Source organism: Carassius gibelio, chromosome B12 (genome assembly GCF_023724105.1).
Source record: "Carassius gibelio isolate Cgi1373 ecotype wild population from Czech Republic chromosome B12, carGib1.2-hapl.c, whole genome shotgun sequence".
In the NCBI taxonomy this organism is placed as follows: domain Eukaryota; kingdom Metazoa; phylum Chordata; class Actinopteri; order Cypriniformes; family Cyprinidae; genus Carassius; species Carassius gibelio.
The window spans coordinates 14,368,597-14,656,954 of record NC_068407.1 but is presented as its reverse complement, the minus strand read 5'-3'; the positions used below and the strand labels follow the sequence as shown (position 1 = coordinate 14,656,954).

Sequence of the window (288,358 nt, the reverse complement as noted above, 5' to 3'; positions counted from 1 at the left end):
CTGCTTTGGAGATCTTGAACATTTCTGTTTTGTTAAACTTCTGTTTTTATTGATCTTTGAGAAAATATTCACATTTTTTGCGATACTTACTTTTTACATTTCTTAAGCTATAAGTCTTTAGTATATATATATATATATATATATGTATATGTATATGTATATGTGTGTGTGTGTGTAACAAAAGTTTGGTATCAGCTTTTTTTTTTTTTTTTTTTTTTCTTTAACTTCTGATCAAAGCTGTTGAAAAAATATTTTGTGTTCATTTAAAATATAAATTTCGTGTTACAATATATACTTATAGTCAGGGATTCTTACCTTTTTTTTTAAGCAGGGATGTTAAATCGATAAATTAGAGACTTATACTGGTAGAAAAAAAATTATATTTTGAATAAATGCTCTTCTTTACTTTTTATTCATTAAAGAAAAAAGTATCACAGGTTCCAAAAAAATATGATGCAGCACAACAGTTTAAACACCGATAATAAATCAGCATATTATGAATTCTGAAGGATCATATGACACAGAAGCCTGGAGTAATGGCTGATAAAAATTCAGTGCTGTGTCACAGAAATAAATAATATTTGAAAGTATAATGTTTTCTGTATTTTGGATTAAATAAATACAGCCTTGATGAGCATTTGAGACTCCAGTTAAAAACATAAATCTAACTGATCCCAAACTTTTGAATGACAATGTATACATACAAAGTTACATTAACTTGATGGACATACACAACATACCACTTAGAGCACAGAAACATACATGCTGACTTTTATTAATAAAATAGCATTCTGGATCACTTATATTACCCAGCAATGAGGAGGTAAAATTGCTGTTATGAAGTACCTAAACTCACAGCTTTGTAGAGCAAGAGAGACAAACCAATGCAGGCAATTCACAAACACAACTTTCAGCCATCTCTCTCTCTCTAATTGGCCATATTTCTAGCATAAACTGTTGACCCATACTAAATGATTTGCAACTTTCATTTCTTACCTCACTCTCTATTTTCAATGTTAAACTGATGCTTTTCACTCTGTTTCTGTGAACGGTAAACCCTGCCTACTTTGATTTGATAGGCCATCTCAGTTATTTTGACATTGACAAGAGCAGAGACCAGGCTGAAAACATTATTTTTTATTTTTTTAAATAATTTATCCTAACGAGCGCAGTGTAATGCAGTGCAGCAGATCACTGCAGTAATTTCAAATATTGGTGGGGACAGTTTGGCCACTTTTAATTATTGGGAGGGACTTAGTGGTTACGGCCCTGCTACAAACCAAATCTTGATTTCTCAATGATACGTAATCATTCCTTTGTTGCTTTCTGTCTGACTTTCTTTGGAATTCTTTCTATCCCTGTTTTTCCTTTTTGTCTCCTTTTACTTGTTGTGCAACATTGCCAAATGTGCTCCTCCACACTCAAGCAGGAGCAGAGGTGCTCTACGATCGACACGTCACTCACATTCACCGGAAAAGCACTACCTGGGAAGTGTGTTGCAAAGGGGGAATGCCAGAGCGGTTTGACATTGTGGTTTTAACCATGCCTGTACCGCAGATACTTCAGCTGCAAGGAGATGTGGAATCATGTGAGTACATTACCACACTGCCACAAACACATATTCTGTACATGCACATGTTGGCCTTAAAATTTAAATGCTGTATGATTTTCAGTTTTGCAGTCTGCCACTGTTTCTGTTAAAAGTATCCCCATGAAGTCACATTTTATTATTTTATATAATAAAATATAATAGAGCCGAACTGATGTTCCTAATAAATAAATGATCCTGTTAATGCAAATTCATATTAAATCTATTTTTGAGTTAAAGGGCTAGGTTTACTAAACAGGGCAAATTAGTGTAGAGTGCAATTCCATAAAAACGTGGATGGGAGGGGAAAATTCTGTGGGTTATTTACTGACAATTTGCACATAGGGGAACACCGGCGCATCATCTCATTTCCATAATGACCAGCGCAATCTATTAAGAGCAGCACAAATTACCGCCTGCTTTAAGACATGCATTTTTTGCACGTTAAATAATGCTGTGTATACCATTGAATTGACAAGCACAAATCTAAGTAAATCACATTGCGTGATTCACTTAAAGGGGTGATTCAGTGCGGTTACACTTAACGTTAGTTTAGGGCTGGATGATTAATCGAAATGTAATCGAAACCGAAATTCAGAACCTCTAACCGACTTAATTTTCCCATGTCGGTTATTTCGTTTTTTTAATCTTAATACTTTCCCCTTAAAAGCATACTACCGCATGTGTAGTCACATGACTCCGCTCTCCAATCAGTGGCATAAAAGCAAAACACAGAGCTGAATGCCGGTTCAACACATAGTGATGGCGCGTGAGTGGTGAGCACAATTAATCATTGATTAACACAATTAATCATTGATTGGTAATTGGCCAACAAAGTTTTGACTGTTGTCTGAAGTTTTGTTTGATTGTAGTCCATTACATATCTTTCTATCGAAGATATTATCAAGATGAATTAGTTCTGACAGTTTAACTCTTTTGAGTTCTTGTCATATTTTATTACCATTTTCTAAACTCTAGCAAATAAACTGATAATGTGAGAAATGTTGTAGGTGTCTGAATAAATTTTGGTTTGACTGTATGTTTAATTTTTACAGTGCTATTTTACATTTAATTATTCGGTTTCTGTACCTGGACACTTACAAACTTGAAAAAATGTATACACTGTGTAAACAGCACAAACAAATAAACAGAACGAACATACAAATTAAACACTTTCAAATAGGGCCCACTGGTACAACCTGAACCGGGGCCCCAAAACCCCAACGATGGCCCTGTTTACAGTACAAACCTTGTCAGTGAACTATGAGGGCAAAAAAACAGAAACAAAATAATCGTTCATTAATCGTAATCGAGGTAAAATGTTCAATTAATCGAGGTTTTGATTTTAGGCCATAATCGTCCAGCCCTACGTTAGTTAGTATGTAGGGCTGGGATAAACGATTATTTTTTTTTTAAACGATTAATCTAACGATTAATTTTTTCAGACCGATTCAATTTCGATTATCTCCCCATTAATTGACTACTAACAATTTATACATGTTGATTTAGATATCTGAATGAAAAAAAAACATGAATTCCTTAAGATTGCAATATATGTTTATTGCTCTTAAAATTACAAAATAAAAGACTGACTAAGAATGCATTACTTTGCACTTGTATAGAGATAGCATTCAACAAAACCTTGAAGCCTTGAAAACATGGCTTACTGAAACAAGCTTACTGAACACATAGGGCCTAGCTTACTGAAAAAAGTTCTTCTTTCAGATGAAAATAACAACAACTTGATGTCTAGCATTCAATAAGAAAGGTCACCCAAAATACTTGTTTAGAGCAATTGAAAGAATACAGTAACCGATGTAAACTTGAGGGCTTTAAGCTAATACAGAGAGTGTTTTTACAAAAAAACCTCTCCGAATGCTCCACGTGAAACTTTGGAGTTCCGCCCTTTTTCTATCTCTAATGATTTTGGTTAATATGCTCAAGGGAGAGAGAGAGAGAGAGAGAGCGAGAGAGAGAGCAAGACAGCGGCTTGAGATCAATGCAGAAAAACCCCTGGATTGGTTATATAACGTTGGACAGAATGTTGATCTGGCCATCGCGTATATTCAGCGCACATAAGGTAAACGTTTTGCAAACATTTTTTAGAGAAATAAAAACAGGTCGACGAATCGATGTGCATATTTTGCGTCAACGTATTTTTCATCAATGACCTCGCCGCGTTGTCCCAGCCCTATTAGTATGTAATGTTTCTGTTTGAGCATAAACGAGATCTGCAAAGTTATGAAGCTGAAAGTTCAATGCAAACTGAGTTATAGTCTTTTAAAATTCTGTCAGTTTAATGCCTACAAAAACAGCTGGTAGGGACTACAAAAAGTTACTTTCCGGGTTCATGACATCACAAACCCAGATAAACCCCACCCTTGGGAAAAGGCATCAAAGGGGGCAAAGCCACGCTGCTTTAGAGAAGAGGAAGAGAAAACTAGAGGTGTACATTAGGGATATAAATTTTCAATCATTTCCATGATTAATAGATTAATCCTTAACCTTAATGCTGCATAATTAATTCTATTGCAGCGGTGCAGTCACCGGTAAGACAGGATGTACAAATTTCACCCAAAACAAACAACAACAAAAAAAACATTCTCACCCAAATTAAAGGGTTTAGTTTAAAAGTAAAAGCACGTTCTGGGCGCACGGAGAGGTGGCGGTACACTCAAGAGCTATATTTGGAAGTGGTGGTACTGAGTACTGGTGCGTACCGGCCCACTTAAAGCTGCAGTAGGTAACTTTTGTAAAAATATATTTTTTACATATTTGTTAAACCTGTCATTATGTCCTGACAGTAGAATATGAGACAGATAATCTATGAAAAAAATCAAGCTCCTCTGGCTCCTCCCAGTGGTCCTATTGCCATTTGCAGAAATCCATCGCTCCCATTAAGAAACAACCAATCAGAGCTGTGGTCCATAACTTTGTTTGTGTTCAAAATGTAGAAAAATGTATATAATAAGCGAGTACACCATGAATCCATTTTCCAAACCGTTTTTAGCTTGTCCTGAATCACTAGGGTGCACCTATAATAAGTGTTTATATTCTGATTATTTTAGATTGCTTCGGGGGTACCGCAGCGGAGTAACCCAGTACCTTTGTGATTCTTCATAGACATAAACAGAGAGAAGTAGTTCCGGCTACGATGTTCTTCCGCAAGACGCAAGCAGTTCTGTTTATTAACCGCTAGAGCGTCAAAAGTTACCTACCGCAGCTTTAAAGCACTGTGTATATATATTATTATTATTTATTTTATTTTATTTTATTTTTTAGGGGTGTAACGGTATGTGTATTCGTACCGGACCGTTTCGGTACAGGGCTTTCGGTACGGTGCACGTGTGTACCGAATGACGGAATGCAATATTTTGTGCCCAGAACATAAGTACATTTTCGTGTTTCCAAACGAAGATAATAAGTGGCGGAAGTCTCTGCGTTCAGCGCAACTCCCGCCTGCAGCTGACTCTAAGGCCGGTGACACTCTGGATGCGTGGCGCAAGCGTCTCTTGGGCGTGTCCGTTTTGAATTCGGCTCCCATGTTAACAGGTTAAAGCTTGCAGACTGCCTGCGTGCATGCTAGAAATATAACCGACGCCCATTTTTCACACGACACGCAAGGGTATTGGAAGCGTTTCCAGGCAAAATAGAATAGAAAAATGTTTATATGTCATTTTGTACACAAATACATATTAATTCATGACACTTTGATGTTTGAAAGTCTATAGGTTGACATAAATTCAGATATAAATGTAATTTAAAAAATAAATAAATAATTATCAGTAGGCTTTATATTTATGCTCAACATGAAGTATAGATATTGTAGTCATGAAGACAAAAGCCTGGTCTGTCAGCGGTCTCCCTGTCACCTACAGCAGCAGCAGGCACGGCACGGTTCTGGTGAAGCAGGCATTCAAGCTGGGTTTATTTATTCATATTTTTCATTATATATTATTTAGGGCCGGGACTTTAACGCGTTAATTGAGATTAATTAATTACACAAAAAATAACGCGTTAACTAAGATTAATTAATTACAGAAAAAAAATTCCCTCAAGTATCACCTCAACGCAAAACCTATAGCAGCTAGCGTGGACTTTACATTTTATGTTGAACTATGTATTATTTTGTTGGTGCAACAGTTTATGTTGAACTCTTTATTGTTTTGGCCAAGGTTATTGAGAGTTGGACTAAGTATGTTATGGCCTCTGAAGCAACAGAGAGATGTTTTCTAATAGTCAGTGTTTCCAATGTTTTATATATATATATATATATATATATATATATATATATATATATATATATATATATATATATATACCGATAGGCTTCCTGAATTTCTGAAATGTACTATTTCTAAATTGTTTCTAAATATGCTATTGCTACACTTCATGGCAAAAATTGCACTGGTCTGCGCTAGACTTGGTTGAACAAAAATAAACAATATTTTTTTGCTTAAGCTTATGTATTCAGTCATTATTCAATGGTATACTATAAATCCATGTGAAAAAAATTACTTCTCACTGTTCTCAGGTCAAATATTTATATGCGATTAAAATGCGATTCATTTCGATTAATTAATTACAAAGCCTCTAATTAATTAGATTAATTTTTTTAATCGAGTCCCGGCCCTAATATTATTATATGATATTGGTTTGAGACTGAGAGCATTTTATTTAGTGGATAACTTTGCAGCAGTATTTTATTTCTTATTATTTTATACATATTTTATTAAAAAGTATTTTTTTTAAGTGTATAGTAAACAACCTGCAGTTTAATGCTTCCATTTCTTTCCCTTACTGTACCGAAAATGAACCGAACCTTGACTTTAAAATCGAGGTACGTACCGAACCGTGATTTTTGCGTACCCTTACAACCCTAATATATATATATACAGTACAGACCAAAAGTTTGGACACGCCTTCTCATTCAAAGAGTTTTCTTTATTTTCATGAGTATGAAAATTCACTACTCGCTGTGTTCTGGTGTTCAGGGCTCACGCAGAGAAAGGCGTCTCAAAACACTTGAACATTGAATTTGCTTATTTTTGCTCTTGTGCAGACAAATACATACAAAATATGTCAAAATATCCACCTTGGAAATTATGCTCGAAAAAACTGTCAGTTATTTCTTATATTATATATCTTAAATTATATTGTATGCGTTCATCGTCTCTTAAAGTGACCGCGCCTAATTTAGCTACTGGCTGCTGTAATGTTAATCCAAGAAAATGAAAATCACTCACTGCTCTTGATTTTTTATATATATATATATATATATATATATATATGTGTATGTATGTATGTATGTATGTATGTATGTATGTATGTATGTATGTATGTATGTATGTATGTATGTATGTATGTATGTATGTATGTATGTATGTATGTATGTATGTATGTATGTATGTATGTATGTATGTATGTATGTATGTATGTATGTATGTATGTATGTATGTATGTATGTATGTATGTATGTATGTATGTATGTATGTATGTATGTATGTATGTATGTATGTATGTATGTATGTATGTATGTATGTATGTATGTATGTATGTATGTATGTATGTATGTATGTATGTATGTATGTATGTATGTATGTATGTATGTATGTATGTATGTATGTATGTATGTATGTATGTATGTATGTATGTATGTATGTATGTATGTATGTATGTATGTATGTATGTATGTATGTATGTATGTATGTATGTATGTATGTATGTATGTATGTATGTATGTATGTATGTATGTATGTATGTATGTATGTATGTATGTATGTATGTATGTATGTATGTATGTATGTATGTATGTATGTATGTATGTATGTATGTATGTATGTATGTATGTATGTATGTATGTATGTATGTATGTATGTATGTATGTATGTATGTATGTATGTATGTATGTATGTATGTATGTATGTATGTATGTATGTATGTATGTATGTATGTATGTATGTATGTATGTATGTATGTATGTATGTATGTATGTATGTATGTATGTATGTATGTATGTATGTATGTATGTATGTATGTATGTATGTATGTATGTATGTATGTATGTATGTATGTATGTATGTATGTATGTATGTATGTATGTATGTATGTATGTATGTATGTATGTATGTATGTATGTATGTATGTATGTATGTATGTATGTATGTATGTATGTATGTATGTATGTATGTATGTATGTATGTATGTATGTATGTATGTATGTATGTATGTATGTATGTATGTATGTATGTATGTATGTATGTATGTATGTATGTATGTATGTATGTATGTATGTATGTATGTATGTATGTATGTATGTATGTATGTATGTATGTATGTATGTATGTATGTATGTATGTATGTATGTATGTATGTATGTATGTATGTATGTATGTATGTATGTATGTATGTATGTATGTATGTATGTATGTATGTATGTATGTATGTATGTATGTATGTATGTATGTATGTATGTATGTATGTATGTATGTATGTATGTATGTATGTATGTATGTATGTATGTATGTATGTATGTATGTATGTATGTATGTATGTATGTATGTATGTATGTATGTATGTATGTATGTAATGTATGTAATGTATGTAATGTATGTATTAGTTTTCACGTGATGTGTAAACATTTTAGACTTTTTCCAAACTATAGTTCCTGACTAAATGTAAAATCAAGTGAATTATTATGAAGTTTCAGTAACAATATACACTACTATACCATTCAAAAGCTTGATGTAAATAATATAAATGTAACAAATAAATGTAACTGTAACAAATGTAGCAAACAATGCTGTTCTTTCAATGTTCTGTTCTTTCCCCCCCCACAAAAAAAACCCTGAAGACACACAGTAATTAAACCAAACTTTCCTAGCAATAACGATCACGTATTAGTCTAACATAACAGGTGGGTTGAACAATAGCCAGATTGCGTGTTCAGTAATCTCAAATCTGCTTTCCAATTTACACTTCCACCTCTCCTTTACATCCATTCAGACTTTCCTTTGGCCGGTGGGCTTCAGAGACCCCATATTGTCATCTTAAACTCTTTTTAGCTGCCTCACGGCTGCAGGTTAGCATCAGGGTCCAAATTGGTATTCTCAGTAAGACGTGTTTGAAATGGTAAAACATAAGTCCGTAAGTAGAAATATGGAAATGGAAGACTCAGATCTGGGCCTTCTGGGTGTTTGAGCTTCTGAGAAACTGTGAATAATGCAGGGTGTGAGGAGAAAGTCACAGGCTCAGAAAAAGAGCTGCATCGCAAATTAAGGGATGAATGAAAAATGGAATGAGACAGCTGAAAATGGTGGAGGAGTCGCTAGCGAAAAAACGGCACTCTAAATGGTTGTGGTGTCACGCACAGAGTAGCAGAAGTAGGGCAGAGGCGGATGGGTCTCTCCGGCGTTGATACGCTATGAAACGGCTGTGTTGGAGCAGCTGAAAAATTAATCTGAAATGGTCTGGATGGAGATGGAGGCCATGTGATCAATGTCACAGTGCAGTTGCACAGGACTCCACATAACTGAATACAAGAAGGTCGAAACTGTAAGAGTACCATAAGATGTGAAAAAAAAAAAATCATGCACAAATTGTTGGCCAGTTTTCTTCAGAGTTGGAGGTGAGAATTTTTTTTTTTTTTTCTTTGGCAGGCTAAAGTTGATGTAGACTCTGATTTAACTGCTTCTCTGTCAAATCATAGTTATTTTAAAGCCGCTTCAACAAGAAATGGCTTTTTGGACTCTTAAATCTTATTCTGTTTTGTGTCACGACTGGTTTTACTGTGAGAGAACCCATGTGTTCAGAAAAACACTGCTCCTGGGAGACATATTACAGACATTTCTTGAAATTCCTTAAACCCTTCTGATCTTTCATTTTTAGTAGGCTGTGTTTTTAATTTGTGAATTATTTTTCTCTTCTGCGTACGTCTTTGTTTTTCTAGAACATATTATCATATTGGGTTGGAGATTTTGTAAACTTTTGTGACCTAGCTGAATCTATATTCTTTGTTTTTGTATTCATAATTTAAGATTTAGATATAGTGCCTTTGAGACTTTATGACAGAGCTGATTGTCCAGGGCAAATTGTTTAATTTTGTGCAATTTTTAAACTACAACAAAGGCCAGATCAAATATACCATCATTCCAAATTTTGGGGCAAGTAAGATTAAGATTAAATTATTTATTTTAAGAAGTTAGTAGTTTATTTTTATTTTATCATGTTTTTTAATTATCATGGTTTCCATAAAAATCTTAAGTAGTGTTTTCAACATTGTTAGTCAAGACTGGAGTAATGGCTGCTGAAAATATCACTTTGCCATCACAGGAATATATTACCATTTAAAATGTATTAAACCAATAAATAGTTTTTATTTTATTTTTTATTATTGTAATATTACTGTTTTATTGTATTTTTGACCAAATAAATGCAGCTTTAGTGAGCATAACAAACATCTTTCAAAAACATTTAAAACATCTTACCAACCCCAAACTTTTAAGCCATAGTAATATGTCTAGAAAGATTGAGGAAAAAAGCTTTATATTTTCAGAAATGATGGTACCAACCAACACATGGATAAAACGTGTTCATTTTGTCTTCATTGTCCTGTTTGCCATGATGTCACCATGTTAGTGGTCGTATTTGTATTGGCGGCTGCTGGACAGTTGGGGGCAGCAGGCAGGTATGAACCACTGGCACATGCAGAGATGCAATCTGGAAATCATTTTCACAGATTGGAGCTGCATGCTCAAAAAAAATGGATGCCTCACACTTTGTGCTTTATCATATTAATTACACAGAAGTGTCTATCGACCTCAATTTTAAGGTCTCTAGGTCTAATGCGTGTGAAAATAATTCAGAATGCAAAAGCAAAGTGGTATTGTTTTAATGCTGTTCTTAGAGGTGAGAAGAATGCTATAAGAAACTCTAACACTAAATTAAGAGTATGTTTTGCTTTAAATTTTTAAACTTTCATTGTTCACTCCAACATTCAAATATCTTTGCCCCCTTTGTCAGATAAGAAAAGAACAGCCTCAGAAAAAGTATCCGCAGATAATAATAAAATGCCAACAATGACTATATTTTATATCATAGACTTGCAAAGGTATTTATTGCAGATTATTACTGTAAGTTGTATTTTTGATGTAATCGATCATTTTTCAATGTAGCGAGCAGCGTAGTGAATCACGTGATAATGATTCATAATCCACATTAATTTTCTATAGTCTTGGCTTTTAGCAAGGTTTGTTTGCTAAAATGCAGCTATGACACTATTTATTTTACATAAATTTTGACAGGATTTTCAGGGGTTGATCTTGAACAGTTCTTTATATGGCTGTTCCATCCGCTTATAGTTGATATGTGGTTATACAGTATTAGCAGAATAGCCATAGAAACTGATGAAATCCAGAACAGCCATATTTCTTTTAATGCATTGACAATCACATCCTTACAGCCCTGTGCTCCCATTCAATGGATTTTGGGTTTTCCCAGTGGCTTTCCATGTGCAGGGGAATGAGAAGGAAATATGAGCGTGTATCATTTGCAAAAGATGAATGAACTCTATGCGTGCTGCTGGTCTGTGGCGAGCCTGATGTGGATCAGAGCCCTCCCTGGACTCTGATTTGTTTCCTCTAATATATTGCTGAACATTTTGGGTTAGCGGTTTGACTGGGGTTATGGAACATACGTTTGGGCCAGAGGAGCTTTGCCAACTCTGATGTGTTCAGTTGCAGCCGACTTCCTGACAGATTCTGCTCACTTCTTGGCCAGAAATACCCCTCCTGTATGTTTGGCTGTTTTTCATCATATTCTACAACACTTTCTTCTTTAATTCTTTAATTCTAGCTGTCTGCTGTCACTGACATCCTCCACCAGCTGCCAGAAATTAACATGAGAAAGTGGAATGCAGCTTTTGTGAGCACTGGCACAGTCCCTTTGAATTGGAGTGACATAACATGTTTGAGTGCTCTCAGACCTCTGATTTCCTCCATAGTAACTACACAGTCAGCTCAGGGACATTTTCGAGCTTAAGAAACATGCCAGACGCATAACCCTGCACATGTACTTAACACAAACTAAAGAGTGTGCATTTGTGAACATAAAACAGTGGGTCTGGCTCATCCTGCACATCAGAGGATGTAATCTATGACAGGTGGTTGGGCCTGTTCTCCAGCGACGCTGTAAGAGGCTGAATAAGTACATTTCAAAATTAGAATCTGATCAGCATTCACTTCCACTTTGGCAGGCTTGCTTAAGTCTATGCAGGACCATTTCTGCTTTTGTGGTTAAAGACAGAGAAGACCCTAAAGAGGAAGTTGACCCAATGCCTACAAAAACGGTTTAGATTTTCTGCTCTTTCTCCAGTGTTAAACGCTAAGTAATTGCTTCCCAAACCATATTATTGTTCATTATATACACTACTATTCAAAAGTTTGGGGTCAGTAGGATTTGTTTTTTAAAGAAATAATACCTTTATTCAGAGTGAGTTGGGAGACATTTAAGGTTACGAAATTTTTTTATTTCAATTAAATTGAATGAAAACTTTCTATTCATTAAAGTGTCCTGAAGAAACAAATGTGTCAGTGTTTCCACAAAAATATTAAGCAGCACTTTTTTTCAGAATTGAAAATATTTTTTGAGCACCAAATCAGCGTATTATAATGGCTTCTGATCATGTGATACCGAAAACTGGAGTAATGGCTGCTGAAAATTTACCATCAACCTAAAGAAATTACATTTTAAAACATTAAAATAGAAATGGTCATTTGTAAATTGTAATAATAGGCTATTATTAGAATTTAAATATTTAAATTGTAATACATTTTAAGCATTTTTCATCAAATAGATTAAGAGACTTTATTTCAAAAACATTATCAAATCCTTACAAACACTTAACTTTTGAACATATTTCTTTTTAGACCTTTTTATTTCAGCGATTGATTGTTCTATATTGTCTTCACAACTCCAAGCAGCTCATTAGTTTTACATTTACACTCCTTCCAAAGTTTATGTTTCCCTTCCAAGTGCTGAATGACCACATTTAACCTCTTTAGATGAGATTAAAGCTGTGAATCATAACTGAATCATAATTTATGGGCCCCTTCTAAATGCATTTATGCTAATTGCATCTTGATATTTCAGGATGACAAAAGCAATATTGATGTCTGGATATAGGAGTCAATTGCCCGTTATGTTACTCTCAATGAGTGATGGTGTGCCCACACCCTTTCCTATTGTGTGCTTTTACTTCCTGTCTGGCCCATGTGCAGGTCTGTCAGGCTGCACCAAACTTAGCAAGCCTTTGTGCCTATAAGTGATTACATCATTGTGCTGAAATATGGCATTTTTGCAGCTAACCTCCGTGTGGTCGGCAGTTACACTCGTGCAGATCTTTTCCACAACCCAGATCCCCTGACGGCCTTGAAACTCTGCTGATGTTGAGAAACATGATTCTTCTTTTCTAATGAAATTAAAGCTCTATTTTTGTCTCTCTCTCTCTCGCTCTCTCTCTCTCTATCTCTCTCTCTCTCGCTCTCTCATGTGGTAATCAGTCTCCCTGGCTGCGTTATTTGATTTGGGGTCTGGTTATGTGAGATAGGTAGCGTGCTGATTATTTCCCTTTTTTCCAGTTACCTTTTAAAGAGCAGTTGTTAATCAGCAGATATGATAAAAAAGCATGACAGGATGCGTCGTTAAACTTAAAACGGCACTTCTTTTGTTCCCCACCACCAAACATAAATATCCAAGCATTTCATTTGGCTAACAATTACCCCGAGCTTCTCCCGTGCTCAGAATACAATAAATGTGTCAAGTTACATCATCCTCCTTTTGGTTAGAGATTCTCTTTTTGTCTCTCATTGAGTGGCTGTCTGGGTCTGCTGCTTTCAAGTCTGGAGTGATGTAATCCCTTGTTCTGACTCCTGACAGAAAGGCACGCTTATTTCCCCTGCACTGTCTGGGTGTTGTGCGCTAAATGGATACTTAGTCCTCCTCTCTCCACAGCTCTCTCAAAGGCTCTCAGGAGACCAAACAATGGAGGGATAGTTTTTTTTCATCACTCTGTCTGTCTTTATAATTGGGTGTCTTAACCCCATCAAATTAGTGCAACGTTTGTTGTTGAGAGTTGGTGCAGTACCTTTGTTCTGAGAATCACCTTTTGACACATCAGACTGATTTGACAGATCATGTCCATTCGGAATGAAAAAAATGGTGGGTAGTGGTAGTGCTAAGACAAAATGTATTTACCATTGGTGAATAAGCAGTTAATTTAAATTAATGATATTATTATTAATTATTAATACAGGTGCATCTCAATAAATTAGAATGTCATGGAAAAGTTAATTGATTTCAGTAATTCAACTCAATTGTGTAAATAAATTCAGTGCACACAGACTGAAGTAGTTTAAGTATTTGGTTCTTTCAATTGTGATGATTTTGGCTCACATTTAACAAAAACCCAGCACTTTAATGATCTCAACAAGTTAGAATATGGTGATATGCCAACCTGCAAGGTTTCCTGAGCCTTCAAAATGGTCTCTCAGTTTGGTTCACTAGGCTACACAATCGTGGGGAAGACTGCTGATCTGACAATTGTCCAGAAGATGATAATTGACAGCCTTCACAAGGAGGGTAAGCCACAAACATTAAGTGCCCAAAAAAGCACTGTTCACAGAGTGCTGCATCCAAGCATGTTAACAGAAAGTTGAGTGGAAGGAAAAAGTGTGGAAGAAAAAGATGCACAACCAACCAAGAGAGTCGCAGCCTTATGAGGATTGTCAAGCAAAATCAGTTCTAGAATTTGAGTGAACTTCACAAGGAATGGACTGAGGCTGGGGTCAAGGCATCAAGAGCCACCACACCCAGACGTGTCAAGGAATTTGCTGAACTATGGACAGTGTCAGAGGCATCTTACATGGGCTAAGGAGAATAACTGGACTGTTGCCCAGTGGTGCAAAGTCCTCTTTTCAGATGAGAGCAAGTTTTGTATTTAATTTGAAAACCAAGGTCCTAGAGTCTGGAAGAAGGATGGGGAAGCTCATAGCCTAAGTTGCTTGAAGTCCAGTGTAAAGTTTGCACAGTAAGATGATTTGGGGTGCAATGTCATATGCTGATGTTGGTCCATTGTGAAAACCAAAGTCACTGCACGCGTTACCATGAAATTTTGGAGCACTTCATGTTTCCTTCTACTGACCAGCTTTTTGAAGATGCTGATTTCATTTTCCGCCAGGATTTGGCAACTGCCCACAAAGCCAAAAGCACCAAAAGTTGGTTAAATGTCAATAGTGTTGTTGTACTTGACTGGCCAGTAAACTCACCAGACCTGAACCCCATAGAGAATCTTTGGGGTATTGTCAAAAGGCGAAACTAGAGACCAAAAAATATAAATGAGCTGAAGGCCACTGTCAAAGAAACCTGGGGTTCCATACCACCTCAGCAGTGCCACAAACTGATCACCTCCATGCCATGCCGAATTGAGGCAGTAATTAAAGCAAAATGAGCCCCTACCAAGTATTGAGCACATGTACAGTAAATGAACACACTTTCCAGAAGGCCAACAATTCATTGTATTTTATTTTTTTTAAAATTGGTCTTATGAAGTATTCTGAACTGTTGAGATTTGGTGAGGTTTTGTTAAATGTGAGCCAAAATCATCACAATTAAAAGAACCAAAGACTTAAACTACTTAAATCAATTCAGTGCACACAGAATTAATACATGAGTTTCACAATTTGAGTTGAATTACTGAAATAACCTTTTCCACAACTTTCTAATTTATTGTGATGCACCTGTAATACACCGAAATCAATTTCTAAGGAAGACAATTTTTAAGTAAACAACATTAGTTGACATTTATTTCATTCATATTTAAAAGTAATTGTTAAATAGCTACTGGTGTGCAATAAATGCAAGAAATACTGCATCTGTGAATGTAAAATCAATCTAACATTTTTAAAACTTGTTAAATGAATGTAATTGTAAAATTAGATAAAGGGATGAAGTAAAGCAACAATAACATTATGATATAACATTGTAACATTTAAAAAAAAACATAAAAAATTTACAGTGAGTTAATTTCAAAATGTAGGATAGTCTTAGGCTACTGTTTACTCATCAAAAATTTTAAGAACACCTTTACACAAAGGATCATATGCATGCTATTGTTATCAAACAGTAAATAAATATAAGGCCTGTGTGTGTGTTTCTTGGTTTTAAAAAATCTTCAAGTTCCATATGCAGAGCGAAATGAGGACGCTCCAGCATTTAGCAATAATTATTATTAACTCTGTTATTATTCTTGATTTTTCAAGCTACCAATACTTTGCATTTTTGAATTATGCCTTATGTGTGACCAAAAATTAAGTATTATTTGTTTCAGCTGTTAGATCGGGCTGGTGCCTCGCGCACATATTCACCAGAAACAGCAGTCGTTCACCAGCCATTCAGCATGAGCACTTTGACATATTGTTAATTATGATTTTTTTTTTTCATCGATACTGAAACATGTGTGAACTACATAGCCTATTTTACCTCATAAATAATAGTTAAGCTTCAAATGGGAAACATCATGAATATGGAAACGTTTGGATTTCTCCCGAATGAGAAAGTCCAACCTTACCTTAAGCTAAGCTTTAAATTATTATTTTTTTATAGCTAAGCCTATATTATTATATACTGCAATTATATTTATCCATCTGAATTATATATTTTTAATTCTTGTTTTGTTCTTATAAATTTGTTAAATTTAAAAGATTTGTTGTAAAGTGAAGGGGAACTAAAAATATCCTGTTGGCAGTGATGGAGTACTCGAGTCCTGGACTCGAGTCCGACTCGAGTCACTATTCTTTGGACTCGAGTCCGAATCGAGAATCCATTCTCTGGACTCGTGACTCGACTTGGACTCGTGGACTGATGACTCGTACTTGGACTCAGACTCGAGGATTTGAGCATTTTTGACAAAAATTTGTATAAAAAATGTTTCGTGCCCAAGACCGGCCGGGATCATCTTTTCCCTCACAGACACTGCTACCACTCGCTCTCTTTGCTTGACAACACATTCACTGACGTCACTCATTTTACTTTCACTTTACTTTTTTTCAAAAGCGCTCGGGCACATGCGGGAAAGGATGAAGCTGATTGGTTAGTTCTTGTCACATGACCCGCGGTGCACTTGCAGCATTCTGAAAAGTTGATGTTTTTAACTCGATGCGGTGAGGACACGCCTGGATGCTTCCATTATGAGCGCATAACATGCACACATACAAGCGCACTCACGCTAAATCACTCGGTCACTCACACACAAACGCTCTCTCTCTCTCACACACACACACATACACTCACACTCTCTCTCTCTCTCTCTCTCTCTCTCTCTCTCTCTCTCTCTCTCTGGCATATCGTATTGATTTTTATGTTTTAAGTAAAGTGTCCTGTAAAATGCACGTTTCTTTTTTTCGCCGTGTGTATTTCTGTAATACAGCGTTAAAGGATTAGTTCACACAAAAATTTAAATTTCCTAATCATTAACTCCTCCCAATGCCATCCAGCATACCCATGGTGTTTTTTCTTAAATTATGTTTTTTAAGGAAAACATTTGAGGATGTTTTCTTCATATAATGGACTTCAATGCTTACCAACTCAGTTGGTTGGTATTGTTTCATCAAAAAACTTTTCCAATACGGGACTTGAGACTCGACTCAGACTCGAACTCTGGTAATGGTGACTCGACTTGGACTCGACTCAGACTCTTCTTTGGTAACCCGGACTAGAGACTCGGACTCGACAGTTGGTGACTCGACTACAACACTGCCTGTTGGTACATTATAACATTATTAGGCCAGCCGTTATTATTTCTAGATGTAATAAAATGCAACTTATACATGACTTATATATTTTTTTCCTCTGATAAACATAATTTATTTTTTAGCGAGTTTAAAAAAAAATAAACATGAACCAATTGAAAATAGGCGATTAATATTTTAAAATGTGTTACTCTGGGTTAACAGTAATTATAATTATTATATACTTCAGAACAGAGCCTGGGCCTAATCTAGGCAAATGACTTTGTGCATCACATTCACTTCGCGTGCTCTGGAGCAGATCTGCCTCTCGCGTTGCACAGCTGTGGAAAAAAATGTTTGATATAAAAGTTGCTGTTCCATTTTATACAGGAATTGTTCATTTAAAAAAAATCTAATTATATTGTTAGTTCATTTATGCTATTTAACATGCACTGTGACATTTTACCCTTTTTAATTTATAAACTCCTTGAGATTTTAAAGTTAATTTAATAGTATTTAAATTCAAGTTTAAAAAAAGGTTTTATTTGCTTAAATTATTTCTATGAATTAATAATGTTATCATGTTTATTCTTGTAGAAAAAAATAAGCGACAATCCAAATATTTGTTTTGCTTCACCTATTTATGTAGGCTACAATTATTAAAAATAAATACAAAAATAAAAATAAATAATAATAAAATAATGTCATTAAAAAATACCATCGGCCTGAGTAATTTTGACCATTATAGAATTGTGACTTTAAAGGTTAGTGATTTAGGAGGTGAAAATACTGTGAAATTACAAATGGCATGGATTTTAGAGCATAACAACTGAAGGTCTATGAAACGTTAGCCAATAAAGCATTTTTTTTAAACAATGGAATTTAAAGTTTTGAACTAAAATTTCAACCATACAGCTTGTGAATAAATAAAATATATACTTTTCAAAACATTTCATTATTCATAAAATGCATAACGTTTCTGGTGTTTGGATTTGTACTTCAATATAATGAGCTCCAAGTTTAAGAATAGTCCTATTTCTTTCTCTCACTCTCTCTCTCTCTCTCTCTCTCTGTCTCTATTTAACATAATTTGATTTAGTAAAATCAAATCACAGACAGTGAAGCTGCGTCAGTTAGCGGAATCATGCGCGCTGTGAGGCGGGAGCAGCTGACAAGGATTCTGCTTGGTCTTAAAGCCTTTCCGCAAACGTTATGTTCACAAAATAACAATGATTTTCGTAAAACAATGATTCATTATCAATTGATAATTTGTTATTATCATTTTGGTCTTGTGAAAATAATAATATGGGCTGCGAGAAAGTAATGAATACAAAGAGTAGTGCTGCCGAGTACAGGCATGTTTCAGCCCAGTAACATGACAACACATCGTTCCTCACAGCCAAAAAAACAGACAAGAGTTCAGTTCAGCTGGAGGGGGTTGGGTTTTTTGGGGGTAGTTATGCATGTCTTGTGGGGGTCTCTTTCATATGAACAGTGTCTTATGAGGCTTTCAAACTTGCTCAACAGGTTTATTTAGGACTGTTGTTTTGGTTATAGACTAAAAAATGGTCTGCCCCCACGTAAGATTTTTCTAGTTCTAGTCGTTAATTTGTTATATTCAACTGATCAGAGGTTTATATTAAATTTACATAATCAAGTCTTAATCTATTCCGCGCTCAAGCACATGCATTAAGTTTGCCACAAAGCACCTGCAGAAGTAGCTTAATAATTGTGAAAAATTAGACATTTTAATTATTTAATAATAAACAAATGTTTTCTTGTCGGCTGCAAGATGAAATTCACAGTGCTGGCTATCTCCGACGAGAGAAATGCAACATTCACAGATTACACAATGCTTTCGTTTTCGTTTAAAAAAAATGTCAAGATTTCTCTAGATATATTTTTAATGTATGTGAGACGCCACGATATTATGTTAATTAAAGAATTATAAATTCATTATCAGGAAAAAATTAAAATGATGAGACGGTGCCTCCCTGTCATTAATGCGCATTCATAATTTTTGTACAAACACTTGAATATGAATATTAATTCTTATTTTGCATGTGCATTACAACGTAAATTATTTTTACATGCAATTATCCCAAATAAAACCAAACAAGATTTGTAATGAAGATAAAACAAATAAGAATAAACCTTGCACATCTACCATCAAACGTGCAGTGCAAATCTTGCACATATTTTACACACCTGCATTTAAATGCAGCTGTAATTTTTTTTTTTATTAAATTATATAAAAGCAAATGGGGCTGGGTGATAAATCGATTTTATGGATTAACTTGAATGTGTAATTTATATCAGTTTGTTTGAAGGAAAATCGGTTTTCTTTTTAACATCCACCGACGCTCCACTCAGGGCTCAGCCCTCCCCGCGAGTCTGACAAAGAGACATGCTGCAGAGTATGAGCGGAGCAGAGTGATTCTGACTGGAGCGAAGAGAGGATATTAAGAGTCTGACCGTCGTGGTTTTCAGCTACTGGCTGCTGTAATGTTAATCCAAGAAAATGAAAATGAAAATCACTCACTGCTCTTGACTGAATTACTTTGTAGTTTCAACAGTCAAACCAAAAATTATTCAGACACCAGATATCATTTTTGATATATACGTATAGCAAAACTGTAATAATGTGAGAAATGTTGAAGGTGTCTGAATAAATGTAGGTTTGATTGTATATTTCATTTTTACATTGAAAACTATACAGTGCTATTTTACTTTTAATTATTTGGTTTATGTACCTTGACACCTACAAACTTGAAAAAAAACTTAAACATTGTGTAAATAGCACAAATAAATAAAAATAAAGGAACATTCAAATTAAACAATTTCAAACAGGGCCCACTGGTACAACCTTCTTTGGGGCCCCGCTAACCCCAGATACGGCCATGCTCACGCCTGTTTCACACATACTCCGTCTGCAGTGCGTATGCAAGTACGTTTTCTAATCAATCAATCAATCACCTTTATTTATATAGTGCTTTAAACAAAATACATTGCGTCAAAGCACTGAACTACATTCATTTGGAAAACAGTGTCTCAATAATGCAAAATGATAGTTAAAGGCAGTTCATCATTGAATTCAGCTATGTCATCTCTGTTCAGTTTAAATAGTGTCTGTGCATTTATTTGCAATCAAGTAAACGATATCGCTGTAGATGAAGTGACCCCAACTAAACAAGCCAGAGGCGACAGCGGCAAGGAACCGAAACTCCATCGGTGACCGAATGGAGAAAAAAACCTTGGGAGAAACCAGGCTCAGTTGGGGGGCCAGTTCTCCTCTGACCAGACGAAACCAGTAGTTCAATTCCAGGCTGCAGCAAAGTCAGATTGTGCAGAAGAATCATCTGTTTCCTGTGGTCTTGTCCCGGTGGTCGTCTGAGACAAGGTCTTTACAGGGGATCTGTATCTGGCTCTAGTTGTCCTGGTCTCCGCTGTCTTTCAGGGAAGTAGTGATGAAAGTAATGCACCACCTAGCTTGATAAACCCCTTCTCAAAGACTTACTGTTTGTCAATTTTATTTGGGTAACACATATATTCTGAATGCCTTCGGCAGAATTCGAATGAGCCATTTTAATCTAGATTAATTTCAAGATCACAGTGAGATTAATCTAGATTTAAAAAATTATCTATGCCCACCACTAATATATATGTGTGTGTGTGTGTGTGTGTGTGTGTGTGTGTGTGTGTGTGTGTGTGTTTCACTTTTATTAATTAACATTGTAAACATGCATTCATATGAATGTTTCTACATGTCTATATATTTATATCTATATATTATATCTATATATGCACAACAAAAGACGATATTTTGTGTGTGTGTGTGTGTGTGTGTGTTTGGACATAAAGTGAAAGTCAGTGGTAACCAGATCTATTTGGTTACCAACATTCTTTAAAATACATTCTTTAATTTTTGTCAGAATAAAGTAGGTCATACAGGTTTGAAATGGCATTTGCATTCTGAGTTAGCATTTTTGAGTAAACTTTCCCTTTAATTCAATAAATCATTTATTTAACGATAAGGGTTTAAGATGACATGAAACAAAAGTTCTTGCTGTCTTTTCTTAACTTATTTTGATGTATATTCGAGTGAAACTGCTTCTCAAACATGAAAAATTCTAGGGCAGGATTTAATTTTGTTTATCGGAAATTGGTTTGGTCTTCGCATCATTGCCATTTGCTATTGCTGTTTGCTGTCTTAAGTGAGTGACAGGTTTACACCATCAGAGAAGAGATGTCATTGCAAATGGGAGAGGAAGTTATTTTGATTAAAGATTACAAGCGAACATGATAAAACGTTAATAATGTGCACAGATCAATCATGCATAATAAACACTGCAGTAATCCATAAGAAAGTGAGATTAGTTCATTTTGATTTCATGGTGACTTTAAATATATAACATTTTTGTCAAAGATGATTTTTTGTTTAATTAATAAACTGATATTTTTCAAGTGAAACTCCAGCTGTAGAGAACAGAACTTGTTTAAGGATGTCAACAATAACATAATTCATACACATTTCTAGCAGAAACATGCTTTTTTGCATGCCCTTTCAGTGTGTCTTTAAACAAACCTCATTCAGGAAACTCTGCATAAAAAGAGGAAGATGTAAGGTGCACAAAGCTAAATTTAGAGTCACACCCAGAAAAGAAGATACCATAGTCAAGCATGTGAGAAACTGAGCCCAAACCTCAGAGTTGCAAGTGTAAAATCCTCTGCTGCCTGAAGAAGCTCACTGTGACTTCAGAGGCTTGAGATAATCTCACCCCTGTTGTGCCAAGAGCGAATGCCATTTTTGGGTAGTGCCATGATCTGTATTTGGATTAGAACAGAAGATGAATGAGCAGTGAATTGCTCTATAAATTAAGAGGAATTTGTGATGCAGAGAAAGAGCTTCTTTTGACAAGGCCGGGTAAGGCTCTGGCTAAGTCGTGCTCCTAATAGCAGTTCCCTTGCCAAGCCATCTTAAAACTGAAATGATCTTTTATGAGTAATGGCAGCTCTTGCACATTTGCATGTCAGTTCTCTGCTTCGTCTGTTTCATCATGGACTCCCGATTTAACTTCAGCTATACTGCACAAAAAAGTAGTGTCTGCCCTTATAAAATAGAGCCTGTCCTGTGAGATACTAAAGTGTTATTTTTTTTCCGTTTAAATACAGGAAGAGTGTTTGTTTTACACTGATTAGTCATACATTTGAGGAAGCTCATTGTACCACATTCTTTTAATGTTTTTTGTAAAAACTGTTTGTACACTCTTCTCTAAGACCCAACTTAAATTTGTTACTTGCTGACCAATCCTGCCTTAACAACTGTTGTCAACTGCCATTTTGTCAAACAGCCTTATGTTATTTTTAAAGACGGCTCGGATCTGTTATAGATGTTACCTTGATTCCAGCAACCCAGGCTAATTGGAAAAACATGCCAATCACTGTAGTTTATGCACAATTCCCAAAATCTATACATTTAATTCATGGTAGTAAAACAGAAACAGCTTTTATTCCTTTTTTTTTTACACAAATTATGATTACAGGGCAGCTTATTGATTTAATAAGACCTCAACACACTACCATAGAGCATTATTTGTAAATTAATACATTGAGATTTTTGCATCACATAACCAGCTCCAAATGTAATTGGGCTTTTGATATCGTAAACTTGCTTGGTGGCTCACCTTGTACATTATTGCACTTGCAATTTGGAGGGCTCTGGTATGAGTCTTGTGAAATGGGAGTCATGATAAAATAAATAAATAAAAGCACTGTTTGTTAGGTTAAGGTGGTTATGTTATTTTCAAACCCGATTATAGAGCACTTTTCACGTTTTCGAACTGACGATATACATACACCAAGCAAATTTTCATAAAAGTTGCCATATTTGCATCCATTTGTTTTGATAAAACGGAACACACATTTAGTGCCTCTGCAACATACAAGAAGCAACGTAATATAATTTTGCAGTCATGTCACCACAGGCACGTTTTTCCAATGAGCCTGTTAAGGATTTTAGATGGTTTTAAAAATGTTGTATTACATCCAGAAAGCTGAGTTGTAGCACTCCTGAAGTAATTTACTAATAATTTAGCAAACCAAATTGATTGCGTTGCCACACTAAAGCAGCTTTTATTTGCTCTCTGAATGAGTCTGGAGTTAGAAATGGGACGTATTGATTTCCTATACCACATCACTGAATGTCTACTGCAGCGCCAGACACACTACACACATTTATGATGAAGGCTTTTAGCATCGTCCATTAGTTAAAAACAGACTTTTATGCTGTACCATGGATTTTAGCTTTCCATGTTGGGGCAAAATATTCTGTAAAAGAAACAGGCCACCTTTGACCTACTGCTTAAAATAATCTTTAGTTTGACGTCAACACTGAAGCCTGCAGGTAGCTGCCATAAATGTCTCTGTTTTGTCCCAAATTACACTTGAGCTATCTATGAAACAAACCACTTGGGCATGCTGGCAATCGCATTGTTTATCTAGCAGATATTTCAGCTGACATCAGAGCAGTTTCGTCCTCGTTTACCTGGCTACACAAAAGTGTCCATTATTGCCCTGTTTGCAGGGAAACCGAAAAAACTCCCTCCAGCAAAAAAACATTCATAAACATCCCTGAAAACCTGTGCTGCTTTAAAGTGGCCTGCAGCTGTGGAGGCACATCCGTCTCTCTAGCGGCCAGGGCTCAAAGTCCGGATATAAAGAGCTGAGAAGTTTTCATTTATAGCATCGGCCAAAGCCTGCGGTTTATGGATGATCTGTAGTTGGCCAACAGAATCCTCAGTGTTCTGGGCCAGTGCTGTAGGAGAAAACCTGGATATGTGCTATAGTGGAGGCCATTATCTCTAATGTGTGTATAAGCTGCTTTAATACATGGAGAACATTCTCAGGAACATCTTGTTGCAGATAAATTACAGCACACATTTTGCTTTTTTACACATTTAATCACATTTGGCAGACATCTGAAAAGGCTGAGCATGTGTTAAAGACTTTGGCGTGTTCAAAACCAAAAGTGCCATCATTTGAAGTCTGTTTTCTTTTTAGGCTAAGACTTGAAGGGCAAAACCTCATCCACATGATCAGCATTTAAGTAAATCCAGCCTACATGGAGGCTTTTTTATGAGTCACCTTTAATGAAATCACATGGCAAATAAGAGTGGTGATTTATCAGTGTTTGGATACTAAATGTTTTTAGACAACTTGGAGGCAACTGAAATTCTGCTTGCACTCACTTCTTTAATTGCATACATGAGATAAAGTGCTCTCGCATCCAGGTGGTTTGGCAGCTCTAGCTTCACCTTGCCTTGGCACATAGTGTACACATCTCATGGGCTTTATTTTTTCAAGTGACTCGGATATAACCTGGCTCTCGTGAGCAGTTGGAAAAGCAATTCAGGCCTCTTCCCACCCAATGTGCTGTATATCATCCCAGTCACGTGTCATTGGAACAAATGTGTGTTGAAACGTGGTACATGAGGAGCTATGGTTAATGATGGACCTTTCGCTCCTGTGCAAAGCCCCTTTGAATCTGAATGGTGTCAGTCCCCCTTCACTTCACCCAGACTAATAAATACTTCTTATTGTTGGACACAGTTCACCAACAAGTGCATTAAAGGTTAGCTAAACAACATTTGACTCCCTCTTTTTGTTTGGTTTTATTTTTTTTCTCTCTTCCTTTTTATTTTCGGGAGGCTTTCCAGAACCTCTCAGGCAAATATTAAATCAACCTTTAAAAGGCTGAGAGATCATAAATTGGGAAATGGTTCAGCTCTCTTGTACACTCTGTGAAGCCTTCCAATATGCTGTGCTGCTGTGTGGCGTCCCAGAGGGTAGCAGCAAAGGCCAGCCCTTCCAGGGAACAATGATGAATGCTTGGGAGTTGGTGTGCTTGCAACAATGTTGCCTCAAACAATCAAACAATGCCAATGTGAAAAAAAATGACCACCCAAATTCAAAAATAAACTTGTTTTGAATTTCTGTGCATGCTGGATGTGGCATTTCATTCAGTATTTAAGCTTGAATCAACCCGTTATGACATTAATCATATGGCCAAAATGTGTATACAATCCATGTTGCTGCTTATTCTCAAAGAAAAAACGAAAATTGCCATTTTGTAAATGCTTTTTCTACTGAATCATACTAAATTAAGGTAATATAATGACATTATATTGAACAACGTGATGGTAAGTTAAAAGGATATTTCACTCAAAAAAAACTGATCTTCACATGAACACAAATTAAGATTTTTAGAAAACCTATCTTGGTCTACGAGTCCATATGTCAGTGTATGAGACCTCCAAAGTTGATGCTTCAAAAACCACACAAAGTGAACATGACTGTAATCCAAACAACCCCAGTGGATTGCCTCTTATGTCAACTAAATGAATGTCAATTTATTCATGTTCTCTTAAGCCTGAAATACACTACACAATTTTTGCCCTGATTATCCACAGATTTACGGTCTGGAGAAGCTGACATTAGATGCCAAAAGTCAGAGCCCGTCCACTGATTTAAGTTGACTGATTTAATAGAAAACCAGATATAATTTTTTAGCTTCAGACTATGATTCTATGATAGACTTTCATTGTGGAAGAGCTTAAAGGGAGCATGCTGAGCTTAATTGGAGCAGCAACAATTTTTAACTAATAAATAAAAAACTATTTTGAAGACTTTTGCTAAAACTGCTAAAACTGTTTCTGATCTAACGGTAATTACTTCCCACATCAAGTTCCAGTTTATAATATGCAAAAGTCTAAACCTTAATCTCTTAATTTTGCATTAAAAAGTGAAACTTAAAAATGCACATTTAAAACTTTTACTTAAAAAATAGCCACCAGACAGTATGAACACATGGATATTCATGTCTCAATGGGCAATGATCTGATTGACTTGAAATTACCCAAGGTATATTGTAATGGCTGACACCTCTTCAGAGTAGACCCTCACATTTCACAATAGTTCCATTTGTAATTGCTTCTCCAGCGCTGAACACCAAAGAGTCCTAATTTTACTTGACCATGGTACAGTCATACCTCCTAAAAGGGTTTAAATCACATCCCCTGACACCCCAACACTGATTTCTCCAATTAGGCCAATCATTGACATGAAAAAAACTTGATCTCCATGACCCATTTCTTAAGGGAATATTCACACGTATTCCACAACCCCTGCTGGAACAGTCCCGGCTGACTTTGTGCTTAGAAATGACACATTAGTAGCCAAAATATTGCACTTTGTTTTGTGAGAAAATGCCCTTGTATCGTAATTCATCACCTTCTCCCTTTTACCCCTCATTGATTGCCTGTGAACCAGAGAGGTTGTTGCAAAATAACTCTGGATTTATATTTTCAAGCCAAGCAGCATTTATGATGTGTAACCAGCCCAGCAAATGACATGCAGCCCTGCAAGAAATCACAATCCAGACTGTTTACATGCAAATAGCACTTTTCATCAGCCTCATTGTTATGTTAACTATTGCTAATTATATCCACACAAACTCATTTGAAATGGCACATTTACTTGTTCCAAAATAGAGGCTTCCTGATAGAAGTAGGAATTAAAAAATTATCTGTCTACCTTCTACATAGGCAGCCATATAGGGGAGCATTTTGAAATGGAATTTCATGAGTGACTGATTTGAAACTTTGTAGTAATGTAGAATTTATATTAAATTAATTTGAATGTTAATTGAGCATTAATGATAAACACATTTAATTTTATATTTAGATTTTGGGGTTATGATCATCTTTCACTGTCCTCCATCTTGGATTGATTTTTCTTTACTGAGCATTTTGTGATTACCTTGGGCGCTACTTTAGTATTCTGCAAAAACAATGTATCTTAGAATGCAGGATTATCATGCTGCCTACATTTTGGTGCAGTCCTTGAATTGGTAGCATGCCTTAAACGCTTTATAATGCTTCCTTCATAGAAAGCTCACTAGGTTTTGGAACAGAGCCTTTATATGTGCCAATAGAAATGCATTTGAGTATATATTTATAACACGTTTCTGAATATTCTCATCACCGTAAACATTCTGCATTCATTCTGAAAGACGAGGATTGTCATGGCACCGAACATAAGCATTTGGAAGTGGATAAGGTTGAACATCTATTCAAGTTCAGATACTCGTCTCTGGAAACCGCCGCATTACTGTGCATAAGTAATTTGAGATCCGTTTTGTATGTGTGTTTGTGTTTGTGTATGCTTGTGTGTAGATGTAATGCAGATGTGCATAACCTGGGCTTGAGCCAGATTCACTCCCACAGGTTCCCTTGGGTCCTTACTTTTCTAATCACCCCGTAGCTCAGTAATTCTCAACCCCCTTATGTGAACACACACATGCACGTGCTTATGAGAGGAAGCTTTATAAGGAAGCCCCATATCTCATGCTTTTAGCAGACTTTTGGTACTGTGCACACAACTTTCATTTTATTTGCAAGCATTTTGTGAATTACCACCTTTTTGCTATCTTCTTATTCATATGTAATTAACTGATATGTTAGATGTCTTAACATGTTCCTGACATATGTTGCTATTTTTGAGTCTAATTTGGTCAGTGACTTAGACAAAAATGTCAATTCAGTCACTTTGCAGACACACATTGTAAGACTCACTGTATTGATTAAGAATCGCTCTGTCAACAAGCGAGTTTCGTGAATGTTTCATCCACTCCCACATCAAAGAACCAGGGGCCACAAGAGCAGGGTTCAACACATGCTCCCGAGCGGCCAACTGGAAAATGTTAACCTTCTCGTCCGAGAGCTGCACGCACACACGCTCACAGATACTAATGTAGTCGCTCTCACAGCCAAACACGTGTCAATGACTAGCCTCAGGTTCCTGCCGTAGAGCAGCAGACTGTTTGCTTTTTCAGGTTAGATGAGCAAAACGCTCACATACAGGTGAAAGCTCATTTGCAGGCAACTTATGATGCTTTGGTATTTACTGGGAGTAACTGGAAATCCAGGCTTTTGTATCTTTAGTGTGCTTTCAAATGTGCTGAACATATGTGAGAGAAAAAAAATCGCATTCTGGGGGGCAAAATACACATTCTTTGGTGGGTTTCCCCTGGTAAAAGTCACATTGCAGGGGCTAAATATCACGTTAGTGAGGACGCTTTAACCCACGGACATAAAAAACATCCCGCGTCAACAGTGTAGAAGTAGACGGACTTGGCAACACTGCCTCAGAAGGGAGTTCAGCAGCAACCCTTAGCTGCCTGTCGGTGCGCCTGCCTATAAATTGGCCTAATTTGCAGCACAATCAGATTAATGCAGATTCATTAAAAAATGTAAAAAATTGGCTGATCAATGGGCCGGCCAATCAATCGGTCAACCTCTACTGTAAATGCAGCTTAAATTAGTTTTTTTTTTTCCATATCGGTAGGATTTGACTTGCTCCTGATAGCTGTAGTATGAAAAGGGCAGTTTCAGAATCACATCTGTCAGTAAATAGGCTTCAGTTGCCAAACACTGACTTCGTGAACGTAGCTTGTTTGAGGTTGATCCTGCACATACAGCATAGTTGTCAGAATCCCCTATGTTTTGCCCTGCTTGCACAGATTGCAGATTTATAACCTCCAGACAGATGTAAAGCAGACTCTAAAGTGGTGACAAGTGTCTAAAGCGGAAGAGGACATCAGGTGCCTGTTTGTATATGGCCCTGCAAGTGAATGTTCTTTCGTGTAAGGTATGTCTCGCGTTGAGGCTATGCAGGCCTCACTTACAGAGCACTGTAAAGAGTTTTTTTTTCTCTTCAGGATATTGAAAGCTTGACTGTTTGGGTATATTCATGCTCATGTGGATTTGTTAGTCTTTCGACCGGAGGATGTGTCAGTGAAGGAGGCTAAAGATCACAGATGCATGTAATGACATTAAATCCCTCTGGTCTAAACTAAGAGGAAATTTTTACTAAAGTACTCACTAGTGCTCTCATTGCACATTAGTGCCATTACTTATCATTAAGCAAGCAAACCATCGGAGTGAGCGGACAAAGGATATTCATCTTGTATAAAGAAGTAGAAAATGTAAAACTGCACAGTTCAGTCAATAATTTATTACTTAAGTAAAAAACCATACCTTGTCTCTCCATAAGCTGGGGACAACTGGGAGGGGAAAAGGGGGTAAATATTCCACCAGGTGAACATCATTTGTACAGGTAGATGTTTAATTCAGCATGTAATTTAAATTTTAGCTAAAACAAACTCTTGCCTTCTTTGAACAATTTCAAAGAATGTAGCTTGATTAAAGGAAAGCCACACACTAATAGAAATCTAGGAATTATTTTGTGCTATTGCGTAAATCACCTTGCTTGAATTGCACTGCTCAGAAGCATTTCAAATGTAGTTCTTTCCCCCTATTCTTTCTCATAATGAGTGTAAAAATCAGTCATTGTCCTGAATGTCTTTTAAATATATTTAAAACAAATAAACTAAAACTAAAACTGAAACTCTAAACAAAAGTTGTTTTAAATGCTACAAGTGAATCTTGCATTACAGCATTATAATGTACAGTATGAAAAATATTCCTGTTTTCAGTTTTTCAAGAGTAACTAAAGAGAGTTAGAGGACAGCAAAGGTAATCTAAGTTGAAAAATAGCAGTAAGCATTAACAATTTTTTAATTGACATTGCCCGTATGAGTGACCTTCAGTCATTAAACGAGAAAGGGATCATACAAGACATAAAGAAATACTGAGATGTATACCATAGTGGAAAAATATACTAAAATGCATTTGAAATGCATATATTTTGTGCTAAGTATACTACATATACATTTACACATTTATGTGCTTAATAAGAACACCCTGCAATTATACTTTTGGTATATTGAACTGGTGTTCTTGAAGTCTTCTAATTATTTTGTGCTTAATATACTTTAATTGTGTGGAGGTAGATCTCCAACTAAGGATACACTTAAAATCCACATGAAATAAAAAGTGAATTTATGGGCCTTTTTTACATTTACGGGTTTCTCAGTGGAGGAAGTCATCATAGTTGGGTTAACATGAAGAGCACACCCTGCTTTAGAAACACCCTCACATTAGCGTTAACCTATTTTTGTAATTTGATTCAAAGGTAATTTAACACAAAGAATATTGTTATACATGTACAGAAATAAAAAAATACAAATATGAAAAACTTTTGAGGATTTATGATGTTGATGACCGTTAAACGCATCATCACAGTCTTGTGAAATGGGTCCATTTACTTTACTAGCCCACACTTCTCGCCTTGATGTGAACAATTAATCCGTGCAAGTTAGTCCGCTGAAAAAAAAAAAAAAAAAAAAAAAATATATATATATATATATATATATAAATATGAACATTTGCTTCCAATCTGGAATGCCATTCCTTCTCCAATGATGTCAGTCATATTTATTAATATTTAGATCACCTCTCAAAAGAATAAAACAAAGGTATGTGAACAAAATGCTTTCGGAAAAAAAGTTTTTGCCATTTGCAATCCATATTAAACACCAGCGGTAATATTTCAATCATTAAACAGTGCAACAAAATGTTGTAAAACAGTGCCTTAATATATTTAAAACTAATATGAAAAGATAAAATTCAGTAATCACTATATTATTCATGCATAGTAGATGCTTGCCTGTACAAAATATACATCAATAAGGTGTTTTATGAATTTCACCTTTTAATTAATATCTGCATTTTACTACATTACTACTAAATGCAAACTGAGTAAAAATAACTGGCGGTCAGTGGAGCAAAGCATCCTTTTGCCCTCCAGGTGGGTGTTCCTATGCGTGTTTGACATCACATGAAAACTATCAATAGTGCAAAAATAAAACCTGTGACCTTTGAGTTACAAGTTAGGCCACAGCTGCCCACAATAGTATCAAATTAATGTATTTTAAATGCATTATGGCATAGTTTTTTTTAAACTTTTAATTGTTATAGGTATGTTGATATAATTTGTAATCAAAAAAATTAAATACTGTCTATAAAATACTATGATTTTCTCCTGAGAAGAAAGCAGTTTGTTGATTCTTTGATCTTTCTCTCAGTTCAGCTGGTTTGTAAGATCTAAACATGTTATTGAGCTGAAATCTAGAAGACCCACAGTACAAACCTGTCAGAGGTAATTATGCTGCCAACCTTAGCAGGCAGGAAGAGGGTGGGGGTAATGTAGGGCAGTATCCACTTTACACCATGACTCAGAGCTTTACCTACCATGCAGCAGCCAGAAAATACATAGCCTGTACTTTTATTTTTTAAAAGCACAGTTCTGAAAACATCTCAATAGTTGTGGCTAAGCTGAAGTCATTGAGACCCCTAAATAGGTGGTCTCGTTTTACTTGAAGTCATAGCTTTTTTAAAAAGGATGATTCATTAATGTGCATCTGCACTCATTGTCCAGCCCTAGTGAAAGTGATTTCTGACAACTTAAATGGGTTAATGCGGTAAAAAGTGTTCTCGTATTTGTATTAGATAACCCTTCCCGCGTCAAGATCTTTTATGCCGATTAACAATGGTATGTTCTGTAACCAGATTCCATTACCATGAGGGAAAAAAAAGAAAGCCTCTTTATGGATTCAGCTGACAGGGTTTGCATTATCCCTGGGCTTTTCACGCTCAGATGCCGCAGCAGATTGTCTCTGTACCAAGGGGCACATTTACAAGCTCCTTATCTCCCCCAGATGTTCTGCAATGACTTAGTGATAAAAGGGACATGTCCAGGGACAGTCATGTGACCATTTCACCTCTATTGTCGTATTCTAACAGCATCAGTTGGTTGCTTCCTTATTGAACAAAGAGTTGGGAGAGGGTTTTTTGGGACAACAAAATTACAGCCGTGGTTGACGATGTTATGGGCATTTGTATGGCATCACTGTCATTCACAGAGCCACACAACCATAAAGCAAGCCATTCATACAGTTGTTTTTTTTTTTTTTTTTTTTTGTAAATACGTGCTAGACAATGTTGTTGGACCATTGCACTTGTGCCTCACGTTATTTACATCTCCCACATGACGTGCTAAAGCTTCAAAAAAAGAAAATTAGTTCAAATGAGTTCAACTTTTACGTATTTTCCCCCCATATAAATCAGTATATTAAAAAAATATATACCGCACTGTTTGCTTATATTAATTTTGAATAACTTTTAATGAAATTAGTTTCTAGAATTTTTTTATTTTTGCTGTTACTACATTAATGCCAAAAGCTAGACCATTAAGTCATTTTAAAAAAGCAGAAAAGTAATTCGTTTTTTTTTTTTATTATTATTATTTATAAAAAAAAAATCTTTTTTTTCTTTAAAGCACTAAATTGCTTATGGAACCGCTAGGGTATTGTAATTGAAGGGTTATTTTTTTTTATTTTTATTTTTTTTACAAGCCATTCAATATGTCCCACCTAAACTTCCCATTTCATTAGGTATTGCATTAAAACCGGAAAGAAAACTGCCCTTGCCAAATGATTTCATAGGGTCTTTAAACCGTATACAGATTTACTGGGGCCACGGAGGGGGGCCGAGCTTATTGACACTGACACTGCCCTTTGGAACTGAATCACACATGTGTGAAGGGAAAATGATGAGTTAGCATTCTGTTCCTCACTTTTCACCAAACATCTGCTTGTTGCTTCAGGGGGGGAAGATACTGCTCAGATAGACTAATGTTGATCAGGTCTCTCTGTCGGTTGTCCGTGAAAATGCTTTCTTCCTTACTGGAAACAGAGGTGTCTTTGAGTAGAAATATGCATTTGATTCCACTAGGGCTGACCTTTGACCTGCACTACACTCAGTACCTGTGGGCCCTAAATAGCTAAAGCAGGCCTTAGTGTGACTGCTCGTTTCCAATAAATAACAGATGTTCCAGACAGGAAACAAGTACAGCACTTTTCTAAAAAAAAAAGAAAGAAAAAAAAAAAAAGAGCCCCACGTGCTGAAGCGAGTACCTCCACCGCATTCTCATTAAGTGTCACTCACTGTCCATTTTAACCTCTGCACGACTAGTCTCATCTTCAGAAGGGACTTGCTGGTTGTGTTTTATAGCCCTACGCATTAACCACACATCTATCTCCGTACTCTTGTCACACTAGCGCAGGTGTATTATCAGACTTGGTGCTATAGGAGCTCTGTTAGTTGACGGCACAGTGTTTCTCTCATTTGATCTGTGTGCTGTGAATGATATGGGCCTGCTCTTCACAGGCAGCAGTGCTGGCGGCTGTCTGAAGTGAATAGAGAGATGAACTAACCAAGGCCCAGAGGCTTCATCTTGTGCTTCTGTGTCTCCATGCAGTGATAGGGGAGAATCAGAGGAGGATGCTGGAGGCTGTCAGCTACTCTTCTCGCTACGCACTTGGACTCTTCTACAAAGCCGACACACGAATCGACGTCCCCTGGGCAGCCAAGTACGTCTCCAATAATCCCTGCGTTCGCTTCATCGCCATAGATGATAAAAAGCGCAATTTAGGTCAGTGCCTTCATATTTTCCTCCTCTCATCTCCAACTCCCGCTCTGACATATTTTGTTCTGTTTCTCTGCGTTTTCTGTTTCTTTCCCTGTGTTTCATGTATCAGGATCTTTTTTTTTTCAAACTGCACACAAATCGGATTTGGTTTTAATTGCAATGTTTTTCAAATCCAAACTGGTTTCGATAGATTTACACATGGTCATGGTCATAATCAGTTTCAGACACTGACAGAAATGACAGTTTCTTTTTTTTCTTTTTTTGGTTGACGGCCCTGAAGACATTTCTAATACCCTTCCCTTCCTTTCCACCATGTTCCTGTCAAGTCCTTTTCTGTCTTTTCTTTGAATTACATGACTGTCTAATTGAGTTTGTATGCCTTGAGGTGTCAAGAAAAGGCTTGTGTCTTAAAATTATGCTAAATACTCAAGTGTATTTACATTCATGTCTGCACACATGATAATGTGTGGACATGGATGTTATGTAAGAAATAATATATGACATTAAATAAAAACCATAGTTGCATGTATCTTATGCTATCAAGTATTTCAAGGGTTCTTTCTGAAACACTTTTGTGTGAATTTTCCACTCCGATTACTCGTTAGCCTTATGATATCAACCTAACTTATTGAAAAGTGTCCATTATTCTGTTCCAAAGGCTGTTCCTAACATTAGTTGACTCAAATATGCCTTGTACCTTGTTCTTTCTAAAGCAGTATCACATTTATAGTTACAAGAGATGATCCCAGACTTGACTGTGATGTTTTTTTTTTTCTTTTTCTTGGATGATAGATGGTGTCCAAGGAATTGCTGGTTGTATTTATTTAGCACTGGAAAGTATCAACAATAGTTATTGTCAGTACTTTCCAGTGCAAAAATTTAACTATTGAATGAAACATGAACATAGCTATTGAAAATAGTTCAGTCTAAATATTTGAGGGTGCTACAGGTACAGGAAAAAGTATGTAATTTACCTGAATTTCTGCATAAAATAAACTAGTTAGTTCATCCAAGGGTTCACATATTTCTTCAACCTAAACCATGAATGTTTACACAGTGTGTCGAGAAATGACTTATAAGCATATCACTGTTTGTGCCTTATTTATTGAGGTTTAATTTGTTTTGTTTTCGAATACATTGTTTTCTATAAGTGTACAGACACTCACACACACTGCCAGCACCACTCGGAGACTGTCCATGGCGCCCAGCTATGACTAAGAAAGCTTTTCAAAATCCTGCCACACCACAGAACACCATGTACATCGTTTTCCATTAAATTACATTATATTTGTCCCAAAACACTGCTAATGTGCATGATGACTTCACCCTAGCCTGTAAGATTTTGTGCATTTTTCGCCAAAGGATTCTTTTGCTCTTTCTCTTTATGTTTGCTTTGTTTTTTCAAACACCAAACTTTCAGAGTGATTAGATTCACCATTTTGGACTACCACCTTGGACCATGTCTGGTGTGCAATACCTATGAGTTGACCTAGCCGCAACGTGACGTGGCACTGCCTTTCTCGTCCTGTGTGCGCAAACCTTTTTAGAAGGTAGTCTGTGTGAACAGCAGACTGTGAGACAATTCACTAGATTCTGGAAACATAACTCATATGTATTCTAGATGTGTCTGTCTTATGTGCATATGTGATTGTGTTTGTGAGTTTTTCCCTCACCAAGCCTGTGTCAGTTCATGACCGTGTATCTGCAGGAGCTGGTGGAAATAGTCTTGTGAAAACAGCCTCTGCACCTGTCACCTTTCATCCACTCCAGTGTTTCCGAGGGCAACATCATAATTAGGGGAGCTATTAAATTTTGCATTCTGCTGCGCTGTTCTTTTAGGCCGACACACTCCTTCCAGCCTCCTCAGCCTTCACACGGCCATGCTTTAATCTTCATTTTCATTTCTGTAATGTGTTTTGCTTGTAGTTCCAGTAAAGTAGGTCTGAGTCTGATCTCACAGAGCACCCCAAGCTCTCTTTGAAAACTTTTTGGCAGGCCGTTAATGATAAGCTATTACTGTGTTCCTGAACGTCTGTCGAGAAACCCATTTGTGCTGTTCTGGAAATGTGGAATGAGCTAGATCTGGGCTGGATGATGGTTTCCCAAAAACAGAACTGGCTCATAATTGATATGAATTTGATTGCATATGAAGTCTGAAAGAGTCTTACCAAAATGGCAAAGAAGGACTATTCAGAGTGGATTCATATTTGAAAGGATGTTTAAGTTATAATTATGAACATAGAACGTCTGTCATTTCATGTAGTCATTCCATGTACTGGGCCATATTGGGATCGCTATAGATAATACTAATGTGTCTGGATGTGGGCGTCACAGACGTTCATGTTCTCTGGACATGATTAATTGTCTAATTAAAACATTATGTAATTAAAGGAGGAAATTGGAGGAATAGTTCATTCAGTAATAAAAATCCTGTTATTTTTACTCACCCTCATGAAGCTCCTAAAAGGTTTGACTTTCTTTCGCCTGTGGAACACAAAAAGAGAATTGTGCCGGTTTCTCTTTTCATTGCAGTAAGTCTTTCAAGCTTCAAAAAGGATACAAAATGCCATAAAGATCAATTTAAAGTAGTCCATATAGTTTGCATGGTATAACCACACATTTTATATATCTCATGAAAGCATATGATAGCTATTTGGGAAGAACAGACTGACTATACTCACTGATAACCTTTAGTGAGTTCCTGCAAATCATTGAATTGAACTCCAAATCCGTCAAATTTGTAAAATAATTATTCAAGTTGAATTTGTGAGCTATATTCAGTGAAAAGATTGGACTTCTCAAGGACAACTAAATTATACCTTTAGATCATTTAGGATTTTTATCATTATAGGGTGGTTGTGTACACGTAGTGGCAACAAATATTTCAGTTCAAACAACTTGTAAAAGTTGATCTGTTTTCCCTTTTAAGTATAATTTGAAGCATATTCAATATGATTGAAGGGAAACCGCTTTTATCCCACAACATGTATTCATTTATAAAATTTCATACAGGTTTGAAATTACAGTATACAAGTGTGAGTGAATTGTATAGTTGTTTTGAAGAAACATTTAACATAAATTACACTTCAGTAATTCATAGATGTGATTTGTTTAGTCAGAAATGATAAATTTATTCCACAAGTGAAGAGATTACCAAGTTATTAGTCTAATGATTGTGGAGTGTTCATCTCATGAACTGTTTTAATGAACCTATTTATCAAAAGAACCATTAATTTCTGTATGGAGATAAGGTTTCAATGAGGAAAAAAATTACTCCACTTTTAATTCATGTGTAATGCATTTTTTTTCTGTCAGGCAAAAAAAAAAAACAGTTTTCCATTTACCCTGTGAACTTTGTGACAAGCTCTTCCCCCACCAAGAAATAAGTGACTCAACCAGCGGGCAGAATGCCAGCCCTCTACCCACGCTCCATGACCCTTCTCTCTCTTGTGGCACATGCACACTTACAAATAAACACTCAAACTCGTTTTTGTAAAGGAAGGTCTCTCTCTCACCCTCTGCTTCTCCCTTTCCCCTCCTCTCTGCCTGGCGGTGTGCCAAACACGTATATAGTCCGACTGCTCTGCAAACGGAAAATGACCGTGTCTCTGTGTTTCAGCCCAGTACTGATATTCATACTGGTCAGCCAAAGTCAACCTTGACTGGTTAGAACAATAATTTAAGCTCTTATCACTTCAGTTACTAAGCTCTTTTTACAGAAACAACACTCCATGATTGTGAAGTTAAGGCTTCCATTGATAAATTTGGCTGATTTAAAGTGAAAAGTGAAAGTTATGTGGAGCTCTCTTTTAGGTTTATCTGAAATGCTTGTAAACTCTTACATAAGCAAGTGAACACACTGGGGGAAAAAATGACTTCCTTTTTCCTTCGCTTAGACCATTCCAGCTTTGCAGCTAATATCTGAAACCTTTTCCTGCATCCTCAAACAGCGTTTTCTTATTGTTCATAATTTCATATTTGTATTTAATATAACAAAATTGTCTGTTAAGCTATTTCGATGTTATCAAAAACCTAATTAATAAACAAAAAAGTCAAACAAAATAAATGAGTATTTTTATTGAACAAGGATGCACTAAATTGATGGACTTTTACATGAGCAAAATGTTTATTTCAAAAACTTTTCCACAAAAATATTACTTAGTACAACTGTTTAAACCTTGATCATAAAATCAAGAAAAAAGGTTTTTCTCTGAAGAACAAATCGACATATTAAATATTTCTGAAGGATCATGAGACACAAAAACAGGAATAATTTCTTGGTGAGCATAACTTTCTTTCAAAGACATTTAACTCCTATTATGCTTTTTCACTTTTTTAAATTTTAGTTGGTCTGTAATTTTGCTTTTGGAGCATTAAAAAAGCATTAAAAAACTATCACGGACTACAACACATTTTCCGTGATTTCTGATATCGCAAATATTGCCAAATGGGACGGGACCTGGTTGAGCTGCACTAGTGAAGGCAACGAGTGTTATCACTATGGTGGAGACACGCTAGCTTTCCCAAGGCAGATGAACTTAGAGTGGTTACAGTCATCCGGGTTTAAATAGCACTCAAATTGATTTGAATTTGACGCAGTATTTACACTGAAGCTGGCAGATGGCTATGGTAAGGGGCATGACATTTCCCGACCAGGCGCCGAGTGCTGCCTATCACAGCACACACTGACCCAGCTAACCAATCACAGCATATTCTGTATTTCAGGAGGTGGCCTTCATTTGATACAGGAACTATTTGAGCCATTCATGCCAGAATGGGGATCGAGGTGTTGTAATAATGTAAAATAATGTGTTTTTCAAACAACCTAGTATGAAAGACTGTTTTAGTACACCCCAAAACAAAATCTAGACTTTGTAAAAGAGCATAACGGGGAAGTCATGGCCTAGTGGTTAGAGAGTTTGACTCCTAACCCTAGGGTTGTGAGTTTGAAAATGTGAACTCAGGGCCATTCTTAACTTTAGTTCAAATTATCTTGTAATGTACACTATCCTCACTTGATAGTCAGGTTTTGAAATTTCACACTGTACATTTGTAAACTGGGTTATTTACTGCATATTTAGAAGGTTATTCGTTTAGCAAATACAGCATGCAACCATGTTGTTTTAGTAACTGGTTTTCCATCTGGAAATGTTGCAATGTAGTTTTGCTCAGGTTATCTGGTCTTCTGAAACAAAAACAAAAACTTAAATATACTGTTGAGTGTCTAGTGTCATGCTGTGTTAGTCATAAAATAATCTTATTGTATTATTCCTTGAGGCATTTTATCCACAACAATACTTTCAGGAATACTCAATTTCTGTATTAGTCCAATGTTATTTAAAGACCAGGCATGAGAATAACATGTGAATGTGATTTGCCCTGACTTTTTCCACATTTATTCCAACATTTTTGCCATTTATGCCAGTGGTCATGATTTAAATGGCTTATGTTGTTCTCTGTTGGTCCATAATACTTTCCTAAACAAAATAGATCTTACTGAAGTATAAGGCCCCTCCCACAGGTGATCCATAAAGTATGTGTTACCCTGTGAAACTGCCAGAGGCTTTAATATTAAGTTTTAGCCAGTCTCTGTGGTCTTATTCAGACGTAGCCCTCGTTCCTCAAGTGTTGATCAATGATGGCTTTCAGCATCTTCATGCTACTTGGAGTCATTGGGCCAAATCACTCCAGCTGCTCAAACACAACCCTTATGTTTATGGTGCCTAATAAAGCATGATTTCCTCCAATCATATTAAATATGTGTTTTAAAACAGTGTCATTAGAGAAATGACTACACTATTTGCCAGGCTAATATATCAGGCCTAGTCTCAGTCATGGGTCATGTCTCTGGCAATGGGCTTGGCCCATAAAGCATTAGATCATGGGGTTTGGTGTGCCCATAGATGATATCACTGAGAAACCATCATCTGGGAGCTGGATACTAATACTTAACACTACTCACGCTAACCTGTTACGACTAACAAATAAATCTGGTCATGTTACATTCGCAGTGAATATGAAAGAGCTAGCTTGATTAGTTAAAGGGATAATTCAGACAAAAATTACATTCTGTCATTGTTTACTTAATCCAAACCTGTATGGAAACAAAAGAAGATATTTTGAGAAATCTCTGTGTTTTTCATCCATGGGATCTGATGTTGTTTAGCCCCCATTGGCAAAATGATTTGAAATATTCTTCCAAATATCTACTTTTTATGTAGCACAGAAAAAAGAAAGGTTTGGAATGACATGTTAAGTAAATGTTGACAGAATTTTCAGTTTCGGTCTTTTAAAAACATCACATTAGATCATAGATTTTTTTTTTTTTTTTTTTTTTTTTACAAGTTATAAAAAGTATTTATGGCATTTTCTGCTGTCTTTGTTGTTATCTGAACCTTATTTCTTCCTTCATTTGAAATTTTCTCAATCTTTCTCTCACTGTAGCATACAATGTGGGATCTTTGTATGTTTTTTATGAATTACTTCATAAGCAGCCACATGTGAGTTTGATAAAAACGATGTGTATTTTTGGCAGCTTCGAAGACCTGCGGACCTTCTGTGGTGGTGCACACTAGTGTGCCCTTTGGCATCCAGCACCTGGAGGAGGAGAAGGATGCGGTACAGCCCATCATCCTGGAAGAACTGGAAAAGGTGATGCCAGATCTACCTCAGCCTGACAGCATCAAGTGTCAGAAGTGGAGATACTCCCAGGTGAGACAACATGAGTATGTGTGTGAGAATTTGACTAAGAAACTCCAATGTATGCCACTATTCAAAAGTTTGGAGTCAGTCAGAATAGACAATCTATGCTCTTTTTCAAACTTTATAATTACTTGGCCTGAAACAGAGTTCACTTTGAACTTTGACATAAGATATCTTCATAGAGAGGTTAATAGATTCTTAAACTGGGACACTGAAAGCAGTACCATAATAAAAAAAACATTACTCAGTATTATCATCCTCCATTTCATCCCATCCTGGGTAAATCATTTATAATTTATATATAGTTCATTATTTTTAGATTTGGTTTGTATTTTTAGTTATTTTATGATCTGCTGCATTTTGAATTATCCTTGTAAGGCTCCACTGTAATCTGTGTGAATGTATATAAAAAGTGAAACAGAGATGTTTTGGCTTATTCAGGCAAGTGCTACTAATAGAAGCCCCCCTTCTATGCAGCAGAAGACATTCATTTTTAATTAAGCCTAATTTTTAAGGCTGATAGTGCCTTCAAATCTCTCTAAATGAAGAGAATCTTCTATTCTGCAAAAAAAAAAAAATCTTCTTTATAAATATTTTTGTCCTTTTTTCCAATAAAAAACATCTAAACTAAATAAGATTTACTCAAGAAGCAAAGCTGCATAACATACTAAGACTTGTTTTCAAATATTAAGACAGGTTTAATTCTTTGACAAATGTTTTAGTTCAGTTTAAGCCTCATTTAAATTTTGTTAGAATTCTGCTTAAATCAAGTAATAAACTTAAAGACAGATTACCTGTTTATTATCTTGTCTAGTTTTGCTTCTCTAATAAATAAGGAATAAACAATATATTTTATCAAAACAGACAAAATACAGATTAAGAAAAAACGTAGTTTAACTTTTTCAAAAGAGCCTTGGTAGATTCACACACAGAAATCCGTACACTCCCCCCACTCACTTGGCTCACACACACACACGCGATCTTACAGTAGTACTTTATGCATTCACACACTGTGTGGGACTGCACCCTTTCTCGCACAGTTGCATTCTCTCTCAAACACACACAGACATACTCTTTCGAAGCCCCCACACTCTCAGCTCCTCTGTGATGCACAGCACTGGGCCTCAGTTTGAGGTCAGAGGACATAGAACATCTGTGTGGGAGCGCTGAGCTCGCTGAGTGCCAAAGAGTGGGCCAAGGCCCGTTTAGACTGCGAAGGCGGGAACACAGCACTTACTCACACATGTGTGTACACACACACAAACACACACACCTGTGCATGTGCCAGATCCTGGTCAAACACACAGAGGGCATGGAGCAGGAGTCGGTCTTACAGTCATTTGCCACATCACAGTTTGCTGAGCATAAACCAGCAACACACACGCGCACTCTCCACATGTCAAAGTCATTGACTTCTCTGGACTCTAATGGCTGGAAAGACTCTTCATGAGTCATGACTTTCAATCTACTGTAAATGTAGACTTCTTTTTTCAACAGACACTACATTGTTAGTGCACAGAACATGTGCATTCCTTTTTTATCACTCATGCTTAATAATACATAACTTCAATTCATAATTAATAGGCATGGTGGATAATGCACACACAACCTCAGTCTTTAAGTTTCCGTGTGGTCTAGATGTTACATTAATGTCATTTTAAAAATGTGTAGGATTTAGGGCTGTCTATTAAATGTTGATTTAGCATGATTTAATTAGGGCTGCAACTAACGATTATTTTGATAATCGATTAATCTGTCGATTATTTTTACGATTAATCGATTAATCGGTTTATGTACTTATATTTTAGTTTTTTCCATTTTTTCCCCAAGTAAATTATTAATAAAGGGTCTTTATCATTCAGCATAGATTTTTAAGAGATTTTAACCATTTTGCATTGTCATATCCTCATCAAAAATATACCTGGAGTTGTTTTATGTTAGTAATCCTTTGTCGAACTCTTCTGCAATCAAAACACTGACCCATACTCTAGCAAAATTCACAAGGAGATTTCAAATATTGTTTTCACCATGGCAGTCCTTAGAGCTCCTAAAGTAGTTTAACATCCCAAACAAAGCTTAAGGAATCTTTGAGAACATATGTTCACGAAGTATAAGGATAAAACAGAATAAAATTGCAGTGCATTGTATTTTATTATTTACTGGGAAAAAGCTTTATAGCTTATGCTGTGAAATTGTAAACAATCCTTCGAAAAAAAGTGCCAATGGCATGAAACCTGAATGGAACTCACAATTTAAAGTAAAATCCATCAGAAGGTTGTCCAGAAAAAAAAAAAATGGGACACACACAAAAAACCTGCTGTGTGAAAAAGAGCAGTGAATACTTAGAAAAGAAGTGCATTTTACCTCTCTCATTCAGTCATAATTAGGCTGCAAGTCTGAATTATGAACTGGTAAACGACAAACTGATCACATAACATTTTGTAAAGCTTTAAATGTTAACTGTTAAAAAGCAATGTTATCAGCTTTTACGACTAAACATTTGCAAACAACCTTGTACTGGAGAATCTGCACAAATAAAATTCTTATGGGCCGTTCACATATCGCACCTAAAAACGCGTGGAAAACGCTAGTCGCGCCGCTTTCTCCTTCTTTCCAAAGCGCTCGGCCAGAAGCGCCCCTGAGGCGTCTGCCTTTGCTAAGCAACCATGACGTGCTCTCTCCATGACGTGCCCTCTCCATGAAGACCCGGAAATTTCAGCAAAGGATAAATGGATGCGGTGTGGACGCGCCTGGAAAAACGGGCGCATCGCACCGCGTGCGTGTCGCGAACGCGTCGCTTCCATTATGAGAGTGCATACTGCGCGCCTACATAGGAAATAACGAACTTGAGCACGCAAAAGACACGATATGTGAACGGCCCCTTAAACAGTTCAGTAGTGCAGAGTTTACAGGTTACTCTTCATTTTAAAGGCTCAAAGTAAAGTATTCCCACTTCCCGCTGAATGCTGCAGAGACGCTGTTCGGGAAGCACGTGACATAAAACGAGGCCAGCTATTGGCTATTCGCTACTTCACCTGCTGTACTGGCTGAGTAAAACCTCCGGTGGCTCATTACTGCCACACTTTGGTCACCGCAGATTTGAAATATGCACGAAATGAGCCGCTTATGGCAAATAAAATTTATTTAGCGACGAATCGATTACTAAATTAGTTGACAACTATTTTAATAATCGATTTTAATCGATTAAATCGATTCGTTGTTTCAGCTCTAGATTTAATAAAACATAATAATGTACTATTAAAAAAATATCAAAAGAGATTGTTTAGAAACAATAGTGTTCAAAATAAGTAGGGTTTAAAAAAGAATAAAAATTAATGACAAACAGTCATATGAATTCACCATGACAAAAGTTTCAGCAAAAGGAATAAACCTACATCTTAATAGGTTGCAACCCTACATATGGCAATCTGGCAATGAGGGCGAAGGCCTACGATTCTACAAAGTTATGGGGAATTTGTGCCAGAATTTAGAGTTTATTAGTAATCTTTAACCCCATCATCACAAAATATCAAAATATCCTGCCTTTTAAAATTGTTTAGATTATTTATATTCCCATTGTAAATGGATGACTATACATTTACCATATGTTTGCATTTAGCATTTTGAACAGATGTGCAACCAATTTTTGGGTCACTGCTGTAAAAAAAAATTGCCATGACTATTTCATAACTTAATGGCTGTATTTGAAAAAAAAAAAATCATAATAATAATTGGTGTTGGTTCTGCAACTCCTTACCTTGGGGAAAGCCATTTAATTCTCTTACAGGAGTAGTTAATACTTGTTTGCTTAAACAGACGAACAAGAGATTGTTTGTTGAATAAAGAATTTATACCTTATTTGTTTTCCAAGCCTTTTATTTAGGAGTAAACCATCCTGCAGCCAGGCCCTGCAGCTTGATGCACCAAAGTTCTGACACAATGTACACCAGAGGAACGTGGGGTAAAGCAGATTTAAGGAGGTTAAGGAGTTCAGGCTTTCTTACTTAAGCGTACCTCTGAAATAAACCAAACAATTTGTTCTTGGCCATGTTTCAGGCCCAACATTTATCAATTGATTTACACACAGATTACCATTTAAAGATACAAGAGGGGAGGGGGATTTTGGACAGAATGATGATAGAGGGCGGTCTGTAAGATGCCTAGTGAAAGCCCAGGAAATGGACACTATTTCCTTGGCTCTAGTACGTTGCACCTTGATGTTTATCTGCCGGAGGGCTGGGGCCAGTGAAGCCCTTGTAATGGGCCGTACAGGGAATGCGTTTACTCTCAGTAGTCATTTACATGCTGCATTTCTACATTTAAACATTGTACAGAGACACTGTTCTAGCTGTGGCTCTTTTCTAGTTATCTGCAAACGGGGGTCAGATTTACAGTGAGGACCTGTATCACTGACTGCTGACTGTAGAATACATACATCATTTTAATGAGCTACAGAGGCAGTTTGTAAAGAAGATCGACCCAGATATATAGTTTACAGTGCAACATGTCTGTCGTCTGTAAATATTAATATATAAAAGCTACAGAGTTACTGCACATTCAACATATACGGAGCAGCCATAAAAACTAACTTTCTAGTGCTTAACTTTCAAAACTTCCTTTCAAAAATGCCTGACTTTCAAAAACTAACTTTGAAATGCCTAACTTTCGAAAACGAACTTCCGAATACTTAACTTTCAAAAAGTATTCTTCATATAATGAACTTTCTCAAAACTTTTTTACATTTTGTATTTATTTATTTCACTTTTAACCAGGGCTTTGACAAACTTTGCTTTTCTAGTTATAAGCTGGGTTACGCACCGGTCAGACATACCATGCGCTCTTTAAAACCCACAACCCACAGACAGTGAATATCATCCAATTTACCATGAAGTCTATTCTTGACACTGGTTGACCCATTGAAGGCGCCTCTTGTGCTATATTAAAAGCTCTATATTTAACCAAATATATTAACAGCCCTTTCCCTCCCCCATCTCTTGTGAGAATCTCCATTATGAGGAAACGATGCTACCAAACAAGTAGGGGCGTAATGCACCTAGAACTGTAAATCCTGATAGTCTAGTGCTGTCATTTTGTAGTATACATAGATATACATCTTAAGAAACAAGCAAAATTACAACTGAACTCGACTGCAAGAGATCTGCATTTTAATTCAGGTAAAACAGTTTCAACACAAATAAAAATAACTATTATTATTTATAAAGACCTGCATCACTTTAGTCTTCAATGTATTCTGTAGCTTATTAAACTGAATGAGTTGAAACTATCAGCATGAGACACTGCAAGTTAGGATGATTGGCAAAATAATGTTCCCAAAAACCTGACTCTGAAATGGATATATAATCTCATTAAATTCTTAAAGTATTTGATGAGTTGTGCTGACAGATTACATATGGATGGACAGACTTTCAGCCGTCCTCTCCTTTTGTGCCTTATAGATGAGTGAAACTTGGCTTGCACTTTAGGCAAAATAGTATTGCCACAATATTTTCCACTGTTGTTGAAAGAGTCCTAAACCACAGTTTTGTTTTCCTGATATTGAATAAACCACCAATAAAGGAAGACTTTGTCCATCTATAGACTTTTTGCTATAATCAGTTGAACATTTTCCATGGGCCACATTCAGTTGTCAAACAGGTCTGTTAGGCAGCATTCAAAAGCGTGCTTCTTGCCATCTTGCAATCCAACCGTTGCTATCTATGATCTCTTTGGATTTTTCAAAACATCACAACTGACTACACCCTCACAGTCACCACCTAGATATCATTGGTAGATAATCATTTGTTTCAATACTTTCATTTACAATTGTTTAGTTAGATGCTCAATTCATTGCTTTAAAAATAAATGTGTGTGTTTGTGTGTGTGTGTGTATGTGTGTGTAAGAATATACAGATGTTATTAAGTGACCAGTCCGATAGTTTTATGCTATGCATTACCCTCAGAAATGTTCCACATAGAAAGTATTGTGTTCATATCACCTTGGGCATTCATTTGCATACCCACACTTATCCCTGCTTAAAGAGAGAACAGGCTGTTTTCAGGTTTATTTTTATTTTTTAAGGAAATCAAGGGTTAACAGCTCTGTTCAATATCAGAATAAAAATGAGGTCACATCAGTTATTGGACACCCAATCACTCAATTTTGTTGTTCTCTAATTAGGTGACAAGATCGGTGGCTGATTGCCCAGGGCAGATGATACTGCACTCCCAACCTCTGCTGGTGTGTGGAGGGGACGGCTTCACACACTCCAATTTCGACGGCTGCATCGAGTCTGCCCTGAAGGTCTTTGAGGTTCTGAAGTCTTCTCTCTGAAAGGGGGTTGGGAAAGTATGCCTTTATTTTGGGTTTTTGTTATGGAGGATGGCACATTGATTTAGATTTAAGCCCCTCCCTGCAGGAAGATGGATGTACTGCACAAAGCACAGTAGAACTGTCTCGCCTGTGTCTGCAGACATACATTTTGCTACAAAAACCAATTATACCGTCTGTGCTGGATGCTGAGGATTAGAGGACAACAGAGCACTGTGCAAGTTTAGTTGTGACTGAGGCAGATGCCTCATACTGGCTTTGATACAATGTCTTGAACTACGGTTTTCTGATGTGTAGAAAATAATATGAATGTGTTCCGGTACTGTCAGCCTTCTCCTGTCATAGTCTCAAATTAATAAAGTAATTAAAACATGCTTAAATGCGTCTCTCATGTGGGTAGTTGACATTCTGCGACATGACATGCTATACTCCAAACTATTATGGTATTGTGCTTTTATCCTTAAAATTCTAAATGATAATCTAGTAATTGATTTCATTAATTATTATTATTTTTATTCATTCATTATTTTATTTTAATTATTTATAATAATCACAATAAAAAATAACAATTATTTTATACTGACATTAATACATAGACTATATAAGATTAATATTGTAGTTTAATTAAAAGTTTGTCAATTTGCAAGATCATGTAAAATTAACCAGCAAAGACCATTGTTAATTATTAAAATTAGAAAGCAATAATAAACAATTTCTCACCAACAGAGTTAAAGATTTAAATAATTGTGAGAACTAAAGTAATGATTCTGAGGAAATAGCTAAATATGACCCTAGTGTTAGCACCAATATCCTCGTGGTTAGTGTGTTGACACATTGAACTGAGTTCAGTTCCCGTCTCGAGGTCCTTTGCTGATCATGTGCAGAGGTAGTGTTAAATTTCTACTGAAGTATATTTGATTGTGTTAAAGTGGAACTATTACGAGTATACTTCAGGTACACTTTAAATATCTTGAATTTGTAGACTCAAATATTAGTTCAAAGATAATACAATCCTAATAAATAATGACTTGAGAACACATTTAGACTTAATATTAAGGATTGTGCATTGTGTACAAGTAGTGCTCCAAATATTATTTCAGTAAGTCTTGAGCAATATGTCAGAAAATGTTCATTTATTTGAACTATGCTTAGTATGAAGTAATTGTTGCTTCTTCTTTTTTTACTAGCGGAGCAATAAAAGACAAAGTTATATATAAAATTCTAATTTTGAAATAGAAAGTTGAAATTTATAGATAAATTTGCTGTTATGTAATATTATTTTTATTTTATTTTTACCAAGGCAGAAATGGGTTTACATGCTTTCATGAAAATTTTAACCTACAATTTTAATGTTTATTAAAATATGTCATGCATCAACCACCCTTGTGTAAGTGTGTGTTTGCTCTGTTTTTTTGGGGGGGGGGTTTTGATTGCATGACCTGGGAAGAGCTCATAGATAATTTGTGCAAACCAGACCCATCTTGCATTTGGTTTTTGAGCACAGGAGTGGGGGGAAGTTGGCCTAGCTCGGCTGCCACCCCCTACTGCTCTGTGTGCAGTAATTCTGCTTAGATGAGCGAGAGCAGCCATTGACCGACTTGTGCAGCTTAGTGCTGCTGCATCTGGGCCATAATCTGGGACAAAATGTTTGGCAGGCAGTCTGGAGAGAGAGTCGCTCGTAATCCAGCCGTAATTACAGCCGGGTGGGCCCTGGGCCCACTGCACAGCTGGGCCTCAATCATTCTCTTTTCTTGACCTCTCCCTTTCTCTCTTTCTTTATCAGTTACTCCCCCCTCTTCAAACTGCTCTTCTCACTAATAATATTAGCCTCTGTGACCTAACCAGGATTATATTACTCCCCTCCTGACATACAGCGCACTATATCATCCATACAGTGTCAACAAACCATTTTAAGATGAATGGGTTAGACTCATCTACACTTTTATCCAGTTGCTTAGCATGCTTTCTCTATTTTCTAAAGGTACGGTCAAATTCACTGCACTGACAGATATGCAGCTGATTCTGTGTGTCACTATACTCTTGAAATAAGAAAATAGGCTCCATTTTCACTTTGACTTCTCACATGATCTCATACCTTCAGACCTACTGTATATATTAGTATATTTTCTGAATGTCTTTTATTTGTGTCATGCTTTAAAGAGATTGACCGTGTACTGCTGCGATTTTTCAGTAAAAAGCTACCATCCATGTCATCCACATTATAAAAAACAAAGCCAGGCTTCAGCCAGTATTTCATGCGGTAGTGCAACAATACTTTCAGGAACAGAGTAATCAAGAGCAACATGTTGGAAAGGCAAGTCTCCAGCTTTGATTTAAAGGAATTAAAAAGCAAAGGTTACACCGATAAAGCTCATCCTTTCCGCTTTATTATATATGAATAAAAGCCTTGTGTATGTCTTCCTCTTTCTCTAGCTGTGCTGGTCTGATCTGCTAGAAAGAAATAGAGAGCGGCAGAGAAAGAGAGGGAGGCTTTACTCTAATGGATACATTATTCATACAAGTCATCCTGCAAGGAATAGAGCTCAGCTGCCTGGGTTGCAAAAGCCTTGCCACAATGTTGCATCAGCCAGCTCGCTTTCATTAATACGCACATTACCGTCTAGGGGTCTTTGATCTTTTTTTAGCAGTTGATAAAAAAGAATGGGCTACGGTTGAACACTCCATTGCAGGGTTGAAATTGTTAGTGATTTGATTTGAGGATGTCTGTCCTAAAAGGCTGATGGACAGGCGTCGGGGTAATTATGAGCTGGCGAATGTCGTGCCACTCTCGTGCAACACAGTCATACAAAGCCTTTGTTTTGCTGCCAAGACTCGTTTCAAATGTTCCCCTGGCTCCTTTAGCGTCTTACTTTCATCCCTGTCTGAAATCTTCTTGCTCCCTTTTTCTTTTATCCTCTTTGTTCATCCCTGGTGACATTTTGCATGCTCACGAAGGTTCCTCCAGACTCTTTCAACTCCCCAACCCCCCCCCCCCCCAACCCCAGACTGTTCATCAGTAACCCCCCCCCCCTCCCACTTCTAATTGCACACGCCGTAAAGCCGCAGAGCGCATTGTCGCAGACACGAGGATCATAGCTCCACTGACCTATTTTTATAGGCTATTCCGACGGTGTGTGGCTGCTGTGCATTCTGGGTATCTGATTTGCATTTTTGCTAAGTCACTGGCAGATGGCACCAGAGCTTGACGAGATAGCGGTAGGCTAATCCCTACCCAGTTGACACAGACACACACACACAATCTTCCTCGGTATCATACACAATCCCATCCCCCACTCTGAGGTAAATGAATGGCGGTCATGTGTGTGTCTTTAGGTAGACCCCCCTAGAGCCGGATGAAAAGTGCTGGCATTATATCAGAAGTGCTTAGGCCCTCACTCACATTGAGTATGGAAAGACATTTGTAGCTGGATTCAAGGGCATCACTAATAAGATTTTCCCCCTTCATATTTGGTTAAAGGGAGAGATGTTTTCTGGAGGAAATGAAAGGAGATAGTGCCTTGGTTTAGGGATGAGAGGATCCTGTTTGTGCGTGTGTGCGTGTGTTTGTGTGTGTGTGTGTAAGAGGCAGACAGGAGATTGGGATGTTTAGACTCCTCTCCCTCTCTCACATCTCTAGGGAGCTCAGGCTTGTTTAATTAGAGGGGTGGTGCTACGGGTAATGGTCACTGACGTCATCGGCCCCTATTCTCGCTCTCCCGTTTCTCCTCACAGGCCCAACAGCATGACTTTCTCAGCAGTCAATATACCCAAAAGCGCTCTATTGATCTGGGAGGGACAGCTTTGCTCACATGGCAGCTAACTACCCTTAGCAAAAGGCTAGAGTCAGTATGTATTAAAGAGTCAGTCTGCAGAACTGACAGATTTTGAGAGAAATCGCATAGTGTATGATGGGCACAGACTTGAAAATCAATCGTTAAGTGTTTGACGTCCAGTTTTCCGCTGTAACCATTTATAAAGTCGGCAAGTGTATGATGTTTAGTGTATTTGAATCTACTCAGAATAGTCACGTTATGTATTCCAGCCTTGAAGCAACCAACCCAGGCTCATTGGAAATACGTGCCTATGGCGACATTTGTGCAAAGTTATATTTCTTTGCTTATTGTACTTTTTGCAACACTTTCATAGTGCATGTTCATTTTTCCAAAACATGAATCTGGTAACATTTTATGATGTCAGTTGTTGTAAAGCACCACCCACATGGACTAAACCCTACCCTAAACCTAACCGATATCATTAACAAAAGCAAACATGAGATAAAAACACAGTTGCTGAAGCAATCATGCCATTTTTTGCTTCCTTGTACAAGTCTTTGAACTATTTGACCATGTTTCACAGATCTTGTACCAAAGCTGTACCATGTAAGCTACCGAATTTTTTTTTATACATCAGTAAAGCAATACATTTGGACCTAGTAATTTGATTCAATCATCAAAATGTGTTTGCTTATTTCAAGCGCTGTTTTGTAAAATTATGTTGTACAAGGAACCATGCGGAGAAAAAAAAAAGTATTTATTAAACGACAATCAGATCTGTAACCATGATTTGTGAGAATTTCAACTGGAAATTGCAGTGAACTAAAATGTACAGTATAAGGTTATTTTTATTTATTTATTTTTGGAAATTTGCAGATGTAGATATAGGCACGTATTGTTGCAATCAACCTTAGCTATAAGGCTTAACTCAGGCTCACAAACATGGAAGGAGATCGTTAAAATAATCCATGTGACATCAGAGGTTCAGCAGTAATTTTACAAAGCTACGAGAATACATTTTGTGCACAAAGAAAACAAAAATAAAGACTTTATTCAACAGTTTATCTCCTTCACATCACCCTGTAGCACCATTTTGGAGAGTACCACATATGTAAACAACATATACAACATATGTATGCAGATACATTGTTTGATTTGTTTACTACAAATCAAAGAGTAAACAGCCTATCCGAGTACGTTGCTGCTGACACAGAAATCAGTAATTTAGTTTTAGAATATTAATTTTTTTTATGAATTATCCTTTTAATATCCCATGAGGCCATGGGAGAGGAGTAATAAATGCCAGTGAAGTGACGCAGCATGACAAATGTAGTATGTCAGGATTTCATTCATACTTCACACTTTTGTGCCATATGGAACATACTTGTGTACTTTTAACAGTCACAAAGTTCTTATTCAAGTGAAGTATGTGATAGTATGTGATATCGTATGTGATAAATATAAAAATGTAGTGATGAACAGCGCATCTAAATAAATATTAGCATATAATATTTTGCTAAATTGTTATAATAGCATTTTGATCCTGTTCGTCAAAAAAAAAAAAAAGGTAGCTCTTTTAGAGGCTGTGCTGCTGTCATTCTGCTAAAAAATGCGGTTAAGTTAGTAGCTTTGCAACTTCTCAGTACTGATAGCGGTATGCAAGCTGTCAATCTGGTATCAGCAGCTGCACATTAAACTGTCATTTCTGTCCACTGTCCTGCCCAAAGACTGGCTCAGAAAGCTAGACATCAAGGTGACTAGAGCACAACCCGTCCAACTAGTGCAAGCCTCTTGCCTTGGCTCTTCTCTGGAAATGTTTTGAGAGTGCAGAGAGTCATTAAAAACCCTTATGCTTTGCGCAACACTAGCAGGATCTACGCCATCTGTAGCTTGTGAAATGGTGCCACACCACAAAGTAGGCCTTGTCAGGGAAATGTGCGTCCCCATTGGATGGAAAAATCACAAATGAGATCTCTTTAATATCTCAATTGATTTAACAGGAAGGGTGATGGAATTGCTCCATAGTCATAAAGCAATTATTTTATTTGTATTTTATTTAGATTTTTTTCGTAAATTGATTTTTGTTGCGCTTTTGTCCCTTATATTTAACATTTGGTGTCTTAACGTAAGGAACATTTCATATTTATTGTAACATGGAGGAAAAAAAATTATTTATATGATATATATTATGTTATTATGTAAAATTCTGTCAACCTGCATTTAATTAATGCCAAAGCCAGTTTTTACTGTAATTTAGCACATGATGACTTCATTTTGTACCCTAGAAATGTTAAGAGAACCATCTGAGAGAAAGTCTGTAATTTAATATCTTAAAAGAATACAATTTTTCTCTGGGTTCTTGTTTTTCTCTTGTGATTGCTTCTTTGGATCACTTGCAAATCCTGTCTGTTTTTAGCATCAAGTCCACAAATGTATATTTGAGTACATTTAAATGGAGAACATTTTACTGTAGCATCAAAGGTTTGGTTGTGTTGTCGTCATAAAAACATTCTCAGATCAGAGAGCACGGACAACAGATGGGATCGGAGCTCCAGCATGTCGGGGATGGACAGGCACTGACCACTGCCCCACAGGAAGTGATGGCTCAGAGCCCTCTGTTTAGTGCTGACGTACACCTCAAGCTGTACAGGAACCTTTGTAAAGATCTCCTCTAAGTGTGCATATCAGAAGCATACAGTGCAACTTTTGGGCAGATGCTGAATCAGTGGATTGTATCAAGAAACCTAGAAAAGGGTTTTGCAGTTAAAATAGGTTGTGCTGGAGGCTGTGTTGGAGGGTACATGCATGGCATGCGCTTAATGAGTACTCGTGCATATGAATTTGACTCAGACGTTATGCAAGACCATATGTGTCTGATATGAACTCCGTGACAGGTTAAGTGTATGTTAAGTTGCCTAACCTCTGGTGAGAGGAGAAGAATACTGAGAGGACTGGTTGTACATGTACTGCGGCAGTGGCACACCCTAACCCTTAACTTCTAGGGGAAGTGTGCTCACTCACACTCTCAGGGGAGTGGAGTCAAGTCACACACACACACACACACACACATATTATTATCTGTGAGCCTGAAACGCACATGCCTCGCTTACAGACAGTTTTACTGATTTAAGTTGTTCTGATTTGCTTTTTTTGGGTGGGTGGGAGGGTAATCTAAGATTAAAGGTTAATTTTCCATTTAACTAAAGTTTGTTAAAGTTTTTGTTATTAACTAGTATTTTTTGAATACACCTCTAAAATAAAGTAAAACTGGCAGAGTGAATAACTACTGATATTATAAGTGATAAATGCCATAAATATGATTATAAAATCTCATGTGATACAGCTCTCCAAGGTTATTATTATTTATTTACTATTTATTTGCTATTTTCAGTTGTTTCAGTTTTAAATATATAGAGATTATACAGAATTACATTTTACATTTACTGGACATTCAGAAATGTATATTAAATGTTAAATGATCGATTAAAAACTGAGTAGTTCACCACTGGTGCATTTTTGTCCTTTTTATCACCCACATGAATTTCTGACCCTGTTCAGGACCTACTTTAACTTCCTGAAAGTAAAAAGAAGTTGGTCTACCAATGCGGTCTGAATGCTATCTGCTTCAGTGCTAGACATTTTACAGTCTTTATCTCATTAATCAGCTTTATAAAGGACCTGTGTGTAGAAAAAAAAGAGTGTGCTATTTGTCCAGAGCCATGAGCGGGACAATCTAATGTTTGGCTAAAGCCTTTTCAGCTTATATTAGACCAGCGCTCTGTATTATACACAATTGCCCTCCCCTAGTTGTAAATCTGTTACAGCTTTAGACTTTAGACTGCAGAAAAGAGGGCAGAAATCTGGGAGAGCTGGCGTGAACACTTCTGCTCATTTTGGGGCTGAGTGGGGGAAGGGAGCATGAGCGAGAGCCTGGGAGGCACAGCCAATCAGATGTGAGGACACGTCTATTGCTTTGTTTTGACTGGTCACATACATTTCCCATCATTTTCCTCTCCTCAATGCCACAGAAACATTCAATATTCTCAGCCTGGTCTCATATACAGTGTATTATTCACTCTGTATGTTCAAAGGTATATTGCTTTCAATAGAATGGAGCATGTATATTGCATTTCAGACAGCCTTGAGTATATTAAACAGTCAGACGGAGTCTACAGAGAAGAATTCATTCACTGTTGTTCAGTCTTTTTCAAGTTTTCTGACAGTGTCTGAACTTATCTGAACCCCAGTAGAATCCTGATGTACTTGTTTTGGTTGATACTTTGATGAGAATTTTAAAGTCTTAGTCTGAAAAGAGGCTGTAGAGATTTATTGTTTTGTTTTGTTTTGGTAAATCTGTGGGCACTGTAAGACTAAGACTAGACTTTACTAGTCTTTACTCAAAACTTGGAGAATGATATGGCACAAGTAGTGGCAAATGCAAAGGATTATTCATGTCTGACATAACAAACCCAGAACTTTCTCTGTTTATCCATCTCGCTTTTCCATGATGATTATGCAATAATAGGAGATATTAAGTTGGTCAATTACATGACATGATTCATCATGACAAATTAAAATTCTCTCATCATTTCCTTATCCTTAAGTTGTTCCAAATATGTTGATAACCAAACAGTTTCTAGTAGCTGGTGACATCCATAAAATATATATATTTTTTTTATATATAACTTATTTTGTGTTCATCAGAAGAAATACATACATACATATTTGGAACAATGGGAGGGTAAGTAAATGATGACAAAATTGTAATTTTAGGGTGAACTATTTATTTAATACGATGATGGAATGAAATTAAAAGGGTGATACATGATTACAATCTTGATACCATAAAGAAGAAAAAACTACAAATGTAATAATTCATGAAATTTTACCACACCACACAATATTTTTTAAAGTGTGTAAACTCAAACTTCTTTAAATAGTATAAACTGTCTATAAACTAAAAATCACATAAAACCAATATAAATGCAAAGATTTCTTGGCTCATGTGTTTTAAACTAGATTTCTTTAAGTAAATCGAATCAGGCACATTTAGGCCACTGTTGGATAAACAGCCTTTTGCTCAAACTCTGTTTGTTTTCTTTCCTTTTTTTAACAGTAATGTTGTCATAGATATGGATGTTTTGGATTAGTCACCTAATGGACAACTCATCATGGATTTTTGGTCATGGGCTATCTCTCGATTCTTCAAATTTTTGGACATTGAACCAAGGGGCTTCACAGTACACCTCTACTGTAGCTACTGCCTTTTGTCTTTTAGGTCAGCCAAGAGGGTTTTTTTTCACAAATTATAGAGGGGAAAATCTACAGAATGGACATATAACCTGGTTACATTTGTTAAAAAGAGCTGAAAACTTTCAAATTAGGTAAACCGGATGGCAATATTAGGACCAAGATCGCAATTGCCATAATAATTTGTCATTCTATTACAGAACTCACGTTTTTACTTACACATTCAGCAAAGCAGCAGAGTTTAGATACTCCTCAAGTATTCAGGTTAGGGATTTGTTCTGAACCCCATGCTGTTAAGAAAGACACATTATCGTCATGGAAGTAAAGTAATTAGGACATATAAGGAGAGTGGGGGTTAGAAAAGGAAAGAATGCAACAGCATGGGAGGGAGAGAGACAGAGCAAGGGACTGTATCATGGTTTACCCGCTGCAGTGGCAGGCCGTGGCCTGCAGACTCTGGGGCTTTTATGGCTGTGGGAAAGGCCAGGAGGTCACCCAAATTTCGTCAGACATAATTTTTTTTAGAGAAGGCGATTTCAGCATATTTTTTCCCTCCACATGTCGTGTTTACTTTCATCCACTTCCCACTGCGTGGCTCCACTGCAGTCTGGGGAATATGTGCTCCACGTTTGTGCACCCCTTCCCTGCCTTTGCCTTTGGTTGAGTCGGACAGAATCCATGAACATGGTACTTCAGGGGCTACAATCACACAGTCCACAAATAATCTAGTGTAAAAGATATATATTTAAAATACTTTCATACTAAGTATAGTTCAGATCAGTTAATATATTTACTGACATATCGCTGATATAGACATGTAGACTGATATAAAACTTATAATAACATTTTATTTAGAGTAGTACTTGTGCACAATGCATATTTCTTAATATTAAGTCTAAAATGTGTTATAATGTCACTATTGATGAGGACTTTATGATCTTTGAATAATATCTGTAAGAAATGTAAAGTGTATCAGTTGGACACCAGTACTACTTCCACACGAACAAATATGATTTGGTTATTTTTATTGAATCAAACAATTCAATGTGATGGATATATTTGTATAAATTGGCTTTACCTGCAGTACAAGCTGTACATGCAGTAGATTGTAGGTAAATATCCACCTCATCCAGCACTTTTTATTTTTTTATTTCTATGAATGAATGTATTTCTTTCAGTGAGAAACCCCTGCTAAATATTCATGTGAGTGAAGTGTCCAAATGAATCAAACTGAATCACAGTTTCTGACATGTTGCAAGCCCATTTCAAGCCGAGTCACCTTTATTTATAAAGCCCTTTATAAAATACAGACTGTGTCAAAGCATTAAACAGGAAAATAGTGTGTCGATAATGCAAGAGGACAGTAGTTTTCCATTTAAAGTCAGTTCACCTTTTGATTCACCATTAGATCAAAGGATTGATTGATTCGCAAATCTGGTATCTTAAAAATGTATCAGTCATATTTTACTTTGGCCCAGCTGTATTTCACTGGGGCTACTTTACCGCAGAATCTGAACTGCCCCCATAGCTGAATTTCCATAATTACTTCTGCTATTTCCTGTTTATCTCTGTGAAGATGCTTTGACACAATCTATATTGTATAAAGCACTTTAGAGATAAAGGTGACTTGACTAGCATCATTAGCAGAAGCGTCCCACTCTTGTAGATGGTCTTGGTAGAATCCTTCCTCTCTGGTGTAATGATGGGCCTGGGAGATAGACTACTGGCGTCCTTGCTGCTTTTTTTTTTTTTTTTTTGGAAAAGGGAATGAGAAGTGTTCTTAAGTTTCATGAGATGGGACATGGCTTCAACTTGACTGGAAATCTCATTAGCAAACAACTCAGGAATAACAATGTGGTCGCTGGACTGTAAAATGCAGGAGAGAATCAAAGAAACTCTTCTCACTCCACAACCCCAGCTACGTTTCTGATTCCACATCCCCCACGGACATTAATATTAAAACAATCTCCCTCTCCGAGAAGCGGCATTAATGACCGGCAAAGTAATTATCCTTTCGGCAAACTGCAATCTCGACTTTCTCAGCTCATGTGAAAAGGGGTGGTTCGGAGGACCTTGTGACCCAGGCATTGGTCGTACTTAGAAGAACCGTGTAATGCTTTGATCAGTCCCGACTTCCTGCGATGATGAATCTCTCATTTTCTCTTGTCCCGCGTCAAGGCCTGGATGGAAGTCTTTGGGGGCGTTAGACAAACAGTGGTTCAAGCGGCGGTGGGGGTGGAGGAGTTGCTGAGTTTGGAGCGCGAGAGCGAGAAGCTCAGCGGCTGTTTTGATGGCTTACACAGATGTTTGTCATCCCTAAAGAGTGGAGGCTTTCCCACCTCTGCCCCTGCTCCTCTCACAGTCTCTCGCACCTGAGAGCGAGCGTGTTGATGTGTGAGAATAAAAGACAGAGGATAGGACTGGCAATTGAGCTGTGACTGATGGCAACATAGGGGAGAACAGCCACAGGACGTCTGGAAAAGTGGGTTAACCCATATCTGGCCCCACTGCCTCTGCTGGGATAAACCGCACAGACCATCATAATCAGATACACACAAAAACTCATAAACATATGCTTACATGTGCTGTTTTGTTACTTATAACTGGGCTATTCTAAAAGGTGACTGAAGAGGTATCTTTATTTGCATCCTAAGCAATGTTTGATATTGGAATTGGCATGTCCTGATTCATGGTGTATTGAAAGGAGAATGATAGTTGAAAGCATTAATTAAGAAAGTGCTTGAGAACATTAATTAAAAAGGGAATACAAAATATTTTTTTAATCAGATTTTATTGTCATGATATGGTGCACTAATGGCAGTAAATGTATGTACTATTATTGAATTATCATTGAATTAAATATTTATATATATTTACCTATTTTATAATGTATAGATTTGCTAAAGATATTTAACAATGTTATTAAATTATTAGTATTTTTAAAGATATTATATGTATTCATTTACAAAATAAAATAAATCTAATATTGGTTGATAACGGACATGGTGATGATATATTTGGCATAATGGCTAACGTTCAGCTTAACTTGATTCATTAACTGAACGATCGGTTGCTCCAGGAACCTAAATACTACTCTTAAAGATTGAATTCAAGTTTATTTATATAGCGCTTTTCATAATACAATTTGTTGCAAAGCATCTTTACAGAAAATGTTTAGTTTCTATATTATATTTAGAAGTAGGTTATTAGTGATGACTATGGCAGAAATGTACAGTAAAAATCATGCAGTTTACCGATTTTATACTGTGTGTATAAAATAGCACAGTATAAAATTACACAGTATAATGCTAAAGTAAATGCATATCCCAAGAACTTTCTTTCAAAGAATATAATCTCTAAACAGACCTGCCAGCCTGGTGGATTAAATGTATAAAGTTCTCATTTTGCCATTTATTGTGTCACTCAAAAGTGGTAGAGGTCAGATGGGGACCATTGTATTGATCTGACAGATGTGACGCTGCCAAACCAGAAATCAATAAAGACCTCTAAGCACCATGTGTTGTCATTTTAAATGCATAACACGATATTTTTACTTGAAATGATAATGTGAATCAAATTTGAACTACATCAAAATGATTTATTTGCTGCTTTCATTGTTATATTTCATTCGAAACACATTGTAAACGCACATTTAATAAAGTTGCAGATTGTAAAAATTTCTAAAGATGTTTGGCTTGCATTATCTGCACATTATTAAATTCATCATTATTCAAAAGAATTAGCAGAGCTTGCTCCATGAAAGCCCGCGACTGATAGATCTTCAGTGTACTTTCTAATGCCAAAAACATAACCTATTTTTTAGTGCATAGTGTAAGGTGAAAGCACTATTAAATAAATAGGTTTAACTCTAAATTCTGATTGGATAACCCATGTTCAAAGCCATTGCAAAATGCAGATGGTTATGTTTATGTGCCAAGCTGCTATGTTGCTTGGCAATTGTAAGCAGACTACATGTACAGCATCAAGTATCGTGTCTGTCCACAATAAAAATGAAGAAAATTCAGAACATATTTGATGTTTAATATGCATGTGGGATTTTATAGTACCACTTGACATTGTCATGACTAGAAAGGATTAAAATATTTACATATGTCACTTTATGCATCTGATTCAAAATATTAAGCTAATAAGATAAATTACTTTGTGGAAAGATTAAGTTGATGCTACAATTTTTTTTTCATACTGCTATTGCCATCTGTTTTGTGGTTCCATTATTGGTAATGCTTTTACGTTTAAAAAAAAAGACATTATAAATAAATCGCTTTTGTGAAACAGATTGACTCTTTCTTTCTTTTAATCTGTTTCTTTCCTCCCCCTCCAGCCACCTCTCGCTCCCACACTAAACAACACGCTCTCTGCAGCCAGAGGGTCTGGTCAGCGGCCCAACAGATGGTAGTTAATAGGCTGGTTGTAAAGATACTTATTATTTTGTTTCGGGGCTAAAAGGTTCTATCTCATTGGTTGTTGATGTGGGTTATCTGAACTAAATCAGTGGTATTGTTCTACCGGCCATTTAATCTGGGTTTGCTCTCCCTGACTAAAACCTCTTTAACCGTTTCACATGCTCATGTATGTCCATAAGACCCACTCTGACATCCTCATTAACCCCTGCCACCACCCTCCACCCCCTGCACACTTGACCTTCAGAGCCACTCATGTTTCTTACAAAAAAAGAGAAAGAAAGCAGCAGTCTTTGGGAATAAAAGTCTGTAATGCTATCGCCCATGTCGTTTCAAACCCATATGCTATTATTGTTTTGGTTAACTTTATTCTAAACATGTGGACACCAAAGATGCAAAGTGAGGCAGTGGGACATGTAAATGTACTAGCATGTTAGCATCCTTTAAAATATGAAAAACGTTTGTATGAAAAACGTCTTTTAAAAAAAAATCCAGTTTGACTTGTTTTCATTTGGTTGATGCTCTTTCCAAACACGCACATGAGACCTACACGCTGTTTCTTTCTATTTTTGGTGCACTTGCAGTGAACTTTGAAACACACATGGATCGGGGAGGTTGTATGAATTGTCAGGGGAGTGCTGGAGTTCAGCCGGGACCCGAGTTCTTTCGGTTCGTCCTGGTTTGAAAGCACGGAGTCATGCATAAACCCTGCTCTGTTAATCTGAAACTACTTCAATGCTGGGTGGATGTACTGCTCATCTAGACAAAAGACAGTTTACTCTAATGCTAAAGAGTGGAAAGAACATGTTTAAAAGTTGATTGTCTAAAATTCAAGTTACAGAGTTTAGAGAACTTTTTTTTTTTTTTGGACAGTTATCCACCCATGTGTTTTTGTGATTTTTATTTTTATTTTTTATCAGTGTTAACTCGATTAATAAATTGTATAAATTAATGCTAATATGATTAGTCTATTATCTATTACAGATAGATTCAGATTATGTTGTAAATGTAAAATATGTATATAACCTTTTTCACTGTAATTTATCTAGTTTTATTTATTTACAAAATATCAAACCAAGTGGGATTTATGGACAGAATGCACAAACACGCTTTTCACAAAAGTTTGCTGAGAAGATTATGACAACCTGTTCAGAATAAACAAAAAAAGTTTTTACACATCAGATATTAGCTAGTTAAATCTCTATGAATATTTGTTAAAACAGTTTGTTACCAAATGGCTCAAATTATTTTTTGAAGAATGTGTTTGAAAACTCATCGGCCCCTCTAAAATCTGTAGTAGGAAAATGTTATTTACAATCTGACATATTTAGGAGTTTGAAGATAAACAGCACAAGTTCTGGCCCATTACCATCTGTAACAGTTGAACCCTCCAGTTTCTGATGGTGCTTTATGATCTGAAACAGACTACTACACAAACACACACATCTTTCCGTTGTGACTTGTTTGTGGTATTTATCCACCTGCAGAGGCTGTAAAGGTCTGCCGCATTGCTTCTACGTATTGCCTTCATGTGTGACTCATCCCATGACCTCTGGTAACACAGAGACAGACGGAACAAGAGAAGCAGTGTTGGCCAACATCTCACTGGCCTGAGCGGAAAGCACACAAGTATGCAGGCCTCGTTCGGCCTTTTGGGGGGAATAATGATCCCATTCCTTCAGTGATAGCTGGGCTAATGCAAATGAGCAGAATAAGTGTAACTCATTAAGTGTACATTATTAGTTCAAACTAGTGGATGTAGAATTATCCAAATATTTCATGTTTCCGATGATGCCTCCTTTGAATTTAATGAAACCAGCCAATCCAACAGCTGAGCTCAGCAAAAAATCCACGTTTAGATGTAAACATCGTTCAGTTTTGATTTATGAAGTCTTTTAACATTAAGGTTTCATTTTTGCAGTAATTTCCAGACGTCTGTGCGTCAGACATGACCTCTTTCATTACTTCTGGAGGCAGGATGAAAGCGAAGAGATTCTGTCTGTATTATTGGAATCTACATACAAGCACGGCTTTACTTCAGTGGTACAAAATGTTTTCGAATTTGTATGTCAAGCAGCAACATGGGAAAATGGGAAAGCAGGCAGTCTTTTTTGTTCGATCACATAAAATACAATATGTCAATGCATAATTAAAAAATTACTTATATACTTATACATATATATATATATATATATATATATATATATATTTATGTTACTTGTAAACAGAATATTTGTGCTGTGCATTTCTCAAATTAAGATGTATTTGTCAAAAAAAGTGATGATAATTTTTGTCTTTAGGATGCATAAAATCCTAGCTATCAAATTAGTGAGTTCAAACTTCAGATGTGGTGTATTGAAAGAATAAAGCCATCACTTCTGGGTTTTTTTTTTTCCCCCGTTATAATTTTCATAGATAAAAACTTTGATGTCCCACCCACTCCATGGGTTGTTGGATCCAGGTTTCTCCATCCTTAATAACTTACATGATCAGTGTTGTTTCACCCCCCCCCCCCCCCCCCCATGCCCTTGTTTAATTTCCACTTCCTGCTTTATTCTTGGCTGAATCCAAACGAAAGACAGCTGTGCAGTGAAGCGAGGGGGCGGGTTATATGAGAGAAAGTGACCTCTTAGACTGTTTTAACTGATTGTGGGAACCAGAATGTGCGGTGGTGTGTAGCACTATCGATGCAAGGCAGCATGGCAGCTATGTTTCCAGCCTTCTGTGTGTGATTTCTGCTCTCCGGCGCAGGCTAAAGCAATATATCCTATATACAAAATCTGCTAAATGTGACTGTAAGACATTAAGATATTCAGGTATTATAAACATTAACATCATGATTTTCTGTAAAGCTACTTTGAGTGCTATACAAAATAAATTGTACCTTTTAACTACTGATAAGTACTGCTAAGTTCACCATGAGCAGTATGTGAAATACTGCATGTACAGTATAGGAGAAACGTATTTTTTTATGCTGTTAAGGATAATGTTTATATAATTAATAAGTTATTCACTAAACTGCCACTATATGGCAGAAGTGTTGCTATTTTTTTACCGCTCTTTTAAAATCGAAGGAAATGACTAAACCGTTTATAAGGAAACAGGACCTGAAAAAATAAAAAGAAGCTTGAGTATACAGTATGTAGATTAAACACCAAAGCAGTTTGAAAAAGTGAATTTCTGAAGACTTTGGGGCGAGGAAGAGAAAGCAACCGACTCATTGAGGGTTTAGTAAACTTTGTATTTAAATATAGATCCTTTGTCTCTTTTCCATCTTCCCTTTCTTTGTTTTTTCCCATCCACATACAGAGTTTTTTTTAATTTATCAAATGCCTCTGCAAGGTCATTCCTTCATAAAAAGAGAAAGAGGAAAGATTTTTATACATCCTCAGTTCATGTTGTCCATAGTGCAGTCTTGTGGAGAACTTGAAAGGCTTCGGTAGGGCTCCCTAGGGGAAGCCTCGACTCTGTGTCTGCTCTCTTCTGGCCTTGTTCTGGGTTCTTATAACGGGGAAAAGTGACTGTAGCGTGTCCCATCACCTCCACAGGGTCATTAAGTTCAGGGCACAGGGTGAGCCCTAAACAGGCTGGCCCAGACAGGACATCTATCTCTCCCAGCAAGGCTCTGGAGACCGCAGGGACCTTCTCACAGATGGGCTTCAGAAGAACCCACTCCCATAGCAGATGTTACAATATTGTAGCCTGGTCTTTATGTCCAGCGAGTGGCTGGTCAAAGCACACCATCTCAACAACTGTTTTTGAGAATATTTACTGTATAGCACGCCTTTAAGCATAGCCTTTAAAAATTAATGATGTACACTTTACTCGCCAGGCTGTAACAACATCCTGGATTCCAATATTTAAACAAGTTAGAAAGATGAATTTAGATGTAACAGTTTAGCAAGGCCATGAGAGAGGATTTGTGAATGGCAGTTTAGCAGCGCAGCTGATCCCAATAGGTCACATTAATACACCGGTTGATACCATAGAGAACTTAATTCAATTCAAAACAAGCACCTATTTAAAAAGTATGCAATTTTTGGACACACGCCTTGGTATAAATAATTTTTTGGGGAATATGTCTGATCCAGTTCTCAAGTTTAACTACTTAAAAGAAAATGTTGTTAATGAATTATGACAACTCTCAGCCTGTTTCTATTATGGCTAGTAAATGACTTCAGATTAACTGAAAAAGTCATATGGAACACTTATGTGATTATGTCCTTTCTGAAAACTTTCATTGTATTTAAAACGAGCAACCAACACATTACTAAAAATAATTTTTATTATAGGGACCAATTCTTACTAGTCAAGTCAAGTCACCTTTATATAGCACTTTAAACAAAATACATTGCGTCAAAGTAACTGAACAACCTTTATTAGAAAAACAGTTTGTCAATAATGCAAAATGACAGTTAAAGGCAATTCATCATTGAATTCAATGATCTCTGTTCAATTTAAATAGTGTCTGTGCATTAATTTGCAATCAAGTCAACAATATCACTGTAAATGACATGACCCCAACTAAGCAAGCCAGAGGCGATAGTGGCAAGGAACCAAAACTCCATCGGTGACAGAATGGAGAACAAAAACCTTGGGAGAAACCAGGCTCAGTTGGGGGGACAGTACTCCTCTGACCAGACGAAACCAGCAGTTCAATTCCAGGCTGCAGCAAAGTCCGATTGTGCAGAAGAATTATCTGTTTCTTGTGGTCTTGTCCCGGTGGTCGTCTGAGACAAGGTCTTTACAGGGGATCTGTATCTGGGGCTCTAGTTGTCCTGGTCTCCGCTGTCTTTCAGGGCTATAGAGGTCCTTTCTAGGTGCTGATCCACCATCTGGTCTGGATCCGGGTGACTGCAGTGACCCTCTGATCTGGACAGACTGTATTTGGTGGCTACGGTGACCTTAGAATAAGAGAGAAACAAACTAATATTAGCGTAGATGCCATTCTTCTAATGATGTAGCAAGTACATCGGGTGTTATGGGAAATGTTCCCGGTTCCGGTTTACCTAATTAATGCAGCCTAAAAATCCTTTAACGGATTTGGATATTAGTAGCATATTAGTGTGTTATGTGTAAGCCAGGTTAAAAAGATTGGTCTTTAATCTAGATTTAAACTGCAAGAGTGTGTCTGCCTCCCAAACAATGTTAGGTAGGATATTCCAGAGTTTAGGTGCCAAATAGGAAAAGGATCTGCTGAGTTTTGAGAATGCAGCGGACATGAAGGATTATAATGTAACAAGAGCTCATTCAAATACTGAGGTGCTAAACCATTCAGGGCTTTATAAGTTATAAGCAATATTTTAAAATATATATGATGTTTGAGCCAGTGCAGTGTTGACAAGACAGGGCTAATATGGTCATACTTCCTGGTCGTAGTAAGAACTCTTGCTGCTGCATTTTGGACTAGCTGTAGTTTGTTTATTGTGCAGAACAACCACCCAATAAAGCATTACAATAATCTAACCTTGAGGTCATAAATGCATGGATAAACATTTCTGCATTTGACTTTGATAGCAGTAATTAAGATATATTTTTGAGATGGAAAAATGCAGTTTTACAAATGCTAGAAACATGGCTTTCATGTTTCCTGATGATATCTCCCAAGGATAACATGTGTAAGGGAAACAGGTCAATTTAGCTCAAAGGGAGTCATTTAAGATTTTAAAGGGAATTTGAACAGAATCACTGTTTCATGGCTGATCACTGAGACGGTCGCAATTCAGTGAATGGGACGTTTAAGATCAAATCTGCACTGGATATTAATACCCAAAGTAAAGTGAAAACACCATCAATTAGCACAGTAAAAAGATCAGAAGTTTAAGACATTAACTTGTAAGCACAAATCACAAGATACTTCTCTTTTCAATATGAATAAGGCTTTATTAGATAAATCTAAGACATATACACTAATCTAACACATAAGAAAGTTAGGGAAGAATGAGTTTCAAGAGAACGAAAATGTGGAATCCCAAGTTTACAGCAATACGTGAAATTGCATAGACCTGAACAGCCATCAATCACTTAATTAACCCTAGCATTGAGTTCCTCAATGAGGTTAAAATTATATTAGATACACCAGTACAAATGTGAGTCTGGAGTAGTTACTTGCATCTCCTGTGTAACGGGGGAACCGTTAAACCGTTTGTTGTTGTTGACAGGGGGTTTCCTGAGGTTGCTGATTGGCTGGAAGTTCTGTAGTCGCTGAAGTAACGTTTTGGGAAGCCCGTGGTTGGGCGATGACTGAAAATGCGGAGTTGTGGACTGGCTGAAGTTGAACGGGCACTCGAGGTCAGACTCGGAGACATGGCTTTAAAAAACTTAACTCAGAACACGAAACTCTCAATGGAAAAGAAAAGAAACTAAAGTTAAAGAACAGAAGTAAAGTTTGACGAGACTAGGTGGTGTTTCTTCTCATCGTGGCTAAGTAGCAGCAGGCATACAGGCCGAAGCATGCTGGAACCACGCTCAAGAACGCTAACAGTGATGAATAAAAGCATGACTAAAAGCAAAGTGCAAAGCTAAAAGCAGGCATGACTAATAGCAAAAGCTAAGAAGCAAAGCTAAAAGCAAACTAAAAGCATGATTTTATTGTGTCCTGAGTATTTAAACTGGCTTTTTGGCCACACCTCAAATGTTGTCTTGACCAATTAGATATTGTCTTTGCTCGGGGTATCATAAATCATATTTTATCTTATCAATCATGTGGTACTAATTTTCCCGCTCTTGCAGGGTATAATTTTGGACACGATTCCTATAACAAGAATAAGATAAATTTGACAAATAACTGATGGTCAGAAAAAATTCAAGCAAACAGATTCAAACACATACATACTAAACATGAATATGTCTCCTTAAGCTATCCAATTGTTATTAAAAGACATACACAATAAGTGAATATAAACATGATAGTCAAATGTTGGGTTACATATAAATGAATATGGAGTTAAGTATAAAGGTTAAGAGGGCCCCTTAGCAATTTCAGTCTGGTTCTGCTAGGTGGGGGGAAGTCAATCCAAGGATCTTGTTTATTACTCTCATGGGTTTACATGTGCTGGCCGGCATTGCATCTTGATTACTTGCCCCAAATTTGACAATCTCTTCTCCAAATTGAAATTGTCAATAATTGTTCTAGTGGTGTTATTGTTGAAAGCTGTTCTGTGAAAGAGTTGGTTGGTTGGTTATCTTGCTTCGGACTTGTGGCATAGGAATGATTTACAACCTCCTGTTGCCTGCCTTTCTGAGGAATTCGGCTTGTGTTTCAACCACAGTCCTGATCGACTCTTTAATCTGTCTGTTTTGGGTCTGATACGCTACACATGTAAAGCATGAAGAGTAGCGGCCCTAGTACTGAGCCTTGAGGTACTCCATACTGCACTTACTACCTTTTCTAGTATATTGGACATAAAAGGGAGATTCGAGATTGGTCTATAATTAACTAGTTCTTTTGGTCAAGTTGTGTTTTTTTGATGAGAGGCTTAATAACAGCCAGTTTGAAGGTTTTGGGGACATATCCTAATGACAATGATGAATTAATAATAGTCAGAATAGGATCATCGACTTCTGGAAGCACCTCTTTTAGGAGCTTAGATGGAATAAGGTGTAACATACATCTTTAGGGTGCGAGTATGCTCATTATAACATGGTGTCTGACTGTTTTCCTTAACCTTCCTTAAGCGTAAAGGAACAACTTTATTTAAAATGCTAGAAAAGAGAGAGTCCATAGTTTTTGTTATATCATCAAGTTGTTCTGAGGTTTTGGATATGCTAAGGAATTCAGATACATCAGGAAGATAACTTACAAAGCAGTCTTTTGTGGTAGAAGTGATGGTTCTCCCATACTTGTAACAAGGAGTAGAATTAAAAATTTTGGCTTCACAAAGTTTGCACAAAACTAAATAATGATCTCAGATATCATCACTTGGCTGCATAATTTCAACACCATCAACATCAATTTCATGTGACAGTATTAAATCTAGTGTATGATTTCGACAATGAGTAGGCCCTGAGACATGTTGTCTAACCCCAATAGAGTTCAGAATGTCTATAAATGCTGATCCCAATGCATCTTTTTCATTATCAATATGGATATTAAAATCACCAACTATTTAAACTTTATCTGCAGCCAGAACTAACTCGGATGTAACAACAGCAAACTCTTTAATAGTCTGTATGGTGCCCTGGGGGCCTGTATACGGTAGCCAGTACAAACAGCACAGGGGATTTATCATTAACATTGGTTTCTCTGGATAATGTTCTGGATCAGGTTTTAGCCAGGTTTCTGTCAAACAGAGCACATCTAGATTATAATCAATTATCATATTATTTACAAAAAGTGCTTTGGTAGAAAGGGATCTGATATTCAATAAGCCAAGCTTTATCATTTGTTTATCCGTGTTGCATCTGTTTTTTATTGGTTGAACTTCAATTAAATTGTTACTCTTAAATTGGTTTGGACGTTTTTTGTATTTTCTAGTTCTGGGAACAGACACAGTCTCTATAGTGTGATATCTAGGTGAAATAGTCTCTATGCTGACGATTAACTGACCTCAGTGACGTGAGGCAGCTAGCAGACGGTCGGTTTAGCCAGTCTATCTGCTTCCTGACCTGGGCCCCAGTTAGTCAAGTATAAACTCTAAGACTATGTGCCATATTTCTAGAGAGAAGAGCGGAGCCACCCCAGGAGGGATGAAGACCATCTCTTTTCAACAGGTCAGGTCTGCCCCAGAACCTTATCTAATTGTCTATGAAACTTATGTTATTCTGCGGGCACCACTTAGAGATCTTCCCATTGAGTGATGACAATCTGCTATGCATCTCGTCACCACGGTATGCAGAGAGGGGACCAGAGCATATTACAGTGTCTGACATCATGCTTGCAAGTTCACACACCTTTTTAATGTTATTTTTGACTGGCGAAGTCAAACATCATTAGCGCCGGCATGAATAACAATCTTACTGTATTTACGTTTAGCATTAGCCAGCAAATTTGCCAAGATGTCAGGCGCTCTGGCTCCCTGTAAACATTTGACTATGGTGGCTGGTGTCTCTATATTCACATTCCTATAATAGAATCTCCAATAACTAGAGCACTTTCATCAGGTTTCTCAGTGGGTGCATCACTGAGTGGGGAGAACCTTTTAATTTTTTGATCAGAACAGAAGAGCGGTGTTTTGACCCATGACTATGCCGCCTCACTGTCACCCAGTTGCCCTGCTGCAGGGCCTCTATTACCGGAAACGAACAATGTACAGGAATCCCTAAACTAGATGTATCCAAAGCTGTATCTAAAGCCCTAACATTCTTACTGTCCTCAATTAAAGTTTGGAAATATGTCTCTAATTCTGAAATCTTCCCTGTCAGCCTAACTTTTTCCCTCCATTTATCTCATATGAATCCCTCATCTGCGACAGAGATAGATAAACTGTACATGTGGCAAGAGGTGCAAATAACAATAGCAGGAGAAGCCATTACTCACCGTGCTTGATGAAATATTCTTACCACAGTTGTTTGATGAACTTGTGAAAAACTGGAGCGAGAGAGAGGAGAGGAGAAAAGAAAACAGCGATAGGTACGAATGAAAATGCTAACGAGTGCTAACGCTATTAACTAGTTGCTTATTAGCATGTCTATAATTAACATATTGGCTGTTTATTAATACTTATAAAGCACATAAAAATCTGCATGACCATATTCTACATCCCTAGTCCAACTACTACCTTACTAGCCATTAATGAGCAGAAAATTAGGAGTTTACTGAGGCAGAAGTCGTGTTCACAACAATAATTGGACCTTAAAATAAAGTCTGACCTCAGACAGACACCTTGAGATGTATTGGTTGCTATTAGTAAGGACATTCATATCAGGATTCTCTATTTAAAAATGACTAAACTGTATCATATTCATTAGACCACAAAGATGATAAAGAGATTTAATTAACTTCTATCTTTCCATCTATCTATACCTTGATGATCCCAAACTTTTGAAAACTACTGAGTATATGTCATTTGAGGCATAATTTCATATTTAAGACACATTTTCTAAATAAATAAGCAAAAACCAAAAGTTCTTATGATTGTTCCTGTTCTCCAATTCATATGAACTGACTGACCTTAAATAGCACTGTGGTGAATCACACTTATAGTCTCTGTTAGAGATGAGTAAGCTCCTGTTTCACCATGAGATGAGTTGCATTCAGGAGCTTTGTTTGACTTTAGGCTCACTCTGGTGCAGTCACTATTATTGCTGTCTTGCACTGGTATACATCATGATTATCAGCATGTGAGTGTTTGTTTACCCATGCAACTATTTAGACTATCCATAGATAAAACGGAGATTACTTCTCATTACCCATGACCCTTTGTAATGACTGGGGTGCCAGACAGACTGAGAGGTCTCCATTTTTCTGTCTTTCTGAGCTCAGCCATGTTGGCAGTGGAAGTGCTGATGACTGTGCAATGTCTTGGCTGGAGACAGAGAGGAACAAGGCCCACCTGTCTGTCTGTCAGCAGACCCTCCGCGCCAGCCATCCAGCCGGCCAAGACACACTTCATTAGGATCAGTCCAGTGGCCTCTACCTGGCTTCTCTGCCTCATGCCTGTTTCCAGAACTGTGGATGAGAGGCCAAATCATATCTTTTATTGCCCTCTTGTCCCAATCCTTCACAAGGCATCATATGTCATAGATGAATGTGTGGTTCACAAAAAAAAAAAAAGTATTTTCCAATATAATATCTAAACATCCTTAAAACAAAATAAATTTACTTCTGAATTTCTTTCATTAAAATATTATAATTTTTATAACTATAACAATAGAATCATTTACTTTACTAATTCTAAAACTATATTAATTTAAATGTAAATTTTTTTCAGAGAATATATCTTAATAATATATATATATATATATATATATATATATATATAATATTTTTATTAATAAATGCTACTGCTACTAATAATGATAATAATCAGCAGTATTTTGAAAACGTTTTCAGTATTTTTAATAAACATTTTCAGGAAATATAGCTTGAATTATGATGATGATGATGATTATTATTATTATACTACTGCTAATAACATAATAATCAGTAGAAGCCTATTTTGTAAAAACATTTTCAGTGTATATATCTTGAATGATGATGATAACCGTATTATAAGGAAGATGATTGTATTGATTATGATGATGATGATGATGATAATTATTATTATACTACTAACAATAGCAATAATAATAATTTTTTGGGTCATTATTTTTATATTTTATTACTAAATATCATTGCTACTTCTAATAATAAAATAATAGTAATTATTATTATTATGATTAATATGCTTAAAAACAGTGGAGTGAGACAAATGTATTGTGCAAAGCACAAATACTTTAGAGGGAAAGATGTTCTTACTTTAAGAATGTTTAAATGTTTTTATTGGAAAACAAGACAAAAATACTGATACAAGAAAAAAAAGGCAGTGTTCTGGAGTATTCAGAATGAGAGGGTTGGGGTTGTGTATTGGTATGTCACAGTTCTATCATGTATGTGAGACCGGACCGCAGCATGCTGTACGTACACATACCGTCTGACGCTGGTCTTCATGCTGGAAGACACTGAAGTAAATACGGCTTATGCAAGACTGTCCGACAGCACATCACACAATGAGACGCTTGTGACAGGCTGGAAACAGTCAATTCTGTTTCATTCTTTTATTTGCAGCCGTCTTGCGAGTCTAATGTGGGGGAATATTTTTTTTTTTTAAAGCAGCAAGTTTCTTTTTGCATTTTTCTTAACTCCCAGAAAGGGCATGACTTTTCACACAAAATTACTTTCACAGAATGTAAAAATTTCTGTATAAGTAGACTTTCCCTAGTTCCCAAAGAGCAGAGTTTTTCCCTCTCTGTAGATACTAAGGCAGGAGCGTGTGGGAGGCAGTTATGTCATCCTCCTCTTGGGGAGTTACCATGCTGCTGGTGTTGTTAGGTAACTGCGGCACAGCCCTGAGCTTCACTCAACTTCAGTGAAAAGAAAAACAGGACTTCAAATCCATCTGTTACATCTAATGATCAGGGCCACGAGTGGAAAACAAACCACAGAACCAGCCCTGCAATCAGCTCTGCCTGTTTAACACGTTTATAAATGCAACTTAAGTAACCGCCGGTTATAAAATTCCTGACGTTCATGCATTTTTTTGTTTTCAAGGGTCCTGACTCATGGGAGCATCAAAGGACATGAATGGACTGTATGTGTAAAAACAGAATAATGCAGATATGTGTCTGAGAAAGAGAGAAATAAAAGTGAAAGCGTGACACTGTGATTCATCACGAGATTGTCAAGCATGGCAGATAATGGCCATCATGACATGGTCACAATGTGAATGTGGAAAGGGGAGGCGGTGTTGAAACATTTGCTTCTCCTTTTGATTTCTGTCCTGAGCTGAGTGTGTCCCGGGTCACTGCCATCTCCCCCTGTCAGCCACAGAACAAAGAGGACTATGTATTACACAACATGGCCACAAATTGTATCCCATTGCTTTTTTTTTTAAGCATTAAAGACACAAATGTTACAATAATTATTTGATGTGTTAGAACAGAATCTGTTATTTAACCCTGAATTAACATGAATAATTGTTTTAAAATTGCCCCTCTTAGAGTAAAAATATTCTGTCCCACCTTGAGATGTATTTAACAAACAATTCAAATTATAAATGTAAATAATCATACTAATGTTTCATAAATAAATAGATGAATAGCATGAGAACGGATCTTGAATTACGATTATTTTTAAGATGATAATAGTTATTATTACTAATAGTAGTACTTTATTATTTTTATCATCAATATTATACGTAAAACAGTTTGTCAACAAGTTCAACAAGTATGCAAAATGCTAATATTTTATGGGAAAAAAATTAAGAAATAAAAGAAACTTGTTTCGATGATGTTTTATTGCTAAACAACAAAAACTTTCTGATCAAGAAATATATTTTTTTATAGTCTAGAATGATAGAGTTGGGGGTTGTGTATTAAAAGAGTAGATTGTTGTATTTGTTATCTAGGTCACACTTTATTTTGATATTTTGACATTTTACTAACTATAAGTAACTTTGCAATTACAGATCAATTAATTTGCAACTAAATGTCTGCTTACTCTCAGAGTAGACTGTTAGATTTGGGGTAAGTAGAATAATGTATACAACATACTGACTATGAGAAACTTTGCAAATATACGTTATGGATCCATCAAAATAAAGTGTTAGAAGATATTAAGCAGTCTACTATTACTCTAAAGCCTGCTAGTTGAGAGACTATTAGTAGAATGTCTAAAATGGACTATCAAAATAAAGCATTACCATTATATATTATATATTATCATAAAAACAATTTGCTAATGGGATGTGTACAGTAATAATGTATAATAATCTCTGAGAAGCAGCTTATTTGAGTCATGTTTCCCAGACAGGGTGAAGATCTCTCATTAATAACATTTAAATGGGATTCTGTATTCAATTATATTTAACATAGTGCTTAATGATAGTGAAAACCTGATGAAAACAAACTTCGACTTGAAACCTTAAATAATAACATCCTAAATTCAAATGATTTCTTCTGAAGGGTTTGTCGAATGGCTCGAGTGAATTCATTTCAAACAGCAGACACGGTGCTATCAAAGATCAGCGGTGAAGATGACATGCTCATCAGTTTGTGCATTAAACCAATTTCTCTTGGAAATGAGTGAGATTCATGCACGCAGGTTATGTAACCAGTGTCTCTGCGGCTCCTGGAGGTCCGACAGTGAGGCCTTTATTTATAGATAACAGGGTAGAAGGGTAAATCAGGTCATTAACATTAACAGATCTCCAGTCAGGCTCCAGACAACAAAGTGTGGTTTGAGGTTTTAACTTGGATCTCTTTTTAAACCTAATAGAGATATATTTAAAATCAAAGTTTATTTTCTGGGCACAAAGATGTATCCCATACGGCAGTTTATTTACATAAGGTTATAAATATTTCTTCGTTCTGTTGAGAAAATCTAAATAGTCCCCAAGAGCAGTTTTAGAGAAGTTAAAAAGAGAGAGGGAAAAAAAGAACTACATTCGTTTTCATGATTTTTTTTTTTTTCTCAGCTGACATGAAAAGCACCTTCAGCATGAGACTGAAGTCATGAGTTCAGCCAGAACTAGAGCTGTAATGGGCAGCTGGCAACAAAAACCATGAGGCCTACTCAAGTAAAACAGTCATCACACTAATGCATTTGGCCAGAAAAAGCAAGACTAGATTGCCCAACAGAATTTTCATATGAGTGAGATAATAATTTCATTTCAGTAACAAGTATACATGTACTTGAGTGAAAACAAGATGATTTGTGTTCATGGATATGAACATTACAGCTTCAGTTTAGGTCTCAATACTCAATTGACAGCTATTGTTTTCAAGAAATGTTTAACCACCATCATTAAAAAAAAAAAGAAAAAAAGTTAATATTTGCAAAAACAGAATTTTGAATTCAAAAATCATGTTTTATTATGTTTTTGTGTTTTATCGTGTTAGCTCTATTTTTTGTTATTTTTTAACCTAATGAAACTAACTCAACTGCAGTTTGATTGAGATTAATTGGAATGCACAAGGGAAACAAAATAGATGTCTGAAAATGTATTTAAAATTAGAGCTATCCGTTTTTGAAAATTAAAAAATCTAGGTTACAATAAGAAATTTACAATGCAAATGAATGGGGCCAACTTGTAAGTTTAAAAATAAACACTTATGCAATATAACATTATTTTAGTGTGAAAGAATCACTTACTAATAAACTTGTGAAATGCATAAAGTTTAAAACTTAAATACACAATGTTCAATACTGCAAGTTCCCCATAACATTGAGAATGAGGGAGTCAAAATACATTTTTGTGGTAATCAACAAATGCTAGAAAAAAAGGGGTGGGGGAACGATTTCATATCGACAAATATCGAAAGCTGTCAAAAACAAACTGACAAGAATGAGACTTTATTGGATTTACGTGGAGTTTATAACACTAAGATAAAGGGCAGTTTACACATACAATTACAAACAAACGTGATTTGTATGAGCAACATGATTACCTGTACAATATTTCATACATGGTTGGTTTGTGTATTCTCAGTGCATAGGCATTACACACAGAGCAACTGTTGCACAGCACAATAGTATCTGAACAGGCTGAAACGGAGTAAGGCTGTTTTCTTAAGAGACTGAAAATATACCGCGTTTACATTACGTGAAAGTAAAAACCCTCTGGGGAGAAGAATGATTTCGAATGGAGCATGGCCAAAGTCCAAAGGGCCCCCAAGTCTAGCTGGACGATTTAGTGCACAGTACCACCCCATCTATCCATCCAACCATCCGCATGCATGACATGATGTCCTACAACAGTTTTTAAAGCGTACTTTTTCTTAAACTGTAAACGAGAGGCACTTTGTGGCAACCACAGGCATCATAACAACATATTGCACAAATCAGCTAAGAAAGAGTGACGTGAAACATATACACTGGCACCTTCGAAAGACGTTTTGTTTTTCATTAAAGCTGAAAATGAATTTTTCATGCTGCCTGTGAGCTCCACACACCCGTGCCACGTACAAGATGTCTGAGGGTCTGCGTATAAAGGTACTGTGGCTAAATTGTCAAGGGATCCGTCCCGTTGCAGAGACGATCTGAGGCTTAAGGATAGGTCACCTAAAAATGAACATTCATCATTTTCTCACCCTCATGCTCTAAATGACACGTAACAATTAAATGTGAAATAAAGTATACTCACACAAACATACAAACATACTAATTTTTACATGGCGGAACCCAAATGACTTTCACTGTGTGGATAAAAACAGCTGAAAAATTCTCCAAAATATCTTCTTGCTCATACAGGTTTGGAAAGACACAAGGGTGAGTAAATGATGACAGAACATTTAGGTGAACTATCCTTTTAAATTCAAGTTCATCATGTGATACTCTTCAGTAGAGTCATACATTAAACCGCTAAACATTTAAAACACATCAGCGTACATTTAGAAGGACTATGGGAAATACCTGCAGGGTCATTGCCAGAATGTGAACGAATACTTTCATAAATAGTCGCTTTATTCATTTTTTTTTCTATTTTACGCTTTCTTTAAAAAAAGAAAAAAAGGATTCAGTCAATAAAAACACATTTGATTCTATTGGGATGCACAGAGACAATATTAACGTATTTTCATTTAACCTCTATCCTCTATTTTTGATTACTGTAAAGCATTTCCAGAAAAGAAAATTACAAAAATAAAACGAGAACAAAGATAAAAATAAAAAATACTGTGGACCGCTGACTGAAACCCTGCAAAGACCTGTAACAGTGCAAATGTCTAGTACAATATGTTGCTCTATTATAGTAGCTTTAAATAAGTCAGTGCTTGGGCAGAATGGTAGGTATCAAAGCAGTAGAAGAGTAAGCATTGTCAACTTCAAGTAAGGCAAAGAATACCTCCCGTGGGCCCTGCCTCCTCCTCGGAGCACAAAGAAAATCATAACACAAAAATGATTAAGCTTAATTTTGGCAGGTTTTCAGTGATGTGATAAAATGTAAACAAAATGAGAATCCTTGATAGGCTTGCTTTTATTCCTGGATTGGTTAGTGTACAATCTCATAAAGGAAGGCCCAGTCTCCTCATGTCAGGGAAACGTATTCTTTCTCTAAAGGAAGGCGAGATGTATGGTGTGCAGTGGGCTGGTGAGAAGAGTGAAACTTTAACAGTACGAGAAAGGCAGCTTACTCACTACCCTTCTTAGTGAAGATTCTTGCCCAAGAGACTGAGAAAAGTTTTTTTTTTTTTTTTTGGTCTGGCCACATCAGCCAGATGAAAAAAAAAAAAAAGATTTGGCATGCTTAAAAGAAAATTATACATTTAAATATTCTCATATATAGGGCTTTAATATTTCTGAAGCAAGCACAAGACTGTGTAAAATCCGTAGCTGCACTATGCTCATTCCAATGGGAACGAGGCCTGTTCAAGAATATAAAAAAAAAAAAAAAAAAAAAAAAAAAAAGGACTAGCTAGTGAGGGACATCAAATTGTAAGAAACTAACAATGCACCACACAGTGCATTTAAATGCTTGCACCATGAGATTCTTTGCTCCAAAATGACTGAACTATACATTTAGAGTTTAGTTTAGCAAGCACCATTGCTGGATAAATGATCCAGATTTCATTAGATCATGCAGATAAGGCTACAAAAACATGTTATAGGGAGCCTGAAATCTGATGTCTGACACAGCCAGGAAGAAAGAAAAACCAATGTAAACGCTGTTAAAATCTAATCAAAACTTGCATCCAAGGTTGATACATTCAGAAAAGGGTTTCTCCATGTTGACATGCATTAAACGAAATGCTGTACACCATCAAACCCATTCTGACCAGAGATCGCTGTAGTTAACCGTGGCCACAGAGCCCTCAAGCAAGATTGATCCGTCTCCCACAACATTCTAAAGAGGAATTTTAGGACTGACACTACCTTGAGCTCAAAGCACGACCCTTCAAGAAGTGAAACAGAAAAACAAAAGCATTCTGTGTGAGCTGATTTAAACAAGTGCCCATTGTTAATTCTATAAATGAAGTGTCACTGAAGTGTCATCTGCAGAAGAAAGAGTGATGGTAATTTCTTCTTCCCAAATACAAATTGTAAATGACTTTAGAAACCTTTCTTTTTTCTTTTTTTAGAAAAACATTGAATAATATTTATTCGACAACATGGAAACGGATTCCAATAACATGCACACCTTCGATCAACATTATTGCAACACTGGTTTCCCTGTTGTGTTGTATGTATATCTGCATTAAAAAAAAAGAAATCATGATAATAATAATAATAATAATAATAATAATAGTAATACCAATACATGGTGGAGCTATACGTCATTTTCTGCCACGGTGTCATGTAGTTTAGTAGAATCATTACCACCTCCATTCTTGTAGTAGTAATGATGATGAAAGCAGACTAAAAAAGAAAAATGGCAAGAGACGCAGTTTCCACTGCACAGCAGAGCCTGACTGACACATGGCGGCCTTCCAGCAGCATGAGAAGGGTTTCACAGTAGGTAGGACAGACTAAAGGAGGACAGACATGGGGGCGTGAATGTTGATTAAAGCACTGGCCTAGGTTTCAACAGGTTGATGGAGCAGCTAATTTTGAACTCCACTGAATTTCTCCCATAAACGATCTCCCATCCTGACTGGGCTTCCTTTCTCATGTTACGGCATGAACATGTATTTACATAATAGCTAATGACGCTGTTTTCCATTGAACATCAGTGTTGATACTTCATGGAGCAGGGTGAATGAACAAAAGAAAATTGGTCAGCATTTTTGTCCCTACAACTGGTAGCATTTGTGTGACGTGTGTCCTAATTCTGCTTGAGAAAAAAAAAAGAAACTGGGTGGAAAAAAGTACTTTCATATTCAAGTTTTCTCCTTTATACAACTCTATTATGTATGGTTTCTTTTTACTTCCCATAAAAATATTTCAAACTTTAGTAATCTGTTCTTCATCATACGGTTCATTTTCAGGGTCTGAGTCTGTTGTGTCCGAATACCGGTAATGATCCGGTTCATTATCGCTAACATCCGGTGTTACAGACGTAGAAGTGCTGGCCTCCGAGTTGGATGGTTCCTCCACTGGTTTTGTGAAGTACAGCTTCACCTAATGGGGGGGAAAAAAGCACATTTTAGCCATTTGAACATTTGTGGCTTGGAACATCAAACTTTGGATAAGCCTTTCACCAGTTTAACACCTTAATGATCAGCAACTGGAAGGAGATCAGCAAAAGTTCTTAACACACCTTGAAGTTTGGAGAGAAGTATCTGTTGGCTTTATCCTTATTGGCTTTATCCAAGTTGTTCTTGGTTAAAGTCAGGATTAGATAATCCTTGTCATTCTCTCCCCGTTCCGTGGTTTGGATCCCATCCTGTTCCTTCACTAATCCTCCGTTTTCAACCTTCTCCGAGTTCTCATCTGGTCCAGGGATGAAAAAGGTGTTCACCCAGAAGTGAAACATCTTATCCTGGTTAACAAAACAAATCATATTATAAAATAAGGCTTCATTAACAATAAAGTTTTTATTTGTATATCACTTTCACAAAAAAATTAAAATTCAAAGCATCTTTAGGAGACATTCATAATGGTAATGTTTGTAAACGCTTTATAATCCACACTGAGCAGTTTAGACAACACAAAGATGTTTTACAAGCTGAGATCAGCACTTTTAGAAGTTAATCTCCCTATCTGACGTGAGCATAAGTACTGGAACAGTTGCCTCACAGGTCTTTCTAAGTGTTCAGTTGTGTCCTGTTGCATTAATTCTTCAGATATTAAAAACAGGGAATGTGTCTTATCAGTTATATACATCGCTTCTGCATTCTAAGTATTGCATTCAATGATGACGCACACAAACCAGGATTAAGATGAGGAAGCCGACTCTGAAAGAAAAGCAAGCAATTTGGATGCTAAAAGAAAAGAGGAAGTCAATCAGAAATATTGGAAAAATAGGGCATTGAGAAATCAAGAGTTTGTAAACTACCGGCAACATCAGCATTCAACGATGACCTGATCAGCTGAGAAAAACAACAGTAGTTGATGACGGACAAATAATGGAAAAAGCTGGGGTGATGTCAATCTACAGTCCTCAGGAGAATTTGACACAGAATTACAGAAGCTACACAGCAAGATGCAAACCTCTGATCAGCACCAAAAATAGAAAGGCAAGATTCTTCACAAATGTGAGCCAGTAGAATTTGGAACAGAGTTGATGGACCGATGAGACAAAGATTAACCTTTATCTAAGCGAAGTGTGGAGAGAAAAAAGGGAACTGCTAATTATCCTAAGCATACAAACTCATCTGTGAAGCTTGGTGGAGGTGGTTTCTTAGCATGGACATGCATGGCTGTATCTAGAACAGGACCTCTTCATTTTAATGAAGACTTAATATATGATAAAGGCAAGATTCTTCACAAATTTGAGCCAGTAGAATTTGGAACTGAGTTGATGGACCGATGAGACAAAGATTAACCTTTATCTAAGCGAAGTGTGGAGATAAAAAGGGAACTGCAAATTATCCTAAGCATACAAACTCATCTGTGAAGCTTGGTGGAGGTGGTGTCATGGCATGGACATGCATGGCTGTATCTAGAACAGGACCTCTTAATTTTAATGAAGACTTAATATATGATGGCAGTAGCAGAATTAATTTGGAAGGGTACAATATCATTTTGGCTACCAATATTCAAGAAAATGCCACCAAACTCATTTGAAAGCACATATTGGGTCAGGACAATGACCTAAAACACCCTGCTAGTTCAGTCAAGGACTTTATCAGGGCAAAGGAATGTAAAGTCTTTGTAAAGCATAAGACCAAGAGTCTGGTGATGTCTATGGGTTGCAATGCAAACTCACAGCTCTGATTGCATGCAAGGAATCTAAATATTAGCTTTTAATCTTTTACATCTGCCTTAAATTCAAATGTTCCAATACTTATGCGTACATCAAATAGTGGGATGAACTTTTAAAGTGCTGTCCTTAATATTTGGTAAAACATGTTTGTGTCAAAAGACCTAATAATAACAACCACAACATGTGACATTCTGTATTTTTGTCGCATATTCATCTTTTAATCATATTTGCAAATGTCTTGACTCCACAGCATAGAAAGCAATTTTGTCTTTAGTGTTCCAATACTTATGGAGGGCACTGTATATGCATGCATGCAGCATACATGCATATATATATATATATATAGGCTGGGATAAACGATTATTTTTTAAACGATTAATCTAGCGATTATTTTTTCGATGCATCGATTAATCTAACGATTAATTTTTCCAGACTGATTCGATTTCGATTATCTCCCCATTAATTGACTACTAACAATTTATACATGTTGATTTACATATCTGAATGAAAAAAACATGAATTCCTTAACATTGCAATATATGTTTATTACTCTTAAAATTACAAAATAAAAGACTAAGAATGCATTACTTTGCACTTGTATAGAGATAGCATTCAATAAAACCTTGAAGCCTTGAAAACACATAGCTTACTGAAACAAGCTTACTGAACACATAGGGCCTAGCTTACTGAAAAAAAAGTTCTTTCAGATGAAAATAACAACAACTTGATGTCTAGCATTCAATAAAAAGGTCACCCAAAATACTTGTTTAGAGCAATTGAAAGAATACAGTAACCAATGTAAACTTGAGGACTTTAAGCTAATACAGAGAGTGCTTTTCCAAAAAAAACAAAAAAAAAAACAAATGAACAGTGGGAGCCAGCAGCCTATCATGGAGAAAAAAAAATCTCCGAATGCTCCACGTGAAACTTTGGCGTTCCGCCCTTTTTCTATCGTGTCTAATGATTTTAATTAATATGCACAAGGGAGAGAGAGAGCAAGAATCGCTCGTGTTGTTTGAAGACTGTGCGCGTGCAGCTGGGGCTCTCTCTCGTACGTGTCATTCTATTCTACATCACTCACCGATCAAATAAGGCTTTGACAGCCGCCAAAAAAAAGATCAATTTAGAAAAAACCCTGGATTGGTTATATAACGTTGGACAGAATGTTGATCCGGCCATCGCGTATATTCAGCGCACATAAGGTAAACGTTTTGCAAACTTTTTTTTGAGAAATAAAAACAGGTCGACGAATCGATGCGCATATTTTGCGTCGACATCATCGATTCATTTTTTTTTTTTTCAAAAGCATGATATACGCCATTATATTCCATGTGCCAAAACAACATTTAGGTTGAATTTCAAGCATAATAAACACTATATTGTGATCTATACTAATATGATGATATAAATTATTCATACTGTGATAATATTTAGGACGTACAACCCACTCTTACAAAAACATTCTTAAAAAAAAAAAAAAAAAACTGCATTTCTGTAACATAACATTACATTTACTATTATGCAGCAATAAAGTAAAGCAATAATGATCAGTCAGAGTGTGTGACATACCTTTTTCATCATCTTGTTCTGCTTGTGGAAAAACTCCACCTTGATGTCTCCACACACAGGCAGCAGCTGTGGAAAATCAAAGTACATGTACTTCTCCTCTCGCCTTGTGTGCGCTGGGTTAGACGTGTGGATTTTCACCTTCAGCTGGTACACCACAAACTGAGGATCTGCAAAATAAAACAATGTTTAATTGCTCTACCAGCCTTGTGCAACACACAAAATGTGAGGATATGTATATCTGTTAACATAAAACAGAAGAAAAGCATAGAGGAAAATAACAGGATAGAAATAGCAGAAGTACTGATACAGAAAAGACAAAATAACAGTGGCACACTAAGGGCCCTATTCTGAGAACAGCTGACCCTGGACCACGCTTCCCATCTCCCTCAGATGAGGCATTAAAAACGTCCACCCAAAAGTGGCACTAGGGGCTTTTACTTGTACATGGCAAACACATTTTACAGAGCAACACTGGCTAGGCTAACAGAACTAAAAATGAAAAACATTTTAGAAAAAGCTGATGTTACCCCAATGCCAATTGGTTTTTCTGAACCCATGCGGAATCTGCTCACTCTTGCTTTTTACAGCAGAATCCCCTTGGAGAAAAAGAAGGAGATTAAAGACTGTCCAGTGGCCTGGCCAGAGCAAGAGCAAGAGAGGGCACTATGAGGGGAAGAAACGTTTAAACAGAGCTTAAACACAACACACACTCATGCAACACTCAGAGCTAGACTGGGCTTAACTAAAATATTAATGGCCATCAAAGACTCTATGGAGGAAACCATAAGTGCAACACCACTGGGAAGCCCTCCCGCGGTGAGGTACACTCTTTAAAATAAAAATGAATATATAAATAAAAACCACATAACAGACGTTACAAACATACAAGTACAAAAATAAAATATAATGGAGGATAACGTTCAGATTTCACACAGCAGTTTGTCTAAAGCATTATGATTGATCCAGTCCAGAAGCTGTGGACCACGTAGAGCAGATTTGGTCAGTGTCACCATTCACCAAGAGTGTGTTCAGAATAGGGCCCGGAAGAGGTACAGTCAGAGACAGAGACATGGAAGCTAAAGCGCCACTGGACAAACTCGCATTCCAGGTAAAGAATCGGCCTGGAAAATCTTTACACATTCCTGCCACTTCTCTTTAAAGATATCAAGATTAAAGTGTGTAAAGCACATTTAATACTCCTGGAAGTACATTAGGTCTATCTGGATAAAAGTTAAACATCTAGGTGTACAGAAAAAGCAGGAGTTTGAGTTTGTAGGGAAGATTTTACAGCAGTTGAAGCAAAAGGGGAAGCCGCGAGCAGCCGTGTGAAAGCAGTCTCTCAGCACAGTTATGATAAAGAAGTATGTGTTTGTGTGTGGGTGAGAGACTTGTTTGCCTGTTACATGGACCCTGTGTACACCTGGTATTAATGTCAGTCACTAAAATACACATACAAATGGAGGACAAAATCTTTCACTGAAACCACAATGAATTATAAGGCTATTTTACACATGATGTTAAATTAAAACTTAAAAAAAAAAAAAAATGAACCATTAATTTTTTTAAAGGACTGTCATTTACTTTCTTTAAATGCTATATATACATAATGACTTCCAAAAAACAGCACAACTGTATTCAATGACAATAATGAGAAATGTTTCTTATGCTCCAAATCAGCAAATCTTAAAATGATTTCTGAAGGATCATACGGTTTAAAAACAGCTACAGAAATTCATGATGTTAATGTTAGGAACACCTTAATGCCCAGTTGTCCACATTTAACAGTTTAAAGCTCGGCAATAGAATAGAGACAGTTTAACTTGGGTGTGATTTACCACGTGGATCTCACTGAAACGCACCCAGACATTTGTGACTGGCACATCCTATGTGAAACTGCCAGCAGTTAGAAATGCATGAGCCCATGTTGCATTTGTGTGGTAAATACTAATGCTTTCAAGGACCTCCAACTCACCTATCCACCACGCACCATCTTAAAACTAAGTTTTAAACATTGCCAGTTACACGTAATTTTAAAAGAAGATAAAGCCTAATCACAAAATTAGGAAAGTTCCATATTTGTCACAAACAACACAAGTAATACCAGGTGTAAACACCAATATGTCTCACCTGAGCACAGGAGATTGATTAGCCCAAAACGGATGACAATACAAAGTATAAACCAGTGTCAGAAAGAAGGGAAAAAAAAGAAAAAAAGAAAGAGCTCACTTACTGCAGGTCCCTCCACTGAACATAGGCACTGTCTCAAACACCATCTTGTGAAACAGCAAGGCCACTGGTTTGTACTCCAGCTTATTCTTCAGAAGGTAGCTATAGTAGTACACATATCGCCTCTGACTGGGAATAGTCACTCCCTGTGAAACGGCAAACCTGCAGTGTTAATGCAAACGTCTCCTTCATGGCCTCAACAACATCACATTTGCATCACACTTCTGTAAAATGGGAGCAGGAATTGAGTTCCAGAAGTAAAAATCCCACCTCTTTATTCCAAAGGGGAATTGATTTTTAAAAATTACTTACAAATTTTTAAAAGTGACCTACAAGGTTGTTAATTTATTATGTTTTATGCTTGTGCGGATACCATCAGCCCACGTTATTCTAAATTAATAATCATTTAACAGAATTCCTTGTTTAAACAAACTACACGACCCGTGATACTGCCAAGAAATCTCAACCAATCATAGAATCGAAATAAGCAAACCGTGCCCAAGGGCTATATAGCACACACCCACACATAAAGCACTGCGAAAGACGTAATGGAGTCAGTCTCCCTAAGCTCTCAAACGGATTCAGTATTTTATATACAAATATACATTTGTATATACAAATTCTGCAATAGATGTAAAATATTGTTTCTATAAATCAACATCTTTTTTTTAATTTCATTAGGTCTTCATAGAATTGCAGTTATTTCCCTCAATAAAGTACACAGTCTTGTACCTTTGCCTTTTTGTAAGATAAGATTGTGATTCACCTCAAAGCTGGCTGGTTTGATTCATGGCATACAACTCTTTAACAAATTCTTTTTTTTAATTCTCTATATGAAAAATTTACAGGATAAATACTTCTGAGACAAAGGCCACTAAAAAAGTTGATGGGCACTAGTGCACCTCACAGAAGAAATGATGTACGTCAGTAAATGTTTATCTACCAGGACTTGACAGGCTCAAAGCACATTTGACTGTCATATTACTATCATGATAATAATAGACCTGCCCTACATCAGTATGGACTTTGATGTGATTTACGTTTCTATACAATTTTTTTTTATTCATATGGGAAATTATGGGAAAGAAAACAAAGTAAAATGTTTACATCACCTTCTTGTCTCTGGTTCTAACTTCACCATAGAAGTCCAGAGCCTCTTGTGCTTTTTTGAATTTGCCTCGGTGTAACAAATACGCACATATCATGACACCCGTACGTCCCTTTCCAGCTTTGCAGTGAATGGCAGCCACATGATTGTCATTTTCACTGAGCCATTTATCCAGGTCTTCACAGAAAGGTTTAATGAGTTCTAGCTGAGGAGGATTGTGATCCTCAAATGGATACTGTGCAACTGCAAGAGAAAAATAAAAAGTTCATCAATACCTTTATCATTACCACACAAAAAATTTACAAAACCATAGGTCAATGGCAGATTTATGCAATCCAAGTCTCATACCTCTGCAGTTAAATTTGGCAGTATCATAATGTCTTTCCGCACATCTAAACAACACAAGAAACTGATAAGTACAGAAGTTCATTATAACATTTCTGCTAAGAAGTTTGCATCAATGCAAAAAACCAACAGAACATTCATAGCTAAATAACAGACTGGTGTGCACTGACACTGCCCTCCATTCACAATGATCAAAAAGCTTGTTTTTCTTTAATGTTCAATTGAACACGATGGCAGATTTTCTACTTTTAACAGCAAACTGGATAAAATGTTCTAGCAGTAAAAGCATTTTACAGAACTGAAGTTGTTTGAAACACACTTACAGATTATATATCTTGTAATGATTTTTATGCTTTGAATCCAAGAATCTGCAGAAAGAGGACAACAATTACTTTCCCAGACAATCACAGTTGGTTTTGGTTAAAGGAACAGTTCACACAAAAATGAAAATTGGAAGATCATTTTTAAAACAAAGATAGAAATCAAAACACTGGAGAGATTTCAGTCACTAAATTGACAATTACTACAACAAATGCGTTTCATGCTTCTAGAGGTTCATAAAGACATTATAATGTTATGCACCATAATTGATAAGTTTAATACAAGCTTACATTCACATAGAAATACAGATCAATGCACATACATAAAACATATTGAATAGGCAGCGGTTATTTGCACTAAGTGTAAATAGCAATAGAGGCTATTTACACTAAGTGAAAATAGCAATTAGATGCTATTTACACCAAGTGAAAACATTTTCTTAGCAATGGATACTTTTTACACTAAGTGCAAACAACAATGGATTCTAATTACACTAATTGTAAAAAGCAGTATTTCTTTTAATTATATTCTACCTACAGTCATGGCCAAAGGATTTGGCACGGACATAAATTGTGTTTTCAAAGTTTGCTGCTTCAGTATTTAAAAATAATTTTACCTCCTGTTTCTAAGGTATACTGAAAAACAATGATAAGCATATCATAAGTTTTAAAGGCTTTTATTGGCAAAAAAATATGAGTTTCTGCAATTCACTCTGGCACGCTGGATATTAGCTTCTGGGCCAAATCCTGACTGATGGCAAGCCATTCTTGCATTTAGTTTTAGAAGTTGATCACAATGTGTGGGCTTCTAGGTTCTCTTCATAGGTTCTCTACGGGATTGAGATCCGGGGAGTTGCCTGGCCACGGATCAAAAATTTCAGATGTAATGATCTTCAAACCACTTCTTTATCACTCTTGCTTTGTGACATGGTGCTCCATCATGCTGGAAAATGCACAGATCATCACCAAATTGCTCATGGATCATTGGAAGAAGTCACTCTTGCAGGACGTATTGATACCATTCTTTCTTCATGGCAGTGTTTTTGTGCAGAATTATGAGAGAGCCCAGTCCCCTTGGTTGAAAAGCAACCCCACAAATGGATGATCTCAGGATGCTTCACTGTTGGCACAACACAGGACTTATGGTAGTGTTCACCTTTTCTTCTCTGAACAATCGATTTTCCAGATGTCCCAAACAGTCAGAAGGGAGCTTCATCAGAGAAAATTTTTTTGCGCCAGTCTTCTGGTGTCCAATCCTTGTACTTACTGCAGAATTTAAGTCTGTCCTTGAGGTTTTTCTTGAAAAGAAGAGGATTCTTTGCTGCCCTTCTTGACACCAGGCCATTGTCAAAAAGTCTTCACTTCACTGTGCATGCAGATGCTCTCACACAAACCTGCTGCCATTCCTGAGCAAGCTCTGCACTGCTGGTGACATGATTCTGTAGCTGACTTCTCAGTAGGAGACAGTCCTGGGACGTCCTGAAGACTTATTCACTGCACTGGCTCTCTGCTTGAAGTTTTTGATGATCTGATGAATGGTTCTTTCAGGTGCAATATTCTTTGTAGCAATATCCTTCCATGTGAGGCCATTTTGATGCAAAGCGATAATGGCTGCACATTTCTTTGGCGGTAACCATTGCTAACAAGAATACAATGATCAGAAGCACTCTTTCCACTCCATCAGTCTGCTCTTACAATCTAGTATGATAGTGATTTCACCTGACTAGTACTCATTCACACTTTCATATGTGCTGCTGATATGATTAGTCAATTAATGTTAGCTGGTCATTTTGTGTCAGGATTAGAAAAAAACAAAAAAACAAGTAAAAATACTTTTTTTGTGGAAAGTAATTTTTTTTTGGCCAATGAAGATTTTAGCAATTATTTATTATAACAATGTGAATGAACACCACAACAGCTTAAGCAGCAAACTTTCCGAAACAAAATGTCAACCAAAATTTTGGCCATGAGTGTACACTAAGTTATAAGTTCTATTAGCACTATTAAAATAGCAGGATTTATATCTAAAATAGCAAATAGTGGCAATGACCTGCACCTCAGTATTGTAGTACATTGTAAAACAGTATGAAATAACGTATTAAGTGTAAATTATAATTTTATTTAAAATTTTTAATTGGATGTCACATTACTGAGACATTAAAGCCCTCCCTACACCTTACTTAACCCTACCTGATACTTTATTTTCAACTTTTTTATTATTTCCTTCATTATTGAAAAAAGTTTGGCAAAAAGGCAGGTTTGGATCAAAAATACAATTTTTACGACACTTGAACTGATGTTTGACAGCAGTCTTTTGTAGTGTTGACTAGCCCAATCACACGTTGGTGGGCGATGTTAGTTTAAATAGCCTCTGCCAACAAGATGGGCTATTTGAACTTAGCATATTGAATATGGTAAACCGAAGCTCAATGGTAACTGCTCAAATGTGTGATAGTACACCTCATTGGTTTTGCAGAAGCTCAAATTTGCTTGCATGACATGCGTGAACTAACCTCACTGTTTCTGTAACCTCATATTTGATGTGCTTTATCCGTCTTATTACAAAATTAAAACATTATGAAGTGATCACATCTCTTCAGATTTGTCCATTTTTATTAAACCGCTTGATTCATATGGATTTTTTACAATAACATTATAAGCTTTTTGAATGGTCAAAGTTTTGGTGGAACGGCAGTACGACAATCTCTTAGGTTTAATTAAAATATCTTCACTTGTCTTTAGCATATGACTTACACACAAAGTACAATACAAATATTTGGCAAACAAAATGAGATGAAAAAAAACACTTTAACTGTATAAAAAAGGAACTGTCTGATCTCCGATTCAACATTTTTCATTCTTTTCTTACTTCTTTTGTAAACTCTTATTCAGAACATATAGTGGGGAAAATATTTATTTGATCCCCTGCTGATTTTGTATGTTTGCCTACTTACACAGAAATTAAGGGTCTGTAATTTTTATGGTAGACTTATTTTAACAGATAGACAGAATATCAACCAAAAATCCAGAAATAAAACATTATATAAATTAGTGTTGGGCAATATGGTCATTTTTCAAATCGTCATATCGTCAGCCCGTGAGATCGACGATATACAATCTTATCGTGCAAGGGTGGAGAAAGAGAGAGACTCTTTGTTCTGGTGTTTTAAACGGTGCAGGTGCGCGAGAGAGAGCCTATGGAATCACCAATATTCAAAAAAATATACTTTAAAACATACTGATCAACTAACGTTAAATATAAAAATACTGTATTTAAAACAGCTAGTTCACATATAGTCAGACGGAGCAGTCATATCGCGCGCCCTGTGACAAATTTGCTACTGTGCACAGAACTTATCAGTCTAAATATTCTGGATAATCAGTCAAGGGTGAAAATCAATAATAGATTTAATTTAAAGTCCAACAGTTTAAAACTAATATTGGACCTAAACGAACATGTTAAATATAGTATTTAAGTATTTAAAACAGGTAAGTTCATATATTTGGAGTAAGGTTGAATTGAAATGATGAATTCAGTCATACAGCGCTCTGGACCGAGCGCCTCATGACGAACCTGACGCACCGCCACAGAAAGAAGAATAAGAAGAAGATAGACGGTACTATCGTCTTACCCTAATATAAATGTTAGAAACTGATTTGCATTTCAGTGAGTAAAATAAGTATTTGATCCCCTACCAACCAGCAAGAAGTCTGGCTCCAACAGATTGGTTATGTGCCCATGTGGAACACCGATTAGTCCTGCCATTTTAAGAAGTTACTCCTAATGTCAGCTCCTTAGGTGTATAAGACATCTGTCCACAAAATCCGTATCTTCCATTCCAACCTCTCCCACCACGATGGACAAGTCCAAAGAGATGTCAAAGGATGTCAGAGATCTAGATGGTAGATCTGCACAAAGCTTGAATGGACTACAAGGCCATCAGCAAGAAGCTTGGTGAGAAAGAGACAAATCAGAGCTCCAGACTCATTCTTCCAACTGGTCACGCTTTTGCAACTAACTTTCTCAGATGCTCACAAAATAAATATTTATTTATTTTGCGCTACAACATGGGATTAAACAATGTATGCTGAACTTTTATCATAGTTTATGGTTATATGGAAACGAAAGTGGTTAACATTCAACCTGTTCTTGTGAACGGAGTTCCTCTTTTGCTGTGTTATGAGCCAGGCTTCGGATGCATGAATTCACAATCTTCTTGTCACGTTTTAAAAGAAAAGAATTGTATGTTTTGCTTACATACAGCTACACATCTTTCACTTTTTAACACTAAAACAAAAGATGTCTTCATTGTTATTCTAAATTAAAAAGCACAACAACAATAAAACAGAAAGATACAATGATACGACTAAGATGAACCATGGCATAGGCTACACCACATGTTGTATTATATACAGACTAATAAATAACAGAACATTTAGCAAACACTGAGTAATCAAATACAATAAAAAATAAATACATAAATAGTCTCCATAACGTAATGTCAGGTAAACAGCAAAGATAACAAGCTTTCAATATGAAAACAAAAAGACAAGTCAAACTAAACTTGCTCTCAGTAACAGTGCTTTTTTGTCTTTTCCCCACAAGAATACCAACATGTTCACCTTCTCTGGTTTAAGAATTGGTCTTTTACTTTAGCTTGAAAACCATCCATCGTTTTCTCAATATTCATTTAAATTTTTGCTTTGCACTCATGCGGACATGGTCAGTATAACCAGGCTCTACTCTCGAAGTGCTGTGCAGTTCAAACTAGTAGCATGGTTTCTTTATGCTTTCAGTTTTGATTGGCATTTGATTGGACTTGTGCCAATATTCGGTAATGCGAAATATTGCGGTGATTAATATGCACTATATTGTTAACATGGGCACTTCTAAATACCGTGAATAAATATACATTAAAAATTATTCCGAATTTGGAATGCATTTTAAGAATAGTATTCCCATCAGCTGCTTAAAATGCACAACATCGCTGTATGCTGCTTGAAAGAGCGCATGCGCTCTGATGTAAACAAGCACACATGAGAAGCACATGGAGGAACACGTGAGAGATGCGCTGAATGAAAGCACATTCAATCTCTGACAGCAGATGGATGGATTCACACTTTACATTATGGCTTCATTAGTTAACATAAACTGCCAATGAAAAAAATTATTCTGAACATTCATTAATCTTAGGTTTTCCGATATTTAATAACACATTGTTAAAACTGAAAGTTGCAACTGTGTTATTTAATGAGCTAACATGAACTAAGACTCATATTTTTTAACAAAGATTAATAACTTCTATAGTAAATGTAGCTATTGCTCATTGTTTAGCTGTGCATTTATTGAATGAGCACTATGCGATGTCCGAACTGATTACACTATATTTTATGTATTGCACTGTATTTCATGTAAAAAGTCAATTTTTAAATCATTTTCAAGTTCTTAAATTGCTTGTTTTATTTTAGTGATTATTTTTCTTCATTATTTTTTTTTTTACTTTTATGTAAAGCACTTTGAATTACCATTGTGTACGAAATTTGCTATAAAAAAAACTTGCCTTGAATGTTAACTAATGAGGTCTTATTGTAAAGTGATACCTATTGGTTTTTATAGTTCTTTTGCACTTTAATGTGCAAAATATTTAACTTTTATATCTTTTCTGTATTGCTTTATTTGTTCAGTTAATTTTTTTATAAGAAAAAAAGTTATTTAACCTGTTATACTGTATTATGACCAAAAGTTCAATACCGTGATAATACCGTATACCGTGATAAAAGCATTATCAATTAACTGCAACAGGAAAATTTGATACCGGCATATCTCTAAATTTGATGTTTCTTGTATGCAACAGAAATGTTAGCTTTTATGAACTGAACAATGTGGTGGTCGCGCAAGCCAGTGTGACCGCACACAAAATTGTTTTTGCATAGACAGAAAAACGGTCACAAAATGCAAACATTTGGTTGATGTCTGGAACTCTGCAACTGTTGGTGCGATTATTCGGAAAAGGAAGGAATACAAAAAAAAAAAACAAGTCTGGAGCTCTATGCAAGATCTTGCCTCAAGGGGTAAGGATGATCATGAGAAAGGTGAGCCCCAAACTATACGGGAGGATCTTGCCACAGCCACCAAGCAAAACATTGGTAACACACTACGCCACAATGGACTGAAATCCTGCAGCGCCCACAAGGTACTCCTGCACTAGAAGGCACATGTACAGGACCATTTAAAGTTTTCCAAAGAACAAAATTGAGCACTCTGGCATTAACTTGTCTTTTGCTGTGTTTGGAGGGAGAGAAATGCTGAATACGACCCCAAGAACACAGTCCCTACAGTCAAACACGGAGGTGGAAATGTTATGCTTTGAGGCTGTCTTCCTGCTAAGGGTACAGAATGACTTCACCACATTGTGGGGCAAATGGACGTGGCCCATGTACTGTAAAATCTTGGATGAGAACCTCCTTCCCTCAGCCAGCAACCTGAAGATGGGTCATGTATGGGTCTTTCAGCATGACAATGAAACAAAACATAACGCCAAGGCAACAAAGGAGTGGCTCAAGAAGCAGCACATTAAGGTCATGGAGTGTGCTAGCCAGTGTCCAGACCTCAATCCTATAGAAAAGCTGTGGAGGGAACTGAAACTTCGAGTTGCCAAATGACAGTCAAGAAACCTTAAGGATTTAGAGAGCATCTGTAAAGAGAAGTGAATAAAATCCCTCCTGATGTGTGTGCAAACCTGGTGACCAACTCTCTGCTTGCCAACGAGGGTTTCTGCACCAAGTGCTAAGTCATGTTTTGCTTGGGGATCAAATACTTATTTCACTCATTAAAATGCAAATCAATTTCTAACCTTTATTTAATGTGTTTTTTCTGGATTTTTTGGTTGATATTCTGTCTCTATACTCTTAAATAACCCTTAAATTAAAATTACAGACACTTTGTAAGTGGGCAAACTTACAAAAAATAAGCAGGTGATCAAATAAATATTTCCCCCACTGTAATCTCTCTTAAAATGCCTTATAGTGTTACAATAATCAAAGCAGTCCATTGCTAGATTGAGCTTTAATTTAAAAGGTCATTTAAAGTGGTAGGCCTAATTCTAACTGAAAGAGACCCTGTGACTGACAGTTTTATCATGTTAAATTCTACAAAGCGGCTTACTTTAAATCAATCTATCGTATAAAGTGCTATGTAAATTTAACTGATGTAACTGATGTGGACTTTACTGAAGTGCGGAACTGGTACAAGCCTCTGCATCGCTATGATCAAACTAGGGATGTCAAATTTCGATTATTTCCATGATCGATCGTCGTTTAAATTAACGATCAATTAATCGATTAATCGTTAACCATAATACTGCAAAATGCGTCTATTGCAGGCACGCAGTCAGCGGTATGACAGGATGTGCAAAAGCCACACACACACACACAAAACGCTTTCTCACTTGAATTAAAGAGGTTTTAGTCTGAATAAAATGCTAGTAGCAGGATTATAAAATGAATAGATGCGATTATGATCATTTGATAAAATGAAGAGAGCGCGCCATACTTTTGAGGTCATTTTACTTTGTTGACAGTTTCCAATCCCGCACGGAGAACGCTGAACGCGCCTCTTTAAATGGTTTTGTGGTGCTCGTTGTTGTATTTTAAAGCACAATTGCAATGTTTTCAACTGACATTATTGTATAAAATTATCCGAAATGTGGAGCGCGTGTGACTGCGCTGCACATTAAGTGAACTACATCGGCGCTGCTGCACCAAAACACAGTTGCTCACATTAATTTGATCCTGCTGGATTCTGTCCTAGAAAATGTCAGATTTTTAAAAATCCGGCATACAGCGCATTAGATCGTGACAGTGCATGCGTGCAGACGAGGATGAGCGAGCGCGGCTTTGGCTAGATTTATTTGGAGGTTATTGCTCATGTCTCATTCGGCACAAATCGAAATGTTTCCATATTCGCAATGTATTTGAATGTTAAACTATTATTTATATTATAAACTAGGCTTGTACTTAACACGCATTCGCATATAGACGGAAAAGATGATCCTCTTCATATGAGCAAAAACGTCCTTGGCATAACAGCAGAGTGGACCGGTATACTACGGTCTATTTAAACTGACCAGTGTAACCTTTTAATGTTTAGTTGACATTTTATTTTGATAATGAACAGACTGCGATGTAAGTTTGAATCGCTAGAATATACGTGTGCAGCAGGCTCCGGGGCGATCGAAACAGCTGAGACATTAAAAATATATATATATTTTCCGCAGAAGTGTTTACTTTCATTTGTGCACACTCACAATAAAAACAGAAGATTTGTGCTCTTGTGAAATAAAGCAAACAAACAGAATGCGTTGTCATCCTTTTTTTTTTTTTTTTGTGAATTTATGGTGCGCCCACACTTCTGTTTTAAATCCGTTAATCTTAATTATTTAAGTCGGATATATTTCGCATAGCCTATTTAAAAAAAAAAAAAAAACATGAAAACAAATTGTTATTTTTATGTTGGGCCTATTACTTAGTAGGCTATACATTTTCCTTAAAGCATCCCATTTTGTCCCAGGGCTTAGAACCTGTGCCCTAGTCAGGTCCATGCAGAAACTTGTGAACGATGCTCGGCGTCACCGTTTAGTGACAGAAGTGAATGCTCCAGGAATGTGTCGGTCACAGCGCCTATTAATCGCTGTTTTGAATCCAGCAATTATTTATTTAGAAATGATAAGATCTGATTATGACAAGTGTGGTATAAAAGCTTTGTTTATTAGAGGAATAATAGGTTAACTGGAAAATGTTAGATCACGACCATGCTTTTGGACCCCATAGTCTTCATTTACGCGGCTTTGTTCTGGTTTGCCGGTTGGTCACGAATTTCCACAAATTCAGTATATTTAGGCATCGTTTCTTTTCCTAAATCTTAATAGTCTAACCCTCTAATTTCCCAGGTTTATTTTATTATCTTTCGCTTTTAATAACTGTTTTCGCATCTCTTACTGTGGTAAACATGGGAAGGGAAATTATAAAGATTTCATGAATTAATTCGTTCGATTTATTAATTTGTTCCCTTATTTCACTTAAATCATGGGTTATTTAGGGAACAAAATTAATGAAACATGGACAATTGCCACATTAATAATTCGTAGGAATGAATTAACAAGTTGTAGGAATGAATAGTCTACCTGTCCTGTCACTGTGTCCCGCAGCCCTGCAAAGCGCACCATATAAAACAGTCATCTGATGAAATGATTAGTAACTACATTTCCATTGCATTTAATGTTGAAGAACTTTTATGTTGTTTCTATTTTAATGTACTTTAAAGTTTAAATCACATTAAAAGCTTAATTTGTACATTGTGAATGAATGATGATGCTTTTATATATCGTCACCGTCACTCACAGCCGCTCGCACGTGTTGAGTGCGCATGAGCCGCACGCAGCCCAACATTGAATCGGTTAACCGACCATTGATAGACTTAATCGATTGCATCTCTTATCGACAATTAATCGATCATCGATTAATCGTTGACATCCCTAGATCAAACGCTTGTTGATAATATCAACTAATCGTTTCAGCCTAACAGTATAGGCATGAGTTGTGAATTACTTTGAATGTGCATGTAAATCTATGCAATCCTCAGTGCATGACACCCAATGTCACTACAGAGCTATGGATGACTAGAAAAAAAATGTCTAATGCACTGAATTGTTGGAACTTAAATACAGAGTTTTAAATATTTTCTGCACAATCAAGGCTAAAAATTACATTGAAGCAATTCAAAATCACAAATGAATTTAGTCTTTAGTCTTGGAATGGCATATCGAATGACACACAGGCCAACATTAGTTGCACATTTTATAAAATGTCACTGAAGGTGACTACCACACTGTAAACTGATAAAGCAGTGCATCAGGTCATTTCAGAGGTTCTGGATACACTCTGTGACAGGCCTATGGCTGTAACTATCACAGCAGTTGTTCTGGTTTTGCTACAACATATATTGAAATGTTATAAGAGACTTACAGACACAAATTTTATACTGACAATATTTCCAAAGAATATAAAGAGAGAATACTTACCGCACTACATCGTCTATGTTGTTTCTGTAGACACCCTCAAGTCTTTCAGCAGGAAAGCCCATTGCTATAATGTTAGGATAAATATCTAAATTTCAGAGTTAAGGAAATCTAGACTAAGAAAACTGATATGAATGGGAAGAAAAAAAATACAATCATCTGATTAAAGTCCATTGGCCACTTGTCTAACACAATTATATCAACCAGTTAAACACGTATCCAAAACACAGACAAAGTTGGTGAACAATGCAGAGCAGCTAAATGACGCCACAAAGAGCAGGAAAACTAACAAACACCAAGCCCCGGTTTCATTTGAGAACTTACTCATTTCCACTAAAGTAGCATTTTAATTTTAGTTGTGCAAGGACAGCTCAGATAACAGCATTCGGGGTAATATAGAACAGATGGCTCTCGCTGTAAGAGACCAATGCATAGACCTCTAACCCAGAGGGCCACACAGGGGCACTAAATAAATCACACTCTGCCTCAGCCCAGCCTGGAATCACTTTCCTTCCTCACCTTTCCATAACGAGTGCATCACTTCTTCAGCCTGAAAGATGATCTAATCAGACCCTGATATAGCAGATGAACTGGTGGCAACGCAATTCTATCAATATTTATCAAAATGAGAGTCGCAGGTGTTTAAATCTACTTCAATTTAATTCAGGATATACAACAAAATATTAAAATGCTAAATAGATCATGATCACTCCAATCTGTATACAAATGAGTTAAACAGACCCTTAATGACAATATCAAAAAAATAAATAAAAATCAATCATAGTAGCATTATAATGATGGCCTCTGACAGAATGCTCTAAAAAAAAGAAGAAGAAAAGTCTGGACTAGATGACGGTAAGCAACATCTTGTGCTCTCGGATGGTGTAGCATGTGGTTCTCACTCCTGAATTAGCAAACTTGACACTTCAGCAAAGAAGAAAAAACATTTTTGACAGCTGTATGGATATGAGCTCAGACATTATAAAGGTTTACCATCTGAATCAGCCAGGAAATTAGACTTTCACAATAATAATGAGTTTAAATGACGTCTAAAAAGAAGGTCATAAAACAGTAAAATATTAAGGAAGCTAAGAGATGACAAATTCACTTGCATTTAGTAAACATAGATCATAGTGATCTGGTCAAATTCAAGGTGGATATAAAATCAATAACAAAAAGCTCCCTATATTAATTACCAAAAACAAAATATGTAGAAAAATGCATACCACATACCTCTAGCCTTCTAAGATATGTGCACAATATTATCTAAATTGAAATCACCATGAACTCCAATCAGGTGAGTGCTGCACTTACATTACCTCACACATTGGTGTTTTTGTCTCGCAGACTTAAAGTTATCAACAAACATTTTAATGAAAACTGTAAACGTACTGGAAATAAATGGATCAAATAAAATCTAAATTCTAAAACAAAAAAAAACAAAAAAACTTAATTGTTGAACACTGCTGTGCAGAAACAGTAAGGCCAGTTCCGTCACCCAGAAATGCTTTAGACGAATTTTAGTCTAATTCTGGTACCTTCACAGAAGTAAAAAAAAAAAAAAAAAAAAAAAAAAAATCTTAAATCTAGTATGATATTTCATGACAAATGACCATACAGTATATATTTCATCAAATGGAGAGTTTGTATTCTCACCAATCATTGCCACAGACGGTATTGCCTCATCAGTAACATAAAAAGGGACTGAAAGAATGAAATCATTCTCCATTTTTATCCTTTCAAAACTTCTGTAAGAACAGGGAGTTCTGCATTCCACTTCAACAAACGGTGTTGTAAATGGAATGAGTGCATAGCATGATGCAGTGCAATATAGTCAACCCAACCCACACACCACCCAAGCAGGCAGGGGCATATGATATGAACATACATGGAAATCAATTCATTCACAGGCTACTCATGTAATACGCTACATGTAAAGCAAAACAGCATTATCGCTTAGTGTAAATACACTTAACCTTTCTAAATTCTCGACAAAAAGTCCAAGGCCTACCAGATTCCTATTTCCATTGTTACAGCGCTATACACAGAAATAATTGCACCTCTTCAATGATTAGATCCTGCCCTCTAACTGTCCTTCCAGTCCTGTTTCTTAGTGTTCGGTACACCTGCCTTTTTATATATTACAGTGCAACGAATGGGACAGTGAGGTTAAGAGGACTACAGCTAAGCGTCAAGTTTGATGTTAATGTTCAATATCACTGAATCCTGCTGAAATAAAACGAGCAATCAAAAAACGTATGCTTTGCACTTCATCTGCAAGGATGTAATGCGCCTGATCAAAGCCATCACAAAACCAACAATGTACATTGAACAATACCTGTGCTTGGAAAAAACGCAATGACTGACATGGCACATAACAGTGAGCAGGCATCAGTGACGTTTCTGAAATGCAGCTCAACAGAGTCCTCTTTAACAGGACTGCACGGATCTCTGCCTGCGATTACGAAAAAGGCATACTTCACATACTAAAGCATTTCCTTTTGTACGCAAGCGTGTGAACTGACTCATTTTTGCTCAATCAAAACTACACCAAATTAAACGCGAGATCTATTTTCTGCGAGCAGCTGATGCAATGGTTCTTTGTGTGACACTGCTTGAGCATTTCATCTAATCCATCGCATTATATAAGCCAGTGAGTCCTCTACGCGACGCATCTTTTGTTTTAAACCCCCAAACTGCAGTTTTCGTGCGAGAAGCCTTGAGTTGAAATGAACGCGTTTTGTGTATTGGATTACAGGTTAGCAGCCTATCGATGGATCAGATTTCATAAAAAGGGAAAATAATTATTTACAACCTAACTGGCTTTGCTAATTGTAGTCTGCACATACAACCAGACCAGAAACACTGTACGGATGAAATGAGTGCGCGTGCTTTGTGCAGTCTGTTGATTTTCTATCTGTTCGTTGATTTGGTTCAATTGAGAACTGACATGAATCTAAACGGCGCTGGCTTTGACTTGATCCAGATACAGAAACTAATAACGTTAAGTTAGATCTAGATCACGCCAACAAGCTCCAGTCGCTGACTAGGTGCCAGTGCCAATAGTTCGTACAAAAAAAACAATTTTAAATAAACTGATTTCGTATGTATCCTCCGATCAAACGTTAGAGATTTCTCGATTTAGAACAAGAAGCAAGTCATTACCTTCACAGCAGACATTGAATTCTACACAACAGACAGAACAGGGACATTTGATTGATCAAAGAGGATACAGGTCAAGTCCAAGTCGAATCCATCTTCCTGGTATCTATATTTGTTTCGACTGACAATTTCCTTTATGATCGCAGCCATGGCTGTGACAGGAGTCTTTAAGGTTTTTAGTGTGAGTGAGAGTATTGTTGCTTTCAGACGATCGGTCAACTTAATGCTCTGCTCGCTTCGCAGTCCCCCTGCTAGCTAGAAAGGAGTCTGCTGTGGATCTCTCATCAAGGGCCTCGCTCCAAACCACCACAGGCCCGGCTTCCAAAATGCCCTCCTCAGCTCAGACGAGCCCCGGGTGAGAAGATAAGCGACGTCCAACGTCTCAAATTGCAGAATTTCTAGTGCACGACAAGTCTCTGTTCGCACCGTAGCCGCCGTGATTGAACGGAAAGACGGAGAGAGGGTCCTCTCCGTGAGCTTCCACTCCAAGAACGGTTGTCAAAGCCCCGCTCGCACTCAGCTCGCGCTCCGTCTAGCCGCTAGCTTTAACGGCTAGCGCGCTAGCTCGTCTACCCATCCTTAAAAAAAATAAAAGCCATCGAACACTGCAACAATCCGCGATGCCCAGGTTCCAACACATGAAATTAAAGGTGACAGCCTCCACCAAGAAATTAAAAACTCGATATTTAAATATCGCGTAGGAGCGGTCTCTATTCGTATCCTTTCCCTTCACTTCTCTGTTAAACTCAAACTTCCATCATGGCTTCCCATTGAAAAAAGGTGACGTTCGACCAACATATTCATACGCCGGGCCAAATAGTTCCACGAATGCAGTATTTTATGAATATAACAATTATTTGTATGTATTTCAGTATGTAGATACACATATTATTAGTTACAGATATTTAACTGTTATGGCATTAAATAAAATAAAATACATTAACAATTGTATTATTTTAAGCACGGCAAGCGGAAGAATACAGATAGAGCACATACGAACTACTTTTTGTTCCAGGGTCACGTGTGTACAGATATGAGGGAAGTTTCCAATATTTTATATCAGATTACAAGTCAGTATAGGTTATACACACCAGCATTCTACGTTCCTTTTTTTATAATTATTTATTGGTTTAAAACATGATGATTTAAAATAACAATATGGAATGTATATTTTTGAAAAATATACTACAGTATGGATGGAGGGAAAATATCAGAATCCCCCCCACCAATGCCTCTACTACCCTGCTGCAATAGAAGGCAGGAAATTGCTGAAATGCTTACGCAAGCAGAAAAGTAAGTTACTGCATAAAGGAACAAGCACACCATTTGATAATTATAAAATAATGATATAAAATTAATTGCGCCAGCGATTATGCAAATGCTCTTTTCCATGTAATAATAGGCGTGTTCTGTACCATTTGCTCAAATGTGCATGTAGCCCCCAAGAACGGCACGGAGGTGGAAAGGTCTAACTGAGTTTCAGATGGCAAATATTTATTGTACAGCGCCATCTGTCAGAATAGTCTAGAAAGAAAGAAAATTAATTGATATTACAATGACACATTTTCCATTCTCCTGTTTTTCGAGTAACCCCTTTCTAATTGTTTTTGAAAAGATCCCTCCTTTTTAAACCTGTTTGAAGGAAATGTTACGTAGCAAAAGTGTATAGATAAAAGCACGTTTTGCCATATTTTATTATATGTGAATCATAGGACCATATAAAAATCAATCAACTGAATGAATTAAGTTAATTAAGAATTAAATTAAATAAAAATATATACATTTCAAGAGTTTTATTATTTAGTAATTATTTTGCTGTTATGTTTCAGTTTTGTCCTTCTATACAGCAATATCAACAACAATACTATCAAATATATTCTTAGATTTTCTTCCGTTGTAGCTATATGACCCAATTAATGCCTACTTTAAACGTTATTTATAATTTATTAGTATGTTAGATATCTTCTTTTTATATCGGAGACTAAGCCCTAAGATTAAGCTGCTTGCATTAAATTCAAGGCATTGGTGTTTGCCTACAAAACCACCACTGGATCTGCTCCCATTTACTTAAATTTATTATTTCAGGCTTATGTGCCTATGTTCTGCATGTGAACGTCGCTTGATTATGCCATCCCAAAGAAGCACAAAGTCACTTTTACAGACTTTTAAATTAAATGTTCCCTCCTGGTGGTATGACCTGCCCAACTCTATCCGAGCAGCTGAGTCCTTAGCCATCTTTAAGAATCGGCTTAAAACCCATCTCTTCTATCTTTATTTGACCCTACAGTATAACTTTAGCACTCACTATTCTAATTCTATTCTTTAAAAAAGAAAAAAAAATCTAACTGCCTTTCTAAACTTTTTGTATTCTATTTTCTTTTAATTTATTATAAAAAAAAATATTATATATAATAATATAATAATATAAAAGACCTCTAACACTACAGTAGTTTGCTCTATCTGTTTTCTTTTTATTTATTATATTATTTAAAAGCCCTTGCTATGTGTACTTTGTTTAAGCTAACTGAGACTTGTTATAGCACTTATATATCATTGCTCTTTTTGTTGTTTTTGATTGCTTCCATTGTCCTCATTTGTAAGTTGCTTTGGATAAAAGCATCTGCTAAATGACTAAATGTAAATGTAAGGCATTCCACCTTTATGGTCTGCTAATTTTTTAAGCTTATTCCATTTGCCGTTGAATATTATCTTCCTGTATGCTTGTTACACAAAGCTCTTCTTAGCCAGGAGAGGGTAGGCTATAGGTGAGCATCTATAGACAGAATTGTCATGCATAAAGATGATCTCAATTCATCTCTAGACAGTGTGTGTGAGTTTGTATCAGTTATTGATACATACAGGACCATCTCAATAAATTAGAATGTAGTGGAAAAGTTCATTTATTCCAGTAATTCTACTCAAATTGTGAAACTTGTGTATTAAATAAATTCAATGAACGCAGAGTGAAGTAGTTTAAGTCTTTGGTTCTGTGATGATTTTGGCTCACATTTAACAAAAACCCACCTACAAATTAGAATATCGTGACATATCAATCAGCTAATCAACTCAAAACACCTGCAAAGGTTTCCTAAGCCTTCAAAATGGTCTTTCAGTTTGGTTCACTAGGCTACACAATCATGGGGAAGACTGCTGATCTGACAATTGTGCAGAAGACAATCATTGACACCCTTCACAAGGAGGGTAAGCCACAAACATTTATTGCCAAAGAAGCTGGCTGTTCAAAGAGTGCTGTATCCAAGCATATTAACAGAAAGTTGAGTGGAAGGAAAAAGTGTGGAAGAAAAAGATGTACAACCAACCGAGAGAACTGCAGCCCTATGAGGATTGTCAAGCAAAATCGATTCAAGAATTTGAGTGAACTTCACAAGGAATGGACTGAGGCTAGGGTCAATGCATAAAGACATGTCAAGGAATTTGGCTACAGTTGTCGTATCCCTCCAGAGGTGTCTTATCTGGGCTAAGGAGAATAAGAACTGGACTGTTTCCCAGTGGTCCAAAGTCCTCTTTTCAGATGAGAGCAAGTTTTGCATTTCATTTTGAAACCAAGGTCCTAGAGTCTGGACGAAGGGTTGAGAAGCTCATAGCCCAAGTTGCTTGAAGTCCAGTGTTAAGTTTCCACAGTCTGTAATGATTTGGGGTGCAATGTCATCTGCTGGTGTTGGTCCACTGTGTTTTTTGAAAACCAAAGTCACTGCACACTTTACCAAGAAATTTTGGAGCACTTCATGCTTCCTTCTGCTGACCATGTTTTTGAAGATGCTGATTTCATCTTCCAGCAGGATGTGAAAAAAGTTGGATAAATGACCATGGTTTTGGTGTACTTGACTGGCCAGCAAACTCACCAGACCTGAACCCCATAGAGAATCTATAGGGCATTGTCAAGAGGAAAATGAGAAACGAGAGACCAAAAAATGCAGATGAGCTGAAGGCCACTGTCAAAGAAACCTGGGCTTCCATACCACCTCAGCAGTGCCACAAACTGATAACCTCCATGCCACACCGAATTGAGGCAGTAATTAAAGCAAAAGGAGCCCCTATACCCCCCTTCCTCAAATCTTGCCCTGGAGGTCCAATGCACTGCAGAGTTTAGCTCCAACCCTGGTCAAAGTCACCTGCCTGTGATTTTCTAATGATCTCAAAGACATTGATTGGCACTGATTAGCATGCTCAGGTGTGTTTGATTAGGGTTAGATCTAAACTCTGCTGGAAAATGAATCTCGAGGTCCAGATTTGAGGATCCCTGCCCTATACCAAGTATTGAATACATGAACAGTAAAGGAACATACTATCCAGAAGGCCAACAATTCGCTAAAAATGTTTATTTTTGTATTTTTTTTATTGGTCATATGAAGTATTATAATTTGTTGAGATAGAGATAGTAAATTGATGGGTTTTTGTTAAAGTGAACTAAAATCATAACAATTAAAAGAACCAAAGATTTAAACTTTAGTCTGTGTGCACTGAATTTATTTAATACACGAGTTTCACAATTTGAGTTGAATTACTGAAATACCGTATATTAAGTTTGCCACAACATTCTAATTTTTTTAGATGCATCTGTACTATTTCATAAAATTGCATCTTGAAACCACGGAGCCCTTTTATTTTATTTTCAGTTTACTTGTTCTGGTGGAGAATGTTTTGAATTGTATTCTCAGTCTTCGTTTGTAAATATTTCAGACGGTCTTTCTGTTGCACTAAATAAACAAACAAATAAATCACTGAGATCTTTTTCGCACGTATGTATCTTGACACCGTAAGCCAACATTTGCCTATCAATCATCTTAATCATCACAGTGAACATCCTACATAGCATACACTCTGCATTTAATGTAGGTTAGGCTACTTGACAATGCTTCCTAGAAAAAAGTAGTGCATCCAACTTGTCATGTGTCTTTCATGCAGAGAACTCTGTATGCATATAGTAGCCTATAATAATGCAAATAATGCCAAATGTTTTGCCACTGTGCTGTTTGTACTCTATCTTTATAAAAGCTGTTGATGTAGATGAAATAGAACACGGACACCACTAATCAATTATATTTTTTCTTAAATAAATATCATTGTCTTTGACCACTAGGTGATGATCGAGGGTGTGACTAGGCCGTCGAAATACAACTGAAGGTAAGCATGGCCTAAACAAAACCATTAACGTTACATTTCTGGTAAGTGACCTCTTTATTAACAGTTTGTATTGGTGAACAAGGAAATATGAAAATATGATTTACCTCGCTTTCTTTACTTTCTTCATGTAGGTTAGTATATTTGTCTTTACTTTCTAGTTAAGTGCATGGGTTAAGTTATTTTCATTACAAGTTATATCCATTTTGGGCTGGTTGCACCAGTTGTGGCATAAATGGGCACTAAATCACAATTTTCGGACTCCTGCCATGGTACATTTTATGACACAAGTAATCTTGTGCATCCGTATATTCCATTGATCCCATTAAATTACATTAAAGCTCAATTTCTCTGCAAACTGCGAAATGACTAACAAAATCTAAACCATGACTAGTAAAAAACAGATTTCAGATCACTTAAATGCAAAGTATGCCTATGTCTTCGGAACTGAAATTTAGACTAGTGAAAGCATATGACTAGTGAAGTGTAGGGCACTAAACTATTTATTAAACTATTTATTACTGTTTCCAAATAAATCTAGTTGCTGAAACTAAATAAAGCAACTGATTAAAGGGAATCTGCCTTTTTAAGAGCTAAATTGCTGTAAAGTAGTTCAGCCTCCACTTTGAATCAATCAATCAATCAATCAGTGAAATAAATGTATTTTTTAAAATAGCCTCAGAGTGCTACAGTTCTGTACAGTACAGTCTGGTAAACAATTATTTCTGTTTCCACTGTCAGAAGTTGTGAATGGTATTAAAATAGCGAACCGCACCGCACCACTTTTTTGGTTTCCTTCCATTGGGGTACCTAGCACAGCAAAGGTTACCTAAAAGGTTCTGCAGTGGAGCTAAACCCACTGCAGAATGTTGATTGGTTAACTAGAATCGTCACTTTTGCGTAATACACGGGGATAAAGCTTCTCCTTCACTTGTTCCGCTCTAATGTGCTGAGTCCGTAGCACTGCCATAGCTGGGGTTTGCGGGGCCACGGTGCAGGTTTGTACCTGTGGGCCCTGTTTGGAATTGTGTAAATAGCACAAATAAACAAATGAAACAATGTTTACTTTCACTTAAGACATAACCAACTATTTTTGAGAGGATACTCACAAAGACAAGTTTTTGTATGTATATGTTGCTTCAAGAGCAAGAAGAGACCAAACTCAATTCGGTGTTCAAGGACTGTGAGAATTAACGGTGCTGAATTAAGTCTTTCATGTATTTTTATGTTTGTATGTTTAAACTGGCAAGACATTTGTTGTTCGTTCAGGCACAGGAGGAAGCAAAGTGCTTGGTTCGGTGTTTGTGTGCCTCTCCGTGTGCGCACCGAACTCGCCGCACAAACTCTCAGTTGATTTTTTCTGCGTCTTGTATTTTCGCATCTACTGTTTACATTTTTTAATTGGCAGGACTTAAAACATGTGCAACTAATAATTTTTTGTGATGACACGCAAGGCTGTCAAGTCAAATAAAGTAACCTTAATTTATGTAGTGCTTTAAACAAAATATAACAAATATAACCATGTATTTTATAATTTTATATTTTCACACAGACAGTAGCCATTTCTCAATATGCATTCTTGTCTGTTTTTGTGGACTTGTGAAATGTCATTGCCCAAAAACCTGCGTAATTTTCTAAATATTAGTGTTATTGTGTCATGAAATGTAGTTTTGGACTATGGAGTATTTCAAATGGAGTATTTCAGGCGATAATGTAATAGTTTAATACTAAAATCTGTGGTTTATTTATAAAGATAGTGCCTATTTGAAAATTTGCTATGCTGATTTCGGAGCTCCAGGCGGTCACTGGGCACTCTGACCAGCACTAACAGTTTAAATAAAATGATAACCTTCGTATAACCATCCTGCTAGCAGCTTTGCGATAAACAATAAGTGTGGATGACCAAGATTCTAGAAACCTTGTTGATTCAGCTTTGGCCGCCCACTCTCAACTGACACATGACATGAGGGAGGCAATGTTGTCATAGACAAATATGACAACCTGCTTGGTCTAGGCAGCATGTCCTGATTTTGCTGAGTTAGATGTGTTCCTAAGTCAACATATTTTGTTGACCCTGGAACAACATTTTACTCCAAAAATATATTCTTGACCATATCCCTACACCTAAACCTAACCCTAACCATGAGTAATCCCTAAAATCAGAGGAAATGATAGATGAATGACACTGATGTACAAGCACCAAACAGTGATTTTAAGCGTAAACTTCACAAAATCTATAAACTGGTTCTTCAAATCTGATTGGTTAATCACAATGTTGTTCCAGGGACAACAAAGATGTTGTCCCAGGAACATGTCTCACTTGGTAAAATCAGGTTCTGCGTCTAGGCACACGGCTAGTAATCTAGCTGTTGTTCAAGGATAGGGCTTCTGTGCCCAAGGGCAGAATCCTGCCACATATTCCTAGAGGAAATCTCAGCCCTCTGGGGGAAACCAACAAGGAAGTTCATGTAGGTATGCAGGCAGAGATGAACCTGCATAGGGATAGGGACCTTCGACAGTTCCTCCCAACTTTTGTGGGCCAGTGGGGAGAAAATAGTCTCAGACCCATGGGTTTTATCCACCATAGCTCACGGATACAGACTGCAATTTCGACAGCACCCTCCACCCTTTTCAAAAGTAAGAATGACTAGTGTCAGCGACCCACAACTGAAGTCCATACTGGTAGAAGAGATAGAAAATCTGTTACAAAAATGAGCAATTTTAAAGGTGCCCTTTAACACACAGCAGACTGGATTTTATACAGCCTATTATTAGTGCCAAAAAAAGACAACAGTCATCATCACTTTTAAGACCTCAGGGGGACCAATTATTGAAAGTTCTTCCATTCAAAATCTTCATGTTCCAATTTGCCCAGAGCACAGGCCCTAACATAATAACCTGTTCCATGCCTCTTGTTCTTAGTTTTTTGCTAATTCAACTAGACCAAAGCAAAGCCACTAGCACGATCAATGTCTATGTCTCATCTATCTCTGCATTTCATGGAAGGGTTGATGGCCAGCCAATTTTTGTTCTCTGTCCAAATCGCACTATGAGGGCACAATTTGGGACTTGCCTCTCGTATTAGACTCTCTCACTAAGCTCCTGTATGAACCATTGGCTAACACAGATCTTAAAGCTTTTTCTCTTAAGACAGCTTTCCTCTTGACTTTTTGCTCTGCAAAAATTACCAAAAGTAATTAATCCCCAGTTTAAGAATCAAATACTGGAGATGGCTCAGTTTCAACCTCCCTCACAGACAAAACAGTAAGGCTTCCTTTCCCTATTTCCTGTAAGTGCATTACATACCTATGTGAATCTTACTCAGCCTTTGAGAAAATCTCTGTCACGGTTCATGGGTCTGTTCGTTCATCTTGCATCTCTGTCTGATTGTGTGCGTCTGTTAACTAGCACCGCAGCTGCGGTCTATGAGCGCCAGCTGCAGCTCATTTGCGCTGCCTTTAAGTTTGGCTGGCAATCCTGTTCATGTTGTTGGTTTGTTGATTCTTGTCTGTCTCTCCTGTCTAGTTGTTGTTCCTGTTCCTCCAGTTGGTATTCTCTGGACCTTATTCCTTGCCCACCTGGGATTCCTGCGCTGGGTTTGAGTTACTGCAGCTTGAGCGATCTGGACCTTATTCCTCGCCCACCTGGGATTCCTGCACTGGGTCTGGACGTGATTCATCTGGGCTTATGCCATCGTCTTCCTACGTTTCTCATTGCTTGCTATCTGAGTTGCAAAGAGAGGCAGCTAGACTTCTCGCAGAGCTGCGACACCGTAGCCGATTATTCTATCGAATTTCACACTTACTGAGGTAAGTGTGGTGCAGTTGGACCTGTTTCTACACAGACTTTCGGACACCATCAAGGATGAGATTTATTCCTCAGATATACCCGCGGGGTGGATAAACTCATAGACCTGGCCATTCGTGTAGATGCCAGATTAAGGAGGCGTGGCCAACAGAAGACACTATGGAGAACCTGCCATCAGTCACGGGCGAGAGTGAGTTCTCTTTTATAGATCCTGAAACCATGCAGATGGGCAGGTCTCACCTTTCACAGCAGGAAAGGTTTGTGCTTGTACTGTGGAGCCACCGGTCAAGTCGTTCTGCAATGTCCTGTAAAAGCTGGTGCCCGCCAGTAGGTAAGAGGTTACTGACGGGTAGAGTAACTCTTAATAAATCCTCTCTTTCTGTCACTTCTCTACCAGTAAGGCTGACACTTCATTCACTAACTTTTGACTGTGAGGCTTTGGTGGATTCGGGGGTGGAGGGAAATTTTTTAGACATTAATGTTGCTAAAAGCTTAAGATACCTATGGTGGAACTTTCTCAGCCCATCTCTGCAGTGGCACTTAATGGTCAGCCGTTACCCTCCGTCACATATTCCACAGTCTCAGTAAAACTCATCATCTCTGGACAACACACTGAGAACATTGACTTTCTCCTAACCAACACTCCTGCTGCCCCTGTGGTTTTGGGGCATCCCTGGATGGTACTCCATAATCACCACATAAACTGGGAAAAAAATTCTGTCTTGTCCTGGAGTGAATATTGTCATGCATCATGTCTGTTGTCTACATGTTCTCCAGTGTCTTGTTCTGTGTTTCAGGATGATCACAATGAACTGTCTAACGTGCCACATGAGTACTTCGACCTGAAGAGAGTGTTCAGTAAGTCTCGGGCTGCTTCTCTACCTCTGCATCTACTCGATGACTGTGCTATAGAATTATTGTTAGGTACGTCTCTGCCTAAAGGCAAATTATATTCACTTTCCATTTCTGATTCTCTTGCAGCCAAGATCATCTGCACTTCTTCCTCTCCAGCGGGTGCGGGATTTTTTTTCGTGAAAAAGAAAGAAGGCTCTCTTCGTCCCTGTACTGACTATCAAGGGTTGAATGACATCATGGTGAGGAATACTTATCCTTTACCAGTGATGTCGTCGGCTTTCGAGCGTCTGCAGGGGGCGTAATTTTTCACGAAATTGGATCTCCGTAACACTTATCATTTGGTTCGCATAAGAGAGGGGGATGAATGGAAGACCTCTTTTAAAACCCCCAGGGGGAACTTTGTATATCTTGTTCTTCCTTTTGGGCATTGTAATGCCCCCATGGTATTCCAAGCACTCGTCAACGATGTGTTGAGAGATATAGTAGATCAGTTCATTTATGTCTACTTGGATGACATACTGATATTTTGACTTTTCCTTTTTTGGGATACATCGTCTCGGCAGAAGAGGTGTGCATGGATTCCGACAAGATCCAGGCTGTGGTAAATTGGCCAACCCCAGAGTCTCGTAAGGCCCTGCAGAGGTTTCTGGTCTTTGCCAATTTCTACCGGTGGTTTATTTGCAATTTCATTATTTATTTTTATTTATTATTTATTTGCCTATCGCCTTTTTAGTGTAGTTTAGGGTACCAGCCACCACTTTTTCCGAGTATGGAATCCGAAGTCGCGGTTACCTCTGCCCACGCATTTATCCAGAGGTGCCGACGCACCTGGACCAGGGCCAGATTGACACCTTGGTGGGGGTGCGCACCAAGGTTCAGGCCGATCGCCACCGGTCGAAAACTCCTGTCTTTGTCTTAGGTCAAAAAGTGTGGCTTTCATCAAAAAATATTCCTCCCCGATCAGTCAGTAATAAGCTTGCACCCAAATTTATTTGCCCATTTACTGTCACCAAGATTATTAGTCTGGTGGCAGTCCACCTCAAACTCACTCCGGCATACAGGAGAATTCATCCGGTGTTTCATGTATCAAAATTAAAGTCCATTTTTCATTAATCCATTAATCCGCCGATCCTGATTTAAGTTACTGCAGCTTGAGCGATCTGGACCTTGTTCCTTACCCACCTGGGATTCCTGCGCTGGGTTTGAGTTACTGCAGCTTGAGTGGTCTGGACATGATTCACCTGGGCTTATGCCATCATCTTCCTACGTTTCTCATTGCTTGCTATCTGAGTTGCAATTAAACCATTTTGCCCTCGCACTTGGATCTCGAGACTCGATTATTGTGACAGTCTCATTCCCAGATTTTTTCTTTTGTCATGAAAAGACCAGGCTAGGGTTGCCACTTTCGAAGCAACGTTTGTCACACTGGTTGGTTGATGCTATCTCCCATGCTTATACAGTGAGAGGGATGCCAGTTCCTGTAACTCAACCAGAAGTGTAGCTACTTCATGGGCTGCACTAAAGGGAGTTCAAGTAGAAGATATTTGTGCTGCAGCATCATGGTCTACACCATGTATGTTCACAAAATTGTACAGAGTTGGTGTGACTATAGTGCAACACTCTGCTAGTTCTTCTGATATTTGCCGCTGGCTCTGATGTCTCTGTAATGATTAAACATAAGATAAAATTTGTTTTGGGTTGGCTGTAGTTAACAGGCATTCATGGTCTCATGATGCTTTTGTTCCTGGTCATATAGTTTTGGCTGAGCACAAAATGATGTTTAGCTTTATATATTTAATTTGAACTTTACCATAGTACAGCGCTGACTTTGTAGCATACGTTTGACTAAACATTTTGCTTTTGTCTTTATTTATAACAAGGTTTGATTTAAAAGCCACCAAACACTTCCATGTTTTCCCTTTTTAAAGACAGTTACATGAGTAGTTACACGAGTAAGTATGGTGACACAAAATGAAATGTGGCAATTTTCTAAGCGGATGAAAAATAATAACTATAATGTATGGCAGAAGAGCACTTTGACTTCAGCGCAGTAATATCATCACTCCTGAAGCTGCAAAGTGCTCTTCCACCATACATTATAGTCATCAGTTTTATCCACTTAGGAAATCACCACTGTATATTTTATGTCACCGTACTTACTTGTGTAACTACTCATGTAACCATCTTTAAATATAGAAAAAAATGGAAGTGTTAGGGTAGCTTCTAAATTCATCCCTGTTTGGATATTAAGGAATGAATGGTGCTAAACATTCTGTCACTGATGGAGTTTTGGTTCCTTGCCGCTGTAGCCTCTGGCGTGCTTAGTTGGGGACACTTCATTTACAGCGATATCATTGACTTGATTGCAAATGATTGAACAGATACTATTTAAACTGAGCTGAGCTGAATGCTGACATCACTGAATTCAATGATGAACTGCCTTTAACCGTCATTTTGCATTACTGACACACTGAAAGTGAAAGTGAAGTGACATTCAGCCAAGTATGGTGACCCATACTCAGAATTTGTGCTCTGCATTTAACCCATCCGAAATGCACACACACAGAGCAGTGAACACACACACTGTGAGCACACACCCGGCACCTAAGTCGTGGTATTGAAGGTGGAGAGAGAGCTGTTCATGCACTCCCCCCACCCACAGTTCCGTCTGGCCCGAGACTAGAACTCACAACCCTTCGATTGGGAGTCCAACCCTCTAACCATTAGGCCACGACTTCCCCACTGTTTTCCTAATTAATGTTTTTCAGTTGCTTTGACACAATCTGTTTTGTACAAAGCGCTATATAAATAAAGGTGACTTGACTGAGTCTGAGGGTACTCCTCAGCCCTTATGTTGATGACCATCACCCACACCAAAGGGAATGAAGATCGGGGAGGTTGCCTCCTGTCCATGTCCCATGTGGAGCTACCATGTCGGACAGGGACCCTCACCCCAGGTGCATCATGTGTATGTGTCTGAAGCATGCTCAAACCTTACTGGCGGATCCACAAACATGTCATCACTGTGCGTCATTGCCAATGAAAATCTTGAAAATGAGAGTGGGGGAGGCAAACAAGCAAGACCCTTGTCTATCTAGAGCAGCCACACAGTCTGCGGCAACAAACCATCTGATACTTGCCAGTACGAGCTGGGTGGACATAATGGAAGATGATCTACCATCTATGCTGCCGCTGGTTGAGGGCCTGCTCATGCAGAAAGAGGGGGATCAGGGGGACAAGGATGCAGCGCTCTATTTCTACCTCCTCTCAGATTTCGCTGCGGAGTAAAATGGAGTGGCTGACTATGTCGATATATCAGAGGATGTATAAATATGCAGGGCAGTTCATGTACTCACTGAATGTAGTGACTTTACTGTCAGCATTTCAAATGGAGAACCTGGACGAGACAGGGGACTCTGGGATGAAATTTGCATAGTGCATGATCTGATTCCGCGCTCTTCCCACAGCACAGTTTTCTGGCCGTATAATGGACTTGGCTAAACCTGTCAGGCTTGGGCGACATGCAGAAGTCAGAGGTAATGGTGCACATGACCCTACTAAGGGGCTGTTTGGCCCAGCCCTCAAGAAAATGAGGGACACCAGCACCCTAAGGAAACAGGAGGATGAAGCATTTAACCTCTGCTTGCTGCATAAGCAAGTGCGGCGACCACCCTCTTAACCTCCACAACAGGGCTTTGCAGCAATCGCGGAAGCGAGAGGCAGACTGATAAGCACTAGGGCTTAAAGAACTGCTCACAGCCAGCAGCAAGCTGGCCAGTGCTCACAACCGGATGGCTCTGAGCCTTTGGGAAAGCATTCTTTTGTGACTGTGGTGGGTAAAAACCATCCATTCTACCCCTAGGAGAGGAAGAAATAGCATTTGACCTGACACGCAGATATGTCCCGGCACTTCTCTCTCCACCCGCAAAGAGGAGAAGGTGGGAATACAACCCTCTTGTTCTCAGTTCAGTGAGGGCTAGTTTGGTTAGCTCTCCTCAAAGTCAGAGAGACGAGGGAGCTCAGAGTCATGTTCAATAGTGTCACCAACATATTAGAAGCGCTCCCCTAGTCTCACCGCTGGAGGGAGTGCTTACTTCTTCAGTGGGAGCCATCACGGCGGCCATAAAGACGTTCCATTGTGTGACGTTAGCCAGGCAGAAGTGTTCGGAGGACTTCTATCTGCCCAAATAGCCAAATAGACTTCAGCTTGCCATTAAACCACCTCTATTCAATTGTGGTGATTGTGTCAGTGGCTGAGAGAGAATTGGCTCATGTCCTGACAGCAGAAATAGAAACTGACGGGTGATCAGATAGGTCCCAGAGGAGGAGAGCCGACAGGGCTTATATTCCAGTTAATTTGTAATTCCAAAGACATGGGGCACAGCCCTTTGTCCAGTTTTGGACCTTCATCTGTTAAACAAACACTTACAAAAGTATTCATTCAGAATCTTAAACAAAGCGCTTTGTCGATTGATTCATCCAAATAATTGGTTTGTAAGAATCGATCTGCCAGACACTTATATTCATAGAGACATTTACCCCTCTCACAGGAAAATCCTCCGATTTGCATACCGAGGCACAGCTTATGAGTTTGAAAGATGCAGGGATGGTGTTAAATCATCTTAGTAACTTGGTGTTCCAGACCAACATGAAAAAGAGCCGTTTGGATCCCTTTCAACAAACAGAATATCTGGGGCTCAGCATAGACTCCCTCATTTATCTAGTCACACTGACAGAGGGAAGGATTGCATCTTTCACACAATGTGTCGCCCACTTTCAGATGGGGAAATTGTTTCCATACAGACTGTACTTACGAACGCTGTGTCTAAAGTGATTTCTGTAGTACATTTGGAGCTGCTCAAAATGAGGGGTTTTCAGTGTTGGTACATCTGTGCTTTTGGCGGCATCTCAGGCAACCGGTGAGAATTACTCATATGCATGCATCAGAATTCTCAGGTCAGGTCAAACTTTGAGTACACTACTAGTTTACCTCTATGTTTGTAGTATGTACTGCAGTTATACTAAAAGTGAACTTATGGGTAACTGATAGTTCACTCATTAAATACTTTGTACACTTTGAAGTATAGTTTCAGTAAACTACTAGTCTACTAGTTTTATACTGCAAATATTCTCATAAGTTTTCTTTAAGTGAACTTTGCATCATACTTTAAGTATACTACTATGTCCCTATTATTAAGAATGATAATCAAAACAGATGGAGTCGATCAACACCCCAAAGCCTCTTTATTCCATAACATTACAGTTTTGATGCTGTTTCATGTCAGATGATTGTGTTACACGTGTTAGTATCTGGTGTTTCTTTTTTTTCTTGACTTGTGTTTATTTGGAAATTCTGTACAGAAGATGTGTACTAGCCCTCTCTGTCATGTAATATTGAAAACACAGATTCTAGGAGTATAGCTCAAATATATTTAGAATTTTTTTAAGTACATGAAAACCATTTCAGAGAAGTACATAAAAAGTAAACTAAAAGCATACGAAAGAAGTATACTATGGTGTGAGCAGTGTCCCTTTTCAATGCTCTGTGAGGGATATTTTATGCTTTCTTCAAGATCTTCTAGATAAGGGGAAGGCTTTCTCCACCATTAAGGTGTATTTAGCAGCTATTTCAGCCTGTCATGTAGGTTTTGGCGAGAAATCGGCAGAACAGCACCTTTGATAAGTCGTTTTATGAAAGAGTTGGGCCATAAATGGTCGGTATTTGGATTGATGGTTCCTTTATGGGATGTATCCATCGTCCTAGAAGCCCTTTCTCAACACCCTTTTGATCCATTGGAGTGAGTTGGGCTTAAGTTTCTCTCTTTTAAGACGGTGCTGCTCATAGCCTTAGTAACAGCTAGATGTGTGATTGACTTACAGGATTTGTCTTTAAGCCCATCATGTTTGCATATCACTCCAGGGCTCACTAAGGTTTCCTTTTGTCCTAACCTGCTTTTTGTGCCTGAAGTAGTTGACTCAGCATATAGGCCTAGGGGCCCATCTATTGAACTTGCAGCTTTGCGCCCTCCTCCATTCTCTTCTATGCAGGAGCAATAGTTGAATTCATTATGTCCAGTACGTGCTCTTCATATGTATGTGAGAAGAACAGCAGGCTTAAGGACCAGCTGTTTGTGTCATGGGCTACTCCTTACAAAGGGAAGCCATTGTCTTAACAGCTGTCTCATTGGATCATAGATGCTATATCTTTAGCTTATATTTGCAAGGGTCTTCAACCACCTAAGGGCTTGAGAGTCCACTCTACTTGGGGGATTTCTACATCATGGGCTTTACTTAGGGGAGTTTCTGTTCAAGATATTTTTACAAGAGGCAAATTGGGCTACGCCACATACTTTTGTGCGGTTTTACAGACTGGACATGTCTGACCCATCTTTAGCACAAGCAGTGCTGGGAGCCAGCAGGTCGGTGCCCATTGAATTTTTTTGTTGGATAGCAGTGATGAGGGTGCAATCTATATTGGTCTATATCTCAAGATATTTCACCAACACTTCCCTCCTTGCATGTGTCCCCTTGCATGGGAAGAAATCTCTCTATAATGATTTTGGCAGTGGTGTTTCACTATGGGAATTGCTTCGGGCGTTACCAGCTGCAGACGCTCCTATGGGTGTCGATGTTGAACAGTGTTTTCTCTGCTTCCTGCTGGCCTTGCTGCAGCTGATCGTAGCTCTGTGTAGCTGTTTTGTTCACTAGAATCTTTATCTTACTATCACTCTCTGTTGTTTAAAGTGATAAAATATAACTTAATTCCCACCATATTTCTGATATTATCTATCAATCTTATCAGATTAATTTTGATCGTTCACTTTTATTTTAAATCCGTGAGTGCAGTGCACCTGCATTGCGTTAGCACTCGTTAGCCTGTCATTAGCGTTTTCATTCGTACCTATCACTGTTTTCTTTTCTTCTCTCTCTTGCTACTCTCTCTCGCTCCAGTTTTTCACAAGTTCATCAAACAACTGTGGTAAGAATATTTCATCAAGCATGGTGAGTAATGGCTTTTCCTGCTACTGTTATTTGCACCTCTTGCCACATGTACAGTTTATCTATCTTTGTCGCTGATGAGGGATTCACATGTGATAAATGCAGGGAAATAGTTAGGCTGACAGAGAAGATTTCTGAATTGGAGATATGCATCAAAACTTTAATTGAGGACAGTAAGTATTTTAGGGCTCTAGATACGGCTTTGGATGCGTCTAGCTCAGTGATTCCTGTACATTGTTCGGTTCTGGCAACAGAGCCCCTGCAGCAGGGCAACTGGGTGACAGTGAGGCAGCATAGTCGTGGGTCAAAACACCGCTCTTCTGTTCCGATCAAAAAATGAAAAGGTTCTCCCCACTCAGTGATGCACCCACTGAAAAACTTGATGAAAGTGCTCTAGTTATTGGAGATTCTATTGTACGGAACGTGAATGTAGAGACACCAGCCACCATAGTCAAATGTTTACCAGGAGCCAGAGCGCCTGACATCTTGGCTAATTTAAGTGCTAGCTAATGCTAAATGTAAATACAGTAAGATTGTTATTCATGCCAGCACTCATCATGTTCGACTTCGCCAGTCGGAGATCACTAAAAATAACATTAAGCACGATGTCAGACACTGTAATATGCTCTGGTCCCCTCCCTGCTTACCGTGGTAACGAGATGCAGAGCAGATTGTCATCCCTCAATGGATGGATGTCTAAGTGGTGCCCGCAGAATAACATAGGTTTCATAGACAATTGGACAAGCTTTTGGGGCAGACCTGACCTGTCGAAAAGAGATGGTCTTCATCCCTCCTGGGGTGGCGCTGCTCTCCTCTCTAGAAATATGGCACATAGTCTTAGAGTTTATAATTGACTAACTGGGGCCCAGGAAGCACACAAATTGGCTAAACCGACCATCTGCTAGCTGCCTCACGTCACAGAGGTCAGTTAATTCTCAGCACATAGAAACTCTTTCACCTAGATATCACACTAGTTCCACAAACTAGAAAATACAAAAAACGTCCAAAACCAATTTAAGAGTAATAATTTAAAGGAACAGTCCGACTTTTTGGGACTTTAGCTTATTCACAGTATCCCCCAGAGTTAGATAAGTCCATACATACCTTTTTCATTTTCATGTATGGACTTATCTAACTCTGGGGGATACTGTGAATAAGCTAAAGTCCCAAAAAGTCAGAGTGTTCCTTTAATTGAGTTTCAACAAACAAAAAAACAGATGCAATACGAATAAACAAATGATAAAGCTCGGCTTATTGAATATCAGATCCCTTTCTACGAAAGCACTTTTTGTAAATAATATGATCACTGATCATAATCTAGATGTGCTCTGTTTGACAGAAACCTGACTTAAACCTGATGAATACATTATTTTAAATGAGTCCACCCCCCAAAATTACTTTTATAAACATGAGCCGCGTCTAAAAGGCAAAGGGGGAGGTGTTGCTTCAATTTATTGTCATGATTCTGCCCTCGTGTCCTTGATTTTTCTCTAGTCTTGAGGCATGATCATGACAGGCCCATGTTTTGTGTGCAAGCACATGACCTTGTCTTTGGGCCATGTGCTTGTGTTGGCTCGTTTCCTTGCCCCGCCCCCTTGTTATCCTAGTTTTGTCATTATTGCTTTACCTGTGTCACCTGTTATGTCTTCATTAGTCTCCCTATTTCTATCCCCTTGTGTTCACTGTCTAGTGTGGTTCATTGTTACACTTTGAAGAGACGTTGTGAGTCCTGTGATAGTTTTTCTGTAGTAAGAGTTCTTGTGTGAAGAGTCTTTTGTTTATTGTTTGTTTCTAGTCTTGTTAAGTTGTTTGTCTTTGCCCTAGTCGTTGTTTTCCCCCTCGTGGGTTTTGTTTTCCCCTTTTTGTCATAAATAAACCCTGTGTGTCATGTATCCTGTTTGCGCCTGAGTTCATCCCTAACCTCCACGTGACATCTATAAAAAAAAAAATCAGGATTTCTCAGAGGGCAGGCTTCAAGTATAACTCGTTTGAAGTGATGGTGCTTCATATAACATTATCCAGAGAAACAAATGTTAATGATAAATCCCCTTTGATGTTCGTACTGGCTACTGTATACAGGCCACCAGGGCACCATACAGACTTTATTAAAGAGTTTGGTGATTTTACATCCGAGTTAGTTCTGGCTGCAGATAAAGTTTTAATAGTTGGTGATTTTAATATCCATGTTGATAATGAAAAAGATGCATTGAGATCAGCATTTATAGACATTCTGAACTCTTTTGGGGTTAGACAACACGTTTCAGGACCTACTCATTGTCGAAATCATACTCTAGATTTAATACTGTCACATGAAATTGATGTTGATGGTGTTGAAATTATGCAGCCAAGTGATGATATCTCAGATCATTATTTAGTTTTGTGCAAACTTCATATAGACATATAGGTAGAACCATCACTTCTACCACAAAAAAAACTGCTTTTTAAGTTATCTTCCTGATGTATCCGAATTCCTTAGCATATCCAAAACCTCAGAAACACTTGATGATGTAACAAAAACTATGGACTCTCTCTTTTCTAGGATTTTAAATACAGTTGCTCCTTTACACTTAAGGAAGGTTAAGGAAACCTAATCTGACACCATGGTAGTCTAATATGGCACCGCCGAGTCAGGTCGCCGTCCAGGTCGCTCCACTGAGATACATAACCTCGGCACTGATCATTTACGACAAAGAAACACTTTTGGACATTGAACACCGCTTCACTGACCTGTTTCAGGACACTTTATCCTCCAACCCTTCGTGGCCATCTGAGGTTCTCCGGAACGCCGAGATGAACAATGGCCACCTGAATAACCACCTGAGGCAATGGATCAAGAAATACAGTGGGAAACATGCTGGGATTCACAACAGATTGAGAAAAAGAGCTCACAGTCCTCTACCGAGCATTCTGCTCGTCAATGTCCAGTCTCTGGAGAATAAGATTGACGATCTTAGAGCCAGGATAAGTTTCCAGCAGGACATTAGGAACTGTAACATCCTTTGTTTGTTGGAAACATGGCTCAGGCCTTTGGTCCCGGACGCTGCTGTAATGCCGTCTGAAAACTTCTCTGTTTTACAGATGTACAGGACAGCTGAGGCCGGCAAATCCAAAGGTTGAGGAGTGTGTTTCATGCTTAACAAGAAATGGTGTGACCCCAGGAATATCTCCACTCTGTCGCACTCCTGCTCTCCTCATCTGTAACATCTATCCATCATCTGCCGCCCATTCCATCTGCCCCGGGAGGGTTCATCAATCATCATTACTGCTGTTTACATCCCGCCACAAGCAGATACCGGTTTGGCTTTGTCTGAGCTTCACAATGTGCTCAGCGGCAAAATCAACAAACATCCTGACGCTGCTATTATCATCGCTGGGGACTTTAACAAAGCCAGCCTCAGGCAATTTATGCCTAATGTTTATCAACATGTATCCTGTCCAACGAGAGGAACGAATACACTGGATCATTGCTACACTCAGTTTAAGAATGCCTACAAAGCTCGCTCACAACCAGCTTTCGGCAAATTGGACCATACCGCCAATTTCCTCACACCGGAATATAAACAAAGGCTTGTTCAAGATCCCCCGGTGCAGAGGGTGGTGACGCGATGGTCCACCCACTCAGAAGCCATGCTTCAGGCGGCTCTTGATGACGTAGACAGGGACATGTTTCGAGCAAGTTCATCTGACGTCAGTGAGTTCACGGATGTAGCATTAAGCTTTGTAAAGATGCTAGCTGAACAAGCTATGGATACAATAATTATAAGGACCTTCTAAAATCAGAAACCATGGGTGGACAGAACAATCCATGCAGCAGTAAACAAACGCACTGCTGCTTAAAACGCCGGTCTTCTGTCAGGAAACATGAGTGAGTACAAAGCATCGTGCTATGCTCTCCGACGCGCAGTAAGAGCCACCAAACACAGATACAGGGAACACATAGAGTCTCATTTCCAGATAAATGACTCCCAACGCATGTGGCAAGGACTAAGGACCATCTGTGCCTTGTGGAAACAAATCCTCTGCAGAGGTGAGAGCAGATCCGTCACTGGCTGACGAGCTAAACACTTTCTACGGCCGCTTTGAAAGCAATCTAAGCAGAGCGAGTCTGCCGATCAGCGCATCAGGAAGCAGCAGCCAGAGCATCGATCATTATGTGATCACCATTTTGGAGGACGAGGTTCGGAGGGCACTAAAGCGAGTGAATGTAAGGAAAGCAGTCAGACCTGATGGGATTTCTGGCTGTGTTCTACTGTCCTGCACTGATCAGCTCGCTGTTTTGTTTACATCCATTTTTAATGAGTCTCTTGCTACATCAGTGGTTCCCACTTCCTTCAAAAAATCTGTCATCATCCCTGTGCCTATGAACAATAAACCCTCTTCTCTGAATGACTATCGTCCAGTTGCCCTCACATCAATAGTCATGAAGGTCTTCGAGGGATTGGTTAAAAACATCATCTGCTCCTCCATCCCAGATGCTTTAGACCCTCTTCAGTTTGCCTATTGTCCAAACAGAACCAACTGATGATGCCATCTCTCACATCCTGCACTCTTCTCTCACACACATTGACAGCAATAACAGGAACTATGTAAGGCTGCTATTTATTGACTATAGCTCAGCTTTTAATACTATATTCCCCATAAAGGTGCAGATGGGGTGGTGTTGGCACAGTGGATAAGGCACATGCCTTTGGTGTTAGAGACCTGGGTTCGAATCCACTGTGAGACACCAATGTGTCCCTGAGCAATACACTTAACCCCTAGTTGTTCCAGAGACATGCAACCTATGTCATATATAACAATTTTAAGTTGCTTTGGATAAAAGTGTCAGATAAATGTAAATGTAAATAAAGCTAGCTTCTAAACTCATGGACCTCGGCCTGAATTCTTCACTCTGCAACTGGATTCTTGATTTCCTCACTGGAAGACCTAAAGTGGTGAAACTAGGCCAGTACATCTTCATCACCCTGAATGTAGGAGCCCCACAGGGCTGTGTCCTGAGTCCCCTGCTCTGCTCTCTCTACACACATGACTGCATGTCTTCGCACAGCTCCACTTCTATAATCAAATTTGCTGATGACACTGTGGTTCTGGGCCTCATTTGCAACAATAATGAGACCGCATACTTGAGGTAGAGAAATTAACATCATGGTGCCAGGAAACTGTCTCTCTCTGAATGTGAGCAAAACTTAAGAACTGATTGTTGACTTCAGGAAGAGACAGCAGCAGCCCTATACTCCTCTTATGATCAGCGGGACCCCTGTGGAGACGGTGAGCAGCTTCAAGTACCTTGGTGTAAACATCTCTGAGGACCTGACTTGGAATACTCACATTCAAACACAGGTTAATAAAGCCAGGCAAAGACTGTACCATCTGCGACAGCTGAGGAAATTCAGGGTCTCAACTAGGGCTGTCGCAATATACCGGTATTGACGATAACCGTGATTTTCAAATACACAATTATCGATATCGTGTTAATTTCGTGTATGAGGATATACCAGTATTAGTGATAACCGCAATATTAAAATGAACAGTTCTCTTATGATGACACCACATGTAAATACTTGGTAACAGTACCTGATTGAGTGCCCAGGTGGCAGTATCGTGCCTTAACTCTGACACCTGTCACACAAGAAGAAGATGCAGCACTGGCAGCTACTCTGAGGAGAGCTGTGTTCATCAGAGTAAGTTGTTATTATTTTACTAGTCATAGACTGGGAAATATTATATAACCTATTAACAGTGGTTTTCTGTGTTCATATTCTTAAGTGATTATTAAGTACCGCGTTTTCTTTACTCATCTTATTTTTGTATTTGCAATCAATACGGCCTGTGCGTAGTAACACTTTATTTCTTTCTTTGTTCAAATCTATGAACAGTTAAACGATTAAAACGGATCTTGAAAAACTGAGCGACCACATTGCTACATTAAACTCTGTAAAATATTAAGTTGGTCACAGAGCCATGCACTTAATGCCTCTTCTGTGGTCATTCTTCAATAAGGTTCATTAGTTAACATTAGTTAATTACATTAGTTAACATATATAAATAACATAAATAATAATGAACAATATTTCCACAGCATTTATTAATCTTAGTTCATGTTAATTTCAGCATTTACTAATGCATTGTTAAAATCACAAGTTGTGTTTGTAAACAATAATGTACTATGAACATTGAATAACTCGATTTTTATTAAAATTAACAAAGATTAATAAATTGTATAATAAATGTATTGTTAATTGTTCATTCATGTTCGTTAATACATTAATGTTAACAAATGGGATCTTATTGTAAAGTGTTACCATTAATATTTATTCATCATACTGTTGAATTTGACAGTATTTTCTCCCTTGTTATTTCATAAGAGCTTCAAAGAAGACGAAGAAAGCCAGAGTCTTGTGCACTGCGTTTATCAGTATCAATATTATGCTCGTTGGGTGAAAAAGAAAAACTCAATAAACAAAGTAAAAAATAATTTGACTGATATCTTCCCCACCCCAAGGTTTCTATAGATATCACAATATATCGACATTGTGAATTCTTATGGCCACAATAAGCGTGATATGAAAAATCTAATATCGTGACAGCCCTAGTCTCAACTCAACTCAACTTTATTTATAAAGCACTTTCAACACCACAAGTGGAACCAAAGTGCTGTACAGAAAGTATAAAAGAGAAACATAAAAACAAAACAAAACAAAAACAGACATATGACATACACACATACAAAGCATTGTCAAAAGCTAAAGAAAACAAATAAGTTTTAAGGGCACTCTGAAAAACACCCATTGAAGGACAAGTTTTAACAGACAGAGGAAGGTCATTCCAAAGCCTAGGAGCTGCAACAGAAAAGCCTGATCACCTTTACATTTTAAATGCATTCGTGGAACTACAAGAAGGAACTGATCATTTGAGCGCAGAGATCTGCTGGATTGACAGCTGCTGATTAAATCAGTAACATACTAAGGAACTAGACCATGCAGAAACTATTAAAATTTACAACAAAACTTTGTATTAAATTCTGTATCGTATTGGTAACCAATGTAGTTTAATTAAAACCGGAGTAATGTGTTCTCTCTTCTTAGTATCTATTAAAAGTCTGGCAGCTGAGTTCTGAACGAGCTGCAAACGGGAGAGAGAAGCCCGACCCACACCGAGATACAATACAATGCAATAATCCAAACATGAAGACACAAAGGCGTGAACAACTTTCTCCATATCATTAAAAGTAAGAATAGATTTCAATTTTGATATTGATCTAAGATGGAAGAAACTATTCTTAACAACAACATTGATTTGCTGCTCAATTGTAAGCCCAGAGTCAAGAATGACTCCAAGATTCTTCACGCAAGACAGTTTTTTCCCAGGAAACAACCCCAGGCAGTCATCATCCACATACACTTTATTTCCAAATAAAATGATCTCAGTCTTATCCTCATTTAATTGGAGAAAGTTATTTGCAAGCCAGCACTTAACTGCCAAACGTGCATGAAGAGACTGAATGGCAATTTTATGCCCATGTTTCAGTGGTACATACATTTGAGAATCATCTGCATAAAAATGATACTGAATCCAAAATTTTTCAAAAATAGAACCTAGAGGGAGCATATAACGGGAAAATAAAATTGGTCACAATATTGAGCCCTGTGGAACCCCACACACAAGCGGGGCAATGGAAGAAAAATAATCCCCTAAACTGACTGAAAAAGCCCTACCCTTCAAATAGGAAGAGAACCATTTCAGCGATAAGCCCTGAATACCAACCTGATCCCTAAGATGATCAATGAGAATGTTATGATCAACTGTATGAAATGCCGCTGTAAAATCTAACTACAGCAAGACAACGCGGTTTCCCGAATCAACACCTCATAGGATATCATTAAACAACCTCAAAAGAGCCGATTCTGTACTATGACCAACTCTAAAACCTGACTGGAATCTATTGCAGTATATAATTTTTTCTAGTATCTTTAAAATAAAGAGAACAGGATTGCCGGAGAGTTGTGGCTTAGCCGGGTCTTCTTTCCCCTCTCTGCAGGACATCTACCTCAAACACTGCAAAAGCAGAGCTGTTAAAATCATCAAGGACTCTATCCACTCCAGTAACCATTTTTTCACTTTGCTGCCATCTGGTAAGCGCTTTCATAGCCTGATGGCAAAAACCGAGAGACTCAGGAGGAGTTTCTTCCCCCAGCCCATCAGGCTCCTTAACTCAAATCCAGCCTCTTAACATCTTCATGTCTCCACTTAATATTCACTTTATAAGCAAGATATTCATCATTCTCTACCTCACACTGACATACTGACAGTGTCAACCTGTTTGCACATTTGCCTCTTAATATTTAAGACTGCAGTATAATGCACATATGCACATTGTACATCCCTGTGTATCTTAATATTTATGACTACAGTTTACTTTCATGCACATTATTTTACGTTCTATGTTTATTACGGTCTATGTTCTATGTCTTTCATTCTTATATTTTTATTGTTTACTTTTGTTTCATTGTTTCATAGCTATATTTATGTATATTTTATCTGTGTTGTATTCTTTAATAATTGCACTGTCCACGGAGCAGACCTGACTCACATTTCACTGCTGGTTATATATGCTCTATATAATTGTGTATGTGACGAATAAAAATTCTTGAATCTTTGTATAATGAGCAGCACGAAAAACGGAGCGCAGCTGGAGGAAAACAAAACGAGAGGTATTTCGTATTGCTAGGTGGGAAAGTAACCTATCCTACAGAAAAACATTAAAAACTGCTAGATCCGATTACTTTTCTTCTCTTTTAGAAGAAAACATTCATAATCCCAGGTATTTATTCAATACAGTGGCTAAATTAATAAAAAATAAAGCCTCAACAAGTGTTGACATTTCCCAACATCACAGCAGTAATGACTTTATGAACTACTTTACTTCTAAAATCAATACTATTAGAGATAAAATTGTAATCATTCAGCCACAGTATTGTGTCAGACAGTGTACTATAGACCCCCCTGAGGAACAGTTCCACTTATTCTCTACTATAGGAGAGGAAGAATTGTATAAACTTGTTAAATAATCTAAACCATCTAAGCTCCTAAAAGAGGTGCTTCCAGAAGTCATAGATCCTCTTCTGACTATTATTAATTCATCATTGTCATTAGGATATGTCCGCAAAACCTTCAAACTGGCTGTTATTAATCCTCTCATCAAAAAAAACAACTCGACCCCAATGAACTGCCTTAGATAATGAACCTTTCAAACTGAGAGAGATGAGAAAAAGTTAAGCGAATCACGATGTACATAGCTTTCACACCAAATGCAAAACGATGGATCATCTTTGGCTAATTTAGGCTGCACATTAGGTGGTGCAACTCACCACTCAGCGGATTGTCTTATTGTCTTTGAGCACTGAGAATAAGAATCGCTTAAATGTTGGCACAGCACACACCAACTGTTAAGAAGCCTTTCCAGGTTTTACGGGGGTGCTAAGAACCTTCAAACTGGGGAAAAAATCGAATGCGATTTTCATGTGCATCTTGTCAGTATATGCCCTCCAGTGATTAGTAGTATATCTCACATGGTTCAGATCAGGGTTGCAAGGTTTTCACAACAAAACCTGCCCAATTGCTTCTCAAAACTAGTCCAAAACTAGGGGGTTCCCCGATAAAAAATTGTGTTCCGGGGGATAAAATACGCATTTTTTGGCAGTGTTGCCTTTTCAAAAAACGACAATGAATCCCCTGCGATTTTGAAAGTGATTTTGTGTAAATTGTCAGTGAACTACAGCTCTGTGTAGTAAATGCAAACCATTGTTTCCAAGTCCACGGTTGTTTTTCATGTCTGCAGGTTGAAGAGATGTGCATGAAAATCTAATTTGATTTTATGCACAGCCCTACTTCAAACATGACAAGGGAATTAAGAGACTGTGTGTTGTACTTCATACCAGTTAATTTTGTCCTCCTCAGCTTTGTTTTTGTTATTTGTACTTATTTATTATTTTTGGTCACACGGCACTAAGCCTGTCTCTGTTTCTGTAACAGAATTGTGTTTTTATAGGGTGGGGTTGTTGGCCCCATGCTCAACCCTCAGCCAAGAGAATCAGGTGTTGTCTTTAGTCTGGCCCTTTGCCTGAGGCCCTGTCTACACTGAGACGCGTTTCTGTGAATACGCACAAATTTTTTTATCGGATAGGCATTTCGTCCAAGCGGATCCGGCATTTTCGGAAGGTGAAACTTATATTTTTTTTAAACCGGGTACCAGAGGGGATAAATCTGAAAACGCTGTCTTTGCATTTTCGTGTGGAGAGCGAATCTGTGTATTTTCTGAAACAATGACATCATCAGCCCACGTTTCGCCCCTAGTCAAACAATGTCACCGCACATGTAAGGTACAAGGCAACGAAATGCAGTTAGCATTTAACCAGAAGTGCAATGAGCAGTAAGTACAGAATATACAAGGTCTACAATATGTACAATAACTATACAAACAAGTATTATGAACATAATTTACAGATTTTAAATACTATCAGCATGATATACAGATAGGTGTACTATGAATATACTATACAGATGGATAATGCAAACATGTATGTACACTATAGGCAGAACTATGGACATATTAACACTTTACACTATTGCAATGGACAGTAAAGTGCATAGAAAATATTACAGTGTGCAAATGGATTACTCCGTGTTCATGGATGAACAGACAGTAGTGCAAGTAATAACAAGCTTACTGTTTTTTGCTTGTTGTAAATAAATAAATAAATCAGTCAGATGTAGTGATGAAGAGGGATGAGGAGTCTGTGTGTATGTGTGGGGAGTTCAGCATGGAAACAGCTGTATGGAAAAAGCTGTTCCTGGATCTGCTGGTCCTTGTCAGGAGGCTCCTGAAGCGCTTCCTGGAGGGCAGGAGGTTAAACAGTCCATGGTCAGGGTGAGAGGAGTCCTTAAGAATGCTGCGAACTCGAGTTAGACAGCATTTCCTCTGGATGTCCTCAATAGCAGGAAGTGGTGTCCATGTGATGCGTTGGGCAGTTTTCACCACCCTCTGCAGTGCTTTGCGGTCAGTCACTGAGCAGTTCCTATACCAGACTGTGATGCAACTGGTCAGGATGCTCTTGATCGCACATGGGTAAAAGTTCACCACTATGGCAGAAGACAGCTGGTTCTTCATCAGTGTCCTGAGGAAGAAAAGGCGCTGGTGAGCCTCCTTGACCAGGCTGGAGGTGTTTGTGGTCCAGGACAGTTCCTCCGTGATGGTGGTTCCCAGAAACGTGAAGCTGGTGACACATTCAACAACCATCCCGTTAATGTGGATGGGGTCATGCGTGCTTCCTTTCTTCTTCCTGAAGTCCACAATGAGCTCCTTTTGTCTTACTAGTGTTAAGGAGCAGGTTGTTGTCAGCGCACCATGTGGCCAGGTGCTGAACCTCCTCCCTGTAGACAGTCTCATTGTTGTCACTGATGAGGCCAATCACCGTGGTGTCATCTGCAAACTTAATGATGGAGTTGGATCCATGCACAGGCTTGCAGTCGTGGGTGTAGAAGGAGTAAAGGAATGGGCTTAACACACAGCCCTGTGGTACGCCGTGTTAAGTGTGATGGTGGTGGATTGGGTGTGGCCTGACCGAACATGCTGAGGTCTGTTGGTCAGAAAGTCCATAATCCAGTTGCAGAGGGTGGTGTTAATGTCAAGGTCTCCAAGTTTTGTGTTCAGCTTTGAGGGAAAGAAGGTGTTAAATCCTGAACTGAAATCAACAAATAACATCCTAACATACGTGTTGCTATTGTCCAAGTGTGTGAGTGCAGAGTGCAGCACTGTACTTTCTGCATCCTTTGTGCTCCTATTTCTACGGTTGGCAAATTGGTGTGGGTGGGAGGCAGTCTTTGAGGTGTACTAGGACCAGTCACTCAAAGGACTTCATAATGATGGGTGTGAGTGCTACGGGGCGATAGTCATTCAGGCACATTGGGGAGGAGTGTTTCGGTACTGGGACAATGGATGTGGACTTAAAACATGTTGGCACAGTTGCTTGGGTTAGGGTCATGTTGAAAATATCTGTGAAGACCCCTGTAAGCTGCTCTGGACATGCCCTAAGCACACGTCCAGGAATGCCATCTGGGCCAGCAGCCTTGCGTGCATTGATCCGGCTCAATGCAGTGTGGACATCTGTGGAGGTGAGTTTGAGGGGTTGGTGGTCTGCTGAGAGTGTGATCTTTGTGGCCGTCTCCTTGCTGTCGCTGTTGAAGCGAGCATAAAAGTAATTTCGCTCATTAAGGAAGGAGATGTCCATAACCATTGGAGTGGAGTTGCTTGACTTGTAGTCACTGATGATCTGGATGCCCTGCCACATGCGTCGGGGGTCAGAGTTGGAAAAGTGTTCCTCTACCTTTAGCTTGTGCTTGTTTTTCTTATCTAACATTAACACAGATTGATAAATGTGATGTTCCATGTTCGTTTGCATACCACTCTCAAGGTTTATGCACATAGTCCATGTCTTCTCCATTTGTAGTGTATCTCTGAGGCAGAACTACAGCGCCACATGCTGGTCTGGTATACATGTATACTACATCGTTTTGTGTTGGTTTTGTGTTTTCGTGTGGACGCAGATATTTCTTGAGACAAGGAAAAATAAAAAGATCGGATAGGGAATGCTCTGGCTTCTTGTGGATGTAGCCTGAGACTAATCAGCCATGGTTGAACCTGCAAGGGGACCTGAGTCCCCCATAGTGTAGCTCCCAGGGTCACTAGGATACGCAAAGTCTTTATTGAGTATTTTACCATAAAAATATAGACAATTAATTATTCGTTAAACATTATTTGTGGTGAGTTGGTGGATTAAATATCTGCAGAAGTCATGCATTTAGTACACAAACGGTACATAATAAACCTATCTGTAAACCCCTTCCCTACGTAGATGAGCTAAGGGCAGTCAATTATCAGTTGCACAGGGAGAGGAACTCAAATATATTTGGGTTTCAGCACCATAGAGAAACATTGGAGGATTAGAAGCTTGCATTGGTTTTATGGTGTTTATGCTATAAAAATGAAAAAACGATGTGCCTGTGGTACTTGTAACATTGATTCCAGATATCCTGAGAGAATAGGCAATATAATTTATTTTATTAGATTTTCTTAACTAAAACAAAACGGAGCAAAATGTCCCTAAGCATTCAACCTAAATCCCAAGTAAGACAAAAATGTTAATTTTATTGTTGTCATGCTCTCATTGCGTTACCATTTTAATTTGCTCAAGCAGAGCTTTAATGTCATCTTGTGTTTCAACAAGGTGTCTATGGCTACAGCTAACATTAAAGTTAGTGCATCCATGCTAACGTACAATCCTAAATAGTGGACTGTTCTCACATCGTGTACAGTGTAGGTCAAAAACACATAAACGAAGATCTACATTTCAGACAGAACTGCTTGTGGTTCTAGCAAACCCATAGGCTAAGCTGACTTCTTCAGACCAAACTGTGTGTCAAGAAGATCAGGCCCTTTCTTCCGGAATATGCTTCACAGCCCCTTGTTCAAGCTATTGTTCTGTCCAGGCTGGACTTTTGCAAAGCTCACTTTGAAGGTCTTCCAGCCAGTTCTATCAAACCTTTACAATTAATCCCACACACCTGTGTTTATCAATTTGCACTGGCTAACTGCTCGTATAAAATGTAAGGCAATTTGCAAGTTTGCCTATAAAACCACGACTGGCTCTGTACCCCTTTATCTAAATTCATTACTTAAGACTTATTTGCCCTCTAGAAGCATTTGCTCTGCAAGTGACCGTTGCTTTATTGTGCCATCCCAAAGAGGCACAAAAACAACTTTCATAAACTTTTAAATGAAATGTTCCCTCCTGGTGGAATGACCTGCCCAAATCCATCCAAGTCATTCTTCAAGAATTGGCTAAAAAAAAGCACATCTCTTCCATCTTTATTTGACCATCTAACTCTCTATCCTAATTGTATTCTTTAAAAAATTACTTGCACCATTTAGACTTGCACCCTATTCATTTACTAACTGCTCGTTTTCTTTTAAAAAAAAATAACACTAGCTTCTCTAAACTTTTTTTATACTATCTATTTGTTTTCTTTTTATTTATTATACAGTTAACAAAAGCAAAAAAAGACCTCTAACACTAGCTTGATCTATTATGTTTCTGTTCTATCCGTTTTCTTTATATTTATTATATCATATATTTATTTTAATAACTTTAAACTTGCCATGTGTACTACTTTAAGCTTACTGATGTATAGCAATTGTTATAGCAGTTGCATATCATCGCTCTTTTGTTTATTTGGATTGCTTCCATTGTCCTACTTACTGGTCGCTTTGGTTAAAAAGCGTCTGCTAAATGACTAAATCCAGTTGGGGGCGGTAATGCACCTAGTCTGATTTTCCAACCGCTAATAAACCATAGAAGAAGAAGAAGACGAAGCATCAGCAACACGAGAAGAAAAATGAGGAGAAATAAAATGTTTTAAAAAAGAAGAATTCTGATCGCTGGAAGTAACTTAAATGAATCGTTGGATTAAAAGGAAGCTGCTTTTTTAAAACAATATTTCCAAGACCCACTAATAAAGACGGTTCAGGTATATGATCTGTTTATTTTTTCACAGGAAGGTCACAGGAAATCTCCAATAACTCTTTAGTAAAAAATAATGAAAATGAAACGAAATTGCGCGGACTCGTCACCACAATAAAAGCAAATTGACAAATTTGCGTGCTCCACGTGTTGGGAATCGGCGTTAGTTTGAAAAAAAAAAATTATTCTTATACATGTTCTTATATAACTTCGTTATATTTCAAAACATACTAAAAAAATGTATACAGTGGAAACGTTATTGGGTGCAAATTTAGCCATGGAGCGAACACGGGAGGGATTGTTATGTTAATAACAATAAATTATTACGTTGCACTCGCATGGGGGCCTGTCCCAATTTGCGTCTTTGCACTTGACCACTTGTCTACTTGACGTATTTCCTGTATTTGTACCACGTGTTGATTACCAACACACTACATCGTACAATACATATGCAAATAACGTTTTTACAAAGCTTTATTTACACATCCAAACTCATACTCAATATTAAAGTAAAATGTATTTATAACCACCTAGATTTTTAATAACACTTATTTTAATCATATTTTTAATTTTGCAGGTGAATTGAAGAAGATGGTATTGAAAGAGATTCCAACAGACAATATCACTCGCCCTTTGGGCCGTAACGAGGTCATAGGTTTACTCTTTCGCCTCACAATATTTGGTGCTGTCACATATTTTACAATAAAGTGGATGGTGGATGCTATAGATCCGACAAGAAAACAGAAAGTTGAGGCACAAAAACAGGTATCCTGTTTAATTTCAGTGGTTTACAGGATTTTGTAGAAATTGTGATTTTACAAAAATTCTGAAATGTACCCCCTTTTTATTTGTTTATTTCCTTTATAGTCCTATCAGAATTTCATGTAGACTGAATATTCTAATGTCATTGTATTGTATTTTGTTCCATTGTTTGCCATAGGTTCATTTAATATCATACAAGTTAAGATGCTTTACTAAGTTTAACTTAAGCTTAGCATAGCTTCTCCAAAGGCTGAGGTTTACTGTTAAGTTTTATTGCCACCTCACAGGCAGAGAAACTCATGCGGCAGATTGGAGTGCAGAATGTGAAGCTTTCTGAATACGAGATGAGCATTGCAGCTCATCTTGTGGATCCATTGACTATGCAGGTGAGGAATTATATCACAGTGTGACTTTATTCACGAGTCCTTAATTGTCTCCCTCACAGTCTACTTGTATATTTTAAGAGTGCAAGTGCAAGTTCCACAAATCATTTATGTGTGTCCACAGATTACATGGCATGACATTGCAGGTCTGGATGAAGTCATCAATGAACTGAAAGATACGGTTATACTTCCGATCCAGAAGAGACATCTTTTTGAAGGATCCAGGCTTCTTCAGCCACCCAAAGGTAGGCACTAGGATGGAAATGTTTCCTGAAAGTGTTTATAACTCAACTCCACACTTTATTCTGAGGTGGTTTGCATGTCTTCATCTCAGGTGTGTTGCTGTATGGACCTCCAGGCTGTGGGAAAACTCTTATAGCCAAAGCTACCGCCAAAGAGGCTGGATTCCGCTTCATTAATCTGCAGCCTTCCACTCTCACTGACAAATGGTATGGAGAATCCCAGAAACTAGCTGCAGCTGTGTTTTCGCTGGCCATCAAGTTACAACCTTCTGTTATCTTCATCGATGAGATTGGTAAATGCATATTTAGATTTTTATGTGTCCCTCATAGACCCCTTTATATTGATATACCAGTATGAAGGGTTAAAGTTAGATCTGTTAAGCTTCATTGGAAATTTATGGATCACTGAAAATCTGCTTTAGAATTTTAATTGGTTTATTTTATTTTTAAGTCACATAATATGACAATAAGTTTAAATATACTTGTTATCAGGGCTTTTCACACATGAAATAGTTAACCCTGGGTCATTCTAGTTTCACAGGACTCATAATTTACCCAGTGTTAATCCTGGGAAGTCATAAATGGACATTTCACACTGTAAATTCCTAAACCCCAGGTTAATGTTCTCATTTGCATATTTGTGGTGTCCGTGTCATTGATCAAACGAACACAGCACACTACATGTTTACATAATCACTAGCATTGCACATTCTCATATTATATATTGCTTACAGTACGATCAAGATATTCAGATTAGACTTTTTGGCCAATAAGTGTAAGAAGGAAAGAAAAGAGAAAGGTATCTTTACACTTAATCTATGTGAAATCTCCAACTATGAAATGTTTACATTGTGCTGTGTTTCCATGAATCTGTGGTTTCATATCTCCCAGGTAAAAAGCAGTGCTAACCTCACTTATTAATTTCTTGTGTGAAACACACTTTTACCTGAGATTAAAAGCAAGGTTTCGAACTATGATAACTTTTCACGATTCAGTTTGATTCACTATGCTATGTCTGCTGTAGGATACTTACAAAGATAATAATTTTTGTGTGAATTTGTCCATTTAAACAATACTTCAGTGAGAGTTTAATATGTTTGCTCTTAAATGTTTAAGGTGGCAAAGCTTAAATGAGTTTAGTTTCAACACAGATACTAACGTGTCCTTTTCAGGTCTCACCCAGGTGATGACTGAATAAATGACTGCTCATGTTCCAGCAAATGGCAGTCCAGCAAAAGGGAATGGTTTATCCAAGATTTTTTTTTTTTTTCATCACTGTAGTTTGGGAAGCCAGAATGTGCATCCATCAACAGAAACATATATTAGCTGAAACCTGTTTGTTTTACGTTTTTTTTTTAATAGCAAACCATATTACAGATACTTTGTCAGATTTAAGTGGAACCGAGGTCCCAGAGCGTGTCACCGTGTGTGGAGAACTGAATGGTTCGATTATTTTCAGCGAACTGTCCCAGCCTTAATGATAACCATGGGTTAAGCACATGTGAAAGTCTTTCTTTTTAAAGGAACTTCTGTTCATCTTTATGTCTTAGATTCCTTTCTGAGGAGTCGCTCAAGTTCAGACCATGAGGCCACCGCTATGATGAAGGCTCAGTTCATGAGCTTATGGGATGGACTGGATACTGACTACAGCTGCCAGGTACAATTAAGAATTTTTTTTTTTTTTTAAGTATTACTGGTTTGGTCAGTGACTCAAGATGCAAATTACCTGCATATTATGATTGTTTTCTGCACAAAGGTCATAATAATGGGAGCCACCAATCGGCCACAAGATCTTGATTCTGCTATACTCCGAAGGATGCCAACAAGATTCCACATCAATCAGCCTGTAAGTCAACTCCAAATATCTTTATAAGGTTTAAATAAAAAATATACATTTTACTAATGAATCGGTAAATTCCGTAGTGCATTTTTAATAAATGATAATTTGTTGTGTGTGTATTTAGAATGTCAAGCAGAGGAAAGACATATTAAAGCTGATCCTGGAGAATGAGAATGTAAGTATTTAATTACATGAACTGAATGGTGATTGAAAGCTGCCAGTGCTGAAAGAATAATTTTTCCTTTTCTGAAGGTGGAGTGTGCTGTGGACTTTGGTGAAATTGCAAAACAGACTGATGGGTTCTCTGGAAGTGACCTCAGAGAGATGTGCCGAGATGCTGCTCTGCTTTGTGTGCGTGAATTTGTGCGTCAAGAATGGTAAGTAAACAAAGGTCTTCAGACTCGGCACAAAACTTATCAGGCTTTTAAAAAAAAAAAACTTTATCTGAAGTTTTGGGCTCTGTCACATTTACGTAATGTCTAGCATAAATAGTTTACATTTAAATCATTGTGAAACTGATCTATGCCACATCCTTATTAATTGTCCTCCATCCCATGACAGTCCAGATGAAGACTTCATCCGCCCAATCAGACAGGAAGACTTGCAGAGGGCAATCGAGAAGATGAGGAAGTCCAAATCTGCTGGAGTGCAAGAGGCATTTATGCATGTACCACTGGACTGAATGTGATGCTGCTGCTTAAAAAAAAAACAAATAACCTAGATTTGGTGTTTTTCTCTTATTTGTGGCATATCGTCAAGTTTTGCAAAAGGGGGAACTCAGGATTTATAAAATGGTAGAATTTTTTTCCCCCTCTAATCATCTTTATTTTTTGCATTGTAATTTCCACACTTGTTTTGCCATTTAATAAATGGGCCTTATTTAAAAAATAATAAATAATGTGTAAAAACCATTCTTAAGTAAATCGTTTCTTCAGTGGGATAGTTTGTAAAAGAATGAACGATTTTCATTAAAATATGTTCTGCTTGTGTTTCAAGAATAAGGTACATTGAGTTTGTCTTCATGGGATTGGTTTGGGTTGTGTTTAAAACCCTGTGAGAGGTTTGTGTAGACGGGCAACAGTGTAGTTACCATGTCCAGTTATGTATAAGGCACCTTTTATTTTTTACATCAACAATATTTGACAGTTCAGCTCATTTTATTTTTTTGAGCACAATTTTTATTTTATATTTTACTTGGATCAGCTTTACCGGTTTGTTTTCCCTCAGTGAGAGAATGACTTGATTGAGATGCATTTACAGATTTACAAGCCATTTATATTAAATAAGGTGTTTAGGCGTTGTGATGGCATGTTGTATAGATATTTATTTGCGAAACCTTAAATATGCTTGCTAAGAATATTTGGGGCCAGTGCCGAGCTGCTGCTGTTAGGTTTGTACTTGTCTGTCAGGTGTTATTTTTGGGGGTTAAGTGGGCGAAGGAAACTTCAAAGTGGAAAGAAAAAGTATTCTTCTGGAGAAACCGGTCTAAGGATCAAACAACCATTTTAGATTGTCAGCAATACACTTGTACATTTGTATACAAGTATTTTTCATTTATTAGGTTTGCTAATTCACAATAGTCCACTGCTCTTTTCGATCTAAATGTGTTTAGAATTCAGGTTATGCTTGAAATGTTTTGTTTACACTGTAGAAAAATTAGATGACAATGGTTTTGTCTTCATGAGGTTTATTGGAATGACTGCCCGATGCACATTACATCAAATATTGTAAGAAACGACAAAGTGTAAATCTCAAGTTTGTACAGAAAGTAGAAAGAAGTAAATACATTTGCTGTAAGATAATAAATAATTTAGGTTGGTCTGTCTAGAAAATGGTAAGACAATAAATATGCTCTTGTTCCTTCACACTGGATTCCTCAAGAGTTTCATGTTTATGCATTCAGCACAAATCCTTCACATTCATGCATCACTCTCTTTACAGTAACTCGTTCATTTGGGAATGTAACAATGCCACATTTACATTAAGGCACACTGAAATGCACTGCAAGACAATATTGTGTTAATGTCAAATACATCTGACTGTGTTTATACACTGCTGCCAGTTCGGAATGTTTGTTTTTTAATTCTTATAAAGAATGTTAAAGGATTATTCTGTATCTACAACGAGTACAAGATGTTCTCCACTGGTGGAAATTTTGCCGAGACAAACACTTATCATATGCCAAATAAAGCTCCAGTTGAGGTAGGCGAAATATTGGTCCTATTACTGTCAGGCATACTTCAATCTGCTTGATCAGACCTTAAGTCTATAACACCAGAGGAATAGCTGTGTAGTAGCTGTGTAGTTTGATCCATCTATGCTTTTATACAGGGTGATCTCAGGGAACATAATACACTGTATTTTAATGTAATTTGCAGAGCATAAATATAGAACGCATGTATCTAAAAATGTGTAGTAGATATGAGTCTAATCAAGATTTATTATTATTTTTTTCAATATTACTACAATGTAGGACTGTAGTATATAATGCATATTTCTATAAACCTATTTCTATCGGTTCTAATAAAATAGATTATATAGAGCTTTACTACACGTCTTCATACAGTCCAGTTTCCTGTGTTCACTGGTCTTTCTGTAGAGAACTGTAGTACTCGGCTAGGACTTTCCACGCTTTTGTGGCCATGAAACCATCAGGGGGGTTCTCCCCGCTGCGGGCAAGGCTCCGCATTTTGGTCCCCGAGATGAACTCAAATTCACCATGTCTGAAAAACAAAAAAGCAGTTGACTTGAGCTACAGAATTTTAACAACAGTCCCTGTTAAAGCAGCTGTGAGCAATGAACAATTCTTGTAAAAATGTGTCAAATATTATATATACAAATTGATGTAGTGTAGTGATTTTAATTCTTATTCTGCATGAAAAATAATGCATTAAAAAAAGCTTCAAAATAAATAAAACAGTAGACAGAAATATTTGAGGTGTTTTTTCACACTAACTAGCTTTTTATTCATAAAGAATCCTGTGAAAGGTGTATCAAAGATTCAAAAAAATAAAAATAATTAAGCAGTACAGTTTCCAGCACTGATAATTAATCAGCATATTATAATAATTTCTGAAGAATCATGTGACACTGAACACTGGAGAAATGATGCTGAAAATTCAGCTTTGCATCACAGGAATAAATTAGATTTTAATGTATATTAAAATAGAAAAACTTTATTTTACATAATAATATTTCACAATATATTTTTTCCTGTATTTTTGATCAAATCAATGCAGCCTTAAGGAGTATAAGAAACTCCTATACATTTTATTTTTCTTTTTATTAAAAATCGTTCTGATCCAAAAAAGTTTGACCAGAAGTCTATATATACACAGTCAAACCAAAGTTTATTCAGACATCTTCAACATTCTTCACATTATCACAGTTTATATGCTATAGTTTAGAAAATGGTTATAAAATATGACAAAAACTAAAATTGTGAGTTAAACTGTGTCAGAACTAATTTTATCTACTAGTTAATGTCAGATATATTTGATAGAAAGGTATGTAATGGATTACAATCAACCACAAATTATTCAGCTGTTAAATTTAGAACTAATTAAATTAATACCAAATACCAAAAAAAAATACAAATAAAAAGGATTTGCAAAACAGAAAAGTTCAAGTTCTTTAAAGTATCAAGTACTGAGTGCATAAATGAACATACTTAAGTGCAGTCCTGAGAGCTGGAATGAAACACTACATACCTTTCCTTGTCATAGAAGTCCATGGCCTTCTTAACTTTGTTGTATGCAGCAACTCTGAAGGGAATAATCTCTAGAGAGGTCAGGCCTGGTGCCATGGTCAGGACTTTTCCACCGTGTGTGGGCTCATACAGGTCCTTCTTTGTCTCTGGATGGGGCATACCTGCTGGATCTCGTCCTACAATGTAAAAGTTGGCCCCTGCGATCATCCTGGCCCGACAATGCCACTGTACCTATAAGGACATACCAATTTTAGGTGCAATTCAGAATTTGTTCAATTCCGTCAACTTTTTGTACTAAAAAAGGTCTAAAATGGCTACAGAAACTGTTTTATGTTTATTAAACTGCCTCTTTTTTTTGAGTAACAAAAGTCTAACCTCTGTAGGCCCAGCATACATCATGGGTGAGGGGAAAATGGCCACAATGGTGTTTTCTGGATCCAATACTCCTTCGTCCAGAACAGCAGCATGCTGTTTCATGCGCCAGTCCAGCGGTACATCATCCTCTTTGGTCCAGCCACCCAGAGGATGCAGCAGCAGCACAGGCTTTTTGTAGCCTCGCTCCAACAGACGACGCTTAGTGTCCTGCATCAGGAGCGCATGGCCGTTGTGCACAGGATTACGCAACTGGAATGCAAAAATGGCATCTGCAAGGGAAATACACAATTGTAGAGGTTTTTGTCACACTAGCAGGTACTTACAGAAATTAACTTGTATATAAAAAGAATTCGGTTTAGGGTTAAGTGTTAAATTTGCTACAGCAACATAATAGTGTGTTCCATCATAATAAGAGGATTCTTTACAAAGTAATTGTCATTTTTTTTATGTGAAACTATTACATGTTTCAGTTTTACCTGCTCTCATGTCTTTACATTTCTGTCTAAGCTCCCGTGGAGTGAGACGATACTGGTCAAGACCATCATTCCACCTAATTCTCTCAAACACCTCAAGGTCTCCACCGGCCAGCCAATCACCACTCTCCATTACCATCTGGACGAAGCATAAATGGCAGCATTTAATTGGCTGATTGTATTAGCAAGTATAATATACAACTGTTATAAAAGCAATGACACAGAGATGTGTCTTCTCACCTTGATGTATGGATGTTGGGGGCATGTTGTCCCCCACTGCCTGGCACATCTCTCTTCTTTACGATGCTCATAAAACTCAGGGTTGCGCATGATTGCCACCTTTTGACCTTTGAACTCCAGGGCAAAAGCTGTGCAACCATTCAGCTTCTCTTTGTCGTCCTTGGATACAGGCAGCACAATGGGAACAGACATGTTGATGACTCCACCTAAACATACATTATTAACAATAATTAATAAATAAAAAAATATTATTAATATTATTATTTCACGTAGTTTGTTTTTATTACATTAACTCAATCTATTAACTGAATGCACGTAAATGAAAATTATTATCGATTATAATATAAGTGATTATTACGGTTATAACTAATTAATATTTGATATTACATCAACTCGTTCAAAAGTTTAGAATTGGTCATATTTTTAAATGTTTTTGAAAGCAGTCTCTTATGCTCATCAAGGCTGCATTTATTCGATAAAAAAAGACAGTAATATTGTGAAATGGTATTACAATTTAAAATAACAATTTAAATATGTCAAAATAAAATGGATATATAGATATATATATATATATATATATATATATATATATATATATATATATATATATATATATATATATATATATATATATATATATATATATGATGCACAAGAAACATTTCTATTATTATTATCAATGTTAAAAACAGTTGTGCTGCTTAATATTTTTATGATCACCATATTTATGATTTTCCTTGATGAATAGAAAGCTCAAAAGAAAAGTATACACTATAAATGTCAATTTAATGCATCCTTATTTAAAAATAGTAATTGATTTTTGAAAAAAACTTTTGAATGAATGTTATTTCTAAAGCTTAGAGTATACATTATTTACCCAAAAATAGAAAAGCTAGAAAACAAATCTAAAAATGTAATATTTGATAGTACAAACCAATTAAAAAAAAAAACTGTAAAATTACATGGAAACACATACATACATACATACATATATATATATATATATATATATATATATATATATATATATATATATATATAAAAACAGTTAGTGGGCCAATGGTTTAGAAATGTCTTTACCATCGAGCAAAGTTCCAAAGTGCAAGACTTGCAGGAATTCCCTCTCCCTCATGAATCCCTTCAGTGGAGTCGCCCAGCCCTCGGATAGAACCTGAACCCACTGCAAATCCAGCTACAGAACAGGAGGGAAACACACAAACAGAACTTCAGTTTTATTTCATGACAAGATCAACAGTTTATCACAAAATAACAACAGGAGCACATGGCTGTTGTACACAGGATAATGCAACTGCAATGGAAAAATGGCATCTGTGGGGAAAAGAGGGTTTTGTGACACTAGCAAGTACTTATGGGCATGAAAAAAAGTTTAGGCTGTTTAGGTGTAGTGTTAAATTTGCTACAGCATCATTATATAGTGTGTTCCATCATTGGTTTGACTTAAAACGGTTTATTTTTTTCTAAAGTAGTTATTTTAGTGGCTGTTGCAGAAGTGAATTATGCAGTAGATTTCCATTTCCAAAGACCAGGTTACAGTGAAAAGCTTTCTGTTAACTGAACTGTGATGAAATGCCTGTGGTGTAACATGCAGGGTGGTTGATTCACCCAGCAAGGCATGTGTGTGTTCATGAAGGGTTGCATTACCTCTGTGATGGTTAAAGCAGGGAGTATATTGGCGTCACTCAGCACCAGGTCCAGCTTGTTTTCAGGAACAAAGAGCTCATTCACTTCTTCTGTCACACCAGTGGGCACAATATCCTGTGATAACGAATCATCTGGTCAGTGATGTTTCAACATCTCCCAACTGAAAACTGACAGTCTGTAAACTGGCACAAACCAAGAGACAACTGGCAAACAAGGATCCATTTGATGGCCAAAAATGAAAGAATGACCCACCTGTTCCTTCAAGAGATCCACTAGCTGCTGAATGCAGTCATTGACAGTGAGCTCTTCAGTCTTCAACACAAGCTCAGGGGCTTCAGGTTTCTCATAGCCAGAGTCTATTCCCGTAAAACCTACACGGTCAAATAAATACAAGTTTTCTAGATACATTCAGGGAAATGACATTATTAGGCAAATAAATACTTAAAAATTCTTAAAGGGTAAGTTCACCCAAAAATGAAAATTCTGTTATAAATTACTCACCCTCATGTGGTTCCAAACCCGCAAGACTTTCGTTCATCTTCAGAACACAAATGAAGATATATTTGATGAAATGCGAGAGCTTTCTGACCCTGCACAGACAGCAACACAACGGACACATTCAAGGCCCAAAAAGGCAAAAGGACATCCTTGTAACATCAGTGGTTCAACCGTAATGTTATCATGCTACGAGAATACTTTTTGTGCATGTAAAAAACAAAAATAACAATTTGATTCAACAAAGTCTCAACAATTTCATTGTTTTGTTATTTTGTCTATGCACATTAAAAAAATCTTATAGCTTAATAGCATTACTACCACTGATGAAACATTGACTATTTTAACAATGTGATTACTACCATTCTGGGCCTTGAATGTGTCAGTTGTGTTGATGTCTAGGCAGGGTCAGAAAGCTCTTGGATTTCATCAAAAATATCTTAATTTTTTGTTTTGAAGAAGAACAAAGGTCTTACGGTTTTGGAATATCATGAGGGCGAGTAATTAATGACAGAATTTTCATTTTTGGGTGAACAATCTTTTCAAGTCCAAAATAAATCAAGTGTGTGTTTCTAATGTTAACCATTTTCTTCTATCCAAGATAAACATGATGTAGGGTGGCCAGATCTGCTATTTATATGGGACACGTCCTGGCCAGGATTTTTATATTGCCTAAAACATCCGAAGTACTTTGACCAATAACATGTAGGTATTTTACATAATCGGCCAATCATGGAGCATCGCGCATGAGAAGGTGACAATGATCAAAGCGATGCAAATATGCACACGTTTGTTCATTAGTTCAACTTGAAGTTGCGCACCGAACATTGTATGACACCAAAGTACCGGTAGAGCGATTTGAAATCATAAGGTGCCATCTGTTCTGCTCTCTCGTGAAATAATTTCATACAACAATGGATCTACTGCAAACAGCCAAAACCTGGATATTTTAGGCAATATAGAAATCCTGGCAAGGGTGCGTCCCGTAAAAATCGCATGTACGGTTACCCTAACATGATGGGATATCTATAAGCAATGAATTTATGGATTTATTTTCCCAAAAAACACCTTTAATCTCTCCAGCACGGGCCTTTTTATAAAGCCCTTTGACATCTCTGCTCTCGCACACCTCCAGTGGGGCATTTACAAACACCTCAAAGAATGGAAGACCCGCGCTCTCATGGATCTTCCTGGCGTCATTTCGATCCTGTTGTAAGCACATGTAAAGTCATCCTCTTAATCCATCCGGAGTTAGAAATTGTGGGAAAACATCATGTAATATAGGAACCTCTGATGTCATTAAATATCAACACACCTTTGTAAATGGAGAAATGAAACTAGTTATGCAAACCAGTCCGGCATCAGCAAACAATTTGGCCACCTCAGCAATACGTCGGATATTCTCTTCCCTGTCTGTGGACGTGAAGCCCAAGTTCTTATTTAGGCCATGTCGAATATTGTCACCATCGAGTGAGTAGCAAGGAATGGCATGAGAAACTAGATATTCCTCTAGGGCAAATCCAATTGTAGTCTTTCCAGCACCAGACAGCCCTGTAGAAAAAAGAAACACTGAAGTTAACTGTATGGGAAAAAGATTTGATATTTTATGTAAATGTTGACTCATAAGCCAAACATCTACTTCTCTATTCCAAAGAAGAAAGGAAATCATTAATTTCTGAACATGACGATGAATAATTGATGACGAAATTTTCATTAAGGAGTGAACTATCAGTAGAAAGGAGAAATTTCCACCTGTCAGCCAGACAGTACATCCACGAAATCCACCTCTGGTCCCAACCACCTGGCCACGCTTGCTTCGGCTCACATGGTGAGCCTGGTACACAACATTGGTTGCTCTCTGCAGATCCTATGTACAAAACAAAAAATAGATATACATTATATGAAAAGTAAGCATGAGAACAATTTGCAAGCTGTGCAGTCAGAGCCTAAAGCATAATTTCTTCCATCCTTATTGATATTGACAGTGTATCTCTATATGGACTATTTACAAAAATGAACAATTGTAAAAAAATTGTTTGAAGGGATACTTTAACCAAAAATGCTAATTTTGTCATCCTTTACTCACCCTCACATCATTACAAATCTAAAAGAAGATAATTGTCCATACAATGTAAGTCAACGATCACCAAAACTTGTTTGGTTTTAAAATATTTTTATGTTCCACAGAAGTAAGAATGTCATGCAGGTTTGCAACAACATTAAGGGAAGTAGATGACAAAATGTTCATTTTTGGGTCAACGGTCCCTTTAATTTTAACTTCATGAAAAGTAATATTACCATCCAAGAGCCACATACGACTGAAGAGTAGAATTACATCTTACAAATAATACACATCTTTATCTTCTGAACAGTTTGTGGATTATATTCTTGTGTATCTGACTCGGTCATCAGGACTGAGGAGGGAGTGGCTTCGGAAAGAAAGCTGAAGAAACAAACAAGGCCATTCATGCAGGCCCATGGAGAGGTGGCCAGCTGGAGCAGAGCCATCTCTCTCTCTCTCTCTGAACCAAGGCTCTTTGGATACACACACATGCACAAATCCCAGCTTGAAGTAACCCTGGGCTTTGTTAATTCCCACTGGTGGCCTACACAGTGTCTCATTGACTGAGGATATGCAAGATCTGGCTTCATAAGGAACTGAGTTACTAATAACATTAATCTTACATGGGATTTACAGTTATTTACAGTTTTATATGGTTACATTGCAGATCACAAGAAAACTCTTTATGAAGCAATGTGGCATGTATGCTATAATTCTGCCATTTAAAATTTAGACAGTTATTCTAATACAAGAAGATAGGTGAGTTTAATTTAAACTGAACAAAACCTCTAAACACATAATCAAATAAAGTTAAGTCACATGCCAAATCTAGACAAGGTGATGAAACGGATAAACCTGAAGGATTACTTTGTGTAAATGTCACGCCTTTTAAAGTAAAGTTTATTATTATTATTATAAATGCATGCTCTAAAAACATTTAAAGCCATTTGTACCAATAAAAACAGACCTCTGGTGTTTTAAAGTCTGTTGACATTTTGTAGTTCTCATCGATGTAACTTTCAAAAGTTCAGCGAGAAAGAAACAAAAGCAAGAAAAAAAGCCGGACATTTGCAAACGTACCGTTCTTTGCTTTTTCATCCCAGACATGATGCAACAAAGCGAACTCGCGCCGAGGCTTTCTAAAGACGTGACACTTCAGAGACTAACACTGAGAAAAAGTCAAGTAAAGTTAGTGGAAGTCAGGATATATTGGACACGTAGCACTCAGGGCTCTCACGTCACAATCACGATTGCATACTGACCGATTCTGATTCTCGCTAACTACTTTCAACATATCTCTTACAGCAAGCAGCGTGTCACAAACGGAAGTACTAAGACACAGATATGAAGAAAAAGTATTTAATTATCATAAATGATATCTCTTTTGTTCTTTTTTTATTCCATAACACGAGCTGACAAACCTTTTCTGCAAACCAAAGACCCCCCATCCAGAATCCCAGCAATTAAAAAGACAAAAAATAAAATATCATTAATATCATAATATCATTACCAGCCCCCTGGAAATACTATAGAGCCTCATGATTCTTCAGAAAAAAATAAAAATCCATATTTTGCATATTTGTGTTTACAAATGTCATCAGCGGCACACAAATTTAGGCGAAAATTCCGATATCAACATCAATTTTATAATGTCTCAGTATTTGATTTGTATCTCTTTTGCTTGAATGACAGCAGCACCGGAATAGAAACAACTCTACAAATTTGTGTAAAACCTGCTTATCATGTTAAACTTTTTTTTTTCAGTTCCATGTTTTGAATCCCAGGGCCCAGTTTAAATATATTTAAATTGGATTAAAGGATCCAGGTTTGGAAATCCCACGTTTCACTATTGAGGATCAGGTAATCCATTTTACCATCCATCTTTAACATTACATCACTCAGATCCATAAAAATGTTTTTCCAGATTATCAAATGCAGATTACCAATTCTCTAAATGGAACTCCATATCACAATGAAGGATACAAGCTATAAAAGATGAACTCATTTGAATAGTCAATGTTGGGTTACTTTATGTTTTGATTTGAAGAGACAGAAAATTGCACCCTTTATGAATACAAACATCTGCATCCATGTTTTATTTTATTTTAAACAGTCAAGCCTCTCATCTGATCCACAACAAATAAATAAAAGGCTAAACAAAAATATGTGCAATAAAATGTTTGGTTCATCTCTTATTATGTCATTGTAATTAATTTAAAGTGATAATGACATTTGAAATTAAATATATTATTTTTGTTTGATATTATCAGCTGTTTGAGTGATAATGTGGACTAATATATATATATATATATATATATATATATATATATATATATAGCTTTATAGATAGCCTACTCTTATTTCATCTGCTTTATCACCTTATCACCTTAAACAAAGCAAGTGCAAAATGTGTTTAAATAAACATTTAATTTCATTTGGTTCCTTTTTTTGGATCAAAGAGATCCCAATCATACTATATACATATATATATATATACACACCAAGATTTCAGATTTCTTTTCTTCTTATTATTTACAACTCATTTTTAAGATTGGATCTGATCCCATGTGGTCTTTGGCTTTTGTAAAAACCCACTTAGTGAACTACCCACTAGAAATTGCACAGTTATTATTAAAATAAAATATATAAAACTTCACGTTTTCTGTTAAACTGCTTTCATTACAAAATTACAAATGATTTGGCACTGTATAACCATAATTCTCTTTGGCAAATAAAACAACAACAAACATAAATCATTCTTAAAGCATTCAAATCACCCCCCTCTCGGAATTTGGTAACCATTGAAATGAATAAAGCAACATATTAAACCTTCAACCACAACATGTTGAAAAATATAGAATCAAAAGATGCAGTCATTGAAAGTGCACTGTAATTCAACCTTGTAATAACCTATTTAATAAACCTAACTCAAAGTTCAGTGTTCCTGAGGTTTGACTGAGGCACATTACATTCCTTATTAAACTCACAGCCACTGAGGAGCTTTGAATAATGCTTTCTGACCGTTTCATACAGTGGAGCCGAATGGTTCATGTTGGGAAAAGTCATTAACTTCTCATTGAGAAACAACTGTAAACGGAGTCCATCACTGCATTCGTACAGGACAAAGACTAAATTTGCAGCATAAGGTATAATCTGACTGGTGCGGAATGTGCGGCTGTGCTGCAATGAAAAATTCTCTGCAGTTAAAGGTTTTTTATCCTTATAAAAGGACATCAGAGAGAGCAGAGGCAGCAAGGTTTCACCATGTCCAACCTGGATGGTGGCAGTCTTTTTTACTTCTCCAGATCTGTTAGATTACAGAAGACACAAATGAACACAAACATCGATATTTTCTATGGAGTGTTTTAAGTGGACAAATACGCCACAAATGGCAGTCCACATCTCAATCTCCTAACCTGTAGTAATCAGCAGCCTTATCAAGACGCTTGAAAATATCATGAAAGAGAGGGCAGCTGGATTTACGGTTGATGTCATGCCCATATCCCCTCTTCCAGTACTGTTTCAGGTCATTTTTGTACTCCAGGACCTAACAAGAGGGCAAAAACATGTAAGAGAGAGAACATAAGATAAGAGAACATACATTTGGTTGCCAGGTTTAATGCAGCTGAGAAACTCATAAATAAAAAAATATTTTATGAGCTCAAATCTAATCTTAAATTCAGATTATGCCCTAAAACTGCAGTTTTTGTGTAGTGGTCATCACTCCAATATCAAAGATGTAATAAATGCTGAATAAAATGTAATGGAGCTGACATGTCTAATTACTATTTGAATCTTAATACCATTCATTAGATCCACTAAGAATGGAAGCGTTTAATTTCCAACCAGACATACGTACTTGAGCATCAGACTCATCCAGCAGATCACACCAGGGAGAGTTCTCGGATTTGATGGCAAACTCATAGGAACACAAAAAGAAAGCGGCCTCTGCCATATCTAGCAACAAATTTTAAATCAAGATTATGATTATTTTTTAAATTGACACATTTACATTTAACAACTACAGCTGAAAAGTCAGATAAATTGTCCCCTAATGTAAAAACCCAAATTACCTGGGGTGAACTGACTGTATGGAATCTGAAGGCGACTGGATATTTTCCTCCGTACTGCATCCATTTCTGCTGAAGATTTAAAGCGTTCTACCTCTTTCAAAGCGGTTTTGTTTTTCTCAACGCTTTCAACAAATCTCTCACAATGGTCAAAGAATCTCATTAATGAATCATCCACATAGTGTTTGTAATCCATATCTGTAAAATAAAAAGTGTGGTTACTTGAACAACAGTTACCAAGGGCCATTACTTCAACTAAAAAGCTTACTGGATTACAGGTAATCCCCACCAGTTGAAAAGTTGTTTAAACAGTCTACAAAGATAGTAAAAGGCACTTTATGGCAGATTTACCAAGGAAATTTCTCATTGTGTTTCAGTGTCTTTATACGTTAGCCCTAAAAGCGCTGTAGTCAACTGAGAATTCAGCAGTCTGCCTTTGTTTAATATCAAGGTAGGGCTTAAAAATATTTGACTCTACTGAATCATATATAAAAAAGTCTACAACTTTAATTTAAATCTGAAATTTAACATCTTCTAAAGTCATACAGATCACGAATGAAATAAGGGTGAGAAATAATTATTTTCTTGGTGAACTACCTCTTAAGTTAAAATGTTTACGAGACAAACAAAACATCTATTAAGGAACACTAAGCCTACCCTCAACATCCCAAAATCGGTGAAGACCCTCTTGAAAAGCTTTGACACTATCAACACAGCGATGCTTGGAGCTGGTGATGAACTCAATGCGGTTGGCACGGAGATGATCCTCCGAAATCAAAGTGGGGAACGACTGTGCCAGTCTCATAGCCAAATGCCTGTGGTCATCGCGCCCCTTCTCAACCAGTCTGCCGTCCATGTCTTCAGTGTACCACATCTTCCATGTCTTAATATCATTTAGACATGAGGCTGAACCCGATGCGTGAGACGAGACCAGATCAAACAATCGCGCGATCTTTTTCACATTTTTGGTGGTTGGATAGCGCGTTCCGTGGCGTATAACCGACACCATGTGAATTGCACGGCAATCTGAAGACGGGGGAGCTACCAGTGATTTGTTCACAAACAAAATGTGATCTAATAGATGTGGGTTCACTTCCTCGTACCTGCCTTTTGTTCCAAAGTGATGCGCTATCGCCGGTACCGTTGGCCTGGCAAGTTTAGAGAATGAAAAACCAACCATAACGCTCAAAGAAGTGATTAGAAAGTTCGCGAGGAAGTAAGTTGTTTTCATTTCTTGATGTACGATACCCGTTTTACCTAAAATACCAAATACCCGTAGCTTGGTCACCTGTACACGTTCATTCAATCAGGGTTGCCAGGTCTGCTTAACAAAACCAGACCAATTGCTACTCAAAAAAGGGCAAACTACGGCCAAAACTAGTACAATGTAGTTCCGGGGGGAAAGCAAAGACTTGGCAACACTACATTCAATGTCTAAAACATGTGAAGCCAGCCTCAAAATCGAGATACAACACCTTCCGGGTTAAAAAAAAACAATAATCTCTCAATGTTTCAAACACATTACTGCTTTACATAGTTTACACATATTTGTAAGATAATACATTTTTACGTTGGATGTATTTAAAAAGTTAATTATGTTCATGGCCAACATCTTACTTATTCGTTAAATTTAAAGAAATAAACTCAGAGTCCCCAGATGATGCTAACCCTGAATCAACAAACATAACTTAAAAATATTGCTACAAGTGTGATTGCATCTTATAATAATTGCTGTTAATAGTGTTCATCGTCTGGCTGACTACGTCTTGTATTAATTTGTCTGAAAAATCCTGTTATATGGACAAACTGACAGTCACCACTTATAAGCTACTACTAAATATTGTTGCTTTGCAATGATTTGTATCGTAAAAAGCGCTATACAAATAAACTTGAATTTAATTTAATTGAATTTAAATAAAATTTATCATGTGCTATGCTATCTGTTGATTTTAACAGAAAAAAATATATTTGTGTTTATGACACAAATTAAGTTATTTTAACACATTGTATGAGAGTAGATTTTAGTAGATAGTAGATAGAAGACTTAAAATAGCTCAAAATGATTGATGCATTGCGTTATTTATTTATTTATGTATTTATTTAAGCTACTTTTGTAAGTAACTTCTGAGCTAATTGTAAACGTTTTTTGCACAAATACATTTATATAATTTTTTTTAATGTGTTTAAAAAGATGTGCACACATGGAATGAAGACAGTTTTATTTATTTTTTTTAAGCTGTTTTAATGTCGGCTACTTCGTTCACTGTTATGAGATCAGAGGAGCCATCAAAACATGCCAGTAGGTGTCAGTATAAAGTCCAAGACAACTATACCCTACAAGTGCTCCTTTCAATTTGTTGGCTGTTTATTTGTATAAACACAAATTAAAAGAAAGATCTTAAAATGTTGGTTTGTTAGTCATGGTAAATCAACTACAATATTATGGTTGTTGATACAACATTAAAATAAAAGCAAAACCAATGGGTTAATATCTCATAATGCTTTGACACATAAGTGGTGAATCCTACTTCAAACAGTATATTCGGAAGCTTCAGGAGTCTAGATCTAATCTGTGTGGTTGTTTCCCCACATATGTTTGTTTTTGTCTTTTGGAGTCCACTTTGCTGGCCGGGTCTGCAGGGAACAGCTAAAATTTTCACTCTATTAAAGTTGTATTTCTCTTAATCTTGTCTTCTACGTGATCTCTGTCAGTCCTCTGTCTAATCCAAGTTAGTCTAGTGTATTTGCTCTTCTGACGCTTACAACTCCTCTGTTCTTGGATGAGCCCACTAATTTATCTGCAATCTGTCTGTGCCATTTCTCCTTGGTACCTGCTGTACTTTCCTCTCCCTTTGTGTCCAAATGAGCTACATTGTTTTTGTTTCCTGTCTTGTGATTGATTTTCATTTTTGTCATGTTTAAAAAGAAAGTCCTGCTTTGCCATCAGTTTGCTCCTGAATTATTTGTCACACTTACAGCATTGTAATCATGGAAGAAATATATGGGGATGGTTTGAATCTGTTCACTAAAAATGTGTACAGTATGTACCCTGTAAAAAGGGAAACAAAGTGGCGTGACAGACACATTGATGAAGCTCATATGTGTTTGATGTACACAAGCCACGGACGGTCAAGACAGTTGACTCCACTGTGTGACTGTCTCTCTCTCTCACACACATGCGCACAAACACACACACACGACATGCAAAACCTCGCATTTGAACATTCAATTACAAATACTTAAAATAATAACAAAACATACTTACAGTAGCTGATTCAGAAGCGCCAGATTGTCGTAGCAACAATCAGATTTACCTCCTCTCCTAGGTTCACGAAAATGGTTTGTCCCCATTAAATGCGTTACTGTTCTGTTGTAATCTTACAGATTCTTAAATGCACCTACTTTCAGAAGGCCAAATAAAGTGCTTTTGCTTTCGCCTAGAAACACACAGTATCTCCTTGACATGGCTGTTTCAACGATAACTGTGGTTACTGAAACCAGGCCGTCTTTCTTTGCATGAACATATGGGCGGCATTCCGCAAATATTCTCACACAGTGACGTAGAGATGTGGAGACGTGTTTGAACAAGCTGTTTTAGGGAGGCATGGCAGAGTCTTAACTTTGATATATCTCTTTGGATTTGAGACTTAAGTCTTTGCAACTTTACAGATCTTCTTCATGCAACGAAAGCTTGTTACACTCCAAAAATAAAGGAACAAGTGAAATCGCATCATATGACCCCTTCAAGATTTAACCACTCATACAGTGTTTTTGCAACTGTTGCTTTCCACTGTATTGTTGAAAGTATGGTAAATTGTAGGAGGAATCGAGCGAGGGATGGGAATAGATAAGTGATTGCTGCAGCCAGGACACCACACTGACGTTCATGACAAGATCTTCATCCAAACTGTGGGTTCTTTATCAGGAAAGTTCATAGAAACCTAGAAGCAGTCAAAAGGCGTTTAGCCATTTCCTGCCTAATGGAGCCGAAGTCCCTCCAACACGCTATAGATCATTCTCCTCTCAGCACTCGTCTAAGTGTCTGGGTAAATTTTTTAGGAGGAGGATACTCAATAGTGTAAGCACACAAGTCGAATCAAGTTAAGCTTTATTGTCATTACACTACATGTGTGTGGACATACAGTCGAACGAAATGTTGTGCCTCACAGGACAGGACCATGGTGCTACATAAATACAGACATACAGCAATGAAGTAAAACAGTATAAACCTATACACAACTAACCTACTGACAGATTTTGACTATAAGTATACTATATATAAATGTTTACCTATACATAAACTAAAAAATACAAACTATATGACTATATGCTTTACAGAATACTGTACATGTGCACAGAGAAACATTGTAAGTCAAGCAGCTGGCTGGGGAACAGTGCAGGATGATTTGTAGTGCATGAGCATGTAAACACAAATATTACAAACTTTTTTGGGAATATGTACACACAGTGGTGTGTGTAAAGTTTCTAATGCACATAGAGGAGAGGGGGTTACTACAGCTGGTTTGTGCAGGCCCACTCACCTGTGTTTAGCACAATTCAAATTGCACACACACAAACACACAAAAAGAGTTTCACACAATTTTTCTGTGATGTGGTAAGGTTTGGGAGGTGGTGAGATTGTGCATGTTTCAGGTGGTACGAGGTTTGTGTGGGGTTTCAGAGGAGGGATTGGTGATTTGAGTTCAGGGCTCTCACAGCCTGGGGGAAAAAGCCGTTGAGCAGTCTGGCAGAGCAGCCCCTGATGCTCTAATACGGTCTTCATGATGGTAAGAGCTGGAAGAGATTGTAGGAAGGATGGGTGGGGTCCTTCACGATACTGTTGACATTGCTGGAGCATGTCCAGGATGGAGAGGAGAGGGTAGTCATTTACACAGGACACAGGTGATTACTTTGGTACCGGTATGATTGCTGTGGATTTGAGACGTGGGGACGACTTCCTGGCTCAGTGAGGTGTTGAAGATATCTGTTAGGACATCTGTCAGCTGTGCAGCAGTCTTTCAGTACACGGACAGTTATGTTGTCAGGACCCACAGTCTTGCGTGGGTTAATCCTAGATAGGGTCTTCCTTACATCGGCTGGAGACAGACAGAACGCCTGGTTGTTGGGAGGTATGGGAAGTTTTTGTGCAGGTGTGTCATTATGTATGTCAAACCATGAATAAAAGTGGTTGAGTTCATCTGGGAGGGATGTGTCATTATAACAGGCCAGTGTCGGGGCCTTGTAGTCAGTGATGGTCTGAATGGCTTGCCACAGGCTCCAGGTGTCTGTGAAGTGATTGTTGATTTTTTGAGCATATGACCATTTTGCATTTTTGATGCCACAGGACAGAATGGCTCTTGCTGTTTTTTTTATGAGGGCTGCATTATCTCCTAATCGACGAGGTACAACCTTGTATGCATTCTTTTCTGTTGTGTAGACAAAGTCCACTGTGTTTTTTCCCCTTGTTGCAAAGTTAGGATAACAGCCAATCCATGTAAATCCAAGTGCTATTTGGAAACAGGTTAGTATTTTTTCTTTGACTATGAAAATGGATTATAGATGTGGAGGATAAGCATCCCTTCCTTACCAATTGTTGCAAATATGAGACCTTTAGAAAGAGTTTATTGTTTATCGTTTATTGACATTTTCAGCATCATTGCAAGTACTTCAGAGAACTAATGTAACATTAGACAGTCCATATTACTAATGTGATTTCTAAAATATGTTCAAATCAGTATTCACTAAATTCACTTTGTCAGTGGAGACAAAATGTCTTATCTTTTCGGAGAGAAGGCAGTACAGTCATCATCTGAGAAAGAAAGACTGCTCATTACCATTGAGCGTTACAGAAACTTTTACACCATGTCTACACTGCATGTGTCCGCTGTTGTGCATAACAACTGGAAGCTTTCTGCAATAAGGCATCAGAGGTTCCATATTCATTTGTCCTGTTGTCTAAAGTAGTTTCGGTGTAAATCTGAAATTTTTACTGCATATGACTGACTTTAATGGGTTCTATGTGCTTTTGAAGAGGCACTTACAACTTGTGTAGGCAAGGTTTTACTTTCATTTTTTGTAAATAATTTTTTACTATTTGTGTATTTCTGTTGATTTACTAACATGATGCTAATCCACAGCTCTTTTAGAAATAAAGTGCATTTGACTATAATTGAGACAACAGTTTTATTTTGATCAAAGGTAATATTTTACATATTTGTAAATGTTAAACAACAAAAAAAAATATATATAAATCGGTGCCTGATTTTAACTACATTTTTTATTTTATTTTTTACTTTGCTCTGTTTTTTTTTTTAGCTGTACTCTTTTTTTAACTGTAGTATTCGCTGACTTTTGAGGTTTGAATTGAGCATTGTCAGCTGCTTCAAGAAGTCCCTGTTTGGCCTGATCCATCTCTTTTCTATGACGTGGTCAATGGCATCCTCCAACAGTATTTCATGGTGGATCATCAGATATGCCAGAAAAAATGTGGCCGAGCGGCTGACACCCTCTGAGCAGTGCAGTAACAACTTATCTGGCGGAAATAAAAAGAAAGACACTTAAAAGAAATTCTTCCTACACAGTTTGTCACTGTAGGATAAATGATGGATGATAAATTGTGTGTGTGTGAGTGCAAGCTCTTACTTTCTGAGTTACTCAGGGCCTTGTGGATGAATTCTGAAGCTGGGAATAAGTCCTTGCTGACGTCAAACTTTTGTTCATCCATTACAAGCACACCGTAGTAAGTGATGTTCATTTCGGTGTAATATTCTGCCCTCGTATCGATCTTTCCTTGCAGGTATTCCTTGTATGCCGCAGTGTTCAGGATGTGTGTAATACCCATCTCCTTCAGTTTGGCTCTGTCCAGTGCTGTCTCTCTGTGCAAAAACACATCTTAGATTAATCTTAAAGAATTTCCAATTATAAAACAACTCTAAAACAAAACATAACTGCATGCAGTGTTTGATTCCTGTTCGTACGATAGCAGTGTTTTGCAGACTTACTCATTTCCAATAAAGACATTGGGCCAGACCTCAGTGGCAGGTGTCCAGAGCACTTTACATTTGCACATGCGACGCTCCAGTTGGAAAATGTTTACAAGGATATGGTTGTGTAACATTGACTCAGTTGTCACTTGAGTTTCCTGTGTTTCTGTTGTCTCTTGGGGCTCGGGACCACTTGGAGCTGAGAGAGACAGCTGTTGTGCATCAGCCAGATCCACCTCAGGTTCTGGTGCAGCACCTGGGACACACAGTGGCTCTGGATCAGGCTGTGCTGAGACCCCGATGGGCTCCACTCTGTTTTTCTGGAAGCATTTTTTCACAGCCTTCCATGTTCTTCGGAAGAATGCACAGATTTTCTTGCTCTTCTTCACTTTAGTATCTTCAGATAAAAGAAGAAAAACAGATAATAAGCTACTAGGAACATCGCTTACCGCAGATTAAACATGAATATTGATTAGTCTAACTTGTAAGATGTCTGTGCTATTGTTATGTTGTTTGACATTGGTTAACTTTAAATGAGTCAACATGCAGTGGTTTGCTCTATGGTACACATTAGATTTGGTGTATTAATGGACAATTTAAATCTTAATATAAAGTTAAATCTTTAATATAATTTAAACCAAAATAAAATCTGCATGTAGATAGATAGATAGATAGATAGATAGATAGATAGATAGATAGATAGATAGATAGATAGATAGATAGATAGATAGATAGATAGATAGATAGATAGATAAAACGGTCTGTTAACATTTACCTTTTGGGCTGGTCTTCTCAGTGGTTGCAGGAGAAATATTCAAGCCACCCTGATCATCACTCCCATTCTCCGGGACAGTGCTGCTGATGTCAGCCTTCAGCTGCACTTCTTTCTTTAGTGTGGACATTATTGATTCACTCTATTGAGTACTGTCCGATATTGATGTCAAACTATATCTGATTTTATCAGATGTAAAGTTGTTAAACTATTTCTGATACACACTGTGTCTGAGATTGACAGTACAGTTTGTGTCTATAAACTATGTGGGAATTTCTACACGCTGAATATAGACTATCTGTAATGACTAGCGTCTGTACACAGTATTCGTAGAATTTGCTCTTCGTTCAATGACTCTCTTCGCATTCGCTCAGATTATCACTGAACTTCTGCGAGTGCGCGGCTCTTTAAAAACAGCCTGTTCGATGACGTAATCAATTGTCGCTTCTCGTTGTAGTTCCACAGTTGCCATAGAAACGGAATGTTTACTACAAGGGGAAGAGCTCATAGCCTGACTACGTCAGACTTCCTACTTCCGCTCAATTTCATTTCGCTTCTGTACTGTCTACGAAGCAAAGTGAAGTAGCAGAGTCTGGTATTACCAGGCTAAAGAGCTCAGGCCAAAAAAAAAAAAAAAACTTTTGGTCGTCTTGCAAGCTTTAAAAGTTTTCATAATAAAAGAAATAAAAAAGCTTAAGCTATACTAATGTATTTACTAAGTTAGATTCTTTAATAAGAAATTAATGTTAAGCTTGATTGTTCAAACATTGTAAATTATGTGGATGTGTATTTTAAGCAGTAAAAATGCATATCGTATTTGCATCATTTCACACGCTTTAAAATAAACATAAAATAAAAACTAACTCACAACATTAATAAAAACTATATATATCTAAAAAAAATAAACGAATGATCATAAGTGATGATCAAGGTTTACAGTAAAATAATAATTAAATGGCTTATTCCAGATGGACAGAAAGAAAAATAAAGCAGTCTATAAATTATAGGCTGAAATAACAAATCTTATTTCATTTACAGATGTTTAAGTATTATTTATTTTATTTCAAGTATAGAGAATTGATTCAGGTGACACTTAATGATACACTTTCTTGAGCAAAGTTGCCAGGCAACTTTTTTTGAGCAATGTTGCATGGGCACTTTCCAATTGAGAATGGGCAACACATTTCTATCTGGGTACTTTAGATTGGTCATAAACGTCTCACCTGGTTGCCTGTCGACGGCAACATTGCTCAGCAAAATTGCTCAAACAGTTGCCACATGTATCAACACCTTTACAGTGCATGTGTATAGCAGCTAGACGATGAATATACTTTGATTGCACAGTTGGGACAGAGGTGCATTATAAAATTGAATGAGTGCATTCAATAATGTTCACCATGGGTGTCCCTTCAAATTGTGCCCATAAGAGTATAGGGGGTGATTTTGGACACAGCCTAATAATCCTGAAGACCTTCATTAGCTTTTTATGTTTTGAGTTGATTAAAGTTGGAAATAAACTCTTTAGGAAAGTGGATCTCAAGGGCCAGACTTGCCCACCCCTGACCAAAAGCTTCTGCTTAAAGAATACTCAAAACAAGAACATCCCTGATACTAAACATTCTACTTTAAAATGAACCTGATGCATTGATATAGATTCACCAGTAGATGGAGTGAGAGACATGTCAATGTTGTCGTGATACCTATAAGGCCCATCAAAAACTGATTTGTCAAGTTTAAAGGGATAACTCTCTTAATATAGAAGTAACTTAGGGCAATTTTAATGTACGTGGTCACTGCTAATTTTTTATATACTTCAATTCACTTTAAATGGCCTAATCCTTTAAAAATATATTTTTATATATATTTTTTTATTATTATTGTTAACATTTTTGTTTGAATAGCAGCATGGATTCATATGTTAAGACTGTATGACCTCTATCATTAAATAGCTTCAAAGACACAGAAAAATATATATTTCAACACATATACATGCTCTATATTTTGTTAGTGTACACTGAGGCATCAATAGCAAAGAGATCTTCTTCTGCCAAGACAAGACGGAAAGCTGCCATGACAAGGAGCTCAGGAATGGAAGCTGGTTCTGGGGCCATTTCGGCAGCCAAAAAACCTTGTGACAAGATGGTGACAAGAACCTGCCTTTAGGAACCACAGGAGCAGAACTGGTAGGAACTTCTGGGTTGACTAGCGCTACCAAAAGAAGAAGCTCTGGGATTTAAGAAAATGAGGTGAGGCCTTTTTTTAGAATGAGGCATCATTACATGGGCAAACAGGGTGCTCTGAAACACAGTTGGCTGTCTTGATATATATATATAAATCTTTGTTTGTTGCTCATTGAAAGTGATCATTTGCTTGACATGGTTGCTTTTCTTTCTCTATTTTCTTTCTCTAAACACTATTTAAACTGAACAGAGATGACATCACTGAATTCAATGATGAACTGCATTTAACTATCATTTTGCATTATTGACACACTGTTTTACAGATGAATGTTGTTCAGTGCTTTGATGCAATGTATTTTGTTTAAAGCACTATATAAATAAAGGTGATTGATTGATTGATCTCACAGCCACATGTGGGCATTTTATTTATTTATTTTACATTTTTTGGTATCCAACAGGCTACATTACTACAGGATTGTAGTAGAATTGCCTAAAAAGCTGCTATAAATCAGAAACTATAAAAGATAAAGTTGTCCATGTGTGTTGGTATTTAACAAACAATTCTGAAATCAATGCTTTTTGCTTTAATGAAGTTTACCAGACTGCCCATTGTTTGTTTTTAATTTGTTTTTCAATATGTCTTGTTTTTGGCTATATATGAAAACTTTGGAAATTACTATTGCTACATGTTCTAATACTAAAAGCCATTTCATCACTGATATAAAGATGATGAAGATGCCTCTTTATAGTCTTTCATCGACTGATGGATATCCATTACTTTAGTTTTAAGCTCTCCCTTACTCTTACATTGTGGAATACTATAAAGCTGACTGCTAAAACTACAAATATATATATATATATATATATATATATATATATATATATATATATATATATATATATATATTCTGCTGAGGGAGCAAATAATTAAATGACACATTTTTACAAACAAACTGAGCAACTTTAAAAAAAAAAAACCCACAGAAAATACAACATGCTTGTAAAAAGTTTTGTTTAATGTAACTTTAGATGCTCTGTCACTGCTGATATCACACATGTTGATATCCAACTCTTGTGACTGTGAGTTGAGCATATGGATTTTGAGCATTGTTTAAACGTACAGAAATGTAATGCCAAAGCTATAAACCCAATGTGGTTGAAAACTCATTACAACAGAAATGGTTAATTTAACGAATCTCAAGATACATTTTATATCTTAAAATACAGGTTTAAATACTGTTTACACAAACAAGCAACTAAAAGAATTAAACAGTTATTTTAAAATATTAATTGTCACACACCTGGACTCATTTAGTGTTTTTGCCCCTGTGACCCAGTTTCTGTCTTCCGTGTTTGGTTTGATTAGTTCCCAGGTGTGTCTATTCTCTTCCTCATGTGTTCCATGTCCCTGTTAATTGAGTTATTCCATCCACCTGTGTTTCCCCATTATCCTCTGTACATAAGCCTTGTCCTTTCAGTTCTGTTTTGTCGGGTCTACTAACTCGCTCACTACTTGATACTCACGAGCTACTTACGTGTGTCTTCCTCTGTGATCCATGTTTGGATAACTCCTATGTTGGATAATAAAACCTTATTTCGTTTATCCTCGGCTCCGTGTTCCTTCCGGCAGCGTAAACCGTGACATTAATACTTTAGAACATGGTATATAGTACTGAAAGAGTAGTAGTACTGTATATATGTACCATTACAGAATATTTGGAGGTTGATACTGCCATAGGTGCTTCTACCATAGCTCGCAAGCTGGTAAAATAAACAGCAAAATGCAAAATCATGCTTATAACAATCATCTGAACGACATTCAGTGTCGTGGATGTTAAAATTTAAACCAATGCTATCATGAAAAGCCATGAGACAGTGTCTCATTAATTTGCATGTTGGCACCACTGTATGTGGAGTCTTTATGTAAACCTCTATGAAGGCTAAGTCCATTGTAATCAGCTTCTACCAGCAAAATCTGTGCAAGTGGCTTCCAGAGGATACTGATGACATTGTCTTGCTCTTAAACCTGTCGGTCTATAAAAGTTAAAAAGTGGGACAATTTTGCACTGTATGTACGTGTGATTGTCCACAGGTAGAGGAGGTTTGGATAGAGGAAAATTTACAGATACCATCTTAAAAATAAATATAAGCGTCTAAGTGTCTAATAGCATTGGAACAAAAACCACCCATTGCACAGTGGATTAACAACATGTTTGTCAATGGAAAGGATTACATATATTATCAAAGGTAAAGTGTCTTTTTTTAAAAATTTGGAAACCCTTTATTTCCTTTATTTCCTGTTCAGAATTTTGTAATATAATGTATATTTATATAATATAAATTAACTTTTTTTAACTAAATTACCCGTTTATTAATATGTAGAGCGATTTAACCAATTTCTTCTGTATACAGTACAATACTGGCAAAATTTGTTAGCTCTCAAAAAACAAATTGTTAAAAAAAAGTTGGATAAGATTATTTTATATAAGTTGTATATTTTATACAAGTTTCCACTATATTGTAGACTGGTTAAACAGGTTCTCTACAAACAGACCGTTGCCAGCTGTTTTGACAAGAGATTGACATTTATTAGTCAATATGGCACCAGAGCTGTATTTTATGAATCAAATGCATCTTTGTTTGGTCTAAGGGTGAGCTAGGTGTGACAAGTGAAGTTCATGGGAGAGTGTTTTTGCTCTCGGAAAAAGGAAAAATGCAAACAACATTCTCTTCCTGAGTTTCAGCGGATATCTGTTTCCCACACAGGATGTCATTCCCACCCTGAAGCCCCTGTTTTCCCTGCATCTACTTCATAGTCTTTCCCTCACGCACAGGGCCTGGCTGTGTGCTGTGGTCACAGAACATTACATTCTGCTCTTTTGATTTCCTCATATCCAGTTTTACCTTGCATAACATCCTCAGATGAGATCATTTAAATATTTAAAATGTCAGATTTAGAGACACAGAGACAAAACTCTCTCAGTTTCATTGGACTGAGGGAGCCCAAGTTTATTTGACTGAATGATGCTATCAGTAAAATACAAAACCTGTTGTCTGTGAAGTAATAATAGGGCCTTTAAATCCATGCAAATGAAGTGAAACATCAGAGGATGTTTTTGTTTCAAAGGGGCATAGTCCTTCTTGAGCTGTTGAATGGATTTTGCATGATTCTTTGGAAAGCCGCAAAACACATTGCACTCAAGATGGAATTCGTGACACAAAAGGTAAGAATTTTTTGAGAGATAATGACCTCAGCTTACCTGGAAAATAGTCTGACTAATACTGGCTTGTGGTGTCCGGAAAAACTGTACACTGTACAGTCTCTGTATGAACCTGGGATTCTCCACCCGAATGCTGACATCATTCTTGCATATGAAGTTCAGGATATTGCATATTACCACATTAGGCCTGTTTCCAAGTCTCTTATATTCAGTAGAACTTATTAATTATACAAAATATACATCAATGAAGAAATAATGATACATGCTTTATGAATGATGATTTATACATTTACAATTTACATTTAATCATTTAGCAGACACTTTCATCCAAAGTGACTTACAAATGAGAACAATAGAAGCAGACAGGTCAACGAGAGAACAACAACAGTATACAAGTGCCATGACAAGTCTCAGTCTAGTACCGAACACATAGCCAGGGTGATTTTTGTTTTTTGTTTTTTGTTTTTATATGAAAGATTAAGTGCTGATTAAGTGGTTAAGTGCTATATATATATATATATATATATATATATATATATATATATATATATATATATATATGTGTGTGTGTGTGTGTGTGTGTGTGTGTGTGTGTTATACTACATATATGTATATATAGTATATTTACATTTACATTACATTTATGCATTTAGCAGACGCTTTTATCCAAAGTGACTTACAGTGCATTCAGGCTATCAATTATTACCTATATATGTATATATATATATATATATATATATATATATATATATATATATATATATGTCATCTTATTTTATTAATATTGCATAATGCTTAATTATATAATATCAATAAAGTCATTTTATTTTATTAATATTGCATTAAAGAAGAAAAAAAAAAAAATATATATATATATATATATATATATATATATATATATATTTTTTTTCTTCTTTAATGCAATATTAATAAAATAAAATGACTTTATTGATATTATATAATTACTCAGTAATCAAAAGATGCTTTACTCTTTTTTCATGCTTTTCGTGTTTTTCACCAATAGCCTACATTAGAAATATGATTTTAAGTCAGATATTTATTTTAATATTTTAATTTGATTCTTCTGGTCTATGACTTATTTAGATTAGACCAGGATGCAATCACTTAGTATCAGTCATAAAATGAATATATTATATATATAGAACAATAGAAGCAGACAGGTCAACGAGAGAACAACAACAACAACAGTATACAAGTGCCATGACAAGTCTCAGTCTAGTACCGAACACATAGCCAGGGTGATTTTTGTTTTTTGTTTTTTGTTTTTATATGAAAGATTAAGTGCTGATTAAGTGGTTAAGTGCTATATATATATATATATATATATATATATATATATATATATATATATATATGTGTGTGTGTGTGTGTGTGTGTGTGTGTGTGTGTGTGTGTGTGTGTGTTATACTACATATATGTATATATAGTATATTTACATTTACATTACATTTATGCATTTAGCAGACGCTTTTATCCAAAGTGACTTACAGTGCATTCAGGCTATCAATTATTACCTATATATGTATATATATATATATATATATATATATATATATATATATATATATATATATATATATATATATATATATATATATATATATATATATATATGTCATCTTATTTTATTAATATTGCATAATGCTTAATTATATAATATCAATAAAGTCATTTTATTTTATTAATATTGCATTAAAGAAGAAAAAAAAAAAAATATATATATATATATATATATATATATATATATATATATTTTTTTTTTTCTTCTTTAATGCAATATTAATAAAATAAAATGACTTTATTGATATTATATAATTACTCAGTAATCAAAAGATGCTTTACTCTTTTTTCATGCTTTTCGTGTTTTTCACCAATAGCCTACATTAGAAATATGATTTTAAGTCAGATATTTATTTTAATATTTTAATTTGATTCTTCTGGTCTATGACTTATTTAGATTAGACCAGGATGCAATCACTTAGTATCAGTCATAAAATGAATATATTATATTCATAGATTATGGTGATGGGCGGAGCCTCTATTCGTTGGCTGAATATGCTGTTTCTTCTCTCACTAGTCGTTCTGTGGATGAAGGCGAGTGGGAGCAGGAGGATAGCGGTCTGCATATTCATTTATTTCACCAGGATTTATGTTAATCTGTGCAGCAATTAATGGATTATGCGAAAGACATTTAGAGCAGCCCCTGGATTGGGTTACGATAAACTCAGTGTGTATCGTAATATGATTTAATTTTGTGTTTAACAGACCGGTGTTGTATTATACTAAAGGTAGTAATCTAAGACAAGGACGTTATTTGCATCAAGTCCCTTCGCAGAATGAACGTGGATGAAGATAACCGAGGTAAGGTTTCTGTTTTATTCGCAAGCACAAACAGCTGTCAGTCTCTGGTTTGTCTCAAAACCTACATAAGACGGCATTTTTGAGTGTAACAGGCGCGTGCAGTTGATTCGGAACGCGCTTTGATGCCCAACACCAGGTCAACATCTAACTCGGTTTCGTCACTATGAAGAATATTTCCTCAATCATCAACACTGAACGGGAAGGAAAAAAAGTAAACTTTAATATACAATTTTTATTTTTTTAATACTGTTAGTGATTGGACTATATAAATTACTTTATTTACACTTCAACGTTCAGTTTTTTTTAAAAAAAGGTGTTAATTTTTATGACGTACAGTGTTCTTGCTGTGTGTCGCCACTGTGTTTTAATGAGAATTTGAGAATCGCTTCAATCTTATTGCAGGAGCCGTTCATATGGCTGTTCATATGTAGGTCGTCAGTTTGTTTGATGTGAGACCCTTTGAAGTAGCTCGCGAGATGTTTATGAGTACAGTTGTGGTGCCAAGAGGGATCACGAGGCATTTAATTAGTCAAGTGCTCGTATTTTTTGTAGAGCACCGTATAAATTAGCCTACCAGTTTATTAATTAGAAAATACTACTTTTAGTATCAGTTGAGTGCCATACAGCTCTCTAGTGTAGTGCTGACATTCAACTGGGCGAGTAATGTTGCTTTAAAATAATAGATGGTTCACAAAAATATATATATATATATATATATATATATATATATATATATATATATATATATATATATATATCTATAATTAAAAATTAAATAAATAAATAAATACAAATCAAAAGAAGCAACCGCAATGATCATTGTCAGGAAGAAACTCACAGACTGATCTGGTATAGAGTAGAGTTCCTTTATGAGTGGAGCAGAGTGAGAGATTTCTTCTGCTGATTCAAAGGAGATGGTCCTCACTGCAGAACACAAGATCCAGGGGAAGAGGTTGGATCCAGATCCAACTCCTCCCACCTTACATGTGCCTAAACCTACCCGTCTCCAGAATCAGGTGTGTTTGGTAAATGAGACATGCAAGCAGTGCATTGTTAGGTCAGCTTCAGGAACATTTTTGGGAACCACTGACCTAGCGCGGGGGTGTCCAAACCTGTTCCTGGAGGGCCACTGTCCTGTAGAGTTTAGCTTCAACCCTAATTAGCCTGAGACTTGTTTTAGGCTCGCTAGACTTCCAGGCAAGTGTGTTGGAGATGGCTGATGCTAAACTCTGGATCTTATTTTTGAGGTGCCTTGTGGGATTGAATGAGTACACTCGATGTAAACTATGATTTCATACACCATGACTATTTTTGAAAGATGACAAAACTTAATGGATAAGCACCAGTGGGCTTTAAGATGACTCTTTTGCAATGATTTTGCTTACAGTAAATATATATGGGATCTGACTAGACAGTGGAGATGGTAGTGATTTAGTTATGCTCTGAGAGTTGTTTTGGTATATCAGTGTAAAAAAAAAAACAAAGAAAAAAACACAGACACAGAAACCAGACCTTAAAGCCAGACATCTCAAGCACTTTTGAGCCTGTTTCATTATGTTGATTTACAGCCGTTATCACTTAATCTGACAAAGAGCAATTTGTAAATGTCTACAAAAACAAGAAAGCACAGAGTTGTAGAAGTACCATTAGCTCACTAGGTCTTTCCAGTTCCTCTTGTATCATGAGCCTGAGAACTTCAAAGCATTGGACTCAATGGCTATTTGTCTTATCTTAACATGGGAAAAAACTAATGGAAAAAGATTTTCCCTCCATTTCTGTGGCAGATGGTTGAATGCAAAGAAAGACTGATGTCATCAAGGGCAGCCCTCTTAACAGTCTCTACACTGTAAAAAATGACTGTGTAAATTACTGTTAAAATGCTACAGTAAATATCTGTTAAATGGTTTACGGTTAATACCCTACTATATATGGTGAAATTTACTGGTTTACATGTCATTTTACAGAAGTATACACTTTTGGAAGTGAAAAAGTATAAGAAAAAAATGTCAGTGAATAACCGTGAATTGCCTTTCCCAGAATTCCCTGTGTTACATTTCAGATTTGATGTTTTTTGGTTGAAATAACCGTGTTCATTCTTAGTTTTTTTTTCTCATGTTTCATTAATGTTTATTGCATTATTTCCGTTTCATGTGTGTTACCATGATGTTGTTTAGTATGAATGACACTGTGCACCTTCTATATATGTTATTATTTAAAATCTGCTTGTGATGGGCTTCGGTTCATGATGTGACTTTCTCATCACCACCTGCATTTGGTGGTTATCAGTGTATTACAAAGGAAAAAAAACAGATTTTAGTTCTTTAAAGGGTTAGTTCACCCAAATATTAAAATTATGTCATTAATAACTCACCCTCATGTTGTTCCAAACCCCTGAGACCTCCGTTCATCTTCAGAACACAGTTTAAGATATTTTAAATTTAGTCCGAGAGCTCTCAGTCCCTCCATTGAGTGGTCTGTTGTGAGATTTCAAAACACTGCAGTTTAGTGATATCCGGTTCGCGAACGAATCACTCGATGTAACCGGATCTTCTTGAACCAGCTCACCAAATCGAACTGAATAGTTAAAAACAGTTCGCGTCTCCAATAAGCGTTAATCCACAAATGACTTAAGCTGTTAACTTTTTTAAATGTGGCTGACACTCCCTCTGAGTTCAAACAAACCAATATCCCGGAGGAATTCATTTACTCAAACAGTACACTGACTGAACTGCTGTGAAGAGAGAACTGAAGATGAACACCGAGCCGAGCCAGATAACGAACAAAAGATTGACTTGTTTTTTTTGTTGTTGTTGTTGTTGTTGTTTTTTACAGTGTATCAGAATCACAAATTCATGGCCTTTTCACATTTTTAAAAACATTGCTTTGTCCTTAGCTAAGGTCCAACAAAGAGGCAGACTTTGTCAGACTGATTAAAGGAGAGATAGTGAGGTCTGGTACTCATTAACATTGTCTGCATCTGATGCCATCGGTGTCTGATCCAGGCTCTCCTGAGGAGCTGTCTGGCACCAGGCATGACACATGCAGTGGTCAAAACCTCATCAGTGGTGTGACTGCACCAGCAGAGATCTGAAGGACACCGTGCCTGGCAAATCTGCTTAAGGTTAAGACAATGTCAGCCATGTTATTATATCAAAAACATTTTCATGTTTTCATTTCACTGCCGTGTAATATCCGTTCTGAATACTGATATTTGATGTTTGTGTTTGCTGCCGATTGAGATTTTGGTATGAGGTTTAATCTTTGAATATCACAGATGTTGTCAAACATTTATCTTGTGGATACTTCCTTATTATTGTGAGTGGATGAGACAAAAGAATGAGAGAGATTTTAGTGTTTTTGTTGTTGTCTTAAGTGTCACATATGGAATTGATTTGAAGAAAGTCTGGAGAGTCTTCAAATATATTTATGAGCTATAGGACTAGTTGAACAGAGTTGAATGAGTGGAGAGTGAATTTCCGTTGATGAATGCAAATATTTTCATATTTGTTTTAAAAATCTGAAAAGGAAAGTTAAAAACCTAAATAGGTTTTTGATGGGGTTGTCAAAACATTTTGTCCCGGCAGGAGATTTAAAAACAAACAATCACTAGTACAAAGGACCCTTGTCCAGTTTTCCACCCACTGAGTCAGGACCATCCCAAAGCCCCATCTCTTTCATGTCAGGAATGCAGTATTCAGCAGCCATGCATTCTTGGGCATTACTTTATCATTTGCAGGTTTGCAAAAAGAAAGAGACATTAAAGGGGATGTGGGTATTACATAAAATAGATTTAATAGAAGATAAATTTGGTCACTATTACATACTGTGAATTACTGTATGTTTAATGATTCAATCGTTTTTCTTGTTGAATCCCAGTGCCTTTTTATGTGTTTATTTTCTGTTAGGAATATCAATATCCTTCGAGTCTTTTTTTCATTGTCACCTGTATGTTGAAGATATGTGTAAAAAAAACATAAATATATAATAGCATAACTTTATTATATTTTCATATTTGAAAATGTAATCTTTTATTTATAAATTTTTTATAAATTATTTAAAATATTTTTTATACACTACTGTTCAAATATTTGTAGCGCAAAATTTTTTTTTTAATGTTTCTGGTACTCAAAAAAAAGCTGTTTTTATTTGATCAGAAACACAGTAAAAACATTAATATTATGAAATATAAGTTCAATTTAAAATTCCTTTCCTGTTTTTGTATATTTTCAAATGTAATTTATTCCTGTGATGGTAAAACAGCAGCAAAACAATTTTCAGCAGCTATAACTCAGGCTTCAGTGTGACCCTTCACATGATCCTTAAAAAGTATTCTTATATGCTGATTTGGTGTTTAAAAAACATTTGTTATTATTTTCAGGACTTATTCAGGATTTTTTAATGAATAGAATGTGTTTTTTTTATTAAACATAATGTGTCCTTGCTGAATAAAACTATTTAAAAAATCTCACTCAACCCTCATTTTTTTACTTTTTTTAAAAGGTGGTAAATTGGTACTTTTTTTATTGGAATATCCTTGCAAAAAAGGTCCAGGTTTGTTGGTTTTACAATAGTTGACTGTTACCTTCATTTGAACAAAACGCACCCCAAAACTGGGAATATAAAAGCAGATGTTGGGGTGTGTTGTGGTATATCCCATCTGTTTCTTAGCTAATACTATTATTTGCTAAATAAACACATTCCGTGGGGCTTTACGAGGATAAAGACAATCACACACTGATCAGAAAGCAACTTTGTTCTCTTTTGAACAGAAATAAGCTCTGCCCATTCCATCTGTCTGACTGGTTGGCTTTAACGTTGTCATATATTAATTATCATGATTGACAGATACATTAACTCAGCACTGAAGATGTGCAATGGACCAACATATACAGTAGCCCACATAAGCCTGTATAGATGCTTTATGCACTGTTATCATGTTTGGATAAGTTAGTGACACATCTGTGTTTGCAGCAGACTTCCTGTGTTGTGGGCCCTAGTCTGAGTGTGTGGTTAATATCAATGGGTAAGCCTGTGGAATTAGAGCAGCTGGCAGCCCATGCAACTATTGAGAATAAGGATAAGATATAGTTAGAGGGATTGAGGCCAGTGTGTAGATTAAAGAGGGTGTTTGAGACCAGGATGCAGTGTTTACTGCAAACCCTTTAATATCTGTATGCACACCCAGAATGTCAACATATCCAACTCATCTTTTCCCACAAGTATATATGCAATTTCAGTTGAATTTTGTCTAATTTAGGCTATACTGAATTTAAAGACCCCTCTGCAGCTGTAATAGTTTCTAAGCAAAGTGTCACTCATGCTGATGGAATGAAGCTTAGAAATTGACAGTTTTGCATGCAGTCAACATTCCTTTTTCCCACAAGACGGGGTGCAAGGTGTTGATGTCATCACTAGCCACAGATGTTTTTAGTGTTCTTTATTTTTCCTTATATATTTTTTTTTTTAATTAAGCATTAACAGTTTTTATGAATAAAATGGAAAGCAACTTGGTAATATTATTAACAGCCAATCAGTGCAATATCTTGATGAAGACAAACTAATTTTCACAATGAGCCTCAGGCCATTGTGGCTTCATTTCATGAGAAGGGGATATACTTCTGTTCTACTGATTTTTTTGCCAGTTCCACAGGCAAGTTAGAGGCACAGAATGTTCATATCTTGAAGGAATATTCTATTTTTACCCCATTTTTTCCATACTAGTTACATTTGACCATACCCAGACCCTATTGCGTAATAAACAAATGGCTCCTCATTAAGATTTAGTATGACTTTTATATAATAATAAAAGATCACGGCGCTCAATATAAAAGCTCTGAATGACTGCAATGAATCACCCTATAATGTTATTGTTAAGGTTGAACCCTGATTCATGCACTCATTCTCAACTTCCTCTCCATTGTCATAAGGCAGAACCAGACAACCACCGGAAATTCCCTCGTGTACCTCTTATTAGCCCATCCCTTGTCTAATCCTGGTGCGCCTAAGGTGCAATTACATAATGTACTAATTTACAAAGAGGACCTCATCCAAAACACGGGGAATACTTGTGAAAGTTTTGAAAAATGATGAAGTCAGTTCAGGAGATTTTGATCCTTTGTGACTTAATTAAACATCTAAAATGTCTACAAATGTGTTATATAATGCCCACAGAGGTGTTTGTGATTTTCAATACATGTTTTCTTTACTGTAACCTTAACTGGCACCTTAATGTTGTAAAGTTGGATCAGCTTATATTCTCGTATTTATGTGCAGCATGACTTGGATCATGGAAGGTCAAGTTGTCTTGAACATTCAGAGTCATACAGTAGGAGTCCTGAAGGAATTACATAAAATACTCCGTTTTCATCCTAAAAGAAAAGCTTCTTTCTTGAGCACTAGGTTGACAATATTCATTTAAATAACATTATTTATAAAGATAAATGTGGTCTTTAATTATTATTATTATTATTATTATTATTATTATTGTCTTAGCACTTAAGGATTTGAGTTTAGGTCAGCAATATAGCTGTTTTGACAAATGATAAAGTATATAGCTTCTTTGGATGTCTTGTAGAATCTCTTTTTTCTTGGTTATTATTATTAGATGATGAACCATTTTAATGTCACATTTGTTTCTCAACAGTGCCTGAAGATCTCTCATTTGAAGAGAGAGATGAACTGTCGAACATTAGACGGAGGAAAAAAGAGCTGCTAGATGACATTGAGGTATCTGCTTTAATGCAGCCATTACCATTTAGAATCATTGTTCGTCAATACACTGCATGCATTTTAAGAATATTAAGGCAGATTATCAATACACTTAATTTTTCTTCAGTGATATAACTTAAGTAACCACTTTTTCTGTTATTCTTGCAGCGGTTAAAGTTTGAGATCTCAGAAGTCATGACAGAGATCGAACATTTAACGTGTGTCAGAGAGACGTATGTTTCTTTTTGTTTAACAGATTACAACCCTTTGTTTAACATTTGGATAATATTAGTTCCCTGTCAAGGGAACTTCAAATTACGTCCTCTTAGGGGACACTATGGGGAACACCTCGTCGTGAACCGTGTCTGAAGCATACTTTGAAAAACGGCAACATGTTGGCCAGCGACAGCCTCTGACGTCACTACCAGCGCGAATATAAAACGCGCCCGTAGGACCCGTCACTTATCTTCTTCATCTTCATTGATCGTTTTGTTTGAAGCGTGCATCTGAGAAACGACCGAAACGGTAAGAGCGATCTATTATTGTTATCATGGCATCCACAAGCAAGGTGTTTAAACAGTGTGTGCATCCATGTCATTGTAATTTGACACCTGATGACACACACACTCTTTGCGTCTCTTGTTTGGGCGAAGAGCACGTGCGCGATGTCCTTGAGGGGGCAATCTGCCGTGCACTGCGAGCGTTTTTCTGTGAAAAAGCTCCGCTCTCATTTGTCTCTCTTTTCGAGGACAGAGGGACAGCCATCTGGTTCCCGCATCTCAGGACCCGCCGTTGCCGAGGCACGGAGGAGGATGAGCTCGTGGTGATCACAGGTGGTTCTCGCTGAGGAGTGTAGAGAGGGACTTTCAACGAGAGTGAACTTCAGGAGGAAAATGCGATGTCATTAAGCCATTCTGATACTGAAGTTAGTGCTCTGCTGGGTTCTACCCAGAAAGAGCAGGAGATGTCTGAGAGTGGCGAAGAAGCTGAGGCTGAGCCTTCTTAATCCTCCTGCCCTGCATATGGGGAGCTGTTAGAGGTTATGGATCACGCCACGGCAAAATTAGAGTTGCCATGGATGCGTGCCAGAAAGGTAACGTCACGAGGTCGCCTTGATGAGCGTTATTTGTCTGACCATAGCCCTCCAGCCCAGGTAAGCCGTCCATTCTTGCCTGACTTACATGCTGAAGTCGAAAAGGAATGGAAGAGGCCGTTTTCCTCTTGCATCCAACGGTTTCAGCATACGAGTTATGCTAATATCGAGGGCATGCACGAAAATGGCTATGAGAGGATGCCCCCTGTAGAAGAGACGCTGGCTAGCTATCTCTCTGACTATCATCCTCTCTTAAATCTCCCTCTTTGCCATCTAAACCCCTCCAGGATACATCCCGCTTAATGGTAAATCATACACAGCAGCAGGTCAGGCTGTGGACTCGTTGCATACAATGGCAGGGCTTCAGGCTTACCAGGCTGACCTGCTGAAGGACCTGGATACAGGCGAGGCAAGGGCACGCTCAGCTGCCTTTAAATCCTTCATTCCACGAAGGTCCAGGTCCGAGCCCGAACAACAAAGGGGTCCTGGCCCATCTCGATCTGAGGATCGAAGATGGGCGCAGAAGGCTAGTGTCGCAGCTCGCGCTCCTCCCCCGTCTAAGGGCAAGAGGAATCGTGGGTCACGAAGAGGTAAGCAGGGTCTGAGGGATGTGATTCAGATGAGACAGCGTCCTCGTCCGGATCGGAGCGATACGCAGGAGTTACTCACTTCCTTTGGATGTTTTTAACTTCTGTTTTTATTCTCCCATGCCTAATTCCTCTGTAGCCACCAGCTCTCCACCTGATCGAGGTTAGGTGGAAAGTTTCTCACATAACAGTCTCCTATCCTGGACCGATGACGTTTTTGGTGGTTCTATATTCATAGATATTCACCTTATACACCTCAAGCATTACTTCCCTCAACATGAGGGGCTGTGTGGACGTACTGTGGTTGTCAGCTAGTAGGCCTCACCAGGCCGCCCTGGAGCTGAGTTCCAAATTACTTTCAGTTTCCACTTAAGGTGGTTATCTGGTAACAGGTAGTAGGCCTCTCTAGGCCTCTCTGTAGGTGAACTCCCACATATTGTGGTTATCAGGTAGTAGGCTTCACCAGGCCTTTCTGAAGGTGAGCTCCCACATACTGTGTGTTTCCACTAAGTAGCATGGTTTTTCAGGTAGTAGGCCCCTCAAGGGCTCTCTGTAAGCGAGCTCCCATGTTTTGTGGTTGTCAGGTAGTAGGCCTCACCAGGCCTCCCTGGAGTTGAGTTCCAAATTACTTTCAGTTTCCACTTAAGGTGGTATATCCCTTTAAAGGAATCTTTTGTGATTCCAAGCCTTCAGCTCTACCCAGGGCCAAGGCCCTACAGGTAAGTTGGATATGTAGCTTAGGCCTTTGGCCATAAGGGATAATGTCATAGACAGCCGTCGAACCGTCCCAGGGGCGACTCTCGGTGAAATGGTAGAGTTGGTACTTAGTGTTTGCCATGATTCTGGCCTGCACTCCCCTCAGTATGGCGGTGTAAGGGAAACAGGTCAATTTAGCTCAAAGGGAATCATTTAAGATTTTAAAGGGAATTTGAACAGAATCACTGTTTCACGGCTGTTCACGGAGACGCGCCTGCGGTTCAGTGAACGAGCCGTTTAACATCAAATCTGTGCTGGATACTAATATCCAAACTATATTGAAAACACTATCAATTAGCACAGTAACAAGATCGGCAGCTTAAGACATTAACTTGTAAGCACAAAACACAAGATACTTCTCTTTTCAATATGAATAAGGCTTTATTAGATAAATCTAAGACATATAAACTAATCTAACACATAAACGCACGCACACACACATTCACACAAGTTGCAGGAAGGTCGAAAGTTGATATGAGTTTAAGAGAATGGAAATATGGAATCCCAAGTTTACAGCAATACGTTAAATTGCATAGACATGAACAACCATCAATCACGTAATTAGCGCTCGCATTGAGCTCCTCAATGGGGTTAAAATTATATTAGATACACCAGCACAACAAATATCTGGGAATACGTTGCCTTCGTTTGCTGTGAGAGGGACTCCAGTTGAAAGGGGTATCCCGGTGTCGCTGATTGGCTGGAAGTTCAGTAGTGGCTGAAGTGACGTCTTGGGAAAGCCCGTGGTTGGGCGTTGGCTGAAAGTGCAGAGTCGTGTTCGCTGGTTGAAGTTGACTGGACGTTACAAAACTTAACTCAGAACACGAAACTCTCAAACGGAAAAGAAAAGAAATAAAGTTTGACGAGACTAGGTTGTTTTCTTTCTCATCGTGGCATAGTAGCAGCAGGCAGGCACGCGCTCAAAGAACATTGATGACTAACCGCATGGCTAGATGCTAAAAGCTAAAGCTAGGTAGCAAAGCTACAAGCTAAAAGCTAAGAGCAGGCATGACTGATAGCACAAGCAATGCTAGACTAAAAGCCGACATGGCTAATAGCAGCAGCTAGACTAGAACTAAAAGCAGACTAAAAAACAAGGCATGACTGATGTCCAAGCAATGCTAGAACTAAAAGCCGACATGGCTAATAGCAGCAGCTAGACTAGAACTAAAAAGCAAGATTTAATCGTGTCCAAAGTTTTTAAACTTCCTTGTTGGCCACCCCTCAAATGTTGCCTTGACCAATCAGATATGGTCCTGGGGTCTGGGGTATCATAAATCATTGTTTATCTTACCAAGCATGTGGTTCTTGCCTCACAGGGTCTAATTTTGGACATGATTCCTATAACATGATTATGATATATTTTACAAATAAATGATTGTCAGGACAATATCAAGCAAGAAAATGCGATTATTTGAATACTAGACATGACTAGGTATCCTATAGTTATCAAAAGACATACACAATAAGTGATTATACATGATAGTCAAATGTGTGGGTTACACGTAAATGAATATGGAGTTAAGCAATGGAATGATTCATTCATAAGTCTTTTTTGAGTTCATTCTGGTCCATATATAATGTATAAAAAGCAGTTTCTTTGCCATTCTCTGGCAAAGGGACTTTTCTGTGAAGACAAAGGTTTAAAGCCCTTCCCCCTTAGGAATTTCAGTCTGGTTTCACTGGCTGGGGGGGGGGGGGGGTCAATGCAAGTATTTAACTTGATCTCCTGGGTTTACATGTGATGTCCAGCGTCATTCCAATCACGAACAATAAATTTGACAATCTCTTCTTCGAATTAAAATTGTCAATAATTGCTATATTGGTGTTAATGTTGAAAGCTGTTGTGTGAACAAGTTGGTTGGTTGGTTATCTTGCTTGGTTCTTGTGGCACTAGAACTGATTTATGACTTTATGACCTGAGGAATTCAGCTCATGTTTCAATGCACACAGCTCTGATAGACTCTTTGATTTGTCTGATTTGACTCATTTCTGCTACATATATCCCCCTTTCGATCGGCGAGGTGTTTAGGTGAAGACATCGTCGATCGCTGGAGAAACAAAGGCAGAAGAAGCAGACAAACACAGCAAACAGCAAGACAACACCTCCATGACAGTTACTGTACTGGTGCAGGCATCAGGCTATTTAGGTACACGTGGTTAAGTTCAATTAGTCAATGTAGTTTAGCACATTGAGGATAGTTTAGATCGTCTTGGAAATTGTTTTTATTTTGATTCATCAATCAAATTTGTGGTTAACTTTGTTTGGTTCTTCTAGGTTGTCTTACTTTACATGTTTACCATTAGTTTTCTAGTAATTTCATTTTTAATTCAATGAATTGACCTATCATGCATGGAGCTCTCTGGCTTCCATTCAGTTTAGAGTGGCTGGCGGATATTAGGTGTTGCGAGTCAATCCTAATATCAGACCTTCGACCCTCGCAGGGTGTCTAGGCGTTTCACCTACTCAGGAAAGAGGGGAAGGAGAAGGATAGGTAAAAGAAGAACAAAACAAAACAAGGCTGCTGTGGGTTTTCCTAGCATGTGTTACAACTACTATTGAGCTAGGATGTCAGGTGCAGCTAGTGTGTCATGAACCTTAACTTAGTGTCAGGTGTTCTACCTATTGTGAGGATGGCTGCACGTTTCTTCATGGTGGGTATGTGTAACTTTGTTATGCTAAAAGTTGGATATTCTACCTGTGGGAAGAATATGTTTGTTGACTGTGTTATCAGTAGATGTGTTTACCTCTGGGTGTAGGTAATGTTGTGTGTTACTGGTGTAGTGCATGTGTGGTCAGATCTGTTCAAGTCTGTGTTGTCTCCCCCTTTTTCTAGCATGTCACTGAAGACTGGCTCTCTGCATCCTTGGCTTGGATGAGGGCGTGTCCATGGTCTAATGAGGGGTCAGTCCAGCAAGGCAGGAAGTTCTTTGGCAGACAGTCGGAGGCAGTTTGGCATGGCTGTGTGAAGCTGAGTTGCAAAACTTGTCTCCTATGTTGCATTCTTCTTGTGATGCCTTCTGGCTGTAGCAGACTTTCTGACCTTCTGTGCTCTGGTGGTTGCTGTTGCACAGACAGGGAATTTGGAACTTGGAGTTGGAGTTCATTTGACAGTTTGTTAGTGACTGAGGTGATGTCCTTTAGTACCTCAGATTTTTCATCAACAGTTGGCCATTAAAGACTTGTTCATTCTGGGTTGTTGTTGAACAGGTGCTTGTCATCTCTGATGCGGTGCACCAGGTGATCACCGGCCTTCCGTTCTGTCGCTGGTCACAGCGAGCATGACTCAACTTTGTGGTCACCTGCATGTAAATTGTCTTGAAGGAACTCTCTTAGTTGTTCCATGACTTGTTCCGTGTCTTCTAATGGTAAGCGGTTATGTTCTTGTGCATACTCAGCACTGTGCATGTCTGAGTGGTGCTGAGGTGGGTTTTGTTGTCGCTTACCCACACGAGTTGCTCTTGGATGAGTCAGGTGATTACCTTTGGATATCTGGTTAGGTTTCCAGATGTTATCCTTTTGGTTTCTTGAGAAGCGTGGCTGGTCCCATGGATTTTTCCAGCAGTTGGGCTGAAAGCGGTCGTGGATATGGGCGTCACGTTCTCTGTGCTCTTGATGGAAGACTCTGGTGTTGTGATGCCACTGGGTGTCGTCCAGTGCAAGGCTTGAGTCTTTGTTGACAGAGTTCAAGAGTGTGGATGTTTTGTTACCTTTCTTTGAGGCCAACTTCTGCTTGTTATAGGCCTTCTGTGTTAGGTCACGCAACTGTTGGATGGTCATGGAGTTCGGACAGGCCATGACACCTAGATGGTGACTGACTCCAGGGTGCAGATTCTTTAGGAAGAGGGTTTTGAAGTTCACATCCTCTTCAAGGTCAGAGTTGTTGTGTGCACCAAAGTAGGATTGTCGGAGTCGGTTGTAGTAAGCTTGTGGAGTCTCTTGACGACCTTGTTTGGTTTCCAAGGCAGTTAACAGTCCATGTTCAGACTCTGGGTCTGTAAACTCTTTAATCAGGACCTCACGAAGTCGCTGGTAGTTTGACTTGGTTTGACTGGGCTGTCGATCTAGAAAGTTTCGTACCTCGGAACTGGACGTGGCTCTAAGGAGGTATAACCAGTCTCTGTCAGTCACATGAGGTCTCACTTCCAGGTGAAATTCGATATCTCGCAGGTAAGCTTGGATGTCGGGGCTCTCTGTGGAGTCCGGGTTGAACCTGCTGATGTTTTCAGACAGCTTGTTGAGGTCTTTGATTGTCATCCCGTGTGCAGCTTCAAGGTATTGGACGGGAGGTTTTCTTTCGTTGGCAGGAAAGGGTTGTGTGGCGAAGGCAGGTGAGGTTTTGGGTTGTGGCCCTTCGCTCCTTTCGTCACATGCCAGTTCTTGGACGTGGGACTCTGCTCTGCTCAGCAGTGATGAGGCTAAGAGAGGTTTCTCTTTCCTTGGCTCTTGTTTGTGCTTGTAAGCATTTTGGAGTTCTTTTCTGACCATGTAGAGCTCATCGTTGGTATCGTCTAGTTGTTGGGTCAGATTGTCCGTTTCAGTTCTGTACCTTTCAAGGTGGTCTTTCAAAGCACTGATTTCAGAGTTCTTGTTTCTGATGTCTATCTTGGCTTTCTCTAGTAGCTGTTCGGCATACTGGAGTCTGTTTACCAGGTCTTTCTGAGCAGCCGTTGTATGTTGCTGGTCGAGCTGAGCTGCTGCCAGGGCTGCTAGGAGCTTCATAACTTGTTCTGTTGTATCCTGCTCCCTCTCGCTGGGTGCTTTGAGTTGATTTTGAACTTTCACTTCCAGCTTGTCTATGCGATGTTGAGCATGTGTCAGCTCCTCTTGAAGGTGGGTGATGTGCTTGTCGCTCAGTTTCAGCTGGGTTGTGAAGGCATAGCTTAGTGAGCTCGTGATCTTGACTAGCTCCTCGTGGTTGTTGTTCTGGCTTGAATCTTGTGTCAGGAATCTTCTCAGGATTAGGATTATTATTAAAAATAATAACAGTTCAAATGTCTTTGGAGTGAGGCTGTCTGTTATGCCTCTCAGCCAAATGTTCACATCTTCCCCATGGGAAATGGGGTCTGCAGTCTGCGGCATGTTGGCACGCTGGGGAGAAGAGAGACTGACACAGATCTGTGTGGAGTAAAAGCCTATGTGTGGTGGGACAACTAAGTGTTGTATCAGTGATTGTGAACCACTAGTGAAATGTGGTGATGACTGTGTTGGTCTCAGGGTGTCTAAGTAGACTAGAGATGCGAAGACTTTGTCACTCTAATGAGGAAGAGGAAAAGAGAGACAGAGGTGAAAAACAAATTCAAATGACAAGCAAAATTTCTGTTTTTCAAATGAGGAAAAAAATTTTTTTCAATTAAATGTTATCAAAAACATAAACAATATTATTATATTTCTTGCTTTGGACAAAAGAATACAATAATAATTCTGATATCTCTTTTCTTAGTCTGACAGGATTGACACCGTACACCTTTCAGTTGGACCGCTCACCAGGGAGTCAGCGAGGCGACAGTTGCTCAACACGTATCTCTATTAAATTGATCTCAACGTTGGATGAGATGCTAAAACTTGGATTGCGTTTCCAAATGTAGGGAGGTTAGGAAGAACAAATGAGAGGATGATTACAATCAAATTCATAAGGATGATTCGTCGTCTTTGGCACGATTGTGTATTTACTTCACTTAGAATTGATTGATGGTTCTTACATGTCCTACAAATGTAAAAAGAGAAGAGGAAAGTAAAGGAGAGAGAGGACGGAGATGGTAAGTCTCAGTAGCGGTTATCTCAACTACAAGGAGAGCGTTGTGTTAGTTGCTGCACAACTAATCAAACAAAATAAACTTTAAGTGAAAGAGGGTTGTCTTTCTAATTTATTTGAACTCGTAGTGAGGGATAACAATGTCTCCTTTTGGGGCTCAGGTTTGTCGTTCCCAGGCTAGGATACACAAAAGAAATGGTAAGAAATAGGAAAATTAAAAAATTAATAAATGGGCAAAATATGCAAACATGAAATTAAAAAAAGGAAATCAATACGTAAAACAATAGTGGTTAAGTGTATAACCAAAATAGGAAGAGGGGTAAAACGCATTCAAATAATTAAAGGTCTGAATAGCATATATTCAGATGGGTAATAAATAAATTAGGAAAAATAAGTTTACTTAAACTTCCAAAGTTCAAGGCTTATTCATTCCTAAAATAATAAGACCCAAAAGAGAATACTAGAAATAAAAGATCATATGAAATTATCTGATAGGGAAATTTTAAATGCTTCCAAATAAATGTAATGTTTCAATTAAATTTCAATTTGACAATTAATAATTGTGAATCAGTATTTCCCTTTCTAGTAAAATGAAAATAAGTGGTCTAGTGAGAAAAGAGAGCGATAGAAAGAAAGAGACTAACAAGTGTTAGTTAAGGCGAGACACTGCAGGCAAAAACAATGTTTTTTCAAGCACCTGTCAATTTTGAGATTTTGGGCTTTTTGGTTTTTCATAAAGTGCTTTTTCAAACTAGTGGAAGGAAAACATCCAAAAGACACTGTTAAGTGTTTCTTTTATAGCACTTTATCTGTTTGTGTCAATAGATTTCAATTACAATACATATTTTTAAAGGCCGTTTTCTCAAAATGAGTTTTTTCTTCAACACTGAGCCATAAATCTCAACTTCAGTAGCACGTACACACACCAAACTTGACATTTTTATTCCTGTCTGTATTCTGAAGATTTTTACAGAGGGATTTGTTCATATATATTTTACCTGATTATATACAACATTTTATTCCCCCCAAAATTGTGAAAATATATTGTTTTCTGGCTGTTCAAAGTATTTTCTGAATTATGGAGTGACAAAAAAAGATAACAGGAATTCCCTCTGTAAAAACATTTGATTCTAATATGTCAAAAAAATTAAACAAAAAATGTGAAACTGACTTCATCTAGTGTTCAGATTTTTGTACTAGAAATGTATGCAAATTAGCACATATTTCATTAAAGAATGCCTCATTTGCATATTTAAACATAACATTTTTGAAAACTTGTAATACAAAAAATGTTTGCAATAATCAATGTAATCAATCAACTGGGTAATTAAGGTGATAACTATTAGATATTTTTTTTTCCCTATTCACCTGCAGTGTCTCGCCTTAAGATGTTTAAAATGGTTAAATCACGTCAGCGTTGCCCAAACACACATTATTCTACCACTGGATGGTAATGCTAACGGCTAACCTTTGAGGCTAGTGGCTTTAGTATAGACTTCAATGTAAATGCAATGGTTTCGTTAGCTTAGCGACACCGCAGAGTTTGTGCGCTGCGCGTGCACAGTTCAGAGTTGCTCCGGAAGTACGTTAGGCTTCCGGGTCACGGTCGTCACTATGGCAACCAAAACACATTCTAGTGGATCAGCACATGAATCGTTGCATTGTTGCAAATACAGTTAAGCATGTTACATGAAATGTCGGCTCATTTCAACACTGTACAAATAACAACACCGCCTTTCAGTTGGTTTTGCGATGTGGCACTTAAACTCTCAGCTTGTATAGAGTTAAATTTATCTTAATTCAAATAGCAGCTTCCTGCTGTAGTTATTATATCAATCTCAGCTATTTGATTCTCCGTGCCAGTTTTTCTGGACACAAACATAAAAGTTTTCCTTCGCTGTTGGTACACAGTTAAAATTTACTTGATCAAGCTTTTAAAACACTCCCATTCAAATTACTCTCGGACACACGCAGTGTTACGCGAGATTGCATTCACTTTGTGAACGGATACAAATGGGCAAACATTGTTCTCTAATGTTCAACGTTAATTTAGGGGAGTAGAATATCAAAATTGATTCGGCAGTGGAACACGCACTGGCAATCAAACTATATGAAATATGAATACGGGGACTTTGATAAATAGATTGAGGAACCCGCTCAAAACTATTCTTTATTCACCGATTTATATCCCTTTTGAAACACTAACAGTTTAGCTCCGTTCAGCAAACAGTGACTGAGATAGCGTTTGAGACACTGGAACACGCAGTGAAATCAAATCAGCTATAAAACAAGGCATTACACAAATGAGGAACACGCTCAATTTCTACCTTATTGTACGATCTCAGATGTTTACTTTTAAGTTCACTTACTGCTGTTAACAAAGGGGAGACGGACTCGAGTTAAAGTCTCCTCTAGCTCCTTTCATTCAAGCGGGAGGGCGCGCGCTGCTTACGTCACGCAAACACACACACATACTCAGGTCTCGGAAGCTTTTCATCCGTCATTCCTTTAGCAAAATCAAAGATTAAATAACTTGGTTTATGCTCACAATTTAGGTTAAACTGCCCGCATATTCTCCACCAAAACTGTAAGGGAAACAGGTCAATTTAGCTCAAAGGGAATCATTTAAGATTTTAAAGGGAATTTGAACAGAATCACTGTTTCACGGCTGTTCACGGAGACGCGCCTGCGGTTCAGTGAACGAGCCGTTTAACATCAAATCTGTGCTGGATACTAATATCCAAACTATAGTGAAAACACTATCAATTAGCACAGTAACAAGATCGGCAGCTTAAGACATTAACTTGTAAGCACAAAACACAAGATACTTCTCTTTTCAATATGAATAAGGCTTTATTAGATAAATCTAAGACATATAAACTAATCTAACACATAAACGCACGCACACACACATTCACACAAGTTGCAGGAAGGTCGAAAGTTGATATGAGTTTAAGAGAATGGAAATATGGAATCCCAAGTTTACAGCAATACGTTAAATTGCATAGACATGAACAACCATCAATCACGTAATTAGCGCTCGCATTGAGCTCCTCAATGGGGTTAAAATTATATTAGATACACCAGCACAACAAATATCTGGGAATACGTTGCCTTCGTTTGCTGTGAGAGGGACTCCAGTTGAAAGGGGTATCCCGGTGTCGCTGATTGGCTGGAAGTTCAGTAGTGGCTGAAGTGACGTCTTGGGAAAGCCCGTGGTTGGGCGTTGGCTGAAAGTGCAGAGTCGTGTTCGCTGGTTGAAGTTGACTGGACGTTACAAAACTTAACTCAGAACACGAAACTCTCAAACGGAAAAGAAAAGAAATAAAGTTTGACGAGACTAGGTTGTTTTCTTTCTCATCGTGGCATAGTAGCAGCAGGCAGGCACGCGCTCAAAGAACATTGATGACTAACCGCATGGCTAGATGCTAAAAGCTAAAGCTAGGTAGCAAAGCTACAAGCTAAAAGCTAAGAGCAGGCATGACTGATAGCACAAGCAATGCTAGACTAAAAGCCGACATGGCTAATAGCAGCAGCTAGACTAGAACTAAAAGCAGACTAAAAAACAAGGCATGACTGATGTCCAAGCAATGCTAGAACTAAAAGCCGACATGGCTAATAGCAGCAGCTAGACTAGAACTAAAAAGCAAGATTTAATCGTGTCCAAAGTTTTTAAACTTCCTTGTTGGCCACCCCTCAAATGTTGCCTTGACCAATCAGATATGGTCCTGGGGTCTGGGGTATCATAAATCATTGTTTATCTTACCAAGCATGTGGTTCTTGCCTCACAGGGTCTAATTTTGGACATGATTCCTATAACATGATTATGATATATTTTACAAATAAATGATTGTCAGGACAATATCAAGCAAGAAAATGCGATTATTTGAATACTAGACATGACTAGGTATCCTATAGTTATCAAAAGACATACACAATAAGTGATTATACATGATAGTCAAATGTGTGGGTTACACGTAAATGAATATGGAGTTAAGCAATGGAATGATTCATTCATAAGTCTTTTTTGAGTTCATTCTGGTCCATATATAATGTATAAAAAGCAGTTTCTTTGCCATTCTCTGGCAAAGGGACTTTTCTGTGAAGACAAAGGTTTAAAGCCCTTCCCCCTTAGGAATTTCAGTCTGGTTTCACTGGCTGGGGGGGGGGGGGGGGGTCAATGCAAGTATTTAACTTGATCTCCTGGGTTTACATGTGATGTCCAGCGTCATTCCAATCACGAACAATAAATTTGACAATCTCTTCTTCGAATTAAAATTGTCAATAATTGCTATATTGGTGTTAATGTTGAAAGCTGTTGTGTGAACAAGTTGGTTGGTTGGTTATCTTGCTTGGTTCTTGTGGCACTAGAACTGATTTATGACTTTATGACCTGAGGAATTCAGCTCATGTTTCAATGCACACAGCTCTGATAGACTCTTTGATTTGTCTGATTTGACTCATTTCTGCTACAGCGGCCTGGATATACTGTTCCCCATAGTGTCCCCTAAGAGGACGCAGTTCGATGTTCCCTTGACAGGGAACGTCTCAGGTTACGAATGTAACCATGGTTCCCTGAGAGGGAACGAGATACTGCGTCCTCTAGCTCCCTGCCATGCTTCGGGCGCAAGCTTCACGAAGCATATGCGCGTATTTATAGTCGCGCTGGTAGTGACGTCAGAGGCTGTCGCCGGCCAACACGTTGGCGTTTTTCAAAGTATGCTTCAGGCACGGGTCACAACGAGGTGTTCCACATAGTGTCCCCTAAGAGGACGCAGTGTCTCGTTCCCTCTCAGGGAACCATGGTTACATTCGTAACCTGAGACGTTCATATTTGTTATTTTAAAAGAGAACTTTTTTTGTTTTTCGCCACATTACAGCAAAAGCACTCAGAGGAACAAGCAGATTGCTGTCGGAAGAAAGAAATTCAATATGGATCCTAAAAAGGTATTATTGTTTTGATTTCTTTATTCACCATACCATATATAAAATAATGTCCACGGTCATGTGTTACATTGAGCCTAAGCAAACATCATGAAGTGGGTAACATCCTTGCAGGGAATCCAATTTCTTTTGGAGAATGATCTTCTGCAGCACACACCTGAGGACATCGCACAGTTTCTCTATAAAGGCGAAGGCTTAAACAAAACTGTCATAGGAGATTATTTAGGGGAACGGTAAGTCACATCACTCTCATTCACATAGCAAGACCAGTCTTGATATCTTTGCAAAATATATGTGCGTTGTCAGATAAGATCCCGCTCTCTCTGGAAATGACTTCCTCATTTGTAACAGCTGAAAATGACCACAAGTTTCCAAAACAATATTTAGCATATCACCCAGACTGCATGAAGGCGCCTCATCTCACCCTTACCGACAGGATTAGATATAAAACGTTATAATTGCCACCCAGTGCTACACCTATCAATATCAAGACAAATGAAAGTGTAATTGTAATTGTAAAGGTCTGAAAAACTTTAGTTGCTCAGCACTGTCCCATGATGCATGTTTACAAAAAAAGAGACTAAGCTTGATCTACAGTGTAATAGTTGTCAGATATAAAAATAGCCTTGTCTACTTAGGCATCCTGTCCAAGTTGATAAATGTTATCTTGACTATCCTAGCCTGAAGATCAATTGTACAGTCATCCATTTGATTTGGTACTAGAAAATGTGGTTATGGATAATACATAGCTATTCCTGTTAATTATATTTACGAGGAAGAGCTGGAAGCTGTAATCATTGTGTCTCTTATTAAAAGAGTTTGGAGATGTGGTTCTATCTTAGCTTGTGTAATCAGGCATGCTGTGATACATCATTTCATTACACTTTATGTTCATATCTCTGTTTTATAAGACCCTTGTATGTATTCAAATGATAGTTTTTATGTCTATACACCAAACGTGATCTTAAATGATTGTTCTTGTGTGAAACCCTGTTGTAGAAAACTGAACAAATGAACAGTGACTGACTCTATAGTGTATAAAGCCTGCACAATTTTTTGATTGACCTCTGCTAAAATGAGTGCATGTATCTCTGGAGATGGAGCCTAGAGCGAATGAGGAAATAACTATTGCTGATTAAACCTTATTTTCCCATTATTTTTAGAGATGACTTCAACATTAAGGTTTTGCAGGCCTTTGTGGAGCTTCATGAGTTTGCTGATCTCAATCTGGTGCAAGCATTGAGGTGAGATAGATGTTTTCTTCACCATTCATTATATAACAATAAACACCACTATATGCAAATGGAATAATAAGAAATGTCATTAAGCTGTAGTATTTGTATATCTAGAAATTAGCAGAAATGTCCATTTTCAAAGATCACTAACAATTTCAATACTTTTTGCCCAGCTAACAACAAAATAATGTTTTGCTAACATTCCTGTACGTTATGAAAATGTTATTTCTGAATATTCTCTGAATGTTCAGAATCGACAGTTTTTGAAATGTTTTAAAATAGTTTTTTCTTGGTTAGAGAAACCATTAAGGTAATGTTCCATTTTATCATTTTGCAAAATTTACTAAGTGGTAAAATGTAATTTAAGATCAGGTAACCTTAAATTAATCATCCCAGTGGTCCTATTGCCATTTGCCGAAAGTCATCCGCTCCCGGTAAAAAATAACTAATCAGAGCTACGGTCCGTAACTTTGTTTGTGTTCAAAATGTAGAAAAATGTATATAATAAGCGAGTACACCATGAATCCATTTTCCAAACCGTGTTTTTAGCTTGTCCTGAATCACTAGGGTGCACCTATAATAAGTGTTTATATTCGGACTATTTTAGATTGCCTCGGGGGTACCGCGGCGGAGTAACCCAGTACCTTTGTGATTCTTCATAGACATAAACAGAGAGAAGTAGTTCCGGCTACGATGTTCTTCTGCAAGACGCAAGCAGTTCTGTTTATTAACCGCTAGAGCCTCAAAAGTTCCCTACCGCAGCTTTAAACTAAAAAATCTAATGGGGGAAAATGTTTAGTCATAGAAACATAATGTGAGTGACGTAAGCCATTCACTGTCTTTGCAACACTCTGTTACTTACGCTATTAAAATAAAATCATACATACTAATTTATTCCCTCAGACAAAGGTCCATCAAGTAACCATTATAATTTTAAGTGTCATTCCCTTTTCTCCCTGGCAGGCAGTTTTTGTGGAGTTTCAGACTTCCTGGTGAAGCACAGAAAATTGATCGAATGATGGAGGCCTTTGCTACTCGATATTGTCAGTGTAACCCAGGTGTCTTTCAGTCCACAGGTATGACTTTTTTCAGTAGTGACTTCTACCTGAACCCTTCTTTGTGTCCTATAAAACCCCATCATATGCCTAAAGCTCTCATTCAGCATTAAAGGGATAGTTCACCAAAAAATGTAGACTTTGGAACACAAATTAAGATTTTTTTTTAATGAAATCCGAGAGCTTTCTGACTTTGCGTAGACAGCAACGCAACTACCACTTTCAAGGCCCATAATGGTAGTAAGGACATTGTTAAAACAGTCCATGTGACATCAGTGGTTCAACCTTAATTCTATGAAGCTATGAGAATTTGTGCGTTCACGAGAGTACCACAATGTTTGCGTATGGTGCTGCTGACGCAGGAGTCACGTGGACTATTTTGACGATGTCCTTATTACCTTTCTGGGCCTTGAACTTGGTAGTTGCATAATGGAATGTTTGGAATGACATGAGGGTGGGTAATTAATGATAGAATTTTTATTTTTGCATGCTGGGCAGTGTCTCTCGAATTACAGCACACTTGGAGTATCTGTAGGAAATCTGGTCCTCTGAGGGCTGAGCTTTATAACTGCAGGGATAAATAGCGGAGATGTTGGCACACACTGTTACTAGAGACTGTATAAAATGCAGCAACCCAGAAATGGACTAAAGACACTGTGCTAAAACAAAGCGCAAGGGAATAATTATTTATTCATAAACAGAGTCTGCAAATGTCCAAAGCATTAATATCCTTCTTTCAGCATGGAGTCATACATAAAGATGAAGAAAGATTAAAAACTGGCCTGTATCTTGCATCAAACTCTTTGCTTTCAAAATGTATCATTTAGAAGTCAACTAATAAAACATTAAAATGAGAAAACATAGAATCGAATGCTTAAATTTTATTTGCCATTCTGGACCTGCAGAGCTGAGTGACCGATCCAAGTTTCTGCTCTCCACAGACACGTGCTATGTTCTCTCGTTCTCCGTCATCATGCTCAACACCAGCTTGCACAATCCTAATGTCAGAGACAAGCCCACGGTGGAAAGGTTCATAACCATGAATCGGGGCATCAACGAGGGAGGAGATCTGCCTGAGGAGCTGCTCAGAGTGAGTCTCTGTGTCATACTGTGATGGAGAGAGCTGCACACTCATCACTAAGTTATGTTTGTAATGCTAAAATATGCATGTGCATATTGCGTTTTTTTCTTCTTCATAGAATTTATATGAAAGCATTAAGAATGAACCTTTCAAAATTCCTGAAGACGATGGGAATGATCTAACTCACACATTCTTTAATCCGGACAGAGAGGGATGGCTGCTAAAACTAGGTGTGTATATCTATCTGTGTGAATGCCTGTCCATCTGCTCCTGTATCTAGCGTTCTTTCACAGTTTGAAACCCATGAGTTTCCTCTTATAGACTGGATTTAATATGGTATTATCCAGCATCTTACTCAATAACTATTTTACATTATGGCTCACACAGCAGATTTGTTACTGTGACATCATTCAAAGTAATTAAAGAGCTTTTAAAAGATTTTTCAAGTGTTGATCCGGATTAAATAGATAATGCTGTTATTGGCAGAACATTAAAGCTTTTTTTTTTTTTTTTGTAGTTTAATTTTTTTTATGATTCTTTAACCATTAAATGGATTTTGGAACTACAGTAATTCTGTGTCATGCAGTGCTTTGTTATTGTCTGTTATTTGAATTGTAGGGGGAAGAGTAAAGACCTGGAAGAGGAGGTGGTTCATTCTGACAGATAACTGTCTGTATTACTTTGAATATACAACAGTAAGTACAACTGCTCCATATGTCCTGTTTGGGCAATACACAGACTTAAGATTCATCTATAAAATGCATTGATGATAGCTAGTAAGATATAGGTTAAAGGAAGTCACATAGAAGAGGAAGTGAGGGAAAAAAAGAGTAAGCAAACAGCCAAGAACACAAGCAGACACAAGTACTTCTTACCAGCTTCACATTTACAATAAAGAAACACTCCGTGTAATGACTTGACGAGTACTTTCTTTCATCTATTGACGTATTTCTGAAGTTTTGGTGGAACTTTGAACCACAATTAGCTATTTGTTAGTTTCAGCTGGTATAAAGAGAGGAACATTTTCAGTTTAGAGCTTTTGATTGGACAAAAATGTGTGTAGTGCATCAGTAAGCACATGTTAAATGGGTACACATGCTAAAAATGAATATTGTGAGTGTTTATGAGTACACTAGAATATACATATATATATATATATATATATATATATATATATATATTAATGTATATATATATATATATATATATATATATATGTGACCTCAAGTGAATGCACTTGGATTAAAACCCAAAACACACTCCCTGTTACAACTTCCCCGCTGTGTCATCTCATCAGCAAAGTGGAAGGAAATAATGCATTTTTTCCCTAGTCGTGTGCCAGATTTAGATTAAGAGACAGACAGTAGTTGCTTAATGTGCACATAGTTAGTTCCCCTCACTTTTCTATGTCCCCATCATGTATTTCCCGTTAAAGGAAACATATTGCGGATTAAGACTAAGACTAATTGCTTTAATACGAAATAAACATAGTGGATTAATGTCTGTTACTCATATGTTCACAGGACAAGGAGCCTCGGGGGATCATTCCACTGGAGAATCTTAGTATAAGAGAGGTGGAGGAACCAAGAAAATCAGTATGTTTACTACTTCAAGCTCTCAGTTAAATTATAATCTGTAGTCCGTCTTTAAGAAGAATCCTACATTTAGTTATCCTAAGTTAGTCATCAAGAAATGAAGTTAAAGGGACCGTTTCATGCTTCAAACTTTCAGAATTGCTTTGAGCTCTACAACCCCGGTCATAAGGGACAGGTAATTAAGGCATGCAAGACAGAGTCTGATGGGAAGGTGGTGGAGGGGAATCACGTGGTTTACAGAATATCCGCACCCACGCCGGAGGAGAAAGAAGAGTGGATCAAATCCATCAAGTAAGGCTTCACCGTGTCAGCCCTCATTATTCTCTTCTCAGATAACCGATGTGTGCTGGTTGTAGGTCACACACACACACACAGATGCTCAGAAAGGAACATTGGCTTCTCTTATCATAGAACATCGCCATTGTGCTGATAATATGAAGCGAGAGTTTCCAGTGTTTCAGACCTTTGCTGTGCACTGCAAAGAAATATCTAATTAGATATTAAGATTTGTTTTCAGATAATATATCTTGAATTTATTTATAGTGTGTATGGTTTTTTTAAAGCACAATTCTAACCAAATTCGGTGAGGTTTTTACTTTAAAAAATACAACTGAACAGAGTGGATGCTAAAATCAATAATTCTTCTTCAAACTGAAAAAAATCTTAGGATCACAATTTGGTTTAAATGTAATCATTTTATTTATGTTTTTACTGGAAAACAGGATAAAATATCATAGTGTGGTGCCTATATAAACCTCACACTTTAGGGCTGACAAGACTATAATGAATTCTGAGTGACCCACATCCTCTGAAGGTTAAATGGTCTTCCCTAAAGACAAATCAGCATTTATCACTGGAGAAAGGGAAGCCAAAGACCGCTTAGTCTCTTACTGTTAACCCATGACTCTGACTTTGTTTTCCTGCCTAAAACAGACTTGATTTAACTGAAATGGAATACATATGTTCGGGTCTTATATAGGTCTCTGAAAACCATTTGTGTACAGTTGTTAAAAAAAACTGGCACTGTAGGCGTCTATGTAAGTGTCTAGTTAACACATGTCCTCTGACTCAGCTGGAATTGTGGAACTGCTCTGTGGTCAGTTTAGTCTGGAGTTTTACATCAAAAGCTGCCTCAGCATGTCCTGTGGGACTGCCAAAAACTCTGTGCCACCCAACCCCTACATAAAAGAACCCTGAATCGTTTTATAATCAGGTCGACTGCTTCCAGAAAATACTGTTATTGTTTTATGTGTGTGTATATTTTTATGCTGTGATTGTACAGTTTCTGTTTTATTGTTGTTATCCTACAGGGCAAGCATTAGCAGGGATCCTTTCTATGACATGTTGGCTACTAGGAAACGGCGAGTGGCCACTAAAAAGTGAGCCATAGACCTTTCGAGTTCGGGCTTAATAATCACTCTTCAAGTGGAAACCTTCACATGAGATCCCGGACGTTGCAAGAGGCGACAAACAGAGACATGAGCTCTCTGAGGATAAAGAAGGACAAGATTTTAAAAAATGATGGGGTCTGTAGGTCCTGATGTAATGTAAGGGATGTGTACTAAATATTTCTCTCCAAATGGATTGTATGGGGGAAACATTATGGTGATAATGCAATTATATGCTGAATGTGTGTTTGTAAGAAAGAACTTTGCTTTAAGAGTGATGAATGATTCGGCTATGCTACAGTATCTGCTTAATTTCATGTGAAAATCTGCATTAATTTCGGTCTATTATAGAGTAAGTAGCGCCGCCTGCTGCTTACAACAGTAACTGCTATCGCAAATTTCCAGGTAATGTTATGGAGATGTTCTCAAGTCAAAATCCAAATTTAAGCTCTGGTAATGTTTAGATGTGGATGAAATCTATATAAAATATACCAGACTGCTGGTGATGTAAATTCATAAGTAGTCTATGGATACAGAAAATAGATCGATATGGCAGGGATCCATGCTGAATAATTTTAGTGCTATATGGTAATTCAACTATTGTCTTAATTGCATCAGTAGTTTTAAATGACTTTATTTTGTCAGTTGTGACTTTATTATGTGTCTTATCATTTTAATCCAAATCAGCCGGACTGGTTGCATTAATTGGAAGAAAAATTATTAATACTATATTTATTATGTTTCTAAGGTCCTTGATAGGCCTAGTATTATATAAAATACTGTAAAAATCAATTTCTGACGTTCTCTTAATATGCTAATATTATATGATGACTTTTTAAGAATGCAAACTCTATACTCTACACACATTTGTATTCACCTTTTTATTTAAATGGTTGCTAATCTAAGTGTTTTGTTGTATTTATGTAATAATGACAATGTTAACTGAACCTAATTTTTTTTTACCATTTTTACAAAACACACACACACACACACACACAAATAATATCACAAAAGCCATAATTATTTTTTTATTATTTGAACTATTTTAGAAACTCCATGGATCTGAAATGGATGTATATGCAATTTTTGTATACAGCTATTCAGCTGAGATATTTTAAGTGAAGGCTGTATAGCTCTGTAAACATGAAACTCATTATTTCTCATAGTTTATTGCAAAGTGTAATGGAAATACTCATAGATACACTGCGAAAAGATTAATCAATATGATTTAAATTAACCACAGTCCACTGTCATTACTGTGCAGTTCCATGTAGGACAGCAATACTAATCATAGTGAAATATAGAGAATACGATTTATGACAAATTCATCAAACAATGAGGCCCTCTTTTCTAGGTTCACCAGTTAAGACGGACAAAACCATAGCGATGCACAACCAAACTCAGCTTAAAATCGAATACCTGCATAATTTCATTTAAAGTTTTAGGATATTACTATTATAGTTAATATAAATAAAAAAATGTCACTATTATTCTGCTCAACATTTCTATGGTAAATATGCAGCATGCTCTGAAGACTGTATTTCCGAACCCTGTGTGTGTCAGTAAATAGTAATTCAGATATCTCGGATGAAACAGATTTGTCATTACTGTCAATGAAGCCTTTGGCACTGACCTAATAAAACATTTTTATGTTGAGATTCTGCAAAGATTTGACTTCATTAAGGACACAGAGAAGTGAGCTTTCTGTCCTGTCCTCATCTCACTGTAACAGGTATCACTGCAGGCCTCCACCCCAATTTTACTCTACTACCTAATTGTGGCTCTTCCCACTTTTAAGTTTCCAGGCTACAGTGCATATCCTGTACTTGGAAAAATGAGGTGGTGTACAGAAATGGTAAATGCTGTAATTATACCATTGTTTTTTTTCTCTCTCTCTCTCTCTCCAAGCAACATTCAGTGTCCTCTACTAATATTTGTATAGTTAGTAAACAGGAGCCAATGGACTGGAAAATGTTGTTACCGTTTATCCTTTCATTTATTCACTCACAAAAATGGCACCCTCAATCACAGCCAAAGGAATAATAAATATTTTCTTCAACCTATTTTTGTCGAGATAAGCGTTCTGAGTCTTTTTGAAGAACGTGGCAAGGGATGCCATCATTTTACATCTATAAATCACTAAACGAACCATTTTTCTCAAATTAATAACAGATCCCAATATTAGCTGAGGGAATTAATTATTTTTTCCCCTTTTTTTCCTCATGTACTTAGGGAGCCATGTTGCATTAGTAATAAAAAAAAGTTGAAGTATTTTGAATGTTATTGCTTTGCAAGTACTGTGCACTCTAGTCTAGTAATTAATAATTTCTGCAGTTCTACATTAAGCCGCTTTTCATTATGTTTTTTGTTTTTTTTTGTCGTATTTTAGATGTAAATAAATGACCATTACAGCATGGTTTGCTGGTGTATAGGGCAAAGGCAAATTAAAGTCTGTCTTAAGCTGTTACGATTACTGAAATATAGCTGAAACTATAAGTGCTGCACTTTGACATCAACTAAGATATTTTTCACAGAACAAAACAAATCTCACAAGTCATTCTTTATATGTAAAAAGGAAACCCCGCCCTTTACAAAACCAAACACTTCCCATCTTCACATAAGTTCATTCACTCCAACAAAACTTTGTAAACATAGTGAGAGAAAAATTACAATTTCAGACATTAAGGCCGTTTCCTCTCACTCAACATATTGTACACTGTATACATTTTCTTTGACATGCTACAGTAAAATGAAGCTGAATAACCATTTTCATGTCCGTTTCATTTTGCTGAAGAAGAAAAAAAAAAAAAAGTTGACAAATGTTCAGAGAACATGGTCTACATTACGAGTGGCTTTACAGAAAGTGTCTCTATTGAACTCCTGATACAGGACCAAAAACAAACAACTGATAGTACAGTTCAACTTAAATTCACAGTATTATCTTGTCTAAAATCAAAGTGGATTCAAGAAAACTAAACAATGAGAATTAAAAACAAAAAAGATGCAATGAACTTGCATTCTAGATAGGTTTGAGGAATTTCAGAGAGAGTAATACAGTGAGATGCTAAAAAGAGAGGTACAAGAGACAGCAAAGCAAACATCTTATGTCCTCAAGTGTGTCCAGGTTAACTGTGATGTAAGTGCACATGTAGCATTAGCAAAGGCTGCTCCTTTGAGACCGTTCTCTCAACCGATATGTGAAAATGGTGACATCATAACTTGAAGCCAAGAGACAAGCAGTCTTTCTCCGCCGATGCAGCATATAAATGTTCTTTTCGTTCCCAAGTTCGATTCCTTAAAGGGAGCGCTTGTCTCATCTTCACAAGTGAGAAAATCCTGAGTCTGTATGTCTGAGCAGCAATTCTGATGTTAAGCTCCAGGCTTTTGTTTTAATCGCATATATTAACTTCATATAGAATTCTTTTTTTTTCCATGATCAAAAGTTCATTTATGTACAGTGTACTTAAAAATCCATAGCCTTAAAAATAAAGAAAAACGAAAAAGACAAAATAATGAAACTTTAAAAATCATCTCGTGGTAAAAATACAATATGTTCTAAATGTTAAGCACCATGTCAGGGACTGTAGCTGTAGATTTTGTTTTTCACATGCTTGCATGGGAGGTTTTCAGAGTCTTCAAATAAAGAGAGGGAACGAGACAATTAGAGCTGAGCTTATTTTGTTTCAAAAACAAAAAACAAAAAATTCTTACCTTAGGTGTGATCAAGAAATCACCTTCCCTTTAGTGAGGATGTGTGGCTTTCTGTGAAAACCAGAGATCAGTCAGTGCAACTAAAACAACCATAAAAAACAAAACGAAAATGTATATATATTGCAAGAAAAATAAACTCATTTTTTAATTTAATAATTGTATATTTGTTTTATTACTTTATACTCACTTCAACATCTGTAAGGGTCCTGTGACAAACCCCGTCCACATCTCCATTTCCATTTGAGAGTTTCTTTGTGCCGTTGATAGTGGTAGAATGATCAGAATATTTGTATTTGTCTTTATCCATCCCAGTGTGCTCAATTCCACTTCCACTGTAACAGCTCAGGCCATTAGCTAAAGAAAAAAAAAAACATTACACAAAAGGCATTAGTTAATTTTTTTCCCCTCAAAATGACATGTGAATGTGTAATACTGTGCCAAGATCAAAAGTGTGATTGTGGATGTATGCCTGAGGAGGGTTTGGTAAAATCCAGATTGTAAGTATGTAATCTGTTACTGGCAAACCAGTTGAACCAATTTAATGCTGTATGAATCTGAAGATACCATCAGCTTACTTAAACATTTCAGTGTTAACACTGCTATCTGAAAGAGACTACTAAGCTTTGACTCATGCAATGTAAAAAGTCACAAAGATAAACCATATCACTCAAAAGGCCCCATTTATATCTTCTGTATGAAACACAAAACACTTTTTTTTTCTGGCACATGATGGAAAAAAGACACCATGGGATCTTGTAATATTCACTTAAATTAAAAAGCACCTCAACATACAACTTACATAATTACTACTAAATAATGCAAACTATAAACTATACTACTTAATAAGCATGCGTAATATTTAAACAGTATTCAGAAGTGTTCACCGGAAATTTTTTTAGGGGTAAATGTGTTTAGCTGCCATGAAAATGTCCCCACAATGCAAATGTTAAATTCATGCAATGTTTTTTTTCTCCATTTGATTTCAATGTGAAGTGATCTATAATTATGCAAAAGTACGCTATTGCCTGAAGCATGCTTTGCTTCTTTGTTTTGTCCAAAAAGACATCAAATCTAAGCTGTTAAATATTAAGTACCTTTGTGTCCATTGAGCTGTTGCTGGTCCTCCATATGGTCTCGGTGGACATTGTAAAGAGACTCAGAGCTGTGGTGCAGACTTCCTTTCTCTGCACCATTCCTAGTTCTAGAATCTTGCTCTTCCCGCCTCGGAGTGACATCTCTCCTAGTATGAGGCCTCTCCTCATCCTCTCTCCTCTTCTTTTTCTTTTTCTTCTTTTTATGTCTCTTGAAGCTGCTATCCTCAATGCCCTCAGATGGGTCCTTCTCTGAGTGCCTGTAAGTGGAATGCCACAATGAGCATGTTTCCATGCACACCAGTAAGCTGATAACTCACAAATCAGCTTATTAAAATAACCAGTTTTCTCTTTTTACATGCACATCAGTAACCTGATATCGCAAGTAGCGGTGTTTACAACTTCATTAATAAATCGGGTTATTTCCTTGTAGTGATGTCAAAATATAATAATTTCCATATGTGACTCGAGCGTTTCATACATTTGTCAGTTGTGATGTTAAAGCTTGCAACATGTCAGAGGGAAACTTAAAGCTATAAATACAGCATTTTGACTGAACCACTTCTACTTCTGCTGCATGAGATGAGAACACCTTTATCATCTTCCGAGTCACAAAAGTGTCTGCTTGTGTGATATGTCTTTCTTTACTGCAAGAATTTTTCTCTGTCTAGATGTGCTTAAATCTGCACTAATGTTTCAGGTTACTTATGTAACCATGGTTCCATGAGTAGGGAACAAGACACTGCGTTCTCTAGGGGTCGCTATGGGGTAGCACCTTCAGTGTGACAGCTGTCTGAAGCATTTATCTAAGCTCCACTCACAGAGTCTCTTTAGTAAAGGTGAGCTGTACTTCAGCACAGAAGCAGCAGACAATCTTAAAACAGGAGGCATTTTCTGTGAGTAAAGTTTATGAATTAAACCTAACTCTGATGCTATTCTGTACGAAAACAGCCAATATATTTTAAACATATTTCAGCTGAAAATTAAGTAAACCATTGGTTTGGTTATGTGTAGCCTCAAGCTCAATGACAATAACATTGGTTGGCGACTGCCCACGACATCACTACAGGTGCGACTATAGTATAAATAGACAACAGGAGAACACATTATCTGCTTCTACGTCTGAAGCTTGTGTCTGAAGCATGGCAGGAAACCTAGAAGATGCAGTGTCTCATTAGATAGGTAATGGTTACATAAGTAACCCGAGACATTCCCTTTCAAGGGAACTTCGAACTGCGTTCACTAGGGGTTGCTATGGCGAACAGTATAGCCATGCCACCATGATAAGGGGAGAGCATGCCAGAAAACTACGGCCAAGTGCCTAGAGTCATACTAGGTCTTGTCCTGTCACCCAGGAGGCTACTGCTTGCTCTGCATGAGCTTGCTCAAGAAACAGTGACTACGTTTACATGCAGCCAATAACCCATTCAAAACCGGAATATTAGCAATAACCCGGTTGCGCACTGCCATGTAAACACCGGCGAAAACCCGGATATGCTCATATCCGGGTTTTTAAAAACCGGGATATTATACCTGAGGTACCCCTTTTCTAACCCGAATATTTGGTCTTGTAAACGCGTTTCGGCATATCCCCATCAAAATGTGTGTTCTGCGCATGTTCTATTCACAAGGAATCTTGGTCTTTTGAGTAGAGAAAAAACCCGCGTGCAGTATAGCGGAAGTAAACAAGTCGAGGTTAACATGGCGAGACGCAGCACAGCACCACACTTTTGGAGCGAGGAGGAGACCAATTTTGTTGTTGTTGTTGTCTTTGGATACAGGAAGAAGAATCGGAAATGACGCATATGTTAATGTTGTCTGTACGTCCAGACGCTAACCGTGCGTCGCCATTTACATCGGGATATTGGCGACTGATTACACATTCCATGTATACAGGAGTAACTCTCTCTGCTCATGCATGTAAACGGGTTATCCCGAATGTTTCAGAAACCCGAATAGTGACCTTAACCCGACCATAACCCAAATTTTAATAGCTTGTAAACGTAGTCAGTCTCAACAGACCCCTAGTAGCAACACCCTGTTAAAGTAGGTATCCTGAGGATACAAGGTGGAGCGGTGCCCTAGGTGGAACCAGGGCTTAATCAACTCAAGAAAGGGCACAAAGTCACCTTGTGTAGCCCTTACCATACAGGATCTTAGAAAGAACACAAATGCTTAGTGTGCACTAGGGCTTGAAAACTCAAAAGAAATGAAATCCATTCACTCAGAGCAGAATCAATATTTTAACGTTTCTGTTCCTGCATTCCTCTGATTTTATTACTGTTCCAAAACCGGTTCGGGTGGAAGAGATACCGGTTAATACCGTTATTTTTTAAAAACAATATTCTTTGCCTATAATGCCTAATAATATTAATATTAATAATATAATAATAATCAAGTACAGCTCTTTCTTTACTCAAAAAGAAAATGAGAAAAATAGAGCTCTAACCGCTGCACTTAGTCACAGCCAATACAGCATAATCTTTTCTAGATTTTGGCTAACTGTAAGCTACTAAAAAAAAATCATTCAACACTTTAAAGACATCAAAGTATTTTTAAGATATTTAAAAATGTTTGCTGCATTGTTAATTTTTTTTTATAAGATTGCGTTTTGAGTGTGAAAAATTTAAAATTTAATTAAGTGGCTGCTCACATCGCATTTTAATAGCCCTATTAATTTCCGAAATAATGAAGGCTAAAATGCCTGTAGTCTAAAGCAAAATGTAGAAGCACAAAGGAGGGGTTTCCACAGAAACACCCTCTTACCTCAGGGAACACAGTGTAATCCATCCCACTCCATAGAGGGGTGATTATAGGTTCAACCCTAAGGGGCAGTGGGATGGTGAGGACCCACAGGCCCAATCGTTTGTAAAGCACTGAGCTCGTCAACACGTCAGTGAGAGGAGCTCTAGCTCAGACAATGTGCATGAAAGTTAAGGAATGATTCAAATTTCTGAAGACCTCTCGGGGGAGAAAATATGTAGTTCGCACCTGGCCAGAGGATAGGGAGCATGTCACGTAACATGTGCTCAGAAGAGTACTAGCCCACACGAAGGACCCACAGGCTGGGAGACTTCATCAGAAGCCCAGGCTGCGTGTCCAAGCCAATGATTAGGGCTATTACCAGCCTAGAACCAGAAACGATGAGTGAACCATCACTGTAATCGGTCAACAGCAGGATGTCCTGACTTAGCAGGTGAGTCAACCGAAAGTCAGAAAAACAGAACGGGTCCTAGCAGCGCTGCAGAGAAAGGCTAGCATCAAATTCACAAGAACTAGCAGTAGAAAATCAATCGTACTCACCAACCATGACTCCCGTGCTGGACTCATGATATAGGCTGAAGGCAAAGTCTGAAGCCTGGATAACTCACCGAATGAATGATATAAAAGGCAGCTGAGCACATCTTGGCCTCCTTAAACCTCATGACCACAGTCTCGATGGATGTGCCGAAAAGCTCAGAAGGGGATCCTGGCGCATCAAAGAAGAATGCCCTTCTCTTTCAAGCCGATAACCACCAGACTCACCCACAGATGTCTCTCTATAACCACCATGGCTGCCGTTTTTTTGGATCTGCCAATGGAGAGCAGATCAATGGTGTGACAACTCTGCCACCTCATCAGGGGATAGACCCTGCCTTTATCCAGGTCTTTCAGCAGATTACCCTGAAAAGCCTGAAGCACCACCATGGTGTGCAACGAGACTGCCACCTGACCTGCTACCACCTTAAGAGAAGATGTCTCCCCCATGGAGAGATAGCAGGCCAGCGTTTCTTCAACAGGTGGCATCTTTACATAACCATTCTCTCGCATTCCATCGATGTTGGCATAACTAGTATGCCGGAATCTGTGGATGTGGGACAAGAATGGATTTTTCTTTTTCAAGCCGAAGTGCAGTATAATGTGGCTATCTGAGTAGGACATGATATAAACCATCTGTCCAAAAACTTCAGACAGTTCCATACTACACATTTCCTATATAAACAAAAAGGAAACTACTGATAGGGAGAAATTCCCGTGAAGTCTTTCCATGTTCTCATCGCTACGCAACGCACAGCTCGCATTCAGCTCCCACGGGAGCTAAACACACTCTGCCCAACTACTAGATTACAAATGAAAACTGCTGCCGCTAATGCGTCGCTATTCCCAAGAGAGGAGAACGCACTCATGCAAATGCTATCTACAAACTTGGGTAAATGGTGAAATACTCACATCCCTCTCAGTAGCAGCACAGGAGACGAGGAAGAAATAAGCACAAGAAATAAGCAATGAATGCAGAGTGCTGTGTGAAACTGCAGGTATCTGAGAAAAGCCTCTGGCGAGAAACATGCAGTCCTAGTCATGTTAAGCTTAACGCTAACGTAAGCAAATGGTCAGTTTGAAGCCTGGCGCCCATTTATACTATAGTTGCACCGATAGTGATGTCGTGGGCTGTGGCCAGCCAATGTTATTTTCGCTTTTAGATATATGCTTCAGACATGAGTCACGCTGAAAGTGCTCCCTCATTGGACCTCTAGAGTACGCAGTTCAAAGTTCCCTTGAAAGGGAACCATACGTTCCTGTCACATATTACACACACACACTTCAATAAACCGCTAGAAAAGAAGGTTATGGCATTTACATGCCGTGCAAATTCTAAGTTAGAGCAAAAACTACCTGTGTCAACCAATTTATGCTTACGCCGTTTATGACCTTACTCAGATAAAAGAAAACGAGTTACCACGTTTACATAACCACGTGTGTTTTAGGCTTATTAAGCATAATTGGCTTAAGAATGTGCATGTAAACACGCTCAATGATAATTTGACTGGCCTAGTCTTTTTTCAATGGTTTTAAATCCAGTCAAATATTAAATGGTCAATTTTTCAAACAAAACTTTTAAAGCAGCTGTTAAAATACTTTATAGAAATTATGGTTGCACTTTATTTTACAGTATGTGTACTAACATGTACTTATATAGTGTACTTACAGTGTATTTATCTAAGAATTTATCTGGTAACACAAGGTAACTACATGGGGTAGGGTTAGGTTTAGGGGTAGGTTCAGGGTTAGTACCTAGTTATTACATAGTTATTGTAATTACTATAATAAGTACATAGTATGTACATGAGGAACAGGACTGTAAAATAAAGTGCTACCAAAATTATAATACAAGACCACTTTAAGATTTTATTGAATAAATCTATTAATGCAATGCAAAAGAAAGCAGTAACAATGTATTCAAGTAAAAAATTACTCACCTGTGCTTTTCTTTGTTTCTCTTTTTCTTTTTGTATTTCTTCACTCTGCACTCATCAGAGCTTTGTCTTGCATCAGCTGATGGACTGCGTTTCCGCTTGTAATGTCCTGGCAGTGGGCTGACAGAACGTGGAGATGAGGGTCTTACTTTTGAACCATTCACTGTATGGGACATCCTTCCATAGCCACCATCCACCCCACGATGGCTATGACTGGAATATCCATCCCGGTTATGTCCAGAAGGACGATAAGAGTCACTCACAAATCTCCAATCTCTACTTCGGTCCCGTTCCTCTCTCGGTCTTCTTTGGGAATGGTGGTGCTCTCGACGGTGATGTGAGAATCTGTCCCAGTGATCTCTGTGATGCCGGTCTCTACTGGTGGAACGCTCTCTAAAGGGACGAGGACCGCGATAGCTATGACCATAGCGACTTCGGCTTCTTTCGTTGTATTCCCTATAGTGTCTGTACCGGTCCCTATCTTTGACAGTTGAAGAAAAGTGTGGGCGATCTAAGACCCTATTCCGGTCCTCACTCCGTCTATCTCCAGAGCCAAACTTGTCTAAGTGTGATGGCTTTGACTCTTTGCTTTCTCCTTCACTGCACCTAAACTCTTCCTTTAACCTGTGTGGACTTGTGTAACCATCACCAACATGGAGGCTGAGACTATTGTTGCCCTGAAGACCTGACATGCCAGCCTCTGCATGGGTATCATGGCCCTGAATTGGCTCATCTTTTGAAGCTGTCTGGGCATGAAGGTCAGTGTCCGCAGTCTTTGAGACCAATGATACATCAGATGAAGATGCAGACTGTACCTTTGTAGCAAACTGAGAAGACTCTGAAGAAGGGTTCATCCTTTTACTTGAAGGTGAGAAACATGGCTGGCCAACAGTACTTGATGGTTTGGAGCTGCTGGATGGATAAATAAATAAATTAATGAAGAAAACTCAAAGACAATTTAGTACTTGCCAATCTAAAAACGAATAACTAGGTATAAACTGATATTAAAGTTAGGGCTGATACTGTTAAGCATTTTTTTCATAAATGGCCCATAGGCTGTAACCTAAAAAAAAGTTTTACATTTTAAATTTCTAAAAGGCTAATAATACTGTGTCACGATTTGAGTGACCAGCCCATAAAACAGAACACCAAGTCGCATATTAACATACAGACCAACATGTTAACAAAAAAAAAGGAGAGAGAGAGCGCACACAACATCCATTGTGTAAACAATTTAAAACTTGAAGCAATAGCTACAAACACACTATTGCTCCACTGTAAACAGTTCAGGTACTTCATTACACACCTCAGACCACTTCCTCATCACTTCTAACATAGCACACACTCCTCCATAGGTCACAATTTGGTGTAACCTACACTCCAGTCTCTCCCTCTCACCTATCCTCTATGGCTTCATCCTCACTTCCTTTACCCTCTTAGTTTTCAGCACTGGACACAAACCGTGCTACTGACACTATCTGCTCCAACATCTTGCTTAGACAACTTTTGCCCCCTTTCATCCAGACAAGCATGTAACACCCCCTCTGCCCCTGGTTGTCAGATGTTCTCCATGAACATCGGGCTGCAGAGAGGAAATTGTGCAAATTAAACTCAACCAACCTTATTGTGCATCAGTCACTCCTCACTTCCTTCTCTGTACATGTCTCCACTGCTAAAAATACTACATACTACAACAACAAAATCAACAACTGTTGTTACTCTCGCACACTTTGCAAAACTTTGTCTTATTTTCTCTGTACTCCTCCCCCTTCTCCTTTATCAACTCTTACAGCTGATGACTGCAATATTCTTCATAAATAAAACAAGAAACATCAATGACTAATTCTCCACACCACAAACAGATGATAACTTCATTATTATTACTTCATTAGTTATCCCTACTGCTTAAGAAATCTTCTCTAAATCTAGCATTTTTAGAAAACTACAGACTGGTACCCTTCTTCCGTTCATTGCAAAAATACTCGAAGGAGTTGTGTTCAACCAACTCTTTATGTTCCTTGCACATAACAACCTCTTGGACCAATCTGGCTTCAAAAGTGGCCACTCGACTGAGACTGTACTGCTCTTGGTTACTGAAGCCCTGAGACTGACAAGATGTTTTCAAATCTTAAATACTCCTCTTGCTGGATCTGTCTGCTGCTTTTGATACAGTTAACCACCAGATCCTCCTGTATACCCTCATAAAAATGGGCATCTCGGGAACCGCACTCCAATGGTTCAAGTCTTACCTCAAGTCTTTCATGGTGTCTTGGAGGGGTGAAGTTTCTAAGTCACAACTTCTTGCTACTGGGGTTCCTCGAGGCTCAGTGCTTGGACCTCTTCTCTTCTCCATCTACATGTCATTATTAAGATCTGTCATTCAGAAGCATGGCTTTTCTTATCACTGCTATGCTGATGACACTCAACTCTACTTCTCATTCCAACAAGATGATCCAACGGTAGCTGGTCGCACTGCAGCCTGTCTGAGAGACATTTCTAGCTGGATGAAGGACCATCACCTTCAACGCAACCTTGCTAAGACAAAAATGCTTATGGTCTCAGCCAACCCAGCACTTCATCACAGCTTTGTAATACAGATGGGTTTGTCAACCACAACTCGTTCCAGGACAGCCAGGAAGCTTGGAATTCAGATGTGTTTGTTTATTTCTTTCTTAACACCAATACAGCATCTATGGTTATATTCATGTCCAGAACCAGTTGATCCTGGTCTTTACAAACATGTCTGGGGACAATTTTAGAATGTTCAATCAACCTAACCTGCATGTCTTTGGGCTGTGGGAGGAAACCAGAGCACCCAGCGTAAACCCACACAGACATAGGGCTGGGTACCGAACTTCGATGCCTTTATGGTATCGAACGAAAAACTTCGATACTATGAGTATCGAAAAATTATTTATCTTTCGGTGCCAAAGTTCGGTTTCAAAAAACAAGCGGCCGGATTTTCTTTTTTTTTTTTTGCCAAGCGGCTGTGTCTGTGTGAGCTTTTAGCATATGTGCATGTAAAGACCTAAATTCGCCGTGATTGGCTGTCCACCACCACCTGAAGATACTCGCAGTCACACAACACAACTGTAGTTGTTTTTTTTCTCAAAACGTTTCCGTTTTACAATGACAAAGAGGTCTAAAGTGTGGCTACACTTTATAAAAGTAGATGCCGAGTCAGCAAAGTGCAACATATGCGATAAGAGTATTGCAACCAAAGCCAGTGTTAATGGGGCATTTGTTTGGATGAGTGTTTTGCCCTCCCTCTCTGTTTAGTTTGGTCTACTCCATTGTGTATCTTGAAACACACCCCCTTTCATGTCGTCTAAAAAAACAGAAAGAGAGAGACAGATTTATCCGTCCGGTACAGCGAATTTCTCTGAGCAGCAGGCCACTGTATATGTTCACTTAAAACATAACCGACTGTGTTTACGAGAATACTTGCAGAGACAATTATTTTGATATAATTGTGTGTGTATGTGTTCATTCAGAAGTTATGATACGCGAAAGATGAATTCATTCTCTGTACGCGCATTTTCTGAAATGCTGCTTGCATTGCTTGCTTTCAATGAGTGAGCGAAAGCTCCGAACCCGTGCAAATTGTTTAAAACGCTTGAATCAGCAATATTTAGAAACAAGTGCAACCAGCATTTCAGAAACGTTGCAATTGTTGTGTGACTTGAACTGTAAAGCACATAAAGCTGTCGTTTGAGTTTATAAACTTCTATTTCATGCATGATTCGTATGGATCTTCTAGAAGAATGTTTGTGTCTTGATGAGCATGTATTGCTCACTAGGATTCGCTAAATGAACAGCTGCTGTTCTTTTTTTTTTTTCAACGGTGGATCAGTTGCCCTATTGGTTAAAATCCCCAAACTGTTTACTTAAATATTAAATTAATAAATGACATCAAAACAGGGGCGTTTGCGTTATGATGTGGTGGGCTGCTGTGGGCCAGAAGGTCCAGGGCCACTTTTTGGTCCCAGTCCGCCCCTGAATGGCACACCCCTATACAAAAAGCACAACCGGTTGTATTAATAATGTTATCCTGAGCGTGAAGTGATACCAGAATTTGTTTTAATTAAGGTGAAAAATAAAAGTTTTGTGTTTAATGTATTTGTGTTGATGTTGAAATGGATTTTAAAACATATGGTATCGAAAAAAGTATCGTTAGGAACCAGTACCGAAACTGAGGTATCGAAATTGGCACCGGATCGAAAGATTTTGAACAATACCCAGCCCTACACAGACACAGGAAGAACATGCCCTTTGAGTTGTGATCAATGATCAGTTAAGCTTCACAGACCATATTGCTACAATGGCCCAGTCCTGCAGATTTGCCTTACAGAACATTCAGAAGATTAGACCCTTCCTATCAGAGCAAGCTGCACAACTCATTGTCCAAGCTGTTGCTCTCTCCAGACTGGACTATTGTAATGCTCTCTTGTTGGGCCTTCCACATGTACTATCCAGCCTCTGCAACCGATCCTGAATGTACAAGTGAAAATGGTCTTCAAGGCGAAAAAGCTCACATTACACGTCACTTAATTTTACACTGGCTACCTACCAGTAGCTGCTTGCATCAAATTCAAGGTATTCATGTTTGCCCTCAAGACAACAACTGGATATGCACCAATATACCTAACCTCGCTAGTTTGTAACTTATGCACCCTCCAGAAACTTGCGTTCTGCAAGTGAATGACACCTTGTGGCATCATCCCAAAAGAGTCACAAAACCAATATCACAGACCTTTTACTGAACTGTACCCAGCTGGTGTAATGACGTCCTATCTCAATTTGAGTCTAAAGATACATTGTACATTGTGTACTGTGCTAGACTAACTGAGACTTGTCACAGCACTTGTATACTGTTGCTCTCTCATTAATCTGATTGCTTCTATTCTTGTCCTCATTTGTAAGTCGCTTTGGATAAAAGCATCTGCTAAAAGATTAAATGTTATTGCAAATGTAAAACTACTGCTTGCATCATGTGAACAATCTAGTGCAACCAAATTGCACATACTGTAAATTACATCACAGGGCTTTTAACGGCCTTCAGACAAAGCATGAACACAAGCATGGGGCCGTTTGAAAGCAGCTGCCTACCAGCTTGTACTGTATGGAGTCAAAATAGTCTTGACTATTGGACCCACATCTAGGGATGCATCGATCCGATACTTAGGATCGGTATTGGCTCTGATACTGCCATTTTCTGTGGATGGGGTATCGGTCAGATGAGACTGATCCAAATCCGATCGTGAATACTATTCGGTGTTATTGTTGAGCCCCACAAAAGGCACCAAAACGTTTTCATGCACATCTTTAAAGTGTTCTGAAGCAGTTCCATAGTTCAATGTGAGGTACAGATTAATATTGAAGTCATTAAAATTCAAGTTCTCACAAACTTTTTTTCTGCTGCAGCTGTCATCCTCCATTCAGCAATCAAACTGCGTGTCATGTTCGGTCACTACAGTCAAAACTATGAAACTCTCTTCAAAAGCACACAATAACTGAGGTTTAAAACTGTTCAAAGAAAAGGCTCAAACTAATGCACAGATTTTATACACTACATATCAATATCTCTTCCCTTTGTACTAGTGATGTCCAGTTCATAAACGAATCGTTCGATTTAACAGGTTCTTATTAGTAAACCGGTTGAACCAGTTCACCAAATCGGACTGAATCGTTTGAAATGGTTCGTATCTCCAGTAAGCATTAATCCACAAATTACTTAAATTTACTTTAACGTGGCTAACACTCCCTCTGAGTCTAAATAAACCAATATCCCAGAGTAATTCATTTACTCAAACAGTACACTAACTGAACTGCTGTGAAGAGAGAATTGAAGATGAACATGAACCGAGCAGTGTGTGTTTTACTAACTGTTCTATGCGGACTCTGAGGGCTGCGCAGCCTGCACACAGTGACTCAGTGTTGTTTCAAGCTCATCATTATGCGCACGGGATGCGCATAAGCCCTCTGTGACACTCTGTATTGCCGTCTTTAGTATTATAATACTTTTCTGCGCAAAAATTATTAATAGTCTTTCCTGTTCAGTCCTATCTATCATAGGTTGCTGCCTTTATTACTGTGCTATACATTTAAAATAAACATTTTATAAATGTATATACTTGTTTTTTAATGAATGTATTTTACAACAATACAAAGAGTAATGTGTAACATTTTACCAGATTTTAGACCTATAAACTTTTATTTGTAAATAAAATTATACTAGATTTTTTTTATACAATTATCGTGGAACTGTGATTTTTCTAGAATCTAGAATATCTTTTGCTGCTGAATTATCCATTAACCTAATTTATAATAGTATTAGATTATGTCATAGATTATATATTTTTTCATTAAAATGAAGTCATCTATATGTAGATTGTGTTTAACACACAAAAGAGTGATGATCTGGTCAACACCAAGAGGTATAGAAATTCTACATTGATTAATAATTGCGCTGTATCAGATTTGCTCGGTATCGGCAGATACTCAATCGGATTGGATCTGAAAAAAATGGTATCGTTGCATCCCTACCCACTATCCACCTGTGTCTGTTGCCCTTTTTTACCCACACCCACCCTGTAACATAAAAATAATATCACCCGTTACATCAATTATTAGCTGTTCACCGGTAGAATATCCGTGGCCATGCGAGTAGCCAATTTGGAAATTAATATTCACAAAAATGTGTTTTGCAGTAACACAGCCAGTGGTACTCTGTGGTGGTGGGGCAGCTATAACCAGCAGAGACCGAATAAAAATTCTATTGTATTTCGAGGGGAATAAAAACAAACTAATAATTTTAAATGCTATAAACAATCATTATTGTTAATCATGAAAACCTGTACAAATTACATTGGTTAAATGAAAGTAAAAAAAATTGTGTTACAAACCACACAGGTCTGTTAAGAACAATATTTTTAAAATAGACTAATTATTAGGCTGGGCTACTGTATGTTTTTTTTTTTTCTGCCATATTCAGAAGTATTTTCCAAGCAAATTATGGGCACGTTTTTAATCACATGTAAAGTTAATTAACATGGCAGATAACAACAGTTTTTGTTCAATTTATTTAATTAATTGGTAATTTAAAGTTTTCTGTAGATTTATTTATAATGTCTGTGAGGCATGTATTCGCTGAGTTGCAATTAATGTTTAAGACGAGATGGCAGAAAGCGCATCATGTTTGTTTTCTTTATTTTTAAAAGCACACTGTGGTTGATATTGTGAGCACACATAAATACAAGTATACCCTTTAGGGGGTAAGTCTTGGCCTAATGGTTAGAGAGTTTGACTCATAACCCTAAGGTTGTGGGTTTGCGTCTCGGGCCAGCAATACCATGACTGAGGTGCCCTTGATCAAGGCAACGAACCCCCAACTGCTCCCCGGGCACCACAGCATAAATGGCTGCCCACTGCTCCGGGTGTGTTTTCACTGCTGTGTGTGTGCGCACTTTGGATGGGTTAAATGCAGAGCACTAATTCTGAGTACGGGTCACCATACTTGGCTGTATGTCACAACACTTTTTCACTTTTTCCAGTTCCAAATGATGTATTATTTTCCCCTTTAGGCTATTTTAAGTTGCTTCCAATGAAAAAAAATAAAATAAAACAATGCAAGTGATTGCACTGGTGCCTCATTTCCTGTAAAGCATGTAAAGGGTAGGGGCCTGAGTATCTGATATATCACCAAGGCTGATGTATCATCTGATATTTTTGAAATATCGGTCAATAAATTTTTCTTCTTGGCCGATGTGTTCGAGACTTATTTTGACGGCGCTGAGTGGCAGCACCTGAGTGCACACAGTGCTCACATGCTCTCTCTCTTGGTCGTCACCGTCATTAATAGTTCGGTCTAATACAGATAGAAGTCTGTCTAATAATCAGATTATTAAATTTAATTTCACAAACCTTGTGAATTTAGTAGAATCCAGCTGTGAGATCTTGTAAATTGTGCAGTTTTATCAAGCATGATCGCGTTTTCTCTGTGTAAAAGTCGGCCTTTGTAAATTGAATGCTTTAAACTTTAAACTCATTCCAGAGTAAGTGAGTGGAGTGGCAACTATTTCCCCGTGCTTAGATGATTTAATAATCACTCCACTCCAGCTCCGCGCTCACTGATACCAGAAACACCGTTCTGCCTTCGCTCCGTGACTAAAGTATTTCACCATGTTTGAAATGTTATGTTCATAAAGTAGCCTATATTTAAAAATAAATAAAATGTTTAACAGAGTGGCTGACACAAACAAAAAGACAAACAAAGCTTTTACGGGTTTGGAATGACATGGGGTAAGTGATTAGGATGGATGTACTGTAACTTCTTCTTCAGTCAAAAATCTGGGTGTTATATAAGCCAGCAACTTGTCTTTTGAAAATCACATTTTCCATGTTATAAAAACTGCATTCTTCCATCTTAGAAACATTGCCATGTTACCGGTTTCTGATGCAGAGAAGCTAGTGCATGCATTCATGGCCTCTAGACTGGACTATTGTAATGCCCTTCTAGGTGGTTGTCCTGCATCTTCAATAAACAAGCTAAAGGTAGTCCAAAATGCAGCAGCTAGTCCTTACCAGGTCAAGAAAATATGATCATATTACCCCAATTTATAGTCTCTGCACTGGCTACCTATTAAGTTCCATATCAGTTACAAATTATCATTACTTACCAAAAAGGGCCTAAATGGTTTATCTCCTGCGTACCTACTAACTAGCCTTCTACCACGTTACAATCCATCATGCTCCCTAAGGTCACAAAACGCTGGACTTTTGGTAGTTCCTAGGATAGCAAAATCCACTAAAGGAGGTAGAGCTTTTTCACATTTGGCTCCCAAACTCTGGAAAAGCCTTCCTGATAATGTTCGGGGTTCATACACACTCTCTCTGTTTAAATCTAGATTAAAAACATCTCTTTTACCAAGGATTCTTGGTAAAGATGTCTCTATTTGTTTCTATGTTTTGCCACGGGACTAGGATTTACACAAGCTCCAGTCTGGATGCAGAACACCTGTGAAGAGATGATGCTGACCCCTAAGAGAACCCCAGATGATGCTAACCCTGAATCAACAAACAGAACTAAAAATATTGCTACAAGTGTGACTGCATAATATAATAATTGCTGTTAATGATGTTCATCGTCTGGCTGACTACGTCTTGTATTAATTTTTCTGAAAAATCCTGTCATATACGCACAAACTGACAGTCACCACTTATAAGCTACTACTAAATATTGTAGAAACGTAACTTTCTGTGAAGTTGCTTTGAAATGATTTGTATAAGCGCTATACACATAAACTTTAATTGAACTGAATTAATGACAAGTTGCCTTGGCAACAATACCCCCCAAAAAAAACACAGCTTAAGTTGAAGTACTAAAATTACTAAAACTGAAATAAAAACTAAAATCATAAATTCAAATGAAAACGTATAACAAAAAAAAAGTATTAATTCAATTTTTGACCAATTCAAAGTATTAATAAATACTATAGTAGCAAATATTTCTAAAATAACACTGGCTACAAGTATATTAAGGCATCAAAGCAGTGTACATTACGAAACATGGATATTCATTACGAGATCAAACAAAACAGTTTGTTTATATATATATAAACCGAATATGGTGTTTGAGCGTCTCACCTTGACTCACTGTTTCCAGGCTTTAAGCTGGATTGCATGTCTGAATTGTTAGACTGATTAGCAGTCTGTGATGAAGAATGAGGTGCACCCACAACCTAAAAAAAAAAAAAGGAGCAAACACTTCTTTAACAAAAAAAATTGGGGGGGGGGGGGGGATATGAGCTTTTATAAGTAAAATAAAGGCCAAAAATTGACTTGATTTGAAGTGTGTACCTTATCAACATGATAAAAACCATTGGCTTTGGGAAGGCCATTTTGGGGTTTGTGGGCAGGTCCTGATCCATTTTCACGCATATGTAGCTCTGAAAAGCCATTAGATCCATTTGTCTTCAGGGTAAGCTGAGGCGGTGAACTGGAATTGTGGGACTGGGTGTCATCCTTTATCCCATTGGTTACCTTGGCAGCAAGATAAGGCTTAACTGATCCATTCTCCAAGGCTCCAGCCTCTTGGTCGGATTCCTCAGATGATTCCTGACCATAAGGAACCAAGAAAGAAGCTCGAGTGCAATTTCCATTGACCTGTGAGAAGCCTGAGGTAGACACTGAGGTACTGGAAGATGTGGGCTGAGGGTGAGAGGCTGAAGATAAAGAGCAGTTAGGGCTTGACTGGGTCTGAGTAGGTCTAATAGGTTTGTTCTGACTAATGGTAAAAGTCAACTTCGGTCTCTTGGATGAATCAGGAATGCCCATGGGCCGAACAAGTGAAGTAGAAGAGGATGCGGATGCGGATGCAGAAGACGACGTATGAGATAGGCCAGAGCCTAATTTGGTCACACCATAAAAACTTTTGTTGGGTTTGGAGCCACCATGGTGTTCCTTTGAAGAACCATTCCCGTTTATGAACAATGAGTTCTGCAAAGTACACAAAAAGTGAAAAGGTGAAGAGAAGAAGCACACCTAGCTTAGCTTTAAGGATAATTTGCTAAACTATAGTAATTTGTTTGAATGTGTTATTGTCTTGCAGTACCTTTAGCATATGAGGTGGCAGCTGAGGGCCAATGAAGGATGTGGAGGTGTACTGAGGCCCATTCATCTTGACTGGAATGGATGGTCGAGGAGATGATTGGCCTGGAGGATGACTCATCTGGGTAAAATAACTTCCATTTTTTGCATCAGAGGACCTAAATTTAATTAAAATAAGCATTTTACGGATGAGACTGACCCTTAGCACCAAAAGCACAAATTATTAGGGATGCACAGATAAGATTTTTGGGGCCAATACCGATTTTAACAGATTTGCAAATATCATGAGGCAGTCTGTATCGCGCATCGTGCATCCCTACAAAATATCCATTTAAGTCATGGGAAGTGAATTAAGACCTGATGTACCTGATGTAGAACAGCAAATAAGCTTGCTGATTAAGTACTGTCCTTATGTCACTGAGAGAAACCGATGAGTCGTTCATCTGATACCACTGCCCATTGCTAGCCTGAAATAGAGTATCAAATTAATCATATATTTAGATATGTGCCAGTATTCGGCAATGCGATATATCATGGTAATGAATATGCACAATATTGTTATCGTGGGCACTTCTAAATAACGTGAATAATTATATATTATAAAATACTCAGAATTTGGAAAGCAATTTAAGAACACTTTTCCCATCAACTGGTCAAAATGCCACCACTGTATACTGCTTGAAAGACCGTGTGCGCTCTGATGTAAACAAGCATGCATGAGAAGCACATAGGGTAACGTGAAAGACAGGCTGAATGAAAGCACATTCACTCTCTGACAGCAGATGGCACTAAACTGCAGAAAATGCAGCCCTTATCCTAAAATCCCCATAAGTAAAGCAGCTGCTCTTTTTTCTAAAACGTATTAAAATATATTTGTGGATTTGCTGTGTTGTTCATTACATAAGACTATTTATTTTCAAACTTTAAAAAAAAAATATCTGGGCCTATATTCATAAAGATTCTAAGAATCCTCTCAGAAAACTCTCAATTTAGCTTAAAAACTTTTACGTAGGAGTCTTCGCTTAAGAACGATTCGGGATCGATCTGAGAGCAACTCTGAGTAAGGAAAAGACAAAAACTTTCATCTTAGTGAGGAGGCGGGGTTGACCCCGTTGCCATGTATGACACAATCTTTTGAAGACTGTGATTGGTTGGTTGTCCAAGAAGGAAAAAAAAGAGTGATTTTAAGTATAGGGTCTATTCTAATTCTCACTTTAAATTTACATGTGTAATTTTTCCTATTTGACCGTTCTCTTTCTCTCTCTCTCTCTCTCTCACACACACACACACACACACACACATATGTGTGTATACAAGTCATTTTTTTATTTACCATGCTTTTAATTTCCTATAAGGTATTTGATTGGCTTAGAATGATAAAAATAGTTTCACTCTTTCCAATTACAGTGATTGAAGTGGCGGTTTGAATGTTGGTTTTAATGTATCAAACATGGAATCAAAACCAAGAAGGGCCAGAAAGCCAAACTGGACAGAGGAACGGGGTTTACTATTAGCCAAGTTAGTGGATGAACACAAGGCCATTCTTAAAGGAAAATTCGGGCCGGGTGTCACAGCAAGGGACAAGAAGCAGACATGGGAGCGTATAGCACAAACTATTAACGGTTCATTCCCCCTGCTTGTGTGAACCTATAAGCCTGCTATATTCATAAATGCAGTTTTTTGAGCATGCAAGGTGGGAATGTCCAGTGGAAACGAAATGAACTGCGACACAATAAGATGTTCTGAAAGTGCTGTAATTGTTTGTGACAGACCCAAGTCATCATATTGCATTTTCCCAGTTGCCAAATATCGTAATGTAGTGATTACTTTAATTTCTGGTGCTATGGCATTTCTGTGCTGTGTCGGAGATGTTAGCACATCTCTAATAAGATCAGTCACAAACATGATCTCTGCACGATCTAGGCAAGGCAAGTTTATTTATATAGCACATTTTGTACACAATGGTAATGCAAAGTGCTTTACATAAAAGTAAAATAATCATGAAGAAAAATAATAACAAAAATAAAACAAGCAATTTTAAAACTTTTAAAATGATTAAAACATTTACTTAAAATGAATTTAAAAACAGTTAGAAAATGTGATAGACACTATCTAATCTATAGCGTCTTATTAACTCGCTGTCATCCATTGTCTGCAACACATTTCTTCTGCCTCTTCGTCTTTCTGCCATTTTCTCTTCTGCTAAAGAAACTCTTAAGCCTCTTAAAAGTCCTCGTCTGTGCTCCTAACAAGTTTGACCTTAAGACCTCTTTTAAGGGTTAAGATGCTTTCTGAATTACTTTTTTCTTTACTAGGATTTTTTCTTTAATTTTAAGAGTAAGCGCCCACATTTCTAAGAATTTTCTTAGAATTTTGTCACTAGGAGCTACTTCTTGCATTAAGATTTTTATGAATACGGGCCCTGGACTACAACATACCCTAGATATTAGGGAATTCATTAGTTAACAAACTGACAATGAAAAATTTATCTGAAAGTACATTAATCTTAGGTATTCCGATATATAACACATTAAAATCAAAAGTTGCAACTGTGTCAATTAATGAGCTAACATGAACTAAAAGTTGTATATATTTTTTTTTAACAAAGATTAATAACTTTTTGCAAATGTAAATATTTCTCATTATGTAAGTATTAAGGCTATTAAAGCATTAAGGCTAACTAATGAGATCTTATTGTACCTATTGGTCTTGATAGTTCTTTTGCACTTTAATCTGTGTAAAACTAAGCATTTTACATTTTTCTATATTGCTTTATTGCATAGTTATTTGTGTTATAAGAAAAAAAAAGTTATTAAATCTTTTATCCTGTATTATGACAGGATTATATATTATTTTTTACTACATTTCAGTACCATGATAATACCGTATACCGTAATAAAGATCGCAACAAGAAAATTTGATACCGGCATATACCTACATGCATATATTATGTTATAAGCACATAATAAAGAGGATGCAGGTCTGTATTTGATGACTTACCTTAATGTAGCAGTAATAGTGTCCAGCATGGCAACTGAAGCCAGAGTGAACCAGCACAGCATACAGAGCATAGATCTGTGGATCCCCATGAGACTGAGACATGAATGGTCGCAAATCTAGATACTCTGTGTATCTCACATCCTGTGAAGGATTAAGAATCATCATATTTAAGGCTGTCAAAATTAATGCATTAACTGATGACATTTCAATGCTATTAAAAATTTAATACATTTAATCACATTGACCTTGCCCTATTACAGGTCGTACAACAAGACAACATCTCAAAAATATGAATGATTAAAGCTGTCACACCTAGGTAGTGTTGTGAAAAGACCCAGTACTTCGGTACCAAGTCTGTACTAAAAAAAAAAAATGAACATGTAACGGTACCAGGTTTTTTCCCAAGTACCGATGGCACGGAGTACTCTGTCAGCCCGGTTCTTGATGCGCTATCCGAAAGGTGTGCAGATCAAAATAACAAAACTCTTTAAAAGACAGACATCCAGATCAAATAAAAGAGTTCAAGCAGGTAACGCAAGTTTCATTGCGTTTCCCATACATTGATTTTTTTTGTGGCGGTCCACCACAATATAAAAAATGACTGCAGCAAATAGATTTTCCAAAAGGCTTTGACTTCGTTGAATAAATATGAGCGCTGCATGAGTCAAAGTCGAAACCTGGAGCGGGTGGTTTTATATCCCTGTATTTCTGAAGGAAACCAACAATCTTCTGAAAATTACGGATGTCATTTTCATTTGATCTTGCCTTTAATGCCCGAGCAGCATTTATGAGCGGAGCGCTTATTTGATTACAGCCTATCTCTCCCACTCTACAACGATGCGCTACACATGGCGTTTTAAAAACCAGATATTTTATTTATAGTTCGATTACGGATATTTCAGGTATATTTTCAAATATCGAATAAAAAGTGACATCCCTAATATATATGCCACCACAAAGTGTGCAAGTCTGTGGGAAACAACGCTTCTGTTATGAATACTATTCAATATTTTAATTTGAATGTCGGATTGAAATGAACGCTGTTATTAGAGTAGTAAATCATTAGCATAAGTCCAACTAACACTTATATAATGAGCATTAGAAGTTTATTTATTATTTAAAGCTCATATTACTTTTATTAGGGTTAAAAAATAAATAAATAAATAAAAACACAGAAGGACATGATGATAGTGATATGATGTGCTTTTTGCCGCTCTGTATTTGGAGTCTTTAGTATCATAATTTAGCAAATTGAAAGATAATAGCTTTTTTTCCATTTTTATCAATCATGTTGCTGCATCATTAAACTGCTATACAATTAAAATAAATGTCTTAATTTATACAGTAGTCAACATTTGAAGTGGATCAAAAAAAAGTTAAAGTTAAGTTGTCCTAAGACAAGAACGGGTATTGTTTTAGGACAACTTTGATTAAACATTTAGATACACCTGAAGTGTTGCCTACTAAGGTTGTGCCAATAGACGATAGTATCGTGCATCGACGATAGTCAGAGGTATCGAGGTAAGCTAATTTCTCTGTCGAAAATCAAGATGATATTAGGCTCGTTCTCATATTAATGTATTAGATTATAATAATAATAACTATTATTATTATTTGGCAGCCTATTATAATTCTGCAAAGAAACTGCCCAGCTATTTCACTTCAGCACAGCATTTCTCACACACTATAATGTGAAGCATGCAAAACACAGTTTTGGCCATTATAAAGTCTCCATCCACAAACAGACGTACATCGTCTGCATATATAAGGTATTTCATTGCACTTTAATAAGTAATCTGAACGGCGTATGTGTGTGCAATATTTTAAACGAGCCCTCACTAACTGAGTTTAAAGGGGGGGTGAAATGCTATTTCATGCATACTGAGTTTTTTACACTGTTAAAGAGTTGGATTCCTATGCTAAACATGGACAAAGTTTCAAAAATTAAGTTGTACGTTTAAAGGAGTATTTTTGTTCCCAAAATACTCCTTCCGGTTTGTCACAAGTTTCGGAAAGTTTTTTTCGAGTATGGCTCTGTGTGACGTTAGATGGAGCGGAATTTCCTTATATGGTCTTAAGGCACTTCTGCCGGAAGAGCGCGCGCTCCCGTATAGCGAGGCTGAGCAGCACAGACATTTCACTGATCAGAGCGATTCACTGATCAGAGCGAGAGCGTCCCGAAAAGTCACAAAAGAAGTGTGTTTTTGGTTGCCAGGGCAAGACAACCCTGCACAGATTACCAAAAAAAAAAACAGCATTAAGGGACCAGTGGATGGAGTTTATTTTTACAGAGCATCAACGGAGTTGTGCAAGTGTTTTTGTTTGTTCCCTGCATTTCGAAGATGCTTGTTCACAAGGCCCAGTTTGACGACGGATTTGCGTATCATTTATTTCTTAAGGATGATGCAATCCCAAGGAAAAAGGGTCACGATCGTGTGTTGGAACCGCAGGCGGTGAGTAAAACTGCTTCAAATATCTCTGCCTCCTTGTTAGTGCGTCCCCTCCCATGCCGGAGACCCGGGTTCGAGCCCCGCTCAGAGCGAGTCGTTGCTGCTGCTGCTTTAGTTCAGTTTCAGCCTCTGGATCTGATTCTGGATCATAAATAAACGGCTGAATCTGACTGTAAGCCATAGTTTGTTTTGGATGATGGGTTTTCCCTCACGGTAATGTCACAGCTTCCAAACACTCTCAAAGCAAAAACCTATTCCCGCTCGTGATTCTTTAGCTCCGCCCACACATCACGCCTCCAGCCGGTCGTGTTTTTCCGGGAAAAATTGGTACAGACTATCTTTCTCTTATGAATATAATTAAACTAAAAGACTTTTTGGATTTATGAAGGATGCAGTACTACTCTATATGTACTCAAGATTAACAGGATATTGAGTGAAAATGAGCATTTCACCCCCCCTTTAATGCCAAACTTATGTTAGAATGCATCTCATTCTTCTTTCTGTGGCGGTGCGTCAGGTTCGTAATGAGCGCTCGGTCCAGAGCGCTGTATGACTAATGCATCAGTTCAGTTCAACTTTACTTTAAATATATGTACTTACCTGTTTGGAATAGATTAAACGTGTTTGTTAATGTCCAATATTAGTATTAACCTGTTGGACTTTAAATGAAATCTACTACTGATTTTCAACGTTGACTTGTTTTGCAGAACATTTAGACTGACTGTGATAACTTCCTTGTGGAAAAAAAACTGAGTAATATAGATCAATATCATAATCAGTAGATACTATGAGTATTGGGTATTGAATCGGAATCAGTTATGAAAAAGTGGTATCAAGCCAGCCCTAGTCACATCAGTTTGTCCAGGATTTTAAGCCCTATTCGGACGGGACTAGTATAAATACAAATATATCAAACATCCACGCGGTAAGAGCATCTACGGTAATTCACGTTGGCCAAAATACACAAGGAAACGCGTTGTGAAATAAAATATCACCGGCAATCATAGACATTCGCATTCGGACGGGATTAGTTTTCTCAGAGGATCACTGAGTTTGTTGAAAAACAGTAGGTAATTTGCTCTGGAATTATCACAGAGGTTGTGTGAGAAAAACAGACGTGGCAGATTCGGATGGGATTAAAATCACCAAGTACGTCTGTGAAACACAGATTTCTCTAATGACCCCCTGTAAAACTAGTCCCGTCCGAATAGGGCTTTAGCAAGCTATAAAATTTTATCTTATGAACTATGCAGTTTACCTTCGTAATTTTTCCTCCACTGAAGTTGGTAAACCGCTTCAATGAGATGGTGAGAACATTAGAACTGCGATGAACGGTGAATCTCTTTGAGGCGGTAACCATTTTCTTACATCTGCCAAGACAAAAGAATATTACTATAAACTTGAGTGAAAGTGAAAATATAAAGATAAAAATTCCACATGGACACATGATTTGGTCTCTAAATGCACTATTCTATTTAGAAGAAATTAAAGTCTCAAAGTTACAACTGAAAAAAGGCCCTTGTCAAGAGTGGTTAATACATGACTTCAAATGTATGGAAACTGTACACATAAACATTTAATTTGGGTAATACAATGATGTGGTGTTAATATGCATGGATAACTTACTTGGAGCATTTATAAGCATTGTCCCCATCAAGTTGCTCAGGCTTAACAAATTGCTCAAAAGCCTTACTGAGTGTCTGAGCAGTCTGCAAATAAACATTCAAAAAAATTATCACTATTGTAGCCTCGTTAAAATTACTTGCTTCAGCTGTAAAATAAATTTATGTCAAGAAAACATCCGTCACCTTTATCTCCAGTGAAATATCCAGGAATGGGTCAAAAGTATCAGAAACTGCTTTGCAATTCAAACATTTGACTGTGAAAAAGAAATGTGGATTACTGTACCAACAGATGTATCTGAAGCACAGATTAAATATTCCATCAATGCAAAAATTCTATAAAACATACATAAATTATTAGGGCTGGTAAGCGATTAATTTTTTTTTAATCTAATAACAAGATGTGGTGATTAATCTAATTAATCGCACATCAAATTTGGAGAAATTACTCTGAAAAGATTATTTAAAGTCACTGTTGTGCAAAGCATCAAACAGAGATTACAAGAAATAGGTTCAGCAAGAAATATTTTGTTTGTTAAAATTACATATACTCTTTTGGACCATGTGAGTAAATGATGACAGAATTGTCATTTTTGGTTGGGTGAACTATAACTTTAATAATTGATTTTCTTAATTTATTATTATTATTATTATAACTATGAAAATATTAAATTATTTATTTAATGAAATGATACCTTAAATAATAAAAATGGCAGTAGGTGCTGGCAAATCTCTTAATGATTAAGTCATCAAATAATTCAAATGGCTGATTCATTCAGGAGTGAAGTAAAGCGTTCTTTATAAACTTGTGCTTTAGAATCACCCCTGCGGTACTTTGATGTCATACAATGATCGGTCTGTGCAGCGCCACTTAAAAATCAACGTGACTATGGCCAATGGTTCAACGTGCCAAATGATTCACTCAATTCATTCAAAATGTGGATTAAGCAATGAAATGCCGCTGTGGGTTGCCTCAGAGATTAACCGTTCTGATTTGTCTTTATATTTTGGTTGGCAAAATTGAGCAAAACAGACAATACTGTGTATAAAATAACACTATTAACTTCTTAATGAACTGATGAATAAGATGAGTTTCACATTTACACTCGTGTGATATTGCACCTACATCTTGTGTGATATTTCTTAACCATGTGATGTAAATATGAGACAAACTTTCAAACAGGGTAATTTTGCCCCATATCTTGAATTTTAGGGATACTCTCTAGGCTCCATCATGCAGTAAGTTGTTGCCCTGCTCATATTAGTCATCAATCACCTATGAAATGGCAGATGATCCACATAGGTCTGGGGTGGGGCAAGTGCATTATACGTGTTAACAATTTTAACGCCGCATTATTTTTCTCCATGATTAATCAATCTAATTAACGCGTTAAATTACCAGCCATATAAATTATAAAATAAATCAAAAATCAACTAAATTTTAATGTGTCTTTATAGACAATATGTGCAATTCAAAAAGAATAAGATTAACCTTAACCCAAATCTAAACAAACACAAATCTTATGACCTACCTCTGGATCTCAGATAACCCCCAAATATCTGATGCACAAAAGTGGTTGCCTGAGTTTGCCTGTCCAATCTGACAATTAATCAAAATAATGAAGTATTAGACTAGATAAAAGTATGCAGTCATTACAGTTAACGCACCGAGGAATGCATTTATTTAATGCCTTATAATGCTAGTAAACTGGCAAACAAAACTGTATTGTGGGAACTCACTTGTTTCCAGGCAGGCAGGACTTTTGCATAGCATCCACTGTGTACCTCAAGAACTCATGAGCATCTTCTTGACTTCCAAATCTGAAATGCTTTCCAATCCCTGAGGATAAGAACAAAAGATTAATGGTACATGTTATAAATAACTGTCATCCTGGACCATTCTTTATTGCTCAACTCCAGCACAAAAAAAAAAAAACTGTGGCTGTGTTGCTTGTTTTTATACAAACGTCAAGGTTTAACCTTAATAATTATCTTGTCAAAACCCTCAACACTTATCTAGCACTAAAAGACTAAAAGTGTTTATGTAGCACTTGAGTGTCATATTACTAGTATAGTGGGGAACATTTTAATTTTGCCACATGATTTTAAAAGCAAATTTTACAGCTTAAACTGAGCACTCACGTTTTAGCTCATTAAGCACATTGATAGGCTTAATGACATTTCCAGAGTTGGCGAACACTTGGATGATGTGATTTTGCATGGTACACATCATGCAAAACCCAGGCTCATGACCTGCATTTAAAGAGGATGAATATACATTGTTAGAACAAAACCATGTCAAGAATTATGTGCAATGTTGCAAAAATCTTGCACACTTACATGTTTTGGAATGCTCTCTGGTCAGCATGTAGTTGGCAAGGGGAGCCGTATAGGTCAGACACTGCAGGGTAGAGTTCAGGAAACATGTGTTGCCCAGGTTATGGAGACCTGCTCCAACGCGGTGGCCCTGGTTCCATTTCAAACAAAGCCGTTCTGGGGAAAACAGGACTTTCTGAGGCAGAGCAATGCCATCCCCACTGGTCATGACCACTGTATGGTTCAAAAAAGAAAAACAGACATATATTACACAAACAATACAATATTTAAATTAAAGATAAAAGATGTACTTTAAAAGTGATGATACAACAACCTTTAAACATCAATGGTAAAGAAAAGCACTCGCCTTGCTCTCTGGGCCTTTCGACTTGAAGCGCTGCGTTATTACTACCGTTCACTCCAATGGTCGGGGCCATACAGGCAGTCTTGGCCCCTGAAACCTCAGTGGCAGATGGGCCAACACTCCAGCTCGAGCTACTGCTCTCCATATCTCTGGAGGAGAAAGGTGTCAGGGAGCTGGAGTGCTTGCACCGCACTGACTCCAGGTCAGATTTCTCTGGAGGTTTGTCAACTATGGTCATTATTCATTTTCTGTGGAAAAACAGATGTGTGTGTCAACTCAATCATGTTTGACAAAACAGACAGACAGATTTTTACTTTGCATGTGAAGTGGTTTTAAAGGCACAGGTTCAGGTAAAGCTAGTCTTAGTGTCAAATGCAACAGGTACATGAGAAGTAAGCAAAACTCTAGCACAGTGGTTCTTAAACCTATCCAGGAGTACCCCTTGCCCTGCACATTTTTTAAGTCTCCCTCAATAATCACACCTGATTCAACCCATCAGCTCATCAGTGCGTCAGACATACAAAACTTGCAGTGCTTGGGATACTTCATGGAGACGATTGAGAGCCCCTGCCCTAGTACTAAGTTGTTTACTCCTCAGATGCGAAGATGTCTATAGTGTAAATTGTCTCTGACTTCCCCTTCCTCTAATAAATTATATACAGTTTTAAACACAAAGAGATATATTCATTAACAATGTCGCAACAAAGTATTTAGCTAAACGGCTCGGAACAGTAACAAACATCAATCGCTGCTAATCTAAAAACCACATACCTTCATAAAAAGATATAACCAGATAACTTCGGAGCAAGTAAATACAGTATAAAAAGAATAACTCTCTCTAATAAAGCGTCTAAGAAGACCGTTGACGTTACGTTAAATGCCCGAGTAGACATCGCGCCAAAGTGAAAGTACAACAAATATAAGTGAACGTTGAACTCCAAACATACTAGTCTACCCTTAATGACCCAAAACAACATTTAAAATGATACTCATTTCTTTCATTGTGAACGGCCGACTAAGATTTGATCGAATAAGCTAAATATGTGTTGGTGTAACTGTTATTAGCCGCTGTGTATTGATCTATTGAACTGAGCGCTAGCAGTAGCATGGGCCCGTGGCCTCGGGTACTTCACGATAGCTATTAGTTTGCAGTGAACTGTCACACCAACACGTTCCTCAATAAAACTACAGCAAATGTGGATTCCTTCGATTAGATCGTCAGTCCTAACACTAAAATACAGATCAACAACTACAGAGGCGGTTCTGTGTGTGTTTTTGCACGAGGAAATGGTCCTGTAGTACACACTCCCTCCGCCAAGTGTTATCTAGCGTGCTCGGCTAAAGGCTTCGCGTGCGAGATAGGCCTCTGCCGCTCGTTATTTATAAACGAAACACTATTAATACGTGTATTTTAGTGTTATTAAAAGAATGCGAAATACTTGTCAATTAAATTTAACTGGTTAGCCACCTTTTTGTTGGCGCGAGAAGTTAGGACTGATTTAAAGAGCACTGTGCTGTTGCTACAAACGCCATGGTAACGGCGAACGTAACAATACAGAAGGAGCGCTGCACGAACACGGTCACGCACTTCGTGAACCCGGTCTTGTGATTCAGAAAGATGTTGATATATGTGGTGTGTCTCTTCACAAACATAAACAAGACAACAGTACTAAGTCTAATTAGCCAAATTTCGATTTTAATCGAAAACATGTAGAAAGGAGGGGCACGGTCTCTGAAATTCACCGGTGCCTTGGACGAGAAGCCAACGCCGCCGAAAGACTCATTGCGAAACCCGGTGTTTTCAATTTCGTACCACACAATTAACGCAAACCACACAACATGCGCTCTCCAAAAATCACCTGCAGCAATCATAGGTGACATTTAAATCAAACAATTGACGTACCTGTACATTTTTGATTAATTTAAATGAGTTCATCCATTCTAAAATCCAAAGAGCGCCCGGCGGTGAACAATGACGTAGTTTCCCTACGGATCCATCCGGGTACTTTCGTAATGTCAGCCAACCCAATGTTGTGTGGATGTGGCCTTATTGAACGTGTCCGTCAAGGCAGTTAAATGTCTTTGTTGATGTCAATTCGTCAACCAAGAAAGAATCGCTTTTACAATAACGATTTAAATAGTTTCCGTGGATACATTCAGGGTATTGTTTCGTACATATTTCTGTAGAAGCGTTTGGTAGTGGGTATTGGTGGATCGTACGGTAGGTTGTGGCAGCTCGGTGCCCACTATGAACATTATTATTTTTTCTTATGTAAATTTCATTGTGTTATTACTAATTATAACTTTAAACTGTGCGGCTTCAGTATCATAGATTGCGTCATTATCATGAATATTAAAAATACCAGGGTCACTGATACGGTTACGACAATTATCATAGTGATATGATAATTAAATTTAAAATGTAATTAAGTCATCGTAAGTATTATTTTTTTCATTACATATTTGTATCACATATTTTTGCAGTAACGTTAACATGTCATTAGTCTATATATATCCTGCTAAAATAAGTTTTGCAGCTTTATTTATGACCTTCGGATATTATTCATTTTCATGATAATTGAGCAATAATTATGAACATTAAGAATACTGTTGAGGTACTATTTACTTTTGAGGTAATATTTACTCTGCTTTAAAGAGTCAGATAAATGGAGACTAATGCAACATTGGCATGGGACTTTACTTTACAAACCTCTTGTCAAGTTAAATATGGCACTCTTTTATATACATACAAGCAAAGCAGACATCAAACATAGAACCATCTCCAAACAACAATTCACATAATGTACATATATTGAGCACTTATGGCAGTTCAAAAGAGTTACTATTATTATATCTTTTCTGGACTGTGTATTGCATTTTGAGAGATCCGTAGTTCACTGATCTGTCTCTTGAGCTGAACAATTTCCTGTTCTTGTTCATCAATCTTGCATTTCAAACTGTGAATAACCTAAAATAAAGAAAACAAAGTTAAATGTTTATTTATTTTATTTTATTTTTTAAAGCAGCAAAAGTAACTAAAATGTGAATATACATGGACATTTCTTTCCATTTTGGGGGTAATAAAAAAAAAACCCATTAGAGCCACACATACCATGTCATTGGTGCTCAAGAGGTCACTCTGAAGTAACTGAGACGCACTTGGTCGCATTGAAGGATCAGTGCTGGTCAGTAGTGTGATATACGTGGCCAAAAGTGGCCAGTTTTTGGACAGCACATTTGGGATCTTTCCCTGTCGTAGTTCTCCAAGTGTGTGCACACGCTCCATCTCAGTCCCAAATGGCTGGAATAACTCAAATGCAATCACTCCTATGCTGTACAGATCTGACTGTACAAATGAAACAAACACTGAGCTTATGTGCCACACACTGAAGTACAGCCCCCTCAAAATGTAGACTTTAGATTATAATAGTTTGTTACTTTACAGTTTCCTAACCTTTGAATCATAGTGGGAACCCTCAAGTTGTTCTGGAGAAGCATAAACAAAAGTTCCTACTCCACTAGTGTGAGCAGAGTCTAGTGTGAAAAGTGCAAGGAGAAATTAGGCCATGTCGCATTAAATCACTGCTGGCACCTACTGTTTCCTGACAATAAATCTGCAGTACTTTTGCAACAAATGGGAAAATTATAATAATCAAAGCAAAGATGTATTTATAAATTTTTTTAGTTCAAAATTTGTAATATCTAAAATAACTGTTGTTTACTGTTATGAATACAGAAGAGGTCTCACCTGTGTTTACACCTGCTTGAGAGCTGGAGGGCAGCTGCTCATGTTCATCCATTATTAAGTTCCGGCAAGCCAATCCAAAATCCCCGATCTTCACATGACACTCGGGTCCATGAAGGAAAATGTTTCTCGGCTGTAAATAAATATGCATTTTAACTTGCAACAAACGGACACTAAAAGCATTTTTATTTTTATTGTATTACTACACAAATAGAACATCCACAGTAATAAATATCCCAAATTATTTTGTTAAGCAGTTTTAACATATTAATTACATAAGAATCATTACATTTGTTTTGGAATTTCATAGGGAACTATGTGTTCTTGCCTTTTGGTTATAAAAAAATGTGCGCAGATCCAAGTGGTATTCAGGATATATTAATATTATATAGATTAAAAATATTTCTGAGAAAGAAATTCATGCTTATAAGACAAAGTATTCAGAAGGGATGCGTGAGAAATACTGTTTTAGCTTACAGTTACAAACAGATAAATAGTTGGTTTATAAAGGACAATAACAGTGTTTGTCAAAGTGACTATCCGCAACTAATTTTTTTTTGAAATAGTTGGGTCTGTTGAATGCCATGCTGGCTGTCACGAACTGACAAGAGGCCACTAAATGTATCAGTAAATAGAATAAAGAAATTGTCATGGGTACTTTTTTTTTAAGTTATATTTTTTGGGCTTTTTATTCCATTATTATTCAGTCAGGACAGTAGAGAAATGAAAGGGAAGCATTGGGTTGAGCTAGGGGAGTGGGATTGACATATTAACAAAGAAATGGTTGAAATGGTATAGTACAAGCCATTTGCCTACTAAATTTTGTCACAGACATCAACAAGCTCACTACCTCGGGAGAAAGATTATCTGTTGCTTTGCAAAAGTCCAACCTACTTTGCAAATTGTTTTGGCACACCAGCCTAATATCTGTTATCAAAACACTAGGCCTCCTCCCATGTAGAACAATTCATATACAGTTCCAAGCAGATATGTACTGGATATATCTGTGGTGAACAAAACCAATGCAAACCATCAAAATAAATTCACGTACCTTAAGGTCTCTATGCATAATACCACAGGAATGAATGTACTCCACTCCTTCAAGTATTTTCTTTAAAATTTTCAATGTGTATTCAGAGTCAATTGACTCACAAGGATCTGTGGATCAATGTATTGATTAAAAATTGCTAAAATAATCCAACAATACAATTATATGCTGTGACTGAATGTTAAAAAAAATTATGCTTGTATGTCCAAAAAATTCTAGAGATTAGTTTTTCTTGTCTTTCCTGTTCAGCTAATGTGTCATCCAACGCAAAAACAGGAAAAGGGTGTATATAAGTGACTTCTAAACTTACTATATAAATGTTATATAAAGGAAGGGAATCTGAGCAATTTATAAGACATACTTCCAAAAAAAACCCTTATTTAATGGCATTTAAAGAAAGAAGTGCAAACTCCTTATGAATCAAGTGATCTTACCTACTGACATCAAGAGTCCCTCTGTGATCCTTGAGTTTCTTTCCTGTATCCAGTCTTTCAAAGATCGCTCACACAGCTTGTATATAAAGCATTAAGTGGAACTGAACCTGTAGACAGAAACCAGAAAAACTGATGAAACACATAAAACATTACAAAATAATTATTTCTCCTTTAAATGAATTGCAGGTTTTAATGAACCACATACCTCGTGTGCCTTTGTTTCAGACCATTCGGGAGCATCCATATCAATGGAAGAGTTATTGTTCAGTTCCAGTCTGTTTTGACTGAGGTCATCCTCTGACAGCGTTGAGCTGTCCCATTTAGCTACAGGGCATTTGTTTACCGTAGCACGAGGCTTTCCCAGAAACACGCATGGAACAAAGTTTTGTTGGTTGCGGACATTTTTGGGGCAAACAGCATGTCCCATCTCTTCTTTTGAAGTTGAGGGTTTCACTGAGAGGTTCTCTAATGCAACCTGATTTTCTTTGACTTCTGTTTGTTCAGAATGTTCAAAAACAATGGACGATCCATTGCTGCTGTTAGTGCTTTCCTGTGTGCACCTGAAGCAAGAAACATTTTTATATGCTATTGTGAACATGTTACAATTGGTTAAATGTGTTGGGAAAAAATGTCCAAACCATCTTACCCATCTTTCTGTAAAGGTTTCTCTAATGCTGCAAATGTTTGTGAAACAAGAGATTTTGGATCTAGTGAGAAAAACAGAAAACTGTACATGCTTGTATAATTTTTTTATGCTTCAGAAAATACTGAATAAAAGCAAAGCATGATTCAAATGGATATATCTGCAAAACAGTACAAATACTTTTCACTGCAGGCTGAACATGCTCCATCCATGCTGTGTGATATCCAACAATATTGGGATGCTGGAGACTGGAGAGCACTTTAACCTCTCTAAGAACCTGAGAGGAGATAAAAACAGAAGCAATAAGGTATATTATCTCTAAATCATATAGATTTGGTGGGTAAATTGCTACTATAATAACTGAATCTGTGACATACTTTACCTTCACGCAGTCATCTCTTGTTACTTTCTTGATGAGAATTTTTTTTACTGCATATTCCTGACCATCAAGCTTGTTTGTGACCTAAAACAGTGTGCACCTTTCAAAGTCAAGTTTTAAGTATATTTGGAGTACAATATGATCATAACATCTTCTTACCTTAAACACTTTGCCATAGGATCCTTTACCCAGTGTTGCAATTTCTTCAAATTCACTAAGGTATCGGGATGTCTGTGCTTGGAAAAGACCATCTTTGGTTCTAGAATAGTAGTGTATCTTGATTATTTTAAATTTTAATGTACTGTATACGACCATTCAGAAGTTTTGGGTCAGTAAGACTTTTATTCAGCATATTTATACATAAGTGGCATTAAAAACATTTATGATGTTACAAATGATAATTTCTATTTCAAATAAATGCTGTTCTTTTGATTTAAAAAATATATATTTCATAATTAAACAAAATTCTAAATTTACACAAAAATATTAAGAAGCACATTTGATGTTTTTAACATTGATATATTTTTTGAGCACCAAATCATCTCATTAGAATGATTTCTAAAGGATCATGTGATACTGAAGACTAGAGTAATGGCTGCTGAAAACAGGATTAAATTACATTTTAAAACATTAATGTACAAATAAATGCAGCCTTTGTGGCTATAAGTGATTCTTTCCAAAACAATTTAAAAAATCAGATCCAATTTGACCCAAAGCCTTTGAACAGTACTGGATTACAAAGCGATGTACGTGGAGCTGCTACAAGTGTAAAAGTTTTCACCTTAGGTTCTGGCCTTCTGTACTCAAGTATCTATGTTCCTGCAGAATCCAAAAGATAACCAGTTATTTTGTTTTTGTTCATGAAAGCAACAGATGGATAGAATTCATTAAAAAATGAAATCGATGATGAATTCTTTTAGATTACCTGGGGGAATAGTGATGAGCTGGCCGCATGCAGGAGCTCTGTGAATGCCCGGTTATGCTGCAGTCTCACCGTACTAAACTCATCACTGATAGCGAGTGGAGACAGGAGGTTCATGGCAGCTAAACGCTGGCCTATCACTGTAACAGATAGTATTCAAGAAAACAAAATTTACATTTTTTCTGAATTACTAAAACAAATTTCATTTTATCAAAACCTTAAACACAAATACTAATGTGAGTGTGTGTGTATGTGTATAGGAGGACTTCATCTATGTTGCAGGCAGGCAATGAAAAAAAAAAAACTTCTGATGTGGCAAATGCAGCCTTCACAAAACAGCATGTCTATGTCACCACAGGCCAGTTTTTTCACCCTAACTTTGTAATTCTACAGAATATATTTTCCACTCTTCTTTTGTTGTTCTTTTGAACTTTCCAACTGATTATGGTAGCCACAGAGAGTCTGCTCAAATTGGTTTGACTCTTTGTGCTCCCTCTGTCATTCCAAGCAAAAGAACATGCTCTACTACAGTAGCTCTAATTTCATCTGAAAAAACTGTTTGCATTATTTTCCACATAATTTACCTTATTACAATACCTCTCTCCCCAGCCTGGTTCAAATGGCTTGATTAGTTCTGGGTTTGATGAAGGCCCACCATCCGAAAAGTGTTGTGATTGGTTAGCTGTCCCAAGTGTGTTATGATTGGCGAACTGCTTAGCTTTTAGTACTGCTGCACCCCTTGCCAAAGCAGCAAGTTCCATTTTCTCCGATATAGCTAAGACATGCTAATGCAAGACATATTAGAGTGGTAAATTATTGTTTTATTATTTAAATATAAATCACGTTTTAGATACGATGTCTACAACTACTTAAAAATAACTTCATTAAAGGGGGGGTGGAATGCTATTTCATGCATAGTGAGTTTTTTACACTGTTAAAGAGTTGGATTCCCATGCTAAACATGGACAAAGTTTCAAAAATTAAGTTGTACGTTTGAAGGTTTGTCACAAGTTTCGGAAAGTTTTTTTCGAGTATGGGTCTGTGTGACGTTAGATGGAGCAGAATTTCCTTATATGGGTCCTAAGGGCACTTCTCCCAGAAGAGCGCACGCTACCGTTGAGCAGAGCAGAGACATTCACTGATCAGAGCGAGAGACCAAAATGTCACAAAAGAAGTGTGTTTTTGGTTTCCAAGGCAAGACAACCCTGCACAGATTACCAAAAAAAAAAAAACAGCATTAAGGGACCAGTGGATGGAGTTTATTTTTACAGAGCATCAGTGTTTTTGTTTGTTCCCTGCATTTCGAAGATGCTTGTTTTACAAACAAGGCCCAGTTTGACGACGGATTTGCACATCGTTTTTTTCTTAAGGATGATGCAATCCCAACGAAAAAGGGTCACGATCGTGTGTTGGAACCGCAGGCGGTGAGTAAAACTGCTTCAAATATCTCTATCTGCGCGTAAGCACATCAAGTAAACAACATGCGATGTTGTCATCAAACTGCACTTTCCACATGTACACCTTAAAAAAAAAAAAAAGACGACATAAAGTGGAACTTAGTCATTTTCCAAAACCGCTAAGCAAATATATACAGTTTCAATACATACTACATAGAGACGTCCTACTGTAGTCATTGCTGCTGCTGCTCTTGTTAAATTTCAGCCTCTGGATCTGATTCTGGATCATAAATATATGCTGAATCTGACTGTTAGCCATGGTTTGCTTTGGATGATGTTTTTTTCCTCACGGCAATGTCACAGCTCCCAGACGCGCTCAATGCAAAAGCCTACTCGCGCTCGTGATACTTTAGCTCCTCCCACACGTCACGTCCCCAGCCGCTTGTGTTTTTCCGGGAAAAAATGGTACAGACTATCTTTCTCTTATAAATATAATAAAACTAAAGACTTTTTGGAGTTATGAAGGATGCAGTACTACTCTATAGGTACTCAAGATTAACAGGATATTGAGTGGAAACGAGCATTTCACCCCCCCCCCCTTTACCATGTACAAATAAGTGCAATGGTAATATGTATTATATTTATTGTTATTTAAGTCTAACATTATAACATGAATTACAGACCATAGTCTCATAATTGAAGTGTAAATTCTGCAGATTACATCACTGTCCAGTACTGATAAACTCAACCAAGCATTCTAAGGGGCCGTTCACATATCCCGCCTAAAAACGATTTATTTGACAAATTGGTTTTGGCTATTGAGAATTTGGTTCAGAGTCTTAGCAAATGTGAAAAACTGTAGGACAAATAACAGAAATATTAGTATCAGTATCAACCTACCCTTAAACAGCATGCGTGAGCGTGTAGGATCATGCTCGTAAACAAAACACAAGTGTTCCAGTAGAGATCCCAGCAGCAGTTGGTTCGGAATGACAGAGGCAAATTCCTGGATCGATGGATACTGTCTCCCCGCCAGCAACACTTCACAGTTATTGTCTGAGTCTGAGGCTGCATAAAAAGGTGAATACTAGCCTATTATGTTTGACTATTTTTGTATATCAAATCCACAAAACAAACAAAAACTAACCAAACTGAATCTAAAACGACTTGGACCGGAGATCACTTACCTTCTGCAATAACTTTGGCAATTAAAGCCATAATGTCATTCTCCTCTGACTCCATTTACTGTAGACACCAAGCTTTTATGGTACTCACTTAACAGCTGAGCAAACAGAAATATACCAATGCTGCATCTTGGGTGTACAGTAGGGGTGGGTAGCGTCTAAGTAACTTATCAGCTTGAAACATTTTCAAGATACCCCCCACACCCCTAAAAAGTCCCACAGAAGAAATATTAGGGAGGAGGGACATCTTAAAGTGCATTAATTCAATGTAATTGTTTGGACATACTACTTTGACAGATTGTACACATGATATTTAAGGTCATAACATACAAAAAGAGTTATTAACATTAAAATTGTCTTATAAACCCAAATTCATGCCATGGCTACAATCATGAAGGAAAGGGGCTGCACATAATATTGCAGTGGACTCACTGTCAAACTGAACGTCCTCCTCCGTATCTGTCAGGCTGAATATCCCTCCTCTTGGTCCTCTGCCTTGAGAGGACAGGCCCTGTCGGACATAAAAGCTACGGCTGTTAACAGTAGAAACTATACTTCTACTCGAACTTTCTTCTGCCATGACTCTCTCTGCTGTGTGAAACATGACGTTTTGGTAACAGACACTTCTGTTCATTCCATCCAGTAGTTCCATTCAGGATTGCCGTAGTTGAATAAAATAAAAATAAAAAACAGCCCCTTTAATTTGGCAAACCCCACTTACAAGATCTAAAACTGGCCGAATAAAAATATGACTAGACCGACAGTAACATGCCATGTTTCTACGGACAGGAGTTAGGAAGTATCTCAAAATTACTATCATTTGATGGGATAAACAACTCGTGACGAATCTAAACATCGATTAATCATCTTATGTATTGATTGCAGGGTTTTTATTTTACATGCTTTTCTCTCCAAAAATAACAAAGGTTTAAAGAAATTACATTTACAATGCTGTTGTGTCATTTTCTGCTAATACTAGATGTTAACTTTTTACACAGTCCCTACTCGAAACAACGCGCAAGATGATGAAACTCCTGTCAAAATTATTTTCCAAACCGGTTCTAACCTACTTGTCTACTATTTATCGGTTTTATCCAAATAAATAACTGCAAGGTAGAACAGAATATGTGATTGAGCTGTTGCTTGTTTGTGTTGTTGTCTTGCACGGTTTGTTAATGTGTGTCTGTTTACCCACGTGACGCTTGGCACTGTCCTGGACACCAGTGAAATGAAGAAACTTGTGCTTCATCTACCACGAGACACCTTGCTAATCTGGATATGGTTTCTAGGGACTGAAGCAACTGTTTTCATTTTTTCTTTTTTTTTTCTTCAGTTTTTTTCTAATGTCTGTCAAACGCTATTGTTTTAATAAAGTATTTTATTATTTGTATATCTTTTATAATAAAGAACGTTTTTCATTGCATAATGTCACATTTTTCACAATGTATTTATTATTTCTTGAAAGTGAGTAGATTCCAAATCCATAACCTCAATTGCATGTGTTTAACAGAATATAAAAAACATATTGAATAATTGATCCAAAGGGATTAGTTTTAGTACAAAAATAAAAATGGTCATGGTTTACACACCCTTCATTCCAAACCTGTATGACTTTTTATTTTTGAGAAATATAAAAGACATTTGAGAAAGATATTATTTTGGTCGATACAATGTAAGTTCTCAAAAATGGTTTGGTTACAAGCATTCTTAAAAATATACCTTTGCTTGTTGCACAGAAGTCATTGGAACGACAAAAAGGTGTTTAAATATTAGCAGATTGTTAATTGATTGAACTGTCCTTTTAAATGTGCCTGTACAAAAGCTGCTTTTCATAAAACTATTATGATAAATAATTATTAATATTTTGTCCACATTATGTTTTAATATTTGCATTCAGCAGGTTCTCGTAATAATTTTAACAAGTCTGACTTGCCGTACTTACCATTCCATAGCAACCGATAGCGTGTTACTATGTACACTCCACTGGGATTCCAGCTAGGCGGTGTATTAGTGAATACTTCAACCTTTCTGCACCAACGATGGCTAAAGGATACAAGATAAAAAGCTCTAACCGATCTACACCAGAACCAACGTTTAGTAAAGTGTTAGAAGAGTCCTCCACGTCCAGTTTGCTGTCGGAGTCCGTCGCAGAGCCTGTCGATGTACAAAACTCACCGAGTTCCACTGTGTGTTCCGCATCTGCCGAATCTCTAACGTTACCCACCAATGACCATCAACAGAACCACGAGCATGATCAGTGCCGTAAAGTTCCCATTCTTCATCATATAATCGTGGAAAGGTTCGACACGCATTCTTGCAAAAATGATAACACCCCGATTTGTTGACTAATACTGTTTAAGTTATAGTGTTTGTTGTTTATCTCTTGTTCTCAGATATGAGGGTGATAAGAGTGGAGACATGTTTCATGGAGAAGGTGTCGCTTATTTTCAAGGTGGCCACATTTACAAGGTGACTGATGAACGATGGGACTAAACTTTAGAACCTGGGTCCCCAGCATAAATCGAATTAAAATATCATTTATTCAAAGAAAATGATAACTTTCATTGACTTAAACTACTAATGTTACATTATAGTTTACCCAACAGATGTTTAAATGTTTAAATAGAAGCTATAAATGTATGTGAATGTTTGAAAATGTAAGTTGTATACTTTTATACATTCTTTATTAACCCCTTAAATGTACACTTTAATGGAATTATAATTTATTTGTATATGACTTTTCATTGTAAAGATAAACTATGAATAACTACTGTTTGATATGTAAGTACATAGTAAGTTAGTTATAGAAAATAAAAACTTTTTTGTTTTGTTTTGTATTTCATTCTTGCTGATAAAATACACTTTCTTGTTATTGGTTTACTCAAATGTCCAACTACAGACCCTGGTTGAAAAAAAAAAAGTATTTTATTAACTGATTTCAAACATTTTGCGATCTTCAGGGTAGTTTTTCACACGGGTTAATGCATGGCCATGGTGAATATATCTGGTCAGACGGTTTAAAGTATCAGGTATGTAAAAAGTTAACACAGGCCACTAAGTTGTGCTTCATCCTCATGTCAACTTTGAAAAAAGCCACATAATACCCCAGTGTTTTTATTTACACGTACACTTTCTGGAGTTTCACCAGTAATTAAATATATTACCTCCTGTTGCATTTGACAGGGTGATTTCAAATTAAATGTTCCTATGGGAAATGGGATTTACTCCTGGCTGGATGGCAGCAGTTATGAAGGAGAGGTACACAAAGGTGTGCGTCATGGTTTTGGAGTTTATAAATGTGCCAAAACCTCTACTGTGTACAGAGGTCAGTGGTATCTGGGTAAAAGACAGGGGCAGGTATGTACATACACACATCCATCGTCTCAACATTCCACACATGTATTTAATAATACATATCTTTACTGGTGTCCTGTGATGGTTACAGGGGGTCATGTACTATAACCAAGCAGCCACATCATGGTACAGGGGAGAATGGGTGAACAATTGCAGAGAGGGTTGGGGAACGCGATGGTATGTGATATTAATGCACATTTTTTTCCCTTTTAAAAAATACTTTCAAATGAAGTTTTTAATTAAGCTCTGCTCAATATCTCCTTACAAACTACAATTCTTCTTTCACTAAAGTTACCCATCTGGAAATGTATATGAGGGACAATGGAGGAACAGTGTTCGGCATGGAGAGGGAACAATGAGATGGGTTCAGTTGGATCAGCAATATAGTGGGCAGTGGGTAAACGGCATCCAGGTCTGTTTAACTTTGCCCATTTTTTAAGGGTTGTTCCCTATACTATGTCTGATTTCATATAATTTTGTACTGAAATTCTAGCAGGTGTTTCTTATTTAATGTAGGATGGAAAAGGAACGCACACATGGTTACGTAAAAGAGTTCCGTGCTCTCAGTACCCTCGTATGAACGAGTACACCGGGGAATTCGTTCAGGGCCAGCGTCATGGTCAAGGACAGTTCTTTTATGCCAGTGGGGCTGTGTATTGTGGAGAGTGGAATCGTGACAAAAAACATGGACAGGTAAACCATCTTTCAAATGATGAAGATCTGAGATGGTTTTGTGATTCCAACACTGCAGGCGGTCTTTTGCAGGGGAGGTACACTTTTGAAAATGGACGGGTTTATGAAGGGGAGTTTATTAAGGACTGCATGGCTGAATTTCCTGCCTTCACTCCTGGCCTAAGTGGAATTACGACTCCTTTTCCAGATGAGAGTAAGTATTATTCATGGACAGAAGCAAAAAATATATTATTAGCTCTCCGGAATTCTTGATTCTGATTAGTTTAATAAAGGCTACCTAAGTTTTAGGTTTATGTCCTTCTTTAATCTAACAGTGTTTGTCTCTGTACATTAGATGATTCATCAAACAGAGCTTCACAGTCAAGCACAAGCTCCTCGCCGCTTGGATCTGACATGGTTTTAAACATTCAAGCCCTGTTAAGTAGATTACCGGAGGCCCAAAGAGATCAAGAACTTAAACAGGTGTTTGTCCTATTTTGAGGTGAATCCTAAGGTACATCCAGAGCCAACTCTGTGTTTAAGCACTATTTTATTTACATCTGTCTAGGTTGAATTTGCGGTAGTGCGACACATTGGTTTGTTAAGGGAAATATACAGCTTCTACAGCTGCCTTGGACATGAGCAGTCTTCAGACAAAATATTCCCACTGACACACCTGCAGTTCTCTCGCTTTCTCATGGACTGTAAAGTTCACACGCATGGAATCACAGTAGCGCAGCTGGATCGTCTTATCAATGGTAATGCCTTCGAGCAGAAGAATGTGAAGTGATGATGCTTTTCTTTTGACAAAAAATCTATTAGACATAATGAAAAGTTTTGCTTGTTGTCATCGTCTGAATTCAGATGAGGTTCGTTCTCCTTTTGCTGCCATTCTACCGAGAGAGTGCATCAGCTATATTATCATTGTAGCATATCATATTTGCCATAAAGATATCGAGTGAGTACATTCATACCGTAATAAAAAGTTGAGTTTTTTTATATGCTTTCATCAAGTCACAAATTACTTTGTCATGTTTTAGATCCTCTAACAACATACTCGCAGCATGTTTTTCGAAGCTCATGAGGCAGGACATCATTCCCAATGCGAAACACGTAAAAGGTAGATAGATAAACACTGCAGATAATACATTTTATGTATAATTTATAAACTCTAATACATGTTGTAATTAATACTTAATATATTATTTATTATTACAATGGTCAATATACAAACACACATTTTTTTAGGGCCTCTGTTCTGCCATCCTGTCCATGCTGCGGTAGCATATAACTACTCAAACAGATGCTGGGAAATTTATAAGGCTATGTGTAAAGCCAGTTCAATCCAGTCTGGCACAATCTTGACTGTAAGGCAGTTTGTCTGGATGCTTAAGGTATGAGCCTCTTACTCCGATGTAGTTTCAGCTTACTAAGAATTATTCCTACATTATTCTTATGCATAGTTCTGTTCACAGGACCTCTGTCTGTATGACAGTGAGCTAACGGTGTCTAAAGTGTTAGAGGTCCTCTCTGTGGACAGTCCTGCAATTTGTGATGGAACCTACAGCAACCTGGACCTGGAGGTCAGTAGCTGATGGTATTTGGTTGATGATGTTTTGATTTTAGTTGATAAATGATTTTGGTTGTAGATGAGCTTTCTGGAGTTTTTTGAGGCATTGTTGGGCTGTGCTGAGGTGAAAGGCCAAAGAGTCCAAATAGATGTTGAGAGTCAGATTGAGACAAATCATCAGGAGGACATGGTTCTGAGTTCACTCCAGGTCTGTGCCACCTCGTCTTACTGTTCTTGTTCACTAAATTATAGTTACATAATTTAAATAGATTTTTTCTTGTTACTTTTAAGAAATAAATCTTCAGTTTCTAGCATTATCTCCCGTGTTGACATTACAAAGTCTTTTGATATTTGTAGCTATGACTCCAGTCTCCCATTAAATGGATCATTATCTCAAGGTTTAATGCTAACCAGACTTGTCTCCAATAAGGCATTCTCATCTTTTGAAATGTTTCAGTCATCACCATGCGAGGAGACAGAACAAAGCCAAAGTCCTGTGGTTGCTTTCAAAGGTTTGACTTCACAAATACAATTCTTGATGGTCAGTCTTGTTACTGTATCAGTGCTTCTCAACTAGGAGGCCTCAGCAAACTTCCAAAAGGGACTCAAGATGATTTTAAATGATATAAAATAACACAAAACAAGCATTGAAACAAAAATCAAGATATTTTTTTATTTTCATTTATCCCCCTCAACAAATGTTGTTCCCTCTGAAGAAGTAGCGTTCTCACTGCCTTGGAAAACTTGGATTTATGAGGTAGCCTGATTTTAAAAGTGTCATTTCTAGATCTGGAAGTGTCACGTAAATATAAAGTTAGTGTGAAACTGAATTTTTTTTTTTTTTTAGTTCAAATATATTTGAATTTGAGGGGTGGTGTTGGCACAGAGGATAAGTCACATGTCTTTGGTGTGATCGACCCGGCTTCGAATCCACTGTGAGACACCAATGTGTCCCTGAGCAAGACACTTAACCCCTAGTTGCTCCAGAGGCGTGCGACCTCTGACATGTATAGCAATTGTAAGTCGCTTTGGATAAAAGTGTCAGCTAAATGAATAAATGTAAATGAATTTGTAAAAAAAAAAAAAAAATCCTATAAATCATGAACTACTAGAAGAGAGATATAAATGAATTGGTTAAAGAGTAGAAGCCTAAAGAACATTCCACTCCTAAAAGTTTTGAAAGGTTACTATAATTTTTTTTTTTATTCTTTATAATCATTTCCTTTTTTTCTCTCTAAATAATTACACTGAAACTGGAAGATTATTATTTATAAAAAAAAAAAAAATAAATAAATAATGAGGGGGCCTGGAGAACCACTACACTTTATTGATAATCCTTTATCATGTGTAAAGTAACTACATTACTACAGGTCTAGATAGTCTCAGATTACTTTAATATAGTTATACTGACATTAGTACTTCATATACTTCCACAAATAGTATGCTTCTCCATCTCTGATTTATGACTAATAGTGGGGTAATTTCATATCCTCAGATTCTGAACTGAAGGGCTGGATGCAGAAAACACAGCAGTTCTTCACACAGATATTTTTCCCTGCATATGAGCACAGTGTGCAGCTACAGGAGGAGAGATTCAGGCTCAGAGAAAAGAAGAGAATTTCTCTTGCAGAGGCTGACAATGCAAGGTATTTAAAAATGAGTGCTTGCCCTGATTCTAAGAAACGTTCTAATACACACAGCACCAACAGATGCTGGAAAACATTTGTCTGATCAGTGTGTTGGTCTGAACTTGTTTTTACATATTAAACATACTGAATAGGCATTTATTGTGTTGTGGAATGTCTGAGATGTGATATAATATACTCCGTCGTCTGTTGGTGTAATGTGGATGGCCTTTTGAAGCCCATTTAATCATGAACAAAATGACTTTTTCCAGATATATAGAACCGCTGGAGATGGAGGAAAAACAAGACGACGGTAACGGAGAGGTTCCAAACAGTGATGTTAACTGCTCATCTTCTACCCCCATGACCTCTGTGACCTCCACCACATCTGTCATTTCAAAGCAGTCAGTCACCAGTGGTAGTAAGAAAAACAAGTAAATCCACAGAATAGTATGTCATTTTCTTATTTAATTGGTTTTCACAAAATCTTTTGACATTAAAATCCTTAAAAATATATTTTCTGACTGCACAGAAATATTGTTATATCTAAATATGCTCATTATGAAGTACAAACCGTAGCAAACATTTACATAAATGAGTCTAATTCAACAACAAACCAAACAAATCAATAAAGACGTCTAATTCAAGCAGAAACCCAAAAAATTTAAATAAAATGATCCACATCCAAAGAGTGAGTGGATGTGCTTTTATTTGTACGTGGGAGGTGTGAATGTGATCAGGTCACGTTCACACACTGACTGTCTCACTTTCTCCTTCCGCTCTGGGGAGATCAGCAACAGATTCTCCGACATCTGAAACACCAAAGAACGATGTTTATAGACAAAAAAATACTAGTTAAATGGGTCCTATTATATTTTTTCACTTTGTCAACATTAGTTTATGCTGTCTTTAATGCTGTTGTTTAAGCATAAAAAAGATCTGCAGAGTTACAAAGCTCAAAGTCCACATATTTTCCTGGATTTGTGATATCACAAATACCGGTGAATGGGATGTGACCTGGTTGAACTGTATTAGAGAAGGCAACGAGTGTTATCACCACGTTGGAGACTTGCTAGCTTTCCCAAGGCAGATGAACTTAGAGTGGTTACAATCATCCAGGTTCAAATCATGCTCAGATTTATTAGATTTTGACTAAATATTTACACTGAAGCTGGCAGATGGCTATGGTAAGGGGCATGACATTTCCCGACCAGGCGTCGAGTGCTGCCAATCACAGCACACACTGACCCAGCTAACCAATCACAGCCTATTTTGTATTTCAGGAGGCGGCTTTCATTTGTGTCAGGAACTATTCGAGCCGTTCATGCCAAACTAGGGAGAGAGGTGTTGTAATAATGTAAACCTATTATGAGAGCCTGTTGTAGTACACCTCCAAAACAAAATCAAGAAGGATCATAATAGGACCCTTTAAAATTGTGAAATTGAATAAGTTGTGATATAGTGGTTGAAAAGTTCCCACAGTCATAGAAAACCTGGAAAAATTGTGGTTTCTAGGCCTGGAAAAAAACCTTAAGGTAATTAATAGAATATCATTCTTAAATAAAATGTATAAAATAAACTAACAGCTGCAAGATATTTTACAGAATCAAAATTGCTCTAGGTTTGTGAATTTCCATGACTGGAAAACTGTAGGGAACCCTGCTGAAAGACAAAGAGGGAATGTCAGTTCAGTTCATAAAGGAAAGTTTTAACTCACCGGACTGATCTGGGGTGAGAACACCATTCTGGAAAAAGCTGAGACAGGGGTGCAAGAAAGAGAAGTGTGAGTGCCCAAGTGCTCCCATTTAAACCACATGTGAGCATTAAAGGGGTCATCAGATGAAAAATTCACTTTTACATGTTGTCCGAACATAAATGTGTGTTGGCAGTGTGTACACATCCACCCTATAATGATACAAATCCATCCAGTGTTTTTTATTTAATCTCTAAAAATAATATTCCTTTTCAAATCAAGCCGTTCTCAGCTTCGTCTGTTTGACATGATACAGACCAAGGCTGCTCCCACGATTGTTGATTTACACGGCCATCATACCTTAGACCCATGCTGAGTGAGCTGCGAACCGTTTGATCATCATTGTTTTGAGATGATCCTCACTGCAGAACACAATATCCAGGGGGTGTAGAGGGATCCAGATCCAACTCTTCCCACCTTAGATGTCCCTAAACCTTCCCGTCTCCACACCCGATCCCTAAACCCACCAATCTCCAACCCCTGGATCTTGTGTTCCGCAATGAAGAGCTACTGATGGTTTAGACGCTGAACACAGTGGATTACGTTTGTTTTTAATGGGAATGTGCCCCTGATCTACCTAAATGCATCCATGTTCACGTGAATCATTCGTGATCCAGCTTCACCTCCAGAAAAAGTGAACAAGGTTGTTGTTTTTTTTTTTTATAAATCACCTTTATCCTAATAATGTGCTAGTTAGCAAATTTTGTGGCTAAATGAGGCTAAAGTAAACAGTACAGTAAAGGTATATGCAATAAAAGCAAGAAGAAGACATAACAGAAGCCTTGGAGTTATGATTGATGATCAGCTGACTTTCTCAGATCACATTGCTAAAACCGTCCGATCCTGCAGATTTGCTTTATTCAACATCAAGAAGATCAGGCCCGTTCTTTCGGAGCATGCTGCACAACTCCTTGTTCAAGCTCTTGTTCTGTCCAGGTCTTCCAGCCAGTTCTATCAAACATTTAGAATTAATCCAGAATGCGGCAACAGGATTAATTTTTAATGAGCCAAAAAGAATACACGTAACACCTCTGTTTATCAATTTGCACTGGCTTCCAATAGCTGCTCGCATAAAATTCAAGGCATTAATGTTTGCCTACAAAACTACCACTGGCTCTGCACCCATTTACCTAAATTCGTTACTTCAGACTTATGTGCCCTCTAAAAGCTTGCATTCTGCATGTGAACGTCGCTTGATTGTGCCATCCCAAAGAAGCACAAAATCACTTTTTCAGACTTTTAAGTTAAATGTTCCCTTCTGGTGGAATGACATCCCCAACTCAATCCGAGCAGCTGAGTCCTCAGCCATCTTCAAGAATCAGCTTAAAACCCATCTCTTCATCTTTATTTGACCCTCTAACTTTAACACTCACTATTCTAATTCTATTCTTAAAAAAATCTAACTACCTTTCTAATCTTTTTGTATTCTATTTTCTTTTCATTTATTATGCAATTGTATATGTATGTGTGTATGTGCAAAGACCTCTAACTAGCTTGCTCTATTCTTTTTTATTTTTTATTCTATCTGTTTTCTTTTTATTTATTATATTTTTTTAAATCCCATGCTACGTGTACTGTGTTAACCTAACTGAGACTTGTTATAGCACTTATATATCATTGCTCTTTTTGATTGCTTCCACTGTGTTCATCTGTAAGTCGCTTTGGATAAAAGCGTCTGCTAAATGAATAAATGTAAATGTAAAAACAGGTTGCCCTGAAAAGAGCTGATTTTGAGGTAAAAAGGGTATTTTCAGAACCACTGAGAATTTTTGACCAAAGTATGTTACAGGCTTTTCATTAAGACCCTAAAGAATCATATCAACTTGTGGAAATAGGCATCCGATAACCCCTTTAATAATATTGTGATGTGATGTCAGGGACATAAACTACCTGTAGGTGTTGCCAAGACATCATGCGGGCGCTCCTCTGCCTGAGTCACCGGACTCTCCATCTCAGCATCCACTGCCCCAAAAGAGAACCTCTCTGCTGCAGGACTCTGTGTAAGAGACATGCTGTATCTCACGGTTGGCTGCAGGTAACGCTCAATGTCCAAACACTGGGAAAAATGCATCAGATGATGATTTTCAAACTATCAAGTCCAAGTAAAAGTCTGTAGATTCTGTTCACTTTACAAAAAAGTAGTATTTAGGGATATACAATGTAGGTTAAAGCTACACTATGACAAATTTTGACCCTTCTTCTGGTTCGACCTGTATGCGTCTTGCAATGATATTATTAGGCGTTTTAAAAGATCAACTTTAAATTACATCAATATCAATTGATAACATTTGGTAGCAAATATTGTGCATCTATAGATAGAATTACCTCAGCATCTTGATTTTCAGTCATTTCAACATCCATACTGGTTGGAGATCTGTATGGACAGAGGAGAGAGTACATAAGATTATGAATCACAAATATGACATAATTCATGCTACAATTAACATACACAAGAAGCATAGCATACCCGTTAATGACCTCATTACAGAGAGCTGCAGAAACTCTGAAAACATTGGTGGGTGTGGAGGGCCTCAGGATAGGGGAAGCAGGTGCACAGACATTGGGTTCTGCTTCCACTGGTTCTGAAGAGCTATGAGATGAGCCCTGGGATAGAGTATCTAGACCAGCATCTGCTCCAGGCTGGACATGCAAACTCTCTTCAGAGACTTTACAAGAAATGTTCTCTTGTGGTTCCTCTTGGAAAGAAGGACTGAACATAGACTCTGGAATGTTTTCATCATGCTGAGGTTCTGAAGAATCAACAGGTAGCTCATCACACAGGCTAGGCGAGTCATGTGTTTGGGCTACTGGACTGTTTTCTGGTCCATTAATGGTATCTGGTTGAGTGTGTTGGGTACAGGAAGAGCTTAAATCAAAGTTAATATGGCTCTGGGAGCGGCTGTCCATGTCAGGTGAAACATTTTGGTTGTGGTCAGGACTAATCTGAGGAACTCTGGGTGTCTGTGGGAGGGCCTCAGTAGAACGGAGAGGAGTGAGAGCAGGCAACAACTCACGCTGGTGGATTGGAAGAGGTGTTGCTGATAAGCTAGGTAGAGGGGAAGCATGAGAAACTGCAGTAGATCTGCACTGCCTGCCTGGAGTGCTGAACTTAGAAATACAGGGTGAAGAAACTGCACTAGTTCGACACGATCTTCTAACAGCACCTAAAAACAAGAAAATGATCCATGTTAAAACAAAGACAACATTGTAAAAGAATAATGAATAAGGTTAAAAAGGTTAATAAAGTTTTAAGCAATTAAAAGGTGGGGCAAGCGATCTTTCAAAAACACTTTAGAAAACTGATTCTGGTCGAGTAGCAAACTTGTAGCCAATCAGCAGTAAGGGGCGTGTCTACACATGATGTAATAATTAATACTACTAGTTACATTTTTATAATACTACTAGTTCAAATTTTTATGGCCGCCTTAATTTTTTTGCTTTGAAGTTTAAATTAGAAAGCTTTTGAGTTTTTAATGAAACCACAGCACTTGTTTGTGTTCAAGCAGCTCTGAGACACTTAAAATACTGGAGGATCAGCTGGACACATGTACAAAAACACATAGCCGTGCTTTACTCTGAAACTTGCAGGATTCTCAACTCACGTGTTTCGATCTTACCTGATGGCTTGACTGGACTTTCCACCTGGAAGAAGCCTCCATTAAACACAACTGTCTGTGCGGGCAGTGTGACGGCAGGGGCTGCAGGAACAGAGCTCGAGTCCTCCTGGATGTTGTCTGAAGTCTCAGTGGCTTTCTGTTCAGCCTGCTTGGCTCTCATCGCAGCCTTTACAGCAGCCAGTCGACTCTTAGCTGCAGCACAGGCACCTGTTCCAGCCTTCCCTCCCACAACAGGAGGCTTCTGTAGGATAAAAGTACAGGATATGAGAATTACACAATTCACCTCTTTAATGGTATATTAAAATGGTGCTGATAATGTTGTGGTTTACTTTGGCCACTCTTTTTCTGGCAACAGGCCTGACTTCCTCTTTCCACTCCCTTGCTTCCGCCTCTTTCAAGGCATTAAATTTCTTGTTAACATCTTCCACCTATTAAAAAAAAAAAATTTTTTAAATCAAATAAAATACAACATTAAAACCAGGCTTGGAAAGAAATTGAGCACTTTTAGAAAGTAACATCAACCCACCTGAAAGTACACCATGTCCCAGAAGCCCTGCAAGTCAGTACAGGTTGTTATTTTCTCTCCACGGCCCAAGTCACAGTCATCCACCAGTCTGTTGAACTGACCAAAGCGCTCTTTCATCAACAATCTGGCCTGGCCCACAGCTGTACGCATCTGGTCGCGTGCTGCACGAAGAGGGAGAAATATAATTACTCCAAATAACTGTACATGAAATATGCCGATTAGATATGACTGTCATTTTCGCTTTCAAAAAAAAAAAAAAAAAAAAAAATCAGCCTTTCTTGAAAACCTGGTTAGATTACTGTGCTAGTCTTGAATTAAGACCGGTTCAAATTAAATACTGCTCAAAACTAAAGACTTACTCTCCTCTGGGATAGAAGTATCATCAAATCGTGACTCCCACAGCTCAGAAAGACCAGTCAAATGCTCAGTCTCACTGGCCATCACTGCCCTAATGAAACAACATACACTATTGATTAAAAGATTAAAAGATTTTTTGAAAGAAAGAAACTAGTCACTTTCATTCAGCAAGGACGCATTACACCAGGGGTGTCAAACTCAATTCCTGAAGGCCCGGAGCCCTGCAGAGTTTTGTTCCAACTAGGGATGTCAACGATTAATCGATGATCGATTAACTGTCGATAAGAGATGCAATCGATTAAGGCTATGGATGGTCGGTTAACCGATTCAATGTTGGGCTGCGTGCGGCTCTTGCGCACTCAACACGTGCGAGCGGCTGTGAGTGACGGTGACGATATATAAAAGCATCATCATTCATTCACAATGTACAAATTAAGCTTTTAATGTGATTTAAACTTTAAAGTACACTAAAATAGAAACAACATAAAAGTTCTTCAACATTAAATGCAATAGAAATGTAGTTACTAATCATTTCATCAGATAACTGTTCTCTTTCATCATCTCGTGTTCGAGATCCACCTATGGGAAGGGCATCCGTACCTGACCTCTGCAGAAGCATCCAATTGCACCAAGTCTGGCTAGACAGACAGAAGCGCGCAGCCAATGCCAGGTAAGGCCCCGCCCCCTTACCTAGGGGTATAATAATGGCTGCAGCGCTGCTATTCTCCAGTTGACATTCGCTTCTCGCGATCTCTGCATTGACACAGTTCGGTTGGATTACGCTGCTCACCTTCGTGTCTTCAGGAGGACATATCGACCGATCAGCCTCCGCCAGACGTGACTGTCGTCTTCTCAGCCTTTTTCTGCTGTGTTCTGCATTCAGAGCCGCCCACGCTCTCGTCGTTCACCTGCTCCCACGGCTGCCCGCCACGGATTTTTCCGATTTCTTCTCCGGTATGTCGCTTTCAAAACCTACCGCTTCTCCGGGGAATAGCCTATCACGGGCCTGCCCGGCCGCGTGTGGAGCGCTAATCGCTGCTAAGGATCTTCACCCGTTCTGCGTGGTTTGCTTGGGCCTTAAACACGCTTAAGAAGCATTGGAGAACCCGGAAAATTGCAGTAATTGCCTTATGCTGCCCAGAAAGCTTTTACGACGCCGTCTTAAAGTTGCAGCGACCCAGTGCGCCGAGCTCGGTTTTTCTGACTCAGATGGGGGACACGGTGACGACGACGCGCTACCGGGGGACTCCCGGGGCGCATCCTCACTTGTTTGGGCTGACCAGCCCAATCCCGCATTCCCCGAAGAGGACATCTTCGCGGGCAACCTCATGCTCGCCGACGGACCGGCCGGTTCCGGCGATGAGGATGATGCGGCCCTTCTCGGGGTCTCAGAGGACGAGGAGGCCATCCCGCCCTCTGGCGTTCCCCAGGCTAGCGGCCACGCAGCCCTGCCTCAGTCCATCCTCCTGGAAGTGTGTGAGCGAGCGGCCGCTCGCCTCAACATTGAGTGGCCGGCTCCACAGAGCGCCACCGACCAGGAGAGGGATATTTACGACGGGAAAGTGTTGGGACCTCCTCCCGGTCCGAGGAAACAACTCTTCCCCGTCCTTCCAGCGTGCGCTAAGCATATGAGGCACAATTGGAGCGACCCGCTCGACTTCAAACACGGCCTTTCGGGGCTTGAAGTAAAAGATATGGCATCTCATGGTATGGGTGACCCCCCCGCTATCGAGCCGTCCATCGCCAGGCACCTTAACCCCGCTCAGGGCGGGCTGCTCGCTCCCCCTAAGCCGGTCTTGCCAAACAAGATGGACCGTTTTTCCGCCTCAGTTCACCAGGCCGCATACAAGTCCTCGGCCTTGGCTGTCAGGGCCCTCAACGTCTCGTCTCTCCTCTCCGCCTACCAGGCGGAGCTTTTGGACGAATTAGGCCAACAGCTAGAAAAGGGAACTCCTTCTCTACCGAGGCCTTCAAATTATGTCTCCCTAGGAAGGCGGCCCCACGCCAGACAACCCCTGCGCGTTTGCCAAACATTCCAGCCATGGGACGACACTTCCACCAGGGCAAGGAAAGGCCCCGCAACAAACCCCCACAACGGCAGAATAACCCACCGCCTGCTAAGCACTGGGGAAAATCGACTCCCGCCTCAGGCTGCAGGGTCTTATGGCTTCATCAATCCAGGTTGTACCGCTGGGACTCCTGAGAATGAGAGCGTTCATGAAATGGGTTTTGTCACTACATTTCAGCCCGACGCGCGATCTTTGCCGCTCTGTAATAGTGACGCGCGCCTGCTCGGCAGCCTTGCGCCACTGGAAGAGCGCAGACTTTTACGCACAGGGAACCCCTCTGGGGACGGTTATGATGCGGAAAGTTGTGACGACAGATGCGTCCTTAACAGGCTGGGGCGCCACCCAGGAGGGCAGAACGGTGAACGGTCTGTGGCCGAGCAGACTAAGTTCAGCGCACATAAATTATTTAGAGCTTATGGCCGTATGGAAAGCTCTGAATCATTTTCTGCCTCGCCTGCAGGGACATCATGTGCTCGTACGCTGCGACAATACCACGACAGTGGCTTATATCAACCGTCAGGGCGGCGTGCGCTCGTCGAAACTTCACGCTCTAGCTTACAAGCTTCTAGTGTGGAGCGGACGGGTTTTCCTGTCGTTACGCGCGACTCATGTTCCGGGCCTTCTAAACAGAGGTGCGGATCTTCTATCAAGGGGAAACCCAATCTACGGAGATTGGCGCCTTCACCCGCAGATAGTGGCTGTGTTATGGATGAGATTCGGACAGGCAACCGTAGATCTATTCGCCTCGCGCGAAAACTACCATTGTCCTATGTTCTTCTCGCTAAAGGACGTGGACGCGCCCCTCGGGGTGGATGCACTGGCCCACCCGTGGCCCAGTGTGCTGCTGTATGCCTTTCCTCCCCTGTGCCTGATAATTCCTACACTGGCCAGGGTGAGAGAGCAGGGCCTGTCTCTCATTCTGATAGCACCCAGGTGGCCCAAAGCACCATGGCTGGCGGAGATAATCCCTCTGTTATATGCCGAGCCGTGGCGCCTTCCCCCCCGCACGGATCTATTGTCCCAAGCGAACGGGGAGATTTATCACCCGCACCCGGACAGGGTGGCTCTTTGGGCTTGGCCCGTGAGAGGACGAACCTAAGCGCACTTGGGCTTTCGCCGCGTGTGATTGCTACTATACAGAATGCCAGGGCCGTTTCTACGCGATCCTTGTATGGCAGTAAGTGGCGAGTGTTCGAAGGGTGGTGTGATGGGCGTGGTCTCACATCTTATCAGTGCTCAGTTCCTGATATTTTGTGTTTCCTCCAGGACCTCCTAGAAAAAGACAGGTCTTTTTCCACAATTAAGGTCTACTTGGCTGCGATTTCGGCCTGTCATGTGGGCTTTGAGGGCTCAACAGTCGGGCAGCATCCTCTAATCCGCAGATTTATGAAGGGTGCCCGTCGCCGCTTGCCAGTCATCAGGAGGACGGTTCCTGAGTGGGATCTCTCCATGGTGTTGGAGGCTCTGTCTCAATATCCTTTTGAACCTCTTGGAAGTATTTCCCTAAAGCTGCTGTCCTTCAAGACAGCTTTGCTCTTGGCCTTGGCATCAGCCAAACGTGTCAGTGAGCTACATGCATTTTCGGTTCATCCCTCGTGCACTAAATTCTCTCTTAGTGGAGATATGGTTTCCCTTAGGCCTAATCCGGCCTTCATGCCGAAGTGCTTCCCTGCGTTCACTTCGGAGGTGTTGGAGCTGTCCGCTTTTCACCCTCCACCTTTTTCCTCCCTGGAGGATGAGAGGCTAAATGCTCTGTGTCCCGTCCGTGCCTTACGGACATATATGAACAGGACCAGTGCTTTCCGGAAGAGCGACCAGCTCTTTATTTCATGGGCACCCCCTCATGGAGGGAATCCTATTTCTAAGCAACGCCTCTCACATTGGCTTGTGAATGCTATAGCTTTGGCTTATGAATCAAAGGGTATGCAGCCACCAGGGGGCATCAGAGCTCATTCCACGAGGGGCATTGCCACCTCTTGGGCTTTGTTTAGGGGAGTGTCGCTAAAGGACATCTGCTCCGCTGCTAGTTGGGCTTCTCCTCATACCTTTGTGCGTTATTACCGGCTGGATGTCACCAATATCTCGGTAGCACATTCGGTTTTAGGGGTGGGGTCTGCTTAGCCCTTCCCTGCAACCCTGTTGGAGGTGACGACGGAGTGAATGGGCTGGCTGGCCATGCACATCCCTGTCACTAAGCATGTTTTTACAGTCCTTTTCTGGGTGTAATTATATGCACATTGGTTATCATGTGTGTGATGCAAAATGTTTTCATGTGCTGCATATGCACAGTAGTCACGATTGTGCATCAGTATTGCAGGTTCATGAGTATGGGACGTGTCAGGCACCGCCTCTTTGGGGCGACCGTCCTTCTCTGGCTTTCAGAACCTCACTGTGAGTGTATTGGGCAATCGGGGAGCTGTCCATGTCTCTCCCATAGGTGGATCTCGAACACGAGATGATGAAAGAGAACAATAGGTTACTGTCGTAACCCCGGTTCTCTGAAACATCGAGTGGAGAGATCCACCAGCGTTGCCCCGCTTGCCTCACGAGAAGCGAATATACTTACTGGAGAATAGCAGCGCTGCAGCCATTATTATACCCCTAGGTAAGGGGGCGGGGCCTTACCTGGCATTGGCTGCGCGCTTCTGTCTGTCTAGCCAGACTTGGTGCAATTGGATGCTTCTGCAGAGGTCAGGTACGGATGCCCTTCCCATAGGTGGATCTCTCCACTCGATGTTTCAGAGAACCGGGGTTACGACAGTAACCTATTGTTTTATATCGTGCGCTTTGCAGGGCTGCGGGACACAGTGACAGGACAGGTAGTCTATTCATTCCTACAACTTGTTAATTCATTCCTACGAATTATTAATGTGGCAATTGTCCATGTTTCATTAATTTTGTTCCCTAAATAACCCATGATTTAAGTGAAATAAGGGAACAAATTAATAAATCGAACGAATTCTTAATTCATGAAATCTTTAATTTCCCTTCCCATGTTTACCACAGTAAGAGATGCGAAAACAGTTATTAAAAGCGAAAGATAATAAAATAAACCTGGGAAATTAGAGGGTTAGACTATGAAGATTTAGGAAAAGAAACAATGCTTAAATATACTGAATTTGTGGAAATTCGTGACCAACCGGCAAACCAGAACAAAGCCGCGTAAATGAAGACAATGGGGTCCAAAAGCATGGTCGCTATCTAACATTTTCCAGTTAACCTATTATTCCTCTAATAAACAAAGCTTTTATACCACACTTGTCATAATCAGATCTTATAATTTCTAAATAAATAATTGCTGGATTCAAAACAGCGATTAATAGGCGCTCTGACCGACACATTCCTGGAACATTCACTGCTGTCACTAAACGGTGACGCCGAGCATCGTTCACAAGTTTCTGCATGGACCTGACTAGGGCACAGGTTCTAAGCCCTGGGACAAAATGGGATGCTTTAAGGAAAATTTATAGCCTACTAAGTAATAGGCCCAACATAAAAATAACAATTTGTTTTCATGTTTTTTTTTTTTTTAAATAGGCTATGCGAAATATATCCGACTTAAATAGGCTAATTAAGATTAACGGATTTAAAACAGAAGTGTGGGCGCTCCATAAGTTCACAAAAAAAAAAAAAAAAAAAAGGATGACAACGCATTCTGTTTGTTTGCTTTATTTTACAAGAGCACAAATCTTCTGTTTTTATTATGAGTGTGCACAAATGAAAGTAAACACTTTTGCGGAAAATATATATATTTTTTTAATGTCTCAGCTGTTTCGATCGCACCGGAGCCTGCTGCACACGTATATTCTAGCGATTCAAACTTACATCGCAGTCTGTTCATTATCAAAATAAAATGTCAACTAAACATTAAAAGGTTACACTGGTCAGTTTAAATAGACCGTAGTATACCGGTCCACTCTGCTGTTCCAAGGACGTTTTTGCTCATATGAAGAGGATCATCTTTTCCGTCTATATGCGAATGCGTACAAGCCTAGTTTACATTATAAATGATAGTTTAACATTCAAATACATTGCGAATATGGAAACATTTCGATTTGTGCCGAATGAGACATGAGCAATAACCTCCAAATAAATCTAGCCAAAGCCGCGCTCGCTCATCCTCGTCTGCACGCATGCACTGTCACGATCTAATGCGCTGTGTGCCGGATTTTTAAAAATCTGACATTTTCTAGGACAGAATCCAGCAGGATCAAATTAATGTGAGCAACTGTGTTTTGGTGCAGCAGCGCCGATGTAGTTCACTTAATGTGCAGCGCAGTCACACGCGCTCCACATTTCGGATAATTTTATACAATAATGTCAGTTGAAAACATTGCAATTGTGCTTTAAAATACAACAACGAGCACCACAAAACCGTTTAAAGAGGCACGTTCAGCGTTCTCCGTGCGGGATTGGAAACTGTCAACAAAGTAAAATGACCTCAAAAGTATGGCGCGCTCTCTTCATTTTATCAAATGATCATAATCGCATCTATTCATTTGATAATCCTGCTACTAGCATTTTATTCAGACTAAAACCTCTTTAATTCAAGTGAGAAAGCGTTTTGTGTGTGTGTGTGGCTTTTGCACATCCTGTCATACCGCTGACTGCGTGCCTGCAATAGACGCATTTTGCAGTATTATGGTTAACGATTAATCGATTAATTGATCGTTAATTTAAACGACGATCGATCATGGAAATAATCGAAATTTGACATCCCTAGTTCCAACCCTGCTCCAACACACATACCGTTTTCAAATAAGCCTGAAGTATTTGATTGGTTTGATCAGGTGTGTTAAATAAGGGTTGAATCTAAACTCAGCAGGGCTCCAGCCCTCCAGGAACTGAGTTTGACATCCCTGCGTTACACCGATCAAAAGTGACAGTAATGGCATGTATGTTACAAAAGACATTATTTTAAAATAAATGCCGTTTTTAAAACTTCTGTTCAAAGATTACTGAGAAAAATGTATCGTACTATAACATACTAACAACTGAGATCTGCCTCACCTGAAATAGGCAACATCATGCTGAGGCTCCAAGAGGGCCAAGGGAGGTGATGGTGCTGTGGAGCTGGACGGGGCAGGAGGGGGAGAGGACACTGAGGGAGGGTTGGCAGGATGATCTGGTGGAGGAGTTGACAGAAGTGGTGGAGGGGTGGAGAGGGAAGGAGCAGGGAGAACAGGTTTTGGGGGAGAGGGGAAGGTGGGCTCCACGTTGCCATCAGAAAGGAAGCTACGAAAAAGAAAAACAAACAGTATTTCAAACCAACTTAAAGTATAGAATTGTCAAGTAGTTTGTTAGAATAAATTCTAGGTACCTCGGTGAGAGGAAGGCACTGGCTGAATGTGGAGAGAGCGGTGCAGGCTCGAACGACCTTAGACCAACAGGAGGCTGGAACACGAATCCCTGAGGGGCAAATGAGGGGGCAGCAGCTTTGGGTTCCTCTTCCTCAGGTCTCAAAGAATCAACAGCAGTGTTCTTTTTCTTAGCAGTCTAAAAATATTGAAGTGTAAAATATAATTTGCAGTTTTCAGAAAATAGCAAAGCCAAAAAGATGTGACGGATCACCTTACCTTATTTTCAATAAATGCCTTTGTGTTGCCTGAGAAAGATAATGAGATCTGCTTGATTAATGACACATTTATCCAATAAAGCTAGGATTATAAAACATTAATGCCTTCTGAGCAACAATATGGCTAAATAAAGCAATGTAATGTACAATATCGGAACATTTGCAAGAAGAAAATGGCTATAAAAATAGCTTTTTTACCTTGTATGTCTTTCTCTTTGCCTGGAGAGGGCGCTACAGGGCATTTAACGGTTGATCTTGTTTTTGCAGTCCTAGAATCTAAATCACACAGAGAATGTGGCTTTCATGCATGCAACACAAATACAGCAAGGCTTAAAATAATTTATATTATATATTATAATAAAACTCACCAGTAACCGGTTTAACCCCAGCTGCTGATGTTTTAGCAGCTGATCGTGTGGTTGGAGCTCTTACAGATGGTTCAACTGTAAAAGAAGTCCATGCACAATCAAGCTCTGCATGGGGTCCTCATTCAAGAGTACCCTACTGTTCAAAACTTAGGGGACAGTAAATAAAAAGCTCTCGTGGAACCTATAACTACTTCGTCCAACTGCATCTTATGCATCTTCCTAAATTTAATTTAGTAGATTTTACCTGCAGCTGCTCTGGTTTTGGTGGTAGTCACAGATTTTGAATTAGTCTTGGCTGAAGCTCTGGTGGTTAATGCATTTTCAACTGTACAAACACAAAGATTGTTTATCAAAGACATGAAGTCACCACAGTTTGTTGATTTGTATGATTCGCATTAGGTAATACAAAAACATGAGAAGTTAAACACAACAGACCTTTCTTTGGAACTGCATGTCTTTCTGCTGCTGGCTGTAATATAACAGGTACATAAACAACAAAGCTTACATGATTTAAATCAGAAATAAAAAAAATGCTATAGCACATATTTACAGTCATTATATGTACAGTTTATTTACATGACAACAAAACATATATTATCATTTAGAAGTCTGTGGATGGTAAGATAGTTTTTAATATCTTTTAAACATTTAAATGAATTATCAGCAGCCATTACTCCAATCTCCTGTGTATATGATACGGCAGAAATCATTCTAACAAGTTGTTTTGGTTCTCAAGAACCATTTCTTATTATGATCAATTTTGGAAACAGTTGTGCTACAGCTAGTAATTTTTTTTTGTGGAAGCTGATTATTTTTCTTCTTCCAGGATTCTTTGATGAATAGAAAGATCAAAAGAATTTTGGTTACTTTACTAAAGTCTTTACTAAATAAATAAATACAGATTTCATTCCAAAAAAACATTGACCTCACATTTTTGAAAGGTAATATACATAGCTGATGTGTTTATTTGAGGGTTTTTGGTTTAACCAGTGTTGTTAATTTGGGCCGGGTCTACCTTTTTCTTGAATAATGGCAGATGGGGTTATGTTCGGGGAAACATTTTTTGAAAAACAGACATTATTTAATTTGGTGATAACAGTGACACAGAAATTAGACACTTTTAAATGATACCTTTTGAATCTGCATCATTGAGCGTGTAACTCGTGTGGCCTGGTTAGTTTCTGTGGTCTGTCATGATGAAGAATGAAATGGGAAATTAGGTATTCTTTATTAAAGAGAAAGATTTTTCTAACCGTTATTCCCCTCACTCACCTTGGCTCTGCTTTGTGCAGCAGTGTTTAAGGGCAGATACCCTAGTGGCTGTGGCTTATAAAGGCCGACCTTAAACACGCCTTTCTTCTCTTTGACCCGCTTTTCCTTCTCCTTCTGGAACATCTTGTTTTCTTTGTAACGAGCAAGCATCTTCTTTCTCTCCTCGGCAGCAGCATTTACATCTGTTAAGTACAATTGCAACTACTTGGAAAAAAAGGCCATGCCAAAACAAAATCAAACAAAAATAACTATGATATTGACCATTAGCTGCCTTTGTTTTTGGTGCTTTGTCTTGGGTGGCCATGAGGCTGGATGCATCCATTGAGAGCTCGATCTCCGGCAGATGGTCCAGGTGTCTGCGCAGGTTCTGGATCTTCTCTCGGTTCGCTTTCTGAGATTGAGACCGTCGTCTGGACATCTTCACCCGGATCATAGACACACTGCTGTCCCGCTTGTACAGGTGAGCAAAGCGAGAGTCCATCCTGTAAGAGGTTTTACAACAGGAACGTCATTATTTTAAGCAGAGACTGAGGTCACAGCTTGTCTATAAATAGGCTTAACGTTAGGTCTAATGTAATGTAATAATACAACTCTGTAAAATCATATAATTTTGTTTAGTTAGGACAGCTTATCTATAAACAGGCTTATCAACTATTACAAGGGAGTTGCTTTCCCATATTTGTTTTTGACATCATGTTGTGTTTCCAATCAAACTTGATAGCTTCTTTTTTTGCTGACCTGGTAAAAACATGGATAATGTCTCTGTAACTTTTTGTGTTCTTTTATTTATTTCATGCTGACTTCGTGTATATATTTTTCTCTGAGCAGTCACAGAACGGGCTGGTTTTAGTTAAACAAACAATCAAATAATAAATACAAATACAACCAAACTTAATGCAGCAGAGATCTAAGAAATAAACAGACATGTTGACTTAGGAGTTGTAATTTTGTTGATATCACTTGTAAAAAGAAAATTCCTAACCAAATCCTTCAAACTGATTAATATTACATTTGTAATACATTTTATATTATATCACGCCTGAATCAACAAAGCAACATATTGTAGCAATTTTGCTTAATATACTAAACCAGACGTTTTATGATGATATTTTATTCGGCGTTGATGCCACGTTACAAACTAAGTTTATTTATTTTTTTTATCCATCTGTTTGAAATAATAGGATATATTTCTTACCTTTATATTAAGGTGGGTTCCGAGAGCCAAAAAAAATTCTATATACAGACACGAAATGATTGGCAATATTTATGTTATGTATTAACGTTTACCTGCCCAAAGCGTACGGCATGCAAGATGGCGGGCAGGTTTTGAAAAGCAAATAACGCTTTTCTAATTGGCTGCTCTGCTACGCAGACCCCTCTGTTGATTGGTTAAATTCGGATGACACGTTATGCACCGCCCACTTGTAAATCCACTCGTGACGCTGGTTCTGTACATATGGTTCATAAGCGTTCTAGGACATTTCAAAATACTTCTATTTTTGGTACAACTACAAACAATTATTCCGTTACAATCCAAACTTATAAATAAATAAATCATATGTGCTACATGCTGCTCTGCCCGTTAATATTTTGAATGATCGTAATCAGAAAGGTAACTTAAGCCTCTTGCTGAGGATAAAAGTCAAGGTGGGTCACCCTGACCAGATGTCCAGCGGATATAAATAATCATACTTTATGGATTTTATGATGCATTTAGTATATTATTCTCCCCAAGCCATGTAAGGTTAATCGGTTTAATTCTGGAACATTCACATAAAAAATGTTTTACCCCTTAAAGGTGGGAATATATTAATTCACTAAGAAAGAAAAATCTGGATCTGACACACTTCACACATCTCATGTCTTCCCTTGATCAGCATGAGGTAGTCAAGAGGCTTGAAATCCGTATTAAAATTGAAGCATGATAGCAATGTTATTCAAGATTATATAATTTTAAGAGTGTAGTTGAACAAGACCAGGAACTTACATTTAATGAAAACTGAAATTTATTGTGAAATAACATGTTAAACCATGATACTGATGACATGACATTTAAAATAAGAGAAAAATATAGCTTTGCAGATGTATATACTAAATGTCAACTTAACTGTATCTGTACGTGATAGAACAAACCTGAACAATGAGAATGAAACACAAAAGAGAGGATAGCTGATGGATAATTAAACATGATATGTACATACAAACAAAAGAAAAGAGGTAATTACAGTAAAATTCAGATTTTATAATTAATTACAAGGAAGCAACCACATTTATGTATAGATTAAATAAAAATCTAAAAAAATTGCATGATGTGAAATATCATTTTTTACAATGCAATTATTGCATTACACTGATGCTGTCAGTAAAACCTGAACAATTGACAGTTTTAGTGTAGTGAAGTAGTCCATGCCCATCATATCTCTTCAGTCCAAGAAAAAAATATTATTGAATTGTGTCGCACACAGCCTTTTCACTTCCTCTGTAACAAAAACAGAATCTTGGTGAGGGTTTAGGTCAACAGAAACATTTCATTTGTTTTTTTTTTATGCTAACATTTAAATTAAATTAACAACTCAGAAAAACTGACTAGTTAACAACTGTGATCAAAAGTTAACTAGTAGATTTTAATAACTTCACACCATTATATCACCTCAGTGTTGGTCAGTTAATTTTTACATACCATTCACTTCAATGAGATTGGCATTCTTCTGGTTCAAAATGACGTATAGCTCCCTCTGATCAGACTTCTTTCCAACAACCCAGTAATCGGTCATCGCTTTAACAATGATTTCCTCGTCCTCATCAACCCTACAAAACAAGCACAAACACTGAAACTCATTCACTAACCCTGTGGGGCCTTATTAACATGTTGAGATTAAATGAATACATGGATATTTAATCTAAAAACCATAAAAAGAAAAACATACAGATACACAGAGAGAGAGAGAGAGAGAAAAGAGCGGTATAGCTCAGGCTGTGTTATTACTGCTATTGCTCTGTGTCTTTTAGAGATTGTTGTACAGAAACCCCTTATAAGGATTTGGTTTAGACATGCTTTTAAGGAAATTAGTAACCTTGGACATGTGGTCACTCATGTAGAATACAATGTGTTTAAGAAAAAAAATATTTTGCAAAGTAGGCTGAAATTTATCGTGAGAAATTCATGTGTGCATGTAATGAAGGATAATACATGCAGTTATTATTCAATAATACACTACTACTAATATTTCACCATAAAATAAACATTATTTAGGAAAGGGTGCTCATTTTTGGGCCTTTATATAAATTAAATCCAAATACAATTACAAAATGTAACTCAAACATGAATTAGTACATCAGTGGCATCGCTTACCGTGCAAAATCGCAGTTGATGTCTCCAAGGATTTTCATGAGGTCTGGATGGACCGAGGTGAGGGACACGCTGGACGTCTTGCGCATGTGGATGGTGCTTTTCTCAGCCAAGTTCATCTGGTTGAAATAGATGAACTTAAACTGAGGCTCCTTCTCTGGCCTACAACAACATTTTGAGAGAATTAGTGAAGCTGAGGTATAGTTTTCCCTCCCAATGTAACATGAAGGGAAGAATAAAAGCAGTTATGTGTCTTTAATGTGTGATAAGAGGCATGTAAGTTGATATGAGGGTTTGTACCACACAAAACAATACTGCACACCACATAGGGCTCAGGTAAGATAAGGACACACTGTTTAGATATGATTAATGAATAAGCTCCGGTAACTGCTACTCGAAAGAGAGATGATACAGTGGACACTTGTATTCAGCATGCGGGTAAGTGAAAGCCTTGTCAATATTTCTGAATGGTTACAGAATGACTCAGTCATTTAAGATTGATGCATTCACGAGCAGTGAAGCAGGACGAACTTGACAGATGCAGTGATATTATTTAATGACCTGAAACTGAGTTTTTTTTTCTGCAAACATTAGATTTTCTTCATTCAGCAGTTGAAGTGAAGCTCTGGAGTAATACTGACCCTGATATCCTTCGGTTGATGTTGAACTGCTCACAAATGTCAGAGGCCAACAGGGTGAGTTGGGGACCAACCAGGCTGTCTAGTTGTTCACAAAACTCACGATTCAAATCCACTGCCGCTACAAGACAAAGGGAAGCAAGGTATGAAAGCACAGTTAACAATTGACTGATTTCCTGATAATGTGATTACTAAATCAACTGTTAACAAAACGAGAACAAACATTTCTTAAAAGGACTTCAAAGCAGACACTCACCATTTACCATGAAGCATACAGCTGCGCTCATTGCCTGGATAAGGAATAACATTTATGTAAAATATGAAATTAGCAGATATGCTTTATTACAATCAAAAACGTTTACCATAGACAAAATTATTTACCATAACTGAACAATCTATGTATCATTCGTTCACAAATTCTTTTGATTTAATATTGCAAGTGGAAAAATAAAGATAACGGATGCTTTTTTTTAAAAAAGTGTCATAAAATAATCATATGCATCTCATGGAGCCAAGGGTTCTGAATGTACATGTGGGGGTTGGTGAGAAACAAAATGAATTACATTTAATGCGTTGCATTCCAGTGTGCCCCGCACAATTGCATATCCTGTTGAGATCTCAAATATATTCAATTTTAATAAAACAAAAGACTACATCATAAAACTTGGAAGAGTACATCTCTGTTGCTCTAGTATTGTCAAATAGGAGGAACGTTAAAGGCCTATTAGGGTATATACCCAAGTCAATGCGTTATTCTTTCTATTAGTGAACTATTAGTGTTTAAAATATATAAAAGGAATTAATTAATTCAACAGACAACCTTACTGGACGACCAGGGTAGGCTATGACAGCCATCAAATACTGATATGCACAGCTGATGCAAAGCATAGAATCTGTACAGAAGAAAGCCCTGTCTAGGCTCTGCCCGGTACAAGTTTTGTCGAACCATTCATTTGTTTGGTTGTTTCAGGTCCTAATTAGGTGATGACCAGCACAAGAACTGTTGTGCTGTGCTGCTTACTTTATAAAGCAGTTAAGTGCCACTTCCTGCACCCAAAACCAATTGTCTGTGGATGATAGTCTTAAAGAAGGACTGGTGGACGTTGTCCTGTTCGACATCACAGACGCTGAGTGAAAGGGGAGTTTTATAATGATGGCACACTCATTTATGACACTTTATTCACCAGGAAGAACAGCTAGTTTTGCACTTCGTTACACTATTTTTACGTCACTGAACATGCGCAGTACTTTCCAGTTTCAGTTTCCAATCCGATCAAGTGTTTACATTTCCTCTCGCTTGGATTAGAAAAGGAATAAACCACACCTTTCAATCCGAAAGAAATCTGAATCGGATCTGGTCAATTCAGTCCGACTGATGTGGTTACATGTGTCTCTTTTATTCTGATTGTGCTTCTAGTCCTTTTACGATCAGATTTGTAGGGTCCATGTAAGCTACAATATACTTTATTCATTTATTATTGATAATTAATTAAAAACACGAATGTTAGGTAATTACTCAACACCATGTTAAGCTTATAGATTAAAATGCATAAAGATCAACACTGACTTTGACTCTTTCTCTCACCTTGTAAACAATCAAATGTAGCTCCTCGTAACGGTCCTCTGTGTTCACAAATATCCTGGGAAATCTGAATTTGGTATCTGGATCTTTAAGATTTGCTGGTCCTGTTAAAAATCTGTTCCCATAACATAACATGTTAGTACAACTCTGGACTTTTCATGCATAATACAAATATTAAATTTCTTAAGGCGGCAACAAAATCCACAGTCCACAAGTATCTCTTTCACATGATGAATAATCTGTGGTCAGCTTGTGCCAAGTTCTCAGTCCTTACAGCTTGCTACCAGCTACACTGCACTGCTAACCTCTCGAGTCACAGCCGTCCCTCTGAAGAGTATGCTCCCATTACCCATATTACACACTGAACACATACCAACAAAGAAGCTCTGCCAATTATTAATCAGTCGCTCCTTGATTGATCTCACGAGAATAATCTATAAATCTTACTGGAATCAGTCAAACGTAACACCTTTGTGCCATCTCCCACTCGTGGAACACTCGGACGGGTTATTGTGAAGTTTGTTGGGCTTATTGATTACTATTTGTCACTCAAGCAATTAAATTACCCTTGTGTAATCTGATATTTGGCAGTGTTGGTTTATCTGTGTTGTCTTGGCGCTGCGCTTGGCTGCTTGTGTCCCTGAAGCACTGAGCCCAAGCAGACAGGCAGAAGGCCAAGAGCCCGCTGTTCCAGCCCTAAGTTCAAAGCAGGAAATATTTGGATACTTGCCTCCCATAGTGCAACAGATTCCCAGCCACCTCTGGCCTGAGCGGAGAGTCTTTTCCTGCAAGCTGCCGAATGTTTGCACACACAAACACACACACAGATCATTCATAAACACAGCTGATGATGACACATGACTTGAGAGCACATTACAAAAATCACACACTGAATTAAGGCATGACATAATTTACACCGTCTCTACTCAAAATGATTGTATCCTACTATATATTTAACTGAAATTCACTGATATTAATATCAAATTTCCACAGAATGCACACATTTAAATAGCTAAATCAAGTCATGCGTACTGTCAGAAACTGTGTATGTACAGTTACACACAAAAGATTGTATTAGCAGGCCAGAGACTTTAAACATGAGAAGATTGCTTTGCTGTAGCAATCAGGCTTTTAATTTAAAGAGTTCATACGATGTGATTAAAATTGTTCCTTCTCTATGGAGTGTTACAAGCTCTTGGTTGAAAAAGATTTGTAAAGTTGCAAAGACTGAAGTCTCAAATCCAAAGAGATATTCTTTAAAATTAAGACTCTGTCATGCCCACCTAAAAAATCTCAATGAAACATGCCCCCACATCTCTACGTAACTATGTGGAAATATTTGTGTAAGGCCGCCCAAATGTTCACGCAAAACAAAGGCGGCGTGGTTTCAGTAACCACAGTTAGTTTTGAAGCAGCTATGTCAGGGAGTTGCTGTGTGTATCTAGGCGGAAGCAAAATCACTTTATTTGGCCTTCCGAAAATAGATGCATTTAGGAATCTTTAGGATTACTTGCAACAGAACAACAACACCATTTTATGGACGACCGTTTCATGAACCTAGAAGAGGAGGTAATTCTGATTTTGCTACGACAATCTGGCAATTCTCCATCCAAAAATGTCAGTGTCTTCATGGAGAGTGCAGGTCATGGTTGCTTAGCAACAGCAGATGCCTCAGGAGTGCCCAAACGCGCTTTGGAAAGAAGGAGAAAGCGACGTGCCTAGCGTTTTCCACGCGTTTTTAGGCGCGACATGTGAACAGCCCCTTATCCGTCCATGGCTTGTGTACTGCAAACACATACAAGCTTCAGCACTGTTTCTGTCACGCAACTCTGTTTCCCTTTTGGGCTTGAACTAACGGTATATCTAATGACATTAACTATCTTTACATTTATTTTGAAAGATGAAGCTCATTATTATCGTGATTATATTTCCACCGAGTGCTTGCGGTGTTCGGCCAATTACAATGCACTGGGCCAGTTGGCCAATCAGAGCAGACTGCACTTGTTGGAAGGAGGGACTTTGTAGAAAATTACGCATTTGAGAGAGGCAGGGCATAGAGGACCTACAATAATGTACAGTATTCGAAAAATAATGTGTTTTTTGAACATTAAAGCATGTCAGCATATTCCATTACACCAAATAATGATCTTTTATAAATCGTCATATGACCCCCTTAAATAAATGCTGATAAATGCTTGTGAATTGAATCGAAGAAATTAAGAAGTATCACAGTTTGCACAAAAATATTGAATAAGCAAACTATTTTCAATATTGCTAACATGTTTCTTGAGCACAAATCAGCATATTATAATTGTTTAAATAGAAATGTAAATTGTTTAAATAGAAAACCTCATAAAATGTAAGTTAAATTTCAATAATATTTCTTATTATAACATAAACATAACTTTTAATGTATATTTCATTAAATAAATGCAGGCTTGGTGGGCATAAGCTAACTGGACTAATTGTTCCAAAAAACAATTTAGCTTATAAAAAATGTTCTGACTTTTTGGATGGTAGCGTTTAACAAAATGTATAGCAATTAATTGGCACACATGATATTGGAGAATTAAAAAGGTACAATTAAAGAATGATAGTACATTAAAATGCAAAAAAAATATTATATTAAGATTTTAATTGGGCTAATTTGACACATTGATTGGTACTCCAAGTGTCTACTGTACAAACTGTGTTAGACTAGGGTAAAAATGGAAATGATTCAAATGGCTAATTCTATCTTTAATGTATTTAGGGCTTATGCATTTACAATACAATAGTACAATGCACTATCGCTCAGTCTCACCTCAGGTTCAGTGTGCCGCGGGAACAGTGAGGTTGTCAGGTATTTGTACAGCGTGCGCATGTCATCCTGCTCTAGACCACTCCTACAAAATACAGCACAGAGCATAAGACTAAAGCATATACAAACTTACTCATTTAAACAATTAAGTGTTTCAATAATAATGTTAACTGTTTAAATGTCTTGTGTCTTACAAAACATGGTAGCTCAAAATATGTTTTCAATGTGACACTTTAATTAAACAAGTAATCAGTCAAACAACATTCAACAGGCATATACACAGGCACTTCTGTCAAAGCAATTTTTAAAAACAAGATATGAAATTCATGTTGTGAATTCAACAGAGGATTAAAAGTAATATTTAAAGTCTATCTGGATCCCTGTGCCAGACATTTTGTGATTAAGAAGCTTTATTGGGTCTCATCTCTCAGACTTCATGTCCTCTATTGCACTCAGTTCATTCATATCATGCATTTGCAGTTTTAATGAAATCCTCAAACGTGTGATCTGAATACACAATCATTAATCATCAACATAAATTAATATTAAACATAGCTCTTTGTGTCCTTTTTTGAGGCTGACAGCCCCAAATCAAAAATAACAACTTTTAAATTTTAAATTTAAATACAACTTTTGACGTATGGAAAAGAGCAGCGTTAACATTCTGCTAAATAGTTTCTTTCTCAGCCCAAAAACTAAATAAAGTCTTATAGGTTTGTAATGCCCTGAGGGGGTAAGTTCAAAATGACAGAATTTAGAATTTTGGGGTGAAATTTCCCTTTAAACAATTCAGATGATGAGTGTATAGATTGACATTCACCAGATCAGCTGGTCGTTGTAGAGAAAGGCCGTGTATTTGACAAGACTCAGGCTCTCTTCCACTCGGTTGACAAACGACTGGATCTTCAGGTAGGTCATCTTGTCAAGAGGGAAAAAGCTGATTCCCCCGAAGACATCCAGCAGGTCACATGACTGGAGATGAAGTGTCTGTAGGTACTAAGACAAAGTATACAACAACAACATGAAATCAAATTATTTTATTTTATCTCAATAAATCACAAAAAACAAAATAATACAGAATTATTAAGTACAGATTAGTATCAGAACTGACATTTTGCTTATCAAGAACAGTCCAGAAAATGCCCTCAAACATGGATGAAATTACCAAAGCGTCCCTGATAAGGCTGACGTAATGTAATTTGACAACTTGACGTGCTGAGATGCAGCCCTGGTGTGACTTTGCACAGCAGTCAGTGACATTTAACCCAAGACACAAATTGCACTTTCACTGAGAGCTTCATGGCACAGCTCAGGTTAGGGAGGGGGTGATGCCAAGGGTTTCCCTTGACCTAAGCTGAATTATTCAGACAGGTGAGTAAGCATGATGCCCTCAGCAAGGAAATCTGAACCGAAGAACCAATAAGACAAACACAGACTAATAAGATTGTGTCATGTGTCGCACATTGACCATTTACACATATATGTGGAATATAAAAACATAAAGAAGAACTGCACATATCTCTACAATTTTGAACTAGGAAATATCTCTGCAATTTATCTCTTTCCTTAATTGTGAGACTTTCATTTCAAGTTGTCAGATTATCAGTGGCATCTTAAAAAGTCAAGCAAAGAAGCCCTCAACGCAGGGCAACAGTAGAACTATAAAGAAAAGCAATTTTCAAAGCCTCAAATTAATTACAAATTAGTTTTTTCCTTTTAAAACATGCATATGCATGTACCAAACAGACCAAAGGTATATACCGTCTACCTTTTATCTGATTAAAGGATCGAGTTCTCTTAATTAATACTTTATTTACCCTGTAAAAGAACTTTTCAAGCTTTTGGGTAAGCAGTTCCACTCCACCAGCCTCAAATGCCCTGCTGAATGTGCCGTTGAAGAGCTAAAGATCAACAACAATGACAAAAAATCTGAAAGAGGCATCAGCTGTATGTGAAAAATAATGAGTAGATAATAATATTAAAAATAAGAAAATTAGAAATGAGAAAATAGATCAATATAAACAGTGTTTACCTTATACATGCAGTAGCACTGTTGTAAAACAGACCCATAAACTGAATCCTGGAACACAAAGAGGAGAATAACACAACCAATCAAAAGTTTGGGGTTGGTGAGAATTTTTTTAATGCTCTTGAAATAAGCCTTTATTTGATTAATAATATATTAAAACCAGTATTTAAAAAAAGATATATATAGATATAAGATATAAGTTAAATACACACACACACACACACACACACACACACATCTGTGTAAATAATAATAAATAATATTTTGATATTTTATTTATATTTGACATTGTGATGACTGTGATAGCTGAGCAGAATTTTCACCATCCATTCCTTCATTCACTTTAGCATCACACTTTCTTCATTAATCATTCTAATATGCTGATATGGTGTTCAGGAAACAACTCTTATTATTATCAATGAATAGACACAAAACAGTGTCTTTTTTTAGAAAGTCTTTAATGTCAGTTTTATGGATCCTTTCTGAATAAAAGTATCTTACTGAGCTTAAACATATGAATGGAAATGCAGGGTTATGTAATATAAAAAATAAAAAGGCCTTACATATTTTCAACTATCATTCCATACATAACTTACAATAATCTCTTCCTCCTGGTATTCTACAGTGGGTGGTTTACCATCTTTGTTGGGTTTTTCAACCATTGGATTTCGTACAACCTTGAGAGAGGAATTCAAATGTGCTTAATAAATGCTTTAGCATAACTGTGTCAGGCTAGTTTAACATTTAGACTGAAACTAAATGTCTACAAAACATCACTGATGCATAGACGTACCATCACCATCCAGTAGTTCTCCTCCGGCTCATGGAAAAACTGTCGGTTCTTCTGAGTGTGGAGGGATTTGGCTGGTTTTGTTGGACAGAAGGTTCTGTAAATAAGAAAATCTCTCATTTGTGCTTGTCTCTCTATGTTTGTTTGTTACCACTTTTTATCCCATCGTTAGTAAATTGCTAACCTGGTGAACTGAACAATGGCCTCACAGAGTCCAACATTGCGAATCTTTTCATTCTTCTCTATTTCAATGGGATGGTAAAACAAGATTTTCTTTTCCTCCTACAAAGTAAAATAACAGCTCTATAAACATATGACTAACATAAAGTAACAAAACGGTTACACTAGTTGTTTACATTTTTTTTATTATTATTATTAACAGGATTTACCTCGCCCTCACGTGGTCCAAACTTTGGGTTATAGATGAAAAAACTGAGCAAAGATGGGGTGTACTGTTTCTCTTGCATTCCAGAAGCCATTCTTGGGCTTATGAGATGATGATATAAAGTGGGAATAAAAAGCAGATAATTAATACATCACATCTGATTTAAAAAATGATTCCCATTTAGACCCCAGGTATTTGATGAAGATACCTGATCATCAGCATTAGTGTGGTCTGTGTCTACGGTTCTCTCTTTTTTCCATTGAGTTTGGCGTGCATACCTTTGATTTGTACACAGAATAAAATTCATTGGGATTGTTGTCAAAGGACACAGTGAATTTTTTTAAAGAATAAACATAAACAGACAACTTTATATAGATATTCCTATATGACTAATATTAGATTATACATGTATAAACTGTAAAAGCTACAATGTTTATGGCAATACTTTATTTGAGATATCACAGACATCGGTTACATTTAATATATATATATATTTTTTTAATTATGTAATTTAAATGTTTAGTTTAAGATTATGAGAGAGGCGACTAAACTATAACTAAACTGCCTTCTTTTACTTTTCATATAAACTGCTAAAGGAAAGCAGCTAGTTGTTTCTTAAACTAGTGATGAAGACAAAAAGATACATACATGACCTATATAGCTAGAAACGTGAATTTGATAACTGAGGCAAATAAACAAAAAAAAAGGAACCAAATTCATTGCATTGCATTTCACTTTCCACGAAACCAGTGACGGTTGTCAGACAAATTAGCCTATTACTTACACGCTAGCTGGTTAGCTACAGCATTCATCTGACTGTTTTATGCCGTGTTTCAAAAGCGACAGCTATAACAAAGAGCGTTCAACCAATTGGTGCTTACCTGTTAGAACATGACAACAGAAACAAAGTGCTTGGTTTGTTATCTCATGGGGGAAAACAGCTGAGATCAATGGAAAAGATGTAGCCTACTTCCTGTTCTTGACACAGCCGCCTGTGTGTTACAGTTGGATCTGATCGGGACGGGTAAATTTCGTCCACAGTTCCGTTTCTCTATTAGTCCTGTCACTCAGTTTTTACCCCATATTTCAGAACGTTTACGTAGAATGAAATTAAAAGCACTTTAAAGGGATTTTTTAAATCAGCTAGGCTAAGTATATTATAGTATTAGATTATATAATGTCATAGTCCTGACATTGGCACATAGGCCAAGTCTTGTGACTTGTGAACTGATTCTTTACTATTTTACAAATTTTTACTACTACTTTAAACAACAAAAATAAAATACTCAAAGGATTTTCAGACCATGGCGGTCTAATTATCAAGCAAACGTTTTGTTTTTAAAACCAACAGGCCTACAGAATGATTACACAGTTTAGGGTAGCCTACATTTCATGTCCATTGATGATAATTATATTTTTTTTCTTTAACAGTTTTCCTCAGGAATATCATATTTATGGAAAATCATATTGTTGGCTCACACAAATAGTTTTTGCATTATTTAATTTTCTTTAAGTTGCCTCTTCCTTTTATTACAGGTTTTACAGTGTTTGTTTAAATAAGTGGGTGTTAAGTTCAGAATATTAAACAAACAAACAAACAAACAAATCATAAAATTCAGGTAAAACTGTACACATTTTGCCACTGAGATAATTGGAAAAAAACCCTAATTAACATTATTTAAATTAATTTAACAAAAAAAAAAAGTTTAAATGTTATTTTCTGATAATTAAGAAAATACTTAATAATATTTATCTTTATAATATTTTTCTTTTGTCTGCAAAATTTCTGTCAGCAATGTCACTAACTGAACAACCAAAAATGGTTTACCACATTGCCATGTGGCCAACATCATATGATGTTGTTTTTTTCTGTGGTTACAGAAACACATTATTGCAAGTATCTTCTTCAGTTTTTCTATATTTTTTCTTCAATAATTGACAAGACATATATTAATTGACTGCCAACTATGTTGGGTATTGTTATGGTTTGCAATATTTGCATGATTTATCAGGTCTTTCCATTGTATCAAAATGGTATTTATTAATAAATCTAGACAAGCATCATGTATATATATACGTTTTCTTATTTATTTCATATTTTTGTACTGTTTTTTTGATGTGAAATGTCCACCCAACTGCAGAATGAGTTAGAATACCACCGCAATAATTTTACATGTTGGTCAATGGTTACAGATATTGGCTTGTAAATATAAAGTTCCTATTGAAACTAACGTTGTTATATTTAAACACATGAACCTCTGGCTGAATAATATGGATAAGCTTCATAGTATAATTACTGTGTAAGCTCCCCCTTTAGTTGTTTGTTAAATCTAACATATTGGGCCATGCATGCACACTGGGATTATGTGAGTGGAGCTCATGCTATTAAGGCACATGTTTTTCCGGCTCATTTTGGTTTCTGGCTTCAGTGCAGCAAGGGGATAATCAGAAGCCAGGATTGATGTGGCATTTTCAATTCCATTGTTCTAATGGGCTAAGCGGTAACCTGAGCGGGATATCCTTGCCATTCAGTATTGAGAGGCCCTCTTCACTGAAACTTACACCTACTCTCACTGTCTGTACCTTTTGTGTCTACTTAGTCTGCTTTACAGTCTGATTTGGTTACATCTAGTATTTAAAGGTTTATATTTTTGGTGAGCTATATTGTATTTATTGATTAGAAAAAAAATGCATTGCTTGAAAATATTAACAAATGAACAAATTAAATGACCTGACTAAAAGCTATGCTACTAGATCCACGCATTTGTGAAACATTACATGTGCAAATTAAAATATTGGTTACTTTCAAAATGACTGAAGTTACATATATTCTTTCTGAAATGTTATCAAGAATTACTTTACTTTCAGAGGTTTTTCAGATGTAAAGTAAAAGTGCATTTTCTTTGTTCTGTGATTATGTGCAGTGCACAGATGAATAAATCTCAAAGCTAAACATCAAACCGTGGAAACAGTATCAGCAGAAAAAGTTCAAAGTTCATGCACAACATATGCTGGTGGTTTTCTGGTATAGAAATATTGAAGCTTGTAATCAAATATCATAGGATCCATGTCTTACAATTATATGTGCATGAATCTAAAGCAGATTTAAAACACAGTAAACCAAATGCATCAGTTTAGTGACTTTATTTTATTTTAATTTCCCTGAACAGTTTTGTCATTGGTCATTTGGGGACAACAAAACAGACACATATTCAAAAGTCAAGTACATTTACTTTATGTGCTGATTTGTCTTTTTGGAAAAGAGATCAGGTGTAAAAAGTCAAATGAATGCTGAGGCTGCAGTGTTTATATCCGAGGGCTCAAAGAGTCTTTCAGGAAAACACCATAGTTTGAAACTCTGTAGGGAAAGAGGAACATCAGAATTTAAACAGTAAAGTAATTCAGACAATGATATTAAAATAAACTGATTTAACAGGGTTTGTCCAAAATAAACTTTTTCTGTATCGTTCTCACAAGTGTTTGAGCATGTGCTAAAGATTAATGAAACACTAGTGAAAATGAGGAGACAATTTTACTCTAAGCTCTCATTCTCAGTAATTTGCATTCATCTTTTAGACTTTGTATTGTCCTAGTGTGTGTGCATGACAGTTACTCAGGACTGAAATAATAATTTGAGGTGACCCTGATCTTTGATCCTCTTATGTAATGCAGTGATAGTTTTGTTCCCACTAGAGTTTCCATGAGCTAAGAAAGCTATTAAACCTTAGCACATCTCTGAATAATACATGACAGAAGAGCAAAGGACATAAAATGACAGATTTATCAAAGTAAAAATTGCTAAATAAATACAGCTTTCCCACCATTTTAAAGGAAAGAAAATCTTCTGAAATGTGAAAACTGCGCATTCAAAAGGATAGAACACGTAGATGCATAAAATTCAATAAATAAGACAATAAAAAACAGGCATAAACTTATAAGAAAACATTACCATCTACTCCAATCCGGCCATCGCTATCATCATCTGCAGCTGTTAGGAGGCTCTTAATCTCCTTTTCTGTCAGGGTTCGTGCCCCCGGGAAAAATCGCTGGAGAAAGAACCTGATTCACACAGATCCATTGATGAGAAGAACGAAGTGCTGCACTGAACTGTGACTTTAAGCAGCTCTGCATCTTAACCCATTTTTCATTTCAGATCTTTCACATACAGATCATCAGTCAAATGATCAAATATGATCTTGTTCACCTGCCCTAGCTAAAATGGGAGCTAAAAAATAAACCCTTCAAAGGACTGTTGTGAATGTCATCTCCCCAGCCCTGCATGGTTTCTAGTTCTGCTGATGTCATTACATAATGCAGATAAATCAGATAAACCAGGAACAAAAAAAAAGAAAAAAAAAGAAAAAACCTTAATGACAGCATCTCCAAGGATTACATTTGAAAAGGACTTGGTTTAAATGGAACTGTGGTATTATCAGGTAAGACATGGACATTTAATGTAAAGCTTAAACATAAGTAATTCTCTTTATGCACAGGCTTTCATGTACATCTATTATGAGCATAGTATTTTTAGAATTAGAAAGTGCTTTTCCTGATCACACTTAAAGCAACATATTGAAACCATTAAAGCTTTAGGAACTGTCCTCGAGTAACATGAAATCCAAACAACATAGTCTATGGCTCTGTATCTGTACATTCTGTGGGGTTTAGAGCATCGGCAAACGTTGAGATCACAACACATTTTTTGAGATGTATTACACATGAATTCAATACCAGTCGAAATGACATACTTGAGCTCAGCCTCCTCAATAAATCCGCTGTTATCCTCATCTATGATACGGAAGACATCCTTCACCTCCTGCGGACTTTTCTGGCTCAGGCCACAAAGTTGGAAGAATTTTTTATAAGAAAAGGAGTCTGGAGCTGTTAGAGAAAAAGCAACATGAGAATTCTTCTCATTGATGTCTCAATATCAGATAAATAAAAATTGTCTCCACATTATTATTTATTATTAATAAAATTGTTAGTACATACCTTGGCAGTCTTTGACAGCATTTTCAATGGCCTCAGCCGAGAGGATGGAAGTAAGAGACATGTTCAAACTGTTGAGAAATAATAAAAAAAAAATTTAACTTTAAATTTTGTTCTAGATTTATTTTGTTTCTCTTTATTCATTTATTACTTAAATTATTCTGATTATAAATTTTAATACATTTCTTAGAAATTGTTTAAATTCAAAGACTCAAAATTAATGAAACATTAATGGCAATACAATAATACAGACGATTTGTAACATTCCAAATCATCACCATGCATTTTCTAAGATGTTTACACTATTTATATTAGTTTCTGTTACTCTCACGATGAAAAACAACATTTCAAATGTTAAACGAATTTAGTTAAAATCCAAAACACACGTAAGACAGCCGGGACCAACGGTTATAAAGTTTAGCAAATGCTATTTGATGGTAAGCGGAAAGCAGCTTCTGACCTGTGAAGATTTGTCCTCGCGCTGATCCAGAGCTAAGGCTGTGTGATAGCGCCTCTCATCCACTGACAATTTATATATATGTACATGCTAATGGGACAGACAATGAGAGATGCTTGGGTTACCTGTGCGTGTATCAGATTCGTGTCGCAAGGCTCGACTTGAATTTCTTGCCTAACTAATTATCCTTTACTATTTAAATGAGCCTTGAACCGAATGCGCACGCACACACACACACACACACACACACACACACACACACAGGTACCTGCACTTCTCCCTAATATTGTGCGTACTTGATTGAAACGAAACGCTCCGTGACTGTGTGTTTGTGTGTGTGTGTCACTCTATTGCAAAGGTGCTGTTGTATAGCTAGATAGATAGATAGATAGATAGATAGATAGATAGATAGATAGATAGATATGCTAGTGTTTTATAGTTATATTCGACCTAATTTGTAAATGTATACATATATAGGCTACATATATATATATATATATATATATATATATATATATATATATATATATATATATATATATATATATATATATATATATATATACATATGTATGTATGTATGTATGTATATATAGGCATTGGTAAATAAATAAATAAATACAGCCTATGTGTAAACAATTACTTTAACAATTAAATGTTTACAACTTTTGCTGTGCATTAGACATTTTTGTAAGTTCAAGTTACATTCTCACTGGACATTTAAAAAAACAGAAATAAATAAAATTAATTGATGTATGCTAATGTTAGTGGGTGTGTTTATAATTATATATGTATGTATGTATTAAGGATAGGTTATATGGCTCTCTGGTTATCATAATTATTTAATAATTTTGTCTCAGTTAAGTGTATTCAGCTTTTATCTCTTTATCATGATAGCACTAATTAGGTTAAATGGGTGATTTCATATAGCCAACCATGTGGCCCTGTTATCATTTTGTACAATAAACATACTGATAACTGAAAACTGGATATTTGTATTAATGAACAGCATGAAACTAAAATGTTAATTTATTTAAAGGGATAGCTATATATCAAAACATATTTTTACAGATTTCACATAAAGCTTGCTATAGTACAATGCTAATTATGCACTTAAAGACATTTTTTTTTGTGTGACAGAATATTTAACATATGTAAATTTACATGAGTTGCCAATTTGTGGACACATGTATTGTTTATGCATTCCTTATGAACTGTTTGACCCCTGTTGTGTCAATCACCTTCGATCTGTTTCACAAGATTTAGTTAACTTCATGACGTATTTTGTGGCCCATAGCAGTTAATCAATAACAATACTGTAAGATACAGTATATCCTACAGAGTAATGATTGAGCTTACAGAGCTTACAGACAGAGGATTTTCTGCATCGTTTGCTCAAAGTAAATAGTATTTTATAGCAAAGATAATCGACAACTTGTAAAAATGTATTTAAGTGAGAACTAAATAGTTAAAATGATTACTTGTGTGTCCCTAAAAAGCCATCACATAATTTTCATACTTTAATGCCATGGATTGAATACATTTTGGGGGGAATAATTAAGCAGACATGTGGTAATCTACTGGAAATTGATGAAGAAATGGCACTGCCGGGTGCCTTTGGCCTGTCGTGGAAAGGGGAAGACAAGACATTGGAGCCACCTAGCCAACAAACCAATACACTCTAATGTCACTGAACTGACTGGTAGTGTTACTGTATAGTGATCTATCCATTTACATTCTCTTTCAAACACATTTGTTAGTACAGTACACCCAACATGTCTGTTGTTTGTCGAGTCTGGAATTGACATAAATGACAAATGAAAAATAAAACAAATAAATTAAAAAAAAAAAAAACCTAAATAAACAGCACACTTTTCAGATAAGAGTACGTTGTCATTTACTCAGTAAAGTATGCAAAAAAAAAAAAAAAAAATCGAATAAATTGTGGCACCAAACACCACCTAGTGGCGACCACATTGTACTTCAAGATACCGAATGAGAGCTCAATTTGGCTCACGTGCTTTCTAATGTAGGTAATACACAAAAAAGCAAGCATTAATGTATCATAATATGTTACAATGTAAAATAAAACCATTATTATAACTGGTAATCTTAGATTTGTGTTTGCTTTATTTGGACCTTGAGTTTTATAGATCACTTTTCTTTTTTCCATTAGTTATGAGACTATAGCAACCTACTACATGATAGGTAAAAATTGATAGCCTGAATGCACTGTAAGTCGCTTTGGATAAAAGTGTCTGCTAAATGCATAAATTTAATTTAATTCAATTTTAATTCACTTTGTTTAATTAGTTTTTGCACTTGGTGTTCTTTTACTTTATTGGTTTGTTTGAGTATATAGCTCTGCTTTTTTTCATTTCATTGTTAGGTCTCATTTTGGTCGTTTAGTTCCTGAGTTCTTTTGTTAAATAAACATATTATGGTACTTAGATCATCCACCTCATTTCTTTTGCAATCAATTGTGCCTCTGATAACAAAAAAAAAAAAACCTACAATTTTTTAAATAATAAAACAAATGTAAAGTGAAGAGTAACTTTAGATGTCAGTGTAGTTTTCACTGAAAATTAAAATGACGTGTTATTTTTCACTTCCAAAAACTGAAATGTCCCATTATATCTATATCTCACTGATTATGTTCCATTTTTATAGTCTTTCATTGTCAGAGACATTTTCATGATGACTATTACCATAATTTATTTTATGTGATTATAACTTTCTATAGTGTATTATTTACTAAGCCATCTTTTAATCTTTCTGATCCAACAAAGCCATTACTAATGTACCCCTCTTAGAGTACAATAATAATAATAATAATAATGGAAAGCTATATTGCTAGTGTATTGTTTACACAGTAAGCGGACAGAGACTCAAAAATGAAAAATAGTATTTATTTTCTCATTGTCCTTTCCCAAAAACAGCATCAGAGATTTTACAGAACCCAACATGCATATCTACAACGTGAAAGACCGTGTGATGTTGACAGTCATTGTGGACCAGGTGCATCATGGGAGTGGACAGTTCGAATTGTGTATAAAAATCAGCCACCCCAATAAATAAGTGGAGATCTCAGGCTACAATACTGATTGTCAGCAAAGGTTGTTGGTCAGGTGCCATTTATGCTTTGACCAAGGCAGCAAACTCTGTAAAATGAAGGAGAAAGAATTCATCAGAAGACAGTGTGGAGCAGCTCGTTATTATATACATAACGTTTATATCATTTCAGTTCAGTACAGTTGGTATATTGAACAAGGAGCAAATTCCTCACCGTCAACTCCAATCTTGCCGTCACCATCAGAGTCTCCAGCTTTCAGGAAGGTCTTTGTCTCTGCATCAGTGAGTGCCCTGGCGCCAGCAGAGAAGTTCTGCAGGAACAGTCTGAAGAGCACAACAGGCAATTACCCTTAAGAGTTTTGTTCAATGTAGTTTATTTAAAAGTCTTAAAAATAGTTTGTTGAATATGAAAATGTGTTTTAAGATCAGAATTACTTAAGCTCATCCTCCTCAATGAAGCCGCTCTTGTCCTGGTCAATGACAGCAAAGGCCTTCTTGATGTCATCAGGAGTCTTGGCAGACAGACCAACCTTGGCGAAGAAGCTCTTGTAGTCAAAGGAGTCAGCAGCTGGAAGGTAATTTCATCAAGATTTTAGGACTGTAGTGGAGATAAATGACTACAAGAAGAACAACATGAAAAACATGGTTGCTTATCCACAGTTTTAAGCTCCATACTCATACAAATTATGTTTACACTGAGGTTGACACCCTATGATGAAAATGCTGTCATTATTTACTCACCCTCATGTTGTTCTAAATCCACGTGGCTTTCTTTTCTCCGTGGAGCACAGAAGGAGATGTTAGGCGGAAGGACAGTCTCAGTCACCATTCACTTTCATTGCATCTTCCATACATGAAAGTGAATAGTGACTGAGGCTGTCGGTCCCTATAGCATTCTGCCTTTTGTGTTCCACGGAAAGAAGAAAGTCATGCGGGTTTGGAACGACATGAAATTGATGTTCTCGCTTTAGCTTGTAGGTCAATGGGACGGTCCAGAAACATGCACGTTACCTTGGCAAGCCTGCAGGGCTGCAGTGATGTCAGCTTCATTCAGAATACCAGCGAATGCCATGATTAGCCTAAAAATTACAGAGATTTTATTTTACTTGCATTTATATATATATATATATATATATATATATATATATATATATATATATATATATATATATATATATTCATTTGAATGTAGTATATACAATTATACATTTTAATTTAATAATAAAAAAAAAAAAAAACACTCATTATTCTCCATCCACATAACAAGATCATCAGAAATTATGTGCTCCCATATTTTTGGTAAAAGCCAAGGCACATATTAATTGCATATGTTTTTAACAACACAGTGTGTTATGATAAATCCCACCCAGTCCTGGCGGAAACCACTTAATAAAGAGCGATATCCCAACACGTCCAAAATCCAAGACACAAATTATTCCCACGCCATGTGGCCGACACTTAACAGATCAAAACATCCTCTCCGGACTCAACCCGAAGTCATACGGCCGTTGCTGTTTGTCGTTTTTCTTTCTTCCTTGCAAGATATTGTGAGCTCTTGTAGTTTCATCTGTGAAGACACTCACCTCTGGTTGTTCTTAGGGTTTGGGTTTGGATTCGCAGGGATGAAACTGGCTACTGCAGTGAGCACCAACTCCGTGGCTTCCACCTTATATACCACTACTCAACCGAAATATAAGGCATAATGTAATGGACACCGCTTGACGGGCAGTGGGTTGGAAAAAAAACTTGTCCAGTAGTCAGGCTGTTCTATTTTTATGCACTTAAATGAAGATGCTTAAAAGGTACGTATGTATAAGTCCTTAATATCGGGTTGGCTAATAATAGCCTATAAGATGTCGATATGGATGAAAGCGCTAGTATTTGTTTCTGAAGATGAGCAGGAAGAGTTAAGGTCATGCTTGAGAGAAACTTGAGTTCGCTCTGCAGTTGTGTGACTGAGGCAAATCACCTCACGCTTTGGAGCTTCAAGGGAAAGCGCGAGTATCACAAATTAACCAATACTATTTTTCAGTCGTTACTTGTTTTCTTCGGAAATATAAGGTAAATGCAAACTCACAGGGCATCGTGGCGAATGTGTTCATTTGACATGAAGATGGCTAGTCAAGATTTCAGCTGCTGGTCCTTGTTTCTTTAACGTCCACCGAATGGATTTGCCGTTCTTTTGTCCACTGCTAGCGTCACTTTGATTTTAAATAAATTTATAAAATTGACAGCTGTTGTGTGTAGTTATTAGACCAATGATAACATGTTTATAACTAATTGGACCTTGTTTACAGAGAAACTTTTTTATTGTTTAAGGACTTGACTTTCATTTATCAAAACAGTCTTCATTTCTCTGCATCTCTTTTCTCGCCCTCTGTTCACATTATCTAATAGATCTTGCATATGATATCTAAACCTGGTGTAGTTATTACACATGTTGGCTTTTTGATGCACTTCTTTTCTTCCACTTCTCTAAGTCACTTTTGGAGCTTCTGCTAAATGCACAAATGTAATTTTAGGCTGAATGTAAAATAAAAATATATTATGAATCTAAATTAAATCTTATATAGATTTACCATCATATAGCTTACATTCTCCCATAATAATGACAGGTGTATTGGGGACAGTGATTCTTGGTTATAAATTCTTGTAACAATATTTTAGACAATTTTGAAAAGTATTTTGTATAGCATTGATTTTGGAAAACCTTTGAAAAAAATTTCAGAATTCATTACATTATGAAAATGTAAACAGACAAAGCTGTTTCAAAATAGCTAATCCTTTACAATTAAATGGATTAAAATGGCCAAAGTAGAAAGACATTAAGACTATATCTACTATAGTTTTAAAACCACAATTGTTTTAATATTATGCTTTTAGACAGTGCTTGTGCACATTCAAATTTTAGATCAGAGAATAAACTTTCTTTGGCTATGAGACATTTTAATTAGGGGCCAGCACAGATGGTGCGATAACACCTATTGTATCAGTTGGCATTCTTTTTCTTTGTCTTCTTCTTCTGCTTTTGAGCCACTTCTGGTTCCACTTTCCGCCACTAGGAATCCATATGGCACAGAGGGAAAATATTTATTTTCTTCTGAATCCTTGAATCATGCCGAGTCAGATAAAGTCCAAAATGTAAAAAAATTTAAGGTTTAGTTCTTTTGCTATTTTCAAAACTTCAAAAAAAAAACTACTTTTTCGAACTCATCCTAGACCAGGGGTGTCCAAACACGGTCCTGGAGGCCCGGTGTCCTGAAGAGTTTAGCTCCAACCCCAATTAAACACATCTTAACCAGCTAATCAAGCTCTAAGGCATGCTAGAAACTTAAAGACAGGTGTGTTAAGGCAAGCTGGAGCTAAACTTTGCAGGACACCGGCCCTCCATGAAAGAGTTTGGGCATTCCTGACGGTTTGTCTGCTTTCACCAAAATCGTCTCAGATCATTTTCAGACCAGGCTGGCAAAAAGAAATGGAATTCAAGTTGATTAGTCCATTCTTTCTCAAATAATATACAAACTAATTCTATGTAAAACAAGCAAAAATTGATGTGTTGCTATATCTCCGCAACGGTTTGGTGTGAGACCAAACTTGGTATCTGTTATAACAAGCATGACCTACAGTGTTTCATCACTGTGCCACCTAGTGGTCAGGAGATGAGAAAAAAATATTTTTTTGCTTATAACTTCTTATAGGTTTGGCCAAAAATCACAAAACTCATCTCCTTAGATTTGGTGGAGTATGCCGAGTCGAAGCATGCTTTCCATGTCAGCCATTTTTGGCATCATCCATTTTTTAATATAAATATAATATAATATAATATAATATGGTATGCATCTTCAACACCATGCCCTGATGGTACTCAAAACGTTTGGGGGCATTTCTAAAAATTATAATAACTTTTGTTTTCATTATATTATATTGTAATGAGACTGATTTTGATATATTCCTTGGATTATTCTGAGAAAATTGATACCAATTATGCCATAATTGGCTGAATTTTTAGTCTGCTATTTTGATTTAATTTGAAAACATACTTTTTCAAACTCCTAGACCGTTCACCAAATTTGACTCAAATTTGATCATCTTCAGACCATGCTGGCAAAAAGATATGAATTTCATTTCAAAATACGAAATGGTTCTCGTTTAGCGCATTAACACATTTTCTGGAAATATGGCAAACTGTGACTTATTAACACCAAACTTTTTATGTGACTTTGTCACCTTAAATTAACCAGGTCAAGTCAATTTGGTAACAGCGCCACCTATTGGTCAAGAATGATAAACCATTCATCAAACATTAATTATGAAATTTCCAAAACTGCTAATAACTTTTGATTGCATTAGCTTATTGTAATTAAAGACAACAGATATACCAATTATGCCATAGCTGGCCAAACTTCCTTTCCTTCCTTTTTCAAACTCCTCCTAGACGGTTGGTCCAATTTTCATCAAATTTGACTCAGATCATCTTCACACCATGCTGGCAAAAAGTTATGGATTTAGTATTGATAAACTAAGTGCCGCAACAAATTTGAGGCTTGACGCCAAACTGCATTTGAGGCTGTATCTGTGCAAAGCTTTGACATATTGACACCAAACTCTGTGTGTGCAATTGTCCTCTCACAAAGAACACACCACATCGATTTGATAAAATTGCCACCTTTTGGTCAAAGGTGATGATTTATTAAGGCATATCACTAGTTGTTGTATTTATGCTTTTTCATCCATTTCAACTACAATCATTCTAAAACAGCTTTAATTTCTCATTGTTGCAGTTGGTTGGATGCTTCATGTTATGCTTAGCTCTTAATTTTGCCTCAGCTGTGCATGTCCCCGTAATTGCTGCCTGCAGCTATATTTTAATATTATTTTCTGTAGTAGCAATTACATAGAACTGTGTTGTTAGTAGTACACTCAAGCATTCAGAGAGTCAGCTTCTCCTGCTTTACTTCAGTCGAGTTGTGTGTGATATGCCTTTGGGTTCAGGGTATAAAGTGACATGCTCACTCAGTCACTGAGAGCTGTAAGTGATGCCTGTAGCCTGCTTAAGGCTGTTTAGTTCACTTCCTGTTGATTGTGAGGGCCTAAATTTGAGCATGTGTACAAATCCTCATGGTGAGTCCCTGTGTTAGACAGGGGTCATTATGATTGTATTTAAAAACTGCTCACATCTCACAGAAATCTGCATGTACTGCTCGTGCTTATATACACTGTGGAACCTTAACACTGTCCATGTGTAGATATTCCTACATGTTCAAAGATACAATTTTAAGACTTGAATTGTGTAAGGATGAATTTCATTAAGAAATGTCAAAGTTAAGATTCTTGTACTCTCATATGTCAAAATAAAAGGAAGATGCACAATGTTGTTTTAAATCAAATGTATTTTTATTTCCTTAAAGTGCAAAAGAGATTGTAGGCTTGCACACAAAAGGTTTTTTACAGAACAATACAATGCAATGAAACAACATTAATAATAAATAGCTTTTCAAGACATTGAACGTGCGTTCTTTGAAAGGAGGAGTTTGCAGGGCATTCATAAATAAATATAAAAAAGATGATAGGTAAGCATAGCTCTGGTTCCAAAGAGAAGGGTCCATGAATGCTTAGGCCTTTACAAGCAAAGCAAACTCTGCGGAAAGACATTGATAAAGAAAAGCAATTAAAGTCTTGCACTTTTCATTTTAGCAGTTCATTCAGTTCAAGCAGCTCAAAGTTTATGTGGACCTTGTATTTCTATTTAATCATTTATAGGCTAGTATACATATGCCATTCTTACAAAACTTAAACAATTATTGATGTTTTTCATTAAGAATTACTGCACTTTTATTATTTGCTGATCTGCTTTAAATATAAAAATAAACTTAGCTACAAAATCAAGAGCTATAAAAGATGAGAAATCAATTCATGTTAGGACTTATCAAGCAAACATTAAAAATGTTCTGTAACTAATAGTTTTTAAGTTTGATTGCATCATCAGAATTCATAATTAAACCATGTTTTATCTTGATATGCTTTGTATCCTCAGTGCTATAAAGTTCAAAATATTATGAATATGAGATTAAGTACCATCAACTCCGATTTTGCCGTCACCATCGCTGTCACCAGCTGAGAGGAAGGCCTTGGTCTCAGCATCAGTCAGTGCCCTGGCGCCAGCGGAGAAGTTCTGCAGGAACAGTCTGGGAACATTGAGGAGAATGGAAAAGAGCATTAAGAAAACTGCCTATATATTATAATATTATATAATAAATGCATAACAATGAGTTCAATAATTCTAAGTCTGTTGCTTTCATACTTCAGCTCATCCTCCTCAATGAAGCCACTCTTGTCCTGGTCAATGACAAAGAAGGCCTTCTTGATGTCTTCGGGAGTCTTTGCACTCAGGCCAACCTTGGCGAAAAAGGTCTTGTAGTTGAAGGAGTCAGCAGCTAGAATCACATAAAATAGAACCGATATTAAAAATCAACTAATTAATCAATAGTCTATTGGTGAGTTATAAGAGATGTGTCTTACCAGCGCAATCCTTAAGGGCTGCAGCCACATCCTCGTCCTTGAGAATTCCAGCAAATGCCATTTTGATTTATACCTGGAACAAGATGATTAAGATGCATAAAGGTTTCTGACATTCAATTTAGACTGAATTATGGTAACATCACATTAACTGCAACATTTAGTGTAATTTCAAATAATTCTCAAACAATTCTCCCACTTAAGTAAAACGTCCTAGTGTTAAAATATGATTTCTGTGAGCTCATGTGAGATTGCCAAATTAAAAACACCAACAAAGTCATGGACAATCATTGCAAGCTCATCCAAAAACATAAGGAAGTAAGTAGAACGTATGGTCCTTGGTTTGGTTAATTGAAGAGATGTACTTTCGCATTTTCAGTCCTGCTGCAAGTCCATTCACATCCTTATTTTATTCCTCCATTTCTCGTTAATTGTATTCCATGGTGATTAGAGAAATTCATCGACCCCTGGTGTATGATCCTCAAGGTGTCTTGGGTAAACTCACCTTTGCGCTGCGTTGGCAACTGTTCCACAGATGTGTGACGACTACTCAAGCACCCATGGGCCTAGCTTTTATACTTTTGTCTCTGGGGTTGTAACGGACACCAAATGCTGAGCTTGGGTAAAGTTTCAAACAAAAATGTGTCCACTAGTCATATAGCTCTATTTTTATCCTTTCGAAAAGGGGATGCTCTGAGTCCTTATGGGAAACATATGTGGGACATCCTAGTGCACACACTGCTTGTTTTTGCATGAAAATGTGTGCAATGCATTTATATGTAAAGTCATTCTTTGTACCATAATTCTTATATTTTGCCCATTCAGCTTTGTACTATGAAAATTTGAAATCATTTTTGAGGTCAAACAAGAATCCTTTTCGAGTGAGTTACATGAGATCCTGCTGGATAAACTGAAATTTCTGTTTTGCAGTCTATTCATTATTTTATTTATGAAGTTTAGTACAGTAAATGCAGTAGGATTTTATGACTTATCTCATTAGGATTCTTTATTATCCATTGCAAATTATTATTTAACTTATTAATCGAAGATATATTCCAATAGGGAAATGTATAAGAATATGTTTTCAGTTTTTGTTTTTTCCTTGGGGTGGAAGGGGAGGGGGATGCCGACCCATTTACAGTTGCTGTACCATATTTATTCTATACATGAAGTAAGACGATGCTTAGCAGATTCTGGGACAGCTGGATATTTGAGCTGGAGCAAACGTTTCAGAGTTTCAGATTACTGGCAAATATGATAAAACACTTTTTATCTCTAAAGGAGGCTATTTCACTCAATATCTTAATTAATAGTCCTATATACACACACATATATATATATATATATATATATATATATATATATATATATATATATATATATATATATATATATATATATATATATATATATATATATCATTGTGATGACCAATGTACAAAATGTCAAGAAGTATGCAAAACAATTTACTTTGTACTTCAGTGATTACAAATATTGTAGTATACTGTACCATACACATCATTGTAGTTTTAATGTGTTAGCTTGTTTACCCAACAGATTTAGTTTGAATTATAAAACTCATAAAAAATCTAAAAAATATAAAATTGCAAGTCATACACAATGTAGATGCAAATAAAATATTGTTGAAATAATTTTATTTTGTTTTCCTTTCTCTTGTAGAATTTCTAAGTTCATACAATAACATTACAGTACAACATAGAAGACAGGGCACAATCCTGGACAATTCAGCTTTGAAAACAACTGAGTGACAAGACCCGTGGCAAAGCTCATCATTTTTCTTTGCCATGTTTGACAGTCAGAGCTGGTCTCAGGAGGCATTTACATGAACATCAGTATGTGATATTTCCTTATTTTTTTGGCAATTCTGTATAGCAGTGTGATTATCAGGTAACTAACACCGGCACTACTTTTATGACTCTTGTATTATACAGCGGACTCTCCCCCAACTGCTAACATTTTGTGTATCAACTGCATTGAAAATGATTTCTGGAAAACTAGTAACATTATTTTAATATTGTCTGTCTTGTTACTGTCTTATATTGCACATTGTAATGCATTTTCTTTTTCTTAGTGAAAGGCATTAAGATAAGAGAACAGTAAACTCAAATTAATATTTCATGACCATGTAAAAAATGCATTGATTGTGTAATTAGCTGAATGACTACACAATCCCTAATATATCACACAGGATTGTGCAACTCAGTTTTTCAGTCACTCTAGCTGCCTCATAAACATACATGGCGGAAAAAAGTATTTAGGGAAATTACTCGACTGTAGCTCATCCTGTTCAGTGAACCCACTCTTGTCCTGGTCCAACATTTTAAAGACCTTCTCTATCTCAGGAGGAGACTTCTTTGACAAGCCTACAGTTGCAAAAATTGTCTTTGGGCTGAAAGAGTCCTTTGCTGCAAGAATCAAAATTAAAAAGAAAAATTCTCAGTGGATATTCTGACAAAATAAAAAAGGATAAAAAAAATTCTGACTAAAAAACAAACATCATTCATAGTAATATACACAGAGGTGCATCTGAAGTATTGTTCATTGGTGTATCATTCACACTTTACCTTTGCATAGACTGATGGCGGTTGAAATATCAGAGGCAGCCAAAACTTCTGTGATAGCCATTTTTCAGTGGATCTGACGAAATCCGAGGTATCTTCGCTGACGTTCACAGCAAAACCATCGCTACATGATGTCAAAAACCACCAGTGTTTGAATGTCAGCTGCAGCGGTGTCCTTTACACCACCTGACCTGTCCAGGACACAGAACTACATCCCATTGTCATTGTTACTCAAGTAAAGCACCTCACAATCTACTGCATTAAACAAGCAAACACAAATCTTATGATTTATAACATGAATGTGATGTGTTGCTAAATATCAGCAGGTTATATCTGGTTCAGCCATTATTTTTCATTCACTTAAAGTAAAGATCTTTGTAAACATCCTGTTATTGCTTCACTGTCATCATTGGACGTGCGCCTACACAATATGATTTAAAAGCAGTATAGCCATGAAATAGAGTCTGTGGAGAATTTTGCCCAGAAAAGTATGTCTATTTTCCTCACAGATCAAAGGCAGAAGGCCTGATCCCAGTATTGAAGCACAGTGAGATGAAGTCCACCTGTTTTTGTGTTTACGTGACCCTAACCGATAGCTTTGTCTTTGCGCACGTGCTGGTTTACAGCATGCGGACTGTGTGCGGCTGTGACGTCAGCTTCACTTCCTCCGCAGGCTCTTTTCCTGAGGATGGACGTCTGCCTGCCTGTGTTGCTGCCAACCAGGGGCCAAAGCAATGACAAAAACATCCTTCCAGCCCACTACCTGCCCCCGTGGCCTTGTCCCGCACCATACTACCTCTTGTTTGCAGGAAGGCCATGTTTCCTGAGTGACAGGGATTTTAGGGGGTCGGGGCTAGACTTTTCATATTCTCAATAACACTGTTTGCTTCGTCTTCGTTTATATGTTGCATCAGGTGCACTGAAGAGCGTCTGGAGCCTTATGATATTAGACATATGGACAGAGAAGAGATTTGACCTGGTGAGTTAATGTGATTTAGAATATGTGCTCTTTGGACCAAACCAGTGTGTTTAAACCATAATGGTGCTTGTTTATTGCTGGTGAGTGTTTATTTCCTCTTTTATTAATTGTATGAATGGCAGCTCTTTTTAACAGCTGAACATATTGAGCTCAAAGAAAATGTGCAAAATTGTACCTTTATGGGTACAACAGCACTTTGTTTGTATACCTTACATACCCTTAAAAGGTGCATTTTAGGCAGCTTAGTCATTTGTACCGTTAAAGTACTACTTATGAACCTTTTTTGTGTAAAAAAGGTGTTATACCTAAAAGTACAAGTTTTTTTCTTTTTCTTTTTTTTTGTATGAGTGTATAGTTGATGCTTTTGGGAAATACTTCCGGAAAAAAGTTTATTTAAAACATAATTTTCTTTAAAAAAAAATTTTTTCTAATGCATTTTGTCACACATGATGTATTTGCCATTTAAAAATATTGAAGATCCTTCTATTAACGGGTGACTTTCAAAATGAAAATGACTTATCGTACTCAAAATTATTTATATGCACAGCAGTTGAAATATTGTTTAAAACATCCTCTCTTTTGTTTCATAAGTCCTACTGGTTTGGAAATGGTAAGGTGGTAAATGGTAAATTGGTAAATGATAACTGAATTGTTATTTTATAATTTTGAAATTCCATTTTATGCATCAATTACCAATGCAATCATTTTATTGCCATGGTTATTATCATTAATATTTGTAAAATTTGTCAGAGGGTAGTTAAAAGAAATGATTAATTAGCTGATAAGTGAGCAATGTGTTGCAATTACTGTATTTAAATCATTACATGCCTGGAACACGCCCTGTTTTATTTTCAGACGCTTTTTTGCACGCCAAGGTTCTCAGTAACAGTCTGAGATTTCTCACTAAGCCTCTCTTGATAGATTTACAACTTGTTTGATGTATCATCAATTGCTCTTGATCCGTCGACTCCATTGTCATCAGAGCATTAGACAAAAACAAAGAGTGACTCAGCGAATGGGAGTTTCTTTCAAAAGCTGTCCCTAATTAAAGCTGATTGTGTCTTTCAAAAGCGAGGACACAGATTGCGCTGTTCCCCATCTCTTGGGTTCAGTTGCATCTCTATCTATTTCCAGCTGACCAGCTGTGATGGAAGCATGCCGATGGGACTCTCAGATTTAGCCAAGACGGCCTCCTCAGTTTCAGTTCCCGCCCCTCCTCTTCCCTAGCATCAATCACTCAACACCAAGTGTGTGTGTGTGTATAGGTTGGAATGTTTGTGTGTGCATGTATGGACACCCTGAGGTGACCTCGGCCCAGATCACATCATTAGCCGTAAATCTGAAGGCACCCACAAAACAAACACATTCAGAGCACATTTGGGCATTCTTCCTCACTGTCTGATTTATATGCAGATGAAATGAGGTCTTATGCAACACCTGTCTCTCCTGTCCCATGATTCCCCCTGCACGCGAGTGGTGTGGCCACAGACTCCTCCGCTTCCATGTCTGTGAAATACACCAAGGCGCTAATTGAGCAGCCTATCTTGCCAGGCTGCGAATTCCCCTTGTGCTGATAGTTGCTATAGCCCTTGGGGGCCTGTAAGTGTGGCAAGAGGCCAGCGAGACTCCTGGCACTGCACAATGAGATCACCAAGACTTGGATCAGTTGTGTAACAGCACTCATGTATCATGCCACAGAGTTGGACACTTCTCAGTGAGGATCTCATGAACTCTTCATCCAACAGTGCCTGGGAGCAGTTGGTTTCAGGCCGCTGAAAATTAGAAAAGCCCCCCCAGCTCCTGGTCTTTCCCTTGGAAGACTTGGAAGCTGTTTGGGAATTACTTAAAGGGACAGTTCACTCAAGTATTAGAATTCTGTCATCATTTATTCACCCTCAAGTTGTCACACACAAGGAACACAGACAAAAAAAATTGATTTTGACTTTTATTCTTTGGACATTAAAGGGGTCATATGACACTGTTAAAAAGAACAATATTTTGTGTATTTGTTGTTATGCAATGTGTTTATGCAGTTTAATGTTGAAAAAAACATTATTTTCCATATAATGTACATTATTGTTAGCTATCCAGTGTGTTGTGACTGGCTGAATGCCTCAAGCATGTGAAGGAATGTTTTATGCCCCTTAACATACTGTGATGCTGTCTTTCGGTGAAATGAGACAAAACCAATAAAACCCATTACGAACAAGGCATTTATTGCCTCCAGTGGGGACATAATTACTGATTATAATGAATTAAACTGTGTTTTTATGCATTGCGTTTTGCGCTGCTTAAAATGCGCTGCATACATCTGAATATTTGGGTTTAAATGTTCTAGAACAGTATTGTGAATACAAATTAACCACTGATTTCTATTTGTGCCCACTTTTGAAAGGCCGTAGCGGCAACAGCAAGAATAAAAATTACACCTTCTTTCTTTGCGTGAACATTTGGGCGGCATTATGCAAAATAATGATGTTCTTCCCACATCATGACATAGACATATGGGGGCGTGTTTGAATGAGCCATTTTAGGAGGGCGTGGGCGTGGACTCCCAATTTTTATAAAGAATATCTCTTTGGATTTGAGACTGTAGTCTTTGCAACCTTACAGATCTTCTTTATGTACCAAGAGCTTATACCACTCCAAAGAGAAAGGAAAAATTGTAATCGCATCATATGACTACTTTATGCATTATTTGCTTGATCACTCTTTTAAAGTGGTCCCAAGTAACTTTTGGACTGAAATGCATTCATGCAACAGGAGCAGAGCATGCCAGTTGCATTACGACTCAGTGACTGTCCTTCTGCTTGTACAGTACCTTTGGGGTTTCCCTGAGCAGCCACAGGCCTGGCTCTAGTTTTATTAGTATGACAGTGTCTCTTGGATGGACTTCACACTTAGCAGAATGGCAGCATACAGCCATGACATTGGATACAAATCTGGCATCACATTTTTATCGTATTTCGTCCTGTAAATGTTTTTTCCTTTCTCTATTTTAGGATCACATATACATGTTCTCAGCCTGGTACAGATCTATCTGGCAGATTTAGTTCTCCGGTAAGTGAGACGTCTGCCAGACTTAAAACAGATTACATTTTTCTTTGCATAAACTCTATCCTGTAAAGTCAGAGAAGAGAGGAAAATAGAAAAGTCCTAGTAAGTAAAACATACTAGTATTAGAGATTATAGGACAAAGGTTGCAGATGTGTGATCTAACACTTTAAGCTCAATATCAAAGTTAAGACATATATTGGATTCATTTAGATCTTTTTTATTAATGTTTTTAACAATAAAATATTGTTGTAAAATGCAATCCTACATCATACTAAATGTAACTAATGATCTGATTAGTACTATATCATGTAGTAATGTGCGTTAATAAGCTTAATGAAAGTTATTAATTGAACTCACAACAAGATAAAGTTGTAATCCAGATGATTTGAATGATTTCTGGGTGGCTTCCAAAACAATTAACGTTCTATATCTTTAGCAGATGTTTTCTGTAATCTAATTTCTTGGGCATATACAATTTCTTTTGCATAAAAGCAGCCCAGCATATGTACATATTTTAGAAGTATTTCCAAATAAACTAAATTTGTGGAATATCAAATTTAAAAAAAAGAAATTCTTTGTATGTTCTTTCACCCACAGGAGCTGTAAACCTGATCCATGACTGCAGAGCAAAGGCAGGCAGACTGCTGTTACGGACAGAGCTTTTTTTATTTTTAAATTATAGTGACACAGCATATAGAGAAATCTACTGAACATCCCTGCCCATATATAGTCACTGTACAGAATGTACAGGATGTAGTTTTGGGCATCTCTGAAATAATAGTTTTGTCCATTTAATTCTCAAACTCACACCAGTTCCCTGTGCAATCTCCCTGGTAGCTAAAGCGTAATAATCTAAAATAATTTGTTTTCTCAATACACTGTCAAGTTTTAATGGAAATCTTTGAGCCACACGTGAAGACACTTCACCTCAGGATCCACTAGGGGGACTCTTGCTGCAAAATGTATACAGCTTTGAATAGTATGGTGTTTAGATTTTATTTAAATGGGAAACAACCAACATCCCCTTCTTTTTGTAAAGGATTTTGGAAAATATAGTGAGTTTTGTAGATTTTATTTTATTTTATTTTCAACATGTATTATAACAAAAGTTTTTAACGTACATTGCAGATTATACATTTGCTAGGTCTTTTGGGCTCTGACAGCATTATGTCAGATAACATGTTCATCCTTATGCATCCTCAGTCATGTCACAGCAAGAGAACTGTAAATAGTTAGAGTGGAGCTAGCCTTAACTGGCTTCCCTGTTGCATCTCTGGCTAACAGCCGACTTCCTACCATTCTAATTTAGACTGTACAGTAGTTCACACCAAGTACCAAATCATCTCATCCCTAGATCAGGGTCATAGCTGTTAACTAATACTAAAATAATTACTTATTAGCAGGTCCCTGAGCTGATTTATAAACACATAAATGAATGACGCAATGTACGGCACCAATTTAATTTAAGTAGAAGGTGGTCAAATATCTTAGCTTACAAATCCATCTTGAATTACTCACACTATTCAGGCCGTCTGTACACCAGAGCTGCTGTACAAGGCACTTCCCAACTTTTCCAAAAAAGGTTACGACATCCAAGGCTGATGTTTCATTTTTGTCCCCTACCCAGAATGCAGCAGGGCACCAGACGAATGGAGTTGCTGTTGTAGTGGGGCATGTAACTCTCCGAGCCACTGGCTCTGATTTGCATGCTCAGAATAAGCCCAAAGGCATCCAATTACACAGCTCTCATGGATTGTTAGGTGTCACTTATCATCTGTTTGAGGGATATGATGATTCTGCCCTTCGTGTGTAAAAGGATAGCGTGCGGTTCTGGGCCCCTTTTTTGTGAAGTGTTACCGCTCAATTGGTGGGAAGATCAACACAAACCCACTTAAAATAGTGAACCTCCTCCCTTTTTGGTAGCATGCTAGGCTTCGGGACCCCTACAAGGTCTGTTGCCGTAGTTCGGGGTGAGCACATTCCCCTCAGTGGTTTATGAAATATTAAGGCTAAAAAAGAGAAGCGCTTTTTATTGAGAGTGAAACAATCTGAGAACTTTGCTCTCGTGATTTCTTGTGTCTGATTATTTCATTTATATCACAAAGAGCTGTATTGGTATTTCTAATGTTTTATATCATAGTCTCTGTAGAAACATATCTAAAAATGAACAGCACCTGGGCAAGACGTAAGGATTTGGTTTAGCAATAATACTGTAAATTCCTCTGCTCCAGTTTCTCTGTCTCAGTGCTTTTAGCTGCTCGTTTTAATGGTAGCTGTTAGGTCTTCGGTTTCAGAAGCTTGGAGCAAAACAATTCCTGAAGAAGAAACCCGAAGCTCCCTGTACTTTCTTGTCAGACGTCTGATTGAACTACCAGCTGCATGTTTGCTCCTCCCCACGCTCAGGCCTGGTGGGAATGTGTGTATGCATGCATCTGTTGCCAGCTGGGAACAATATCCTGATGCTGAATGAGTGTGTTTTGTAAAACTCCAGCATCAGTGATTTTGTTGCCAGAGGAGCACCTTGGACATCCTGTGCTTGTGTCCTCATGGAGCTTCCCTCATCCTGATCTGCACACGGTTGGAAAGCAGAGCAAAACAGGCCTCAGAACGGGTGGTATGGGCTAGGTGCACAAGATGGCGCCGGTGAGCTTCAGCGACGCGAGTGTGTGCGTACTTATTTCCGGTCTTGCGACGCTCGCATTGACTGTAAGGGAAACTTACATACGAAACTTGGCTAGATGTATATAATTAAAGATTTTCAAATTTAACAGCCGATAGTGGTATATCAAAAACATGGGGAAACATCCTCCCTATATTTTGCGTACCTCTGTGTGGAAATTCATCAAGATACAACGTGGAGATTGCTTTATTCTTCTGTTGATTATGCGGATCAGCGTCAGTTCAGGTCCACAGGGATTTCTTTTTTCAAACACAAACCTCTCAAATATGCAATACTTTTCATTTTCGAAGAGCTGGTTTTGTTCTGTTATGTAAGAGAAATGTTTCTGACTGTCAAACAAGACGCACAGAGATTTCTGATAAAGTGTTTTATTAACTTTATTTGATATAATTTATAACTAACTGTACAATTAAACGTAATATAATTATGGTAGGTTTGCCTTAAATAAAAGATCGCTGTTTGCATTCATGTGTGTTTTTATCTGTTTATTTGTTTTGTGAAAGATCTGCAGCATAAATCATTATCTGTCTATGAGTAGCCATTGTTATTGTTTTGCATTAATTATCAGATTAAACAGAT

At 37.5% G+C, this 288,358-nt stretch overlaps 15 protein-coding genes across 28 annotated transcripts in view; 4 read left to right on the top strand and 11 right to left on the bottom strand.

The window, feature by feature from the left end:
- rnls (renalase, FAD-dependent amine oxidase) overlaps positions 1 to 47,229 on the top strand; it is a 58,624-nt gene extending 11,395 nt beyond the window's left edge. For 2 of the 3 annotated variants that reach the window (XM_052571139.1, XM_052571142.1), the window contains 4 exons: positions 1,427 to 1,588; positions 33,649 to 33,822; positions 40,355 to 40,530; positions 46,700 to 47,229. In XM_052571139.1, coding sequence (XP_052427099.1) covers positions 1,427 to 1,588; positions 33,649 to 33,822; positions 40,355 to 40,530; positions 46,700 to 46,852 — 665 coding nt within the window. In that variant the 3' untranslated portion in view covers positions 46,853 to 47,229. The remainder of the gene's footprint in view (positions 1 to 1,426; positions 1,589 to 33,648; positions 33,823 to 40,354; positions 40,531 to 46,699) is intronic. The other variant, XM_052571141.1, reaches the window with a different exon arrangement.
- A 28,040-nt stretch (positions 47,230 to 75,269) lies between these two features.
- On the bottom strand, positions 75,270 to 100,317 carry ptenb (phosphatase and tensin homolog B). 2 transcript variants are annotated; one of them, XM_052570608.1, is made up of 10 exons: positions 99,612 to 100,317; positions 96,382 to 96,466; positions 86,306 to 86,350; positions 85,986 to 86,029; positions 85,642 to 85,880; positions 84,534 to 84,675; positions 82,831 to 82,899; positions 82,304 to 82,470; positions 79,127 to 79,348; positions 75,270 to 78,987 (listed from the first exon to the last, which is right to left on the bottom strand). In XM_052570608.1, exons 1-10 carry the CDS (start codon positions 99,688 to 99,690, stop codon positions 78,811 to 78,813), a joined length of 1,269 nt encoding a protein of 422 aa, XP_052426568.1. In that variant the 5' UTR covers positions 99,691 to 100,317; the 3' UTR covers positions 75,270 to 78,810. The 2 variants fall into 2 exon arrangements, with proteins under 2 accessions (XP_052426568.1, XP_052426569.1); XM_052570609.1 differs by lacking the exon at positions 82,831 to 82,899 and having other exon boundaries at positions 99,612 to 100,316.
- A 30,424-nt stretch (positions 100,318 to 130,741) lies between these two features.
- Positions 130,742 to 136,011, top strand: atad1b (ATPase family AAA domain containing 1b). The gene is made up of 10 exons (XM_052570972.1): positions 130,742 to 130,926; positions 131,497 to 131,684; positions 131,969 to 132,067; positions 132,189 to 132,309; positions 132,399 to 132,599; positions 133,857 to 133,963; positions 134,063 to 134,152; positions 134,271 to 134,321; positions 134,399 to 134,523; positions 134,708 to 136,011. The coding sequence occupies exons 2-10, from the start codon at positions 131,511 to 131,513 to the stop codon at positions 134,826 to 134,828; spliced, it is 1,089 nt and encodes a 362-aa protein (XP_052426932.1). The 5' UTR covers positions 130,742 to 130,926; positions 131,497 to 131,510; the 3' UTR covers positions 134,829 to 136,011.
- On the bottom strand, positions 135,817 to 144,416 carry papss2b (3'-phosphoadenosine 5'-phosphosulfate synthase 2b). Its single transcript, XM_052570971.1, has 12 exons — positions 144,243 to 144,416; positions 142,853 to 142,967; positions 142,416 to 142,651; positions 142,169 to 142,307; positions 140,858 to 140,976; positions 140,606 to 140,719; positions 140,024 to 140,135; positions 138,944 to 139,149; positions 138,707 to 138,842; positions 138,231 to 138,499; positions 137,857 to 138,086; positions 135,817 to 136,869 (listed from the first exon to the last, which is right to left on the bottom strand). Exons 1-12 carry the CDS (start codon positions 144,267 to 144,269, stop codon positions 136,728 to 136,730), a joined length of 1,845 nt encoding a protein of 614 aa, XP_052426931.1. The 5' UTR covers positions 144,270 to 144,416; the 3' UTR covers positions 135,817 to 136,727.
- A 1,154-nt stretch (positions 144,417 to 145,570) lies between these two features.
- minpp1b (multiple inositol-polyphosphate phosphatase 1b) lies at positions 145,571 to 148,622 on the bottom strand. The gene is made up of 5 exons (XM_052570035.1): positions 147,890 to 148,622; positions 147,236 to 147,430; positions 147,022 to 147,119; positions 146,579 to 146,709; positions 145,571 to 146,469 (listed from the first exon to the last, which is right to left on the bottom strand). Exons 1-5 carry the CDS (start codon positions 148,461 to 148,463, stop codon positions 146,091 to 146,093), a joined length of 1,377 nt encoding a protein of 458 aa, XP_052425995.1. The 5' UTR covers positions 148,464 to 148,622; the 3' UTR covers positions 145,571 to 146,090.
- Positions 148,623 to 152,852: 4,230 nt separating this feature from the next.
- LOC127969411 (dual specificity phosphatase 29-like) lies at positions 152,853 to 155,395 on the bottom strand. Its single transcript, XM_052571333.1, has 4 exons — positions 154,991 to 155,395; positions 154,234 to 154,612; positions 153,875 to 154,107; positions 152,853 to 153,764 (listed from the first exon to the last, which is right to left on the bottom strand). Exons 1-4 carry the CDS (start codon positions 155,115 to 155,117, stop codon positions 153,544 to 153,546), a joined length of 960 nt encoding a protein of 319 aa, XP_052427293.1. The 5' UTR covers positions 155,118 to 155,395; the 3' UTR covers positions 152,853 to 153,543.
- Positions 155,396 to 162,424: 7,029 nt separating this feature from the next.
- cyth3a (cytohesin 3a) lies at positions 162,425 to 190,624 on the top strand. The gene is made up of 13 exons (XM_052571279.1): positions 162,425 to 162,770; positions 169,414 to 169,496; positions 169,647 to 169,711; positions 182,551 to 182,617; positions 182,729 to 182,847; positions 183,778 to 183,858; positions 184,813 to 184,925; positions 185,846 to 185,994; positions 186,104 to 186,215; positions 186,604 to 186,680; positions 187,509 to 187,580; positions 187,717 to 187,871; positions 188,891 to 190,624. The coding sequence occupies exons 1-13, from the start codon at positions 162,746 to 162,748 to the stop codon at positions 188,961 to 188,963; spliced, it is 1,191 nt and encodes a 396-aa protein (XP_052427239.1). The 5' UTR covers positions 162,425 to 162,745; the 3' UTR covers positions 188,964 to 190,624.
- An 891-nt stretch (positions 190,625 to 191,515) lies between these two features.
- LOC127969374 (ubiquitin carboxyl-terminal hydrolase 42) lies at positions 191,516 to 221,760 on the bottom strand. 5 transcript variants are annotated; one of them, XR_008156256.1, is made up of 19 exons: positions 221,268 to 221,760; positions 219,368 to 219,612; positions 219,025 to 219,234; positions 218,827 to 218,937; positions 218,425 to 218,524; positions 218,217 to 218,284; positions 216,871 to 216,941; positions 216,689 to 216,771; positions 216,321 to 216,432; positions 212,613 to 212,753; positions 209,979 to 210,079; positions 209,617 to 209,770; positions 208,863 to 209,501; positions 208,650 to 208,744; positions 199,008 to 199,916; positions 193,774 to 194,030; positions 192,867 to 193,033; positions 192,680 to 192,759; positions 191,516 to 192,601 (listed from the first exon to the last, which is right to left on the bottom strand). XR_008156256.1 is itself a non-coding variant. In XM_052571264.1 (19 exons), exons 2-18 carry the CDS (start codon positions 219,600 to 219,602, stop codon positions 192,710 to 192,712), a joined length of 3,474 nt encoding a protein of 1,157 aa, XP_052427224.1. In that variant the 5' UTR covers positions 219,603 to 219,612; positions 221,268 to 221,760; the 3' UTR covers positions 191,516 to 192,601; positions 192,680 to 192,709. The 5 variants fall into 5 exon arrangements, 4 of the variants coding, with proteins under 4 accessions (XP_052427224.1, XP_052427228.1, XP_052427226.1 ...); XM_052571264.1 differs by having other exon boundaries at positions 192,680 to 192,730; XM_052571268.1 differs by having other exon boundaries at positions 192,680 to 192,730; positions 199,008 to 199,913.
- A 281-nt stretch (positions 221,761 to 222,041) lies between these two features.
- eif2ak1 (eukaryotic translation initiation factor 2-alpha kinase 1) lies at positions 222,042 to 231,175 on the bottom strand. Its single transcript, XM_052571277.1, is given in 17 exon segments — positions 222,042 to 222,332; positions 222,477 to 222,710; positions 222,819 to 222,898; positions 223,113 to 223,242; positions 224,161 to 224,267; positions 224,592 to 224,668; positions 224,670 to 224,698; positions 224,797 to 225,151; positions 225,238 to 225,298; positions 225,415 to 225,511; positions 225,617 to 225,697; positions 225,773 to 225,872; positions 226,395 to 226,432; positions 226,539 to 226,675; positions 228,833 to 229,000; positions 229,549 to 229,627; positions 231,059 to 231,175. Coding segments are annotated over 17 exon segments (1,896 nt in total). The 5' UTR covers positions 231,062 to 231,175; the 3' UTR covers positions 222,042 to 222,212.
- On the top strand, positions 231,156 to 236,775 carry rsph10b (radial spoke head 10 homolog B). The gene is made up of 18 exons (XM_052571275.1): positions 231,156 to 231,415; positions 231,510 to 231,585; positions 232,077 to 232,145; positions 232,300 to 232,473; positions 232,562 to 232,647; positions 232,762 to 232,882; positions 232,987 to 233,163; positions 233,236 to 233,356; positions 233,498 to 233,625; positions 233,711 to 233,900; positions 234,007 to 234,100; positions 234,183 to 234,262; positions 234,391 to 234,536; positions 234,618 to 234,725; positions 234,792 to 234,920; positions 235,170 to 235,224; positions 236,208 to 236,358; positions 236,610 to 236,775. Exons 1-18 carry the CDS (start codon positions 231,156 to 231,158, stop codon positions 236,773 to 236,775), a joined length of 2,331 nt encoding a protein of 776 aa, XP_052427235.1.
- Positions 236,776 to 236,785: 10 nt separating this feature from the next.
- Positions 236,786 to 253,221, bottom strand: LOC127969375 (disks large-associated protein 5-like). Of its 6 annotated transcripts, XM_052571271.1 has the most exons (21): positions 253,070 to 253,221; positions 252,136 to 252,356; positions 251,875 to 252,056; positions 251,734 to 251,790; positions 251,038 to 251,071; positions 250,847 to 250,927; positions 250,603 to 250,677; positions 250,433 to 250,510; positions 250,236 to 250,264; positions 249,980 to 250,155; positions 249,670 to 249,894; positions 242,593 to 242,681; positions 242,234 to 242,394; positions 242,037 to 242,135; positions 241,708 to 241,948; positions 241,234 to 241,254; positions 240,558 to 241,173; positions 240,416 to 240,464; positions 239,981 to 240,146; positions 238,055 to 238,092; positions 236,786 to 237,149 (listed from the first exon to the last, which is right to left on the bottom strand). In XM_052571271.1, exons 2-21 carry the CDS (start codon positions 252,353 to 252,355, stop codon positions 237,045 to 237,047), a joined length of 2,742 nt encoding a protein of 913 aa, XP_052427231.1. In that variant the 5' UTR covers position 252,356; positions 253,070 to 253,221; the 3' UTR covers positions 236,786 to 237,044. The 6 variants fall into 6 exon arrangements, with proteins under 6 accessions (XP_052427231.1, XP_052427229.1, XP_052427232.1 ...); XM_052571269.1 differs by having other exon boundaries at positions 240,558 to 241,254; XM_052571272.1 differs by having other exon boundaries at positions 239,981 to 240,086; positions 240,558 to 241,254.
- A 641-nt stretch (positions 253,222 to 253,862) lies between these two features.
- LOC127969378 (vacuolar fusion protein CCZ1 homolog) lies at positions 253,863 to 264,490 on the bottom strand. The gene is made up of 17 exons (XM_052571278.1): positions 264,329 to 264,490; positions 263,656 to 263,725; positions 263,452 to 263,548; positions 263,247 to 263,344; positions 263,066 to 263,159; positions 262,869 to 262,949; positions 262,276 to 262,323; positions 262,061 to 262,144; positions 261,064 to 261,239; positions 260,247 to 260,328; positions 258,174 to 258,235; positions 257,447 to 257,558; positions 256,118 to 256,151; positions 255,865 to 255,982; positions 255,227 to 255,385; positions 254,555 to 254,682; positions 253,863 to 254,353 (listed from the first exon to the last, which is right to left on the bottom strand). The coding sequence occupies exons 2-17, from the start codon at positions 263,667 to 263,669 to the stop codon at positions 254,298 to 254,300; spliced, it is 1,443 nt and encodes a 480-aa protein (XP_052427238.1). The 5' UTR covers positions 263,670 to 263,725; positions 264,329 to 264,490; the 3' UTR covers positions 253,863 to 254,297.
- Positions 264,491 to 266,576: 2,086 nt separating this feature from the next.
- Positions 266,577 to 269,052, bottom strand: LOC127969383 (parvalbumin, thymic CPV3-like). Of its 2 annotated transcripts, XR_008156257.1 has the most exons (6): positions 268,897 to 269,052; positions 268,440 to 268,507; positions 268,196 to 268,328; positions 267,397 to 267,506; positions 266,698 to 266,805; positions 266,577 to 266,647 (listed from the first exon to the last, which is right to left on the bottom strand). XR_008156257.1 is itself a non-coding variant. In XM_052571283.1 (5 exons), exons 2-5 carry the CDS (start codon positions 268,498 to 268,500, stop codon positions 266,780 to 266,782), a joined length of 330 nt encoding a protein of 109 aa, XP_052427243.1. In that variant the 5' UTR covers positions 268,501 to 268,507; positions 268,897 to 269,052; the 3' UTR covers positions 266,577 to 266,779. The 2 variants fall into 2 exon arrangements, 1 of the variants encoding a protein (XP_052427243.1); XM_052571283.1 differs by having other exon boundaries at positions 266,577 to 266,805.
- Positions 269,053 to 271,788: 2,736 nt separating this feature from the next.
- pvalb3 (parvalbumin 3) lies at positions 271,789 to 273,676 on the bottom strand. Its single transcript, XM_052571611.1, has 5 exons — positions 273,549 to 273,676; positions 272,977 to 273,044; positions 272,401 to 272,533; positions 272,180 to 272,289; positions 271,789 to 272,054 (listed from the first exon to the last, which is right to left on the bottom strand). The coding sequence occupies exons 2-5, from the start codon at positions 273,035 to 273,037 to the stop codon at positions 272,029 to 272,031; spliced, it is 330 nt and encodes a 109-aa protein (XP_052427571.1). The 5' UTR covers positions 273,038 to 273,044; positions 273,549 to 273,676; the 3' UTR covers positions 271,789 to 272,028.
- Positions 273,677 to 277,337: 3,661 nt separating this feature from the next.
- pvalb2 (parvalbumin 2) lies at positions 277,338 to 279,070 on the bottom strand. Its single transcript, XM_052571610.1, has 5 exons — positions 278,987 to 279,070; positions 278,485 to 278,557; positions 278,267 to 278,399; positions 278,041 to 278,150; positions 277,338 to 277,603 (listed from the first exon to the last, which is right to left on the bottom strand). The coding sequence occupies exons 2-5, from the start codon at positions 278,543 to 278,545 to the stop codon at positions 277,578 to 277,580; spliced, it is 330 nt and encodes a 109-aa protein (XP_052427570.1). The 5' UTR covers positions 278,546 to 278,557; positions 278,987 to 279,070; the 3' UTR covers positions 277,338 to 277,577.
- Between the last annotated feature and the right edge of the window lie 9,288 nt (positions 279,071 to 288,358).

Coding starts and splice junctions, on each gene's coding strand:
- minpp1b (XM_052570035.1), bottom strand. CDS start 148,463: ATGAAAACAACTTACTTCCTCGCGAACTTTCTAATCACTTCTTTGAGC. Junction 147,431..147,889: donor CCGATTTTGGGATGTTGAGG/GTAGGCTTAGTG, acceptor TTTATTTTACAG/ATATGGATTACAAACACTAT. Junction 146,470..146,578: donor AAGGCTGCTGATTACTACAG/GTTAGGAGATTG, acceptor GTAATCTAACAG/ATCTGGAGAAGTAAAAAAGA.
- rsph10b (XM_052571275.1), top strand. CDS start 231,156: ATGGCTAAAGGATACAAGATAAAAAGCTCTAACCGATCTACACCAGAA. Junction 234,101..234,182: donor ATTTGCCATAAAGATATCGA/GTGAGTACATTC, acceptor GTCATGTTTTAG/ATCCTCTAACAACATACTCG. Junction 235,225..236,207: donor TCCTGTGGTTGCTTTCAAAG/GTTTGACTTCAC, acceptor TCATATCCTCAG/ATTCTGAACTGAAGGGCTGG.
- ptenb (XM_052570608.1), bottom strand. CDS start 99,690: ATGGCTGCGATCATAAAGGAAATTGTCAGTCGAAACAAATATAGATAC. Junction 86,351..96,381: donor AACATAGACGATGTAGTGCG/GTAAGTATTCTC, acceptor CTCTTTCTGCAG/ATTCTTGGATTCAAAGCATA. Junction 82,471..82,830: donor AAAAACCAATTGGCATTGGG/GTAACATCAGCT, acceptor TTTATTTTGCAG/ATCCTCAGTTTGTGGTGTAC.
- atad1b (XM_052570972.1), top strand. CDS start 131,511: ATGGTATTGAAAGAGATTCCAACAGACAATATCACTCGCCCTTTGGGC. Junction 133,964..134,062: donor ATACTGACTACAGCTGCCAG/GTACAATTAAGA, acceptor TTCTGCACAAAG/GTCATAATAATGGGAGCCAC. Junction 134,322..134,398: donor TGATCCTGGAGAATGAGAAT/GTAAGTATTTAA, acceptor CCTTTTCTGAAG/GTGGAGTGTGCTGTGGACTT.
- LOC127969375 (XM_052571269.1), bottom strand. CDS start 252,355: ATGGACTCTCGCTTTGCTCACCTGTACAAGCGGGACAGCAGTGTGTCT. Junction 241,949..242,036: donor CCAGAAAAAGAGTGGCCAAA/GTAAACCACAAC, acceptor TTTATCCTACAG/AAGCCTCCTGTTGTGGGAGG. Junction 240,465..240,557: donor TGTAATGAGGTCATTAACGG/GTATGCTATGCT, acceptor CTGTCCATACAG/ATCTCCAACCAGTATGGATG.
- pvalb3 (XM_052571611.1), bottom strand. CDS start 273,037: ATGGCATTCGCTGGTATTCTGAATGAAGCTGACATCACTGCAGCCCTG. Junction 272,290..272,400: donor ATTGAGGAGGATGAGCTTAA/GTAATTCTGATC, acceptor TGTGCTCTTCAG/ACTGTTCCTGCAGAACTTCT. Junction 272,055..272,179: donor CGGCAAGATTGGAGTTGACG/GTGAGGAATTTG, acceptor TTCATTTTACAG/AGTTTGCTGCCTTGGTCAAA.
- papss2b (XM_052570971.1), bottom strand. CDS start 144,269: ATGTCTGGGATGAAAAAGCAAAGAACG. Junction 142,968..144,242: donor GGATGAAAAAGCAAAGAACG/GTACGTTTGCAA, acceptor TTTTGTACATAG/GATCTGCAGAGAGCAACCAA. Junction 136,870..137,856: donor GACTTCTATGACAAGGAAAG/GTATGTAGTGTT, acceptor TTTGTTTTTCAG/ACATGGTGAATTTGAGTTCA.
- LOC127969411 (XM_052571333.1), bottom strand. CDS start 155,117: ATGTCCACACTAAAGAAAGAAGTGCAGCTGAAGGCTGACATCAGCAGC. Junction 154,613..154,990: donor TGAGAAGACCAGCCCAAAAG/GTAAATGTTAAC, acceptor TTTTATCTGAAG/ATACTAAAGTGAAGAAGAGC. Junction 153,765..153,874: donor GGCCCTGAGTAACTCAGAAA/GTAAGAGCTTGC, acceptor TATTTCCGCCAG/ATAAGTTGTTACTGCACTGC.
- LOC127969383 (XM_052571283.1), bottom strand. CDS start 268,500: ATGTCTCTTACTTCCATCCTCTCGGCTGAGGCCATTGAAAATGCTGTC. Junction 268,329..268,439: donor TGCTGTCAAAGACTGCCAAG/GTATGTACTAAC, acceptor TTTCTCTAACAG/CTCCAGACTCCTTTTCTTAT. Junction 267,507..268,195: donor ATTGAGGAGGCTGAGCTCAA/GTATGTCATTTC, acceptor TGTGTGAATCAG/GTTCTTTCTCCAGCGATTTT.
- LOC127969378 (XM_052571278.1), bottom strand. Junction 263,345..263,451: donor TTGGACCACGTGAGGGCGAG/GTAAATCCTGTT, acceptor TTTACTTTGTAG/GAGGAAAAGAAAATCTTGTT. Junction 262,950..263,065: donor AGAACTACTGGATGGTGATG/GTACGTCTATGC, acceptor TCCTCTCTCAAG/GTTGTACGAAATCCAATGGT.
- LOC127969374 (XM_052571264.1), bottom strand. CDS start 219,602: ATGACCATAGTTGACAAACCTCCAGAGAAATCTGACCTGGAGTCAGTG. Junction 216,942..218,216: donor GGGTTATCTGAGATCCAGAG/GTAGGTCATAAG, acceptor TCTTTTTCACAG/TCAAATGTTTGAATTGCAAA. Junction 216,772..216,870: donor ATATTTCACTGGAGATAAAG/GTGACGGATGTT, acceptor GTTTATTTGCAG/ACTGCTCAGACACTCAGTAA.
- cyth3a (XM_052571279.1), top strand. CDS start 162,746: ATGAACGTGGATGAAGATAACCGAG. Junction 182,618..182,728: donor TCAATATGGATCCTAAAAAG/GTATTATTGTTT, acceptor ACATCCTTGCAG/GGAATCCAATTTCTTTTGGA. Junction 186,681..187,508: donor ATTACTTTGAATATACAACA/GTAAGTACAACT, acceptor ATATGTTCACAG/GACAAGGAGCCTCGGGGGAT.
- pvalb2 (XM_052571610.1), bottom strand. CDS start 278,545: ATGGCATTTGCTGGAATTCTCAAGGACGAGGATGTGGCTGCAGCCCTT. Junction 278,400..278,484: donor AGCCCTTAAGGATTGCGCTG/GTAAGACACATC, acceptor ATGTGATTCTAG/CTGCTGACTCCTTCAACTAC. Junction 277,604..278,040: donor CGGCAAAATCGGAGTTGATG/GTACTTAATCTC, acceptor GTCTTTCCGCAG/AGTTTGCTTTGCTTGTAAAG.